Source organism: Balaenoptera musculus, chromosome 15 (genome assembly GCF_009873245.2).
Source record: "Balaenoptera musculus isolate JJ_BM4_2016_0621 chromosome 15, mBalMus1.pri.v3, whole genome shotgun sequence".
Lineage (NCBI taxonomy): Eukaryota > Metazoa > Chordata > Mammalia > Artiodactyla > Balaenopteridae > Balaenoptera > Balaenoptera musculus.
In genome coordinates, this window is record NC_045799.1 from 52,770,566 (window position 1) to 52,974,395 (window position 203,830).

Genomic DNA, 203,830 nt, shown 5'->3' on the forward strand with positions numbered 1-203,830 from the left:
GCCAGGGAACCCTGGGCCAGGCATTTCCTCTCTCAGGACCCGTTTCCTCATTCTGAACAGGATGGCAGGTGGAGGGGTTACAGGCTTTTCTGCTGATGTCTAAGACCTACAGAAGCATCACTGTAGGAAGAGAGAGGCTCGACAGCCCTCTACCCCAAACTCTACCAAAATATGTCTCTAGCACTTCCTTCCTTCAACTATTTGCCATTCTCCTCCAGCTTTCTTAGTCCCTTCTCTTTCTTCCTGGGCAAGAAAGTAAGCTTGCAAGGGGGCACCCTCCGCATTTACCAGGGAAGACCTGTGGAGTTGGATACATGCAGAGCCATGCCTGGAAAGCTCTTCATACACATGCAGGTCTGTGACTCATGCCCAAAGGCACTCAGCCTGAGAAAGCCAGGGTCTTGGTGGGCTTTGCTGGCTGCCTGGGGGCCGGCCTCATGCTATGGTGACATGCCCAGGGCTGCCCACCACTTCGGGTGTCTTCTCCTCCAAGGCACCTAAACCTTGACTCTTACCCTCAAAGTCTTGCTCCAGTTAGACTTGCAGGACAAACAGGACGAACCAATGGCGTGACTTCAGGCCTCTGAAGACATGTGGGAATCAGGAGGGCACTTTTCCAGGCCCTGTGTAACACAGCTGATGCCTCTGCCTACCCCATTTCTAAAGAGACTCTCCCCCTCAAACCAGGATATTCTCCCGGGGTGGGGGGTGAGACCCAGAGATACCCCAGGCTGGCTGACTCTTCCCTAACTTTCTATTTCTGCCATACGTGCAGGCCTGCTTTCCCCTGCAGATGAAATGAATCTGTTTCCCAGGTTGTTGGGTCTTCCCTGGCGGTCCAGTGGTTAAGACTCTGCGCTTCTACTGCAGGGGCACAAGTTCGATCCCTGGTCAGAGAACTAAGATCCTGCACCGTGCGGTGCAGCCAAAAAAAAAAAAGGAAGTTTCCTGGGCTAGAAAAACCTAAGGAAGACTCATAAGACAGAATCAGAAGGAAGGAAGAGGAATTGATTTGGGAAAGTGGAGGGAGGGAGAGGGTGACTGAAATTCTGGGTAGGAATGTAAATTCACCCAAAATTTGTAACATTCACTCTCACTCAGTAGAGTGATGAAGTAGTGACATTTGTTATCACTATTACTGTTTTTTTTTCCTTTTTTTAATTGAAGTATAGTTGATTTACAATGTTGTGTTAATTTCTGCTGTACAGCAAAGTGATTCAGTTATACATATACATACATTCTTTTTTATATTCTTTTCTATTATGGTTTATCACAGGATATTGAATATAGTTCCCTGCGCTATAGAGTAGGAGTTTGTTGTTTACCCATCCTATATATAATAGTTTGCATCTGCTAACCCCAAACACCCACTCTATCCCTCCCCCACACACTCCCCTCACTGTTACTGCTTTAGTTCTACTTTCAAAAGGCAACATTTTAAAAACAGCTTTATTGAGATATGCTAGTATGCACAAGATTCACCCATTTAAATTGCACAGTTCCATGGTTTTTAGTAGGGTCACAGAGTTGTGAAACCATCACCACTATCTAATTTTAGAATATTTCATCACCCCAAAAAGAAACCCCATACCCATCACCAGTCACTCCCCATTCTGCCCCTCCCCACTTCCTAGGCACAGGCAACCACTAATCTACTTTCTGTCTCTGTAGATTTAAAAGATTGCATTTTGCCCCCTTAGGTACTTTTCCTACAGTCAGGATATGGCATACAACAGATGGCAGTGATGTCTTAATCAAGATCTCATGACTCATAAAAATGGCCAACAAAGAAAAGATGCGTCTTCTTCCTCTTCCGGGGACAGTATCTAGAGGCATTCAGGATGGTTCAGCGTTTGACATATCGTCGTAGGCTGTCCTACAATACAGCCTCTAACAAAACCAGGCTGTCCCGAACCCCTGGTAATAGAATTGTTTACCTTTATACCAAGAAAGTTGGGAAAGCACCAAAATCTGCATGTGGCGTGTGCCCAGGCCGACTTCGAGGAGTTCGTGCTGTGAGACCTAAAGTTCTTATGAGGTTGTCTAAAACGAAAAAACATGTTAGCCGGGCCTATGGTGGTTCCATGTGTGCTAAATGTGTCCGTGACAGGATCAAGCATGCTTTCCTCATTGAGGAGCAGAAAATCGTTGTGAAAGTGTTGAAAGCACAAGCACAGAGTCAGAAAGCTAAATAAAAAAATGAAGCTTCTTTGGGTAATAAAAAAAAATCAAAAAGAAAAAAAAAAAGAAAAGATGCTTAAAATCACTGATCATTAGGGAAATGCAAATCAAAACCAGGATGAGATATTACCTCACACCTTAGGATGGCTACTACCAAAAAAAACAGAAAATAACAAATGTTGATGAGAATGTGGAAAAATTGGAACTCTTGTGCATTGCTGGTGGGAATGTAAAATGGGGCAGCCACTATGAAAAACAGTACGGCGGTTCCTCAAAAACTTAAAAATAGAATTACCATACTATCCAGAAATTTCACTTCTGGATATATACTCAAAAAACTGAAAGTAGGGTCTTGGAGAGATAATTGCACACCCATGTTCCTAGCAGCTTTATTCACAACAGCCAAGAGGTGGAGGCCAACCAAGTGTCCATTGACAGATGAATGGATACGCAAAGTGTGGTATATACATACAATGGAATATTAGTCAGCCTTAAAAAGGAAGGCAATTCTAACACACACTACAACATGCATAAACCTTGAGGACATAATGCTCAGTGAAATAAGCCACTCACAAAAAGGCAAATATATTGTATGATTCCACTTATATGACGTACCTAAAGGAGGTAAATTCATAGAGACAGAAAGAAGGGTGGTTGCCAGGGGCTGGGAGAGGGGGAACGGGAGTTAGTATTTAATGGGGACAGAGTTTCAGTTTGGGAGGATGAAATCGTTCTGGGGATGGATAGTGGTGGTGGTTGCACAACAGTATGAATGTACTTGTTAACACTGAACTATACACTTAAAAATAGTTAAGGTGGTAAATTTTATGTCATATATATTTTACAATTAAAAACAAAAGGATCTTATGACTATATTACTCAGCCATAAAGAAGAATGAAATAATGCCATTTGCAGCAACATGGATGCACCTAGAGATGAACATACTAAGTAAGTCAGACAGAAAAAGACAAATACCATATATCACTTATATGTGGAATCTAAAATATGATACAAATGAACTTATTTACAAAACAGAAATAGACTCACAGGGCTTCCCTGGTGGCGCAGTGGTTAAGAATCCTCCTGCCAATGCAGGGGACACGGGTTCCAGCCCTGGTCTGGGAAGATCCCACACGCACGGAGCAACTAAGCCCACGCGCCCCAACTACTGAGCCTGCGCTGTAGAGCCTGTGAGGCACAACTACTAAGCCCACAGGCCACAACTACTGAAGCCCGTGCGCCTAGAGCCCGTGCTCCACAACAAGAGAGGCAACTGCAGTGAGAAGCCCGCACACCGCAACTAGAGAGAGCCCACGTGCAGCAAGAAGACCCAAAACGCAGCCAAAAAAATAGACTCACAGACAGAAAACAAACTTATGGTTACCAAAGGGGAAAGGTTGGGGGAGGGATAAATTGGGAATTTGGGATTAACAGACACTACTATATATAAAATAGATAAACAACAAGGACCTACTGTATAGCACAGGGAACTATATTCAATATCCTGTAATAACCTATAATGGAAAAGAATCTGAAAAAGAATATATATGCATGTATATGTATATATAGGTATGCATGTATATAACTGAATCACTTTGCTGTACACTTGAAACATTGTAAATCAATTATACTTCAACAAAAAAAATTAAATTAAAAAAAAAATCTCATGACTGATACCAAAAGGCTTAGGCCAGGGATGCCTTTCTTGTGACACACAAAAGCCTACTTTTCTTCCTTTTAAAAATAAAATATAACGTTTTATTACACAGCTAAACATAGGCAACGTTAGCAAATATTTGTAAAATGTTATTCACAGAGTGTGCTTTTTAAGAAACAAACACTCAAGCACAATTTGTTCCTTTCTCATTAATCCTTAACTATTAGCACAGGCTTAATCAATAATTTTGTAAGATTGCATTGACTGAATCCTTATATACAAAGGATGACAAGCACACACCATGCGTTAATTCATGTACGCTTCCGATACTAAGAAGCAGATCCGACTACTGATCCTATTTCACAGTAGCAAAACTGAGGCTCAGAGATACTAAAGAACTTGCCCAGAGACCCAATCGAGTCTTCTGTATCCAAGATGAGTACTAAGTGTTACTTCTATTAAAGGACAATCGTTCTCAAGAAGTATGAAAACATCTACTCTCTCATCAGTTAGGGGCCAGTTTAAACAAATCCACCCCCAAAACCTTTTTCTTAGCAATTCTCTACCAACAGCTTACCAATTACCTTCCAAGAATAATTTTTTAAAAGCCTGCATCCCTTACAACAAAAACCTTCAAAACATTCAGTCAAGCGTTCTTTTTTTTTTTTTTAAATGTAATGAGGTTTGGGAGCAAATGCATCTGATGATGTCTTAGCTAAGTCCCACATCTTTCAAGTCCTCTACTGGAAAGTTGGACAGCCCATGAAGAGCTGAGGGCCGAAAACAAGCCAGATGCAGGTCTTTTACGTAGTTCCTTCCGTCACTCAATCTCCATCACCTCCACCGTCTCTACACAATGTCTCTAGTTCATTGTGAAACATGAAAAGCATTCCGGTAACAACGCGATGTTGACCATCTGTCTGGTTTGGCAGGAGAGACATTCGGAGGAAGCCCCTTTTGATGAAGCTGGCCCCTTCCATAGGCCAGGCTTCCAACATGCGGGGTTTGTGTTCTGTGAACCCAACTGGTCTCTGTTGTTTGGACTAAGGGCGGTTCTCCAGAACGTATTTGGAATCAGGAGTAACAGATCCTCACTGAGTCTTGGCTGGCCTCTTGAGTGGAGGGAACTATATTTGAACAGATCAGGATGGCCCTTTTCTGCCTCACGCATGGGTCGGAGGCAGGGACAGCCAACCTGCCACCTTGCACACCAAGATGCTGCCCCGTTTCAGCCAGCCCCTGGGTCAAGTCCCTTCCTGAGACCCAGTCTGCTCCTGTCCTTCAATCTCATGGTATATCTCTGAATCTTTCAAAGAAATTCTACTCTTTGCTGTAAACTAACTCCAGCTGATTTCCGTGCATGTGATAACAGAAACCGAATACGATAGTAGACTCATTTCCCCACAATTTGTATCATCACTGGGCTTATTTTTTCCTACATTGTCAGATTCAAAGAAGAGAAAGGCATCTCCAGCCCAGAGTTACTTACCTGCCTGAAGAGGAAAGCTCTGCGCACCATGAGGACCAAAAACAGGCCCCCATCTTCCTAGGCACCACTAGAAAAAGTGCAATAACTGAACATGAAACAGTCGTGGTTGCCAGAAAGAGGTAAAATAATGTTAGATAAACTACACAACGACATTTAAATGCATTCAACTTTAATACTGCGGTTATCTGCAAAAATGAAAACAAAGCAAGTCAAGTTCCTTGGTAAAAAAACAAAAACAGGACTTTTTAAAGAAAACAGTTAGGGTGAGGCCAAGGAAAGGACACCAACTGGGAGGCAGGAGAAACCTAAGGGGAAAACTATCCTGCACACATGCCCCTGAGACTGGGCGGGAAGGGACGGCCCCTATCCATTCATCCATACGCCTAGGGCAGGGAAGGAAAGCTAAAAAATCCTTAGTCTTGGGACTTCCCTGGTGGCGCAGTGGTTAAGAATCCGCCTGCCAATGCAGGGGACATGGGTTCGATCCCTGGTCTGGGAAGATCCCACATGCCGCGGAGCAACTAAGCTGGTGCGCCACAACTACCGAGCCCGCGTGCCTAGAGCCTGTGCTCCGCAACAAAGAGAAGCCACGGCAATGAGAAGCCCGCACGTCACAATGAAGAATAGCCCCCGCTCACTATCAACTAGAGAAAGCCCGTACACAGCAATGAAGACTAACAACTAGAGAAAGCTCGTGCGCAGCAATGAAGACCCAAGGCAGCCAAAAATAAATTAACTTTTTAAAAGATCCTTAGTCTTTTCTTTTTAATTGAAGTATAATTAATTTACAATGTTGTGTTAGTTTCAGGTGTACAGCAAAGTGACTCAGTTATACTATATAACGTTTTTCAGATTCTTTTCCATTATTGGTTATTACAAGATATTGAATATAGTTCCCTGTGCTATACAGTAGGTCCTTGTTGTTTATCTATTTTATATATACTCGTATCTGTTAATCCCAAAGTCCTAATTTATCCCTCCCCCACCCCCTTTACACTTTGGTAACTGTAAATTTGTTTTCTCTGTCTGTGAGTCTGTTTCTGTTTTGTAAATAAGTTCATTTGTATCATTTTTTTAGATTCCACATATAAGTGATAACCTGTGATATCTGTCTTTCTCTGTCTGACTTACTTCACTTAGGATGATCACCTCATAGTCTTAATTAGAGAGAGAGGGAAGAGGACGGAGAGTCATGCTCTCAGATGAAGGTAGCACTCCCTCCCTCGGTTCAGACCGGAAGGCTCATGTCCGTGAACAAACCAGGCTCATTCAGACCTGCACATCTGTGCTTAGCTCTCTCCCTGCCCAGGAGGCCTTCCCTTCTCCTGTCTACTTAACCCAACCCTAGTCATCCTCAAATGCCCTGCAGTAGAGGCCCCTCCTCCCCGTCACCTGCCGTGTCACCGCCAGTCCTTCCAGATGTCCCCCTTGACCAAACTACCAGGGCACAGAACCACGGCTGGCATAGCCCTCAGAGAAAACATCCGACTTAGTCACACCTTCCATTAAAGTTCTTAATTACAAGCATTTCTTTGAGTGTGTTAGTACTGTTGAGATTGTAAGTCTCCAAAACAGGGCAAGGACAAAACCACAGAGAAGTCTCATCCTGCTGTGAGTGGTAGAGTCCCAGCAGTGTGGAGAAAGGCGGGTGAAGAGGCAACTCAGCAGCACTGACATATGCACAACCTAATACTCCAGGCCACGTTCACAGAGAGGGGTCTTACAGAGATCCCGTATTTTCCATCAAAGCGCCTTTGTAATCATCATCCATTGGAAACAGAATGGGGAAAGAAAGACAGGGAAGCAAAAATATGAGTTACCATGATCTAATTTATCAGAAATGGTCCAGAGGAGTACCAGGGGCAGGCACTGTGATTTCCCCCAGTCAGTGTACCAATTTCACAGCAGGACCCATCTGTGTGATCTCTGCACCAGAGTCCAAAAGAGTCAGGCCAGCCTGAACACCGAGGCTGCCCAGACACTTGGCAAAGAAGGGTTCCTGTAATCAGCACTGATGTTAACATTGGCTGGTGGTGATTCCTACTCCCTCTCCCTCCCCTGCTTGAACCTCACACCTGCAGGGTTCTCAGCTATTTGGGGGCCTTAAAACAGTTACCAGGGCTTCCCTGGTGGTGCAGTGGTTGAGAATCTGCCTGCCAATGCAGGGGACACGGGTTCGAGCCCTGGTCTGGGAGGATCCCACATGCCGCGGAGCAGCTGGGCCCGTGAGCCACAACTACTGAGCCTGCGCGTCTGGAGCCTGTGCTCCGCAACAAGAGAGGCCGCGATAGTGAGAGGCCCACGCACCGCGATGAATTGTGGCCCCTGCTCGCCGCAACTAGAGGAAGCCCTCGCACAGAAACGAAGACCCAACACAGCCAAAAATAAATTAATTAATTAATTAATTAATTTTAAATAAATAAATAAATAAAACAGTTACCAGGTATCAAGACTGGTGGCCCTGCACCCTCCTTATTGAAAGAACCAGCTTCTCTAAAGGCAAGAGGTATGGATTCACAGAGCCTGGGGATCCTGAATATTTGAAATCCACACAACAATCAGTGTGGTTCCTCCACACCACTGAATTAGCCCTTAGGTGTACTTCAATTAATGACGCCACCATCCTCCCCCCTCCCCTAGACTCAGATTCTTCTCTTTCTTTTGCCACACAGCAAATCAGATGCCAAGAGCTTTGCACTTTATCTCCCCAAAATCTGTTGCATTACCCTCCTCCTCTTTCCCAAGATGGCATAGTGGAAAGAGGAGGCTTTGGAATTAGACAGAGCTGCCATTGAGTAGCTGTGCCTTTTTTTTTTTAAGCTTCAGTGTTCCCACTAATAAAATGAGGATAATGGTAACAATACCTACTGTATAGCTGTGATATGAGGAGGGGGATGACACTTGTGACAATGCCTGGTACACCATTTGCCATAGAACAAGTTCTTCCCACTCCTTAGCTTCCTTCATCTCTTCCATCCCTACCACGAAGGCCTGAGGTCAGCCCCTCAGTTCTTCCTTTCTACTAACATATCTGCGGTTGGCAGAATCTTAAAATCCTCTGCTCCCACATTATTTCCCACATTAATCCTCAGGACGGTGATTATGTTAGCACATGACAAGGGGCATTCTGTAGATGTAATTACAGTTACTAATCAGTTGACTTTGAACTAATCCAAAGGAAACTATCCAAGTGGGCCTGACCTAATCACATGAGTCCTTTAAAAGCACAGGGTTTTCTCCAGCTGGTAGCAGAAGAGGAAGTCACAGATTCCAAACACCAGGGGGATTTGAGGCACCGCTGCTAGACTGAAGATGGGAGGGGGAGGGGGCACATGGAAAAGGTAAGAGGGTGGCCTCTAGGAGCTGAAAGTGACCCCCAGCTGACAGCCAGCAAGTCCTGCCTGGACTTGTAGGCACTGTTTTAAGTTGCGACGTTTGTGGGTTTTTTGTTAGGCAGAAACAGAAAACTTATACAATCTCCTAATTGGGGCCAGAAAAGGAGAGAAGACATTTTGAGGGGAGAAAGGGATTGACTTTGTCTTCTTCACATATTTCCACCTCCTCTCGAGTCTTTGAGGACCCCCAACTCTGCCCTCCCATGTCAGAGACTGTCCACCACATCCCAGCCCCGGGCACACACTGCCTGCCACTGGGGAGCCTCTGCTCCTCTCGGGCTATCTCATCTTCTCAACTGTAGGCTGAGTGCTTCCAACACAGAAGCCACAACCGGACCTTTTTCATATTCCCCGAAGCACCCAGTAGAGGGCCAAGCATACAATAAACACTCACAAATATTTTTGGATAAAGCCAATTTCTTTCAGCTCCAGTGACCAGCAGGGCCAATGAAGGGATCCAAAACCTAGCCAGCCACAGGTACCCAGAGAGCCCCTCCCAGGAGACTCTGGTCTCACAGCCTCCTGGGATTAACAAAGCGCCAAGATGGGGATACCAGTTTCTGCACCTTGACCTTTCAGAAACACTGGCCAGTCACATTTTCAGGCATGAGTCAGGCTACCATTTCCCTGAATCATAGTCTGTTGTGTGTGTGTGTGTTTTAATGTTTACCTACACCTGGAATTTGCAAACACAAAGGAAGTGAGAATAAAGAGGATGACAGATCTCACAAAATGCACTACCTGTATTTTGTTCAACAACAGGTTTATTTTGGATGCCCACCATGTCTGGGTAAAACAGTGCACCTCAGACTGGGACTTGAACCCACGTGCCAGGACTCGAACCCAGCCAAAACCCTGATTGGGACTTGAACCCACGGTCTTTTAATTAGAATCACTCACCTGGTATCTGGACTTACTAAGGCTCAGGTTCTTTGTGCCTCAGCGCAGAAGGAATTCAGCGAGAGGCAAAGTGATAGGCAAGAAGTAGATCTATTAATATAGGATGCTTGTAAGAGATGCAAGTGGGGAGGTGAGGGAGCTCTGCCCTGAGGATTAAGTGGGCTACAATTTTATAGTCAAGGGAAAGAGGGTGGGGAAAAGACCGCCTTCTTCGGGTAGACATGAGGCTTACATCACTAGTTCCTCCTCTGTATCAGGCAGGAGGGTGTCTGACCCTATGAGGTCAAACTAGGATTATCATAGCACTTATTCAAATCAGTAGAAGGGTGGTGACATTTTTCTTCCACTTAATGGCCTAGGGCATATCTCGTGCTTTTATTTATGGCTTTATAGTTAAGCAAGACTGCCTCGTTCCACGATGTTCCAATAGCTTTCTTGAGTGATCATTAACTTACAGTGGTCTTCCAAAGTTTCCTAGGTTTCCCTCTCTATCTATAGTCCCCTACTGGGACTTCTACAACTACCTGTAAACTATCCTATTCTATCCCTATCACGGGCACCAAGCTAAGAAAGACCCTGGAGACAGAGAACCAAATCAGAGTGGCCCCAACCCTTGAACTTGAATCCAAGTCTCCCCTGAACACAGTGGTCACGGCAGAGTCTTTGACAGTTTGGAAACCAGGAGACTGAATTTCTTCAGGTCATTAAAACGAGTGACAGCAGACTCAGGTCTTCTCCAGGCAGGCAGTGGGTGGGGTCCCTGCTGCATTCTACCCACCCCTGTGACTCTGGGCCCACCTTCTCTGCCCCACCCTGGACTCCAATCACAGGCCAGTATGATGTCACTGTCTAAACTTAACAACCGTCTTGGCAAATTTTATCTAGGGCCCTCAAGCACAGATTAAAAAGTAAATCCATAGCATTTGAACAGACCTTTACAGCTTACAAGGCACTGTCATGTTCATTGTCTCATTTGACCCTCCCAGGAGCCCTAGAAAGTGGGTGGGGTAAAGATTATTATCTCCACTTTACAGATGAGGAAACTGAGGCTCAGAGAGTTGAAGTGATTTACCCAAGGTCACCTGGTTTAGAAGACAAAAAAACCACGTTCTTCCTTCTCTACCACCTTGGATCTAGTCTTTGGGCCTAAATGGGAACTCAAAGGGAGACTGCCTAAGCTCTTCCCAGCTGGCCTTAGTGGCTGCTGATTTGAGAATTTTGTTACCGAAAGAATGAAAGAGAAGTAAGGATCAGGAGTAAGAGGAGAATACAAGGATGCCTGATATTCCAGTAACACTTTATATTTTTCAAAGAACTCACATATTTCTTACCTCATTTGGGTCAAAGAACAATCCCATAAAGGTTAATAAAGCAAGTATATTGTCACCAGAGATTGGCTCAGAACTAATCCCTAACACTTCTGATTCCAAGACTCTTTCCATAACCTAAGGGAGGGGATTCTTGACACTCATACCCTGCTTTTGTCCCTTTGGTCCTGAGGGTCAAGACCGAGAGACAATTGGACACCCTTCTCTTGTGTATCCACACAAGTCCAACTTATAATGACCTTTCTTTCTTTCGTTCTCTTTTTTTTTTTTTTTGGCCATGCCCGCGCATTTTGCAGGATCTTAGTTCCCTGACCAGGGATCAAACCCAGGGCCCCTGCAGTGGAAGCATGGAGTCCTAACCACTGGGAATTCCCTATAATGACCTTTCATCTCACTGTTCCTCTGCCAGAAGTTGTCCCCGGAAAGCAGGCACCTCCCCATTCTGGTTTTAGGATTACTTTTACACAACTGATTTTATATAACTGATACACCAGGGAGAACGTTACCTGTCAAACTGCTGTCCATTCATTGAACAGATGTTTTTGAGCAGGGCACCACTCTGGGCTAGTCCCTGGGAGTTAGAGAAATGAACCAGACATGTTCCCTGCTAATGAGAAGCTCACAATCTAGTGGAAGTGAAGAAAACACAAATATGTGACCAGATACGTGACATTCACGAACATATAACAAGACGGAGTAAATGTCACAACAGAATTATCAGCAAAGGGCTGTGGAGGATCAGCGACAATTCCAACTGTTAAGAAGGAAAGTGTCTTGGGACTTCCCTGGTGGCACAGTGGATAAGACTCCACGCTCCCAATGCAGGGGGCCCGGGTTCGATCCCTGGGCAGAGAACTAGATCCTACATGCATGCCGCAACTAAGAGTTCGCATGTTGCCACTAAGGAGCCCAGGTGCTGCAACTAAGGAGCCCGCCTGCCGCAACTAAGACCCAGTGCAACCAAATAAATAAATATTTTTTTAAAAAAAAGGAAAGTGTCTTCCTGAAAAAGAAAAAAAAAACAGCATTTGGGCTGGGCCTTGAAGGGTCAATGGAGAATCTGGAGAAGCAGACAGGTGCAGATCACAGAAACATTGTGAACATTTGGGAAACAGGGACGAAGCCCGTGTAAGAGCACCTTGAAGTCTGCTCGGTCCCCAGTCTTACCCTGAGGCTGGTTGCGATCCAGCTTAGGCCTTCAGCTAGATCTAGGTTGGATCTTGCCCCCAACTTGAGGGAACCCAAGAGACCCAGACCATCCACTTCTTACTTTCTCAGGTTCTATGGTATCTGCGGCACGTCCCACCCAATCTTAACCGCCCTCTTAACCACTCACCTTTTCTGTTCTCTATGTCTGTTTTGCTTTCCCAACTAGACTAAAACACCAGATTCCTTGGGAACACAGTCAGGGGGCATCTGTATCCTATCCCAGCCAGCGTGAGGCTGGGCACACAGTAAGTACCAAAAACCTCTTTGTTGACTGGTTGCTGAAGTCTATAGGTCCAAGAATCATGAGATGACAGTTTCACAGACAAGGCGAACAAGAAAGGGTAGCATGTGTAACCCTCACCGGGGATAACAGTGAAGCGATTAGGAGAAGACATGTACCTCTGGTTTTAGGGTTACCTTTTACAGAACTGAGCTGAATTTAAATCAAGGGGTTCAGACTTGCTGAGTCATTCTGTGGGACTGCCCTGCATTTCCTGTATTTCACCTTCTGCTCTCTGACCAAGTCCCAAGGTTCCTTTCATCTGTTTTTCTAGTCCCTGCTTGTCAACATTTTCCAATGAGACATGGTGTCTCATCCTTCCTCTTGGAAAGAATAATGGGGAGGACAGCAGAGTTGTCACTGCCAGTCTGGAGACCTACAGTCCAAGGCCGGAGGAGAGAGCACAGTCAAGGCTGGATGGAGGTGGGAGTGGAAAGGACCCCAAGACAGAGTACAGCTTTCTACTGGGTGGACAAAACTGACAAAACAGGCACACTGGATAGGGTCAAAATCCAAACAGGTCCCCATGGGGGAATAGGGCAGCTCATGCTCCATCTCCCTGGGAGATGGTCCATCAAGGTAACCAAGTAGGAACAGGGTGGGAGGGGCAGGTGCAAAAAGGACCAAAGGCCCAGGTGGTGAGTTTAGGGATTATCTAGTCCAACCCTCTTCTCTAATCCCACAGTTGAGGTCCTCAAACATTCCCTCCTGTGACAGTCTAACCCATTTCCGCCCAGTGTCTCTCTTCATCTTTGATGCTTCCAATCCATCCTCCAGGTTGCTGCCAGAGTGGTCTTTCTGCAACACAGTCGGTTCAAGTTGTCCCTCTACCTTCAGGATAAAGTCCAAAGTCCATACGGCCTAAGAAGGCCCTTCTCTGCTAAACACAGATAGACCTTCACGTATAATCTCCTGTCTTTACCCTACTCCTCTCCACCTTCCACTGACCTCATTCCACTGACAAAATACTGCACGACATTCTCCAAAGATGCAGTAGACTTACTCCCATCTGCCAGGAGAATTCCAATTTCAAGGTCCAGCTCAAGTGTCACCTCTTCAGTTAAATCTCCCCTCACGTCCCCTAGGAAGGATGAGTGAGTTTCTCTTCTGTGCTCCAAAAACACCTCTGTATAGCATTTATTACCGTGATTTGTACTGATTTACAGAGACTGAGAGACCATCCGGGTAGGGATGGGTTTTGACTTCTCACAGCCCTCCTTGCCCTTAGTTAGCATGATAGGAGCAGGTGGTCAAAAAAATGTTGACTTATAAAGAATGAGCCCCTTTCCTTTATAAACACACAGTGAGCTCCTGGCAGAGCCCAATTAAAATCTAGGTTGTTGATGCCCAGATCAGGCATCTCCTTCCTAGGTTGCCTCTTCTACCTGTTTTCCATGCCTATCCCATTGGATGCTCCTCACTGACCTGGACTTTGAAGCACTGGGGCAGCGACAGATATTGGCAGAAGCAGGAGCCCAAGCTGTCATCTGTACGGTGAGCCTTCTGTGCTCCTCCTAGGGAACTGTTTTGATGCCGAGGGGCTCTGAACCAAGCTGTAGGCGGTGACAGAGCAGGTTAGTCATCCCAGCCCACACCCATTCTCTGCTCAAGGGCCCCAGCACCTGTCTGCCTTGGGTGATACGGGAAATGGTGCTCTGAGCCAACTCTGGTCCCAGGGAGGGAGGGCTGTCACTGTGGCCAAGGTCTCCCCCACCCCTGGTGGTGAAAGCAGGAGTGATGGCCTCTACCTATCGGAGCAAACATAAAGGGACTCAGGGAGTACAGGGAATGGCCTCAGAAAAGCTGCAACCCGTGATAAAGGTCAAGGGACTCAGCTCACCACTCTTTGGGCCCCATCTGGAGAGACAGATGTGTAGGGCTTTCCACCTAAGCAGCTTGTTCTCCACTGCCTCCCCTCATTGGTGTGTCTTCATTTCCCCAAATTCAAGGCTCCCCGAGGAAAGCACAAGGCATCCTCCACCACCTATCCCCCAGACGCAACCAGGACATTTATTTTATAGCTGAATCTTGTTTCAAGCAAAGTTAGCATGTAAAGTTGTGGGATAAACCTTCACTTAACTCTTTTCACCACAAAAAGCTCCCCAGAAGCATTCATTCACTGGTGGCTTACTGCGTATAAGGATAATCCCTGCCCCCAGCAAAGAAAATAAGTTGCATATCCAAATTAGGGCACATACAGGAGACAATGCGATAAATCCTCTAGGGGAGGCTCACCAAGGTGAGTTTGGGAATCTGGAGGTGAATGAGTTTGAAGGAAGTGGCATATGAGCTGGGCTTTAGAGAACAGGCTGGATGTGCCATTCAGAAATAGGTGGAACGGCCCTCCAGACGGAGGAGGCTTCATCAGCAAAGGACTGGAGGAAGATCCACGGACTATGGATGGAATCAAATGTGAGGCAGATCCACACGGAAACCCAAAGGGTGGGCTGAAACAGTGCATTCAACATGCCCAAGCCCCAGGGTCGCAGGCTATGGCACCCGGAGAAGGCTCTGGACAGCCAAAGCGCGAGAGGAACGCAAATATTGCAGCAGCAGGGTTTATCCTGGGTGAGGAGTGGGCCAGGATGAGCCTGGGAATTAGACCACAGTTCAAATGCCAGCTCTACCCTTAAGAGCTGTGTGTTCTTGGACATGTTACCCAACCAAAGTCTTGCTTTTGTGCAAGGTCCCTCCCTAATACTTCCTACCGAGTAGATCACGATGAAACGAAATGAGATTATGGCTAGGAAGCACCTGGCAGCGTCAGGCACACAGCAGGTGCTCAATATAGGTCAGGTTCCGTCTCCATGCTTGAGGTGTTGGGACGAGGAACAGCAAATGAAAGACTCTGGGGGACCCTTGACGAAGGAAGAGGCCAATAATAGAGGATTCTGAAGGAAGGGGGTGCTGAAGGAAGAGGAAGCAGGGAGGAAAGAGCCCAGTGCCTCTGAGCTGAGGTTTCTGCTCCATAGCAGGCCACATTAGGGGTGCTGGTAAAATGCTCCCAGCCACACTGGTCTTTGGTTCATCCCCGAAGAACCCTGTGTTCCAGGAACAGCACAGCAATGCAGTGAGCAGAACGGAGCTTGTGGGTGGAGCGCAGGAGTTGAGCAGGGAAGGGAGGCAGCACCTAGGCCCCTGCCCAGATGGTGGGGGACCAGAAATCAGGAGGTGGGTAAGGCTGGTTGCAGAAAGAGAAATGTTTTTAACTCCAAAGATATCCTCTACTAGGAAAGGCAAAATGTCCAAGGTTTGGGGTGTTTTTTTTTTCAGATCTATATACCTACTCTTTTAACCTGAATAACCTGGCTTATCACAAAGCGGCAGGAGAGACACCAACAGGCTCGGGACTCACCTCTGCAGATAGCCTCCAGTCCCTCCAGCTGCGCCCCAGCCCCAGAGAGAAGAGGCACAGCTAAGGATCTTCAGGGCGATTCTCCATCGAATCCAGCCTCTATGTGCTCCTCTTTCATTTATTCATCCCACCAACATCCACAGAGGAACTACTATACACAAGATAAGATCCTGGAGAGGCAGATGTCAGCTTAGTTGTCCACACCTCTATCCCTCGAGTTGTTTCTCTAGTCAGTTTCTTTATCTGTCAAATGGAGAAAATGGGTTTATGGCAAGATGCAATGAGATAATGAACATACCTGGCATAGAGTAAGTGCTCAAGAAATATAAACTATTGTTATACTGGTAGAAGCAAGATTGCATGTTATGCTGGTTATCTTTCATTTGTTTCCCCCCACCCCACCCCCGTACATTCTACATCTTTTTCCACCCTGTGCAGTGCCCTAGAATTGCTCTGTATGGACTAATCAAGACTCCCTTGTCCCTGATTTCCCATTGGGTTTGGTCCATGGGGAGCCAGATTAGAGGGAGGGAGAAATTGAAGACAAGGCTTTTATTCCCCCAACTCCCTTCCTGAGCCCCTTGACCCAAAGTCCCAGCTCTAGGAAAATGACCTTCCACACAGCCTCCCTGCCTCCAGGCATACAGGTGGTAAGATCCCACTGTGACTAGCCCCAGAATATTTCACTCTCCATAGTTGTTACCCTACACTCTGCCTCAAATTACGCAATTGAAATATGCCATCTGTTTTCTACTGGCCCCTGACATACAGGGTGAAGGAGTGTGGGAAAAGGCTTGGGGATCAGGAGACCTGGATTTGAGTCCCATCTCTCCTCCTCACTGGCTCTGTGACCCTAAGCCAGTTTCTCCTTCCCTAGGCCTCAGCTTCCTCATTGGTAAAAAGAATAGCTCTTTTGTCCTACAGTTCCCCGCCACCACTGGGCATTCTGTGAAGTTAAACCCAGGAAAGGGATGCATATAAGGAAGTAGAGCTGCCTTGGGCAGAGGGCAGGTGAGGCAGCTAAGCCCCACACCAACGCATTCTTCCCCAGGAATCACCTAACCCCTTTCCAAGGACTTTCCTTTTCTTCTCAGGCCACCAGGGTACCAGATACCCAGATGATCTCCGCTCCAAAGCAACAGCCGAGAAAACTCAGGGAATTAAAAGAAATTCCCTTTACTTTCAGTAAGCAGCTGGCCAACCCTGGTTTAGCCACAGAGGTCCCTTCCCAATTTCTAGTGTGCACAGGGGTTCAAGCACAGAAGCCAGTAAACACTTGATGCCCACAGGGCTGCAAAAGAAGGGGGCATCTGGGGCAGAGGGACCTAAGCCAGCATCCTGTCTGAAGACCCTGAATAGAGATCCCTGTCGCTGGGCATGCGTCAAGTAAAGGCTAACGACCACTTGATGAGATACTACAGAATCTCTGAAGTCCTTTTTAGCTCCTGAAATTAGTGACTCAGGAAAACCCAGGAGCCACAAGAAAGACATTCTAATAATATCACCCTCCATGGCCCCCTTATTTGAAGTTTCATTTGCCCTAAGTGCTTTCCCACCTGCGGTCACCCAGAAATAGAAAAAAGTGAGCAAGGTAAGGCTGGGTTTCTGTCCTAAAGGACAGGAAGAGAGGGCAGTGTGGATTCTAGCTTTACCAGCTTCTCTGAATTTCTGGCGGGGTGAGGGAAGTGGAATAACCTCCTAAAATTATCAGTTCCTGTTTTACCTGAAGTTTGACCGCAGGTGAAAACCACAACATAGTAACTGCCAGCACCCATTTGCCTTTGACGTTCTTCACGTCCCCCAAATGCCTCCAGAAATCTGTGGCTTCACCCCAAAACTCTGAGCAAGTTCAAGCCCTTTCCCGACCCCAAATGAAAACTTCCGCGCTCCTCCGGGCTTGCAGCGGTCGGACCGCGCACAGAGCCGGCTGGGTGGGCTAGCCTGCAACGCAGCGCGGCCCGAGGTCGGCCTCCGCTCAAAAGGCAGTAAAGGCCGACAGAGCCAAGTTCCTGCGCCCCGCGGGGAGGAGACCCCGCTGCCCACCCCGCCCCGCCCCCGGCGCTGAGTCACCGCCCGCCCCGGCTCAGCCGAGCCCGCGTTCCCAGGAAGCGCCACCGCGCGCCTGCGCATGCGTGATCCCGGGAGCGTTGTCGGGAGCTCGCAGCCCTGGATGAGGCGGGGCCCGGCCGCGGGCACGAGCGGAGGCGCGTGCGCGGGGCGCGCTCCCGCGAGCGAGGCTCAGCCGGAGTCGGGCTCAGCGGCCGGGCGCGGTACCTCCGCAGGGTCGCGGTGAGGAGCCTTTCAGGGATAACAATTTGCGAGTCAAGAGCCGGGCTTGAGGGGCGAGGCCAAGTTCTGGCGCCGGGAACCGGATTCCCCCACGCTCACGAGCCTGGTCCAGAAATGCCCTGCTCCGGGCCTCGGTTTCCCATGGAAGGCGGGGGTGGGAGGCTGGGGGCCGTGCACCGACGAAGGTTGAGGCCCTCCGGCCGCGGCGTTGACCTCGGACTGGACCTGGCCGCGGTGAGGATCCGGACCACAGCGCCCGAGGCCCCCAAACGCGGAGGTCGCTGGTCGGGGAGACCCGTCCCTGCGCAGGAAGCCGCCCCCGACCCCCTCAGGAGCCCGTCTTGCTGGATGATCTGAGACCCGAGGCCGCGGGCCAGGAGCACCCGTGTCCTCGTCTGGCCCGGGGTACACAGACCTGCGTGTCCTCTTGTCTGCTGGCCCTGGTCACCTGGGCTGGAGTGACCGAAACGTCACAGGGGCCCAGAGAAGGAACACAGATTTGCTTCTGCCCCAGGGCTGGTAGGGGCCCAGGGTCCAACAGGGGCTCCTAAGTAGGGCCAGAATGATGGGGTGGGCTCCTTCCCGCCGCCTCCTTACCAGGCTCCAGCTCCTAGGAGTGGGTCAGCGTCGAGAGAGGACAGAAACCTGGTACCCCCCACCCATCAGGCCATGGATCACTGTCAGAGGAGCATTGCCCGTGGGACACTATCTGGGTAGCTGAAACAGGCTCCTTGGTGCTAAGCTCTCACCTCTCCAGTCAGCCCCAGTGCTGCTGCCTGCAGAGACTTCCCTGCTTCTTTTGGCCCTCTCTGTTCAGAAATGGAGTGGCCTCGAACCCAGGTTCCTTGGGCTTCCATTTAAGTGCTAGTTTTCCCTAATTCACCTCATCTCACCTTGATTCCTCACTGGCCACACAGATGTCTTCCTTTTTGTGGGTTTGGGCCCTTGATGTTCCCCCAGAATTCACCCCCCTGGCCTCTGACCTTCCAAACCCACCCATCCCTCAAAGTGTAGCTAGAATTCCCATCCCTCAAAGTGTAACTAGCGTTCCACTCCCTTCCCAAGCTCCATAACCCCCTGGCTGTCTCAGTATTCTCAGGAGACGAATTCTCAACAAAGGAAATCTATTAAATGCTTAAGTAAATTACACAGTCTATATGCATTGGTCAGACTTTTCAAATAATTACATTTGAAAATGAGAAAAAAATCCTCTGCCAGACCATGTATCCCCATGTATGATTTAGAAAATGTGGTCGCTTCATCCCAGAGGACTTCCCTGGTCACTCGGGTTCCATGACTGTATCCCTAACTGGATTGTTAGCTCCCCAGGGCAGAGACTATGCCTGAATAAATATATAAGATTTCCTGGGCTTTTGAAGTTGCGGTGGAAAAAAATCCAGAAGTCTGGAGAAAATAGAAGTAGAACAAACAAATATTTTTTGCACTCTTCACAAAGACAAAATCACTCTTTTTAGCGTGTCAGAAAAATGTACTATCATAACTTGGCCTACGCTCCAGATTAGCACAAGTCAATGTGATAGAATATAGTAGAAAGAATAATGGGATGGAGGGCTTCCCTGGTGGCACAGTGGTTGAGAATCTGCCTGCCAATGCAGGGGACACGGGTTCGAGCCCTGGTCTGGGAAGATCCCACATGCCACGGAGCAACTGGGCCCGTGAGCCACAATTACTGAGCCTGCGCGTCTGGAGCCTGTGCTCCGCAACAAGAGAGGCCGCGATGGTGAGAGGCCCGCGCACCGCGATGAAGAGTGGTCCCCACTTGCCGCAACTAGAGAAAGCCCTCGCACAGAAACGAAGACTCAACACAGTCATAAATAAATAAATAAATAAATAAAAGAACGTGAATTTCTTAAAAAAAAAAAAAAAGAATAATGGGATGGACAGAAAATTGGCCTTTTAGTTTGGTTTGTCATGTTTTAACAGGGTGAACTTGGACTTAACTTCTCTGGATATGCAGTTTCCCCATGCTGGATTTGGATTTAAGGATAAAAAATATACCTGCCCCATCTACTTTACAAGATGATCATGGTAGAGATCAAACTGAAATGGAATTAAGGGTTTGGTTTTTTTCTTTTAATATTTTTTTGTTGTTGCTTAGGAAATAATCCTCAATAATCTTTTTAATGAAAATTACTTTTAAATGATATTTTTTTGTTATTAACAAGTTTCAAGGTGCTGACCGAACATCAAAAAAAAAAATCAGACAATGCTTAATTTTTGCCAGTTTGTAAAGAGGAGGGAAAGGGATCAGAAAGAACAGTGTCACCAAATGTGACCCTGGGCAAGTAACCTAACATGACCTGTAGGGTAAGTCAGACTTCAGATAGAATTCTGGCCCTCCCAAATACACAGGCCATCATCCCAACCGCTCTGACCATCAGTTTCCTCATTAGTAAAGTATGATCAATAATAGTAATAACATTTACTGAATGCTTTCTGTGGGCTCTGTACTATTTCAAGCATGTTGCATTATTAAGTCATTTAATCCCCTCAACAACCCCATGAGAGAGGGACTATTAATATCTCCATTTTGTGGGTGAGGAAACTGAAGCACAGAGAAGTTAAGTCATTTGCCTAGGGCTGCCCAGCTAGTAAGTGGTGGAGCCCAAGATGAATCCCAAGCACTCTGACTCCAGAGCCTGTGCTCGTGTCTGTGCTGGACGGCTCCTCCCCTGTGGGGTTATTTTGAGGATTAAATGAAATAAGGCAGGGAGTTCCCTGGCAGTCCAGTGGTTAGGACTCGGTGCTGTCACTGGCGTGGCCTGGGTTGGGGAACTAAGATCCCGCAAGCCAAGCAGCTGGCCAAAAAAAAAAAAAGAAAAGAAATAAAGTACATAAAGCACTCAGTGTGGCCTGGCACACAGCTGTTAGAATTACTGCATAAGCTTAAGGTGTAAGAGTGGTAATGTCTATAGGTCTATAGACCAGTTCCTGGCACAAAGGAGTGCTCTAGAAGTTGTTTCCCTTCCCCACTGACTTTATGGGAAAACAGAGAACAAGTTCCAAAGTGCAAGCACACACAGAATATGCTCATTTATGCATGTCATTTTTGTATGCTTTGGATAAGAGGTTGGCGCAGGAGATACCTCAGAACCTGTTGAATCCACCTTTGCTGCATTGCTCTACTCTCATTTTTTTTTTTCTTTCTTATGCTTCTTTTTTATTGCCTTTATGGTCTTCTAAGGAAAAATTCAAGTTTCCCTGGATTGGGAAAAGCTTGAGCCGAATGTCACAGAAAGTGGAATTGGCTTGTAATGTTGTCTGAAGGCTCAGACTTTGGGGGACACATGAAAAGCCCAGGGACCATTGGGATGTCCTCCTTGGGTGGAATCTTCCTGGGTCTCCACCCTGGGTTGGGCACCCCCTACACACATCTGCCTGCACACATGCTCCCATGATCTGAAATCCACACACTGTTCATACAGTTACTTCACAGCCACGCCCACCTCCCCACCTCAGACGTCCCCATTGCCCATGGACCTTCTCCACACAACACACAATGCACACCCTCTAGACATCTGCCATCTGCTGCCTGACACACACCCACACACAGAATTTACACGCATGCGTTTGCATGCTCCTTATAGATCCCCCTGTAACCCCCAGATCTTCAGGGGACACATACACATAGCTGTAGACTCTCCATCCACAACATCCCTCATATCATCAGGCTATGTTTAGAATGGTCTTTGATTTTGCTTTCTGCATTTTGCCCTTCTGTTTCCCTATCATCCTAACGGCAGACTTAACGTAAATGTAGTAGGATGAGGCTTGTGGAACAGCACAATTTTGAACATGCCAGCAGGGTCTGATGTGTTTTATTTATCTTCAGAACAGACCTCACCTACCTTGCCTTTTCCTGGGAAAAGCTCCATGTTCTTCCGTTCGTGGGAAAACGCTGGTTGCAGTTACGGGCAGGGCCAGTGACTTTGTGGGGTGGGTGGCAGCAGCAGCCTTAGTCAGAGCAGCTTGCTCAGCTGATCAGTCTGTGGAATGTGGGCCCCCTAATCGGGAGGAGGCCAAGGGGAAGAGGGCATTGCCTTAAGATCAGCCCCCACCTCAGGAGAAGCCAGAGCAGATGGCCTCGCGCTGAATTCGCTGAGTCCAGCATCCTCTCCGGTGTGAGCCCATCAGTGCTGGCGTGGGTTAGCTCTCACACTCCCCTTTTGCTTATCCCCAACCTCCCACCAACACCCCAGGGCCCGGTTCTTTTCCTTTTGGGAACATGCTCACGCCAGGACAGTAAGGTGTGGCGGGAAGGGCACAGGCTTGAGGAGGCAAGGACTGGCTTGGGTTTCCTTGAAGGTGGGTACCAGCAGGAGTGTGACACGCCGTGGGGGCACCACTCTCTGCAGAAGCCAAGGGGAGGCACCATCCTTACGTTCAGGCCTGACCTGTAGCATCTCCACCTGAGCCTCAGGTGCCAGGTGGGCAGCCGCGTGGTTGAGGGCATGGACCAAATGCTGTGACCGCCTGGGCCAGCTCTGTGGGACAGAAGCTTCAATAACTCCTATTAATGGGCTACTGCCACAGAGGCCAGGGAAAATGACAAATTCAAGGTGATGAGGAGAGAGTATTACTTCAAGTTTCCAATTGTACAATAGCCTTAGTTTCAGAGCTGGCTGAAGGAACAAGTCACCTTTGACACCAGGAGGCTAGAAGCAGGAGGGAGTTCCAGAAGATGCTGGGAGGGCGTCCCAATCAAGGGTGGGCAACTTATACATTTTCAGTCTATCCCCAAGAAACTTAGAAATTAGTACACAGGGGACTTCCCTGGTGGCACAGTGGTTAAGAATCTGCCTGCCAACGCAGGGGACACGGGTTCGTGCCCTGGTCTGGGAAGATCCCATGTGCTGCGGAGCAACTAAGCCCGCGCACCGCAACTACTGAAACTGGCATGCTCTAGGGCCCATGTGCCGCAACTACTGAAGCCTGTGTGCTAGAGCCTGTGCTCCGCAACAAGAGAAGCCACCGCAATAAGCCCGTGCACTGCAACGAAGAGCAGCCCCCGCTTGCCACAACTAGAGAAAGCGCACGCACAGCAACGAAGACCCAACGTAGCCAAAAATAAAATTAAATTTAAAAAAAAGGAAATTAGTACACGGGGTGAGAGGCGACGGGAGGAACAAATAGGTGGAGCACAGAGGATTTCTAGGGCAGTGAAACTACTCCGTATGATGCTACAGAGATGGACACATATTGTACATTTGTCCAAACCCATAGAAGGTACAACACCAAGAGGGACCCTAATGTCAACTCTGGACTCGGGGTCACTATGATGTGTCAATGTAGGTTCGTCAGTTGTAACAAATGTACCATCTGGTGGGGCGCTGATACTGGGGGAGGCTGTGTGGGGAGGGGTTATGTAGGAAATCTCTGCCTTCCTCTCAATTTTGCCGTGAATCTAAAACGCTCTTTAAAAAACTTAAAAGTCAATAAAAATCAGTACACTCCACTAGATAAAAGGAAGAAAAAGAGATTACACTGGTTGGAGGCAACGAGAAAGCACGAGGCGTTAAAGAGAGATTGGAACTTTATTGAGACTTTCTCCCTGATGAACTCAGAATGGAAAGAGCACTGGAAAGGTTCTGCTTCGGAGAGAAACAGCAACTGTTCAGGCACAAACGTTCATAGATACTCCTCCTGGAGGAATCTCCGGATTCCAAATCCCCCCCAGTCCCCCACTACCCCCCACCCCCACCCAAAGAGTCAGAATTCTGCTCGAAATCCACCTCCACAGAGCGGGGTACAAAACAGCACTTAAAGCCCCAGCTGGTTGACAAGCCTGCGGGAAGTTAGAAAGAAGGGAAGTCAAGGGCTGAACAGAGGAACAGAAGGAGTAAGAAAAGTTAGCTGGATGGAGAAAAGAAAAGGGGGGAAAGATCGCTGATGATGTTGCCCCCCCCCCAGAAAATATAAATATTGTATGAATGTGTTCATCTCATTCCAGCTGCTTCCCCCAAAGCAGTGGCGACCTCCGCAGCTATGACAATGCCCAGTTCTCCACTTTTTCTTCCCCTTCTTCACTGGGAAAAACAGATATGCCAAGAGTAGCTGAGGGCAGGAAGGGGCATTAAGGAGCAAAGTGGGAGGGCAGCCCCTTGAGAGTGCAAAGGATGGGAGATGAAGCCAGGGCTGCTTTTTAATGAGAAGGAAGCAGCTCCCCAGGTGCTGGTCACCAGGCTCCTTGGATGCCCCTGGCAGGCTTTGCTTCTCCGGTTGGCTCTGTCCTTAGAAACAACGTCCTGGTGGCGGTGGGTCCTCTGGTCTTCTTGTGGGAGGTCCCGGGTCCTCCAAAAAGCCAAAAGAGGCAGCCTCTGATGCAGCACTCGCTGGAGTGCTAATCATTCTGAGAAACAGGAATTCCGGGATTGCAGTTCTCCATGTGGGCCTAATCTGATCACCAATTTGCCAATTTGCGTCCACTGCCTAATCCTCAGGGCGCCGCTCCCTCTGCTTCGTCTTCACTGTCCTTCTGGTCCGGGTGATCCCCTGGTGCTGGTGGGTCCTCCTGGTGAAGTCCCCCGAGACAGGTCACTCCCAGGAGGGGCCGGGTCAGTTGTCACTCGGCAGGAGGAGGCCCTCGGGGCAGCCGGGCCGCCCGGGTCTCCTGGACTTAGACTCTTCACCCACTCACTTCCCATCAAGAGGCTTGTCCCCTCCAGGCTCTTCCTTCTGTCCCCCATCCCCATTGCCCTCCGCCAGGCAGGCATGACTCTCATAGCTAGCTCCTCCTCTGTGCCCTCAGGCACCTGTTATCTCCCTAATCTCTCTTGGACAACTTAATACACACACATTCACACTCATTGGTATTTGAAGGCCAGGCTCCCCTACCATGTGCGCTTGGTGGGTATCAGCATCAAGTTCAGGTGGGAAACTGAAGGTCAGGCCTAGGTTGCCACCAGCACCAAGTGGCTGGTGCTGGTTCTGACTCCTGGGAAATTGCTCCGAGTTTCGAGTGTCAGCGCATCAGGGAACGGAGAAGAAGGGAAAGGAAAAGCCATGTGATGAAAACCAGGAAGGAACGAATCTTCTGCCAAGTGTCTCCACGGAGAAGCTGTGGCAACAGCAAGAAGCTCTCCACTGTCCCCTCTGAAACCCAAAGCCTTTGGGGTCTGAGTTTTCCAAGACATGCAATAGACAAAGACACACTGCAAACCAATTAACCCTCTGAGCCCTGCCGGGACTTTCACTGAAGTCACTTCTAACAAGTAAATTACCTGAATGCATGGAACAGTCACCCTCCTCTTGGGGCCAAGGAAGGGACTGAGCTTCCTGGCTGGCTTAGAAAACAATGCCAGAGAAATGGCCTAGGGGAGGCAGATCCTTCTAGCCGGGAACTCTTGTTCTCTCTCAGCATTCTGGTATCCTGAATCGTTCCCCACCCCTTGGGGAAACAGGGGAGAGGCCTGGGGGTAGGCTCAACACCCAGGTTGATTCAGACCCTGAGAGACTGTCTCCTGTTGAAGCCAACCCAAGCTCAGGAGGCAGCCGAGGGCTGGGGACAAACAGAAGACTGTGTGTGGAAGGCAGCCACGTGGACGGAGAAGACAGCCCTACGGAACTCAAATCTCCTCTAGTTTCCCAGCTTATCGGGGGAAAAAGGAATTTCAGCTGCTTTTAGCTCATGTGATGCTCGTTAATCCAGTTTACACTAGAATTTAGCTGCTCTCTGTCCCTCCAAGAGGGGTCCAGGAAAAGCAGGTGTGGCCTGACGTGCCTCAGTCAGGTTCCTAATTGAAGCAACAAGACAAGCATGCCACAATTCACAGTTTCCACTCTCCCCCCTCAACCCACCCCTTACCCCACCAACTGGCCTCAATTAACTCCCAAATCTCCAATGCATAACGGTTCCTGCCAGTGTGGCTCAAAGGGTTAATAAACCAGGACTTCTCAGACAGTTAGGACACAAGCTCATTCACCAACAGGAGCCCGAGAATGGCGACACAGCAACCTAGGGTTTCCTATAGCGATTCTTTGGGGTTTCGCCACACCCTGTTTTGTCACAGTTGAGAGCACCTGGATTCTTCCCCAGCCCAAGGCTTCCCAGGAGGCTGGGGAGCTCCTGGGTGATGGCCCGCTCAATCTTATCCAGAAAGCAACCTCCCATGTAGGAACACTGCTGGGACAGGAGCTTGAAACTGGAGATAGGGTTGATGCCAAAGAAGTCCTTATAGGCCTCGCGGTTGGGAAGGTCAAATTTGCTGACGTTGGTCTTTGCCAGGATGGTCTTGAAGATGTAGAATTTATCAGGGTCTTCCACAATGTCCTTAAAGACCAGTTCCCCATCACTGAAGAAGGTCATTTTGTCCTTGTATGTCTGCAGGTAGCGGTCGACCAGGAGGGCGTGAATGCGGACCCGGATGGCATACTGGCGGATGAAGGCAATCTTGTTCTCCAGCCTGTTCTCAATCACCTGATTCAGGTCTTCCAGGAGGGAGATCTCTTCCCTGAGAAACAGGTCCCTGTGGGTGTCGGGCTTGTAGTCATATGGCCAGAAGGAGCTGACGTACACCCTTGGGGGCTCTGTGACGTTGATGAGCGGGGCCAGGCTCCAGAAGAGGGCCCCATAGACCCTCATGAGCATCTGCATGGCCAGGTTGTCGGCTTTGTTCAGGATGATCCTTATTTGGGACTCACGCCCCTTCAGCTGGCGGAAGAGCATCTCCAGCTCCAGACCCACGTCCAGCTTGGTTGGGTCAAAGACAACAAAGATGAGGTCCGCTCTGTCGATGAACCACTGGCACACGTCGTTGAATGGGTAACCTTGGGGAGAGGGAGCGAGAAGTCAGGCTGGGCAGGTCCCACCCCAAGCCCCTCGCCCCTCTTTCCAGAACCAGACCACTCCGTGGCTCGAAGGGAGTAACGGCATCAGGGAGTTTCCGGGTTTCTAAAGACTTTTAAAGAATTAATTACATATCTCCTGTCCCTTGTCAACCCTCAGTCAAGAATGGCCTGGTGGGCGGGGGGACTTCCCTGGCGGCGCAGTGGTTAAGAATCTGCCTGCCAATGCAGAGGACACGGGTTTGAGCCCCGGTCTAGGAAGATCCCACATGCCATGGAGCAACAAAGCCTGTGCGCCACAACTACTGAGCCTGTGCTCTAGAGCCCGTGAGCCACAACTACTGAGTCCACGTGCCACAACTGCTGAAGCCCGTGTGCCTAGAGCCTGTGCTCCGCGACAAAAAGAAGCCACCGCAATGAGAAGCCAGTGCACCACAAGGAAGAGTAGCCCCCGCTCACTGCAATTGGAGAAAGCCCACTGGCAGCAACGAAAACCCAATGCAGCCAAAAATAAATAAATAAATAAATTTATTTATTTTTATTAAAAAAGGATGGCCTGGGGAATTCCCTGGCAGTCCAGTGGTTAGCACTCCGTGCTTTCACTGCTGAGGCCGAGGGTTCAATCCCTGGATGGGGAAATAAGATCCCACAAGCCGCGTGGCACGGCCGAAAAAAAAAAGAACGGCCTGATCCTTGTTTTAATCCACAATGGAATCCAAGGCTCCAGGAAAGCAAAACACTTTTTCCAAATGGAGATTTTCCCAGTGTCTGAAAAGATCTGGGCAGTGGCAAAGATGTTGAAGGAAAAAAAGTCAGGGAATTAGAAGGAATAAAAGAGAAGGTGCCTTACTTAGGGGAAAGAAACATGGACCTGCCATCAAGACCTGGACTAGAACTTGGGCTCTGCCACTGGCCAGCTGAATGTTAAATGCTTCTAAGCCTTCGCATTTTAGCTGCAAAATGACAAGAAGAACGATATCACCTAAGATGATATAAAGATTACAATGTTGCTATAAATTTAGGAAAGCACCAAACTAAAACTGCCAGCCTGTCACACAGCCAGCTCGATACATTCTAATTCCTTTAATTTATTTCCAAAATGAGAGGACTAGGAATACCTGTCTTGAAATGTTTCTAAAATGATCAATCAGTAATGCATAAAATTATCCTATGCATTATAGGAGTGCAATAAAGATTAATTTATTATTATAATTATTAGTGATAATATTATTACTAGCTATAAAACAGGGTTCTGGTTATAACCAAAATGAGAGTTATAACCATAAACTGAGATCCACCATCTGGTCATATATTCCTACAAATGCCCCGTTATGACTCATCTCTGCAGACGGCCCTGCGTTGTAGTGACACTAAGTGGCACTCCCCTGCCACCTGAAGGCAAGCAGAGCTTTGGAAAGTCTGAGACAGGCTTCTATTGAAGCAGGCCTGGTAAAGCAGATACTGGGACTAGGAAGAGTTGAAGGTCAGGTTTAACCCAGATCCAAGTTAGCCAGAGGTCAAGTACATGGGGACTGGGGTCCAATGAGTCCAGGCTCTTGATCACCCAGACACCCTGGGCCTCCCAAAGGCAGCTCAGCCCCAGCACAGACCTCAAGGAGCTCCTGACAGAGAAGACCAGGCTTCCCCTTGGGAAAACACTGATGGCCTCCAAGCCTGATCAGTCCTTGGGAAGGGAAAAGGATGAGGTACCCCACACCTAAGAGGCACCACGGTGACAACAAGAAGGGGCTGGAAGCAAAGAATGCATCCCCTGGTCTTGGACAACACTAGCCTCTCCCACGTCTGCCTTCCATCCACTGTCTAAAATATTAACAGTTTTCTAAGACAGCGCTCATGCTGTTCAGAAATGATTGTTAAATTACCTCTTTCTTGTTGCTTGCGGTTCTCGATGATGCCTGGAGTATCCACAAATGTGACCCGCTCCAGAAGTTTGTGGGGAACCTCAATGCCGATCAGCTTCTCCAGGAAATTCTGGCCAAACTTCTCAAGGGGAGAGAATGACCGGGCGCTGTCAGCAGCCATGACGATACCCTCGATGGTCTTCAGCTTGGGCCCGTGCATGAGGACCGTGAACTCGGAGGTGGTGGGCTCGGCGCCTGCACACACAGCATGGGGTCAGAGGGGACACAGTCATCTCCGGGGAAGCGATCCACCACCAAGGACATGGACAAGCAAGATGTTTCACGGAGGGCTTGCCACAGGCGTTGGATACTATGTTTGCTAACCCAGTGGCGTCTTTTTTTTTAGTTGTGATAAAATATACATAACATGAAATGTACCATTTTAACCATTTTTAAGTATACAGTTCAGTGGGATTAAGAACATTCACGTTGTTGTGCAACCATCACCACCATCCATCTCCAGAATATTTTCATCTTGCCAAACTGAAACTCTGTCCCCATCAAACACTAACTCCCATTCCCCCACCCCCACCCCCTAGAATCTCTTCTGCACTTTCTGTCTCTATGAATTTGACTACTCTGGGACCTCATATAAGTGAACTCATACAATATTTGTCCTTTTGTGCCTAGCTTATTTCACTTAGCATAATGTCTTCAAGGTTTATCCATGCTGTGGCATGTATTAGAAATTCATTCCTTTTCAAGGCTGAATAATATTCCACTGCATGGATGGAACACATGTTTTTTATCCATCATCCATTGATGGACATTTGGGTTGTTTATAGCTCTTGGCCATTGTGAATAATGCTCTGTGAACATGGGCGTAACTGCTGGTTTCTTGCATGTAATCTTCATTATTATATTGAAGACACGTATGAATATTTTAATTTTTCTTTTTTCTTTTTTTAATCTGTCATATTTTATTTTTTTAATTGAAGTATAATTGACTTACAATATTATGTTAGATTCAGGTGTATGACAGAGTGATTCAATAGTTTCATACATTACAAAATGATCTCCACAATAAGTCTAGTTACCATCAGTCACCACACAAAGTTATTACACTGTTGTTGCCTATATTCCCTGTGCTGTACATTACATCCCCTGAATGTTTTCATTCTTCAAAATGCTTTTTACATATGACACTAAAATACCAACAATCACACAAGAAAGTCTCACTGTTACCTGTATAGAGCTGGTAGCGAGTGTTTTCCAGCCCAAGGAGATAGTTTATCATGGTGGATTTGCCAACACTCCACGGTCCCAGGAACAGCACCATTGGCTTGGATGTGATTTCCCCATCTGTGGGCAGCAGGGATGAGACATGGAGGTGAACTCACAAAGCTCCTTACTGCGGAGGGACAGGGTTCTTCACGCTGCGTCCCAGACAGTCCATCTTGAGTTGTGGGATTCTACCCTGGACCAGAGAGCGTGTCGCCATCAGGGGCACATCTCATGCTATGTTAGTGCAATGACCCAGTTAGAGGACATGGGAAGACAGCATTTGGGCCATGCACAGATCCGCAGCACACCGGCCCCAGAGTGGGAGGGATCAATTGAAGTCAACTCCTCCTGGTTCAGATCTGGGAGCGAACGGTTCATAAAAGGGGCAGGAGAGAGCAGCCATGAGGGGAGAGGCTGCAACGCCGCTATCTGGATTGGTAACCGAACAAAGGACACAGAAGAGGCTTATACACCCTTGGATGGTCTGGACTCGGGCGCTGCCTGTCCCCTGCCTGCCTCCCCTTAACTGCACCTCCCGACACCCCTCCTCAGGCTCAGCCCAAGCCAGGCTCCAGGGCCGGTCTCAAATATTAGTCTCCAAAGTCCACGGCACATTTGCCAGTGTCCGAGACCAAGCGCTGACTCGGCAATTCTCGGGTTCTTGTCCCATGTTGGGGAGAACACCCTGCCTGGGCTTCCCCAGTTGGGGTCCCTGAGCAGGAAAAGCAGAATTCTCCAGGGCTCGGGGAAGGGGCAGTGAGAGGCTTCTTCCTGCTGACTTACAGCCCCTCCTTGAGCCCTGAGACCAAGATGGTGTCTTGTGAGGGGAGAGCACATATTTATTACCTGAAATTGGTACCAGGCCATGCCCCTTCCTCCCTGCTGGTAAAGACACTCAGTGAGTCCTTCGCACTGCTAGGTGTCAACCCCTGGCTCGGGGACAGGAAGGGACTGGCGGGCTGGGGGTTGGGGGTGGCAGGAGTCCCCAGTTATAGCCACAGAGATCCCACAAGAAGCCTTTTTCCCCAGGCCCAGGCCACACCAAGGGGAACTGGGCCTTCCAGCTCTCCCGGGAGACCACCCCAGCGGGCTTTCCCGGCTGCTGTTCCCGCTCTCTGCAGCAGGGGGCGGCACTGGCACACGCAGGAGGCTGCAAGTGAGGGACCCAGCAGGGAGGTCACACAGGAGGCTGCCCAGGGGCACAGAGGAGCCCTGGCACTGGCGAGAGATGAGGGGAGAGGAGGGAGCCTGGAAAGTGAGATCAGGACACTGAGATGCTCTCCCCACAGAGAAACCATCCCCCTGGGCCGCCTGCCGAAGAAGATTGCAAGGGAATTGTGAAACAGGAAGAAGGAGAAAGTTACCACTCCTAATTCCAGCTGTGTGGTCTGAGTAGCCCAGCATCTCTCAGGGCCTCCGGTCCACCTTCTGTAAAGCAGGAATAATGTAGGCCCTACAACACCCCATCCGCTGTAGAGCCATTGGGAACATCACGGAGATGATACAGAAACAGCCAACTAATATAGGAAGAGACGTGCAAACCACTGGCCATTAAATGGCAATTAGATGCCATTGTTAACAGGTTTCCAAGACAAGCAACACTTAAAAACGGCCTTGCTGTGGGGCAACAAGAACACTATCCTGTGGTTGTGGGTACACAGAGGACAACCTAAGGCAATTGAGCAACAACTATCAAAATATTGAATTCCAGCATTTCTTTAAAAAATGTATCCTACAAATATACTTGCATGAAATACATAACACTTATAGCAGTGTTTGTAACGCTTTAAAAACAGAACATGGCAAACACCTCGTGGTCCATCAGCAGGGTATGTTATTTAGGGTGGTGGGTTCACAAGGACCAGAAAGAGCAGCTGTGTGGTGTGATCCCATCTTTGTAAAACAAACGAAAAGACACCCTTGGATATGCTCATGTAAGCAGAGCAATATCTGGAAGTATTCATGAGAAACCGTAGCAGCAGCTGTCTCTGGGAGTGGAATTAGAGAGGCTGGAAATCAAGAAAGAGATTTTTATTTTTCAATCTATACTATTTTGCACAGAACTTTTTTGGCAACAAGTATATCTTATTTTTATGATTTTGAAAATCAATTTTTGAAAGAATCCAGACCCAAGGGAAGTTGAGTTGAGAAGCCATTAGGAGGAGGGAAGGATTCTAGGCCAATCAGGGGACTGAAGACACGACCTGTATGTGAGTGGGGAGCCCTTCATGGCTCTTGAGCACAGGAGGGATGGAAGTTGGCATCTCCATCCTTGGAAACCAAAACTGCCTGCATGAATGCTCACAGATGAAACACTTGCTCTCCCATAAAGCCCTGCGCAAATTAACGGGCACACCTGCTGGGAAAGGATGGTTCGTGCCACTGAGGTCTCTGCCCCTCCCTGAGAACTCAGGAGAACTCCCCTTGAGGGTTCAGGGAAGTGTGGACAGTCAGAGGTATAGGCGGGACCTCCGACCTCCAGACACTAGAGGTACCTGTGATCTCGTGCTGCCGAAGCTCATTGTATTTGTAAGACTGCTCCAGGGGCTTGATGGATGAGTGGTAGATCTTTCGAAGCCGCTGCAGCACCACTGGGGGCAGAGAAGGGCAAGGGTCAGGCAGGGGCTTCACCAGGCGGCTTCACCGCTGTGGATCCATCTCACTCCCCAGCGCGGCTCTGGCCCCGCCTGGTGGGGAGCAGGGGCCGTGCAGTACATCAGTGTTCCTGGGGGGAGCTGGTGCACATCCCAACCCTCAGAAATCTTTAAACCGAAAGGCATCCCCCCAACGCCTGAAAGCCTCCAGAGCTTTTTTTTAACCTAATCCTCTTCTCCTTCCCCTCAACAGTGTGTCCAGAAGCACCGCCTCAGCCTGCAGCTACCTGAAGGCCCTCTCTATGGCAGATGGGAACCCCATCTCCTTCTCTCTGCCCCCACAAGCTCTACTCATGCTTGCCTTAGGTTTAGAGGGCAAGGAGGCATGGCCACCCCAGCCCTGCACCTTTCACCGCATCCTCGGTGCCCCTGGGAGGATTCAGACATCCCAAGTATCTTCTTGAGAAGAGTGTGGCTCCAGGGAGAAGGAGCTCGTGGGGTGAGGCACAGGGAGGGAAGAACATGGGGCCACCGAGGGTCAGTCTTTCCAGACCCTGCCCGTGAGCTGCCCGTCCCCAGCTGTGTGCCAGAGCAAAGCCCTGCCCTGCTCTGAGCTTTCACCAGCTCATCTATTAAGAGGAGACAGTAAGCCCTGCTGAAAGCCTTGGGTTATTACAAGGATGAAATGAAATACTGGACACCAAAGGGCTTTATCAACTGAAAAAATCAAAGCCAAAGTGATGAACAGCCCTCCCTGGCCATGACTTGGAGGCTGCACCGTCCCCAGGCAGCAGCACTGGGATTTGCCTTCCACCCTTTCGCTGGTCCCTCTGCTTGGATCGCCTTTCCTCCTCCCCGCCAACCCAGAGCCCCCCAGCCTTGGATGCCTTCTCCATGAAGCCCCCCATCTCCAGGGCGCTCCTCCTCCCTGGGGTGCCTGATGGCCTCGGAGCTGCAGCCATGTCCCGCCAGGCGCTGCGTGGCCGCTGGCCACAGGGCTCTCCCAGCCCAGCCCAGCTCCCCACCAACACACCACACAGCCCATCCCCCGCCCCACCCCTACCACCCCAGCCCCCCCACCTCCCAGCCTCTGCCCCTGGTTACCAGAGAAATCATCAGTTGGCTTGTCCTCATTTAGCATCAGAGTTTTCTCAACGTGGGAGCGGTCCCTCAGCGGGGCTTCCTCACTCACATCTTCCGCCTCTTCTGGGGAGAGAAGCAGAGAGCAGGGTTAGGGCAGAACTAGGAGCCAGTGGCTCTAGGTTCCCTCCAGTCGGGCAAGGGCGGGGTTGTGAGCAAGTGCTGACCAAGCCTTGCCAGGTTCAACTGCAAGGAACCCTGTTTCTAGGAGGGAGTTTTAAAATTCAAACTCAAATGGTCAAGCTCCTCGATCCATTTTAGGTATTCAACAACTGTTGATTGAGCACCTACTACATACACCAAGCACGGAGCACTGCATTGTGAATGCCGTGGTGCCCAAAACCGACCCAGCTCTGCCCTTGTGGAGTTTTCTACAGTCTGGCGGGGAGACGGGGTGAAATAACCTGGAAAGTAATATAATTACAGACAGCGATGTGGGTACGGAAGGAAAGATTCCAGAAGCTAGGAGGGCCTAAGAAGTGTGCCTACGAAGTCTTAGCAGGGGGAGTTAGAAAACTTCCTGAGAGGAGTGATTTATAGGAGTCTGTATTTTGGGTTCTAAGAGAACCACTGGCCTGGTTAAGTGAGCATTTTATCAGGAAGAGCTGCTACAGGGAGTCTTGGGGAGCAGAGTGGGGAGGGGGGAGGGAGAGGCAGGAGCACTGCTGCTTCTGACCCAGCAAGAGATGTCTGTGACCACCTGAGGCTCCAGGGAGGGGTGCTCACATTCCTGGGCCTCTAACATCACAGCTGTTTCTATAGGGGCTGATTGCACAAAGGATTTTAGGTGATAGAAGGAGGATAGACTTGGCCTGTGGGGCAGAGGGAGACCAGTTCCAGGAGGGAAGGGAGAAGAGAAGAATCAATGTGCCTCATGCGGCACCTCAAGAGAGTGATTCTTTCTGAGATGGGATCCAGAACTAGGAGGCCAGGGAAAGGGGAGGGGCCTGCTCCCCCAGTGCGAGTACCTGACAGGTGTGGAAACTAAGCTCTCAAGGAAACCAGTGTTGGAAAGTGAAGATTGACCCCAGTGCCTCCATCCTACAAGCCAGTTCTTGGTTCAGGTCAGTGTACTTGGTGGATGAGGCCACACCTCCCTAGGATGCTGCAGCCTCCAATGTTGCCCAGCAGCTTTGGCCCTGCCCACCCCCCCTCCCTGTTCCCCGGCCCAGAGAGCAAGCAAGGCTGCTGCTGCTCCAGGTGGACGGACATCTGTGGGACATTAGTGTCACAGACAGCCTGAGGTTTCTTATCACCATCCTAACATGGCCTAGTCTTCAAGGGGAGACCCCAGGAGCTAGCCCACCAACATGGTCCCGCAGTGCCCCCTCACATCCACCAGCCTGCCTCCGGGCCTCAAATTCTGCCACTATGCCCCCCACCCCAACCCAGTCCTTTGGGTTAAGGCACTGGTCTGTGTTAAAGTGCATTGAGGGACCTTAACCGGTAAGTTTCTGATGGCCTATAACGTGATCAGGTTCCTCTGGGCTCTCCAGGGTCCCTCCGAATTGGGGATAAGTGGCTAATGAACAGCCGGAAGGCACCCCGAGGGCCGGGCAACCCCCATGGGGCCTCCACCCCACGAACCCGGGGCTGCCTGGGGGCTCTCCCGCCATGTGGGTCCCTGCCTGCCCCTACACACAAGACCTCCGGGAAGACCGCAGCCGCCACGCCCCACCCCCACCCCCGCCACCCCCGCGGAGGTGCCCGGAGCAGCCCAGGGATCCCCTACCCTGAGGCCCCTCCTCCTTGGGCTCCTGCGCCTCGGCCCCCTCGGGCCCCGCGTGCGACTCCTCAGCGCTTGGTCGGGGCCCCTCCTCCCCACTGCTCGAGCTTCCCGCCGCTTCCTGGGGTCCTTCCCCGACTTCCTCCCCGGCTTCTTCCTCCTCCGAGGCGCCCCCTGATTCTTCCGAACTAGACCCGTCGCCGCTGTCCTCTTCGGATTCTTCGCCCCCCTCTTCTTCGTAGGAGGCCGCGTCCTCATCGTCCTCGGGGATCCCCTCTGCGGGGCGGTCCTCCTGCGCGCCCCCCACCTCTGCGCGCGCGTCCGACGCTGGGCTGGGGCTGGGCTCCCCCTGGTCCTCCGCCCCCTCTGCGGCTTCTGCGTCCAAGTCCGCGACTCCATCTGGCAATTCTGGCTCCGGGCCGGGCCCTGGGCTGCCCTCCCCTCCTGTCTCGACCTCCTTGCTGGGAGAGTCCCCTGAGTCTTCAGGCTCTGGGGGCCCTGCTGCTGCTCCCTGCGCGGGGTCGTCCCTTAGCGCCTCCGCGGCTTCCTCGGGGACCTCGCCACTCCCAGCTTGTCCCTCCGCCTCCTGTCCTGGGCCCTCTCCTGAGCTGAGCTCTGGCGCCCCCTCCTCCCCGGGCGCCGCCTCCCCTCCTGGGGGAAGGGCGCTTGCTCCAGGCGGGCCCGTATCTTCCTCCCCGGACCCCGCAGGTTCCCCGGGGGAAGCTGACTCGGAGGCTGAGGCTTTGCAGAGGCTGGCTTCGGGATCAGAGCCCAGGCCGTTGGTGGCGGGGGCCCCGGCGGCTGTCTTCTCAGAGCCCCCAGCCTCCCTGCCATCTGTGGGGTGAAGGAGCAGGTTCGTCTCTCCAGGGGCCGCTTCTGCCTGAAGCGCCCTTTCCTTCTCCTCTAGACTTGCGTCTCCAGCAGAGAAATGATTCTCCAACAAACTGCCAACATCTTCTGTGCCACCCGAAGCGGAAACTTGCAGTTCTAGATGATTAGAACATGATTGGTAAATGTCAAGGGGTTGGCACTCGCTTTGCTTCTCAAAAGTCTAACTCAGCCTAGCTCCTGTCTCCAGGAGAGCGGTGTGGACCAGCGGGACTCTGGGGCTCCTCCCTCCCTGGTCTTCATAACCGCCCTGCGTGGCCGGCAGAGCCTCCCTCTTGATGGGAGCCTTGGCTCAGAGCGAGCAGCTGACCCACCCCGAGCCCCGCCCCTGACCCTGCCTCTCCAGCCTCCCGTGGGGATGGAAGTTGGGCGAGCCCTTCCAGCCCTTCCTCAGCCTTGCGGGCAGGCACGTGCAGCCTGGCTTACCCGGAGATCTTTCCAGGATAGGACAGATGCATGTCCACCCCACCCCTTGTCAGTTCCTAGAGTCATTAACCAGCGTGCTTTTTATATTGCTACCAGCAAAGTAGTGAAAACAGGTGTGTGCTGGCCAGATCCTCTTAGGTTAAGGGGCAGAGCACTTAGGGGATTACTTGTGGCTCTCAACCTTAAGTCACACATCCAATTCTGTCCCCTTAAGGGCAGGCATTTGCTGGCCTCTCTACCTAAGATTAGAGGGGACATGGCCTGAGGAGGAAGAGATACCCAAAACGGGCAGTCCTGGGCTTCCTGGTGGACTTAGTGAACCCCTCCTGAGGGGATCCCCTTCTAAGGGCCCAGAGCTTTACCGGGACAGCCAAGGGCACTGGGAGAGCAAAGCAGAGGGCAGGAAGGGGCCCAGTCTGTGTCAGATGCTTCTGTCAAGGGACAAGTGTGATTTATTTGGACAATGGGGTCAAAAGGGAGGGTGGGGCCTAACGCTTCTGCCCCCTCCCACCAGGCTGGGACCTGTTTAAGGAGGAGACCCACAGAGGGGGAACATCGCCAACACATGGGGATGAGGGGACGGGACCGTGGGTGCCCTGCCTCAGGGTAGCTGAGACATCCCTGGGTCTCCCTTGATTCACAGGACTCTTTCTGAGGAAGCACCATCCCTCCTCCCTGCTGGGTACAGCGCCTCCTCTCTCAGGCCCAGCTCTGCCTCCCACAAAGAAAAGCCACTTCTTGGGGGTACCTACCCCTTCTGCCTCAGGGTACCCACCCCCTTGTTCCCTGAAAGCTGGGGAAGACACCAGGGGCCAGGAACAAATATTTTCTCATTAACCCTCACAGATACAACCTGCTATCAAATTCAGAAGGATGGGAAGTTTGGGTGCCTTTTATTATAAAGGAGCCCACATGTTGATATAACACTTCCCCCAACAACCTTCACATTTGTGACCACATTCACCTCCCTTATTACTGTCAGCCAGGTTTCAGAGGTGAAGGTCTAGAGAAAGTCTTTGATTTGCCCAAGACACCAGGCGGCTAGAGGGCAAGTGGAACCCAGAACTGCCTGCTCCTTGCCCAGGCCTTCCATGCTACGCTGTGTTGAGGGGCGCATAGAAGAACCCCTTCCCGCTGGTACCTCGCCCCTCCCTGCATGCGCCCTCTCTGGCTCCTGGATTGCAGGAACCAAGGCTTAATCCTCCCTCTGTTCCCAGAGCTGGGACCCTGCCTGACCCCCAGAAAGTGCTATGAAGATGTCCATGGGGAGATTTGGGTACAATAGGAATTCCTGGTCCCTTAGTGGGGGAGCTGGAGGTTACTCATTAAAATTTTCTTTCATTACCACCTGAATACCTGTAAGTCCTGATTCCTTTGCTTGCATCTCTATCTCCTCCCCCACGCGCCCCTCCCCAACCCCGACAACCTCTGGAAAAAAATCTTATGGCAGGAATTTGGTTTAACCCAAGAGACTGACAGGCCTCTGAGCAGCAAGATATATGTGAGATACATTTGTACAATTATTCAGCGTGCCAGGCAATGCTTGAGCACTTTATGTATAAAACATGAACTTACTTGATCTTACTCAACTTGCTTACTTCTGTAAAACAAGTCTTACTCATCCCCATTTTACAGATGAGAGGACTGGAATCAGAGGCACTGAATGCCTTGCCCAACATCACACAGCTAGCAACTGGCTGAGGCCATTTAACTCCAGAGCTGCCAAGGAGATTGCCTGACCCTACAGAAGGGTTCTACACTGCCCCCTACCCCATCCTACTCCCCCCCACTCCCCCGCGCTACTCAGCGTGTAGTCCAGGCCCCTGCAGCATCAGCATCACCTGGGAGCCTTGTAGAGATGCAGACTCTCAGGCCCCAGCCTAGAACCACTGAATCAGAATCTGCATTTTAACAATTCATTTGTTGCATATTACAGTTTGAGAAGCACAGTCTACATGAGCTCAGAAAACTGCCTCTGAACCAGTGGTTCTTGACACTGGCTGTATATTGGAATCACCTGGTTCTTGATCCTACTCCTCTCCCCCTCCTCAGAGGTTCTGATTGAATTAGTCCAGGGTGTAGCCCCAGCATCAGAAATTTACCCCCACAAAAAAAAATATTGGGGAGTAGTTCTAACATGCAGCCAAAGCTGCAAACCTCTGCTTAGCCAAATTATCCTGACCCCAAGGCTTCTGCTCTTGACCCCTCCCCACTCACGTGCCCACTGGAGGCTCCCAAATTGGATGGGTCACCAGGGCTTTGCATCTGACCTTGAAATAGCAGTGGTCAAGGATTCTCCTCTAGGGAATCCAGCCCTTTCCAACAGGCCCTGTCACCCTCTACTATTAATGTTGTTGATGATGATGGTGGTGATAGTGATTTTGATGGTGTTGATTATGGTGATGATGGTGGTGATGATGATAATGGTGGTAGTGATTTTGATGGTGTTGATGATGGTGGTGATACCGGGCTGAACAGACTGTGGGTCTGACTGCCTGTGGCATTTCTAATATTGTCAAAACACCCTCTGTCCTGGTTGGGGTGAGAGAGCTGCATCCTCTGAAGGGAGATAAGGACCCCAGACTTTGGAGGTATACGTGACCTTCGCACTGTTGTGTATTTCCACGCCTGGGCCCTGGACAGGAAGTCAAGTGGGTATATGTGTGTACACACATTTACATCCATGCTCTTCCCTGGGTTTTATGACTTAGTGCCAAGCTGCCCCTGCCCTTCCACTAAGCAATCTGGAGTGAAAAAAAACCCAGGGTAATGGTTTCATGCCCTGTGACCTTCCTTCCCAGGTTAAAAATAACTTCTCTGACAGAAAGTTTCTCAATGGAACAAGCCATGCCATTGGGTCCCCAGAGCTCAATCCCCAGGAAGCAGCTGTGCCATTGGGCCCAATCTCTCCTCCAGGAGGCAGTCAGAGGCTTCAAGAGCCTCCAGTTAAACTCAGTTCAATTCTGTGAAATCAAACCCAGTGTCTTACCACCCACCCTGGCCTCCCTAGGGTCTTGCTGAAGCCCCCTAGTGGCCCTGGAGGAGGGGTGGGGGACGCAGAGGACCCAGGACATGCTGGCCAGTGTGAGAGCCTGGTAAGATGAGTCTCAGTCTACCCCAGGACATGTAGTACCGCACTGTATGTGCTAATGTCAAAGCAGCCGCCTGGGCCCTGGACAGGGTACGTGAATAGCAAGTCCCCAGCTCAGCCTCGGCGATCATGGGAAGGCCCCTGAGCCTGACAGGCTGGTGCCCCAGGCAAAGCACAGCATAAACTGGCTCTGCTTTCTCTCCTGACACCCCCTCTGCCATCAGCCTTTCTCTGGGGGGTGGGGGCGTCAACCATTCAGTTGCTCCCCCACCCTCCCACAGCCTTAGCAGGAACCCCAGGCTCAGTTCCTCTCTCCTCTCTCCACCACCAAACACGGGACTTTTTTCCAGCTCCTAACTCTTCCCAAACACTTTTGTACAGACTCAGGTTACTGCGGAGTTGCCAGGGGACTTGGTGAGTCCACCGCAGAGGAGGAAGCTCTGGCTGGGGAGCTTTAGAGACTTGCCCAAGATCAGGGGGTAGAGCTGGGACAGAGCCCAAGTTCATGGCCCTCAGTCTAGAGTTCTTTCTGCTCCCACATGGTTTGCAAACCACGCCCCATGAGATGCTAGCGTTCCGTGGAAGGGCCTAGTGGGTGAGGGGAGATGAAGGAGCTGGGGTTCAGCCACCCCCTTGGTACTTCCTGCCCAGCAGCTCTCCTTGGGTCTGTCTGTCCCACTGCCTAAGTCGGGTGGGGTGGGGTGGTTGACAACCACTCTCCTGCCTCCCCTGCCTTTTCCCTAAAAATTCCTCCTCCTGATCATTTTCTCCAGCAGCCCAAGAAGACCCCCATCACAGCACCTTTCCACTTTGCTGATCAACATGCACCCAGCACAGAGCTAGATGACATCTGACCTTCACACAGAACTTCATACTTCCCCAAGTAACTTCATGTTCTTCATCCCCCCCAGCAGTCCTCTGAGGCAGGGAAAGCAAGGATTATTAACTTCTCTTGAAATGAGGAAGCAGACACAGCAAAGTCAAGTGTTGGCTCAACAGGCCATCCAGGGCTGGGCTAGCACTCAGGCCAAGAAACAAAGCTGAGCTCTCTGGACCACAACAAGTGGCATCCGAGCCCTGCAAGGCTTTCCCGGCACAGATGCCCCATCTCTAGGGTTGGGTCAGTGTGAATCTGGGTGTTTCACAAGGTGATTCTAATGAACACCAAAGTTTGAGAATCCCTGCTCTGGGTCACCCTCAGTACCAAGTGTCAGGGAGTCTGTCTCGAGTTTGGAACTGGACCTTGGGAGAAGAGAGGTCAACACCCAAGATCTTTTGTTTGGTTGACCTGCTTTGGCCGACCTCTTCATGGACCAGAATGTAGACTCAGTTCCAACCTTCCAAGTCTCCTTAGCGCATGTTTCCAAGCATCTGTTGACGTGACTTCTCATCCGTTTGAACTGAAACCATTGAGTCCAAAGTCACACACAGGTAGAATACACCGTTACTCATACATGATGATGCAGATGCGTCATCAGTTAAAAAAAAAAAAGTCCTCGTGGTACAATCACTTTCCACTTCTACCTCTGGACACACCTGTCCCCGGGAGTCAGGAATAGTGGTCTGGTCGTCCAGGTAGTCCCCCGTCTTTCACCAGGCTGTCCTCTGCCCAGACACTTGGACGTCTCATCTGCGGTGCCTGAGGTGCAGTGGAGGGCACTTCAGAATCAAAGTTCACAAGGCCAGAGCGGCAGCCCAACCCCTCCGTGTTCTAGATCCTGTCCCTGAGTGCTCCTGGACTGAGCCAATGGCAGCGACCCCCCTGGCATCACATTTTTTCTTGGCCTTATTTATAGAGTAAATGTTCACTGCTCAGGGCCCCTTGTTTCTTCACCTCTTGGATGAGTCTTCAGATGGCTTTACAGACGCTGATGCTGAAAAGGAACTTAGGAGGGAAGTGCCTACCTCCTCCTGGGACCCTGAGACCCTCTCCCTCACCGTTCTGTGGGCCCCTCTCTCCTCCCCCCAGACAAGGAGACCAGGCAGCCATTCTGGGAAGGTTCTTTGGCTTCCTGGCCAAGCTCCTAAAGTCAAGGCTAATCCCACCAGGACAGCTTTTCCCGGGCTGGACTCTAGCCCCAAAATAATTCACCCAGGGGATAGGACACAACGATGTGGCAGCAGTCAGTGGGAACCATGGGATGGGGGTCTAAAGGGACCTCCTCACAGACGAACTGGTTTAATTTCACTGATCAGGATCCTAAAACTCTGATAAGTGATTATCCCAAGACCACAGGGCTAGTTAGGCTAGTTAGCAGTGGGCTGGTTCTGGAACCCAGCTCTCCACCAATTCCGAGTCTCTTGAGCTGTCCCAGCATCTGGCCACTCCCTTGCCCACCCCGAAATGAGAGGGGGTGAGTCAGCCTCAGACGGACAGCGACTTCTCTGCCTACCCTCTTCTTCCTCCCTTTGAAAAGGATGTTCAAGACTTCAAGACAATTGTTTTTAACCCATAAAGTCCAGAGATTGACAGAATAACTCCATCCCCCTTCCCCACCTCTAATTCCCGGGAATTCTTGGTTTGGGAGGTACACAGAGAAATCGCCCGGGATCCCACAGCCATGGTGTACACACGTGCTCAGTACTGACGCCCGGAGGATTCATGAATATGGGTGAGCACTCACTTTCAAAAGGCAAGTACCTTTGGAAGAATCAAAACATTAAGCCCTAAGCCCTGGGTGTGACTCGATCATTAAAGGGATGCTCACCTTTCCCTGCCTGAAGTGAGCACAGATTCTTGCAGGAGTCGTTGGCAATACTTCCTCCATTCAGAGGGGCCGAGGTGGGTGGGAGGGAAAAGGAAGGAGGGAGGGATGCAAGTTGGATTCTGAGACAGGCTGAGGCAGGCGGGTGGTTTCCCCCACCTCCACCTCCTCACCCGAAGAAACAACTTCCCTGGGAGCTCGAGGACCACCTCTGGGAGGGCTGATGGTCTAACTTTGGGGTACCAGGCAGGGAGCAACCCACTGGGGGCTAAAGGAGTGTGGCTCCCCAAGGTCGCGGTCAGATAAACGCCTTGGGTTCAGGTCAGAGCTGTCATGGGCTTGGCAGGGGTGGGGGAGCAATGACACAGACCCACCGCCTCCCCGAGCCAGGGAAGTGGGAGGAAGCTGGTTTGGTTCTCGAGCTCAGGAACCAGATCTGACACCTTCCTGGGCCAGGCCCACATCTCAGGGCTTTCCTTTGCCGCGAGACCCAGAGCCAGACTGGTCTCTCTGTACACCGTTAGAAGCCAGGAGAGCTGGGCTCTGCTCCTTGGAGCCTTCCTCACCGCCATGCAGGTTAGTATATGGGCTGCCCCTCACTCCCCACACCCAGCTCCATTCACCCATAAAACGCAGAAAATGATACCTGCTTTGCCAACCCCTTCAGAGTATTTTAAACATCAGACGATGTTTAAAAACATTCTACAGGGAATTTCCCAGTGGTCCAGTGGTTAGGACTCGGCGCTTTCAATGCCGGGACCCAGGTTCAATCCCTGGTCAGGGAACTAAGATTCTGCAAGTCGCATGGCCAAAAAAAAGCATTCTACGAATGTCAGGTATGATAATAATAATTTCCTAGAAGAGCAAAGATGCCAGGCCAAAAACAGAACGAGCTTTGGACAGGAACCAAGCTGGCTCACCTGCACCCTACTCCCCTCAACCCCCTGTTTCTGGGGATCAGTCAGTGGGCCAGGCGAGGTCTTTCTGCCCGGGGTCCTTCTCCCCTTCTTCCAGCTGGAAGCAGCTCAGACAAGGAGCTGTGGGCGCCTGGGGGTGGCCCAGCTCTCCGTGGTTCCCGCTGGGCCTGGGTCAGGAACAGACCTGAGCTACCAACACTCCCGGGCCCAGACCTCGGCCTCCTCAGCCCCAGGCTAACTCCTGCGGCCACTGACTCCCACTTCCAGGCAGCCCTGACTCACCCAGAAACTTCCACGGCCACACTCGCCTCCCTCTCTGTCTTCTGCCTCCCGGGCCCCTCCCATCCAGCTGTTGAAGTGAGGTGACCCTGCACTTCACCCCAGTGCAAAGGCATATCAGGGGCCACATCTGTGTGAGAACGGGTGAGGGCCCTTCCCCGCTCTGGGAACCGGCAGCACGATGGGAGATAGGCCACTCGAGTTGCCCACGTGGCCTCACCGCCGTCCTTAAGACCAGTGAACACAAGGAGCAAAACAGTGAGCCCTTCAGGAAAGACTGAGGCCTCGGGGACACTGCTTTGGCTGTCCCAGAGACAAGGGAGAGCAGCTCCAGCTCCCCCTCAGCGGCACTTTGCTTGTCCAGCAATCAGAGCTGATGTTTCCACAGCTCGGAACGGCCTCGCACACCGGCCTGCATGCCCCAACCACCGCAGCCCCTTCACCTTGGCACCGCCAGCAGCTCTGCCCAGCTCCACAGCTCTCCCCCCACCATGCCAGCTCAGGGGTGAGGCGTCATCCTTAGCAGATCTCACCCCCAGGAGCCCCTGCCACTAGGTCTGCTCAGAGGAGTTTAGGGAGGAAGGTCAAGCCAAGGGGGGAGGGTATACATTGCATGATTCCATTTACATGAAATGTCCAGAACAGGGAAACCCACAGAGGCAGAAAGCAGATTAGTGGCAGCCAGGGGATGGGAGGCTGGGCAGGGGTGGAACAGGGTAGGGGGTGGGGTGACTGCTGACGGACACAGGGGTTTCTCTTTGAGGTGAAGAAAAATATTCTAAAATTGACTGTGCTGATAGTTACACATTTCTGTGAATATACTAAAAACTATTGAATTGTACACTTTAAATGGGCAAATTGTAGAGTATATTAATTATATCTCAATAAAGCTGTTCCAAAAATGGGGCTTCCCTGGTGGCACAGTGGTTAAGAATCCGCCTGCCAATGCAGGGGACACGGGTTCGAGCCCTGGTCCAGGAAGATCCCACATGCCGTGGAGCAACTAAACCTCTGCGCCACAACTACTGTGCCTGCGCTCTAAAGCCCGCGAGCCACAACTACTGAGCCCATGTGCTGCATCTACTGAAGCCCTCACTCTCTAGAGCCCGTGCTCCACAACAAGAGAGGCCACCGCAATGAGAAGCCCATGCACCGCAACGAAGAGTAGCCCCCGCTCACTGAGAAAGCCCGCACGCAGCAACGAAGACCCAACACAGCCAAAAATAATAAATAAATATAAATCAATTAATTAATTGATTAATTAAAATTAAAAAAGATAAAGCATTAGGACATCCCTGGAGGTCCAGTGGTTAAGATGTGGCACTTTCACTGCGGGAAACTAAGATCCCAGGGCTCAGCCAAAAAAAAAAAACACACAAAGCATCTACAATTCTTTTCTTTCTCCAAAACCTTAGTTGAACCTGTTGTCTACCTTCAAAATCTATCCTCAATTTAACTGTTTCTCCCCCACCTCACCCCCCGCCCCCACCAGCCCTGGCCCCAGGTGCTGTTGTCTCTCACCTGGGCTGTGGAACAGCCCCTTCCTGAGCCCCTTGCCCCCCTCTGCACACACCCTCCAACGCTGCCCACCCCCACCCGTCTCTGTCTCTTTGCTTCACTCTTCCGGGGAGCGTCAGGCCCCCCTTCCTCCCTGTGCTGTGCTTTCTGCTGGGAATGCTCCCCACATAACTGCCTAGCTCTCTCCCCTCCTTCCCTGAGTCTTGGCTTCTGGTCACCTTCTCTGCCAGGCCTCCTGGCCACCCTGGTGAGGCTACCTCCCAACCCACCTTCCCCTCTTTCCATCCTAGTCTCTTTCTCAGCTGCACCTATAAATGTCTAATGAACTAGATAACTTATCTGGTTTCCTGTCTATCAGAGATTTTTGTATCCCAGCACCTGAACAGCCAGTGGATGGATGGATGGATGGTGGCAAAACATGAGGCCTTCCCTTAACTCAGGAAGTTCAAAGTTCCAGAAGACAGGAGATTCAGGACCAGGATTCAGAACCAGAGAAGTACCCATGGGCGGGGTCACTTTACCTGCCCAGTCCTATTATTTTGTGATCAAAGGGTCCTAGGAGTATCTGCCTTACCAGCTCAGGAGGTTGCTGTGATAACCACAATCTGGATTCCTAAATATAAAGATCCTCCCCTTAAAGAAATAGCAGCTAATTGGAGGGGCGGCAGGCAGGCAGGAAGAGAGAACTCGCTTCCTGGCGGCAGAGTTTCAGTGCCAGGCAGGGATGTGGACCCCGGGGGCTCATCGTAGGAGCTCCTGGGGTAGGGGGGGTAAGGCATTTTGGGTGCAAACTGGATTCACTGGTGAGCATTTCTGGAAAGGCGAGGGGCCCCTGGAGACCTGCCCCCACCCCTGCGCTCCTCCAGAGCCAGGACAAGCCACAGAGAGCGCCACAGAGACAGTCACCAGCTCCCAGAGCTGGCCGACACCCCAGTCTCTGGGTTGGGGACCCGTAACTCCGCTGTGAGGAGACCCAGACACCTTCCAGCTAGGGGCTCCTGCCGGCAAGGAGAGCGTAGGAAGGCAGAGGCCGAGAGGTGGACCCCTCGTGGATGGTGTCAGAGGGTCACCGGGAAGTTCCTTCTCCAAGTGGCGTCTGCAGAGTAGTAGGAGGGGCCTGCACCCTGCTCCTCCCCTGCCGAGCACGTAGGAGACAGTGCGGGGCTGGGTGCTGGCGCTCACTCCCCAGGAGAGTTTCTGGGTTCTCAGCTCACCGCTCTCCCCATCACACAACCAGCCAGAAACCAGACCCCCTGCCCTCAGCACACGCCTATTCCTGGAAAATTCTCCCCACTGTCCTCCCCAGCACCACCGCTAGGCTAGGTGCTGCTCCTGGAATCCCCTGCCCCTGGCCAGCTGTCCATCCATTCATTCAACACACTTGTCCAGGGAGTGTCAGCAGAGCTCCAGATTAGCTGCTGGTGCAATCGCGTAGGCAGTGGGGCCCGAGAGAGGACCAAGGAAACAGGTGCGACCATCTGGGAGAGAGACGAGAACAATCTGTTCATAGCCAGTAACTGCTCAGCAGCCTGGGTCCAGGGCTAAGGAACCGTAGTGGTTGAAGAGCGTCCCATCTGGAACCTCAGGATGTGACATGATTTGGAAATAAGGTCTGTGTGGAGGTAAGTAGTCAAGATGAGGTCATATTGGATTAGGGTGGGCCCTGAATCCAACGACTGGTGCTCTTATAAGAGGAGGAGAGGGCTTCCCTGGTGGCGCAGTGGTTAACAATCTGCCTGCCAATGCAGGGAACACGCGTTCGAGCCCTGGTCTGGGAAGATCCCACATGCTGCGGAGCAACTGAGCCCATGTGCCACAACTACTGAAGCCCACGCTCCTAGAGCCCGTACTTCGCAACAAGAGAAGCCACCGCAATGAGAAGCCCGCGCACCTCAACGAAGATTAGCCCCCGCTCACCGCAACTAGAGAAAGCCAGTGTGCAGCAACGAAGACCCAATGCAGCCAAAAATTAATTAATTAATTAAATTAATTTTAAAAATATATATATTAAAAAAAAAAAGAGGAGGAGACACACAGAGAAGAGGCCATGTGAGGGCAGAGGCACAGATTGGAGAGATGCACCAACCAGCCAAGGAAGGCCTAGGCCTGCGGACCCACCAGAAGCTGGCAGGAAGGATCCTCCCCAGGAGCCTCCAGAGGGAGCGCGGCCCTGCCCACACCTTGATTTCAGACTTCTGGCCTCCAGACTGGGAGAGAATACATTTCTGTTGTTTGAAGCCACCCAGTTTGGAGTCATTTGTTATGGCAGCCCCAGGAAAATAATATAGGAACCAACACCTAACTCAGCCCCACAAAAGCTTCCCGGCCCCTCTCTTGCTAACTTGGTCATGCTCACCAGCCCCAGGGCCCCATCCCCGTCCCCTGCTCCCCCTCTCCCGGCAAGCTCTGACTACTTATTTTTAGCCCCTGATTACATCTGCCTTATATGGTTCCCTACTTCTACCATGAGCGGGGACAGCCTCCCCTCCTAGTTTGTAAGCTTTTTGAGGACAGAGAATCCCGAGGATATTAACAGTGCTGAGAAGGGGCAGATGTGTTGATGGTTCCCCGAGGTGTCCAAGTTTCATGATATTTGAGGAAACCAGAGGCAGATGTCAAGCTACAGGAATACTGTCCGCAGCGAGACCCTGTACTCATTGCCACAGTCCTTCTAACCTTAAAAAGTGTCTGAGATCGAAAAACATCCTAAGCATCCAATAACCATTTTCTTATTTTAGTCATATAACAACCCCATGCTGTAAATAGGGCAAGTATTATTATCCTGTTTTACGGGCAAGCAAACAGGTGCAGAGATGGTAAGGGGCTTGGTGGCGAATTGTGACAATGCCAGGGCTTGCTCTGTCCTCAAGTCCCAGAGTGCATGCCACCCTCCACCCCAGGCACACGTGTGGGCAGCCTCGGGGAAGGGGGGTCTGGGTGGAGAGGCCACTGGCCTAAACTATCCACTCAAAAACAAAACTGAGGCAGGAAAAGACAGGAGAAGGAGGTGGATTCGCCACAGGACTTCTGTTCCTGTCACAGCTGGGACCCAGGCTCCTTCTGTCGGGAGCCTGAGGCCAGGATGGGCTCCCCCAGGCCACGGCGAGGGCTGTGACCCCTCATCAGTTTGTCCAGACCCCTTCCCAGGTCCCAGGGAGCATTCCTGGTGTCTTCACCTCCTGGGATAAGCTAGAGAAATAAGCGATCTTCTATTACCTGATCCTTGGAACAAAGGGCAGAAGGAAATTCAGGAAAAACCAAGTAACCAGCAGTGGCTGGAAGCCTCTCTGGTGAATGCAGGTGTACAGGGCAGGCAGCTATGGAATCAGATGTACTTCAAAGACCTAGTGATCAAGGTGATGACTTTGTCCTCACCTATTGCCATCTAGGGAAAATTCTATGGGAGGCAGATGAATGGCCACTTGGAGGAGAACCAGGAGCCGCAGTTTTGGCAGCAACCCGGTGGGGGAGGGTGGGTTTGCTCCCAAACCCCAGGGCTCTCCCCTGGCCTGGTTGTGGGCTGATCTCCCAGTGCAACCCACTTCCTGCGGGCCCAGAACTCCAGACCAGACTTTGCCTGCACCTGTTTGAGCTCAAAATGCAGTCCCCACTCTAGAAGGATCCAAAAATATCTGAGAGGGAGGAGAAGGGGAGGGGCTCACTGGAAGGAGAGCAGGCTAGAGTATGCTGAGGGCTAAGGAGAGAGCCACTTGGCTTGGCATTCAAGGCCCTTTCCAATGGGCTCCAACCCATCAGGGTGGTCTGATCTCCCCAAACAGGAGCCCCACAATCTAGCCAGAGCCGGTGTCAGCCCGTCCCTGCCAGCGCAATGCTCCGAGCTCCCCCACTCCTGGCTTTGATCACCATCTTCAGATACTCCCCTGTCTCTGCCTCCTCATTCATCAGACATTGTCAAGTGCCTCCAGTGAGCCCAGTGCTGTGCTAAGTGTTGGTAATGGAGTGATGAGCAAATTAAACAAATGCACAGCCCTGTCCTCTTGCAGCTGACAGTCCAGCGATGGTTCCCTTCCTCCCAGTGTAGCTGAAACCCTGCCCCTCCATGAGGCCAACCTTCCAGCCCTCCTCTGAAGTCCAACCAGAGCTGCCAGGGGTGTTAGTTACATTTTTTTTCAGTGCGTGTCATCTCCCTAAATAGAATGTGGCTCCTGGGGGCAGGGCCATAGCCCATTCCTGCCTGCACAGCGTGGCCAGCTGGGACCTCACTATGGGCACAGCCTGGCCTTGGGGCTGGAGAGCTGGGCCTTTCAGAGAAGGGCCCCCATCTGCCTCATCTTTCCGGCCTCTCCCGTCAAGTGTCCACCTTGTGTGATTAACCAGCCCCACCCTTCCTCCCCACTGTTCCTGCTGTGTCCAAATCCACATTGCACCCTCATGCCTCTTGCTGATCATGTACTGCCTGTCACCCCAAATCACAAGTCCATCCTGGTTCCCGATCCAGGGTGGGCTCCCCAGGGATGGCCACATCGCCCATTTCTTCAGGACCCTCTGCTTCCTCCTCTCCCCAGGACTGGCCACACAGCCTGTGCTCGTTCTGTGCCCTTGAGCACTCTCTCTGAGTTGACAGAGGGCTAGAGGTCAAGTGCTCTCCAGGTTGCGAAAGACAAGGACCCCTGGGGGAGGGCCCACCCGGGAGGGCCCACCCAAGGGCCAGAGGAGAAAAGCTTCTTCTGATCACTTAACAGCCTTGCAATGAACTTGGGGAGCCTGCCCCAGCTGGGCCAACCTCCCACCCGAAATCCTTCTGGGTCCCAGACTGAGAGCTGGACAGAGCAACGGCGACTGTGCCTTCCTGTGGTCCCGATGACACGATTCCAGGAAAGACGGGCTCCTGGGATGGGGCCAGGCAGCGGCTGCCAGCCAGCCCCATGGTCTCCTGGTCTTCAGAAGCAGGCCTCTGGACACACCCACAACCAGGCTCCCCTCCACACCAGCCCAGCCGGGGAAGAGCTGGAGGGTAGAGAGGTAGCTACTGTAGGCCCTGCCTGGGGCTGTGAACAGCTGACCTAACAGCTCAGGCATTTTAAAAGCAGACTCCGCCGCCCAAGCCCCTCACGCTGAGGATGGGCAGCTCAAGACAGGCTGATCTGGAGCTCTCTGAGAGGGAGGACAAGGAAGCGAAAAGCGCAGGCTTGTCCCCGGGGCAGAGGGGTACCTGGGACCTTGACTCTGAACAAATCCTCCTTTGGGGCTGGAGAGGGATGAGGCTGAAACCAAATGGAACAGGATGTCCCTGAACCCAGAGGAAGACACAGCACAGGTGACACAGACCAGGAAATGGATGTCTCCAGAAACTCCACTAAAACTGACCCATCCCATTTGCCGAATTATGCTACCCGCTTCGCCTCCAGCTGAGGTCACAAAGGCTGGGGGTGAGCAGAGAGGATGGGGCCTCCTGAGGACTGAGCAAGTTCTGCAGCTGTGGCCACCGTGGCTCCCTCCCTCCCTCCCTCCCTCCTTCAGGGTCCAGTAGAGAAAGCCCCGCTCTACAGCTCACCCCTCGGCACTCAGAATCGATGGACTATCTATTGCCTCAATGCCGTGATTAGGGACTTTGGGTAAGACCTTGTCCACCAGAGCAATAAGAAATTCCATGTTAGAGATGCATTCCTTAAGGTAAAATCTTCTGACTCTTTTGAAACAAGTGGTTTGGGAAAGTGACAGTCTAAGTGTTGAGCCATTGGCCCTTGTTGGAACAAGTTTCAGGGCATGTCTTATTGGGGGACAGAGCAGGGCCAGTGTTGGGGGAGAGAAGGCAACCACCAAGAGGGAGAAAAGGAGCCCAACAGGGCAGAGGTAGGAGTCTGAAGCCAGACTTCTAGCTCCCGAGTCCAGGTGGCCCCTGAGAAGGCAGGTGAGGCAGGTGAGCGGTCTTAGAGGGGCCTGGCCTCCCAGAGCAGATCGTGGGTCCCCTCAGCCCAAAATGAGTCCCGCCGATGGGCCAGGGAGCCACAGAGGGAGGCCTTGCAGCCACCGGGAAAACACCCTGGAGGAAACCTGAGCCCAGCTGCCTCTGGGCCGCGTGCCCCACAGCGGCTTCCACTGAGGTAATCTAACCGGAGTCTGAACACAGCGCTTTCGGGTGCAGGCCCAGTGCACATCTGCGGAATTAACACCTCGGGTGCGGAGCCTGGGGTTGAATTTTGGGGCTGGTAAACCAACAGCAAGAGACCAACATCCACTGTGACTAAAATGCTGATTCACTGGCCGTCTCCTGGCCTCATCTCAGACGGGACTGGAGACCAGGCTCTGGTCTGGGCCCTGCTGTGCGAGTCCACACATCTTGGGACAACCAGCCTCCCTTTCCACCCCACAGGGTTCTTGGGCAGATCAGCTGGTTCCTTCCCCTCCACGGCCCTCCCCACTCCATAGCAATCCCCAGTATAGACCAGGATCCCCACTTCCTAGTTCAGCTCCCTGACGGGTACTAGGGCTGCTGAGTGGACCTCGAGTGTATGGTGTCCCTCTGAGGTCTCCACGACATGTCCCCTCAGACCCACCTAGGACCTGTGCATCCCACTCAAGCTCTGACGTCCAGGCCACTCCATCCACTGTGTTCATCAGCCTTTCCTGCTCCTCCACACCCTCCCACCAGCCCATAAACACACAGCCTCCTCTGGCAAACACACCCACCGCCACCTCCTCTTAGGGTCATTTATCCTTCACAGACTTAATGTTAAAAGTCTCACTGGGTGAATGTGTCGCCTCCCTGTCCTCACTGAATAACATGAGCCGTTCGTTGACAGTTCTCGGCTTCCTGGTGTCCAAGCTAACGCCTCACCTTCCACGGCTTCTCCGTGAGACTCACTGCCTCTCCAGGAAGCATCCTTCTGCTCCGCTGCCAGGTCACACCTCTGCCTGGGTCTCATCCCATCTTCCTGAAATCCATTTATCTTCTTCCTCTTCCCACTCCCCAGGGACCGGTCCTTGAATCTCTTTCTCTACAAGAGCTTCCTTGGCAATCTCAGAGCCTCGCCCTCATCTTTACTCAAACAAATCTCATCTCTGGATCCCCAGACCTGACTTTCCTCCTAAGCTAACTATCTCCATCCAGATGTCCCCCAGAACCCAAAATTCATAAGGACCCCAGCTGAACTTTTAAAATTGGTTCTTTTATGATCCTGGTCTTCTTTTTTTTTCTGGCAAGGTCATGCCAGCCGTGACCTACACTATCCTCGAGCAATATTTAAATGTAAGAGGTTGTAAAAAAAAAAAAAAAAAGAGGTTGTGAGTCCAGCTTTAGATTGGATTTGGAGTAGGGGAGGGGCATCCAACAGCGGCAGACCCCACCCGTTCCCCCTCCCCCAGCCGCCACCCTTGTTCCAGGCCAGAAGGCATCATATCTATGCCTTGTACTGGCCCCTCAGACCAGGTCGAAGGAGGACCAGCCATCTTTCTCCTGTGTCTATAGGGATTAGGCTCCTTCCCAGTCCACCACACCTAAGCGAGCACCAAAGGGCCAGGTAGATGCAACCGGCCTCGTCAGGACCTCCTTCTGGTCCAGAATTCCAGCTCTGGCCCTTGAACTAGCTGTTTGAGCTTCACTGTCACACCCAGATGGGAGGCAAAGCCAGCATTTCCCAAACTGTGGTTCCACAGGCCACCAGGCAAGGTGCCCACATCTGAGGGCTGCATCCATTGAGCAAATCCAGACTAGTGCCTCACACGGTGGACCACGTGCTCCCTATGGCTCGTCCAGCTGCATTGAGCCAGGAGTCGGGGACCTTGCTGGGGACACAACTTGCAGGAGGGCTGGAGAGGCTTCTGGGGTCTGCTATCTCCCCGGGACCCCTGAGCGCATGACCTTCTCTCAGAGCCCTCCCCACGGTGGATCATGGTATCTGGGCTGCCGTGCTGAGGGTATATGAAAACCGCCTCTTTCCAGGTGGGTGAGGAAGGGTCACGAAGGAGTTCCTGAGAGACCCCCATCACTCATGGAGGGCCCGGGGAGCCCCAGTGTGAACCAACCTCTCGCCATTGGATGTCAGGGTGGGGCCAGAGCAGGTGGGCAAGTCTACAAACCAGGGCTGCGCTGGAGGAAACAGATGAGCAGACTCAGAACACCGGCCATCCCCCCATCTCTGCCTCAAGCAGGTAACGGGAAGCAAGGACGTCCCAAATTCGGCCTAACAAACGCCAGCAGCTTAAGCCCAAAGCAATGTTTTCTCAGCCCCTCCCCCATCCCACCCCACATGCTCTCTGAGGAGTCTTGCCCTGTATCCCGAGGGAAGCTAGCCTCCTGTGGCCTCACGCCCACAGGCAGAGGGACTGGGGCCTCCAAGGAGGCCTGTCAGAGAGAGAGCAGCTGAGGAAGGACAGAAACTCCCAGGTGGGCTAAGACTAGCCCTGGCTGGATGTGCCTGCCACTGAATTGCTGTCTGACCTTGAACATGGCTCTCTTTCCTCTGGCTTTCGCTCCCTTACCTGGACAATGCAGACTGAGTAAACCCTCTCGGGGCTGTTCTCCTCTGTCCTTGAGCAGGCTTGTCCCCAGGCCAGGCCCCCGAGACAAAGGACTGGGCTGGATCAGGGTTCGGCGGGGGAGGCTGTGGAGTCCATCACCCCAGATCAGAGGGCCACGGGAGCAACATGGGCACAAAAGAAGGAAGGGCAGCTCTGTACGGTCCCCCCAGGAAGCAGGAAGGGGAGTTAGAGAGAAGTCTGCCTGCCACCAGCGAGAGGCGAGTGACACAGGAATGGAAATGAGGATTCAGCAGTGGGGTGGGAAGTTCAGGACCAAAGCCGCTGCCTGTGGGCATGGTGGCATTTACCGGGTGGCATATTTTAGGGGAAAGTCAACCAGTAGGAAGGACTTTCATTATGGGGGTCGGGGGAAGCCACTCTTATGGCTGAAATCTCCCCCAGGTATCGCAGGAGGAAGCAGTCTTTGGGGTGTGCAATATGCAACTGGAGTGGTGAGAAAGCCCACCGCCGGGAAGAATGCGCAGCCCAAGTCCTGAGCAGGGGTGAGGAGGGCGGGAAGCTCGCACACTGGTGGACAACCCTTTCCCGGAAGCCAGGTCAGGGTCACACCGCAGAGTTTGGGAAGGAAAGGGCCTGCAAAGAGAGGATTTTTGCACAAAGCACCCACCCGCCTCCTTTCCCAACAGAAAGATCCCCCAATGAGGCCTGTGGAACATTCCAGATGTCCAGTTCCCTTCGTGGAAGAAAAGATAAAGGATGTCCCTAAAAGGCTAAAAGTTCCTGGGGCAGCGGCGTGGAAGCAGAGAGAGGTGGCAGCTGGGGCCGGGCGGAGCTGGGGAGAGGGTGGCAGTGGATCCCGGGCTCAGGATCAAATGACACGGCTGTTTCCATACTTAGCCGCCTGACAGCCGCTTGGAATCCTCGCCACCCCAGCCACTGCAGCCCCACAGAGACCAAATTAACTCAAGGGCAGACAAGGGCAGGGCCCAGCGGCACATGCGAGGCCAGAGCCCCCCACCTTGGTCTCTAACCCCCCAGGGAATGGCTTCTTCTCCTGCCTGCCGCGGGCTCTCCTGCCTGGGTCTGGGACCTCAAGAAACAGAAGCTCCCAGACCCCACGATCCCCAGCGCAGATGAAGCCAGCCGTCATGAAAAGGCAAAGCAGGAGGTCCGGGTTCCTGGGGTGTCCCCAGAGCACCCCTGGAGCACCCCTGAGAGGAACTCAGCCCGAGGAGTCTTGGGAACAGAGGTGACAAAATGCTCGGGTACCCCTTCCACGCCTATAAATAACCCCCATGCCATAACCAGAGCCACTGCCTCGGCCACACAAAGTGCTGAGATGTCAAAGGAAAACCACGGCACGCAGGCCCCATCCCCCTTCTGACAAAGCCCCCAGCCTAGCCCAGCTTCATTCGAGTGGGTCCCATTCCTCCTCTGAACTGTATCCAATTTGGTTTCCAGCCTGATCCCCAACTTTTATCGTCAGTCCCGTCCCAAACTGACCCGCACTCTGTCCCATTGTTTCCAAGCCGTGCCCCCCCACCCCGCCCTCACTCATGCAAAGCCAGGCCTCTGCGATCTCCACCAGGTGGGAGGGTCAACTCAACGACCTCCAGGGGCCCCTCCACCTCCAAGATCGGGGTCTTTTGTCCATCTAGGAGGCTCTAGTCTTGACTTCTGGGGTTCTCTTCCGCAACATCTACTGGCCAGCCCTTGTCTCTGGCCCTGGCCCCCTGCTCCAGGCCTTGCACCTGCCTGCACCTCTCGGGTCACGGCTTCCGCTCCCTCTGGCCTCCCCACAAGCCCCAGGTGCTCTCAGATCTCCGCACCCAGTGCCTTCTCGGTCAGACCGGCTGGGAGCAAAGGTCTGCCATCAGCTCCAGGAATCACGGAGGCCTCATCCTCCATCTCCCGCCCAAGCCCCCCACCCCCCCCACCCCATGGTAAACATAAAACCTCGGGGCTTCGTGGGGGTCGCAGACTGGCCTGGCCGACAGGGCAGGGGTCATACCTGCTTGTCCTGGGAGCAGAAGCGAGGCCACGAAGCAGCAGAGCAGGACCAGCGCCCTCATCGTGACTGCCAAGAGAGCCCAGCTGCTCCTCGCCTCTATTTATAGGGTGGGTGGCAGCGCGGGGCGGGGGAGAAGGGTCACACAGTCACTAGGGCAACTGGACGGACATGATAGGCAAGCAGCTCAGACCCCAGAGGCTGCAAGGAGGCTGCTCTGCCCCTGCTGCGCCAGCTGCCGACCCCGGAAGGCAGGGCCCCGTCTGGATTCTCTCCCCTAGCTGCCTGGGGTCACGTGACAGGGGTCACGGGGCGGGGTAGCAGAGAAAATGTGGGGCGTCCTTTGGGGCAGGTCTGGGACTCAGGAACCAAGTCTTCCCAGCATCTGCAGTAACTTGAGCTGAAATCTGGGCAATCAGTGACCTTCACACGCTTCAGTTTTGTGAACTAAGGGCCTATTCGACAGCCACTGACACAGGTTTTAGCCCCTCCCCGATGGTTAGTTAAGGAAACCCCGCGACCTGACCTTTGAGGTCGATGGCGAGGAGCTTCACCTTCCCAGGCCTCTGGAAGAGACAGAATGCTGGCGGAAGGGAAAAAAGGGGAGCGAGGAGGCGCGCTGGATGCTCTGAGTGTGGTCAGTCAGACAGTGGAGGGACGGATCCTTTTCCAGCGGTGCCTCTGCTATGTGCTACTTGATGCACTCTTCCTGAGGGCACGTGATGGCCCCTGAAAGCCAGTTCTAGGAGGGGTAGCACTGGCTGGTCCTGCTGGGAAGGGGGGTCCCTGTGGGGGTGACAGCTGTCTGTGGAGGAAAGGACGAAAGTCAGTTTGGCATCTTTCATGTGCTTTTTAAAATGGCTTTACTGAGGTACAACGGCCACACAGCAAACAGCGTATTTAAAGTGTAGAATTCGATACATTTTGACACACGTACATAACCACCATCAAAATAACGAAGATTCCTCACTCCCGAATTTTCCTCATGTCCCTCCCTCCTACCCCTTCTCAGGCAACCATTGATCTGCTTCCTGTCACTACACGTTTGTTTGCATTTCCTAGATTTTGATATAAATGGAATCTCCCCATATGTGCTCTTTTTATCTGGCTTCTTTCACGTAGCATAATTACGCTGAGATTTCTTCACATTGCAGCGCGTATGGGTAGTTCACTCCTTTTGATCCTGATTCCATGGCCTGGATGGACTACAGTTTGTTATCCATCATCTATTGAGAGACTTCTGGGTGGTTTCCAAGTTTTGGCTATTACCAATAAAGCTGCTATGAACATTCGTGTACAATTCATTATGACATACGCTTTCATTTCTCTTGGGTAAATACCTAGGAGTGGAATGGCTGGTAGGTGTCTGTTTAAATTTTTTCTTTCTTTTGTTAATTAATTTTTTAAAATTTTTATTGAAGTATAGTTGATTTACAATATTGTGTTAGTTTCAGGGGTACAGCAAAGTGATTCAGTTACATATATGTATATATTCTTTTTCATATTCTTTTCCATTCTAGGTTATTACAAGATATTTAGTTCCTTGTGCTATACAGCAGGTCCTTGTTGTTTATCTATTTTATATATAGTAATGTGTATATGTTGATCCCAAACTCCTAATTTATCCCTCGCCCCCTTAACTTTTTTTCTAAGATGACTGTACCGTTTTACGTTCCCACCACCACTTCCTCCACATCCTTGCCAGCACTTGGTCAATCTTTCAAATTTTAGTCATCCTTACAGGTGTGTAGTGATATTGCATTGTAGGTTTAATTTGCATTTTCCTAACGACTAATGATATTAAGCATGTTCCCATGTGTATATCTGTCATCCACTTCTCTTTTGTTTTTGTTTTTTTTTGGCCGCACCATGCGGCTTGAGGGTTCCCCAACCAGGGATTGAACCTGGGCTCCCAGCAGTGGAAGCATGGAGTCCTAACCACTGGACCAGGAGGAAATTCCCTGTCATCCACTTCTTCAGTGCATCTTCAATGAAGTGCCTGTTCAAGTCTTTTGCGCATTTTTTACCGGTTGTTTTCTTTTATTGAGTTTTAAGAGTTCTTTACATACGCTGGAGACAAGCTGTTTATCAGAAACATCATTCATAAATAGTTTCTCCAAGTCTGTGGCTTAACTTTTCATTCACATGTGTCTTTCAAATGGCAGAAGTTCTTAATTTTTATCAAGTACAATTGATCAATTTGTTATTTTATGAATTATGCCTTTGGTGTCATACTGAAGAACTCTTTGCCTAACCCAAGGTCACAAAGATTTTTTTCCTGTTTTCTCCTAGAAATGTAATAGTTTCAGGTTTTACATTTAGACCTATAATCCATTTTCTGCTATTTTTTTAATATGTTGCAAGATGTGGACCAAAATTTAGATTTTTACAAATGGATGTCCAGTTGTTCCAGTACAACTGGCCATTTGTTAAAATGGCCACTGAATTGCCTTTGCATCTTTTTTTGAAAATCAGTTGACCGGGGCTTCCCTGGTGGCGCAGTGGTTGAGAATCTGCCTGCCAATGCAGGGGACACGGGTTCGAGCCCTGGTCTGGGAAGATCCCACATACCGCAGAGCAACTGGGCCCGTGCGCCACAACTACTGAGCCTGTGCATCTGGAGCCTGTGCTCCGCAACAAGAGAGGCCGCGATAGTGAGACGCCCGCGCACCGCGATGAAGAGTGGCCCCCACTTGCCGTAACTAGAGAAAGCCCTCCCACAGAAACGAAGACCCAACACAGCCATAAATAAATAAATAATAAATAAATTAAAAAAAAAAAAAAGAAAATCAGTTGACCATATATGTGTGAATCTATTTCTGGACTACATTCTGTTCCATTGATCTATGTGTCTATCCCCTCACTAATACCTCACTATCTTGATCACCATGGCTTCCTAATAAATCTTGAAAACAGGTAGTGTGAATCCTCCAACTTTGATCTTCTTTTTTAAAGTTGTTTTGACTATTCTCGTCCCTTTCATGCACTTCCACATGAATTTTGGAATCAGCCTGTCAATTGTTTTTCTAAAAGCCTTCTTGGAGTTTAATTGGATTAGGATGAATCTATAGATCAGTTTGAAGAGAACTGATGAGTTATCGATTGCAATGTTTAACTTTATGTGTCAACCTGACAAGGCCATGTCGCCCAGCTGTGTGGTCAAACATCAGTCTGAATGTTGCTGTGCGGGTGTTTTTCAGACGTGCTTAACATTTAAATCCACAGCCTCTGGCTCAAGCAGACCATCTTCCCTAATGTGGGTGGGCCTCACCCAATCAGTTGAAGGCCTTAAGAGAAAAGACTGAGGTCCCCCGAGAGGGAAGGAGTTCTGCGTTCAGACTAGACAGCAACTTGGACTCGTGGACTCGCCTGACTCTCCAGCTGCCGCCTCCCCCGTGGATTTCCGACTTTCCGGTCCGCACAACCTCCCTCTGTAAACACATATCCCCTTGGCTGTTTCTCGGGGGACCCTGACCGACACACCAACACTGAGTCTTCCAACCCATGTTCACGGCTGGGGGGCTGGTGGGGGGCTCCCCGTGAGGGAGGAGGCAGCGCTCGGTCACGGGAGAGAAAAGGACGTCCAAGCCAAGGAGGCGCCCGCCCCACCAGAGGCTTCAAGGGACGAGAGGCGGACTTCACCACCTCACAGTGGAGCCCGAGGCTCAGGGCTGAAGGGACTTGTTCAACGTCACCAACTCAGAACGGAGCTGCTGGGCCTGAACCCGGATCTGCCCGACTCACAAACCCGGGGCTTCTCCCATCAATCAAGTGAATGCCATCCTTGGGGGAGGAGAGGAATTAGCAGGGCAGGGAAGAGGGTGGAGGGCTGTGACAGGGGGCGGGGGGTGCAGGACAGAGAGAGGGTCAGAGAAACCACAGGAACCCAAGCCAGGCAGATGGGGAGGGTGAGCCCAGCACTGCTTAAAGGGTTGACTGCATCTGATTTAAACATGCCCTGTTTGAGCTCAAACAGATCCTTGTACAGCCAGCAATGATTCACAACAGCCAAAAGGTGAAAAAAAGCCCAGGTGTCCATCAGCAGATGAATGGATAAACAGAATGTGGTCCATCCATACAATGGGATATTATTCAGCCATAAAAAAAAAGAAAATACTACTACATGCTACAACATAGATAAACCTTGAAAGTGAAACAAAAGTCACAAAAGGACAGTATATTAGTTTGCTAGGGTTGCCATAACAAAATACCACAGATTGGGGACTTAAACAGAAATTTATTTTCTCATAGTTCTGGAGGCTGTTTAAGTCCAAAATCAAGGTGTCAGCAGATTTCATTTCTTCTGAAGTAGCCCTCACTGAGAGAACCTTCCCATTTACCTCAGAAATTAGAGGCTGTCTACCTTAGAAGGACCCAAATTCATACCCAGTGCAGGAATCCCCCCCCACAACAGCTCTGACAGAGACCTCTGTTTGAATACCTCCAGTGACAGGGAACTCACTACCAGAGAACACTAACTCTGCTGTTTTGAATACGAGGTGAGGCCCACAACCAGCCACAGTGCTCCAGATCTCCTCCTCACCTGCCACCGCACCTTCCCACAGGAAGCCAGGGACACGCACCACGAGAGTCCCCTAGAGAATGGAGACCGCCTCTCCCCTGATCTCAAACATGCAGCCCCCCACTAACCCTCTGCGCCGTCCACCCCAGACAATTCCTCCTCCCTACAAGGGAACACATTTTCATCAATTCTCTTTCCGAATTTTCAGAGCATCCTCTCTATCTCCCACAGGAGGGGAGGCAACGTGAGGCAGACAACGAATCTCTGGAATGTGTACAGCACCGCAGCCTTCTCCAATCACTTTGCCGTCTCCTCTTGAACTTGATCCTGAGGCTGCCACGGAACCTGTGACCTAGGCCCCCTAATTCAGGAAACTCTGCAGCTGTCACTCCTAGCTCCTTTTCAATACCAGGGGTGTGGTGGGGGAAGAGCCAGTTTGGGGAGCTCATTCCTTCCTACAGCTGCCAGATTCAGGGCCCGACCTGCCCCCCAGCCCCCAGTCCTACCCCTCCTCTCAGCCAGCACACGCTCACGTCAATCAACACCAGAAGCTGCAACTCAGCAGGGCAAGAGGAGAGAGGGGACCAAGGCAGGGGATGGCACTAACCTCACCCCTAGCGCAGGACCTGCAGGGCAAGGGAGGCACACAGAACTCCAGAGAGAGGGAAAAAGACAAATGCCACAAGCATGGTAGCACCCAGGAAAGCACAGAGAGGCAACTGGATAAAGAAGGGCCCACGGGATGGGCTCAGGTGGGATAGGGGAGAGCCAGAGACTACAAAGTCTGAGGCTAAGGACAGCGTGGCCAGCCAGCTCCAAGAGGCGGCTGGAGGATTTGCATGTGCTTTATGTACTGGTCTGAGGACAGTTAACCAACTGCTAAGGTGGCCAAGGTCACAGGAAGCCCCCTCCCCCCCCACCCCTTTCCACTAGACAACCCTTCAAACATCTCACAGAGCTGGTGCGAATGCCCTGCTGCCAGGAACGCCCCGAAATCAGGGCAACAAGCAGCATTTATTTATCATAACCCACCCTGTGCCAGGAAAGCATAAAGATGGCTCCCAAATATCCATAAAGTACACCAAGAAAGCAATAATTGGACGTAACAGGAGATGAAAACCACACAAAGGCAGGCACACAAAATGGAGCCATTTGTAAGGCTGATACAAAAGCAAACGGCACTACATACGTAAGTCCTCCCATGTGTGTAACTTGATCACTTGCCAATTCACAGTGTCCTTAAAATAAGAACAAGCCAACTGTTCGGGAGAAGTGAAATTATTTCTGCTGCTGAGACTCAACAGGAATTTCTTCTGAGGATCTTCACAAAGAGGACACGGTGTAATGTAATGATCCTTGAGATCAGAGCAGACATACATTTCCCATGAGATTTAATCCCTAACAAAAACCTTAAAATAGGGTGGGGGAGGCCACCAGGAACCAAGAATGCCTAGCCCCCTCCCGAAGAAACCATCACCAAAGAGAGTCACATGCTTAGAATGTCCCTCCACGGCCACACTGGTGGCAGAATCAATAGCCTAGCACAATCTATTTGGGGGACAACATCTACTAAAATATATTCATAATAGCCATTAAGTTGGAAGCAACCTAAATGTCCATTGTTAGGTGACTGGCTAAACAAATTTGTGGTATGTTCATACAATGCAATATTCTTAGCAATAAAAATGAACAAACTGCTAATATACACAAAACCATACATGAATCTCAAAAAATATTAAGAGAAGCCAGACAAAAAGAGTATATATACTGTATGATTTGTATGAAGATCTAAAATAAGCAAAACTAGGGAGTTCCCTGGTGGTCTAGTGGTTATTAGGCTTCAGCACTTTCACTGCTGTGTCCTGGAGTTCAATCCTTGGTCAGGGAACTGAGATCCTGCAAGCTGTGTGGCACGACCAAAATTTAAAAATAAATAAATTAATTAAATAGACAAAACTAATCTATAGTGATAGAAATTAAAACTGTGGGGAATTCTCTGATGATCCAGTGGTTAGGACTCTGCGCTTTCACTGCAGAGGGTGCAGGTTCCATCCCTTGTCAGGAAACTAAGATCCCGCATGCCACGCTGTGTGGCCAAAAATAAATAAATAAATAAAACTGTGGTGAGATTCCACTCTACACCTACCGAATTTGTTGGAAAAAAAAAAACTGAAAAATATAATGATCTGACAATATCAAGTGCTGATGAGGTTGCACAGCAACTCCAATTCTCAAACATTGCTGCTGCAAAATGGTACAGAGCAACTGTACACACACATACATAAGTGAGAGCACGTAAAACTGTAAAATCTGAATAAGCCCTGCGGTGGGCACTAACAGCGATCACCTGGTTTCCATGTCATACATTAGGCAAACAAGACGCTAGCACTGGGAGAGGCGGGGTGAAGGGTGCAGGGGGCCTCCCTGTACATTTCTATACTTCCAAATATTAAGTTTTAAGAAGCAAACCACTTGAGGGCTTGGTGGGGTGCCGGCTACACGGGTGTATATTCAATTTGTGAAAATTCACGGAGCTAAACACTTCAGTTATGAGCCCTCTTCTGAGTGTACTTTATACGGTACTTCAATAAAAAGGCTTTTAAGACAGGTTTTGTTGAACTTTGCATTGATCGTGGCTCTCCTAGACCCCTTCCCATCACAAAAAATAAAGTCCAAGCTTCTTAGCGTGGCTTGGAAGTCCTCTACGATCCGGTTCCCACATGGTCTCCACTTCTTCCTCCTCCCAGGCCAGTGTCCGCACTGCCCGTAGGATACCGTGCCCTTTCCGACCCCCTGGACTGGCTCCCACGTGCCCCTGACGCCCGGACCCGCGGCCGTACCCACGGAGGTGTAGCCAGAGCAAGATACACACAGGGCTCCCAGACTCTGCAGGAAGAAAAGAATGAGATACTTCGTGGGTAGTTTCTTGCATTCATCACCTGCGTGGAAATGGCAACGTTTCAGACACTGCGGGTTAAAAGGAAACGTGCTGTTAAAATTAATGTCTCTTGTTCCTTTCTGACCGCGGCCTCTAGACCGTCGTAAGTCACGTGTGCAACGCGCCGGACTTCCGCCGGGCAGCGCAGGCGCCACCACCCGTGGCCGCGTCCTCGGAGCCCGCGGGTGCAAGTAAAAGCCGGCGAGCGCCTCCACGCGGAAGACACGCAGGAACCGCGGGTTCGCGGCGTTTGCGTGCGGAGCGTGCGTGAGAGCGCGCGGGGCGGGGCCGAGCCTGGGCCAGAGGAGCTTGCAGTCGGGAGCGCGCGAGATGGCCTGTGGCACCAAGGAGCATGCGCACCGAGGGGCGGGGCGGAGCGAGTCCGGGAAGAGGCGGGACGGAGGCCGCGCCCCTGATTCTCGCCGCCTGCTGGTGAGACCGCCTACGGCCGCTGGGCGCGCCACGACAGGTCTGGGCTTGGGGTATTCCCCTGGCCCCGCCCCTGAGCCGCGCCTCTGGCCTATAGGAACTGCGTAGTTCCACAGACACCGGAAGGAGGCGGAGCCTCCGCCTTGCAGGGCCAGACATCCCGGTTCCATAGCGCCCTCTATTGACCCTCTCAGGAGCTGCCTGGAACCCGTCGGACGCGCCTTGCACCTGGCCAAAAGGGGTCGCTCTGCTGGCCTTGGGAAGAGGCGTCCCCGCCCAGATCCTAGCGAAGAGGGTTCCCTCAAACACGCATTTATGTAAATATATCTAAATATATCCCAAAAGAGAAAACTACAGTAATAATGCTAAGTGAAAGAAGCCAGACTCAAAAAGCTAAATATGTAATGTCATATACTGTAAATGAATATATTTATAGTATATGACATTTTGAAAAAGGCAAAACTATAGGAACCATAGGAATAGATTGGTCGGTGGTTGCCAGGGGCTGGGTGGACCACAAAGGGACATAGGGGAACACGAGGATGAAGAAACTATATCTTGATTATGGTGATGGTTACACATTTGTCAAAACTCCCACAAGCAAAAACTAAAAAGTGAATTTTTACCGAAGTTAAATTACACTTTAATTTCTTTAAACACTAAAAAACAAAAAGCAGATTGGTGGTTATCAGGGGCTCAGAGAAGGGAGGAATGGGGAGAGACTGATTAATGGATAAGGGGTTCATTTTGGAACAAGAAATGTTTTGGAACTAGATAGAGGTGATGGTTGCACAGCATAGTAATGTAGTAAATGCTACTGAATTGTTCCCTTCTAAATGCTTAATTTTAAGTTATGTGAATTTCACTTTAAAAAAAAGTATTAAAAGTTCTAAGAAAAAAGAAAAAATGCAGGCTCCTGCCTGCCTTTCTATTCAACAAATTCCTGTCTGGAGGCATTCACTGTGGGGTGAGATGTGAATCAGCTATTCTTCCTCTCTGGCCTCAGTCCCCATGTACCTGTCATGTACCTGAGGAAAAGCAGGTCAAGAGGGACACATTATAAAGCAATCTCTGGTCATGGAGGATGAAGGAATTTAAAGGACCACCCCCTTACCAATTAAGATGTAATGTCCTTGTGCCATTATGATTCTCAACCTTCAGAAGAGAAAACTGAGTCTCAAAGATCAAGTGGTTTGCCGAAGGTGGATCTGATCACCAGCAGACCAACCCCAGGACCTGAGCTCTTAAACACCGCACCATAAGGGAGTGCTCACTTCTCTTCTGTAGATGAGGATACTGAAGTTCCAAGAGGTTACACGAGCCGAGGAAGTTGCAAAGCCTAGGGATCAATCAGGACCACTGAGCATCTTGTGTCCTTTCTCTAGGAGACAGGAACCTATGGCTTGGTTGTTCATTCTCTCCTTGCCTCCCACCAAGGAGGAGTTGGGAGCCACTCACCTCACCCCCAACACCATCTCCCATCTTTGCAGAATCCCCAGAGTAAACCCAGGGAATCTAAGGATGCCAATTTCTCATCATAACACCACACATAAGTTGGGGGAGTCATCACGCTCACCCACATTCAATCCCCTCCAGTGGGCCCAGAGAACACCCCCTACGCTACCCCAGGAAGCCTTCGCCAGCTCCTCATGACAGCACACATCCAGGAGACACAGAATCTAAAAAACAAAGTACAAACTTTATTTTGTTTCTTTATAAAGGCACAGTGGCCTCTTGGTTTTTTCCCCCCACTTTCTTAACAAAATATAATAGCTTCTCCTTGAACACAAAGACCTCAAAATTGTAAAAAAAAAAAAAAAACAAAAACAAAAACAAAAAAACAAAACTAAAACCAAAAAAGAACCAACAACAAACAAAACAAAAAGAGAAAGACAAAGACTTTTTTGGGGTGTAAGATGGGAAACCTGGAGGGAGAGGTGGGGGCCGGACAGTGGTGGAGAGTGGCGATTCCTAGTGCTGAGACAGGGAGGGGAGGGAAGAAGGGCAGCAGCAAACCCCAACCGAGAAGCAACGGAGACCCCCGGACCCCGAGAGCCCCGACCCAGCCAGACCCCCAACCCATGTAAGTGCTTAAAGAAGAAAGAACACCAAAAAGAGGAGGGAAGGGGGAATTAAAAACTGACGGTCGTAGGGCTGGCTCTGGGGAGGGCAGAAATACCTTGGGGTTTTGTTTGATTTTCCCTGTTCTTAAAAACATGTTTCAATGAAAAAATGCTTTTTGGCAGAGAGAGGCCAGGCACCTCCGTGTCCGCTTCCCCAGCCTCCGGGGCCGAGGCCCAGCCCCAGGTGTCCCGGTGCTGCCACGCGCTCCTGCCGCCCCAGCCCCGGACCTCGGGTTGGGTGGCTTCACTCAAAGGTCGATTTACAGTATTGAAAAAGAGGTCATAAAAGAGACCCAAATGATGCCGTAATTTTGTAAAAATTCCTCACTCGTTCACCCTCATCTCTCCCAGTTGCTGCCCCGCCCCCTCCAGCCCCCAGAAGGGAGAGGAGGGCTGGGGGGTGGTCAGGGAAGCCCCCCGTTCCCCACTGGCTCCTCCCGGCTCTGGTCCATGGCGTCGCTGTCCGAGGCCTCCGAATCGGAGGCAGTGTCGGAGGCGTGGGCCTCGGGGCAGCTGCGGACCGGCTTCACGATGACGGCTCGACGCTGCTCCTCCTCCTGTTCCTGCCTTTCCTGGGTGCCCTCGATGTGCTGGATCGCCTGGGGGAGAGGCTGCCATGAGGATGGCAGGGCCATGTGGACAGCCACCATCTCCCCCACCACCCACACCCCCCCCCCCCAGAAAGGTCCAGAAGTAAGCCTGGAAAAGCAGGGGCAGCCTGCCAGAGTCAGGGGAAACAAACTTCAGAAGCCCTCTGCTGAGCTGAAAACGACTTGGAGGGGAGACAGTGCCCAGCTGCGTGAAGTCACAAGCGTCTTACGCTCATTTATATATTTCAAAGTCTGCTTGTTGGCTTATGGAAGGCCTCTGTTATAAATTTTATTATTCAATTTGTCGGGTTTACGTGCAACTCAAGTTCTGGGGGGTTGATGGCCTTTTTTCTGTTTGGGCGTTTTGGGTTAATTGTTTCTTTCTTTGCAATGTTGTTGGGCCTCCCAAGAGGTCTCTGCCCCAGGCTGGGCACAATAGTGACTTCAGGTCGACCTTCAGAGCTGACAGTGAAGCCAGGCTTCACTGTCACCCAACCGGTCACTGCCACCTCCACCCCCCATCCCAGGTCCTGGACCAACCCAAGAGCTGGATGCAGGAACTCTGAAAGCAGCGGGCTCCGGGAATAAAGGACCCCCCTCAGCAAATGCCACGTGGAGAGAAAGAATGGGGTCTTCCGGGCCATCCAGTCCCCCCTCTCTGCCCCTCACCCCAGATGCAGAGATGGAGACCCATCTGGCTTCCAGACTTCCTCCCCACAAAGCTCAAGCTCTGTCCCAATCCCCTCCAGTCGCCCACTTTCTAATCTCCCCACAAAGGGCCCATTCCCAGAGGACGACCCCCCATGCGTTGCCCCCTCCCCAAGCCAGGTACCTGCACAATGGTGTCCAGATTTTGCCGGGATGTTGAAACAGAGTTGATGACCGAGGAGGGGCCCATGGTGACGACATTGATGTGGTGGGAGGGAGGGGGTGCTGGCGCCGGCACGATCACCGTGGGGTGGTGGGTAGGGGCCGGAGTGGGCAGGAGCTGCAAAACAGAGGCCCTCAGTCTTTCTGCGAAGGTTCTGGGAGCTGCCCCTTCCCTTCTGTCCGCCACAGAGGGTATGGGACGGCCCTCCAAAACCATCTCCCTCTGCCCACTGCCTGGAGAGCCTCCACCGATCACCCCAGCCCATCGGCCTCCTTCACTCGCTGGGGGCTGTCCAGTTTATGACCCCTCCCACCCCTCTTATTTTAAGAATGAAGAAAAGGTGGCCTGGAGAGGGGCTTTAGGCTGTCTAAGACTGCATGGCCCTTCCCTCTCCAGAGCCAAGCCAGCACTTCACATCTAACAAATACAGTGATGGTCGGGAGTTCAGACTGAATTTAGATGGCCAAGGTTCAAATCCTTGCCCCAAACTGCTGAGGATCTTGGGTGTGTTACTGAACTTTTCTGTGCCTCCAGTTCCTTGTCAGTAAACAGGAGTAAAAACAGCCAGGCCTCAAAGGGCTACAACAAGGATTCAATGTAATAATGTATGCAAGACACCTGGAAGCCAGGAACATCTGCATTACCATGATTTAGGCCCGGGGTCCACCCTGCTAGACACCCAGAGGCACCAACGTTGAGTCTGAGAGCCCTGGCCCCGGTCCAGGCCCAAACTGCCCCTCCAGGCACCTCCTGCTCACCTGGGTCCGCAGGTGTTGCTGTTCCCGCTCCAGCTTCTCCTGGTGCAGCAGCCGCACCTGCTCCTGCTGCTGTTGCAGCTGCACCTGCTGTGCGATCACCTTGAGCTTTTCCGGGTACATGTGGGCCTCCAGCGAGCGCACCTGGGGGTGGAACGGCAGGCTCAGGGGTAGGGCCCGGGCCACACCCTGGCGCCTCCCCCAGCTCGGGGCCCACAGACTGCTGAGGTCGGCCTCCCTGCCACCCTCGGGGTGGAGACCAAAGTCCTGACCGTAGCCAGCCAGGCCCGCCCTGACTCTGCTCCCCTCCCGTGCAGCCCCCCCCATGCCATGCTCCCTCCCTGCCTGCCTCCAGCCCCAGGCCTTTGCCCATGCTGTTCTCTCTGCCTGGAGCACCCTTCTCCCCTCTCTGCCTGGTCAGCGGTGAGACTCGCCCTCCCACCCTCGGCTCAGGTCACTTCCACAGAGAAGCTATGGGGCGGCCCATCTGGAACCAGCCCAGGTCCCCCTCCTGATGCCCACCCATCTGGTGTGGCCTTTATCACAGCTGCATGATTACGATGTGAGAGCCTTTGACTCATCTCTCCCCAGGCAGACAGTGACCCCCAAGGACTGGGACCTCTCTGCTTTGCTCCCCACTGGACAGCCCTCTCCTAGGCCTGGCACAAAGCAGGAGCTCCCGTAAATAACAGGAGGAAAGGAAGAGAGCTGGACAGCATCCCCCGCCTGCCAGCCCACCCGCCTCACCTGCTCCTCCAGCATCATGCGCACCGAGCGCTCCTTGTCCAGCTGCTGCCGCAGCTCGATCATCTCCCGCCGCAGGTCCTCCGCCTTCTCGTCCTCCCAGATGTCTGGCGAGCCGATGCCCTCGTCCTTGTCCTCTGCCCGCCGCCGCTTGGGGGATGAGCCGCTCAGCTCCTGAGGACCCCAAGGGGTCGGTGAGTGTGCTGTGACACTGCATACACCACAACCACCACCACCACCACCAGGAGTGGGGGTGGGGAGCTCCATCGCAGCCCCCCAAAGCTGTCAAACCCAGGTGCACCGGCACTGGGGAGCCCCAGTGTGCAAATCCACCAGACAGCCAAGGCTGGGAAAGGAGGCAGAATGGACTTGCTTCCCAAAAGTCACCCAGTTCCTTCCAGAGCCCACTCCACTGCACTTGACCCTGGCTAAATCAGGGCCTGGGCAGGAAGGCAAGTGCCAGAAGTAGGCGGGTCAGTGGGGAAGAAAGGACCCACAGCCACATCACAGTCCCAAGCCAGTGGTTGGGCCCGGACACGCCCATGCCAGTGAGAGGGAGCCAGGAGGAGGGCAGGGTGCTACCTGGATAAAGCGCTTGAGCTGTGTGTTCTGCTGCAGGAGCCTGGTCTTCTCCTGCTCCAGGGAGAAGATGTATTCCGCCGTCTGCTGGAGAATGGCTGCCTGAGGGCAGGAGGGACAGACAAATCAGGGACCCTGGCTGACAGTGTTTTCCGAATCTCCCTGCTCCAGCCCACCACCTCCTCCAAGAAGTCCTCCCGGCGCTTGCCCACCTTGCTGAGTTTCTCTCCATCTGTGTGGGGGATGAGGGTCTTGAGGGACTGGAAGCCCGCGTTGATGCTCTGCATGCGCCTCCGCTCGTTGCTGTTAGCAATCTCCCGCCGAATCCGCCGCTCCTGGTCCCGCTGAGTCTCAGGGGTCAATGGAATGTTGGCAAGGCTGCGGGGAGGACAGGGACAGGCTCAGGCTGGGCGCCCTCCATGCCCTGCCCCCAGTGGCCCCTGTCTTTACAATTCATCTCCAGAGGGGCCTAAGTGTAACAGGCATCCCTCCCACTACAGAAGATACCAGCTCTGTCTGATGCTTACACCCCCAGTAGATCAGGGGGCTGATGGAGTAGCGTGCTCTGGGATGCCTGGGTGTCAAAATAAGCGTGCAGACATCAGGTCCCAAGCCCAGTGTCTGGCCAGCATGTCTGAGTGGGGCCCAGAAACCCACATGGCTAAGAATCCCTGTGATTCTGATGCAGGTGGCCTCAGGTGATAATCAGAGACACCTGCTCTTGGGATACCTCTGAGCTCCTTGCTATGCACCTGGACCCCCTCCTTCAAGGTCGCAGGCTTGAGGACTGAGGGAGATGTCCCTCCTCCCTTCCCATCCCCACAGCCACAAGTTACTACATAAGCCCCCAGCCCGGCCCCAGACCCTGGGCTAAGGCTTCAAAGACAAGACAGGTACCACTCACTCCAGGAAGAGGACCCGGCCAACCTCCCCTGGGGACAGTTCTCCCTGAAGCCCACCCATCCCAAAAGGCAGGTCCACCCTGTGCCAGAGATTCGAGGCTCCCAGCATGCAGTAGGCGATGTTATTGCATATTATGTGATTGCATCTTGCAGGAGCGGCAGCCAGTGGGGTGAGAGAGAAGGCAGCAAGCGGTAGGGGGCGAGGCTGCCGGCCGAGAGGCATTGGCAGGAGGCAGAGACGGCAGCGGGGCCTGTGGGCCCAACGCCACTGCTCCCGAGAGGTGGGCCTGTGTGTGGCCTGGAGGAGGCATGCTCCCCTTCCAGGCCCTCTCCTGCAACTCCCCCGCCCCTGGACTGATGGCTTCCAGATGCTGGGCTCCCAGAAGAGGCCACCGGCCCCACCCAAAGCCACAGCCCTGGCTTCTTCCTGAGGGGCCCTCCTGGGGTGACCTGGTCCAGGCCTGGGCCAAGAGAGCTCACACCTCTGGGTCTAGGAGAATGGGGAAAGGATTCTGGGCAGCCTTGTTCCATTGGTGGGGGAGGCTGGGCTCAAAGAGGTAGGTGCCCAGGCCCCCATGCCCATCCCTAGGCAAAAAGGAGTTTGCTTGGAAACGTAGGAGGGGAGCACATCTGCAACAGCTAGAGACAACCGAGGCCTTGCTGGCGTGCCAGCCTGCCCCACCTGTCCCCCCTCAGCTCCCTGAGGGACCCTAAACTCGCTCTTGCCCCCTCCTGGGTCTCTGCCTCCTCTCCCCACAGAGAGGGCGGTCAGCTGGGGGTGGGCTGGGAGCAGGCTCCACATCAGCCGCTGCTGGGGGTCTGAAGCCCTGTCCTGCACCAGCACCCCCAGCATCTCCCTGGGACCCTCCCCAAGATACAGTTCCCTCACAGCACTGGAAAGGGGGCCCACGACCCCCATTTACAAATGAGACTTAGGGCTCAGAGTGGGAGGGACACAGTTTTAGGGTCAGACAGCCGGGCATCTGGCTCCCCCACTTCTGGGCCAGGGGCACCTCCCTTCTGTCAGTTTCCCTGCCCCTACAGTGGGGGTGATGGTGAAAAGGGGAGGATGCAGGTCAGAGACCTGATAAGCAGTGGCTTGCCCACCCCTTTGCAGGCGGGGGGGAGGGGGGGGCGTGGATCAGAACTGAGTCCAGGCTCCTGGGTCTGGCAGTGCCCTCCAGACCCTCTGCGGCAGGTGGATTAAAGACATGGGGAGGGGCGACTTCCCTCGTGGTCCAGTGGTTGAGACTCTGCACTTCCACTGCATGGGGCACGGGTTTGATCCCTGGTCGGGGAACTAGGATCCCACATGCCACACAGCGCAGCCAAAAAAAAAAAAAACTGTAAAGACACGGGGAGAAATATCCCTAGGAAGCCAAGCCACTGAGTGACTGAGACCTGTCTGGGAGCTTCCCCATCCCTGCCCCAGAGAGATACAGGGAGAGACCGCCCCCCCCCACCACTCACCCCACCCCTGGGCACTCCCTGGTGATGCCCACAGGCCAGAGCTGACCAGAGTAGTAAGGGGTCAGAAAGGAGCCCCACCTCCAGCCCTGGGTCACCCTGAGTGCTGGCCCTTCCAGAAGGCCCACCTGGAGACACTAGCAACAGAGTTACTGTTTTAACCTGGCGGTCTTGTGGTTAGGACTTGGTGCTTTCACTTCGTGCGCTGGGGTTCAATCCCTGGTTGGGGAACTAAGATCCTACAAGCCGAGGGACATGGCCAAAAAAATAAAATAAAATAAAATATGAAGTCTTGAGTTCTTAATGTAATGTGCTAAGGACTCACTTTGCTGGAATTTTCTCACTGAACCATCTCAATCTTCCTCTGAGTTAAGCGGCCTTATGGCATGAGGACACTGACGCTTGGGAAGGGAACAGCTACAGTAAGTGCTGGGGCTGGGACTTGAGCCCTGATCCCAGAGCCCTGCTCTTACCCACAGGGCAGAGTGGGCTCTGCACCACCCCTCAGAGCCGGACACCCCGACAGACAGGTGACAGTCACCCCTGTAGAAAGGACTGAGCACGGGTGTGCACTGCCATCAGGTTAGCTCTTACTATCACTCACAGGACTTTTTATATTTTTCCCTGTGTGACTCCCATGGACACCCAGTTGGGTGGCTGCGTTGCAATAAGGAATCTAGGGTTCTGGGAGGGGAAGTGACATGTCCAAGGTCAGGCAGCCACACCAGGGCACCACAGGCACCTGCAGGAGCCAAAAAGAATGCTCTCCTCCCCCACCCAGGTGTGGCACCCTCTACTGAGGGCTCACACCTAGCCCTGCTTACCAGAGCCCTGTGTGTGGCCTCAAGAGGCAGCGCCCTGGCCCTCCTGACAAATGGTGGGACAGGACGAGGCCCAGAAGTGAAGTGACTTGCCCAAGATCACACCATGACAGCGGGCATAGCAGGGTACAGCTGCAATGCACCTCCTGCACTTCCCAGCCCCCAAGTCCCACCAACTCCCCAGGCTGAAGCCAGAACTCAACACCCACTGCCCCCTACCACTGCCGCAGCCCCACCAGCCAGCTCATCTGCCCATGAAACCTCAGCCCAGGGAAGCCAACGTTCAGCCCCTCCCTTCTCCCCAGGATGCCCACGAGCTGGGGAGACACCAAAGGAGACCACAGGACCCCAGGCCTGAAGGCCCCAGCCCAGAAGTTCCCAGAAGGAAGGGACCTGGCGTCCAGGCAGGGAGAAAGGGCCTGCTCATCCTGGCTCTTCCGAATGTTCTATCCTGTCCCCTTTACCACCAAGTCCATCAGCCCAGGCTCCTGGTTCCGGAACCAGCTGCTGGTTAACCTAGTACAGACTTAAGTCCCAGAAAACAGACTTCACCCCAAAGCCACAGTTCCTCATAGGGACTTAGGCTGCCACCAAGACCAACTCACCTAAATAGCCCTGGAAGTTTCTTTAATAGAATGCAGACTAACCAGGGGTTCTGACGAGTGGAATCATGACCATCCAGGGGTTCCTATACAGGATGGCTAATTAGCATTTCCAGCTGCTACTCTGCTAGATAAAGTGGATTTTTCTGCAAATGCCTGAAAGTTTCTTACATTTCTTTCTGAGTTTTGCAGAAGTAAACATGATTTACAGTAATTGTAAGGTCCTCCACCTCCTTCACATCAACTTCAGACCCCCCCAGGTGAGCAGTGAGGCCTGGTCCACAGATGCTCTCTCTTACTTGTCTCCCTCCCTGAGAGCCTCAGCCAGCCAGTCTCCTGGGGCTGGGCAGCCAATGGCCAAGGAACTGTTTGCGTACCAGCCTCCAGTGCCAAGACCAGAGCTGCCACCCCCCTCTACCAGGGTGCCCCCAAGACAGCCCCCCCCCCCTGGAATAATGCCCACATCCCAACCAGAGGCTCAAGGGCAGGAAGCCGACTCTTCAATTCTAGATCCGGATCTGTACCTGTCCCTCCTGCCTAGCCCAAGGGCAAACTGGTATCCCCTAATCCCCACACCCCCCTGCCCGGCTCCAGCCTCAAATTAGCCACTGAGAACTCTCATTTCACACTGCCCCAAAGTCACTCACACACCCACCACTCAATGTCTACACAGTCAGAGGTGGGAAAGCCCACACAGGGTTTCTCCCATACCCCAAAAGGAGGACAGGAGGAAGACGACCCTCTCATCAAGGATGCCCAAGGCCCCCATCCTTCTCTCTGCTGCAGGTACTGGAGCAGCCCGGGGCCCTCGCCCATCCCCACTGCTTCTATCCATACACCCTGCCCTCAGTCCCAGAACAAACCACGTCCAGGTTGTTCCCATCAGAAACACCCCCTCCCCACAGCTTCTCCAGCCCCTCAGAGGGAGCCCTGCACTGGGTTCAAGTGGAAACTCCAGCCCTGCCACTTACTAGCTGTGGAACCCCAAGCTTAGCCACTTAGTCTCTCAAAGCCTCAGTTTCCCCATCTATAAAACAGGGGAATACGGCCTCACTTCATAGGGTCGTGGTGAAGTTTAAAAGAGATGGAGGAAAAAAAAAAAAGGGAGACAGATTGAGGATAACAGGATGCCTTGTTTTTTCAGAGTTTGTACCCAGGATCCCAGGAGAACCCATGGCTCTAAGGAAACTGACTTGTCCTGTAGCACCATGAGACTTCTAGCTCTTAGAACAGGAGCAAGTTCTTGTTGATTGTGGTGTCCTCAATCCCAGCACAAAGTAGGTGCCTCGTAAATACCAGATCAGGGACCCAACACACTCCAAAGTCCCTAATTGTTCTCTAATTCCTTCTGAGGGGAGCTGGTCTCTTTCCCCCCTATGGCAGGCAGTAGGTAAACTCTTTAAGACCACCGTGCTCCTGCTTCTAAGAATCTGAGTGCCACTTAATAGCTACCAGGCACTTTCCACACACGTAGCCAAACTTCACAGGTGCTCCATTTTACGGAGGCTGAGAGCAGTTAGGCAACATGTCCAAAACCACACAGCTTATGTGCGTGCCGCTGTACGGTACCGTCCCCTCTGGGAGACTGAGGAGAGAAGCAGGGAGCTCTGCTAGTCACTGAGGGATGGAGCAAAGTCCACCAGCCTGAGAAGCGAGTATATCCAGCCAGAAGGCCCCGCCCAACCCACACTCAATCCTACCTCACCCGGCAGCTCCTCCTGAAAATGAAAAATCCCAGAGGCCCCAAATCCACACCCAGTGCATGGGCTGACAACTGTCTCACAGCTGGACAAGCTGAGTATTCCCCGTGCCCAACCCTGGGGCACTTGGTCCCTAAGGGACTGCTGGACTCCTCTGAAAGGGGGCTTGGAAGAGGAACAGGTCAAGCCGGAGTCCTAGGGGGCCCAGAGAGGACACAGCCAAGGCCCAGGCCTGGCAGCCAGAGGGTCCTATGGTACCAAGCCTGCCTGGGATCAGGCCCAGAATGTCCACTCCAGCATCTGGGGCAGCTCAACCCACCTCCTCATTGCCCAGGCCCCCTCTGTGCAATCAGCAGCTCAGGGTAAGAGCAGGGCTCTGGGATCAGAGTTCAAGTCCCAGCCCCACCACTTGCCCTACCTGTTCCTTCCCAAACCTATCCTCCGCCCACACAGAAATCATAAAGCCACTTTACTCAGAGGAAGATTGTGACAATTCAGTGAGAAAAATCTCACAAAACGAATCCCTACAATGCATTATGTGCTCCAGAATTTTTTTTTTTTTCTTTTCACTTATTACAGCTAAGCCCTCCAGGTGATCCTTAGGGAAGGGCCAACACTCAGGGTGGTGCTGCTGACTGCCCACCACCTTGAACTTAAGAGTAGTTAAGGGACTTCCCTGGTGGCGCAGTGGTTAAGAATCCGCCTGCTAATGCAGGGGACACGGGTTCGAGCCTTGGTCCGGGAAGATCCCACATGCCACGGAACAACTAAGCCCGTGCGCCACAACTACTGAGCTTGCGCTCTAGAGCCTGCAAGCCACATCTACTGAGCCCTCGTGCCACAGCTACTGAAGCCCGCGTGCCTAGAGCCCGTGCTCCGCAACAAGAGAAGCCACCACAATGAGAAGCCCGCGCACTGCAACGAAGAGTACCCCCGCTCACCGCAACTAGAAAAAGCCCGCACGCAGCAATGAAGACCCAATGCGGCCAAAAATAAAATAAATAAATAAATTAAAAAAAAAAAAAAGAGTAGTTAAGGTGGTAGCCCTGGTGTGTGCGAGGGATGGGGAGGGGGTGTAGGGGTGTATACGTGTGCAGCAACCTTCCCCCAACCTGGTTTCTGCAGCCCCTGGTGTCGACCAGCCTGGGCCACACCGCCTGCGGCTCCTCCTCCCTCAATCCCCGCCTTGCCTGCCCAGAACCGCAGAGCACGTGGCCCCAGCCCTGGGGAGCCATTTCGCTCCTAAAGTAGCACGGCAGGAAAGGGGCCACAGGTCCCAAACTTGGACCCGCAGAGAACAACCCACGCAGTATCGCCGTCCCACAGGTTGTGTTCAATATGCAGATGCCCAGGCCCTTCTCCTAGCGATCGGAATTGCGGGCGTGTGCATTTTAACAACTGTCCAGGGCGATTCCGCTAACCCATAACTCTGCGGTAAAGGGTAGATCTGGAGCAACCCGGGCCAAACTAAGAAAGTGCCTCCTGGGGAAGGCTACGGATCTCGGACCACCCATTCACCCACCCACCCAGCCTTACGGACAACCGGACGCTTTCGGTTTATGGCTGGGGGGAGGGGCACGAGACCGGAAAGTTTGCAGCGGAGACCCACGTGCGGCGGGCAGCGGCCTGGTGAGGCTAGGGGCGACCTCTGATGCCCCCTCCCCAAAAAGCCCCGCACCCGGCCTGCCTCGCCCATCCCGCCCGCGGGGTCAGAGCTTTGTGCGGGTAAAGCGTGGCCCAGGCGCGCCTACAACTCCCACAATGCCGCACCGACGCGGCGCGGAGAACTACTGCTCCCGCGAGGCGGCGCGCTGAGGTCCGCCTACTCCAAGAGGGCTGCAGAGTCACGTCCAGGCCTCGCTAGTAAACAGCGCCCGGGCGCGGGCGGCAAGCTAGCGAGTGGCCGCCAACGTGCCCGGGTCCACGGCGCTCCCGGCGGGCCGCGCCGGCCCCTCGGGTCCCGCCCACTCCCGCACCCCGACTCCAGCACGCCCCCCCGACCCCGCTGCAGCCGCTCCCTGCAAACACTCACACCACCCGGCTCCCCGCTCGCCCCCCCGCGCTCGGAGCCGCGGCTTAGCTGCATTGTAGCCGTCCGCCCCGCGGCCCCACGCGCGCCCCGGGCCCCCCAGACCCCCTTGCAGGGGGCGCCCAGAGAGAGCGATGAAGGAGGGAGAGGAAGGAAGCCGCCGCGGGAGGGGGGAGGAGGAAGCGAGGGGGGGAAAGCCACCAGCACCAAGCATGGCCGGGACTGCTGCAGAACCACGTGGGTCTGTTTGCAATTTACAAACGTCGCGACTCGCCCGCCTGCAGCGGACAAAAGTGACCGGGGCCGCCCGGGGCCCCCACGTTCCGAGGGAGGAGGGTCCCCGAGCGGCCCAAGCCTGGCGCGCAGGGCTGCAGCCACCCCGGCGGCTAAGAAAGGCGAGAGGGTCCGCGGCGCGGGCCATGCGTGCGCACACGCGCGCCCGCCGGGGCGGACTAGCCGGGGGCTGCAATCGTGGGAAGGGGGTGAGGGGGAGGAGGAGTACACACCTACAGAGCCCTCCTATCACTTCTTTCTCTGTTTTCCTGAAATGTTGCAAAGAGGGCACCTTCTGAGTGGGCACCATGAAATACTCCATAGCGATCGGCCCCCCTCCTCTGCACGAGCCAGGTCCCGCGGTCCGCCGGAGAATACAAGATGGAAATCCGAATCAAAGGGCAGCGCCGGACGGAGGTGCAGAATCGGCCGGTCCCAGATGCTGGCTGCGGCGGCGGCGAGGGGAGGGAGGCGGGCGGGAGGGGCGGGAGGGAGGTCTCTCCGGCCTGCCTCCCCGGGCGTGTGTATATGTGTGTGTGTGTGTGTGTGTGTGTGTGTGTGTGTGTGTGTGTGTTTGCAGCTGATCAGATGTCTGTTTCAAGGCGGGAAACAGCTGGTGAAAACTCAGCACTCCCCCGGCCTCCTTCCGCGGAGTAAGGAATTGCATGTAAACAAAGGACTATTTGCAGCGCCCCCCAGGGCGGCGCGAGGCCCGGGCGAGAGGGGCGCTGGCCCCCGGGGGCGAGTGGTGGCCAGGGTCTGCGCGCCTCCCCACCAGCTCCGGGTGCGGGGGCCGCGGGCGGGCTTGAAGGGCGCGGCGTGAATGAAGCGAGCTGCGGCCGAGCTACATGCGCCACTATGGGTGATGAGGTCCATCAGCTGACAGGTTGGCAAGCGTAGCAAAAAAAAAAAAAAAAAGGCCAGCCACAGCGAGGAAACCCAGCCCGCGCGCCCGGGGTCCGGCGGGGACTGCTCCGTGCAGGGTCTGCGCGCTTGGCGGCCGTCGGGGTGCGGGGGTGCGGGGGTGCGCAGCTGGGCCCGGCGAAGGCGAAGGCGGCCTGAGGTGCTGCTCTGGGCTTTTTTCTTCTTCGGTTGCAACTGCACAGAGAGGAGCTGCTCTGGCGCGCTCCCTCCGAGCCCAGGGCCCCCTGGAAACTTGCGTCATAGCCACCGCTTCCCACATGTAACTTGGGGCCGACTTCAGAGGCCGGCCAGCCCCCTCCCTCACTCGCTCCCTGCCTAGCTGCCCGCCACTGCCCGCCCGGCCTGGGCTCCGGAGCCTGGGAATCCCGGAGCCGGGGAGGGGAGGGCAAAGGGGGGCGCGTCGGGCGCCTCGGATCCTGGGGCTGCCTTAGGAAGCAGGGGCCCCGGCGGGGAGGGAAGGGTGGAGGCGGGCCAGGACAGCAGCGGCCCCGGAGGCGGGCTGCCAGCGCGGCTGGGAGGTTTGGTGGATGCTACCGGGTCGCCTCCTATCGCCCCTCGCTTTACCCCTCCGCTGGGAGGCTGGACAGCAGGAGGCACGCCCTAGCTTGGCCTGGGCAGGCGAAGGCTGCATCTTCCCATTCCGGGCGAAGCCAGTGCGAGACTTACTCCCCCGCCAGGGTGCGCTCTCTACTAGGGGTGAAGGCCTGGAGCGGGTGAGGGAGGGACGCCTTGGCTGCGAGCTTCCGTCCGCCCTTCCCGCGTCCCCTCCCCTGGCTCCTGGAGGTTGGCCCCTGGCTCAGGAAGACCGCGCTTGCCTTGGAATGTCCTCCCTCCTGCCCACCGCCTTTCCCAATCCCATCCGCCTTCCAGGTTCCGCCCAAATCGCGCCTCCTAATTGAAATACTGCTACTTATAACAAGGATTACTGTTATTATTAAGAAATGTTATTGTTATTAGATATTCGGAGCACCTTGTAGATGCCTGGCAGTTTTGCGTGAATATTTTCCAATCCTTAAAGTAAGCTGTCAGGCTGTTTCTGTAAGTACAGATCCTGGACCGTGTAACATCGCAGTCCCTGGAGACTTCACTGTGGGGACAGGAAGGATGACATCTGGGGACAACATAGGATACAGGGCCACATAACTGTGTACACTGAGCAGCGTCCATAGTGCCTGGGTGAATGAATGAACGAGAGCTGGGAGAAGTGTGCCCACCCTTCGCTCTGTCTTCTACGGAAATGCCTTGACCCAGCCTGAGCCCGGTTCCTGCGAGCGCACTGTCACTCAGGCTGGCCTCCCCATTTCTGCCAAAGGCGTCCTCTCATCTAGAGCCCTCTGCTGTCTCAGATGCACAAACCCCCACCCCCCTGGCTCAGCTGCTCCTGCCCCAAGGCCTGAAATATCATCACTGCCCCCACTGCTCCCACCGCCCCACTCCAACACTCTCCCATCACTAACCCGCTTCACGGCAGTAGCACCAGAAGTCCCCAGAGTCCAGGCCGTTTTCCATTCCCAGGAGGCTCTGTACACCCCTTAGTCTGATCCCTTCCCAACTCCTAATTCGGTCCACTGTGCCCTCTGGAACCCTCAAAGGGTGTTCAGCAAAATCCCTTTTATCCTTGGTCCCTGACTTTCCCCCTAACCTTCTTGCTCTAAGTTAGGTGTCAGCAAACTTTTTCTATAAAGGGCGTGTAAAAGTTATTTGCATGTGGAATCTAAAATATGACACAAGTGACCATATCTAAGAAACAGAAACACACTCACAGACATAGAGAATAGACTTGTGGTTGCCAAAGGAGCGGGGGTGGGGAGGGAATGACTGAGAGTTTGGGATTAGGAGATGCAAACTATTATATATAGGATGGATAAACAACAAGGTCCTACTGTATAGCACAGGCAACTATATTCAATATCCTGTGATAAACCATAATGGAAAAGAATATGAAATATATATATATAACTGAATCACTTTGTTGTACAGCAAAATTAACTCATTGTAAATCAACTGTACTTCAATAAAAATTTTTTTTAAATATTTGTATTAGCTTCCTATTGCTACTTTTACAAATTACCACAAACTTAGTGACTTAAAACAACACAAGGGAATTCCCTGGCTGTCCAGTGGTTAGGACTCGGTGCTTTAACTGCCATGGGCCAGGGTTCAATCCCTGGTCGGGGAACTAAGATCCCGAAAGCTGCGCAGTGCAGCCAATTTAAAAAAAAATTATTCTCTGGAGGTCAGAAGTCCAAATGGGTTGTATTTGTCTGAAATCAAGGTGTCAGCAGGGCTGCACTCCTTCTGAAGGCTCTAGGGGAGAATCCATTTCCTCACCTTTTCCAACTTGTAGAGCCTGCCCACATTTCTTGGCTCCTGGCCCCTTCCTTCATCTTCAGAGTGCATCACTCCAACTTCTTTGGTCATCACATCTCCTTCTCTGACTCTGACCCCCCACCCACCCTTATATGATGACCTTGGGCCCAAGCAGATAATCCAGAATAATTTCCCCATCTCAAGATTCTTAACTTAATTATATCTTCAAAGCCCCTTTTGCCATGTAAGGTAACTTATTCACAGGTTCCAGAGATTAGGACATGAACATCTTGGGGAGGTCATTTTTCTGTCTACCATACCATTCTTAGTTCATGAGCCATACAAAACCTGGCAGAGGTTACAATATGCTCCATCTATTCCACTCCTAGGTACACATCCAAAAGAATGAAAACAAGGACTCAAACAGATGATCATATACCAGTATTCACATCAGCATGATTCACAATAGCCAAGGGTGAAAACAACCTAGGGTCCATCAATGGATAAATGGATAAACAAAATGTGGTCTATTCAAACAAGGGAATATTATTCAGCCTTAAAAAGGAATGAAGTTCTGGGACTTCCTGGGCGCAGTGGTTAAGATTCCGTGCTCCCAATGCAGGGGTCCCGGGTTCCTTCCCTGGTCAGGGAACTAGATCCCACATGCATGCCACAACTAAGATTTCCCTGCCGCAACTAAGGAGCCTGCCACAACTAAGACCCGGCACAACCAAATAAATAAATAAATAATAAATATTTTTTTAAAAAAGGAATGAAGTTCTGATATATACTATAGCATGGCTGAACCTTGAAAACACGATGCTAAGTGAAAAAAGCCAGATACAAAAAGTCACATGTTGTATGATTCCACTTACATGAAATATCTAATAGGCAAATTCATTGAGACAGAAAGTAGATTAGAGGTTACCAAGGGCTGGGGGGAGGGGAGATGGAGAGTTATTGCTTAATGGGTATGGAGTTTCTGTTTCGGGTGATGGAAACTTTTGGAAATAGTGGTGATGGTTGCACAACACTGTGAATGTAATTAATGCAACTGAATTGTGCACTTTAAAATGGCAAATTTTATATGTTTTTGACCACAATAAAAAAAAGTTTTTAAAAAATGGTCAGTGGGGGACTTTCCTGGTGGTCCAGTGGCTAAGACTCTGCACTCCCAATGCAGGGGGCCCAGGTTTGATCCCTGGTCAGGGAATTAGACCCCACATGCCACAACTAAGAGCTCCCATGCTGCAACTAAAGATCTCACATGCCACAACTAAAAAGATCCCGCGTGCCACAACTAAGACCCGGTGCAGCCAAATAAATAAATAAATTTTCTTTTTTTTTTAAGTATAAAAAAAAAATGGTCAGTGGGCTGGATTTGAGCCGTGGGCTGTAGTTTGCCTGACCCCATTGATCCGGGGGTTGCTGCAAGCCCCTTATCTTCTCACTTTGCTCCTTTGCCAGCTTACATTTCACAGCCCACCAATATAATCATCTTGCATGCATGCTCCCTCGTGAGTCTAACCCCCACCTGCCTTGCCCCAGCCCTGCCCCCTGGAGCTGAACAGCGCTAGGAGAAGGAAATCCCACCATCTCACTTTTAAATGCCAGAACAAGATCCTCATTTGTGCAGCTGGCGATCCCTTCATGTTGCCCTGGTCCATCCTCCCTCCCTCCCAAAGGCTCCCGTCACCACCTCTGCCTCCCTCCTTGTACCTGAAATCTGCCTCCTAACCTGTGTCTGGATGCGTGTCCGCGCTCTGTCCGTGCACGGAGAAACCTTCCGTGTGAATTCTTCAAAGATGTCTCTCCAGCGGCTGTCCCCCCCCCCCCCGCCCCCGCATCCTTACCTCATGCCCTCTACTGGGTCGTTCCCACACCGAGAACAAGCTGTCTTTATTCCCATTTAAAAACAATAACAAAAGGGAATTCCCTGGCGATCCAGTGTTTGAGACGACACGCTTTCACTGACAAGGGCGCAGGTTCGATCCTGGTCTGGGAACTAAGATCCCACAAGCCCCTCGGCACGGCCAAAAAAAAAACCACAATCATACATCCCCTTCCCGCTACCACTCTTATGCTGCTCTCCTTGACTGCAAAACTCCCTGTCCCAGAAGTGGGTACCTATGCTCACTCTCCCATCCTGCTCACTTCATCTGGAGCCAGGACTCCATGAAAACTGCTCTCACTGGTGACTCCAAGGAGCTCTGTTTTCTGTCTTCACTGTATCTGATCTTTTTTTTTAGTTCCCCAACCAGGGATTAAACCCGGGCCCCTAGCAGTGGAAGCTCGGAATCCTAACCACTGGACCACCAGGGAGTTTCCTACCTGACCTTCTTGAAGTTCTTTTCTGCTTGGCATCCGAGATATCCCGGGGCCACAGTCCTCAGACCTCTGTCTCTGTCTACGCACACTCCCTGCTCTTCGGACAACAGACTTCCAGAAAGGACTTGAGGCCATGCAGTGTGATTCAGAATCTAGGTTCTGCCCGAACCCCAGCTCCAGGTGTTATCAGGGTGACTGCGGGCGAGTTCCTTGACCTGACTCAGCTTCCTGGTCTGTAAAACACAGGCCGTATAGCACCTAGCTTGCAGGCTGTCACGAGAAGTCGCCGACACACCTGGCACGTCGTAGCATTAATAAGTGGTATTTCCTATTATCACTGGTACTGAGTTGCCACAGGCAGCAGTGGCCAGAGGCATCTGAGTGGGCCCAGGGAGAATGAAAGGGTTTGGTGATGTGCAGGGGAGGGACACAGGAGAAGCCAAGCTTTCCCCCTTCCCTGCTCAAACTTGTCACAGTGATGGGACTTCCCTGGTGGCCCAGTGGTTAAGAATCCACCTTCTAATGCAGGTGGCATGGGTTCGATCCCTGGTCAGGGAACTAAGATTGCATATGCTGTGTGGTGCAGCCAAAAAATTTTTTTAAAAAGACAAAAAAACCAAAACCTTGTCACAGTGAAAGGAAGCAGGCGTGTTGTAAGGTTCTTTTCTGTTGAATGTGGGGCTCCCCTCCTTTACAGTAAAGACACTCCCAGATAGGATCCGATGGTGTGAAAATCAGCCTGCAGACAGTTTGCCCTTTAAAAGGGGAGTCTCTGTGAAGACTGTCATCAAATAACTGCCCGTGGATGATCGGTGTTAGAAATGCAGATTATCATGCACTGAGTCGGCAGAGAGCCGGCCCACCCGCAGCAGGACTCTGGGGCTGGAGACCCTGTTCAGACACTGCTTTGGAAAGCGAGTGTGGAGAAGGGGCTGGCTCGGCCTGGGGGAAAGAGCCGGGGACAGCAGTGTGGCCTGGGACACCTGAAAACCCGGCTTTCCTTCCTCTATGTTGTCAAACCCAAGCCCAATCAGCCTCCCTCCCCAAAATTCCCCATTGCTCCCCTTTCCCCAACCCCACCCCCAAATTCCAGGTGGGAGGAGTGAATGAGAGTCAGCAGTAGGCTTTATTGATGACTGGTCTATCAAAAAAACATGGTCTATCCATCCAATGGAGTATTACTTCGCATAAAAACAGATGAAGTACTAATACATGGCACAACGTGGATGAACCTTGACAACACGATGCTCAGTGAAAGAAGCCAAACACAAAAGGCTACATATTGTATGATTCCGTTTCTATAAAATGTCCAGAATAGGCAAATCCACAGAGGTAGAAAGTAGATTAGTGGTTGCCAAGGAATGAGGGGTAGTCAGGGGGAAACGGGGAGCGGGTACTAGTGGGTATGGGGTTTCTTTTGGGGGGTGATAAAAATGTTCTCAAATTGATTGTGGTGATGGTTACAAAACTGACTGTACAAAAAAAACCCACTTAATTTTACACTTTAGATGGGTGAATTATATGGTATGTGAATTATATCTAATAAAGCTGTTATGTTGGGTTTTTTTATTTTGTTTTTGTTTTTGTTTTTGGCTGCGCTGGGTCTTCATTGCTGCGCGCTGGCTTTCTCTAGTTGCAGCGAGCAGGGGCTACTCTTCGTTGCGGTGCGCGGGCTTCTCATTGTGTTGGCTTTTCTTGTTGCGGAGCACAGGCTCTAGGCTCGCGGGGCTTCAGTAGTTGTGGCTCGTGGGCTCTAGAGCGCAGGCTCAGTAGTTGTGGTGCCTGGGCTTAGTTGCTCCGTGGCATGTGGGATCTTTCCGGACCAGGGCTGGGACCCACACCCCCTGCATTGGCAGGCGGATTCTTAACCACTGCACCACCAGGGAAGCCCAAATAAAGCTGTTAGGTTAAAAACAGCTTTATTGACCCTAAAGATGTCCAGAAGTCCCGGGAGCCCCAGAAATCAAAGGGATCCCCTACAGCAGAGGGTTCCAGAGCTTCTTTCTTCAGCCAAAGTGGGATCTGGCTGCCCTGATGGTGCGATCAGCACTGTCCTTCTCAGAACACACCTGCCTTCCTCTGAGGCTGGCTGGAGGTTCAGGTGAGAGATGGGAACCCTGAGAATGTGGATTTAAACTGCAGCCAGGAAGACTGTCAGCACAGAGGCCGAGGCAGGTTTCCACTCTACATAGCACCCATAGGGAGGGGGGATGCATTTTTCTCAGTTTTAAACTTTTATCCTACATGTGTGTCAAGAATACTCTTCTTCTCCTTGGACAGATGATGTATTCATTTCCTGCTTCTGTGTAACAAATTTCCATAAATTTATTGGCTTGAAACAGCACAGTTTATCATCGCCAGGTGTGGCATGGCTGGGCTCTCGGCTCAGAGTCCTGCCGGGTGAAATCGAGGTGTCAGCGGGGCTGCAATCTCATCAGGGGCTAGGATGACGTTCCAAAGTCACTGTTTGTTGGCAGGATTCAGTTCCTTGCAGCTGTAGGACTGACGTCCCGTTGTCTTGTGGACTGTCAGCTCCTGGAGACCATCCTCAGGACCTTGTCCCGTGGCCCCACCATCTGAGGAACAGAGAGGGTCCCACAGGTTGATTCCCTCTCTCGCTTTGAATCTCTCTAATTTCCTCTTCCACAAGCAGCTGGAGAAAACTCTGCTTTTAAAGGTCTTGTGTGCTTAGGTCAGGCCCACCTGGATAATCTACCTCAAGGGCAACTGTGCCATATAACATAACCTAATCACGGGAGTGATGCCATAGTCACAGGTTCCGCCCACACTCAAGGGGAAGGAGTATACGAGGGCAAAGGTCATTGGGGGTCATTGGAGAATTCTGCTACCACCGAGATGGAACCATGAAGGAGAAGCACAGAAAGTTAAGGAACGTCCCTCAGGATGTACAGAGAATTGGAGATGGAGCCTGAAGAAGAATCTAGGGCCCCAATCCTAATTTGAGGCTTTATCCTCTACACAAATATGCCAGGAGTGGTGGATGGAAGGACCAGATGGCCTTTAGGGCCCCCGTTGACCTCTAAGGCTCCAGCATACTCTGGTGCATATGGGGAACCCCAGCCTGCTTGAGGGGGGGCAGGGTGGTGGGGGGTTGTGGATACCAGCCATTGGAGCAGGGATGAGGCCCCATGGAAGCAAAAAGCCCCTGCCTGGGAGAGGATCCTGAATGCTCCCAGGAAGGCAGAATGCGGGTCAGACGCTTCTGTTGTGGATTGGAGCAAACCCCAATATCCCCCAATGCCCTGGTCCCCTTTCTTACCCTAGTCACAGGGAGACCTCTGGGCCGACAAGGCTGGGGTCCCCCAACCACTAGGGGGAGCCTGGCACGCATGATGCTTTTTGGCAAGCTGAGCCTGAGCACACTGGTGGAACCCAAGGCAGGTACTGGGGTGGAAGGACTGACCGCCCAACTCCCCACACCCCCGAGGCCCTGCAGATCCTGGGGCACCAGGCTTGTCAAGGTGCCCGAAGGCCCTGACCTCTGGATGCCCGCTTCCTTCTAACAGCCCGATCTGGTTCACTTTGCTCATAAGCGAGCCCTTGGAAAGGGGACTGGAGTCCACCTGTGGCGTGTCCCCCATTCCCCCCTTTAGTCCTGCCCATGTTTCCAGACCTGACACTGCAGCCCATGGCGGGGGAGCTCCTGCCTTCTCCTCTCCTCTTCCTCCACCAGCTTGCCCTGTCTTGGGTCCCCCCAGGGAAATGCCTCTCTGATTTTCAACACATGGACAAGGAGGAACCAGGCCATCTGCTTCGATTGGGTGCATCCCACTGAGTTTTATAAAAACTCAGTGAGGGAATTCCCCAGAAGTCCAGTGGTTAGGACTTGGCACTCCCACTGCCGTGGCCCGTGTTCAATCCCTGGTCGGGGAACTAAGATCCCGCAAGCCACTGGGTGTGGCAAAAAAACTAAAAGCAAAAAAACCAAAAAACAAAAACAAAAACAACAACTCAGCGAATGGCCACCCTGGCTGGACTTTCAGTTTTAGACAGAAATGGCTGTGTGACCACTTCCTCAGTTGATTGTAAGCTGACAAGGCAGTTATAACAATCCCACCAGGCAGCCCAGTAGCCTGGGGCACAGCATAGCAGTAAAGGGGGACCTAATGATGCCCAGCCTGGGCTCTTTAACCAGGGGTGCAGGGGGAAGGGGAGGACAGAGCTTCTGGTCAACATAAAAAGAGAGTAAGTCAGCCAAGGCACCAAGGGGGTGTGGCTGGATAGGACGAAGGGTCAGCAGAGGCGCCACGAGAAATCGGGAGGGAGCATTTGGGGTTCAGGAGAAAGGCAGGAAGGAGAGGAATCGGGAAGAGGAAAGCTGGGGAGCTGCCGAGCTCGAGAGGTTGTCCAGTGTGCCTCTGGGCAGCGGGCTCTCCTCCCACTGGAGGAGTGGACGGGGGCGGGGAGACAAGGCGGGACGTCCCGTCCCATTTGAGGATGGAAAAGGGTGGGCTGGGACCAGCCAGGCCAGGGGAGGGACACAGGCCTTCTCTGATGAGAAAGCAGACCTGGGTGGGCTGTGACGGGGGAGGCTGCCAGGAAATGGGAGTAGCTCTCCCTGAGGAGGGGAGCTCAGAACCCTAGCGTGTCAGGAGGCACGTGGGCACGAGAGGTCTGGGCCACTGTGTGCCAGATGCTGCTCTGGCGGCTTTACCTGCATTCCGCATTTTATCCTCACTACAGGCCCCTAAGTCCTGTTATACCCTGGGGACTTGTCAAGGTCACCTGACCAGTCTGTGCCAGCACCTGGCTCCTTCAACAGCCTGTGCTGCTGCCCCTAGAATAGCCTCCAGGCTGAGAGCTCCCCTGGTCCCGGTGGCCTGGCCCTGCCCAGGTATGGCCAGGTGCAAGAGGGGAGCTGAGGGATGTGGAGGGAGAAAACCCTGTCTGCTGAAATGGCAAGGTCAAGTTCACGGTGATATGGAACCCATGTTCTGTGGTTGACTGTCAGTGCCCAGACAGCCAAGGGAAGGAGCAACTCCTAGGGGTCAGGGAAGGCTTTGGATTCAAGTTTGGGCAGACAGGGAGGAAGGAGGTGAGAGAAGCTCTCCAGAGGGCAACCTGACTGGTGCAAAGGACAGTTTCAGGACGGCTTTCTCCTCCCTCGACACCTCCGGACCTTGCACCGATTTGCGGCTGTGCTGCTCCCGCCAGCACACTGGGGGTTAATATCTGTCTGGTGTAGTGACCACAGCAGCAGTGGCAGCAGGCTGTGATGCCAGTAACTCAGAAGCTGAAATGTGAGAAGCAGGAGGAGAGGGGCAGGGCTGGGAAAAGCTGAGCCACCGCGGCAGCAGCAAGGAGAGAGGGTTTCCCTGGCAGGAGCCTGCAGCTCGGCTCCAGCGGCCAGAGGAGGCCCTCCCATCCTCGGCCCACGTCCCCTCCACATCACTGCCCCTCCTGCCTCAGGCCATGGGCTGTGGCACCCACTCAAGGTGGTCCATGGTCACAGTCATGACCAGCGTCCGAGCCCTTGGGCCATGGAGCAGCAAGTCGGGGCTGCAGATCTGGGGAAGGGACGGAGGGCGTGCCCAGGCGACCAGCAGAGAATGTATGTGTGGGGCCCTGCCCAGCACTGCCGGAAGCACTGGGTGGGGAGACAGGCAGAGGGCAGAGTGGGGAGGAGGATGGGAGGTCCCTCGGGCCCCGACCTCAGAGGTCTGGCCTTGACTTCCCCCTCCTCGGGCAGAACTGAGTCATGGGAGCCTCCCGCTGCTCCAAAGGCAGGGAGACACACAAAGCTCCCGGCCCCCTCCCTGGGCCCGCTGCCAGCCTGCCTCTGCCGTGAGGACCGACCTCAACTTCCCAAGTGTGTGCGAGGTGCTGGGCACCGCGGGAGCCCCTCATCTCCCTGTCCTTAGTCAGTCCCACACTCGCAATATCAGAGTTTCGGCGGGTGTGTGTGTGTGACCCGCCCCCCCCCCCCAATACAGATGAGCAAACAGAAGCTCAGAGAAGTTCAGAAATTTGCCCAAAGCCACACAGCCAGAGTGAACCTGGGCTTGTCTGACAGCAATTACCCACCATGCCATGCTCCCAGGAAGGCAAAAGGAACAAAGTCCACCGGCAGGTGACCCGGGGCTGTGCGCCAAATCCAAGAAGGCAAGAGATGAAAGGCAGCCCAGGAACCTCAGGAAAGAGGCTGCAGATGAACAAAAGGGGCAGTAATGTTTGGGGCTTGGTACCCCGTGAGGTGGTGAGAATGGCATCCAGAGGAAGCAGGGGAAAGGCCTGGTCCTGCCTGGATCTGTGGATGATGATTCTATGGTGGTAGAGACCTCCTGTAATCCCTTAAGATGCATCCCCTGGAGCCACAGGATCACCACTGAGCAGGTGACCACTCACCTTGACAAATCACAGAGCACTTCTGGGGCTTGAGGTTTGCATGGCCCTTGTTTGAAGAGTTAGCAACATTTACTGTGGGAGGGACTTCCCTGGTGGTCCAGTGGCTGGGGGTCCGCGCTCCGGGTTCGATCCCTGGTCGGGGAACTGGATCCCACATGCCGCAACTAAGAGCCCGCATGCTGCAACTAAGAGCCCTCATGCTGCAACTAAAGTTCCCGCATGCCGCAAGGAAGATTGAAGATCCTGCGTGCCGCAACTAAGAGCGGTGGGCAAGGCTCTGCTAAAAATGTACAGAAGCACCGTAGTAGGCCCCACTGGGGCCTGTTGGCCAGGAGGCAGGAAGGTCCCAGCTCCACAGCTTCCAGCTGTGACCTTGTGTGACCTTGACTCACTTCTCTGAGCCTTGCTTTCCTCACCTGCAGAAGGGGGATCATGCCAGTACCGACACGGAGGGCTGCTGTGAGGATTAAATGGGTCATTTGTCAAAAAGCACTTAGATTGAAAAACTTCACCTTCACAAAAACTTGTACATGCATGTTCATAGCAGCATTATTCACGAAAAGTAGAAACAACCCAAATGTCCTTTGATGGATGGATGGATAAACAAATGCTGATCCATCCATACAGTGGAATATTATTCACCCATAAAAAGGAATGAAACACTGACACAGGCTACAACATGGATGAACCTTGAAAACATGATGCTCAGTGAAAGAAGCCAGACACAAAGGACCACGTATTGTGGGACTCTATTTATTGGGGTGGCCAAAAAGTTCATTTGGTTAATGAATACGCTGTTCAATAAAGTTCTTAGTGGAAATGAAAAATGTCTTTTATTTCTACTTAAAACCAAATGAACTTTTTAGCCAACCCAATATATGAAATGTCCGGAACAGTCAAATCTGTAGGGTCAGAAAGCAGACGGGTGATTGCCAGTGGCCAGGGTGGGGAGGGGAGGAATGGGGAGTGATTACTAATGGCCTCAGGGTTCTTTTATGTTTTGTTTTGTTTCTAAATCAATTTTTTTTTTTTTTTTGGCCGCACCGCGCGGCTTTTGGGATCTTAGTTCCCCGACCAGGGATTGAACCCAGGCCCTTGGCAGTGAAAGCGCGGAGTCCCAACCACTGGACCACCAGGGAATTTCCAAAATTGATTTTATTTTTTAAAGCAGTTTTAAGTTCAGTAGTTTTTTTGTTTTTTGGCCGCACCTCTTAGTTCCTTGACCAGGGATCGATCCCGCGCCGCCTGCAGTGGAAGCACGGTGTCTTAACCACTGGACCGCCAGGGAATTGCCTAAGTTCAGTAGTTTTAAGTTTTTAAGCAATACTGAGCAAAGGTTCAGAGATTTTCCATACACTCCCTGCACCCACTATCAAATCCCCCATGTAAATGGTACATTTCTTACAATTGATGAATCTGCTGGGGTTCCTTTTGGGGGATGATGAAAATGTTCTGGAATTAGATGGTGGAGATGGATGCACAACTCTGTGAATATACTAAAACCCACTGAATTGTATTACTTTAAAGGGGTGAATTTTACGGGATGTGAATTCTACCTCAATTTTTAAAAAGCACTCAGTAAGAGCTCAGAAAACGTAGCTCTCGTTACTATGTCCTTCAACTTCAGAGAGTCTGTCATTTAATGGAAGAGACCAGATGAACACATCAAAAAATGTTTGACACCCAGAAGAGAGCCGGGCAGCCTGGTCCCAGCAGCCTGGGACAACTGTCGTAGAGTCACGATCAGGGCGTGCAGGACATGGACGAGTGACCGATGTAGGAGCCCCCAGTCGCCATGCTGGCTATGTGGAGATAAGCTCCGCACAGAGGTACCGACCCCACCACGTCCAGAGGAGAATAACCATGAGTGCGGGAGTCTTGTCAGGAATCTAAGGAGGTGGCATTTGGGCTACGAGTCACAGGACGTGGGTGTTTTGGCGGGGATGAGCAGGCACCCACAGATGTGTGGCATCCCAGAGGGATGCTGGCAGGCAGGGCTGGCAGGAGTGGAGGGCGCTGAGCCCTGGGGAAGGCGGGGGACACTCCTTGGAGCACTCCCTGTGCCCCGAGCAGATTCTGGGAGGGGCTTTACTTCAGTTCACAAATGGTTGCAGAAAGCTTACAGGACGCTGGCCCTCCACCCTCCCAGAAGCTCTAGGTTTCTGGGAGGTGTCCAGGAGGTTCGGACCACTCTGGGCACCGAGTTTCCTCTTCTGAGCCACCCCCCAGGTTCCAGCGTTCCAAGAGAGAGAATATAGGAGATGGGCGAGCCTGGGTCAGGCCCTTCACCACCTAACCACCCCCCCACACACACACCCCCATGTCAAACGACCAGGCTTATGCTGTGGCACGGGAGGGAAAGAGGCAGCCGCTCCCAGGAGTAGAGCCTGGGCCCCTCCTCCAGCCCCAGGTGGAGCTGAGGGCACATGGAGGCGACTCCCAGAGGCAGGCCTGAGCCTGCAGGCCCACAGGTGAGGCCCACCCGCTGCTCCCTCCACCCCTTTCCTGTCCCTCCTGCCTCCATCCTCTGTCCCATGTAGTCCCTAACTGTCTCCTGGGAGAAGCTCCTTGGAGGAGAGAAAGGGGCCTGCACACATGCAAGCGTGCACACACGCACACATACACACACACACGCATCATCCTTTCAGCCTACAGGGCAGATCAGACAGCACCTAGATACAGGGAAGAGAAAGGGACCTAGGCTAGTTAGCATAGAGCCTTCTCCAGGCCAGGCAGATGCCAAGGGATTTGCAAACATTGTCTCAGTCAATCCCAAAAAGAATCCTATGAGATGTCATAGATGAAGAAAATGAGCTTCTGAGAGCTTAAGGAATTTAGCCAGTGGGACACCCCAGTAGGTAAGAGCCATAAAGCCAAGCACAGTGCCTGGCACAAGCCCCAGGAGGCAGTTCTGTGGGAGCAGCTCAGCAGAGTGCTGTTTCTGCCCACCCCTGGCACTGGCTCCTTTGGGGGACCCCTCCCACTCCCACTTTCTCCGTGTGGCTCTTGGGGCATCGGCCCTGCACTGCAGCGAGCTCCTGACCCAGGCCTGTCCCATCAGTGTCCGGGATGAGCTGGGCCCCAACTGGGCCAACAAGAGGCAAGCCTAGGGTCTCGCTGGAGCCCCAGGGAGAGGCAAGCTAGGAGTTCGCAGGCCTTGGGGAGCAAAGGCCCCAGAGAAAACCCACACAGAGGACACTGGGCCAGGAGATGCAAGCCAGTGTCCCAGGGCCATTGCTAAGCACAGGACTAGCTAGGCCCTCGGCCTTTGCAGTTATATGAGCTCTCTGAAGGAAGGTCTGACTGCAGAGCTCACGCTGTTTCCCTGCCCCACGCTGTCCCCTTCGGGGCTCTGGTAGCTTAGGAGCTGGGACAAGGCTGGGGATGGGGCCTCACCTCTCTCCCAGAATCCTGGGGTGGGGGGGCCGGGAGTGTGGGACCCTCTCAGCCTCCTCCTCCCTGGCTCATCGCTCAGTTTGACCTTCAAAGTGGACATCTGCTTCCAAGACTCGGTCTCTCCTCCTGGAATTTAGCCTCCAGATGTCAGATCCGAGGCGGCAGCGGTGGCTGCCTGGCTCCCCCCAGAGTGAATCAGCCACATTCCAAAGGTGCAAACACAGACGCCGCGCCCTCGGCAGCCTGGGGCTGCAGACTTCCTCCCCAGGCCCGCCCGGCCCCAGCTCCCGCTCCGCTCCGCTCCCCTCCCCAATCGCCTCTTCCCAGCCAGACCAGGCTTTGGGCTTCCTTTCCAGAGACATTCTGGAAAAAGAATGCCGCTGGGGCCGGGAGACACCCTGATCCGCCCTGCTGGCTCTGTCCCCTGCAGCGAGCACGGACCCCAGCCTGGGCGCCCCCAGCTGTTATCAGTATATGTGGCTCATTCACACAGCAGGAATTTACTGAGCACCTACTATGCGTTAAGCAAGATAGACACAAGTCCCTGATCTCACGGAACTCAGCCCAGCAGGAGAGTCAGACAGAATCAGGTCCACAGACAGAAAATAATTCCAAGTGCGGGCACAGCTCTAAAGGAAAGAAAGAAGGGACTGAGACAGATGACAAGGGACAAAGGGAGGGCTGTGGGGGCCTCTCTCAGGAGTCACAGGGAAGTTGAGGCCTAAAGGATGAACGGAAACCTCATGTACAGGGTCAATTCTCAGCGATCTTGTCAGGAGAACCACAGCAAAGCAACCCCAAAGAATGTCCCCCGATCGCTCAGCAAGTTTTTGAGTCCTTGTGCTCACGCCTTCTGTCAGCATTAATGCAGGGGTGTCTGGCTAATATTTTTTTTAATAAAAGCTTTATTGAGATATAATTCACATAGCATACAATTTACCATTTTAATGTATACAATTCAATGGTTTTCAGTATTTCAATGTAGTGCAACCCTTACCACAATCAATTTTAGAATATTTTTACCACCCTCAAAGAAACCCTGCACTGCTTACCAGTTACATCCACACCCCTCTGCCCCCAGCCCCTAGCAACCACACATCTACTTTCTGTCTATGGATTGGCCTATTCTGAACATTTCCTAGAAATGGAACTATACAACATGTGGCCTTTTGTGTCTGGCTTCTTTTACTGAGCATCACATTTGCAAAGTTCATCCACATGGTAGCCTGTGTCAGTACTTCATTCCTTTTCATGCCTGAGTAATATTCCATTGTGTGGACAGACCACAGTTTGTTTATCCATTCATCCGTTGATGGACCTTTGGGTTGTTTCCACCTTTTGGCTGTTGTGAATAATGCTGCTGTGAACATCCGCGTACGAGTTTTTGCATGGACATATGTTTTCATTTCTCTGGGGTGCACACCTGGGAGTGGAATCGCCAGGTCAAATGGTGACTATACTGAAGAACTGCCAGGCCCTGCACCACCTGACATGCCCACCGGCAGTGGGAGAGGGTTCTAATTCCTCCCTCTCCCCCTCAACACTTGTTGTTGCCCCTCCTTTTTTGTCACTGCCATCTGCTGGGTTGAAGTGGTATCTCATGGGGTACCCAACTGCACCCCCATTCCTTTCATGCCTGCACTGCCCCCACCCTCTGGAGATTCCAAGGCTTCCAAGCCCTACAGCAGGTCCTGCTATGATCCACCTCCTCCTTCACAAGGGTCAAACCCAAATCCAGTCCAATGCCTGCAGGCCTTTAGGTACAAGGAGCAGTGGGGAGGCGAGATGCGGGGTGGGGTGTCCTGGTCTGTGACCCCAGGGCACAGTGAGGAAGAGGGGCCTTGGGCAATTTCCTACAGGAGTTCCTATGCATCTCAGCCTATCTGCGCCTTCACAGACAGGGCAGGGCTTCTTCTGTTCCTTCACTGCCCTAGATCGTAGGCACACATTCATTCACTCATTCAGCATAAATAATTGCCAAGGGCTTCCCTGGTGGCACAGTTGTTAAGAATCTGCCTGCCAATGCAAGGGACACGGGTTCGAGCCCTGGTCCAGGAAGATCCCACATGCCGAGGAGGAACTAAGCCCGTGCGCCACAAATACTGAGCCTGTGCTCTAGAGCCCGCGAGCCACAACTACTGAAGCCCACATGCCTACAGTCCGTGCTCCGCAACAAGAGAAGCCACCGCAATGAGAAGCCCGCGCACTGCAACGAAGAGTAGCCCCCGCTCGCCGCAACTAGAGAAAAGCCCACGCACAGCAACGAAGACCCAACGCAGCCAAAAAAAAAAAAAAAAACTTAAAAAAAAAAATTTGCCGAATGAGTGAATGAATGAACAGAAGACGAAGAAAGAGAACCCAGAGGGGATCATCGGTTAGAAGCTCAGGCTCTTGGGTGAACTGGTTTGCACTTGAATCCCACCTCTGCTACTTTGTAGCTGTGTGCCCTTGGGCCAATCACTTGGCTTCTCTGAGCCTCCCCTGCCTCATCTACAAAATGGGCCAGACAGTGACTTCCTACCTGACAGCATGGTTTTGAGGATTAAACGTAGTGATAAAGATCAAGCAGTATTCCATGCCAAGGACTTCTAGAGACGAGGTCATGTAACATCAATCCTCACAAGAACCTTGTGAGATAGGACTATTATTACCAGCTTTGACATTATAGACAGGAAACAGGAACTTTGGGGGCTCAAGGAATCTGTCCAGTTAGAATGCTGGGAATGGCAAAACCAGGATCTGGGGAATCCCCTGGCGGACCAGTGGTTGGGGCTCCACGCTTCAACTGCCGGGGCCTGGGTTCCGTCCCTGGCCGGGGAACTAAGATCCCAAAAGCCGGGCAGCGTGGCCAAAAAACAAAAAAACAGGATCTGAACCAAGACCCCTGACTCCAGGCGAGGACACTGACCCAACGCCACGTGGCCCCTGACACAGATGGAGGGAAGCCGGGCAGCCTCCGAGCAGGTGACCGATGGGCTGGTCTGGAGGCGGACCTGCCTGTTCAACGGATGCCCCTGGGCTCAGAGTCTGGTTCTCAGAAAGTGGGCAGGCCGCTGGGGAGTTCAGAGGCCCCTAACAGCGGGTGGACGGATGGAGGGACGCCAGAGATGCTGCCAAAGCAGAAGTTGACCGTGCCTGGGGGGCGGGGGAAGAAAAGGTGCAAAGAGACCCCGTGGCTGCAAGCCTGGGGCACTAGGACAGACACCAATGAGGGGAGTCAGGAAGACAGACGAGGTGGTACTAAGAGTTTTATCAGCGAAAGCAGAAAGAAGTCAGAAGTGTCCAGAAGGGAAGCCGGGCTACTGAGAGGGGCACTCTTTCCTCTACCAGCGTGTGTGGCATAGAAGGAGCCTGGCAGAACCCACAGCGGCTGGACCACTCTAGGGTGACAGGTGTGGCCAGACTCCCCTCAAGTCAAAGAGCCTACATCGAAGAGCTCCAGGGGGCTAGCTGAGGGGAGACATCAAGCTAGCCCCTAAAAATGTAGGCCTGGTGCACCCCGAAGTCTGGGTGTAAGTTTGGGGCACTCTCCTGAATAGAGATGGGGTTCCCCTCACTTTTGCCTCTGCAACTGAGGAAAGGCATCAAGCCGAGAAGGCCCAAGGATGGAACCCCAGGGAATACCTGGGTTTAGGGGGCCACAGGCAGGGGAGGCAGTGCAGACCCCAGAGGGCTTCAGGCGCGCAGGAGCACAGGCTGCTGCGGAGAGGCGGCTGGGAGGAGGTCTCCACAGGAAGTGCTGCCGAGGGCACAGCTCGGGACAGCTCAGCACTGAGCAGGTTATCGGGGTGGCCTGCTCTCTGGGGAAACTTGGCTGGGGAGGGATGGAGGTAGGGCTATTGCTTGAGAGTCCAGCATTTATTTTCAACAGGGGAGAAGCTCAGCTGATGACAGCACCCCAACGGAGAGTGGAATGCATTTAAATTCAGTCGTGGAAAACATTTACACACACCAGGCTCCGGATTTGCTAGAAGGGGTTTCTCACAGCTGCCTGGCTGGGAAGTCCAGGACAGTGGTTTTCCAGGTTTAGTCAGAGGCCCACATGCACCTGGAGCTTGTTAAAAATGCAGATCCCCGGGCCTCACCCTGGACTTACCGGTTCAGTAAGTCTCTCAGTTTGAGAATCCACTGGGGCTGTAAGGCTCAGAATATCACCAGCTCAGTAGACGACAATGCACGGAGACTCACCTGAGGGGACAAGCCCTCACCTCTTTCCGACATTCTATCCACATTTATCCACATGAGTCTCAGGACTCACATGTGCCGCCTCAGACCTCTAGACCTCCACCCGGACACTCCCACACTCTTGGCCCACCTGGTCAGTGACCAGAACTCCAGCTGCCCCCTTAGCTAAAGGCCAGGGTGTACGGGAGGTCCTAGGCACCCAGGTAGAGTGAGAGTCATTCACCTGACCCCCAAACTTCATGAGGAGGAAGCCCTCTGCCGGCACCCCCCAAGGTGCCTCTGGCCCCACCTGTACCAGTCCCACTGTGAGAAAGGACTGACCTATTTGACCCAGACACAAAGGCCTAGTGACAAGGTCTGGGGACAGTGTGGCTGAGAAGAAAAGCAGAAAGTGTCTCCATCCCCTTTGGTCATCATCCCCTCTGCCACCCCTACAACCCCACAGAGTATGTGTGTGTGTGTGGGTCTCCAAGCCAAACACGAAATGTATCCCCTCTACAGGGGTGAATCAGCTCCCAGAGGGGCAGGGCTTGGGCTCTGCAGTCAAATGGTTTGCACTAGGATCCCATCTCTGCTCTTTTACAGCTGTGCATGCTCAGGCAAACCACTTAACCTTTCTGAGCATCTACCAAACAGGCCTGACGGTAAGTCCTGCTGTGGTCCTGTACCACCAGGACCTCTGACTGACTGGTGACCAGAGACTCCAACACAGGGGGCTGGGTCGCACCCATAACCCTCCCAGGGCCACATTTCACACCACAGCCCAAAGGCCAAGGCTGGAGGCTGTGCCAGGCTGGAGAAGGGGCAAATTGCAGAAGACTCGCCATCCTTGCCCCATTAGAAACCCGCAGCCCTTCTCGGGATCAGAGGCACAAGCAGATCTTCACAGGAGCACGAAAACATTTCCCCCCTTCCCAAAGCAGAGAACCGGTCAGCATGGCCAGCAGAGCCCAGATCGGTAGCCCTGAGGCTCTTTCCCTCTGGTCTGCACAGCAGGCAGAGAATGTGCTGCAGGTGCAGACATGGGCGGGTTTCGTGTGTTTTGTGTTTGTGTGTGTGCGTGTGAATCTCTCCAGACTCACAGGGATGTATGGGGGATTCTGCTTGTTCTGCACTTGCTGGCCGGCACACAGCCTGCCTGGCTGACTCCACCTTTGTTACTGCACTGGAGCACTCAGCCGCACCGGGCTCCCCCCAGCCACCCCCAGAAGCAACCTCTTCCAGGCTCTGGGCCTTCTGCCCTCTCTCCCCAAAGCCACCTGTACCCGCACAAGAGCCGAAAGGGGGGCAAGTGCTTCCCAGACAACAAAAGCCTCTCCCAAGAGAACAGACATTCTCGAAGGCTCCTGCTACACCCTTGTTCTGTGCACTGATTTCAGGCTCAGTTTCAGGGCCCCATTTGCTGGGTATGAATTACAGCCAGCTGGCTTTTGGGCAGATGGTCAGCAAAAGGACCCTGCCCACCCATCTTTCACTTCAGGAGGTCAGTCACACCCTCTCCCTCTAGCACTCTGGGAGGAAACTGAGGCGCGGCACAGAGGACCTGATTTGGTCAAGGTCACCCTACCCTGGGTCTCCTGGGTGTTTCAGGCAATGACGCCAGTCTCCTTGGGCTCCAATGCTGTGTGACCTTGGGCAAGTTATTTAGCCTGCCTGAGCCTGATTTCCTCTCACACAATGGTAGCGCCCACGTCTGGGCTGTCCTGAGGCTTAAGGGAAATAATATGCGTAGAGCACCTAACACTTTGCCGGGCACCTGCTCAACACTGAGCCATTACTGTCATGATTCCGTCCTTTCTTTCTGCCCCTCTCTCCACTCCAGCCACACTGGCCTCAATGCCCGGCTGCTCCCAACACCCCCAGGCACCAGTTGTTCCCTCTTTTCCTCCGGGAGTTCGCTCAAAAGTCACCTTCTCAAGGACCCTCCTAGCCGCCTGGTGGATGTCCGTCCCCCGCTTTTGTCCTCACCCTGACACTCATCCGACATAGTGGACATTCTACTGATTCACCCGCCGGCCTCTCCTCTCGCCCTGGAGCACAAGCCTTGTGAGGGCAGGGCTTTTGCAGCCCTCTCCACCCCGGGTGCCCGCGCTGCAGTGAACGAAGGGTTCCTATCGCGTCTACCCGGCTGCGGGCGCGCCTGGGAGCCTAGTTCAGGGGCCAGATTTCGCCCTGGGGGCCGCCAGGCCGGGCCGGAGCAAGAGGAGCAGCGCGCGCTGGGGCCGCGGGCCGGGGTGGGTGGCGGGAACCGGGACTCCGGGGGGCGGCGCCGGGGACAAAGGGCGGCCCTACCTGCGAGAGGGGTGCGGGTACCTCCCCCAGGGCGGCTCCGGCGCGTGCCCGCGAGGTCACGTCCGGGGCGCGCCGGCCGGAAGGAGGCCCCTGGCGGGGTGGGGGGGGCGGGGCGTCTGCGGCCTGGCCACGCCCCCCGGTCGCGGGCCCGAGGCGGGGGCGGAGCCAGCCGGGTCGGGGCCGCCTCGCACTTCCGCTCTCCCCCGCCGGCTTATTCATATTCATGAGGCCGTGAGGGGCGGGGACCGGGTCCCCCGCGGCGCCCTGCCCCCCCCACCCCCCCCCAAGCTGCGGATCCCGCCTCAGCTGAGGCTCCGGCCCCAGTGGGGCGCCCCCGGCTTCCGCCTTGGGGAGGGAGTTTCCACTTGGTCACGACTCAAAAATGTGTCGCTCCCGCTCCTCCGCCCCCTCGTCCCTGCCTGGGATGGGGGGGGTCTCCTCCCTCGGAAGACAGCGGGGCGGGGTCAGGGGAGGGGCGGCTCCTCCTTCCTGGGGCAGGTCCGTAGGGATGGGGCTAACCCTTCCTTCCAAGTTAGCGCCTGTAATAATCTTCATTTTTAAAACATAATAATAGTTCTAATTTATTGAGCGCTTACTCTGTGCCAGTCACTGTGCATGTTATATGAACTACCTATTTTAACCCTCCCAACAGTCCAACTCAGCTAAGTACAGTGTTGTCAGAACCAGAAGGTCAGAAAGTTGAGTGACTTACCCACCACCACACAGCCGGCCTTGGGCTTTTTCCGGAAAGGTAGGTACCAATAGGTTGGAGGGGCAGGTGCTTATCGCCCCCCCCCACCCCTTGCAGGAAATGGGCTTACTTAAGGCACTCCTGGCTGGCTGGGCGTGGCTGAGGGGTGGGTCTGAACGCCTCATTCAAGGGAAAAGCTACAGACTGGGGGAAACCAAAGCATGAGGGCAGGACAGGCTGCACAATTTGCCGGACCCAGTGCAAAATGAAAATGCACTGGTTCAGTTTTGAACAGTGTGTTAAAAATGATTAAGAATCTCAAGATAGTGACGGCAGGGCTTCCCTGGTGGCGCAGTGGTTGAGAATCTGCCTGCCAATGCAGGGGACACGGGTTCGAGCCCTGGTCTGGGAAGATCCCACATGCCGCGGAGCAACTGGGCCCGTGAGCCACAATTACTGAGCCTGCGCGTCTGGAGCCTGTGCTCCGCAACAAGAGAGGCCGCGATAGCGAGAGGCCCGCGCACCGCGATGAAGAGTGGCCCCCACTTGCCGCAACTAGAGAAAGCCCTTGCACAGAAACGAAAACCCAACACAGCCAAAAATAAAATAAATAAATAAAATTTAAAAAAAAAAAAAAAAAAGATAGTGACGGCAGAACATTCAGCGAAGCATGGGCCCTGCTAAATGTCAGGCTCGTGCGACTGCACAGGTGAACGTCCATGAAGCTGGCCCTGATGAAGGAGCCAGGGGCTCTTCTAGGGGCTGAGAAGACAGCATAGATACCCCCACCTCCAATATCTCCCCCTCCCTCACCCCCGCAACCCAGGAGACTCACTCCAGGCTGGCATCCAGAGTTCAGCCTCCAGAACTCCAAAAGCTGAGCACTTCAGGCCCTCTAGGGGTCAGGTGAGTCCCCACGGGGAGAGTGTGTCTCAAACCCAAATGACCCTGCTGGCCCCTGGGCATTCTCAGCCAGGGGCCCTGCTGGCAGGTGGGCTGGGTCATACATGCTGGGCCCAGCAGGGCGCTCAGTTCTGACTCAAAGCCCTTCTTTCTCACTGGAGCAGGGAGTGAGGAACAGTCAGGGCTGATTCCCAGAATAAACACTCCACCCATAGTCAGCCCCAGCCCTCAGCCACGGCAAGCCAGCACCAACAGGGAGAGATCTCCCCAGGCTGCCTGCTCAAGGTTAATAAGTCACCCTGATCTCACTCCTGCCATCGCTCCATCCTTGTGCCTGGGCCCCCACTCACAGTGGGTTGCAGGCTTCATTAATAACAATAATAGCTACCATTTGCTGCACTCTTTTTCTCCCCTCCCGGCATTGGTGGGAGCCCTTTGTGTGCCCTCTCAGTAGAGCCTCACATAGCTCCATAACAGGCATGAGGATCACCATTTCACAGATAGAGAAACTAAGAGAGATGCGATGACTTGGCTAAGGTCAAGGGCTAGAGTTTGGGATTTGCTGCCATTCATCTGTCCCGGTTCCTATCATCTCTCCTACATCTGTAACATAGGTCTTCAGGCTCACTTCTCTGTGTTGTCTTGTATTATTCACTTCCTGCCCCTAGAATAGATTAAACGCTCTGGAAAGACAGGAACCGTACTTATACAGCTGAGTTTCTGCTGGACCTTGCATCGTGTGTTAATTGAAAAGCTACTTACTAAGCATCATGTTGTGCAGGAAACCCTCCTTGCAGTGGGCAGGTATGTGTGTGTGAATGAGTAAGCCATGTCTACTCTGGGTACTGATGTAAGGAGTCCCCACTAGACTGAGAGATCTCCTTGAAGACCTGGCTGGGTTTGCTAGCCCAGCACACAGTAGGCCCTCAATAAATGTTGTTGAATGACCACATGATAACAATTTAATAAGCATCTGTTGAATGAATGGGAACCTAGGAGATGTTCAATAAATGTTTATTGGGAATTCCCTGGCAGTCCAGTGGTTAGGACTCATCGCTTTCACTGCTGGGGCCCAGGTTCAATCCCTGGTTGGGGAACTAAGATCCCACAAGCTGCACAGAGTGGCCAAAAAAAAAAAAAATGTTTATTGATGAAAGATTAGGGGACCAGATTCAGCCCCCAAATATATTAGCAATTATCTTAGCTCAGGCTGCTATAACAAAATACCACAAACTGGGTAGCTTAAACAACATGTTATTCCTCACAGTTCTAAAGGCTGGAAGTCCAAGATCAAAGTGCTGACAGATTCAGTTCCTGGTGAGGACTCTTCCTTGCTTGCAGACAGCCACCTTCTTGCTGTGTCCTCACATGGGAGGGAGAGGGGGAGGGAGAGAGAGAGAGAAAGAGATCCAATCTTTCTTCCTTTTCTTGTAAGGGCACTGATCCCATCATGGGGACCCCACCCTCATGACCTTATTTAAACCTAATTAACTCCCGAAGGCCCCATGTGCAAATATTATCACACTTGGGGGTGGGGTGGGTGTGTAGAGCTTCAACATATGAATTTGGGGGAGGACACAAACATTCAGTCTATAACAGCAATATTTATGAAGCATTTATGAAGAGGACATCCCTCTTCACCCACCTTTCACTAAGAAGGAGGAAGCCATGCCTGGCCTAACTACTATAGCAGGTGCTGCCTTCCAGAAAAGCATACTGTGAAAAACCCTCTCAGAGACTGGCCCTCTGAAACGTCCCGTACCCCTATCCTGCCACTTATCTGATGCCCCAGGGAGGTAGCGGGTTATAACACAAGCTTTGGAATCAGACTGACTGAGACTGCAATCTGTTCTATGCCTCCTACTAGCTTCTAAGACCTTAGCCAAATTACTTAATCTCTGCCTCAGTTTCTTCCTCTGCAAAATGGGAATAATAATAGGACCCACCATCAGGGTTGTTGTGAATATAATGAAAGTAAAGCATCTCATACAGAGGAAGAACTAGTCTGGCTGAGAATCGGGGGTTTCTGGTTGGGTCAACTCCGCCAAGCTAATATATATAGAGTTCCTCATTCTTGTTGGATTTCCAGGTGCCAAATTTAGGGGTTTATTTGGCACCTAAGGGGACCCCAGCTGGGTCCTGGAATTGAAAAGTGGTGGGTCAGGCTTGAAACCTGGTAGTGACCACTAATGTGTATTGAGAATGTACCTCATTTAATCTTCACATCAACCTCAGAAAGGAGATACTAATATTCACTATCCAAACATTGGAATCCCAAGTCAGAGTTCTCACTGAGAGCAACATGCTTGTCCATGAAAACAAACGGGAGTAGAAAAACAAATAAGAAAGGCCCTCCGGGTTAAGGCTTCTTATGGTCAGGTCCCCTCGTGGGGCAGAGACCTTTGGATTTCACTTGAATCCGTTCCCACTGAACTGTGAGACCCAGGAGGGCAAGGATGGCTGGGGTTGTTCACTCTCTGTCCCTACTGTCGCACAGTGCCTGGCATCCTGTAAGCATTCCATAAGCATTTTTAACAACTATAAAACTAGCCCCTTGTGTACCTCTTTTCCATACACCTGCATTCCCTCGGGGCTGGAGCCCGGCGCCGCCAACGGGGCACGAAGTGAGGCCCCAGGCTTCACGGCCGCGCTGCGGGGTAAATCGCTGCGATCCGGGATGCCGGAAGGGGGCGCTCTGTGGCCTTGGGTCTCCGCCCCTCCCCACGCACTGGTAGGTCGGCGGACCCAGAGAGTCGGCCCTTAACAGCCCCTTCCAGAAGGCGCTAGGTCCCGAAGCTGGCCTTCCCCAGGGATCATCTGCCGGCTAATGTTTAACCCGGCCTCATTCCACATTATCCACACGAGGGAAACTGGGGTGGGATGGGGGCAGGGGAGGTCACCCCCAAATTGCCGCCTTCCAGGCCTACTGGCCTTTCATGTATCACCCAACAGTTCATGAGCGCCTACTCTGTCTATTCACGCAACAGTCGTGAGTACCTATTACGTGTCCATTCTTGCAAGCTACTATGTATCCATTTGCCCGAAATATAATGAGCATCTACTATGTGTCCGCATAACAGCTCACAGCACCTATTATGTGTCCATTCATGCAAAAGTCATGAGCACTACCATATGTACATTCAGTTAAGATGGAATGAGCACCTACTCTGTGTCCATACGAGCAACATGTCCTGAGCACCTACTATGTTCCAAGCACTGTGCCACACACTGAGGATGCTGCGTGATGAAGACCCACTCGTCCCAGGCTCTGGCGGGGCACCGCAGCATCAACTACACGAATGAAGGCAAAATTACGCCCAGAGTCAGATGCCTCACCTATGGAGGATGGTTTTCCTCTCCTGGACCCCTCAAGGCCAACTGGCAGGGCTGGCCAACAGCAGGAGGGTTGTTTCTGAACCAAGATTTGCCACCAGACAGCAAGAAGATAATTGGGCGGGGGCTATGGGTTGGCCCAAACAAAACACACTTAAGAATGCGAGTCTGGGGTTAAATCTCAGGAGGTAGAAATCAACTTAGCCGTGTGCGGGTGCGGGGCTTTCTCATTCGCGTGTACCCACTCCTTCCACTTCCTAACCGCTGGCACCGCGCTGGGAGCTGAGGGTCCAGGCGCGATCAAGGACCCCAGCGGCGCTCGGCCTGACAATGCAGGTTGTCCCAACTGCTGGGACCAAGACCGCGGTGGGGCCTCCTCCTTATTCCACGGGAAACTGAGGCCAAGGGCAGGGCGAGGACCCGCCCGACGTCCGACGGGAAGGATGGGCTGAGGCCCACCTCGAATCCTGGCTTGCACCGCCCCGAATCCGGAGCCAGGGCCTCTGCCCGCCGGGCGCTGCCCGCGCGTTCCTGGAACTGAGCTGGGCGGAGAAATCAGGGCCTGCGGAGAGGCATTCCTGCCGCCCTCCCCGCCGCCCGGGGCCGCAGGGGGCCAGGCCAAGGTGACCCCGCGAGAGGGAGACGAGGGGCCCCCGCCCCCTCGGCCGCCGCGACCTCCTCCATCTTCCCGGTCTTGGGGCTTTTCCTCTGGGCCCGCACACCCTCTCTCCGGTCCTCCTCCGCGCGCCGCCCCCTCTCCGGGCTTCCCCGAGGGCGGGACGTCCCTCCCCACCCCGCCACCCCCAGGCCACCTCCTGGGCCATGTCCTAGAGCTGCCCTCGGACCGGGGGCGGGGCCGCGGGGGGGGTACCCGAGGATGGGGCCGCGGAGGACGCGCGCGGCTCGGCCGCGGCCCAGCGCCCCCTCCCTCCCGGTGCCCGCTCCCCCGGCCGCGCCGCCCTCCCTTCCTCCCCTCCCCCGGCCCAGCGCCGGCTCCCGGCCGCCCCCTCCCCCCGACGCGCACGCCCCGCCTGGCAGCTGGCGCCCCGGACCTGGGGCCGCGGCGGCGAGAGGGGTTTGCTGGGAGGGCGGGAGTGAGGGAAGCAGCGAGGGAGGGAGGAGGGAGGGAGGCCGCCCCCCGCGCCCCTCCTCCTACCCCTCCTCCGCGGCCCGCCTGTCCCTCCTCCCGCCGCCTCCCTCCTCCCTCCTCCCTCCCTCTCTAAGACATCCCCGCACGGCCCGGCCGCCGCGGCCACCTTCCCTGCCGGAGCTGCAGATGTGGCGGAGCGGCCGGGCGCCGGGCGGCAGTGCCAGGGGAGCCTGCGCCCCGTGAGCCTCGGGCCCTGGCCCCCGCCCGCCCGGCCCCCTCCCCCGCTCGCTCTCCCGCCGCCCCCAGACCGCCGGAGCCCGCAGCCGGGAGCCCGACCGCCCCCGCCGCCGAGGTAGGAAGACCCCAGGCATCGCGCCGTGGGGACGGGAACCGGCGAGGGGGGCTGGCCTGTCGCGCGGGGGCTGCGGGACCCGAGGGTCGCCTCCCCCTCCCTCGTCCGCGCCTCGCCCCGGGCCATTGTGAGCCCTCGCCGGGGCCCCCGCGCTTGCTCCCTCGCTCGCTGGCTCGCGCGCTCCCTCCCTCGCCGGCTCCCCGGCCCCGTCCCTCCGTCTCTCTGTCTTTCTTCTCCCTCCTTACCTCCCTCTGTCCGGAGGCCGGGCCGAGCTGCGGCCGAGCCCCGGGCGGGAGCAAACTTCGGCGGGGAAGTTGGGCGGCCGCGGTGGGGGCGTGCTGCGGGGTGAGAGGGGCCCCCACCCCTACCCCCGAGCCCGGCCGTGAACTTGTCTGGGGCAGCCGGGCAGCCGCCCCTTCACACGGCGGGGCTGTTTCTAGGATGGGGGCTGAAAGGTGTCTCCTCCCTGGTCCAGGAAAGTCTCCCCCTGCTGCCCCTGGCTAGCCCCGACCTTCCTCGGGCCAGGGGAGGGAGGCGTCCCGGGGGGTCAGGACTGGGAGCTGGCGTCCTGTCCAACACTTGTTCCTCCCCTGCTGTCTGGGTGCAAGCAGAAGGGTCTGGTAGAGTGGGGAGGGCAGGGGTTTCCAACCCGCCTGAGGGAGGGTCTGGAGGGGGCGGAAGGAGGGGGCAAGGCAGGTGCATCCCGAAGGAGGGAGATGCCTGCGCCCTGCTTCCCCGAAGGCCCCCTGGGATGGGGCTGGAATCCAGGCTGGCACCTGGAGGCCTTGGCACACTGCCCTGCCCAGCCGGGTACTCAGGCCACAGCAGGGCAGCATGCGGCCTGTCCGCCTCTCCAGGAGGGCCCGCCTGGCCGGCCACCCTGGGCAGTGATGGTTGCAGGGAGCTGCCCAGCCCTGCCCTGGGGCCTGGGAAGCGGGAAGGGATCCTGGGAGGAGCCCTGGGCCCCCAGCCATCACAGCCCAGGATCTTGGCTCTGAAGGGAACGCTTGACACTGAGGGGGCAGCCAGGCCAGCTGGGGACCTGGCCAAGGCCTGGGCTCCCATGGTTCTTGGTCTGGGCCAGGGACAGGGCCTGATCTGTGGTCCTTGGAGGCAGCCATCTGAAGGTCCTACATGCCTTGTCTTGACATCCTGGACGGAAGGTGGGGCTTAACCAGCAGCTACGGAAGACAGGCCCAGGGAAGGGGAAACTGGCCCCTTCAGTGTGCCCACCCGCCCAGCCCTCCCCAATCCCCACACCAGTGCCACGGTGCCACAGCTGTTCCAGCCCAGCTCACACAACCCTCTCCACGACCTCCTCGGCACCTCCCCTCTGCTCCTCCTTCTCCCCTCTGGGCCCAGGCTGGGCCTCCCAGCTGGCCCTGGCTGGCACTGGGGGAGGGGCTGCACCTGGGGGCCCCTCCCAGGACACCCCTTTCTGAGCTCCAGCCCAGCTCATTTCACAGCCCAGCCCAGCTTGGCTTGGCCCTGTCTACAGTCAGCCAAGCAGGAGGCAGTGCCAGGGGCTTGGGCACCATTTATGGGGGTTGAAGACCCCTTGAAAGCGGCCCCGTTTTCCTTAGCCCCTTCCCCTCCCCCTCCTTTCCGGAGCTGCCATTAGCGCTGACCCTCTGACCCCTATGCCTGCCAGCCCTTCCCTGTCTGTGACCTTTGACCTTTGATGTTAAATCCCTCCAGCTGGGGCTCTTCGGCCCCTGAGTGACCCTGATGCAGGACCCCTGGGGGGGGCCTCTCCCTGCTCCTGGCTCTCTACACAGGGACACCTGCCAGTCCTTCCCTCACTGATGGGGAGGAGGTGCCCCAGGAAGCCAGACAGTGAGTCACCCCACTTCCAGGCACCACTGCTTTTGGGGTCAGTGGCTTTGGGGGATTCGCTGGAGCTGGGCCACAGCTTGGAGGGTGAGTGGGAAAAGCCCCTGGCCTGGGAGTCTGATGTCCTGGATTTGACATTTGGCGGTGCCACCAACTCCCAAGGGTCCTTGGGCCAGGCTCTTCCCCCTTCTGGGTCTCAGTTTCCTCTTCTGTAAAACCAAGGGGTCAGACAAGGTGAGCTTCCTGACCTGCAGAGTCCATGAGAAGACCTGGGGGTGGGGGGTGCTGAGAGGGGGCTAAGGCCAACAAAAGCCAACTCTCAATTATCCGTGGGTGGAGCCACTATGAATAACTGAATGCCACAGACATCCAGAAACCTCATTTTAAACAATCCTGTGAACTGAGTCTCCCCCCAAAGCTTTTGTTGTTTCTGAAAAGCCCAGCTGCAAATGGGTAGCCACAGCGATGTCTTCTTCTGCCTGGGCTCCCCTCCTTGCTGGGAGTGCCGGGCAAAAGCGCAAACTGGTCTGGGGACAGAGCTCTGCCAGGGCCTCTCCTTGGAGCTTGTCAGAGGGCCTGGATCCCTCTCAGCCCCATCGTGTGGACCCCTCTCCCTTTTCCCCTCCTTTCCTGGCCTTGGCCCAGGCGGTGGGAGTGTCATCTGCCACCTAATCCTCCTGGGGTCTGAGCTGCCTTATAGAAGGAAGAATGTGTTTTCCTGACATTTTCCTATGTGCATTTCCATCTACCCCAACTCGACTTGCCTGGAATCCGAATTTCCCACTTGGGCGAGGGGGGGGGGGACGGGCGCCAGGCAGAGTTTGGGGCAATCCCAGGATGAGGGAGGGTGGCGACAGCTGTGGCTGGGGGACCAGATGTGGGGCTGGGGCGTGCAGTTGAGCTCTCTGGGAGGCGTTTGGGGTGGGGCCCCTGGCGCTGAGAGGCACACCAGGGGTTGGGGCGAGGGCTGCTGCTGGCTCGCTCCTGGCTCTCTCCCGCGCAGGAGGCCTCCCCAGGTTCCCGTGTTCCAGGCAGGGCTGAAGAGGCCCCTCACCCAAGTGGGAAATTCGGATTGCAGTGGGGAGGCCCTGAGCCGAGTGGAATGGGGCGGTGGGGGGTGGGTCTGCCTTTTTCGAGGCTTTGAGAAGCCCTCCTCTATTATTGTCATTTTATATTTCACACAGATGACTGAGGCCAGAGGGCTGACCCCTGGAAGGTGCTGGGTGGTCCTCCCTTCACCTCGATAAGCACCCTTCTCAGAGGTGGGGGTGTCCCTGGCTGGCGAGGGGGTCTTTGGGGCCAGCCAAAAGATGTGGATCTCCCCCCAGCCCAGATTGCTTCCCCTCCCAGGGCCTGTGAAAGGGTCCTAGAGATGGACCACAGTCCAGACATGAGTCTGGGGGTTCACCTCTCTGAGAATGCCAGGGCCAGGCGGGGATGGGATACCCAGCCTTGCCCCAGCCTGCCTCCAGCCCTGGGTGGGAGACACCACAGCTTTTGCAAGGCCCTTGGGACACATCTGCCCTAGTGGTTTCCAGGGTGGCCGCTTCAGTCCCACCCTGGGGGCAGGGACTCTGCACTTTCACCCAGGACCTCTAGTGCTTTGCTGATCAGCCAGGGTTGGGGTGACCCCGACACCTGGACAGGAAAGGACTTGCTGAGTGGGTGGGGGGTGTCTTATGCAGGGGCATGGTCTGGAGTAGACCCAGGTTTCTCTCCAGGATCCAACTTAGCCCTATAAACCCCTCCTGTCTCTCCAACTAATAAAAATATCAGCTCAGGTCCCGGGGGCTGGGGGTCGGTTGGGGAGGTGAAGTGGGTCAGGAGATGGAGCAGCAGGGGAGGAACGCCTCTAACAGCTCCCTGAGAAAATCAAAAGGATGCCTTCCAGTGGCCATCGCAGGCACTGACATCTGTCACCTGAAATTGCTACCTTAGCCTCGTGAGAGAGACCCATTGATCCCTATTTGACAAATGAGGAAACTGAGGCACAGGATGGAAGAGGGCCGATGGGCATCTGGGCCTGAGTTCCTGGATCTGCTATGGCTCGGGAGGGTGGGGTTGGGGTCTGGGGGCCTGGCACAAGAGAGGAGCCTGCTCTTGCGGGGGCCCGAGCTGGCCCTAGCAGCTGTGCGTACTGGGCCCCGAGCCTCCATCCTCTCCCTGGCACTGATCCTCCTGGCCTCAGCTCCAGACTTCTCCACGGGGGAGACGAGGCCTGGCCCAGGTCTGCAGGGGTCCTTGGTCCTCTTTCCCATTCCAGCTCTGGGGCTGTGGGACCCCTCCCAGGTGCTCCGGGAGCCCCAGAGGTCTGACCTGCCTCCTGCCTGGGACATGTCTCTTCAAGCTCCCTCAGGCTGGGCAGGGTAGAGGCCCTGGCTCTGGGCATCTTGGGGGGCAGGGAGCTCTGGCTCTTCACTCCCCTCCCCCTCTCAGATGGGATGGAGGGTCTGGGTAACTGGAGGGGCCTGGGGGCCACAGAGATGGGGGAGGACTTCCCATCTGCTCCAGTTGCCCCTGGTGGGGGACGGGCAGCGGGGGCTGAGAATCCTCCAGAGCCATAACTGGGGGGTGGCTGGAGCCTCCTCAGGTCCTTTGTCTTCACTGCCAGAGAGGCCAGGTAGTACCTCCACAGCGAGGGCCCGACATGAGCATGTGTGACATGCATGTGTACACGTACCCCCGTCATGGCAGATGGCTATCTGCAGAAGGACTCAGACCCGGCCCCTGGCCCCCTCCTCCAGTCATGGCCAAGGGAGGATGGGAACCTGCTGAGGCCCCAGGAGACTGCTGAGCTGCCTGAGTCAGCCCCCGGGAGCCTCCAGAAAGGCAATCCTGCCTGGCTGACCGAGGGTCTTGTTTGCCTGACACGCTCACAGGGTAGCATCCCACTGGGACCCTGGGAGTAAGGAGGCGGGTGTGGAGGAAACTGAGGCTCAGAGACTTGAGGGCTTGGCCCAGGGTCACTTGAGATCAGGGAGGGTCAGGGGGAACCAAAGCCTAGGATTGTGTGGTCCTGGCCCCTGAAATGTCAGTTCAGCCTGGGAATCCCCCCAGCTTCTCTGCTGCCCCCCATCCTCTGCATGGGCATCATGTGGGGACAGCTGTGTCTGGAGGAAGCCTCCCTCCCTCCCCCCATCGTCCGCCTGGGTCTGCCTGGCAAGTCCCAGCCTGCCTGAGCCATTTCTCCCCAGGGCCACTCCTTCCTGCGTCCAGACCCCCGGCAACCCCCATCACCACACTTCCAGGCTGACTGACCCAGAGCTGTGATGTCCACCTCCCCCCAAGGCCGTGGGGCCCTCCATCGTCCTGCCTGTTGTAAAGTACCCCCCATTCCAGTGCTGCTGGCTATCTGCCTGCCAGCCCCAACCTCCTCCAGGCCAGGCCCCCAACACCCCCTTCAGGATACCTAATGGACACCCTGAGTGGTCCCGTGGGCCCTGGGCCCCAAGGGCCTGAAACAGGCCAGGCCTGGCACGGCCCCACCCAGTGGGTGTTTCCTTTGGGTTCATGCCCCTGGCTTCTGGACTTGCTTTGCTGCCCAGAGTGGGAGCAGGGGAGGGGCAGGGGTGGCTGGGAAGAGGGCATGGGGGTGGAGTCCAGAGTTTGTGCTGGAGCTCCTGCTGGGCCTGGTCTAGACCAGCTGTTCTGGGGCGGCTCTGTGTCAGGGCTGGGTGGGGGTGGCAGGAGATGAAGCTGGGGGAACTGCGCCCTTCTGGTCATCCCAACCGATCAGGGTGATGCTGACTGCCTTACCCTCACCGCCCAGGTCTGCTCCTGGGTCCCTTGCCCCAGACAGGGAGGAGGAGACATCTGTGTCAGGGCCCTGCCTCGTGGGCAAGCCACTTCCCTCTTTGGGCCTTAAGCCCCTCCACACCTCCTCTGCTGGTAGGTACCACCAATGGATTCGTTCTCTCATTCACTCAGCAAACATTCACTGAGTACCAAGTGTTTGAGAAAAGTGAAGGGCTGGGGACTTCCCTGGCACTCCAGTGGTTAAGACTCCGTGCTTCCACTGCAGGGGGCATGGGTTTGATCCCTGGTTGGGGAACTAAGATCCATGCCTTGCAGCATGGGCAAAAAAAAAAAGAGAGAGAGAGAAGGGAAGGGCAGGTGTGATGGTGCCGTTAGGGGTGTGGTTTGGATGTTCAAGCTCTGGTCCTACTCTAGGCCAGCCCCCTCCTTTCACCAATGGGGAAACTGAGGCCCAGAGCCTTGCTCACCTCAAATAGGAGCAGGCCTGGTTGTCTGGCTCTGAGTCCCCAGCACTTTCCATTGCTGCTCAGTTCACTGTGGTGGAAGGAGTGGCATTAGTGATGCACTTGTGAGGACTTGGACCCAGGGCGAGTGTGGCAGGCAGCAAGGGGCCACTGCAGGGCTAAGGATGCTGCCCTCAGCGGTGTGGGGACAGAGGCAGGTCCTCTGCTCAGCTTTCAGGCACCTGGAAGAACAGCCATGTATGGCTGCAAGAGGCAAAGAGTGAATCAGGGGAGACTCTCTGGAGGAGGAGATCGGAGGGGAGTGGCAGCTGGAGGAGAATATGGAAGCACAGAAGGTTGTGAGGCAGGAGCTAGCACCCAAGAGCATCAGGTAAGCAGGAGGCAGGGAGTCCTGAGAAAGGAGGTGCTGAAGGGGAGAGCCTAGGAACAGGAGATTGGGCTGGAAAGGAAGATGGCAGTCTTCTGTGTAGAGCAGACCATGGCTCCCCAGTACCCTCCAGGTCCTGGCCCAGCCTCTCTCTTGGGCTTCCTCCTCTGCTGAATGACAGGCAGGTTCATTGTGGGTCAGTTGGGGCCACACTCCCAGGCCTCTGCAGTGTTGGGCGCAGAAAGAATGTGGGCTTTGGAGCCTGGAGGTGAATCCCAGCCGTGCTATTTATAAGCTCTGTGACTTTGGCAGGTAACTGGACCACTCTGAGCTTCAGTTTCCCCATCTGGAAAGTGGGGAGAATAGCACCTAATTCACAGGGTCCTGAGGATGAATGGAGATGGCCCACAGCACTCGTTGTCAGGACCCCAGCGCTTCACTGCATGTCCACGTGGCCAACTTGGATCCAACCCGCCAACACACACACACACACAGGAGCGCCTCACCCCTAACATTGTTCACCTCTGTGAGTCTGGGCGCCCTTCATTCTCATTCATCTGTGGGCCCCCAGGACCGAGCGGAGGGCCTGGTGTTGGAATGCATAACTGAGTGGTTGGTAAATGAGGAGGAGGGAAGGGCCAAAGTCCAGAGCCCGCCTAGCCGCCTCCTGCCACCTCCTGCGGTCTTGAGTTGGTGGGGGCTGTTCGCAGTGGGCCGGGTCCCTGTCCCGGGGTGGTGGGAGGGTTGGGCCGTGAGGAGGGGCGCCCAGGACTTGGGTGGCACTCCTGGGCTCTTCCTGCAGCCAGGCTCAGTGTGGGAAGCACAGTGTTTCCTTCTCTGTGGGGACTGGGCCTCATCCCCGCTCCCACCCATAAGCCGAGACTCCTGGGTCCAGGACCCTGACCCTGGTTACCTGCCGTGTCCTGTGTGTGGCGTGTGTGTGCACAGGTGTGACACATATGCATGTGCCTATATGTCTGGGGGTGCCATGGGTGCCCATCCATGTCCTGTGGGACACTGGCCAACGCCTCTGCAGGCCCTAGAGAGCACTGGCAGAGCTCCCAGCCCTGCCCGCCCACTCCGAGTGGCAGTGCTGCCTGGCAGGGCCTGGGCTGCTGTGCCTAAGCCTTGCTGGTGTGTGTCCCTGTCTGGCTCCCCTGGTGCTGGCCCCTCCCAGGGATTTGGGCGGCCTGGGGGCCCAGCCCTTCCCTCTCCACCCGCCACCTGGGCGTGGGGGCTGCTTGGCGGGCTTGCCTCTGGCTGAGGCCCAGGTGCAGGCAGTGCTCATAGCCCCACACACACCCCCCCACCCCCAAGCTGGGCAGACAGGAAAATACCAGACATAGTTGTGCAAAGGTGGCTGCAGGCAGGCAGGCAGCGGGGGGTGGGAGGCCGCCTTGATGGGCCTGGAGCCACCAGGCTAGGGGAGGCCTCTGTGCCAGGCTGGCCCTTGCAGCTGGATGGGTGTGTGTGTCTGTGTGAGTGTGCATGTGCAGGCCTGGCCCATGTGTGAGCTGCTCCCCCCCCCCCGCCCCCGAGCTTGAGCCTGGTGTCACCCTGCTGGCATTGGGGAAGGAAATGTAGCTCCTGGGAAGCTGGAGCTGGGGAGGGGCATAGGGGAGCCAGCTGCTTGCCTTCCAGCATCAGTGCTGCTTGAACCATCTGGGTGACCTTGGAGGCTGAGTTACTGTGTGGGGCACCCCCAGCCCAGGGCTGGAAACAAGAATCTTCAAGGCTACCAGTTGCTGGCACCTCCTGTGTGCCAGGTGCCTGGCAAGCTCGCCCTGTGGGGTGCCCCGTGAGCTGGCACCTTATCCATGGGGCCTGTATTCCTGATGAGGAAACCAAGTCTCAGAGGTGTGACAGGGGACTGGGACCTGGTAGCCTGACTCTGGGTAGCGCTTTCTAAACGTACCCAAGTGGGGGTTCCCGGCATGCACCCCTGCTCAGGAGGTGCCCAGCTGGGAGCTTTCCCGAGGCCCCCATGGCTAAGCAGAGAGCTCAGCCCTGGTTGTGTCACCTGGAGGCCCTTGAGCTCCCACCTGGGCAGGGTCTGCCCTCCAGGGGACCTGGGGAAGCCCCCCACCCTCACTCCCATGCTGGCTGAGTGCCCATCTTGGGGTGGGGGCGGGGTATGCTTGTCAAGCAAGAGGTTCCTGGGGAAGGCGAACCCCACGCTCTTCCAGGAAGTGCTGCCGGTACTGGCCCCTCTCCTGGGACCTGCTTGGGTCGAGGCCTCAGGATAAGCCCCCTGGGTCCTGGGAGGAGGCTTCCTTCTTCCAGGGCTGCTCAGAGCCTCTCCAGGGCCTCCCAGTGCTCTTTCTTTGATGCAGTCGGGCTCTGGAAGGTGGCTTGGGTTAGCTGTGGCCACTCCACTGGATAGCAGAGACTGCGGCCCTCCGAGGGGCACAAGCTTGTTTAGTTACACCCTCAACTGAAGTACAGGTACTCCCAGCTGAGGGTGAGACTGTCTGTGATTACAGTGGGAGGGCCGGTCCCCTCTCAGCTGTCCTCACAGCCCCAAACTGGCCAAAGACTGGGGGACTCAGCAGAGCTGGTGACCATTCACAAGTTTGATTAAGCACCTACTATGCGCCCAGCAGTGTTCTAGGTGCTGAACATTACATACTAGCGGGAAACATTGATCATTGGATGTGCACCATTTTATTGATTTCTCCCCAAAATCCAATGAGGGGTATGTCTTTAAATTTATTTATTTATTTATTTATGGCTGAGTTGGGTCTTTGTTGCTGGGCGCAGGCTTTCTCTAGTTGCGGCAAGTGGGGGCTACTCTTTGTTGCAGTGCTAGGGCTTCTCATTGCGGTGGCTTCTCTTGTTGCGGAGCACAGGCTCTAGGCATGTGGGCTTCAGTAGCTGTGGCTCGCAGGTCCTAGAGCGCAGGCTCAGTAGCTGTGGCGCACGGGTTTAGTTGCTCCGCGGCATGTGGGATCTTCCCGGACCAGGGCTCAAACCCGTGTCCCCTGCATTGGCAGGTGGATTCTTAACCACTGTCCCACCAGGGAAGCCCGAGGGGTATGTCTTATACTATGATTATCGTCCTGTTTTAGACATGACAACAATGAGGCTCAGACTGGGAGGTGACTTGCCCTAAGTCAAATGGGCAGGAAGTGGCAGAGCCAAGTTGGAGACCCAGGTGGTCTGACCCATACTGGAGCCCTGCTCTGTGGCCTGGTCAGGAAGGGGGGCCCTGAGAAGATGAGGCCTGCCCCTGCCCGCCGGCCCCCGCCACTGCGCGGCTGAGGAGGGTGGAGCTCTTGGCCAGAGCAGGGCACCGCAGCAGTTCCCAGGAATGCAGGGCTGTGGGGCCGTTTGCTTTGGTAGCATATCTGCCCTCAGCTCCCCAAGCCTCCCTGTGGGCCCCCCCCCAATAGTCAGCCCCTCCAGCCCCCACTCACGGCCTGCTGTCCCTCCTGGGCTCTGCACCTAGCTCCCACAAACCCTTGGGCAGGGAGGGGGTGGGAAGCCAGACCCCCTTTGCCTGCCCCTTCCCACGTCCATGGGCCCAGGAGGGGCTAATGGTGAACACAGCTTCTGGGCTCACATGGGCTTGAAACCCAGCTCTTCCACAGACAAGCTGTGTGACCCCGGACAGATCACTTAATCTCCCTGAGCTTCAGTTTTTGCATCTGTAAATGGGGATGAAACAACACCTGCCTTAAACAGTGGGCATGCCACCCACTCATGCAACCTGGGCCAGAGGTCTCCCCTCCCAGCCCTCAGCTTCCCCCTCTGTAAGACCCACGTGCTGACAATGATGGTCCCTGTACCAGATGCAGGGGCACCCTTCCAGATGCAAGGAAGCCAGGGACTTGCTTCTGCTTTCCATTCCATAGCAAGAAAGTCACGTGGGCTTTTGAGAGGTACCTCCTCGTTCCTGGTCCCCAAGTCCTAGGCTGGACGGGTCATGGCTGCTCAAAGGGCAGTTTCAGGACAACCCCTGGGAATAAGGGGTATGCCTCTCGTTGCCCTGACAACACTGCTACCCTGGCGCTCGCTCACCTGGTCCCACGCTGCTGTGGGGTGGGCAGGGAGGCCCCTCTTACAGGGGCCCTGTCCTCTGTTTCTGCCAAGGAGACCCTGAGCGCTTCTCAGGGGTCGTGGCAAGCCCGCCGCCTGTCCACACAGGCCCCTCTCCCGGCCCAGGCCCAGCCAGCGGCCCTCTCCCAAGCAGGGACGAGGGGCTTTCTCCAGAGCAGATTCCTGCCGGCGGCTCCCATTAGCCTGGTGACCTTGAGCCTCAGTTTCCCCATCTGTGCCACAGGGAAACCAACGGCGTCACTCACAAGAGCGACTTTAGAGGGTTCAGAGAATTCGTGCACAGACGGCTCCTGGTACATGGTAGGTGCTTAATGGATGCTGACCCCCGCTTTCGGCTGTGCGTTCCACCCCACGCCGCAGGACCCTGGCGGAGGCGGTGACTTGTCCCGGCCTTAGTTTCCCCGAAGGGCCGGCCCCGCCCCCCTCTGGGGTGGGCCGGGCTGCCAGGTAGGGCCGGGAGGGCGCTGCGGGCGCTGCAGCTGGGGGCCGTCTGCGCGCGGCCGGAGGGCGCACAATAGCGGCCATTGTCTGCGCTCGGCCAGCAGGCGGGCGCGGCGGGGCGGGGGCCGGGCCCCCGAGGGCCACCGCGGCCCACCCTCGGGGTGACCCCGCCCCGCCCCCGCCGCCCCGGTGGTCCCCGCGCCACCCCCGCGCGCTCCCACCCGCGCCGCTTCCTCCCGCTCCCCCCGCCCTAATTAGTTCCTTTCGCAGCTGGAGCAGCGGCGCCCGGCTGCGCGGCCACCTCGGCGCCGCCTCCCCGCCCAACCCCCGCGCTCGGGGACCGCATGACCCCGCGCTAGCGGGGCGCTTGTCGCGTCACCTCGCGATCAGCGGGAAACTGAGGCCAGGGTTCCGCAGCCAGGCTCCGCGCTACCTAAGAGACTCGCCTCTACTCTCAGCGAGGCGGGTCACCCTTCGGAGCGTCCCTCTCCTTCTCCGGGAAACAGACACCGAGTGTCCACCTCCCCACCCCCAAATCGATCGGGTGATGGATGGCTGGCTGCCGGCCTCCGGAGGTGATCACAGCGCCAGTCCCGGGGTTCCAGGCCCGGCTGCGTACCCACTCTGGGCCTCTAAGGCCCAGGAGAATGTGACCCTGGCTTTCTGACTGCCCCCATCACCCAGCCCGGGAACAAAGAGCAGAGCCCGAGCCCAGAACTGGCCACTGCTGGCTGGGGGTGGGGGGTGGAAGGGGACACTTTGACGTTGGCCAAGGTCAGAGCAGGAGTGGGGGTCACAGGCGTCTCCCCTTGGGTGGGGACAGCCCAGGGTGGGGAGCTGTGGGCTTTTGGGGGCGGCTCCTTCCTCCTTTCCTAGGGGTGGGGAGGCTGGGCCTCCTGGCTGGGCTCTGGCTTTCATCAGAATGAACCCCTGTTCCCAGGGCAGGACCCAGTGGCAGGAAGTGGGGGGGGGGTCTCTGGGGACTGGGTCTGCTGATTAAGGGGGGTGCTGTAGTCCCAGCCTCACCCTGGGAGACAAGCTCCTTTTGGGGTCCTCCCTAGTTCTGGGCTGAGGCAGTGTCTCCTACAAGTCTTCAAAACAAGGTGACCCATGGCTCCTCCCTGGCTCCCCTCTGGCCTTAGGAGAGGGTATCGGGCAGGTGCCAAAGGATGTTACTTGGGCAGTGTTGCCAATGAGAGTCAGTGTCAGTCTGAATTCCCAGTTCCCAAACTATCCTGCCCTCGTGGTCCCCTTCTCCAGAAGGTCGGGTAGAGGGGTGGGGGACAGAGGCTGTGGGGAGGCCTGTGGCTCTAGGCCAGCTGAAGGACCAGGCCACCAGCCCTTCCTGGCTCCTGAATTCTTAATCAGCATAAATATTTACTTCCTTCCTCCCCTTCCAGGCTCCCAGCACAGAGGAGCTTCAGGGAGGTTGGACTGGGCCTGTGTCTAAAAATAAACAGGTGGAGGGACAGGCAGACACACAGACAGACAGACATAACTGGGGGGGTGGGTCAGGCAGAGGGCAGCTCCCTGCCCAGCCAGAGGAAGAGTGGAGGGGGCCCAGGTCCATCCATCACTGTCACCTGCCCACCTGGGTCTGGAGCTCCTAAGGGGACAGGGTGGCAGTCTGGTCCCAGCCCCCCCCGGCATCACTGGGAGCCCCTGGCCCATGCATGGCCTGCGGGTTAATCCAAACAGATCTGCCAGCTCCCACCTGATGGAGTTTAACAGGGAAAAGTAAAGTCACAGACCTCGGTCCCACAGCCAAGTGTGGCCACCCATTCTCTGATAATGCTGCCCCCTCCCCAGGCTCAGAGACTCCAATGTTAGCCATGTGCTGGGGTCTTGGGATGCGTCCCCAGAAGCAGAGGGTCCTAAGTGAGGGAGGGGACCACTGTTACCTGTGTGTGCGGAGGGTCTTGGCAGAAGTGGAGCTTGTCGGGGAGACGGATGAGCCCGGGCTTGGAGCTGGGGCAAGCTCCAAGTTGCTGAGGGGCTTGGTCTGGAGAAGATGAGTGAGGACGTGGGGTCCCCGTCCTGCTCCGTGGAGAGAGCTCCAGGCAGCTCTGCAAACACACACACTGGTGAAATATACAAAGTCTTTTACCATGTGGTGGTCTCAGGGATGTTTCCTATTAAATTGTGAAGAGCTAGATTCGGTGAACGACAGAGAGTATCTTGTTTGGCAGATAGATTTTCAGGGTGTGATCATCTCAATTAACAAACACGAGGAAACACCATTTCCCAGCATGTGAAAAGATTGCTGCTGTAAAAAATGATGTTTGAATTTGGAATAAAGAGTTGACCTTGCTCTTGGGTCACTTATATGTGAAAAAAATTACACCATTGAGAAATTCAAAGTGGTGAAAATTCACCACTCAAAATAAAAGAATATCATCACCATTAAAAAAAAATTATGTATGTATGTGTTTTACTAACCACTAGACAGCTGATCACTTCCCCCTACCCTGCCCCTGGCTGGCCTGGCTGGGCCACAGTCCCCAGCTGCCCCCTGGTGGTGGCCCAGAGCCCTTGGGCTCCCCACTCCTGTGGGACCCTCTCCTTGGACTGCCCCTGGGAGGCAAGGGCACCTGTTTGTCTGCCCAACCCTTGGGGCCAGGCCAGGCTTCGCACAGCTTGCCTGGGACAAGCTCTCAGCCTCATTCCCTTGGAGGTGACCACAGCTGCCTAGGTGCTAGCGGTCAGTAACTAGCACCTCTGAGAGCCACCTGGGAGGACACTCATTGCCCTCCTGGCCTGGTTCTGGGTCTTCCAGCTCATACCAGGCATATGTCCCAGGCGTGACTTCCCACTCAGTCAGAAATGACCTTTGGGACTTGCCTGGCCAGGGAGAAGATGTGGCCTTGAATCTGATGGTTCTGCCACTTCCTAGCTCTGCAACCTGAGGCAGTGTCACTAAAACTCCATTCATAAAAAAAACAAAAAAAAAAAACAAAAAAAAACACAACACTCCATTCATGGCAGAATGGACCCTGTGAGCTTTGCTTCCCAGAAAAGTCTCGTGGGAAGTGGAGGAGTTAGCTGTGGGTTGGTGGTTGGCTCACCATGATACCTGCTGTCCAGAGCCACTCAGAGGGTCTCTCTACCCGGGGAGACAGCCTTCACACTGCCCAACACCCACTGCCTCTCCGCTCCTGTGGGCTTTAATGGGTTCAGCCCGAGGAGGAGTCTGGGGTCACAGTGTCACAACACAGCCCCTGTCCTCTCCCAGGTTCCTGCCTGAATACCAGCTTGGGAGCCCCTCGCTGCCTGCTGCCGCCCCCACCCCCCAGCCCCCATCAACATGCACTCCTTGGACGAGCCGCTCGACCTGAAGCTGAGCATCACGAAGCTCCGGGCGGCGAGAGAGAAGCGGGAGAGGACACTGAGTGCAGTCCGGCACCGAGCTCTGCACAGGGAGCTCGGCCTAGTGGATGACAGCCCCACTCCCGGCTCCCCGGGCTCCCCGCCCTCAGGTACTGTGCCCGGGCAGGGCAGCAGTCTCTGAGCCCTGATGGAGCCCTGGCGATAGGAAAAACGTCCCGGGTGTATCCACCAGGACATAGTCACAGCCCCTCACAGCCTCACTTAGGGCGCCCTCCACACTGTCCATCCATCCTCCCAGCAGTTTATCTTTGGAGGTGACACTATCCCTGGGAGGAGGGAACTGACTTGCCCAGCTCCTGAAGCTGACACAGCAGAGCCAGGATTCAGACTGAGGCCTCTGGGAGGGTTTGGAGGAGCTGGTAAGGGGCACGGGGGATTCATGGGTAGTAACAAAAGGCCCCGCGGCCCAGTGTCTGGGCTCTGAGGCAGAGTGGTCGGTCAGCCAGACCAACTGAGACTGGGGACCGAGCCCAGCAAGTGCTTCTCAGGGGGTGCTTGGGGCTCAGGTCTTCTGCTCCGTCTCCGGCGGACCCTGAAAACCAGATCTACCACGTCTGAGCTGGAAGGCTCTGGAAGCAGCCCATCCCAAACCTTTCATGTTACAGAAGGGGGCAGAAAGGGACCAGAGAGAAGTGAGAAAGGTCCCTACCAGACATTGTGATGGGGAACCAGGGGCCCTGGGTTCCAGTCTCTGTTCAGTTACTTACTCTGTGTGCCAGTCCATTCCCATCTGTAAAATGGGTACTTCCCGTCTTAACCAGTGGCTGAGCTCTCACCACAGCAGAGGTCACATTTGTCAGCTGTACAGGCTGCTACTCAGATTCCTGGGTCCCAGGGTGGTGGTGGGGGGGGGCAGGGCGTGGCTGGTGTCTGCTTCCAGAGTCACAGTGGAGGAGTCGTGGGCAGGAGGGCCTGGCCCGTCAGAACTCCTGGCTCCAGTATCCCTGAATCATGCCTTTCCCCTAGGCTTCCTGCTGAACCCCAAGTTCCCCGAGAAGGTAGAGGGACGCTTTTCAGCAGCCCCCCTGGTGGACCTCAGCTTGTCGCCGCCGTCCGGGCTGGACTCGCCCAATGGCAGCAGCTCGCTGTCCCCTGAGCGCCAGGGCAATGGGGACCTGCCTGCAGTGCCCACCGGCCCGGTAAGGAGGGGATGTGTGTTCTAGAGAAGGTGTATTCCTGGGGCCGCTGTAACAAAGGACCACATACTGGGTAGCTTAAAACAGAAATGTATTATTCTGGAAGCTGAAGTCCAAAATCAAGGTGTTGACAGGGCCATGCTCTCTCCGAAGGCTCTAGGGGGAGTCCTCCCTTGCCTCTCCCAGCTTCTGGCGGCTCCAGGTGCTCCTTGCCTTCTAGCCATGTCACTCCACTCTCTGCCTCTGTCATCACACGGCCTCCCCACCTCTGTGTGTCTGTCTCCAAATCTCCCTTTCTCTTATGGAGACACTGGTCACTGGGTTTAGGGCCCCTGTCCAGTTTGACCTCTTAACTTACATCTGCAAAGACCCTATTTCTATACAAGGTCATGCACACAGGTACCAGGGGTTGGGGCTGGGACATGTCCTCGTGTGGGACACAGCTCAACTCCCAGACAGAGGGAGACCGGGGGTGTGGGGGTGGGATTTGGGCCCACTGGCCCGTGGGCAGGTGCTGACCAGCTCTGCCCCCTGCCCTCCCCCAGGACCTCCAGCCGCTGCGCTACCTGGACAGCGTCCCCAGCTCCTTCCAGTTCTTCCTGCCCCTAGGCTCCGGGGGGGCCCTGCACCTGCCTGCTTCCTCCTTCCTCACCCCCCCCAAGGACAAGTGCCTCTCGCCAGAGCTGCCCCTGCCCAAGCAGCTGGTGTGTCGCTGGGCCAAGGTGAGTGGGGGTTGGGAAGAGTGGGGCAGGGTCTGGGGGAGGTGGCGGCCCCACTCGGGCTCAGCACCCTCTTGGCCCTGCAGTGTAACCAGCCCTTCGAGCTCCTACAAGACCTGGTGGACCACGTCAACGACTACCACGTCAAGCCCGAAAAGGATGCAGGCTACTGCTGCCACTGGGAGGGCTGTGCCCGCCATGGGCGCGGCTTCAACGCCAGGTGAGGGAGGGCGAGGTGGGTGGGGAGGGGGGCCTGGGTGTCCAGCGGCTGAGCTGTGCTCCTCCTGTGCCCTCCCTGGAGCAGATACAAGATGCTCATCCACATCCGCACACACACCAACGAGAAGCCGCACCGCTGCCCCACCTGCAGCAAGAGCTTCTCCCGCCTGGAGAACCTGAAGATCCACAACCGGTCACACACAGGTGAGGGCGGGGCTGGAGCGCGGGCGCCGGGCCATCCCCGCAGCCAAGAGACAGGCGCGTACCCCAACTGTTTGGCGGTCCCTTTCTGAGTGCCACTTGCTGGGGAAGCCTCTCCCGTGGGTCAGACCCTCGCCACGCGCTCTCGGGACACAGACTTGTCTTCCTGTGTCACACTCGGCATTGTGTTTGTATGATCGTCGACTCATGCCACCTGTGACTGCAGTGTGTCTGCTCGCTCCTCATGGACCCCAGCACACAATAGGGCCAGCACTGGCCAGCAGAGCCACACACTTAATTTATTTATTTTAAAAATATTTATTTATTTATTTGGCTGCGCCGGGTCTTAGTTGCGGCACGCGAACTCTTAGTTGTAGCATGTGGGATCTCGTTCCCTGACCAGAGATCAAACCCGGGGCCCCTGTATTGGGAGTGTGGAGTCTTAGCCACTGGATCGCCAGGGAAGCCCCTTAATTTTAAATTTCCTAATCGCCCACATTGAAAAAAGTACAAAGAAATAAACGGTGAGGTGAATTACAATGATACATTTTCTTGAACTCAATATATTCAAAATTAAAAAAAAAATTATATTCAATATTAAAACATCAGGGAGGGACTTCCCTGGCGGTCCAGTGGTTAAGACTGTGCTTCCAATGCAGGGGGCGCAGGTTTGATCCCTGGTCAGGGGACTAAGATCCCGAATGCCTGCGCTGCGTGGCCAAAAAACAAACAAACAGAAAAACCCCACACACATCAAGGAGACACTGAAATTCTTCATTTCCTACAAAGTCTGTGGACTCCGGTGTATATTTTACACTAGAGGCACATCTCAAAGGCTCACAGCTTCACGGGGCTCCGGCCAGCCCTGGTCAGCGGGAGCAGCCCTTTAGTAAATCTGGAGGAACTGTGTTGTCAGGGCCAAGGGCATCCACGCAGCGCTCACTGTGAGCCAGGCCCTAGCAGGGTCTTTAAGCAATTACCTGTGGAACTGGTCGCTGTCATCAAAGTCTGAAGCACAGGCCTGAGACCAAGGGCACACACAGCCAGGCCACAGGCTGGCTTCTCAGCAGCCACGACCTGCCGTCTCCACTGGAGTCAGAGCTCCTGCCGGTGCTGAGCACAGCGCCCCCCAAATCACACAGCCCCTGCTCTCAGGGAGGTCTCGGTCTGGGGTGAGGGGCCTGGGGACTCTCGAGTGGGGGGTGGGGGGTGGGAAACTGGGCTGGGATGGCCTGGGTGGCGGGAGCCCCTCACACCGGCACCGGCGCCGCCCACAGGCGAGAAGCCCTACGTGTGCCCCTACGAGGGCTGCAACAAGCGCTACTCCAACTCCAGTGACCGCTTCAAGCACACGCGTACCCACTACGTGGACAAGCCCTACTACTGCAAGATGCCCGGCTGCCACAAGCGCTACACGGACCCCAGCTCGCTGCGCAAACATATCAAGGCCCACGGCCACTTCGTGTCGCACGAGCAGCAAGAGCTGCTGCAACTTCGCCCGCCCCCCAAACCACCGCTGCCCGCCCCTGACGGCAGCCCCTACGTCAGCGGGGCCCAGATCATCATCCCCAACCCGGCTGCCCTCTTCGGAGGCCCTGGCCTGCCTGGCCTGCCTCTGCCCCTGGCCCCCGGCCCCCTTGACCTCAGCGCCCTGGCCTGTGGCAATGGCGGGAGTGGTGGGGGTGCAGGGGGCATGGGCTCTGGGCTGCCCGGCCCCGTCCTGCCCCTCAATCTGGCCAAGAACCCGCTGCTGCCCTCGCCCTTTGGGGCTGGCGGGCTGGGCCTGCCCGTGGTCTCCCTCCTTGCTGGCTCCGCTGGCGGCAAGGCTGAGGGGGAGAAGGGGCGTGGGGCGGTGCCGGCCAGGGCCCTGTGCACGGAGGGCCGCAAGACCCCCCTGGAGAGGACTGAGAGCGGCCGCTCCCGGCCAAGTCCCGATGGCCTCCCCCTGCTGCCGGGCACCGTGCTGGACCTGTCCACAGGCGTCAACTCGGCGGCCAGCAGCCCAGAGGCGCTCACTCCTGGCTGGGTGGTCATCCCGCCGGGCTCCGTGCTGCTCAAACCGGCCGTGGTGAACTGAACCCACTCCGTGGACGCCGACCACCTGTAGCCCAGCCGGCGGCTCCCAGCCCTGCCCCCCACGACGAACGGAAACTCTTCTGCGAAATAGCAATAATGTTCTCCGGCCCCAGGGCCCAGTTGGCTGTGTCCCCTGGGCAGACCCAGCCCCAGATAAGCTGGGCAGCAAGGATGGTGCTAGAAGGGCATTGCTGGCACCCCAGGCTCCCAAGGGAGGAACTGGGTCTGCCAGCTAGGGAGAGCTGTGCTCCTGGGTGCTGAGGCCTGGCTCACCTCTGCCCCACCCCACCCCATCCTCCACCTAGCCCTCAGTCCCCCCATCCCCCAACTCTAGTGCCACCCTCATCCAGTGGCCAACCAGGCAGGTCACCCTCCCTCCCTTGCCCACCTGCCAGCCCTGTCCGAGCAGTGGGGGTGGTGGGGTGGCATCTGCCCTCCTGACTAGCGCCAGGCTCCCTCCCCACCCCCTTTGATGGTGAGCTGTGAGGACCCCCTGGGATCGAGGCCCCACCCCATCCTGCCTAGCCTCACTGGGCCCCTGCTCTGGGGGCTCCTGACGCCTTTCCCTCTGGTCTACCCTCCAGAGGGAGAGCAAGACAGACGCAGGCCCTGGCAAAGCCACAGGAAGAAGCCACCTTACCTTATGACAAGGCGCCTCCCAGCTTGGAGGGGGAGGCCCGCTCTGCCAGCTGCCCCTCACTGCCTGCCATCTGCAGCAGCCAGCACGCTGCCCGAGGGTCGGTCCCTCCTCTGGATTGGCTGACCCTCCAGATTGAGGGGGCTGGCTGACTACTCATCTGCCCCTTCACCACTGGGCCTCCCTCTACTTTCAGGGAGCCCTGAGCGGGGAGAGGTGCCAGGACCTGGGGCCGGCCCAGCTCAGGGAATAGGTGGGGCTGGGCGTGGCCTGGCCTGGGGTGGTGCCACCCTGCACAAGGGGCTGTGGAGGCCTGCAGGGTGTTGTTAGGAGGGGAGGCTGGCTGGGCACAACCCCGGGCTGGGATACGGCTCCTGTCCTGGGAGCACCAAGTCACGGCCAGCACAGGCGAGGGAGGGCTCCAGGCCGGTGCTGGGCACGGGAGCTTCCAGAGGCCATGGACGGAAGGACCTGGCCTTGAGGAGGGGAAGAGGGGCCGCGAAGCAGCCAAGGATGCCCTTGGGAGGGCCCTGCCCCTCTGCCTGGGAAGGGGAAGCCAGACGAAAGAGCCTGGACTTGGCGACCTGGCTGCTTCCTTTGGCTTTTCTGAGCTGAGCTCCTGCCCTAGGTGTCCCTGCTCTGCTCCCCCATGGAGGGGGCCAGAATAAGCTAAGGATGCCGGGGCTCCATGTGCCCCAGAGCCCACACTGCTGCCCAAGCCCAGGGAGCTGGGCTCTCCCACAGGCCCTGGCGGTGCAGCACATGTCTCATTCCCCGACCTGAGCCCTCACATTCCCTCCCCGTAGGGGGCCTGGTTCTGTCTGGGAGGTGCTGGCCCAGCAGTCAGGAGCTCTGTCTGGCTCCTAGGCCTGCCCTGCCCTTGGCCACAGTGACCAAGCCCTCCGTGTCGCCGGCTGCAGAACAAGGGAGCTATGGGACTGCAGGGGGTCCTTAGCAGCCCTGCAGTTCCCCTCCTCTGAGCAGCTCTGCTGACCCTGCCCTTTCCTGGACTGCCCTTCTGTCCCAGAGGGGTCACCCTGACCCGGCCCACTGACAGGGCCCGGCAGCACTGGTTTTGCCCCTTGAAGGGGCTGTGAGCAAAGCCGGAGGGAGCTGGTCTCCTTCCCTCGCGCCCCACCCAGGACCCAGGCACCCCCACCCCCACTAAGGGCCCCAGGCCTTAAGTCCCCATTGGGGTGAGGGGTTTGAGACTCAAGCCCCGGGAGCGGAGGAACAGGGCACTGGAAGGTGACATTAGCTCAGCATGTGACTCGGTGATAGACCAGGCCCGAAGGGGCCGGTGTACGTGTTGTTGTTGTCGGTTTGTTGTTGCACATTCCAGGATATCAGTATTCTAACAGGTTCTAAGTGCCTTTCTATCGTAGCTTATGTTTTTCCTCCTCTTGGCTCCATTGCTGTTAGCATAGAGTTTTAAAAAAAGAAAAGAGATAAGCTAATGACTATAACAATATATTCCTCCATGTGAGAGGAAGTTTATAAAGAAACAATAAAAGTGAGTTACAAACACGGTTTGTCTTGGATGTGCCAGGAGCTGGGCCACGCACAGGAGACCACCTCTGACCGCTCGTGCCTGGCTCTGGGGTCCCCCACCCAGACTGCAGTGCCGAGGCCCTGTTCTGGGGTTTTCTCCCAACCCTGTGGGGGCCACAAGCTCTCTATCTGCTGCTGGGAGCCGGAAGGGAAGGGCAGCAGCAGGAGGCGCTGAGATGGAAGGTTCTGGACAACACATCGCAGGTTCAGGTCCTCATCCGCCACTGCCTGCCATGACTTTGTTGAGCGCCTTAGCTCTGGGGAAGCCCGCCTCCCTGGCCTCGGTGCAATGAGAGGCTGGCAAAAGCTCCTCTTTCCCGGCCACACCCTGGAGCTTTCCCCCCAGATTACTGAGGTGTTAGAGCCCAACCCAGGTCAGGGAAAGGCGGCCTGTGACAGAGCCCGGGGGGGCCTGAGCTCCATCCACCAGCGGGGTGGGCGGGGCAGACCTGAGGGCGGTGATGCGGAGGGGAGGGCCTGGCACTGGGACCGAGACAGCAGGAGTGCCTGTGTCCGGTACTTGACAGAACGCGACCAACTTCCTTGGACGAGCAGGGCCAGGCTGGCTGGCTTCTCGCCAACCTTGCCCACACTGGCCCCGCTGGGTGTCAAAGGCCCAATAACGGTCAGGCAGATGCCACTGCTTCCCCTCCCCTGCACGCACAGCCCCACGGCTGGCGGGAAGAGCAGCCTGCCTTCTGGAATCTGGACGTGCGCACTCAAGAAATGCAGAAAAGACATTTATTACCGAGCTATAAATTAGAGGTGGGCGGGTGGGGTGTGAGGCACTGACTGGTCACGTTTTGGGCGGCTGCTCTCGCTCTCTGTCCTCCTGGGCCTGGATTCTGAGTTCCTCCTCAAGGCGCTCCTTCGCTCGCACCACCTGGGGAGGGAGTCACAAACAGTTAGGCAGGATGGCCCCTTCCCTCCCCGGGTCCAGCTCCAGCTTCCTGGAGAGCAGTGGGCAGGTCAGAGGTAACAGCCTGAGCAGAATATAAACAGAGGGGCCTGGGGACGCACTGACTGAGTCTGGGAGCTGAGAGCTGGTTCCAGCACTCTACCCTTCAAGGCCTCGGCTGCTGGGGGCACCACTGTCCAGGGTGACACAGGGCCCAGGCCAACACAGCCCCACTGGCTGGGCCACATGGAGCTGGCAGCCCTGAGGGACTGGCAGTTCAGGGGGCTCCCTGCGCCCCAGGGACCTTTCTCCTGCCAAGCTCTGAACTGCCTGGAAACGAGGGAGGCCCAGTGAGAAGCAGCCCCGCGGCCTGCCCTCCTCCCAGCACTCACCTTTGACTGCAGGTAGAAGGAGCCACCCACGGATTTATCGTTCACCTTGAATAGGTGTTCGTAGTTCTGCAGAGGAGGGGAGACGGTGAGGGTCCCTGGGTTACAGAGGCGGGGGAAGCTAGGAGATGACAAAAAGGAAAGCGAAAGGGCTCGCCCCCTCCGCCGCGCTACGGCACCCGGAGCCGTTGAGGGGCGGAGAAGCGGACAGGTGCCCACTGAGGGAGGCCCACGCCTCTGCCACCGCTACCTGTGGCCTAAACACTGACAAGGGACAGTGGCTTCTTCGAATCCAAGCTGGCCGTAGCCAGAGCCCCCGCTCCTGCCCGTTTCTGCCGCCCCCATCCCCCCTCCCAATGCTGGTGGCCTGCCGCCCCATCCCCACTTCTGCTCTGCTTGTCTTGGAGCTGGCCTGGTGGCCTCACCTTCTGGATCTCCTCAGGGCTCAGCTTAGAGATGTTGAGAATCTGCTGTGCCTCCTGGAGGCTGAGGCCGGAGAGGTTGGAGGCGGCTGCAGACTGGTGTCCCGCGCGTCCCCGGGCGTCAGCTGCTGCCCGGCTGGCTGTGTGGACACACGGGTGAGCACTCGGCCCTCAGCAGCCTGGAGCTCCCCCGGGCCTTCCACGTGGGCAGCTCACCGCTGCCAGGTGGCGTGGGGGAGGAGACAAGCCGGGCCAGAGGGCATCTCTTCTCCAGGAGTGGATTTTTTGGGGGTCGGGGGTAGTAAAGTGAGGACAGGGGCAGGGGCTGGTCAAACCTGGCATCAGGTCCCCAACCTAGACCGTGAGATGACCCTGTCCCTCTTCTCTCCCCTGGCCTCCACCTCCTGGGTGCATCGCAAGTTGGGGAGTTTAGGTTACTATGGGGAACAGAGTGAAGCTGCGAGCAGGGGGAGGCAGCATGGCTCTGCCCTGCGGTTACCTAGGCCACCAAAGCAGGCTGCCTCGGGTGACCTCTTCCCTTTCAACGCCTCTAGATTCAGGAGCCAGTACACTTTTTCTTAAAGGGTCAGAGAATGAGTATTTTAGGTTCTGCAGGCCAATTAGTCTGTGTTGCAATTACTGGACTCTGCCTTGAAAACAGCCAGAGGTATGGCTGTTCCAAAAAAACTTTATTTACAAAAACAGGCGGCCAGGAGGGCCAGTGTGCCCATTTCTGGCCGGATGCTCACGCCCATCAGGTCTCCCTTTTATGGGATTGTCCCAAGATCTAGTAGCACAGCCCCACAACGGGAAGTGCCCCAGGCTACCTGAGCTGCCAGAACCCCAGCCCACAGAGGGCCCTTGCATTCACAATTGGCCCAGTGTGAGGGAGGGGCCCAGAGCTACTGGGAAAATCTGAGCCAGGCAGGATCTCCCAGCCCAAGGAGACAGAGGCCCAAGCTTACCTGCAAACTCCTGCTGCAGGGCCCGGGCAAAGGCCCTGCCCACCACCTGCACGCCCATCACAATGATCTGGGCCAGGTACTTGGCCTGTGAGCAAAGCAGGCACCTATTAGCAGGCTGCATTCTCAGAGCCCCCAGCGATGGACCCTGGAAGTGGTGGCTGTGCGACAAGACTTCTGGATTGCTGAGGCGAGGAGGCTCACAGCAGCAGCCATAGACCACTTCCTCCAAAGCACCCTGATAAAAAGCTTCTGCTTTGGGTGGCTTCGGGTGCTCGTGGGACAGCAGGCCCGGGGAAGGTGGGGGGGACCCAAGAGAGTCCCCAGAGGCAGACGGGACTCTCCCTCGTCCTTTGGAAGAGGTGGACAGGAGCCAAGGCAAAGTGGCCTGGGAACCAGAACTCAGGGCCGGTCCCAGACCCACCATTCACTCTGCCACCACCAGCTGCTTCTTGTACTTGGCTGGTCCAACCTTTACTGGTGGGGAAATGCAGTGCCATTCTAATTCTCCCCACACTATTCAAGTCAGTTCCAATCAACACAACGAAAGAGCAAAATACCCTCCACTTTCAAGGAGCAAAGCCCACTAGGCGGGCATTTAGACAAACACAGAAGGGACCAAGTGGTGAGGGAGAGCAGGCCAACCCCTGTTCCTCCACCGGCTCACTCCTTCACTCAAACCCTGCCTGAGAGTCAGCACCGCGACCACAAAGATACCCAGGACCCGGCCCTGCAGGAAACCCTCCACTGCAGCGCAGCACGAGCGTCTTCTACCCCAAGACCGCGTGGGCCAACGCACCACGGAGACAAGTGGGGCATCTCATCAAGCATGACCAGAGGCGTGGAAAGGCACCGGAGGGACACCTCAGGAAGGACAGGGAGACTCTGGGAGGCAACGGCACTTCTCCTGGCAGGTAGAATCTTGATGGGAAAATGGGGGATTTCTAGGCAGGGGGACCAGGGTGAGCCCCACTGGGAGAAAGTGTAGGGGATGCGTGGGAGCAGCCAAGAGTCCAGAGGTCTTGTAAAATAGTAGGAGGTAAGATGAGGCAGGCGGGTGAGATGGGAAACATACAGATCTTACTGTGACCAAGGATTACAAACAGACAGCATGCGTGTGTGAGATGGTACAAACGTGGGTGCGTGGAGGACACCCGGAGAATGCTCGCGGCAGGTCACCACTGCTCACGTGGCACATCCAAGTGGTTTCCAACAAGAATGGACTTAGCCAGGGTGCTGAGCACTGTGACAAACACATTCTATCTATTGTGCCATCTAATCCCAACAACTCAAGACACTGAAACACGGAGGGGTTTAGTGACCAACATGAGGACACACAACTAGGACCTGGGGCAAGATGGGCAGAAAACCCATAGCCAGTGCTATCAGCTATCCCCAGGCTGCCCACCTCACACAGAATCCCAGGGTCTGCAGGGAGGGCGACTGCACAACATGACAAGGATCAGGACCCAACCCAGAGGCCAAAGAGGGGCTTGTTAGATTCCAGTGGAAGCCCGACTCCAGAACTGACCTTGCTGGCCTCCCTAACGGGCGGGGTGGGATGCGGTTCTGGGCCATTAGCGGGGATTGATACATGGGAAGTGGGTTTGGATTTCACAAGTGGGCGGAAATTTCATAAGCCCCGTATTTCACACCATGAAGACTCTCCAGTGATCAGAGGGAGGGGCGGGGCTGCAGGTGCTGCACTGTGGTGAATAGACTAACGAGGATCTGCTTCAGATGGGAAAGTCTCACCTGGCTTCTTCCCCAACCCCTACTTGCCTAAAGCCTCTCCCAAGTTGGGCAGGAGGCTCTGAGATGGACAGCTGGTCCTGTCTGAGGGACAGAGAGGCTGACAGGCCAGCAGGTGATTCCAAGTGTTCCCTTGGCCAGGAATTCCCACCAGGCCTCCGACCACACCCCCTTCTGCTGCCACACCTGACAGCAGCCCCATCACACTGCCTGCATGCACTGCCTCGTACTCAGGTGTTTACTTCTCTGCCCAGGTGGTGACTGTTGCTAAATAATGAATGTTAAGAGCTGAAGCTCTAACTGAGCAGCTCCCCCACCACCCCCTGCCCGTGGTTCCTGCTGCCAGAGCTCCATAGCTGCAGGGCAGGCTGGGCTTTCTGCAAAGTTTCAGAGGCTACCCCAGCCATCCAAGGGAGCTGCCTGGTCCACCCACCGCAGCTACCAAGGTTCCTGCGGGAGGCATCTCCTGGGGGGAGGCAGTGATGTGGAGGTTACACAGGCAAGCTCTGGGATCACCTGTGTGCAAATGACAGCTGTGTGCCCTGGATAAGTTCCCAGTCTCCCCGAGCCTCAGCTTCCTCTCTTATTGTGGCCAACAATAGGGCTGTCAAGGGGATTAAATGAGATAATGCTTATAAAGTGCCTGGCTCAGACCGTGATAATATAGTAGGTGCTCAATAAATGTTGATTTTCATTTATTACTACTCTTTGTTTCCCAAAACCTGACACTGGCCAGGCACTGGAGAGTAACAAAGCTCCGCCCAACACAGCAGCTCATTTGATAGATGGTCTAATTCCTCAGGGGAAAAAGCTGCAAAATGCTGGGTTACATTCCCAGGGAGCTGGAAGCAGCGTGGAAGAGAAGTGAGAAGGCTGCTTCAGTCAGGCTGACATAACCTGGGTCCCCGCTTTGCTTCTTGCCAGCTGTGTGGCCCTGGCAATCACTCAACCTCTCTGAACCTCAGTTTTCTTATCTGCAAAATGGGGAGAATAATACCCCCCTTATAGGAGGGCTAAGGCCCTCAGGAGGCAAGGCATGTAAAAAGCGGACACCTGACAGTGGCAGGTCCAGAGTAGCTCAACAGCTGCCTCTGCTTCCAGACCAGATCCTGCTTGGTGCTGAATGATCTAGAGATCAGAGGTGCAGCCAAGCTTCTCAGCTACCTCCTCAATACCCAGATGCCTACCAAGTGCCAGGTGGGTCAGCTGTGCTCAGAGCTGAGGATTCATGGGGAGCACAGCTGTGCCAGCTGCAGCTACCACAGGGGATGAAGACAGTTACTGGCTGAGGCCTCTCCCAGAAAGCCCTAAAACACCCCATAATCCACTGACTGACGCTCGGGCCTGAAGACCCTGGGCAAGAGCAACTGGCCAACACAGCATCCAACTCAGGCCAAGTCGATGGTCAAGGATTAGAGGTCAGAGCCATGACACTCCACGCCTGGGACACTGCAGATGTCACATATGCTTTCCTGCCTGGAGAGCAACATGGCACAATGCGGGACCAAAGCCCTGCAGCTGGGGCAGGGCCCCAGGCAGCGTGGGGGGTTGGGAAGCCCTAAGGAATGTGGTTTGTCCTGTGTGAAGTGCATCAAGAAGGCAACCTGGCTTTGGACAGATGGATGTGCAAAGTTCCCTTCAAGGCACAGTTCCTTGGGCTGGTGGGCAGAGACAGCCACTAACTCACCCTCTTCTCAAGGATGCATGGAGATAGAAAGGGGGCTCTCTTCACCCAGGGCCCCTGCAAACAGCTGCTGGCATCACAACTAGGCAGGAGGGAGGTCAAGACCACAACTGTCACATCTGCCATGATATGTCCAGGGCCTGGGCTGTGGCTAGCACAGCAGGTGCCCGATACATATTTGAATGAATGTGACACTTGACAGGGCTTCCAAATGCCTCCCACTCCCTCTGCTGAAGGAGGGCTCTGGCCATCCTCCCAAAACACGCACACAATACCCTACCTCTGCTGCCACTGCCAGCCAATTCAGTCTACCCCCAGCTTGGCATCCCCAGCTCTGGCTACAAATGACTTCTCTAGTTTTTTCTCTCCCCTCATGGCTCTCCACATCACGTACTGCAGCCACACCATCTACTCCAGGATCGGCTCCCCTACTTCTTTACTCTGAATTCATACACCACACAGGTCACTCTTTTCAAGTGCACAATTCAGCACTTTTTAGGATATTCATAGAGCTGTATAACATTTTCATTATCCATCTCCCCAAAACTCCATACCCATTAACCCACTGAACATCCTCTCTCCTACTCCAATACTGTCTAATCCCAACATCCTTCAAGACTTAGCTCATGTCAGGCTTCCCTAGTGGCGCAGTGGTTAAGAATCCACCTGCCAATGCAGGGGACACGGGTTCAAGCCCTGGTCCGGGAAGATTCCACATATCCCACATGCCGTGGAGCAGCTAAGCCTGTGCACCACAACTGCTGAGCCTGCGCTCTAGAGTCTGTGAGCCACAACTACTGAGCCTGTGTGCCACAACTACTGAAGCCCGCGCACCTAGAGCCTGTGCTCCGCAACAAGGGAAGCCACTGCAATGAGAAGTCTGAGCACCGCAGCAAAGAGTAGCCCCTGCTCCCTGCAACTAGAGAAAGCCCCGCGCAGCAACGAAGACCCAATGCAGCCAAAAATAAATAAATAAAATAAACAAATTTATATATATATATAAAAAAGACTTAGCTCATGTCACCCCCATTCCCCTGGGTGAAACCTTTCCAGGCTCCACCCATTTCTACCCTCCCATATCACTGTCTTTCTTTTCCTATTAATATTGTCCTATTTTACGGACTCGCCTGCTTTCTCCTTTAAGGTACCAACTCCTCCAGAGCCACATGCAGGAATGTGTGTGAAGGACCCAGCTGGGGTGGGGGGCGGGGTCCTCAGAAAATGGCAGTGACTATTACAAGGCAGGAACAATGGGTGCTAAGTGTGTAGTCTGAGGACACAGGAGCTGGGCTCAAAACTGGGATGACCCTGGAAAAGTCAGACGCCCTGAGCTTCAGATTGTTTATCTGTAAAACAGGGACAATGAGAGCACCGACTTCTTTAGAATTAAATGGGAATCTACATAAGCCTCAGCTCAGGGCCTGGCACTTGTAAGCTCTTACCTTATCCTTAACACTATCAGTTAAGAAGTGGCTCCCCAAACCCACTGCCTCAATCACTCAACAATCCTCTATCCGGGGATAGAGCTCAGGACCCTGCACTTTTAAAGTTCCCCAGGTGACCTGACGCAGCCAGTGTGGCCCAGATCTGTGGGCTGGCCCTGGGTGCCAACGGTACCGCAGAAACGCTCAGTTTTCGGTGTTGCAGGGTCTGGTTCAAGTCCCAGTTCTGCCACTTCCTCGTGAAAGTCCCGGAGCCCGTTTCACCAGCTTTCAAATGGGGACGATAATAGGGCGACACCATCAACTAGCTCGAGGACCGAGCAGGGGCTCGCGGGCCGGACTTACCTCCACCTTGGGCTGCCGGCACGTGGCTGGCGCACACGGCGATCGCATCTGCTCGGTATTTCCCGGCCCGCCAGACCCGCCCTGCCTTCCAGCCAGAAGGCTCTCCCTGGCCCCGAGGTCGCCAGCGCCCGCCTCAATAACCCCCGGCTGCGACACCCCGGTCCCCGCTCCCCGCCAGGAACGCAGGTGGCGCGCGGCGCCCGCAGTCCGGCCGGAGCTCCCAGCCCCGGCCCCGAAACTGCCCCCCTTCCCCTCCCCTCCTCATGCCTCACCATGGCGGCCACTCTGCTTCGGGGGCACGGGCTCCGGCTTGCCGGCCCCTCGGCCCCGGCTCAAGGGCGGCCGGCGGGTCAAAGTTCAAGGGAAGCTGCGAAGAGCGCGTGCGCTGGGCATGCGCGTTGCTTCAAACAGAAAGGGCGGGGCGTGGGCGGAGACCTATGGCCCGTGGGCGGAGTCGGGGCGGGGCCTGCCTCAGCCTCCCGCGTTCCGGCGACCACCGGAGGCTACTGATGGGCGGTTTCAGGACCCTCTGGCCCTCCTGCTTATCCTGGGGCGCTAAGAGCAACAGAACAACACCGGTCAAATGGGGGGGTTGCTATTTCTTCCCTCCATTTTGCCAAAATATTTGGGACTAAAAGACATGCAATAAACATACAACACCTCACAAACATAATAAGTAAGACGTCAAATTCTCACAAATACTCAAGAAAACAGGAAACTTCAAAGTAGGTTTCATTCCAGGTTCCCTCTGTCTGGAAAGGAGGGCTCGTCTCCCTCCTCCTTCAAGTCTTTGTTCCAATGTCACCTTCTCAGTGAGGCCACCCTGATGCCCTACCATCGCCGCAACTTGTCCTCCATTCCTTTGCTTTTCTAATACAGGCTTTATTGAGAGAGAATTCATACACCACACAATTTGCCCTTTTGAAATGCACAATTCAGTGCTTTTTAGTATATTCACAGAATTGTGCAACCATCACCATTAGTTGCAGAACATTTTCAGCCCAGCCTTAGCAACTCCATACCCATGAGCAGTCTCTGTCCATTTCCCCCTCCCCCAGCCCCTCGTGACCACTAATCTGCCTCCTCTTCTATGGATGTCTCATAGAAATGGAATCATACTACATGTGGCCTTCTGTGTCCTTTTTTTTTTTTTTTTGGCTGCGTTGGGTCTTCGTTGCTGGGCGTGGGCTTTCTCTAGTTGCGGTGAGCAGGGGCTACTCTTTGTTGCAGTGCACAGGCTTCTCACTGCGGTGGCTTCTCTTGTTGCAGAGCATGGGCTCCAGAGCGCAGGCTCAGTAGTTGTGGCGCATGAGCTTTGTTGCTCCGCACATGTGAGATCTTCCCAGACCAGGGCTCGAATCCATGTCCCCTGCATTGGCAGGCAGATTCTTAACCACTGCGCCACCAGGGAAGCCCCTTGTATTTGGTTTAAACCTCCTTTTTTTTTTTTTTTTTTGTCCACGCCATGTGACATGCAGGATCTTATTTTCCCCACCAGGGGTCAAACCAGTGCCCCCTGCAGTGGAAGCCTGGAGTCTTAACCACTGGACCACCAGGGAAGACCCATAAACCTCCATTCTCGATCCCTCCTATTTTTTTCTGAAGCTCTTACCACATTCTATCAAATTATACCATTCATTCATCTTTATGTTTATTATCTGTTCCCTCCCACTAGAATGTGGATTCCTGGAGGGCAGGACTTTGACCTCTTTTCTCCACTCTTGGGCATCAGCACCTGGAAGAGTAGCTGGCACATGGAAGGCACTCAGCAAACGTTTGTTGAGTGAATGAGAGTCGGGCTGCCTCCTACTATGTTCTGGACCACTGCCCTTCTTTCCTTTCCTCCAACTCTCCAAATTCTTTATTCTCTCAGCACCCTGGCTGCCCTTCCTTTTGTCTGAAACGTTCTTCCCAGGGCTCTCTCCATGGCTTTATGGCCTTCAGGTCTTAGCTCTCAGCTTAAACATCGCTTCTCAGACCCTGACCAGTCTCCCCCTGCATCCCCGTGGCTCCTCCCTTTCACATAGTTTATCTACTTCACAGCCCTCCTTGCACTGTCTATTTGCGAACTTGCACATGGTCCGGCTCACCCCTGCCTACTAAGACTATACTAAGTGCCTTGAGAAGCCATGTCTCTCCCGTTCATTACAGGAGCTGCCATCCAGAGCCCTGCCGGATACTGGCGTGTTGGATGAATGAATGAATTCCCAGCAGGAGCAGAGTGAGGCCTGGGACAAGCGGGAGCCCAGGGCCAAACCGACCTCACCCATACTCCTGTCCCCTTCCCCTTCTAGCCAGCCCACAGACCACAGCGGCACGAGAGGTGGCCAGCTTAGAAAAGTTTAATTGCTAAAAACATCCAAGGTACGTGCAGGCTACTCCCTGCGGGGCTCACACCCCCTTCATTGGGCTATCAGTTCTGTGATGCCCATTCCTCCTGGCTTCAAGTTTGGGGAGCAGGGCTACTGGTCCCAGGCCCCTGAGGCTGGTGCTGCTCCAAACGGCCTGGTGGGGGGCCAGCCCCCTAGGCCCTTGACCAGAACTGGAGCAGCAGGCAAGATAGGATGGCATGTGATAACTGAAGGTGCTGGGCGAAGCCAGCCCAAGCTGAGACCAGCCCAGGTCAGAGTAGAGGGGACAGGGAGCCCAGTGGCTGCCCAGGGACATGCCACTGAGCCCTCACGCCCACCCCACCCCCACGCCCCTGGCTCCACATGCTAGCAGGCAGCTGAGGAGAAGCAGCTGGTCCCAGAAAATGCAGAGATGCGGACAATCCATGGGGGTTGCAGCAGGGCCCAGAGGCTACGGAAATGCCCAAGACCCAAAGGAAGCCAGGCCTTCTGGGCTGAGTTGTGCCCCGGCCAAGAGGTGGTTTCCAGTTTGAGGGTGAGACGTGAGGTGTGCAGGGGCACCAGGTGGTTCAAGGAGGCGGCAGTGGCAGGTGAGGCTAGAGGTGGCTGGTGGGCAGGCTAGTCCTGGGGAGATAAACCAAGAAGTGGGAGGGAGCTGAGAGGGCCTGGGGGAGGGGGGTGGCGCATGCGGCAGGCGTGAGTCAGGGAGAGATGGGACAGGCAGCAGGGCCCACTCATCCACTCACCCACTCGTCCTCGTCCACACCTTCGAAGGAGTCCTGTGGGAGCGGGTCCACCCGGTTCCCCAGCTTTGCCACCATGGCACTCAGCAGCTGGGAGAGGGGACGGGAGAAGAGGTGGGAAGGGAACAGGACTTCTGACCCCAAGAATGTCAGATCTCAAGGTTGGAACCCCGAGGTTCAAGGTTGTGGGAGAATCATTTTCATTAGAGCCCTGACAAAGTTGATGGTTTTCATTGAAAAAGATGCCTTGACAGAGACGGGGGAACCAGAGACAGACAGACTATAACACGGAACATCAGAGTCACAGGGCAGCTGTCTCCACATATTGCCTCAGATGCTCAAATATGCACCAGGGTCCCCAGCGCACTTGGGTCTGGTTGGGTTGGGCCAGGCTAGGGTGGGGCCTCTTTCCACTCTTCCCTGGCTTCCTGAGCCCTGTGCCCTGGGGGCGGCAGCGGTCAGCTTCAGGGCTTTGGAAGGTCTTCCCTGTCCAGCTGACAAGTGGGTGACACTGGCTCCTTGCCCAATCTGGGTTGGACTAGAGAACTGAAGGGCAGTCACCAGGAGCAGCCAGGACCCTGTGACCCCAGCGGCCAGCCCTCTTCCATGCCTACCTCTTCCTTCTTCTGCTGGTCTGACTTCTCTTCCAGGTAGAGTGCTGAGGATGGGGCCCGCCGGGCAGGGCCTTCACGGGGGGCCTGGCTCACTGGGGTGGGACAGCAACAAGGATCAGGCAGCAGAGAGCCCCTTGGGTGGGGCCTCCTGGCCTAACCGCTTGGTACCAGCCCCTAGGGGATTCCATGGCAGAGAGTCCAGAGGTGGCACTTCGGCTCACAAGGCCTGCCCTTGGCACCAGGCCGTGTGCACGTGCGCATGTGTGTTGGGGGTGGAGGGCTTGTGATGGAAACACAGACCCTGGGCACTGCCCTCCAGGGGCTCAGAGACCAAGTCCGAAGAGCAACCACCCCATCCCTGGGAGCACTAGAGGTTTCTGACTGCCAGCAGGGATGGAGGTTCGGACTTGGGCCTTCTGCCCCTTTCTCCAAACCCCACCCACTCCCCTGCTTCCTACCTGCCCCCCCAGCCCAGTCCCTCATCCTACCTGGGGTCATGTCAGGGGGCTGCAGGCTAAGAAGCCGGGGCTGCCCGTTAGCGCCTCCCAGCCAGGCTTCAGCGCTGAGCACCGGCTCCCAGCTCACGGCCGTGTCTGGGAACACGTCATCCTGGAAGAATTCTTTCTGCAGGGAGGGAGGAAGGGGCTGCCCTGAGGTACTGACCAGAGGCCTAGGGCACACAGGCATCCATTGGGAAGGGGGCATGGCAAGACCCAGGACCCCAATCTGAGGTTTCTGCAAGTTTCAGAACGTCAGCAGAGTAAGGGGAACAGGTGCCCCAAAGAGCAGTGAGTGGGGCAGTTTGGTGACAAGACCAGTCAGGCCCCAAAGCCTCTGACAGGGGCCAGGCAGGGGGTGCTGGGTGTTGGCATGCTGGGCCCCCAACCTCACCCTGACTCGGGGCAGCCGGAAGGTGACAGGTTCCAGGGAGGTCTGGCGAAGTCGCAGGCATCGGGCAAACTCCACCTCCCGCACGTCACACTCTGTCTTGGGCAGGAGAATGAAGCCCTGGGGCGGCAGGGGAGTCGAGCTGGGGCTGGAGTCCAGAGCTCACACTGAGCACCTGGGCCCCCTCACTTAGGACCATCAGGACCAAGGCCTATCCCTGGAGAGTGGTGTGATATTTAACAACTAGCTCTCTGGAGGGAAAATGCCCTGATTTGTAGCGTTTGCCTATTTCCATGGTGTGAAAACTCCCACCATGCCAATTTCACGCTACTAACATGACCGGGTGAATGCAGATTTGGGAAGAGATGTGCAGTAGCAGCCCATGATACAGTATTTCTGCCAGACAGGGCCCACAGATGTAAATAACCTCAACAGTACAAATAATAGTGAAGTCAAGTAAAATAATTAGGAAGTGATAAATTAAGTATCTATTGCCTTGGTCTTTACTGTAACTTATTTGTGGGTTCATAAAACTTAAACTTACATAGTTTAATTTTTAACAATGGTTGAGTTTAAAAACCAGTTCCGGAGGCTGCTGGGCACACCCCGCCCGGCCCAGTGACTCAAGGGCCCCACAGGCCCCTGCAGTCCTGCACATGGCCACGAGAGGGCGGGTAGCCCATGGTCCCACCTACAGAAGGAGGACCAGGGAGCGTGTGCGAGGGCTCACCTTGTGGGGGTCAGGTGATGTGAAGCTGTTGCACTCCAGGAAGAAGGGGGCCTCGGGGAGCAGCTCATACAGGAACACGCGGGTGTCGCCCTGGGGGGACGGCAACAGTGAGGTAGCCAGCATTAGCTGCCTTTCCCCCCACCTCCTCTCACCTGCCCAAAGCCCCCGCCTGTGCACCCCAGCCCACCTTGCCCGTGAGAAGCACCAGGCGGGTATCTGGGTCATAGCTGGGCAGCAGGGTCGAGGGAGCCACATCCAGCCCCAGCACTGCCAAGGGGCCACTGGCCAGGGCCTCAGCCGAGTACAGGAGTAGCTGGCGCTCACTTCGGCTGCAGGGGGGCAGAAGCAGGTCCTCAGAGCTGGAGGGGCCTGGGGCATGGCAAGGACTCCAGCAAGGCCCCCAATCTTGTGGGGCTGGAGGCCTGAGGGCCTCGGGGTGGGAGGAGAGGCCTCTGCCCATCCTCCTTCCTAACCCAGCCTCAGAACCACTGGCCTGGCCTAATACAATAGCTTTCTAACCTGCCGCCCAGCCTCCTCCCGGACCTCTGCCCCCTCTGCCCCTCCTCAGCACACTCCTGTCCCATGGCCACCATGGCTACTAAGTCTGGACTTTTCTCCCCACATTCTGTTCCAGGCCCTTTGCTCCAGCCAGGCTGGTCACCTTCTGGGCCACTCCACCCAGAGGTGAATGCCCTCTCCTCCGGGTCTGTGTTTACCAGCCCCTTTGTGACCCAGTTCAGATGATATTTCTCTTAGGAGGCCCTCCCTGATCCTTCCTCGAGAGCACCAAATGCCCATCCCTTGGACCTCTTCAGGAGTCTTGGTTCTGTGTTTTGTGTGCTTCGTCTGATCCCCACCAGATATGGGCTCTGCAGCAGGGATGGCTTTCATCCCTCTGGACCCCTAGTTGATTCATTCCTCCCCATCTCCTTCCCTCCCATCAATCCACCCATGCACCCAATCCACCCATGCACCCATCCATCTATCCATCCACATATCCATCCATCCATCCCTCTGTCCAATAAATGAGAGTTGGGGATAGCTTCTGCATGCCTGACAGGTGTATGTGTATCTGGGGGAGGGGGCACAGATGGCTGCTGAAGTCTGGGGATGGGAATAGTGGTCCCGGAGTTCTCACCTGTCAAAGCCAGACACCAGGAGACAGTGACCATCACACACCCAGACAATGCGGGCTCCACGGGCCCCCTCAGGCCCTGGGCCTTCCTGTTGGAATATAGTACATGAGGCCCAGCTGGGACCCCCGCCAGGTCTGAGGGCCGCCCCCAGCCCCTCTTGCTCACCTGCAGGGGCTCAGGGCTACCCCGGGGCTCGTAGATCCGCAAGTGCCCATCCTTGCAGACAGTGGCCAGCTGCCGCCCATCAGAACTCCAGGCCAGGCCAAAGATCTGGGGGCAGGTGGGGACGTGAGAAGCAGCCTCTTGCCCTGTGGCTGGGCGCCTGCCCCCAAAGCTGTCCTACCTGATCCCGGTGGCCCTGCAGCCTCAGCCGCTCTGCTCCAGCCTTAAGGTCCCAGATCCGAATGGTAAGGTCATAGGAAGAGGAGGCCAGCACGTCAGCTGCCAGCGGGTGGAAACGCAGAGAATAGATCTTCTCCGTGTGGCCTGGGGGCGAGGCATGGGGTGACACTGAGCCCCTCAGGAGCCACCGCCCACCCCCCAGCCCCCAGCCAGGCCCCCCTGACCTGTGAGCACGGCCTCGGGCATGGTGAGCACCTCTTCAAGGCCCTCTGGGGGCACCCGCCACAGCCGGATCCTGGCATCCTCCCCAGCTGCGGAGAGCACAGGTTCATCACTGCTGACCCAAGGCCCCCCTTCTCTGTTCCCACTGAGGGCCCTGGGACCCTCCCTCAAGCCCAGTGCCCAGCCTCCTTACCCACAGCGAGGTGGTGGGGATCAAAGGGGTCCCAGGCCAGATCGGTCACGGCTGCCCCATTCTGCAGCGTGGGCAGTACTGTGTCGGGCAGACGGCCGGGCTTCCGCAGCTGTGGGAGGTGCCCCCACCCCAAGGCCCATCAGTAACGGGCAGGAGAGTCCGGTCCCCAGGGCTGCAGGGCAAGCAGCATGCCTGGGCCCACACCCTCTGCAGCTGATGATGCACCACCAGGTGGCCCAAGCTCTCTGCCTCAGCCACCTTGTGCTCTGAGCCCCAAGTGCCAACCATGAGGCCCCCGGAAAGTGAGGGAGGCAGCATGGAGTGGTGGAAACAGCTCAGGCTTGGGGCTCAGGTGGCCTGGGTTCAATTCCCAGCTCCACCACTTACACAGCGTGTGACCCGGCAGGTGACTAAGCCTCTCTGTGCCTCACCGCTTTCATCTGTAAAATGGGGATAAGAGTAGCACCCCTCCACACACACACCACATGGGATGCTGGGCACTTGGTTTGTGCTTAGAGAATGTGAGCTGGTGTGGGCAACTGACGCCCTCAGCGTCCTGCAGGGACGTGGGGACAGCGCGGCAGGGTGGGGCCCCTCACCTCAAGCACGGCCACCTGCCCACCACTGCTGAGCAGGGGCATGGCCACACGCTGCCGGTTGGCACAGAAGCCATCGCTCTCGCCAGGTGTGGTGAGGTTGAGCCCCTTGAGGTTGGTGATGTGGCTGTCTCGGTGCAGGACGGTGCCCTGAGCGTGCCGGAACTTGGAACTGGGGCCTGGCGGGCAGCAGGGACACGGAGCCACGTGAGGTGAGGGTGCCCTGCCTGCCTGCCCCGCGCTGTCCTGCAGGAGGACCCGGACCAGTCCTGAGTCCGGGCTGCCTGCTCCCCTCAGCAAAGGACCGTGCAGGCTGTGTGCCCAGGTCTCTGCCAGTCCAGCCAACACAACTCGTCCAGAATGAGACTCGAGGGATCTCGGAACGTTTAGGCCACCCTCTTACAGGTGAGACTCTCTTCATCCCGCAAAGAAGTGACTCCTCCAGGAGGGGGGGCGGGACTGTGGGGGGAGGCAGGACTGGGGTGCAGAGGAGGGTGGCTGGGGTGGGGGTGGACAGGGCTCCCGTGGTAGGGGGTTAGCCCCGCGCTGAGGCACTTACCCAGCAGGCTTTGCAGGGACCTCTGGCTGGGGCTGGTGCCGATGCCGCTGGTGCTGGAGAGCGAGGGCCCCAGGCTGGAGGGCGTGGAGGGCGAGGTCAGCAAGCTGGGAGGGGAGGAGAAGCCCTCCTGGGGGAGAAGCTCCGGTCAGCCAGCAGCCCCGTCAGGCGGGTGGTCAGCCAAAGAGAGAGGGGATGCCGGGGTCATCACTTTGGGACACTGGGGTAGGCAGGAAGCCCCACCGTGGGATGTGGGGTGGGGACGCAATCGCTGATGGGCAGGAGGTAACTCAGGGTGAGCTGAGCGTTAGCACGTGGGACAGCAGGTAGCAGCTGCTGCTCCTGGGAAGGTGGGCCCTGAATGGTCAAGATCTTTCAAGAGGGGCTTCCCTGGTGGCGCAGTGGTTAAGAATCCGCCTGCCAATGCAGGGGACACGGGTTCGAGCCCCTGGTCTGGGAAGATCCCACATGCCGCAGAGCAACTAAGCCCGTGCACCACAACTACTGAGCTTGCGCTCTAGAGCCCGCGAGCCACAACTACTGAAACCCGTGTGCCACAACTACTGAAGCCCATGCACCCTAGAGCCCATGCTCCGCAACAAGAGAAGCCACCGCAATGAGAAGCCCTTGTACCACAACGAAGAGTAGCCCCCGCTCGCCGCAGCTAGAGAAAGCCCGCGCACAGCAATGAAGACTCAACGCAGCCAAAAAAATAAATAAATAAATTACTTTTTAAAAAAAAGACCTTTCAAGAGAAGCTAGAAATCCAGCTTTTATGTGAAAGTCTCACTTTCTAAGCGTTTGCTCAATTTTGAGAACACTGAGGTTCTTCACTTGTGCTTCTTGCGTTTCTGAGACCATTGGGCAGGCCACACACTCCTGCCCTGACCCGGGGCCCCTGCTGCAGCATTGCAACGGGGAAGCCAGGTGGGCTATGCTGATACTCACGCTGGGGTCCGCATCACCCACAGGTGTCTCTGCAGGCTGGGCCTCTTCCGGGGTGGGCCCTGCAGGGGGCACCAGACGGGAAGTGAAGCTGGGGTGGGGTCGGCAGGCTGGGTGGAGGCTGACCCTCTGCACCTGTGGGTAGAGGCCGGCAGGTGAGGCAGGAGGGCTTGGTGTGGGGATAGGGGACACCAGGCAGCTGAGTTAGTGCACAGCTGGACCACGTGCCACGGACGCGGCTGCTGCCAGTGGTGCAGGCCAGGAGCAGTCAGCCAGGCCTTGGCCCTACCTGCTGGTTGCTACCAGCCCACCAGGCATGGGGGTCAGAGGCGGGCACACAGCCTGCAGTGTCCGGGAACAGGTCCTCGTGGAACTCCACAGCCTGGTGGCACACAAGCACACAGGCAGTGAGGTCAAGTCCCCCAGGCTCCCCCAGGCCCTCCCAGTCCCTCACGCAGGACCCCCTCACCTTGCGGGGCACGTGGTAGCTGATGGGCACGATGGCTGTGTCGCTCAGCTGCAGGACGCGAAGCACCTCGCAGCCCATGACGGCCAGTGCTCGTCGGGGCACAAGGGCCACCCCCCGCAGCGCGCTCTCCAGGAGGCACTGGGTCACTATCAGGGACACCGTGGAGGACAGTCAGAGTGGGTCGGGGAGCGGAGGGGGGACAGGGCGGGGAGCAGGGCTTACCTGGGCTCAGTGCCGGCTGCTGGGGGGCCACCTCATAGCAGTACAGCTGACTCTCGCCCTGAAACGATCCCCACCCAAGTGCGGCTCACTGACTGTGCTGGTGGCCTGGGCTGCCCGGCTCTAGCTCCAGCCGCCCCGTCCCTCCCCAAAGACAGAGTCACAGAGCCATGGCCAACGTCTACAGGGCGCTGATGTGCGCTGGGCGCTGAGCTGAGCCCTTGGTAGACTCTGCCTCGCCTGTTCATCATCATGGAGCACGGAGTGAGCACCAGGGGTATACGTTCAGTAGAACAAAGTGCCTGCTGTGTGCTGACTCTGCTCTATTCTCGGCCTTGTCTTCACGAAGCTGACGTTCTAGGGAGTGACCCCGACTGCATGGAATGGAGACTTGGAGCCCTGTGTGCCTGGAGCCCCTGGCAGGGGTGGAGTCTGGGCAGCACTGTTCTAGCTCCTCCTTTCCGGGGTGGATAGCATCCTGCACTCCCCACTCTCCCAGTTGGCTGGCCAGGTCAAAGGTCGGGGCCAGGTCTGGCGAATGAGGGCACCAGCCGACATGGGTGGGGGCTTGAGCTTCTCCTCACCTTTCCCGCCAGGACCAGGAGCCTGGAGTCTGGATCCAGCAGGGGCATCAGAGACCTGGGGGAGAGACGGCCTGTCGTAGGGATACAGCCAGTCATTGGGGCCAAGGGGCAGGGGAAGGGCTGAGAGCATCGTGACTCTAGATCGGGGCTCAGGCCAAGCACAACAGTGGCCAGGAGTGATGCAGCCCCTCCAGTTGCATCCAGCCTGGTCCCCAGGGACCCTCCACCTCCTCTCCCTGCGCTCCCGACATGCTGAGCACATCCTCACGTCCCAGCCTTTCTTTCCCAGGTCCTCCGTCTGCCCAGCTGCTTCATCCCAGGACCGTGCTGGGCCTGGGCACAGGGGAGCTGCCCCCTCCTTCTGCACCTCAGCCCTGATCTCTTCCCACGCTCAGCAGCTCCAGGAAGCCCCCCGACATACATCATTCTGTCCCTGGTCTCACCTCCACCAGCCTAAACACCAGGCCCAGGAAGGTAAGAGGGGTGCTGGAACTGGGGACCCCCCCTCCATCCCCACCCGGCACAGTCGGCCTGGGCACTCCAGGACCCAGGTTTAGGGGCCCTCTCCTCAGTCACCCCTGCTCCTGGGCCTTGATGCTGTCCTAGAGACTCAGAACTCCCCTAGGCACCATCTCTGAGCCCCAGTGCCCAAGCCTGAGCCAGGGGCCAGGAGCAGGGCTCCTTCCTGCCATGCTTCCCTGGCCTCCCTGTTCTCTGTCCCCCAGGTGGGGCCCTGGGGGCGGGGGCAGAGGCTGGAAGCCCCCAGAGCCCCGGCTGCTCTGTGTTGCCTGTCTCGGCCAACAACCTGTTGCTCTCCAGAGATTTACCACTCCCCTTCCCCTCCCAGGCCCTGCAGGGCCCCTTTGCAGCCCCCAGCCCTGACTGCTGTTTTCCAGGCCCAGAGTCTCCTGGATGTGGGGCACCCAGGAGAACTCAGACTGGTGTCTTCATCTGTTTCTGTTTCCTGCTCCTGGTCTTCTGGTCCTGCTCTCACATCCCTGGGGACCCACGGGCCTGGACCCCCACCTCAACGCTGACACTCATCCTCCAATGGAACCCCGTCCTCCTCACTGTGGTCCCAGCAGTCAGAGGTCGCCCAGCTGTGGCAGCTGCCTCCATCCCTCACCCAGGCAACAAAGGGTCCAGCCCACCCCCTCCCCTACCCAGCCAGCTGCCCACCACCCCTCCCCACCCCGCTGAAAGGGAGTCACAGAGTGGACTGGGAAGCTGGGTGGGTCCCTGGGTGGCTCCACAGCTTCCTGGAGTGCCCTGGGCTGGTCACCTGTGAGTAACACAGCCTCTAATTACCTTGGGCCCAGCAGGGTGAGCTGGGCTCAGAACTGCCCTCTTGACCTGGTCTGACCACTGCCTGCTGTGGGGGAGAGGGGGGCAGGGGGACAACGTGGTCATGTGACCTCGGGTGTCCCCCACACTGACGCTGGAGCCAGTGGGGCCAGACGCAAGTCCCTTCAGCAGTTCTAACAGGACTTTCACTCACCCACTAGTTCATCCACAATCATCCACTCCCTTGGTGAGCTGGTCTGCGCCCTGCCCTCAGCTGGGCCGGCAGGCGTGACCAAAGGTGAGTGCAGCAGACCCCACCTCTGGCCTCAAAAGCTCACGGCCTGGGTGAGAGGCAGACAGAATTCCACAGACAAACACGTGAAGGAAAAGCTCTCTGAGGACACACAGCAGGGAGCAGAAGGGCCTGACTCTGGCTGGTCACAGGGGAGTGGGTATTCTCTTGACCCAAAGGTTAAAGAGAAATCAACCATGTCAAGGGCAGAGAGTTCCAGGCAGAAAGGGCAGCATATGCAAAGGCCCTGTGGCAGGCAAGTGCACAGCCTGTTTGCGGAACAGGGAGTAGAACGACATGGCTGGTGGTCTGGGCAGTAAGGGTGAGGGGCTGAGGCTCAGGATGGGGTGGGTAGAGGTCACACAGAGCAGGGCCTAGTACATCAGGAGGAGGGTTCTGTCTCCCTCCACTGGATGAGCAATAAAGAAGCAAATGACACATCTTAAGTGAAGAGGGACAGGATCAGGTTTGTGCTGAGCAGAGGCCACCGTGTGGAGACAGGCAGGAGGAAGGAAAACAAGAGTCTGAGAGCAAGTAGGCTGGGCGGGGACTCTAGTCACCCTGCTGCTGCCTTGGCAAGAAATGGGAAATTGGCCTGCAGTTTCCACCCTGGCATCAATGGCTCACCTATGCTCTAAACCAACCTCTTTAAGAGGCTTGACCTGGCACCCCTGTGCACCTGCCCCATGAGCCCCAGCCGGCTGGCCCACTGACTCAGGTGCTAGGGCCGCGGGGGCAGGAAGTCAAGGAGGGCAGGGCTGGCTTCTCTGACAGGTCAGGCCAGTCTTCTTCGCCTCAGGCAGAGCTACCTGAGAAGCTCCGTCAGGCGGGAGCATCCTGCCCACCACAGTGCAGGCCAGGAAATGGGGTCACGGCACCCAGCCCCAAGAGTTGGCCAACAGCTGGCACGGGCCTGACCCCAGGCCTTGTAAAGAGAGCCAAGCCAGGTCTGGGTCTGGAATACAGAACCAAGCCCCAGCCTGGCATAGGGCCAGAGGTGGTGAAAGCTGGCATGGGTACCTCTCCTGCTGCCATGGCAATGGGGGAGGGCTGGCATCTGGGCCTGCCACTGGGAAAGGCTTTGACCCAGATCTAGGGGTCTCCAGACTCAAAGCCACAGAAGGTCTAGAGCCCAGACCTGACACCTACCCCTGAGCCCAGGTCCCAGAAGATGCAGAACCATGGTGGTATCAAGTGGATCACGTGGGGGAGGGGTTACCCCCTGACACTCCCATCAGCTTTCCCAATATTGCTGCAAACAACATAGGAAGTACCGCAGTGAGCCTGCCAGGAAATGCAGTTTCAAGAGCCCTCCTCTGGTTCTCCCTGCCAGCCCATCTCTCCCACTCAGACCCACCACCTAAACATCCTGGCATTGCCACTGGTCCAAAGCAGAACAGGTCCCCTGTTCTTGTCACCCAGGCTGGGCAGTGGGGACCCCCTTGAGCCAAACCCTGCCCCCCACTCCCTTGCTCCCTTAGAACCAGGTTCTAAGGCAGGTGGTGCCTTGAAGCCAAATGAGGACAGGATGGACATACTGGGGAGGGGGGCCTCCTGGAAGCTGTCCTTGAACCTCCGGGTGGACGGGAGCATGGCCTGTGTGAGTCCAGGCTTAGGACTGGGGCGGGGGATGGATCCTTTAGGCAGGTGGGATCTCACTATCAGCAAGAAATGGCCACAGAGGCGAGAAGCTTCAGGACCTGTCAGGAAGTCCTGTTCCTGGAGGAGAGTCAGGCTGGGGTCTCCTGAGGGCCTTAGGGGACACAGGGCCCAAGGGCAGAGGCATAGGGACAGTCTGAGCTGACCGCAAACTCAAATGCTTCAGGAAACTGAAGGAGTGCAGCAGCCTGGTGTGAGACAACTAGGCTTGGTGGGGACTGGGGCCACCTGTGAGTCTGGGCCTTGGTCACAGGGGGCAGCTGCTGCTCAGCCTTGGCCGAGAGATCCCACTCAAGGCAAGCTGGGAAGTCCCATTTTAATGTGAAACCACTGGATTTTTCAATGTTGGCAATGGCTTCAAAGTTTTAAAAAGTCCCACAGGAGCAAAATGAAACACACCTGAGGGCCTGCACTGGCCTAGGAACGGACGTTTAGAGGTGTGCAAGGCACACTCCACATCCACATATAACAACAAAAGCATGGGGTGCAGACCTCTGCCCATCCTGAAAGGGGGCCGTGTTGGGGAGAGGTCCTGAGGAGGCGAAGAGCTGAGAAGGAAAGTCTGGGAGGTAACCGTTGCAACTTGACCCTGCTTAGCCCTGTTAGAGACTGGACATGGAGGCTATCCTGCCCTCTGGAGGTGATCCAGTCCTTCAAACACCACGCAACCCCTCCACCCCCACAAGTTGGTGTGGCCCAGCCTGCTGGGATAAGCCTTCAGGTCCCCCGAGATTTGAGCTGGCCCAGCCAAGCCCTGACTGCGGGCTGGGCTGGACGGGGTGGCGGGTGTCCTGGAGCCGGCTGAAAGTTAGGAGCTGAGCTGGGTCCCCAAAGGCTCTGAGGCATGACTCTGACCACAAGTGCAGAGGGGGAGGAGGGCAGAGTGTTTTCCTGGAATCCTCCAAGGCAGGGGATTTTTCTGGACTAGCCCAGCCCCTGGCACCCGTCCCTTCTGCCCCATTAAGGGCCACTGTCAGCAGCACCCAGGCCCCACCTACTGACAGTGAGGCCCAACCTCACATTTCAGCCCAGCACCCCCCAGCATATTCTGGCCTTGAAGCTGCCGGTAACTGTGGATAGTCTATCACGTCCCCTTCCTGGGTGTCGCTCCCTTCATCTAAGACATGGGGAAAGTGGTCCAGAGGTGCTCACAGCAAAACGACCCCAGGACTCAGATTTGGCATTAGAGGTTGTACTTATGAGGCTCTCAGAAGGGATCTGTGTGTGTGGCCTACCCAGGAGTTTCTGAAATTGGGATTAGCTACCAACAACAACACGGAGAGATTTCACATAAAAAATCCGTATTTCCAGTTTCTCCTGAAAAACCTGAAGCTCTGGCAGACTGGGACAGGTCATAGCGGCTGAGTCTTACACCAGTCTCCCCTCCCCCGGTCTCCACAGGCTCTGGGGTCCGTTCCTCGAGTTTTTATCACCTGCCTGGTATGTCACAGGCATCCAGGTTTGGGATGCTTGGTCTCACTCATTATTCACTCGCTTTTTCACAGGGAAAAAGGGATCTGCCAGGGTCATATTACAAACTAGTGGCAGACCAGACTGGACCACCGGACTCCTGACTCCCGACGGAGCCAAGCAAGGTCTCTCTTGCCCTCCTGGTCGGGAGTTGGCGGGTTGAGGACCAGGCTGCTTGGCCGAATGACCCTTTCAGCCGAGAGGGGCGGCGGGCCTCCGTCGGCCCCGCCTCGGCCAATAGGGAACAGCCCCGCCCCCCGCCCATGGCGTCCCCGCCCCCAGACTCTTAAGACAGAACCCGCCTCCCGCGAGCCGACTCCGCAGCCCGAGCCTTGGGGCGGGGAGACGCGGACGCGGCTGCCTCGGCACCTCAAGACCTCAGGACGCAGGACCCCTCCGGCCTCCGGGCCAGGAAGCACTGAGGCCGCGGCCCGTCCCGCCCGGCTCCCGCCGCCGCCGCCGCCGCCGCCCGGTGAGTGTCTACCGGGCTGGGGGGCTGCGGGAGGGAACAGGGGACGGGCTGTGCACACGCGCCGATCACGCGCGCGGACCCCCCCGACCTCCGCCGCGCGCACACGCACTCAGGGCGGGCACGCGGCCCCCAGTCCTGCACGATCACCTGGGCCAACTCGGGGACGCACGGCGGGCGGGCACCGTGCGCCCCCGGCCCGCCCCCTTATCTGGCAGTCCTCGGGCTCCGACAGCTCCACGGCCGGGGTGCGCGCACGCGCGAGTACGCGGCTCACCGGCCCGCGGGGCTGCAAGCAGACAAAATAAACACCCCCTCCCTCCTCCCACGGCTGGGCCCTCCGGCATGACCAGTTTTATGAAACAAACCCCTTTGAGGGGATGGCCAAGCCACAGTCTTGGGTTACTTTTACCTCCTGGAGTGACACTGGTTCTGGGCATGAATACCCCCAACCCCTGTCCCCCTGTGCAGATCGACGGCCTGGGGTCCGTCCTGAGGGCTCCTGTCACTCAGGGCAGAGCAAGGGGCCCACAGGCATGCAGCCCTTGAAATGGGGTACGGACCTTGGCTGACTGGGTTGTACTCCAGGTATCAGGGTGCCCCATCTCTGCCCCTGCCAGGGAAGGGGCTTTGCTCAGGCTGTGAACCCAATGGCCTGGAGCCAGCCTAGTCTTTTGTGTCCCTGGGCTGGCAACACTGCAGCCTGAGGGCTGCTGAGGTCCCCTGTGGTCACTGGCAGGCCAGATGATTGGTGCCAGCCATTCTGCCTCACCCCCATTTGTTAACGATTACCACACCAGGGTAGCTGACTACCTCTCCCGCTGGGGCCAAGGGCTGGAGTGTGAAAGGTGGGAAGGAGGAAGTGGCCCTGAGGGTCCCTCTGCTTGCCTTCTGCACCAAGGGCAGGTGAGGCTCTGGAGCGTGGCACCAGGACCCAGAGCCCCCTCCCCAGACCAAGAGCTTCTAGGGCTGGGGGACTGAACTAAACCTCAAGGTCCCTTCCCACTAGGCTGGACTTTGGGCGTTGGGGGCAAAGAGGGGTGGCTGGGCGGGTGACCTCCAAGGGGGACCAGCAGGCCCAGTGGGCCATGACGTCCAGTATGGGCCCAGCTGTTGGCAAGGTCCAGCAGGGCTAAGGCAGGCAGTGTGGGGGATGGGAGAGTAGTCCCCTGAGTCTGCTGTCTTCTCCCAGGGGAATCAGCCCCTGGAGCTTCTGTAAACAGAGTGTCAGAGGCAGGAAGAGGGCTCTGGTAATGAGCAGCCCAGCTGGATTCCCTCCAGACCATTATCTGGCCTCTCCCGGGCCCAGGGAGGGAGGATGAGCACACACGTGCCAGGCTGGGGGCCCGGGCACTGCCTGTCCCCACCTCCCCTGGCCTCATGTTTCAGTGAAACAACTACCTGGGACCAGTGGGCAGGTGGGGGCTGGTGTCCCAGGTCATTTGCTGGAATGGCACCACTCTCTCCAGACCCTGGACATGGAGGAGGAGGGGTTCAACATGAGAAGCCCCTCAGACAGTGCCCAGACCAGTGCTCTCCCCAGGCAGCCCCCCTCTGGCAAATGCCCCCAGGGAGATGCCCTGGGCAGGAGATGCGTCCAGCTCCTGGCTCCCATTCCTGACACCTCCACTACAGTCCTGGGTGAGCTAGGACAAGTCCCAGGTGAAGAGAATTGAGTCCTTGTGGGGGCTTTTAAGTGGGTAGCAGCTCCTGGGATCAGGACAGCAGGGTCTCAACTGGGCCCTGGAGGCAGCTGCCACCTCAGTAGGCCAGCCAGCCAGTTCCCCTGGTGACCAGAGAGAAGGCTGGGTGAGCCTCTGCCCACAGAAGCATCCCTGACCACTGGCAGGCCCTGAGCTCATGGGAAGGACAGCAATGCCACTTAACAGGGTTAGTGATCCCTCCCGGAGCCCCCCTCAGAGTCCCCTCCCTGGGCCAGGGAGCCCAAGGCTCTGCACTGCCAAGAAAACCAGCTCCCCTCACTGCTGTGGAATTTGAGAGTTCTTGGAGAAGGGGGAGGGCGTGTGTATGCGTGTTGTCTCAAAGCACAGCCCAGTGGGCGTGTGTCTGGCGTGGGCATGTGTCTGCGTGCGCGTGACCAGAGCAGGGCTGTGTTTGGGGGCGGGCAGGGGTGTGCTGAGGGTGGGCGGGGGCTCAGCCTTCTTCCTTTTATCAGTTTCCACATTCCAGAGTCAGCCGGATTGCTTTTCCTCAGCTGGCTGGGCCGCCTGGCCGGCCAGACCCGCCGGCCTCCCCCGCTTTTCCTCATTCCACCCTCCCTGGGTATGAGGAGGCTGGAGCAGACTCCCTTGGGCCACCTTAGGATTGGGGGGTGGGAACAGGCGAGGGGCCAGTTCTTCTCCAAGGTGGGGAAGGGCCCCCACCCGTCTCCTCCCGGGGAACGCAATAAGGCTCTCACATTCCTCGGAGGCTGCCTGAGAGATTTAATTAAGGAGGAAGGAGAGAGCTAGCCTGCACTGAGAAGAGGCTGAGGCTGGGGTGGCCACTGGGGCCCCCCTGGCCCTGGGCCTGGGTGGGCAGCAGTGAGAGGTGAGAGGCAGGCTTGTGGCTCCCCTAATCAACCCCACCTGCCCACCGATCAGCTCACAGGCCCCAGGAAGGGCCTCCTTCGCTGCAAGGTAACCGAGAACCCTGGGCGTGATGGAATGAGAAGGGCAAGACCCCTCTGGGGCTACCTCCTTCTCAGACCCTGTCTAGGCCCCAGACAGCCTGTGCCCAGCCGGCTTGGGGCTGGTGGCCTCCCTTGGTGACTAAGGTCTTCCTCTGGCAAATTCAGGGTTAATTGCAGAGTTAGGGCCTTAGTTGATGGGTGCTTGGCCCTGGGTGGGGACAGGGCAGCGAGCAAGCCCCATGTCTGAGCCCAGCCCCAGTGGCATCACACCTGCACGTGCTGACGGTGGCATCTGGACCAGCCCATTTCAAGTTGGGCCGCAGCCACCACATAGCTCCCGGGGCAGCAGGTATCCTCTTCCAGCAGAGTGGCATCTCTGCTGACTGAGAAGGCACGTCCTGCCACCCTGAGGGCTCACTTGAGCCAGGAACTGGCCTTAGTCACTGGCCTCCCTGCCCTGGGCTGACAGGTCTAGCAGCTGCCAAGTCACCCACAGTGCCACAGAAGACACCCACCTGGGGCCAGGCAGCTCCTGCCATGGAGTGGGGAAGGGGGAGGAGGTCCAGCTCCTGCTCTTCTGGTGCTGCCAGCTGGCCATACCTGCTCAGGGATCTAGACTCTTCCCTGGACAGGGAGACAGGCTGACATACAGACTATCCCCCTTTGCAATATTCTGCCCCAGGATCTGAGGCTTAGCTATATGGGAGACCCACCCAAGGAGCTTCTCTAAAACACAACCCTGCCTGGGTCTCACCCCAGAAATTCTTATTTAATTGGCCGGGGGAGGGTGCGGCGTGAGCATTAGGAACTTTCTAAAGCTTCTTGGTGCTTTTGATGTGCAGCTGGGGTTGAGAAGCCCTATAGGTGGGAGACGGAAGGGAAGCCCGGATGAGGTCGTGGTGTGGAGTGTCAAGACTTATCCATAGCGTGAGTAGAACCAGCTGGGGGTGGTGATGGAGTAAGTAAAGCAGAGACGCCAAGACTGGTGGGTATCCCCACCACCAGTCAAAGGGCAGGGCTTAATCAAAGGGCAGGGCTAGGACCACCCCCCAAGAGGGCTATCTCCGAGGACCTGAGGCTCAGCCCCCTCGGCCCCTTCCATGAGGGCCCAGGATAGAGACCCCAACCTGCTGGGCCAAGGGCTGCTTCTCCCCAGGGATGGGGAGACTGGTGGACCCAGCCCGGGCCCGGAGCCTCCTCAGACACGTCAGCGAAACTGGAGCCAACTGTCCTGGCTGCCGGCATGGTCCCGCCTGCCTGGGGGGTTGGCAGACTCCTGGGCTGGGCTGCTGCCAGGCCTGGCCGGCAGTGCTTCACCCTGGCGGGCCGGCACTGGGAGCCAGAGGCCCAGAGCCGTGGGGTCAGATCTGCAGCCCCAGACCCCTGTACCCACTCTGCAGCATCGGGTACGGAAAGGGACGTGTGCCTGCTTCTGTCTGCCCATTCCTGTTCCCCACGGGCCAGGCACAGGAGATGCTCCAGCCTGAGGTCTCACGTGGTCACCCAAAGGCCCGAGTTCCACTCGCTCGCCAGTCCCTGCCTGACCCAGGGCCTATGAGTGGGTGCCTCCAGGTGTCCCACACTTGGGCGTGGGTGGGGACACTCTGGGTCCCCCTGAGAGCTGAAATGATGATGTCCTTACTCACAGAGCCCCTCCTTGTGCTCCCCCTCGTCCCCCGTCACATGCTGAACTGCCGGCCAAAGGACAGCTCACTTCCCCCCACCCCCTTCTAAAACTAAAGGCACCTTCCTCCCACCCCCCAGGCTGCTCTCTCTAGCTTCTCCTGTTCTTCCACGCCTGAGGATGGAGGGCAGCCTTTGCGTAGAGGCCTCACCCTGGGCCCAGGGGCCTCCTGTCTGTGCCTAAATCTGCGTGAAGCCCCTCTCACACCATGGCATCCTCACCCCATGCATGTGGAGGGCAAGACTCAGGTTTTATGGGTGACACCCTCAGTAGGTAGTGTTTACTGACCACCTAGAATGTCCTCCAAATACAAACTAAACAAGCCCTGAGACTCAGGCGCTGTACCCAGCCTCCCCCACTTCACAGATGGGAACTGAGGCGAAGGGCTGTGGCCAGGCTGTCATGCAGCCAGGCTGCGAATGCAGGCAGTCAGACCCCAAAGCCCCATCCCAGCACTGTCCCCTGGAGGGCCCTTGTGGTGGGGCCAGGCCAAGGCGAGTCCAAGTGGAGGGGAGGCCCTGGACACTCTGCCCTCCTGCCTCCACCCCCCCCCCACCCTCAAATCCCAGGGCTACCTCCAGAACTCTCCCCACACCCTTTGCAGAGGGAAAGGGCCCACCTCCCTGCCTCGAGTCAGCAGATCAGATATCAAAGCCCAGGCCCCTGGTCCTTCAGGGCTGCTGAAATTGCAAGGGCCAGGGCAGCCATGACCCCAACGAGACACTCCCACCCCCAATGCACACACACACCAGCACGCACCCAGACAGGCGGAATCGCTCCCAGAACTTGTTAAAAGAACTTCCCCATTTTAAAACAAACAGAACAACACAGAACCACAACCCTGGGTGCTCAGAACAACTCCAGAAGGTGAAGCAGGGCTGCTAAGAAAAAAAGCCCACAGGTGATAAGGGATCTGGGAAGCTATTTAGGGGCAGAGCTGGTCTCCTGCTGCCCTGTCACCGGCCCCCTCCAGTCAGTCATTGCCCTCTGGGGGCTCTCTGATCTGTTCTTGGTGGCAGAGCCCCCCGGAGCTGACAGCCCACAGCTTGCCATTTTCCCAAGCCCCAGTGCCAGCTCCTTGCTGGATGGGTGGAATGGGGCTCAGGCAGAGGCACTCATCCCTGCATCCTGTGGACTTCCTGTGGAAGCAGGGTAGCTGCTGCCTACTGGGGTCTCCCCAGCCCAGAATGCCAGCTGCTCTTGTTCTGACCCAGCCCCCACTCTCCATCAGCTTACCCAGATTGCCTCTGCGGCCAGACAGACCCCCGGTGTTCCTGCCTCCCTCCCCCATGATGACTTTACTGATTAAAGGGCCAGCAGACTACAGGTGAAGCTCAGAGCCCATGCTGGTCCCCTCCTCAATGCAGAATGGGAAACACCCCCCAGTATGCATCCCAGGCCCCCAAGGACCACACACCTGGCTCCTCAGAACTAAGTGCTCCCAATCCTGGGAGGTGTCCATTCTGGAATGCCCAGGTGGACAGATGAGGAAACTGAGAGAAAGCAGCTGTCTGTGGCCTCACAGTTCGGGTGCCCCTGGCCCAGGGCTGCCTGACTGGGGTGTGAGCTTTTAACTGTGATCTTTTATAAGGCCCAGGGGAGCTGAAGCTGTAGGGGTGGCCAGGCTGGCCAAGTGTAAGGTCCCCTCCCACCCCAGAGCCTGGCTGCGCCCTTCCTGACCCTGCCCACCACCCCCACCCCCGCCAGGAGGGCTAACTCAGGGGGAGGCAGCTCACCCACCACGTGCATGAGGGGGTGGGGGTCGCTCACAGCCCACATCTGGAGGCCAGGCCATACCCACCGCCTTCTGAGTCAGGGAGGGTGGAGCGGGTCCCCACAGGGAAGGAGGCCAGGTGCGGCACACACAGTCCCCCTGGGAACGGCGCCGGCAGGGCCGGGGGCACACGAGGCCTCCCGGGTTCTGGCTGAGGTTCATCTGAGGCTGAGTGCAAGATGCTCCTCCACCATTCACTCAGCAAAGATGGGCTCTGGGATACAGGGAGCAAAAACAGACAGGGCCTCCCCTCAGGGAGGGTACAGCAGAATCTAAAGAGCAGAGGAGGTGGCACTGGCTGGGGTCAGGGAAGGCCCCCCTAGCTGGCCTCTGAAGGGCAGTCATCAGTGTTAACTAGTGAGGGGCAGAGGGGACCCTGCAGGTGGGCAGTGCCTACGCAGGCCCAACCTGGTGATGGGCTTTTACTCAGAGCTGGCCCAACACCATAGTGGCCTCCTGGGGACCACCTGCCCCTCCTCCGCCTCACGTTCCAGGAGCCCACATCCCTGGGGAGGGGCAGCCCGATGGACGGCATTGGGCAGAACATGGGCTGGGTAGGGGGTCACGCTACCTGTGTGGCTGGATGGCTGGCCAGCGTGGGGGAAGGGGAGGCTGAGCCCCAGCACAAAAGGCCCTTGTGTGAGTAGGAGGCACCTGGAGGGGAGGCATGCCGGCCTCTCAGGGACTTTAGGGAACCAGAGTGTGGGGACCGCTGCTGGGGTGGCCCCCGGGCTCCCCACAGGAGCCTGAGTGAAGGGGGGCCCATGCTGTGGCCCTATCCTGTCTCAGGCAGTTCCAGCTACGAGTGGGAGCCTGGAGCGGCTTGGGGAGCCACCCCCACCTGGGCAGGACTGGGCCCCACATCAGGAGGGCAGGCCCAGCCACACCTGGACGTGGTTAAGGACCTGGGCTGTGGCTCAGATTTCCCGGCAGTGCAAAGGCAGCAAGTCACTGCACCTCCAGGAGCCTCTTCTCCTGTCATCCGGGAGTGAGGAGAACAGCTTCCACCTGGAGTGGCTGCTGCGGGAGACCGTAGACGTTCGGTGCTGCGGGCACGTGGGAAGGGCTGCTGCTCAGGGCTTAGCCTAGAGTGGATCCCAAGAAATGATAGAGGATCCGATCTGCGGAGCGTTTCCAGGCTTGACACTGCCTCCGGGGCCACCACACAACCAGTGTCCCCCAACCTGAGACCTGGGTCAGCCCAGGGAGGCTGGGGCCCCCTCACCTCTAGTTCTTTCATCGTGGCTCAGAGATGGGGGATCTGAAGACCAAGGTTCCCTGCCTCCCCCCTTCCCACAGGGGGACACCTGCCAAGGGCTCCAGCCCTCCTCTGCCTCCCCAGGGGACTCTCCTGCTGGCCATGTCCTAGGCAGGTCTGACTTCACAAGTGGAAAAACACCGATCCCAGAGTTTCCCCGTGAAGTCTTCCCGCTGTGGTCTCTCCTTACTCGGAGGACTCAGAGTGCGGCGGCAGCGGCCGGTGGCCCAGGGCAGGCAGCTTCTCTACTTACATGCTCGGCCGCCTGCCTGCCTGGTCTCTCCCAGATGCTGTGGGAGGGGCTGCCGCTCCAGAACCCACCATTCTCCCTCCTTCCCTGTCCACCTCAGCAGAGATTTTTGGGGTGGTTTAGGGGGAGGGCACAGAGTCTGATGTTTTTTGACCATGTGTTCTCTCTGAGCCATAGAGAAGCCAAAGGGCTGGAGTTAAGGAGAAGGGGGTTATTTGTGGTCACTGAGTGTTTGGGGGCCAGGCCCCCCTCTGTGTGCATCAGCCCACCGAACCCTTGTGTCAGCGCAGGAAGTAGCAACTGATATCATAACAAGGTCATGTGATTGCTCAAAGTCACATAGCGAAGAAGTGACGGGGCAGGGACAGGAACCCGGCCAGGGCACTGGGGACCTGACTCATAACTACTGTATGCTGTTGGGTTTGGGGGCGGGGAGTGAAGGGGGCTGGGAATTCCCTTCCCGGTCCTTCCTGGAGTGGCTGTCCCCTGGGGCCCCTGACTCACGGTCTCCCGCTTTCCTCTCTGCTCCCAGGGACCAGAAGATGCGCTCCAAGACACCCCCGCCCCTGTTGCTGTCACTGCTGCTGCTGCTGCCGGCCCTGGAGCCCAGGGTGCAGGGCTGCCCAACCGGCTGCCAGTGCAACCAGCCACAGACAGTCTTCTGCACCGCCCGCCAGGGGACCACCGTGCCTCTCGACGTGCCGCCCGACACAGTGGGCCTGTACGTCTTTGAGAATGGCATCACCACACTCGACGCGGGCAGCTTTGCCGGCCTGCCGGGCCTGCAGCTCCTCGACCTGTCACAGAACCAGATTGCCAGCCTGCCCGGTGGGGTCTTCCAGCCACTGGTCAACCTCAGCAACCTGGACCTGACTGCCAATAGGCTTCGGGAAATCACCAACGAGACCTTCCGCGGCCTGCGGCGCCTGGAGCGCCTCTACCTGGGCAAGAACCGCATCCGCCACATCCAGCCCGGTGCCTTCGACGCGCTCGACCACCTACTGGAGCTCAAGCTGCAGGACAACGAGCTGCGGGCGCTGCCCCCGCTGCGCCTGCCGCGCCTGCTGCTGCTCGACCTCAGCCACAACAGCCTCCCAGCCCTGGAGCCCGGCATCCTGGACACCGCCAACGTGGAGGCGCTGCGGCTGGCCGGCCTGGGGCTGCAGCGGCTGGACGAGGGGCTCTTTGGCCGCCTGCGCAACCTCCACGACCTGGACGTGGCCGACAACCAGCTGGAGCTCGTGCCGCCCGCCATCTGGGGCCTGCGGGGCCTGACGCGCCTGCGGCTGGCGGGCAACACCCGCATCGCCCAGCTGCGGCCCGAGGACCTGGCCGGCCTGGCAGCCCTGCAGGAGCTGGACCTGAGCAACCTGAGCCTGCAGGCCCTGCCGCACGAGCTCTCGGTTCTCTTCCCCCGCCTGCGGCTCCTGGCGGCTGCCCGCAACCCCTTCAACTGCGTGTGCCCCCTGAGCTGGTTCGGCCCCTGGGTGCGGGAGAGCCGCGTGGCACTGGCCAGCCCCGAGGAGACACGCTGCCACTTTCCACCCAAGAACGCTGGCCGGCTGCTCCTGGACCTTGACTACGCCGACTTTGGCTGCCCGGCCACCACCACCACGGCCACGGTGCCCACCATGAGGCCCACGGTGTGGGCGCCCACAGCCCCACCTTCCAGCATGGCTCCCACCTGGCTCAGCCCCACGGAGCCGACCACTGAAGCCCTGAGCCGACCGCCCCCTGCCCCGCCCACCATGGGTCCTGCCCCCCAGCCCCGGGACTGCCCGGCGTCCATCTGCCTCAGTGGGGGCACCTGCCACCTGGGGGCGCGGGGCCACCTGGAGTGCCTGTGTCCTGAGGGCTTCACGGGCCTGTACTGTGAGAGCCGGGTGAGGCCAGGGCCGAGGCCCAGCCCTGCCCCGGCCACCATGCGGCCACCCCAGCCCCTGCCCCTCGGCATTGAGCCCGCCAGCCCCACCTCCCTGCGGGTGGGACTGCAGCGCTACCTGCAGGGCAGCACCGTGCAGCTCAGGAGCCTCCGCCTCACCTACCGCAACCTGTCGGGTCCCGACAAACGGCCGGTGACGCTGCGGCTGCCCGCCTCACTCGCAGAGTACACGGTCACCCAGCTGCGGCCCAATGCCACCTACTCCATCTGCGTCCGGCCCCTGGGGGCCGGGAGGGTGCCTGAGAGCGAGGAGGCCTGTGGGGAGGCCCGCACGCCCCCGGCAGTCCGCTCTAACCACGCCCCAGTCACCCAGGCCCGAGAGGGCAACCTGCCACTCCTGATTGCGCCCGCCCTGGCTGCCGTGCTCCTGGCCGTGCTGGCTGCCGTGGGGGCGGCCTTCTGTGTGCGGCGGGGGCGGGCCGCGGCAGCTGTGGCTCAGGGCAAAGGGCAGGTGGGGCCAGGGGCCGGGCCCCTGGAGCTGGAGGGGGTGAAGGCCCCCTTGGAGCCAGGCCCCAAGGCAACTGAGGGTGGTGGGGAGGCCCCGCCTGGCGGGCCTGAGTGTGAGGTGCCGCTCATGGGCTACTCGGGGCCCGGCCCCCAGGGGCCCCTCCCAGCTAAGCCCTACATCTAAGCCTGGGAGTGATGGACGGCCGAGGCCAGGCTCTCGGCCCCACTGGGACTGGCCAGGGCCCTCCTGCTGCCAGATCAAGGAAGTTCTCAGATCCGTACGATGAGGACACGTCAGGACCGGGGCTGTGTGACCACAGCAAGTCCCTGCCCCTCTCTGGACCTTGGTGTCCTCATCCGTAAGAAGCTGGGACCCAGGTGATAACCTCTAAGGTCCCCCCTGCCCGAGTGCCTAGAGGATGGCGTCGGCCCCGTCTTCTGCAACATGCAACCTCTGGGGTGGGGCGGGCCCTGCCGTGTGCTGGTAACACAGGCCCGGGGCTGCCAAGCCCCCCACCCCAAGGAGACTCTGGGGGCCAGTGAAGGAAGCCCCCAGAAAAGAGAGCAGAGGGAGAGTGGGACTGGGGATGGGGTGGGTGACCCTGCCTCAACCCCAGAAAGTGAAGGAACAAAAGAAACTGGAAAGAAAGATGCTTTAGGAACAAGTTTTGCTTTTGTTTTTTAAAATATATTTATAAAAGATCCTTTCCCATTTATTCTGGGAAAATGTTTTTCAAACTCAGAGACAAGGACTTTGGTTTTTGTAAGACAAATGATGATATGAAAGCCTTTTGTAAGAAAAATAAAAGATGAAAAGAAACAAGCATGTTTCTCAGGCATGGCCCCAGGGTACCTGGGCTGGACGGAGGGAGGGTGGGGGCTCGCAGGGTCAGCCTAGAGGGACAGCCCTCTCTGTGGGGAAGCTGGGGGCAGGGACCCCTCTCCCCAGCGGGCACCAGGCCCTAGTCAGCATGCCCTAGGCTGTCCCGCCCTGGGTTGTGTCTGCTCAGTCTGCTTGACTGAGGTGCCCGGACCAGCCTCCCAGTGAGACTGGGAACCAGGAGGGAGCAGGGATAGGAAAGGGGCCACTTCAACCTCCGGGCAGAGGAACGGTTAGGGCAGCCTTACCCTTCCCAGGCCCAGTCTTCTGCCAGCAGGAGCTGCAGGGCTCCTGGGAGAGGCTGGGGAGATGCTCGTGGCAGATGCAAGCCAAGACGACCCCCAAGGGTCCCTCCTCAGAGATGGGTCTGATGAGCAGTTCACCGCCTGCCTTCCTCTGTGGAGGAGGTGCCTTGAGCCATGTCCTGCCAGGCCCTCGTGGATGGTCCTGGACCAGATGGCACACATGGCCCAGCCCTTCCTGCAGTCCTGTTGCCCCTCTGCATGGGCTCAGGCTGGGAGACCTTGCTCCCAGCCTCCTGCTCTAGCTACAGAGAAGGGGCCTTGGTAGAGGAGCAGCACAGATCCTGAATGGCAGGAACTCTTTGCTGGGTGAGGAGGCAGGGACCGAGCCAGGGCTGTTAGGGGCAGGTGGCCCTGTGATGCCCCTTTACTCTCTGCACTTGAGTAAAGTACCCAGGCTTTCCAGAAACCCCGGAAGAGGGAGTGTTTTCCAGGAAGCCACAGGCCAAGGTGGGGGCAGGGCCCCCAGGGATGCTATGCACAGCCCTGGCCTGGACCAGGTGCTGGGAGCTTAGGAACAGTGACAGACACACGCGCCCAGCACCTTTTCCTATTACCCTCTGGCAGGAAGGGAGGTGCCCCTGGGGCCATAGAGAGGCCCTGCAAAGGCTAGAGCGAGCCTCCCTGCGGCCCCATGCCCATCTCCCTGCATGGGTCATGGCCCCTGGTCCCCAGCCTCACCCTGGCGGGAAGGAGGCAGCCCAGCCAGGCCTGGGGAGCAGGCCCTGCGGTTCTGGGCGTTGATGTCAGTGCAGAGTCAGGCCCGGCCACACGAGGCTCTGGATTCAATTATCGGCTGCTGAGGGTTCTGGCATGAGAAGGGAGGAGGTGGGTCGTGATGGGCAGAGAGTGGTGGCAGCGGGCCTGGGTGGGGCCCCTTCTTCCTGAGGCAGCGGAGGCAGCAGCCCAGGTGGATTTCCTGTGGGCCTGGGTCCCATTAGGGGAATGGCTCTGGCGAGGCCTGCCCTCCCCTTCGGCGGCCCCGTCAAAGGGGCCATTGTGGGCCTATGGGCTGCTGCTAAACACAGTGGCTGCTGAATGAATGTTTTCGCTGCAAAGCTAAACCTGGCTAGTGGGGCCGCAGGGGCGGGGTGAGTGGTGGGGCCCACAGAAAGGGGCCTGAGCACTCACGCCAGCCCTCCCAGAAAAGGTCTTCGGGCATCCCATCAGATGAGGGGCCGGGGGACGAAAAGAGGGCCAGGGAATGAGTGGGGGACCGAGCCAAGATACAGCCACTACCCAGGGTGATCCTGCTGTGGGGAAACGCCAGCCCCCAACTGCTGGGTCCTCACTGCCACAGGCCCTGTGCCACACGGGCTACACATGCTCCCATTTCACGTCCAGCAATCCCTCTACAGAAGAGAATCACAGGCCGGGAACGGTGAGACAGCAGCTTGCTCACAGCAGGCAGGGACGGATCCCAACACCTGCTCCCTGGCCCAGGAGGTGGGGGTACCAGCCTTGGGGGGAGGGCTTGGCCCTCCAGGAGAGGGGAGGGGCTACTGAGAGCCGCAGAAGGCAGGCAGGGAGGGGGCTCCCAACCTCCAGGGAACTCGCTGGGATGCAGGGCCAGTGCCTCTGGCCAGAGGTGGACACCTCAATGTGAAGAAGCAGAGCAGACTCCCAGCCTGCACCCTGTGAGGCTTGCTGCCAGGGCGACCTCAACAGAAGATCGATTTTTCCGGCTTCAGCTTTTATTCTTTGGTAACATGTGGAGAGAAATCTCCATCTGCCTTCAGCTCAGGGCCGATACTGTTGACCATTCCACCCAGCCCAGGAGCAGGGCACCCGAGACAGGTGGTGTTTCTGCGCCTCCCGGACCGGAGAATGAGCTGCTCCATTAGCCCAGGCCCTGCCGGTAACCCCCCACCTCTACCCAGCGCAGGAAGTACGGGGCAGCCATCTGTGGACCTGCCGCCCGAGCCCAGCTTTACAGATAGGACCTGCTGCCCTGCGCTTCCCACGTGGGGAGGTACACTCCACAAACAACACAGATGAGCAGGGGAAGGGCAGGAGGGCCCATCCTCTCCCTACTGGTATGGGATCTCACTCAGCCTTGCCTCCCTCATCTGCAAATTGGGCCTTTCCAGCTCCCCAGCCTTTCTCTGGGTTGTGATGGGAGCAGAGACAGAGGCCCCTGGGAGGGTGGGGCCCTGGGTCCTCCCTGGGAGAGGATGGGGAGGGGCATGTGCCTGACCCCTGGCCCCCTATAGCTCTTATAAGAGCTCATACTGTTCTGCCCAAATGGAGATGGAAAATCTGTAAAATAGAAAAGAAACTGAGCGGGTGCGGTGGAGACCCATGCCGTGCCCGCAGCTGACACCCTGCACCCTTCCTACCTTCAGTCCAGTTCACTCAGCAGCCCCCAACACCCCAGGGGGCTCCTGAGGGGTTCTGGCTTCTGGGGAGCCTGGGGGTAGGGGACCCACCACTTCTCAGGCCAGCCTGGAGGCTGGCACGCATCCCTGGCTTCCACCAGCTTTGTAGAGGGCTGGAGAGTCCCAGCTCCTTTGCCAAGGGCGTGGGCCCAGTGGGGCAGTGGCCAGGACTGGGGGATGAAGGGGGCGGGATACTGGCCTGGCCGCCCATCTGGGAGTGATTTGAGAAATTCCAGGCCTCGCTGGCCCTGCAAGGCTATTCTTAACTGCTATAATTACAGGGTCAGCCTTGGCCAGTGGCACCATGGGGTCTGGGCATCGTTAACTCCCCCAGGGGCCACACTGGGGCTGGGCGGGGGCTGCTCCTCGGGGTGGGGGGGGGCGGGTGCCGGCACAGACCGGGGCGGAGCCTGGAAGGCAGGAAGTGGTGGGGAGAGGAGCACTTGATGGTAGTGCTGGCTCCCTTTTCCAGGCTGGGCCAGTTCCCTCCCTCTGCTGGGGGGCCCCATAAGGAAGGGGCTGTCTGGCCTGGGTAGGCGTGGAGGACAAGATATCAGTGCAGCATGAGGGCTGGGGGAGGGGTCGCTGGACATGAAGCCAGAAGGCCTGGGGGCCCTGATTACTCCAGCGCAGGGGTGCCCTGGTAACATCCCGCTGCATTCCCAGGGCCAAGAGCAGGCAGAGACCTCACACCTACTGGTATGGGATCTCACTCAGCCTTGCCTCCCTCATCTGCAAATTGGGCCTTTCCAGCTCCCCAGCCTTTCCCTGGGTTGTGAGACAGGATGGGAGTGCCATCCTGACGGTTTCCCCTTCTCTGGGGGCTCTCAGCAGGGTCGCCCTGGCAGGAGCTCTTACGGCACTCAGCCCTGCGTGCCCCAGACACGGCCCTCACTGCTCCCAGAGCCTGGACAGGTCACCACGCCCTCTATGACTCAGTTTCCCTAGTTGTAAAACGGAAGAGGAAGGGGCTGAATGGATATCCAAGGACCAAGGCCCCATCCTGGCTCTGACCTCCTAGGTCCCTGCCTGGGTGGGGGGTTCAGCAAGCCACCCCGAGAGTCACAGCTGAACAGGGACCAGGTCCCACCGCCTCCTGCACCAGCCGGGCTGGTCCTCCAGCCTCCTGTACCTCATCTCCTCAGCGGGCCTCCTGGTGCGTGGGTTGTCCCTGCACAGAGCTGGCTGGGCCAGGACCCCATGGGGCACCACCATAAACCCTCTTGCACACGATTCCAGGAGGGTGGAAGGACGAGGTGCACTTGCACCTCCAGGCTGCCTGCACCCCCCAACCCGCCCAGGACCACCAGTGACAAGCATGCGGTCAGGGCTGAGGTCTCACAGAAACTGCAGGTCCAAGGCCTGCCTCCGTCCTGCACTGGAGCCTCCAGACCTGCCAGCCCACCTGACCCCACGTCACCCCGCGGCCACCTCATGATCGGAGCCTCAGTTTCTTCAGTCTTCGGCTCCACCAGAACACTCACAGCAAAATCAGGCGCATCCCCAGACCCTCTGTCCCCGCACCGCTGAGTCACAATCCCCTCCCCAAATGCCAAAACACACCAGCACGAGCCCCCGGGCAGAAGCCTGCCCCACAACCAGCAGCGTGCACTTACAGACATCACTGGGTCCTCAACGCCCCCAGCCATCCCAGCACGCCAGCCACTCCTACCTGGGAGAGGTGTCCAGGGTGAGGGAGGTGCAGGCGCTGGAAAAGAGCCGGGTGTCCCAGAGCTTCACTTCACGCTCACGCATCTGCAGGGAGGGGGCACAGAGGGACTCAGAGGGGCCCAGCCCGGAACCCAGGGACTAAGGACACAGCCTGGCACAGGAGCACTTGCCCCAGAGCAGAGCATTCGGGGGGTGGGGGGTGGGGCGGTGAGTCATGCCAGGGAGGGAGAGTTTGGGTTTTCATGTCCTGCCCCTTTAAGAACCCTTAGGTGACAAGGGACAAGGGGCGGTTCCCTCTGTGGACTCTGGTCCCTGGGGGGGCCCACCGCAGTTCCCAGGGTCAGGCTTAGCTATTGCAGATGGAATCTGCCAGTTTTCAGCAGCCGTTGGTCCCCTGGGGCTCTGAGACCCGGCTGCACACAGGGCCGTATATGGATGGGTCTGGAGCTGGCCGCAGCCCCCGCCTCCCAGTGGGCCTCGTCCCCGCCCTCTTGGTGTGGATGCCCTACTCCTCTGGGAGGAGCCCTACCTTGTTGAAGCCAGTGGACACAAGGTGCTCCTGGGTGCCTGTCCACACCAGCCGGCCATCCCTGTTGTTCTCATGGGCCCACGTGCTCTGGAGGAGGAAAAAGATGGCACTGAGTTGAGCCTTGGGGGCCTCCTCAGGGGGGCCACCCACCTGAGAGCCCTCCAGAGGGCAGGAGGGGCCAGCTGGGGCCAGCTCTGCACCCAGAGGGCCTACTTGGCCACCAAGCTTGGGCTCAGTCTCCCTCCTTGTAAGGGGCCTGTCGGGCTGCTCTGCTCATGGCCAGGCCCCTCTTGCCGCGGCGATGGGGCTCAGGACGGCGGCACGTCCTTGCCTCTGCAGGTGTCCGGGGGGAGGCACTTGGCTGCTGGTCACCATCCTCGGGCTCTGAGGACCCCAGCGCGCTCTCGGAACTTCATTGTCCTTGCTCGTGGCCTGGGCTGCCTACTTCCCAGGACTGTCGCGAGGATCAACTGAGACCACATGTGATAGGAACAGGCCGGCCACAAAGCGCCGTGCAAATCGAGGGATTACTAGTATTACTGCTGCCTCTTGACGCTGCCAGGGGGCTGGGGAGAGGGCCTGGTGCCAAGCATGGGGAACAGTCCCTGGAGAGGGCAGAAGAGTGCCCCTCTTGGCCCTCCCGTGGTGCTGGAGCTGCCAGAAGGAAGGTTTCCTGGGCCCCAGGGAGGAGAGACGAGTTCAAACCGCAGGCGGCCCTGTCCCCCGGGCCCAAGCAGTGGGGAGCTGAGGGGGCCAGAGGAAATGCAAACAGCTCCCTCCCAGTCACCCTGGCCCCTGGAGCCTGAGACCAAAGACCCTGTTACCAAAATTAGCTCACCCCAAACTGTGGCCAGCTTCCTCCCAGCTTCCCACGATCTCCTTGGGAATGAATGAGGGAGGCAGGCGGCTGTGAGGAGCTGGCCCTGCGCCCCCTCCCCAGCCCGCGGAAGCCGACCCCAGCGTGGGAGACCATCGGAAACGGCTCCGTGTCGTTCAAGGGGCTTTTCTCACTGCTTCCTTCCCACCCGGCTGTAGTCGTCGGCACAGGAAGTCAGGGCTGGAGCCTGAGAACTTGGGCCCAACATCCCTCTCTTTACGCAAGAGGGGCTGTGGGGTCAGGGCAAGGGTCAGCTCCGCCACCAACACCCCAGGGTCAATCAGAAGTGTCACATGGGCTCTCGCCCTCTCATCGGTGTGCAAACATCCCACATAAGGAGCACCAGACGGCTCGCACCACATTAGCACACCATTCATTCATTCAATAGTCGTGCACGCCTCCTCCTGGCCAGGTACTGTGCTGGGAGCTGGCGGTGGGGCCAGACACATCTCAGATGGACGGTCACGTCCTGGGTGAAGCAGGGCTGCTCACTCACTTGTTCTTTCATAATATGAATATTTGAGCTGCACATGACACTAGGCACTGGGGACATGGTCAACAAAACAGAAAGGGTATGCAAACTCATAGAACGTGCAAGTTGAAAGGCAGATGTGAACCAAACAGAAATAACTATGTCAGCGAGTTGCTGTAAGTGGGGGGTTAGGGGTGCAAGCTTTGGAGTCAGACTGGCTGGGTGAAAGCCAAGCCGCCAACAGCCTCGTCCCAGGATGTGCCTCAGTGTCCTGACCCACACAAAGAACACCATGACGGACCCACTGTGGAGGGTGATGCGCTCAGGCTTGTGTCCGGCACACATCAATGTGCATTTTTTAGAAGCATGGTAACAGGGTACAATAGAGTATAATTGAGGGCAGTGGATTTAAGGTAACACTTAAGATGTGAAGGATTGGCAGGTGTGAGCCAGCGGTGGGGACCAGCATCTGTCAAGAGTCAGGGTCTCGGAGAGCGAAGAGGCCGGCACAGCTGGCAGCAGGGTCGGGGGAGAGGAGGAGGCGGTGCAGGGTCTACGGGGCCTGTGGACAGCGAGGGAGCGTTTTTCATCCAGAGGCACAGGTTTGGATGGAACATTCCTTGGCCCGTGTCTCCACCTTCCTACTTCACACACAGAGAAACCAGAGGCCCAGAGAGAGGAAGCCATCTGCCCCAAGTCACCCAGCAGGACAGCCACCTGCACCAACCGTTACTGTTCTCTGTCTGCACAAGAGGAGCAGATGGAGGACAGGCGAGGAGACAGGCACAGCCAGAAGGCAGCAGAGCCCAGACCAGGAGGAGCCCAAGATGCTAGCTGCCCCCAGGCACCTTGGGTCTCCAGCAATCCTCCCTGGACGAGCTCACACTGGGGGAACCAGGCAGCGCTGGTCAGGGCATTGTGGGCTGGCGAGTCCTGCTCGCCCCACAGCTCTCCACTCTCGCCTCGGGTCTCAGAGGACACGGCACCCAGGAAGTGGAGACGAGGTCAGAGCTTAGGCTGAGCCCAGTGCACCCACCATGGGCACACCTAGCTCAGTCTGTCCCGGGGCCAGAGGAAGCCCCAGCAACTTGGAGGGAAGGCCAAGGACCCCCTCCCCAATCCTCTATCCCCAGATCACTGGAGTGACTTTCAGTTTCAAAAATGGCAAGTTCTTTGCTGACCTCAGTGGGACTCGGGGAGGAGGAGCCCTCCCGCCAAATCCCCGGATTCTCATTCTCCTGGGGTAGAGGGGAGGCTGCATTTGGGACCTAGGCACCCTGCCACCCAAACCTGAGCCCTGTCGTAGGAAGCCGCTGATGGTGATCCCGAGCCTGCAGGCCAGGCCTTGGGGTTTCCCTCTTACAGGCAGCTAGGTGTCCTGCTCGTGGAGAAGCCCCTCGGTACCCCCATGTCTCCCCCACACCTGGCCCCAAGGAGAGAACAGGAGGGGCTGAGGCCAGGCCGCGCCTGCCCAGTACAGGGGCGCCAGGAGCAGGCGCATACCCAGCATTCCAGCTGCAGTAAAGCCAAATCCCCCTCTCTGTCGCCACAGCAACGCTTCCTGTGTGGGGCAGGGCGACTGGAAGAGCGGCCCTGGGCTCCTTCCTAGGGTGAGGGGACCTTCTCCGGTGGTAAGACCCCCATCATTCACCCACACCCCTCCTCAGCCAGGCTCAGTCCTGGGCTGCAGATGCTGGCCCCCCAGGCCTGCCTGACACAGGGGGTGGTCGGAAGGAGCAGTTCCGCCTGTCCACACCAGAGGTTCTCTGGCCCCCTCCTGCCCTGGACCAGCCTGTCGAAGCTCACCAGCCCTGGGTACCCCCTCAGCTGTGGCTTCTACTTCCCTGGCACGGCCATGGCTTCAGGGCCTCGGCCACCCCCACTGGGGCTCTGGCACAGTGAAGGGGCAGGAGAGGGCTGGGGCTCCAGAGTCAGATGGACCGAACCTGACTCTGCCACTCAGCTGTGTAACCCTGGGGAAAAAATGACCAAAGGACTGACTTTACAGGACGGTCAGGAGAGTGGAAGGAGGTTATGCGTGCCAAGAGCCTGGGACATAATAACCCGTCATAAATGCAACCTAAAAACAAAGCAGAGGGTATGAACAGGAGGGAGCCGCCCAAGCATCCCCTGCTCCAAGCTCCAGTCTCCAGAGGCAGGGCCCAAAAAAGACAGTGGAGGGAGAACTCCCCAGGCCTCCCTGCCCATCCTCCAGGCCATGGAGACAGCCAGTGGGGCAGGGAGGGCAGAAGCTGGAGGGAGGGCAGTGCCTTCTTCCCCAACCCCCACGAGTACCCCCTCCACTGGGGAAGGAGGATCTCAGGAGAAGGCACTCCCAGAAGGCGTCTCCCCTGAGCTGGCCCCTCGGCTCACACCGACCCTGGCTGCCAGCAGCAGTTTTCTTAATAGAAGCCAGGTGTGGGCCAGATGCCCTGGCGGAAGTGGGGGGCAGGGCCAGGCAGAGGGCAGCATTCCAGGTCCTGCTGCCCCCGCACAAGCGGCCAAGCACAGGCACGGTCCCAGGAGCCAGGAGCGGGTGGGAGCCACCCACGCTCTTCCCGGGTCTCCTCGGCCCAGAAACCCCCTTCAGAGGGGCTCCCTCCCTCTTCTCTGAACTTGGAGCCCTTGGACGGCAGCCACTGCATCTCTACCTCAGCACCATGACTGCCCCCCGTTGCTGGAGGAGGAGGAGAGAAAGGAGGAAAGGGTTCAGCTGGATGAGCTGGCCAGAGGCACTGCCCAGCTGGGGCAGGAATGGAGGTGCCGGGCGCTGTGGCCTGGACCCTGGGGAGGAGAGGGTGACCTGAGAAAGCTGCGGGGAGAGGGCCTCAGTGTCCCTCCTCGAGCTGAGCCTGGGGCCCCTTTCCAGGCAAAGACTAAAGGTTATTTAGCACAGAAAGCTACAGTGAGGCCCACTGCTCACGCTGCCCTGAGGCTCACACAGCTCCACCACAGCCAAGGGGCGACGAGACCAAGGAACCAAGACCCAGCCTCGAGGAAGCAGGGCCAGGGTGGAGCTAAAGCCACTTCTGCTGGGCTTGGTTCACCTGCCAGGATGGGGCCTCCTCTTGGTCTTCGGCCAGTCAGAGGTGGAGCTGACTGCACTGCCCTGGGAAAGAGCTGCAGTTGGCTGTATGAAGGGGAGTGTGTGTGTGTGTGTGTGTCTGTGTCTGTGTGTGTGTGTGTCTGTGTGTGTGTGTGTGTCTGTGTGTGTCTGTGTGTGTGTGTCTGTGTGCGCTACTGCTGCTTGGGTTTAGACTGGTGGATTACCCTTGACCCCGGGTGGGGAACAAGTCCTAGAAATGGAGATGAGGCATCTCTGCTGGGCCTGGGGCCTTGCTGGGGAGCTCTGCACACGAGCTAGCAGCAGAACCCTGAACTGCACCTTCCTCAGGAAAGAAGGCTCCTCAGCTTCTAGAATAATTTTTAAAAATGTAAATCCGCTCATTTCATTGTTGGCTTATAACCCTAATGGCTCCCAAAGCACAGGTGACAAGCCCCTGACTCAGGCTCCTAGGACAAGCTCAGCCCGCCCCAGGCCGTCCACGGCAGCACTCAGGCCTCAGCCCCAAGCCAGCTCCTCAGGGAAGCACTAAATCACTCCAGCAAGCGGAGCCCCCCAGCAATTGTCCGTGTCTGTCTCGTTCACCACAGAACATTCTGTGCCTGGCACGAAGTTGTTCTCAAATGAATGAACGAGTCCCCAGTGGCTCAATGCCTGCAGCATGAACCCATCGCCTGGCCTCCTCGTTTGGAACTCGAAGGACCACATGCACCCATGCACAGCCAGACACAAACCGAACCCGCTCAGCGCCCGGGGCCCACAGATCAGGCAGGCCCCCAGCACCAGGGCCTGGAGGGGTGCAGAGGGTGGGGGCTGGGTCTTCTTGGCTCCTCTGTGGCTGGCCTCCGCTGACCGTACCAGGAAAGGTGGGTAGGGATGAGGGTTTCAAAGGAGAGGAAGTTGGAATCTCAAATTAGCTTCTTGAAGCCACAGGATGCTTCCGCCGAAGGCCTGTGGGCGGCCTGGCTGCCCCCACCCTGTGATCAAAGCTGGATCCTCCCAAGACCCAGAACACGATTCCCAGAAAGAGCCTCGAGCCACCTCCCAGGTGACCCCCGCGTACCCGCCAAGCCTCGGCCAGGGGCACGGGGCGTGGCAGAATCTGTGTGCCAGAGGCTGAGCTGCCCTTGCCCGCGTCTGCTGGAGCCGCTGGGGCCTCAATCCAGCTCCGCTGCCCACACAACTCACCTGGGAGGCCTCGGGCTTGGCTCTGGGGTCGAAGATGCGCAACTGCTTGTCCTGGAAAAGCAGAGAGGAGAAAACAGCACAATTAGGCCGGGGAGGTCCTCTGGGAGGGGGGCCTATCTCCCCCATCCCTAGGCTCTGATGGTCCCACACCCAGTACACAGGTTGAGCATCAGACACCAGGCAACCCCTCCCCAGCCCAGTTCCTCCTTCTCACAGCAGGGGGCAGGTCCCCTTTCCAGCCCCAGTCACCCACAACAAAGACTGTGACAAGAGTTCACATTTCCTGAGCACCTACTATGTGACACGCATGATCTCACCCTATCTTTCCAACCACGTTATGAAGCCGCGCTATCACCATGACCCCTTCACAGATGGAGAAACTGAGGACCAGAACCAAACTCTAGGTTACCAGCTGCTATACGTGTGTCCGGCCCTGTGCTCAGCCCAGCCTAGAGGAGCTCACAGGACAACATCATTTCTACACTTAACTTGGCGTCTAACCAGGACGGCAAGCTTGCACATCCATCCATCACTCAGCACGCAGTTTACTGGTTCAGGGTGGGGATGGGAACAGATGAAAAAAAAAAAAAAAAAAAAAACCAAAACAAAATACCCATACCTTATATAAACAGCTTTCTTTCTGTGGAATAATCTCTCTGCATGTGTGAGTGTGAAAGTGTACACAAATGTACATACATAAAGAACTGGGGGAGAGGAGGCAGAATCTGTATCCGTTGACTATTTACAGGCTTGGCCATGATAAATTGTTAACTGCAAAAAGGAAGATGCAGAGTTACGCAGTGTGGTGTGATTCTACTGTGGTAAAAGTAAAAAACTCCATTTGTCTGACCACATTCCTGTATGTTTTGCAAGTCTGCTGAGTAAGGAGAAAGGTCTTGACAGGCACGGGCCGTGTTTTAATGCTGGCACCAGGGGTGAGGCAGGTGAGGGGTGATCAGCTTTTCCTTTTTATATCTTAGCACGGCTCCACTTTTTTCCGATCAGCACAGATTCATATTTTCTTATTTCAAAAAACAATCAACCAGCAATGAACAATTGGAATTTGAAATTAAAAACACAATACCATTTACATCAGCACCCCCCAAAACTGAAATACTTAGCTAGGAATCTAACAAAATGGGACTTCCCTGGTGGTCCAGTAGTTAAGACTCCATGCTTCCACTGCAGGGGGCGCAGGTTCAATCCCTGGTCAGGGAACTTAAGACCCCACATGCCACACGGCACAGCCAAAAAAAAAAAAAAAAAAAAAACTAACAAAATACGTATAAGATCTACATGAGGAATACTACAAAACTGCTGAAAGAAATCACAGAACCAAACAAATGGAGAGATATTCCATGTTCACAGTTAGGAATACTCAATATTGTCAAGATATCAGTTCTTCCCAACTTGACTTATAGATTCAATACAATCCCAATGAACATCCCAACAAGTTTTGTGAATATCGACAAACTGATTATGAAACTTATGTGGAGAGGCAAAAGACTCAGAATGGTCAACACAAAGTAAAGGAGAAGAACAAAGGTGGAGGACTGCTGCTTCCCGGCTATATTCTAAAGCTACTGTAATCAGGACGGTGTGGATCTGCACAAGGATAAACAAATAGATCAATGGAACAGAACAGACAGCCCAGAGAGAGACCCCCTTAACTACAGCCAGCTGATCTTCGACAAGGGAGCAAAGGCAATACAATGGAGCAAAGACAGTCTTTTCAACAAATGGTGCTGGAACAACTGGGCATCCACATGCAAAGAAATGAATCTAGACATAGACTTTACATCTTTCACAAAAATCAACTAAAAATGGATCATAGTCTTAAACATAAAAACACAAACCTTTATTATAAAACCTCTAGAAGATAGCATATGAGAAAACCTAGGTGACCTTGGGTTTGGCAATGACCTATTAGATACAATACCAAAAGTGTGACCTATGAAAGAAAAAACTGATAAATTGGACTTCATTAAAATTATAAACTACTGGTCTGCAAAAGACACTGTTAAGAAAATAAAAAGACATGCCACAGACTGGGAGAAAACATTTGCAAAGCACATATCTGAGAAAGAACTTATATCCAAAAAACACAAAGAACACTTAAAACTAAAAAAAAAAAAATTAAAAAATAGGCAAGAGACCAGAATGGACACCTCACCAAAAAAGATACACAGATGAAAAATGAAAACATGAAAAGATGCTTAACACTGTATCTCATTAAGGAACTGTAAATTAAAACAACAATAAGCTACCACTACAAACCTACTAGAATGGCTAAATTTCAAAAAACTGACAACACCAAATGCTGGTGAGGATGTGGAGCAACAGGAACTCTCATTCACACTTCTGGTGGGAATGCAAAATGATTAAGGCCACTTTTAGAATACAGGTTTGGCAGTTTCTTACAAAGCTTTAAAAAAAAACAAAACAAAACTCTTACTACATGATCCAGCAACTGTATTTACCTAATATCCTAAGTATTTACCCAAATAAGTTAAAAACTTATAGCCACATAAATGTTTATAGCAGTTTTATCATAGTTGCAAAAAACTGGAAGCAGCCAAGAAGTTCCTCAATAAGTGAATGAATAAATAAACTGTGGTACATTCATACAATGGAATATTGTTCAGCGATAAAAAAATAAATAGCTCAGACCCCAAACCATAAAACTCCAAGAAGAAAACATAGGGGAAAAACTTCATGACTTTGAATTTGGTAATGATTTCTTTCTTTTTTTTTTTTTAATTTATTTATTTTATTTATTTATTTTTGGCTGCGTTGGGTCTTTGTTGCTGTGCACAGGCATTCTCTAGTTAGTTGTGGTGCGTGGGTTTCTCATTGTGGTGGCTTCTCTTGTTGCAGAGCACGGGCTCCAGGCGCCCAGGCTTCAGGAGTTGTGGCTCGCAGGCTCTGGAGCACAGGCTCAGTAGTTGTGGCACACGGGCTTAGCTGCTCTGTGGCATGTGGGATCTTCCAGACCAGTGCTCGAACCCGTGTCCCCTGCATTGGCAGGAGGATTCTTAACCACTGTGCCACCAGGGAAGCCCGGTAATGATTTCTTAAATACGATAGCAAAGCACAGAGAAAAGCAAAAATAGACAAATGAGACTACGTTAAAACTTAACTTTTGTTTATCCAAGGACACAACAGAGTAAGAAGACAACCTATAGCATGGGAGAATATATTTTCACATCATCTATCTTATAAGGAATAAATATCCAGAGCATATAAAGAACTCATATTACTCAAAAATGAAAAATCAAATAAACCAACTAAAAATGAGCAAAGAACTTGAATAGACATTTTCCCATAGATACACAAATGGCCAACAAGCATGTGAAAAGATGTTTAACATCACTAATCCTCAGAAAAATGCAAATGAAAATTATAGAAAGATATCACCTCACACCCGACAGAATGGCTACTATTAAAAAATCTAGAATATAACAAGTGTTGGTGAGGATGTGGAAAGTTGGAATCCTTGTGCATGTTGGTGGGAACATAAAATGGTACAGATGCTATGGAAAACAGTCTAGCAGTTCCTCAAAAAATTAAAAATAGGGGCTTCCCTGGTGGCGCAGTGGTTGAGAATCTGCCTGCCAATGCAGGGGACACGGGTTCGAGCCCTGGTCTGGGAAGATCCCACATGCCGCGGAGCAACTAGGCCCGTGAGCCACAACTACTGAGCCTGCGCATCTGGAGCCTGTGCTCCACAACAAGAGAGGCCGCGATAGTGAGAGGCCCGTGCACCGCGATGAAGAGTGGCCCCCGCTTGCCGCAACTAGAGAAAGCCCTAGCACAGAAACGAAGACCCAACATAGTAATCAATCAATCAATAAATCTTTTAAAAAAATTTAAAAAAAAAGCCTGTGCCTTTAAAAACCATATTAAGATGGTTTTTTAAGAAAAAAAAAAATTAAAAATAGAATTATCATATGATCCAGCAATTCTGGGTATAAACCCAAAAGAACTGAAAACAGGGTCACAAAGAAATATTTGCACACCCATGTTCGCAGCAGCATTATTCACGATAGCCAAGACACAGAGGCAACCCAACTGTCCAATGACAGATGAATGGATAAACAAAACATGGGACTTCCCTGGTGGTACAGTGGTTAAGAATCCGCCTGCCAATGCAGGGGACACGGGTTCGATCCCTGATCCAGGAAGATCCCACATGCCACGGAGCAACTAAGCCCGTGCGCCACAACTACTGAGCCTGCACTCTAGAGCCCAAGAGCCACAACTAGTGAAGCCCACACGCTCTAGGGCCCGTGTGCTACAACTACTGAGCCTGCATGCTGCAACTACTGAAGCCCGTGCTCCGCAACAAGAAAAGCCACCACAATGAGAAGCCCATACACCGCAACAAAGAGTAGCCCCTGCTCGCTGCAACTAGAGAAAGCCAGCGCACAGCAACAAAGACCCAACACAGCCAAAAAACAAAACAAAACATGGTATACACATTCAATGAAATATTTTTCAGTCTGAAAAAGGAAACCCTGTCACATGCTACAGTATGAATGAACCTTAAGGACATTATGCTAAATGAAATAAACCACTTACAGAAGGACAAATAATGTATGATTCCATTTATATGAGGTATTTAAAGTAGTCAAATTCATAGATATGGAAAGTAAAATGATTACAAGAGGCTGGGGTAGGGGCCAAAGAGAAGTTGCTCAGTGGGTGTAGAGTTTCAGTTCTGGAGATCTGTTTCACAACAATGTAAATATACTTAATATTAGAACTGTATATTTAAAATGGTTAAGATGGCAAATTTTATGTGTTTTTTATACCAAAATTTAAAAAAAATAGTTATCAGTCCACAAAAAGATATGGAAGACCTATAAATGCATATTACTAAGTAAAAGAAGCCAATCTGGAAAGGCTACATATTCTATGATTCCAACTATATGACACTCGACATCCAGGAGAAGGCAAATCTTACAGAGACAACAAAAAGATCAGTGGTTGCCAGGGGTTTGGGAAGAGGAAGGCAGGGATGAACGGGTGAAGCACAGGGCACTTTTTTAGGGCAGTGAAACTGTCTTGTGTGATGCTGTAATGATGGATACATGACGTCATGCATTTGTGGGAACCCATAGAAAGCACATCAAGAGTGAACCCTGGGGACTTCCCTGGTGGTCCAGTGGCTAAGACTCCATGCTCCCAATGCAGGGGGCCCAGGTTCGATCCCTCGTTGGGGAACTAGATCCCACATGCCGCAACTAAGAGTTCGCATGCCGCAACTAAAGATCCTGCATGCCGCAACGAAGATCCTGCAAGCGGCAGCGAAGATCCCACGTGCCGCAACCAAGACCCAGGACAGCCAAATAAAGAAATAAATTTTTTCTTTTAAAAAAAGAAAGACCAAGTTTGTTTAAAAACAAAAAAAAAATGGAAGAGCGAACCCTAATGTAGATTGTGGGCTTTAGTTACTGTAGCAACATTGGTTTAACTATAACAAACGCAACTCACCAATGCAAGATGGAGTGGGGAGGGGAATATGGGGACTCCTGGCCCTGTCTGCCTGGCCCTGCCTAGGTGCTTGGGATTCAGACAGAGCAGACAGTCCCTGCCGAGTGCTGGTGCCTGCAACCCAGAGGTGGTCACAGGTAACTCTGGGGAGGAACCTGGACCTGCTTGAGCCCAGAGGACAAGTGGAGCTTGTACTGGGAAGGGAAAGGCATTCAAGGGAGGAGGAAGAGTACGAGCAAAGATGTGGAGACAGGAGCTCGCTGACACGAGATGTGGAGGGAAGACGAGGTCATAAAGGGAGAGTGAATGGCAGGAGTGGGGGGCAGCAGGCAAGCACACAGCTGGACAAGGGAGGGGTCAGCCTGCAGAGGCCTCGAAAGCCAGGCCTTCCTTCACGGGCCTTCACGGGCAGGGTCCCAGGGTTCTCCTTCCAGCTGCAGTTTACTGAGCACTTGCTACGTGCCAGGTGGGCACCAGGCACAATCCAGTGGTCAGTTCTGAGGCACCGTCCACTCCACAGCCTCGGTCGGGAGGAGGCTGCTTAGAGACAGACAGCAATCAGACAGACAAGGCCAGTAAGGGACACAGGATGGAGACAGGCAGAAAGAACAGTGAGAGGCAGAGAGAGGATGGGGAAAGATGGAGGGTCAGAGAAGAACAGAGACACAGAAAGACAGAGAACAGAGACAACTATAGACACAGAAAAGACAGCAAGGGACAGTGAAAGAACCAGAGACTGAGAACAGAGACAGGGCAGCACAAGACAGACAGAAGATGGGTCAAGCAGTGAGCAACATTGGATCTCGACAGATGACAGGCAAGAGAGAAGGCCTCCTGGCAGCAAGGGCCACTCCCACCCCTGTGGAGACCAGACAGGCAGGGTTAGGACGCCAAATCCACCACTGATGTGCTCTGTGACCTGGGCAAACCCCCGAGCCCAGGGTGGGGTGAGGGTGATGGCAACACTTCTCACAGGTCGGAGGCACGGTCTTCGGACCTGGGCACCTCCCTAAAGGCAGCTGGGCCATCGAGTGCAGAATTCCAACAGGAGGTCCAGACCAGGCTTCAGACTGGGCACTGGGGGCTGCATTGGCGCTGGTGGGGCCTGCAGGGCCGGGCAGCAGGGGTGGCACTGGGGCTGCTGAGGCTCTGGGCTCACAGGCACACTCCCGGTGGAGTGGGGGCCCAGCTGGCCAAGCCCAGCCATCTGTGGGGCCAGCGCGCCCCCTAGCGGCCACCTGCTCCTCCCCTCGGCCGCAGGAGCTGGGAGGGGAGCCGGAAGGGGCTTCACTGGGCTGGGCCAGCCCCTCACCCTGCAGGGGCACCAGGAGGCCTGCAGGTAGAACTGCTCCAAGGCAGGACGGGAGTCATAACCAGGTGGCCAGGGAGGTTTTCCCCGTGGGGTTGGGGGGGAGCCCAGTGTGGAGACCAGGGAGGCTCTGATGAGAAGAATGTTGCCGCGCACTGGTCAAGAGGGGCTCGGGCTCTCTCCTGCTGAGGGTGGGCCCCTCACGGGCTCCCCCCACACTCTCAGAACAAACCCACGGGCACCTCCACCTGGACTGCAGTCACAGGGGCAGCCCCCCTCCTTCACCACTCCCCAAGGGCTTGCAGCTTTTGACGAACCCGTTCAGGATCCTGAGGCTCCCTTTACAGCAAAGGAAGGGGCAGTGGACACAGGACTGCGGTGATGCCCGGCACTCGCTGACATGTGACACCCTTCAAGGACAGCGTCCTCCCCCAGGATGCCGCACCCACATCAACAGTATCGTGAGGCCCTGAGTCCCCACAGGTAACCAGGTCTAGGAACTGGGATGGGAGCTGGGGGGCCTCCCCTGGGCACCACTCCAGCCAACCCACTTGGGAAATCTATGCTTCTCGTCCCTGCGCCTTTGGGCTCTGGGTGGAGAAGGCACAGAGTTTCCACCAGACTCAGACATGGCCTGCTCCACTAATCCCTCCCCCCAAGACACCAGCAGGCGAGGAGCTGAGTCGCCGTCCCAGGACACAATGGGGACAGGGTGCTCTGTGACTGGGTGGCTCTTCCTTCTCCACCCGCCCCACTTCGGGCCCAATTTTGATGGTAAATGGGGCTCAGACCCCTGGGGACGTGGGGCTGGACCCCAACAGCAGAGAAGCCCCCTGTAACCAGCAGGGGGGCAGTCCAGAGTTCAGGAGCCCAGCTGGGTGGTGGGGAGGGAGAGGATGAGACCAGCGGCCCAGGGTTCTCGGAAGGTTGCAGCCAGATCCTGGGAAAGCTGTCCCCAGGGATGGCACCCTGGGGACTGCCGTGGCTGCAGGGTTTGTGGTGAGGCCCTCCGTCCCTGGGTGCTGAGGGCTCGCAGCTGTCACCCCTCCTGGCACTGCTGCCCACAGCCATGCGCACGTCCAGTGACTGGTCAGCATGCGGACAGGGCCCAGCCCCCTTGCCTCAACAGGGACAGCTCCCGCGTAGCTCCACAAGGCGTCTGCAAGCAGTCCCTGGACCCAACGCCCTCGTCCCCCTCCTAGGTACCCCCAGCCCCATGCTCCGCCAGGCCTTCCCCTGGGAGTCACTTCTCCCTGCGCTGGCCCCCCTCCTGGAGGCTGACATGCTCCTTGCCATCACCCCACCCCCACACCGTGTCCTCCACCACGGTGACCGCTGCCCGCTGCCCTCAGAACAAAGCCCTCGCGTGGCCTCAGTCTCGGCCTCAGCTGGCCCCACCCTGCCCCCGGCCATACCCCTCACCTGGCTGCCTCTGAACACAGCAGGACCCCCGGGAGACAGGACCCCCGGGAGAGTGCCTGCCTCCTAATCGATCCCCCCGCAGCCTTGTCAAAGCCAGACTCAACCACACTGGGGGTTCCAACCACTCTGGGGGGTCTGGTTCATATCAGGCCCAGCTGGGCCGGGAGCTCTGGGGAGCGCCGGCACCTCTGGCTGCTCCACAGGAAACGACCCACGTCCAGCCCCCAGACACCTGCTCCCCAGACACCCTGCCTGGGGCTGGGCTGGGGGCCTGGAGCCGAGTGGACGCAGGGCGGAGGCCACAGGCTAGACTGGCCTCGTGGGTTGCAGCTCTCGAGTGAAGGGCCGTCTAGGCCACAGTACCTGCGGGCAGTGTGGGGTGCTGGCAGGCAGCCTGGGCGAGCTCTACAGAAGTTGCCTTCCTCCCCGTCCAGGGCCGTGGCCCAGGCAGGCTGATGTGTGGGCCCTCGCTGAGGCCAGTCCCTGCTCAGAACATTCACGGGGTGTGGAGACGGCACCTGTCTGCCCAGGGCTGCTCCATCACCATGGAAACCAAGGCCCCTTCCTGCTGCCCTCCTGTCAAGCTGCCCGCGGCCACCACGCGCTGCAGCTCTGACCCCCTCAGGCACCCACTGGAGCTGTGAGACAGAGGAAGAGCGGGGTCCTCCCTCAGGGGCTGGAGCTTTTCGCACACTTCCTCGCGGACTCACATGTGGGACGGGCAGCCCTGCTCTGTTCAACCTCCAGGCTCAGAGGGCTGACTGCGTACCCACGGACACATGTCTCCCCCCAAAGCCCAAGCTGGAGCCCAAGGCGTTCACATAACAGCCCCAGGGCCGCCTCCTCTGGAAAGCCGCTGGCTAAAATGTATCAACCACCTTAAGAATCTTCACAGCCTGCAGCCAGCAACACCCCTCATAGGAGTCTAGGTGGGGGTGGGCAAGCTCTAAGGCCCACGGGCCACATCCAGCCTGAGACCTGGTTCTACCAATGCAGTTTTACTGGGACACAGCTACGTCCCTCATTTGCGTACTGCCCATGGCTGCTGCTCTGCTACAAGGTGCACTGACAGAGACAGCCTGGCCTGCAAAACCCAAAGCAGCTACTATCTGGCCCTTCACAGAAAAAGTCTGCCCCTGCTCTAGGCTAAGAAACTCACAGAGAAGGCAGAGAAAAACCCTATATACAAATACATTCAAACGTTACAGCTTATAACACAGTGACATAAACTGAAAGTAATCCACGCTTCTGAGAGTAGGAGCTCCACTGAGAAAACTGTGAATCTATATGATTAAATATTTCCCATGACATTTATTAAATTTTTGATGAATTAGAGAAAATGTTTATTATGTGGAACAAAAAAAGTGCAGGATAGGACTTCCCTGGTGGCGCAGTGGTTGGGAATCCGCCTGCCTATGCAGGGGACATGGGTTAGAGCCCTGGTCCGGGAAGATCCCACATGCCGCGGAGCAACTAGGCTCGTGTGCCACGGCTGCCGAGCCTGCGCTCTGGAGCCCGCGAGCCACAACTACTGAGCCCAAGTGCCACAACTACTGAAGCTCGCATGCCTAGAGCCCGTGCCCCACAACGGGAGAGGCCACCGCAATGAGAAGCCCGCGCACCGCAACGAAGAGTAGCCCCCGCTCGCCGCAACTAGAGAAAGCCCACGTGCAGCAACGAAGACCCAACGCAGCCATAAATAAATAAATAAATTTATTAAAAAAAAAAAAAAGTGCAGGATAAACTAACATGGAGAGTATGATTCCTACACGTACAGAAGAAGCATAGAGAGAAAGACGTCAAAATGGTGACAGGCCCTGTCCCTGGGTGGAAGGGTTACAGGTGACTTTTTTTTTTTTTTTCTTCACTTTTTCACTGCTCTCCAAAATTTGTAAAACAAGCATAAACTACTATGCTTGGGTGATCAAAAGAAAACACCTCCCGTGACAATTCCCTTCCAGCTTCCTCCTCGCTCCCATCCTGTCTCATTCTGTCTCTCTCTCTCACTCACTCACACACACACACACATACACACACACACGCTGTGGAGACAGCACAGAGGGGGTTTCTCAGTGGAGGAGGAGGTCACAGCCCAAACACAGGACTCTGTCCAGGCTGGTCCCTCTGCCTGGGACACCTGTCCCCTCCTCAGTAAGGGTAGCCCCGACCTCACTGTCTCTGGGAAGCTGTGTCACCATCGTATGCCCGAGCAAGGGAACCATGTGACTGCCTTGCCCTCGAGCACGGCTCCTTAAGGACCTAAGGGGACAGTAGCCCCGTCTGATTTACCTCTGGACCCCCAGAGCTCAGGCCAATGTCTGGAGCCTACTGTTTAATAAACCAAACAGGGGGAAAAAGTGGATGAAGACCAGGAAATGGGGCTTCCAAGAAGGCAGAGAGAAGAGAAAGTGGGAAACAGGATCCTCCCGTGTATGCAGGCCCCACGTTTTCTCTTCAGAGGTGTCAACCCCACCCCAGCCAGCTCTGGTCCCCACCCCTCTGCGGCCACGCTTCCTGGAAGAGCCCTTGCAGGCTCCTTCCTCGCCTCCCACCTTCCTTCACATGTGGCTTCAGGCAGCAGACACCCTGCAAGCTCCTGAAGGTCTCACGACCCAAATCCACAGGTATGTGTCAGCCGCGTCTTCTCAGACCCCTCCCTGTGTTCCCTGGACGCCCTCTAGCCTGGGTCTCAGGGCTTCCTTCCTCCCACCAGGCGCTCCCCCGTCTCCTCGCAGGTTCTGGTCCTTCCTCAGGCTCCCTCTGCCTCTGCTCTCAACCATTCTCTCCCACTCAGGGCACTCTCGTCCCTCTGCAGGTGCCACATAAACACAGACGCCACCCAGGCCTCCACCTTCCACTCAGACCACTGCCCACAGCCAAGCGCACGGACTCAACTGACACCTCCGCCCAGACCTCCCCGGCACCTCCAACCTGGGGAGTGCCCAGTCTCGGTGGCAGGCCTCCTCCAGCCTGTAACCCAGGAGCCGGCCTCGGGACCCCCCACCCCTCACACACAGCCCACCACCAACCCCGCAGCTCTCTCTTCCCCTGCTCCCTCGTCCCCTCTGCAATTCTCTGTCCACACTGCAGCAGGGGAGCCTCAAAATGCAGATCTGCTCGCCTCACACCTCAGCCACCCACCTCTGGCTTTAAAAACACTCCAGTGCTTTCCCGTTGCTTCTGTAGTAACAAGCGCGACCCTGTGTACGCAGCTCTGCTCTCTGCCCCCAGCACGCTCCCCCTGCCCCGCACCATGAACCCTTCCCTTACAGCCCTTGCCGGAGGCCAAGCCTCCCCTGGCCTCTCCAACCACTCAAAGCACCTCATGTCCCTCTTTCACAGCCTGGGTCACAATTATCCTTTTATCTGTACAATCCCTGGACCCACATCGGCCACCCCCACTAGCACAGGACTCAGTGGGCACAGGAACTGGCATCACCGAGGACCCTGAGACCTTCTGAGTGGCCGGAGGGCCAGCACAGTGCCCAGCTTGTGGACGCTGCCTAACACGACCCTCACGGAGAGGCAGGCAGTTTGGACAAAGCAGCCAGGCAGCCAGGTGAGGCTGGCTGAGGGTGGTGTTGGGAGCCCCAGAGGTCCAGTGTGGGGCTTTCTTTAGTGGGGTGGGGGCTTCAAGAGACAGGTATGAGCCAGAGGCATGAGGACAAGGAAGGTGAACACCTATCCTGGCCTCGGTTTCCTGCTGCCCCACAAGTACTGCCGAGTCTGACAGGTACAGCCCAGGACACGGGCTCTGAGACACGACGGCCCTGGCAGAGCTGGGCATGCCTCAGGCCCCCCACAGGCACTTACTCGAGTCTCACCGCCCACCCTTACCTTACATGTCGTGCCCACCAGGGCTCCGTCCCGGCTCCAGGTGGCACCCTGCACCAGGTCCCCGTGGGCCGCCAGCTCTGCAGAGAAGCAGCCAAGGTCAGGAGGGGTCCAGGGTCCCCCCAACCCTGTCCCACGCAATGAGGGCATCAGGGAAGCGGGTGCAGGCAGGCCTGGCTTGGGGGTAATTCAGGGAAAGGGGCAGCAGCAGTGAGGGTGCTTCAGGCAGAGGAGCAAGGGCAGCAGCTCCTCCCAGATTGGGGGGGTGCTTTTGAGGGGGGGGTGCTTCCTTCAGCCCTGCCCTCCTCAGGCCACACTCCCACTCCCTTCCCAGGCTCCCTGCTCCTGGGCCACCCCGCTCTGCTCAGTCACCAACATCCCCCCAATCCCCGCAGACCACGGACGTGTCAAACACACACCCGCCCTGGGCCCCTACTCGGGCCATCCCCATTCCCTCCCCCCACAGCGTGACAGTTTTAAAATGTGTCCACAAATTCTTTGACACTCCTCATACTATAGACCGAATTGTGTCCCACACAAAAAGATGCTGAAGTCCTAACCCTCAGCACCTGTGAAGGTGACTTTATTTGGAAATAGGGTCTTTGCAGATGATCCACCGGGGAGAACTGAGATTATCAAGTTAAGCTGATATTGCTAGAATGGACCCTAATCCAGTATGAACGGTGTCCTTGTGAAAAGGGAAATCAGAGAGAAGATGCAAGCACAGAGAGAAGATGATGTGAACAGAGGGAAGATGGCCATCGACATGCCCCAAGAAACACCTGAAGCCACAGAAGCTGAGAAGGGGACCTGGAACAGATTCTCCCTTGCAGCTCAAAAGGAACCAACCCTGCCAACACTTTAATTTTGGACTTCTGGTCCCCAGAATTGTGAGACAATAAATTTGCTTGTGGTACTCCGTTACGACAGCCCTAGAAAACACGTCCTTTCAAAATGTAGGGCCCGATTCCCTTCTTCTTGAGTGTGAGCAGGACTCAGAAACTTGCTTCTAACGGAGAGCCTGTGCTTTCCAAAGCTGGGGCGTAAATGGCACCGTGGCCTCCTCCTTGCTGCCTCTCTTGGACTGTCCACCAGGGGAAGCAGCTGCCATGCAGTGAGGGCGCTCAAGCAGCCCACAGAGAGACCCATGGGGGAGAACCAAGGGCTCCTTCCCACAGCCGGCACTGTGTGAGTGAACCACTTAGGAAGCGGATCCCTCCACCCCAGTCCAGCCTTCAGGTGACGGCAGCCCCAGCTGACAGCTCAGCCCCAACCTCATGAGGAGCCCTGAGCCAGAACCACCCAGCTTAGCTGCTCCCAAATCCCTGACATTCAGAAACTGTGAGATGATAAATGTTACCAGCTGTTATAAGACTCCAGGTTTCAGGGTAATTCTTTCTGTAGCAATAAGAAACTACTATGACAAGGTCTACTCCCCCGAGGTTAATCCTGGCCCTGTCACCTGCTTGCACTGTGGCCTTGGTTAAGTTATTTAACCTCACCTGTAGCACGGGAACAGCAACACCCCCCCCCCACGTGAAGCCCTCAGCACAGCGCTGGGCACACGAGAAGGGCTTGAGAGATGCTAGTTACAGCTGGGGTGACTCTCTGATGACACACTGCCAGGTGGCCTGCACCAGGTTAGGGTGGTCTCCTCCACTGCACCAGCAGCACTTTGGGGACCAGGCCTGCACCTTGAATTTCATGCCCCTGTGGCACAAGACAGCTCCATGATGGGCGCTGACTCCTCAGTAACAGATGCTGTCAGGAGGGAGTCCCTCAGACACCCCGTTACACTGTCGGCCCTTGGTCCCAGCCCCAGAAGTGGGGGTATCACCATGGTGAGCCTCACCCACCCTGGACACTCTGCACAGCACTGTGGGGCAAGTCCATCCTTCAATTCTCTGAGCCTCATGTCTTTCTTTACCTTGAACCTGTCAAGGAGGACTCTGAAGAAAGGATTTGGTGATGCTGCCACAGAAAACACCTGGGTTCTGCTGTGGGTCACACTGCAGGGTCATAACCATTCAAATACTGAGGAATCTGACCCAAAGTTGTCACCATCTACAAGTGGTCTGAGTGTGTGCCCCCCAAATTCACATGTTGAAACCTAACTCCCACTGGGATGGAATCCAGAGGCAGGGCCTCTGGGAGGTGATAAGGTCATGAGGGTGGAGTCCCATGAAGGGTATTAGGTCTCTTATAAAAGAGGCCCCAGAGAGCTCCCTCACCCCTGCTGCCACGTGAGGACACAGCCAGAGGACGGCCATCTGTGAACCAGGAAGCAGGTCCTCACCAGACACTGAATCTGCTGGTGCCTTGATCTTAGACTTCCAGCCTCCAGAACTGTGAGAAATAAATGCCTGTTGTTTATAACCCACCCAGTCTGTGGGATTTTGTTATAGCAGCCCAAATGGACCAGGACAATATATACTGGGAAAATAAGAGAAGCAGCTCCGGGCGGGAGGGAATGTAGAAACAGCAAAATTCTCATCCCCTAGAAGAGAAATCAGTAGTTTGTTTTCAAAACTGAAATGTCACACAATTCAAGAAATAACAGTATAAGGAAGTTACTTAGACATATGGAGGAAAAAGCAGGAAAAACAGCTAAGTGAGATGAAAACATATGCCTGTGGGATTTAGGGAGGGATGGGGTGTTTGTAACAAGCCTTGTAAAATTATATGTAATATATACACACACGTATACAAACATACACATACACACACCCATATATATACATAAATACATATATACGTATATATATCAGGTACATGTGAAACTTTGATACGTGTCTTAAAAGTCATGTTACCAAAATCATAAACAAAGAAACAAAGTGCTGCCAGACGGGGCTGCCCAGGGAGGGACAGTGAGTGTGGCCCATACCTGTGAGGGGCTGCTGCTTGGCGGCATCCCAGACCTTCACGGTCCTGCCCGCCGCGCTCACCAGGACGCCATCTGCGGTGGGGTGGAACTGCAGCACCTCCACCTGGACGTCCTCGGGGCCCAGCACCAGCCCAGGCCCTGAGGGCAGCACCCCGCCGGGGGCAGGCAGTCGCCAGAGTTTCACCTGCAGGAAAGAGCGAGTCCGTGAGCTCAGGACTGGGTGGGGCCTCGCTGCCTCCAGCCAGCCTTGCCCCAGCTGCCCCCTACCCCAGGAGAAGGGAGGGGACAGGCTCAGGGTCACAAGGTGTGGTTAGGGGCCGAGGGGAAGATGTGGGAGTGGGGAGAGCCAAGCGCACTGCTCCCCCAGCACCACAGGCCTGCTGTCCTCAGGCAGCCGAGCAGCAGAATGCAGGTCATGTCCACAGCTCAGGGTAAGCGCACGGGAGCACACGGGAGATGGCGTGGGTTGAGGAACTTAGCAGGAGGGGCTGGACTGCAAACCAGCAGGGCCCTGGTGGCTCATAAGGCCTGGAATAGCTCTTCCAGCCGCTCCACTCACCGTTTTGTCGGCTGAGGCCGTGGCCAGGAGGAAGTCATCAAAGGGAGAGAAGTCCAAGTCCGTGACCAGGTCTGAGGGAGAGAAACAGCTGACACGGGCCAGACATGGGCCAGATGTGGGCCCGCCGGAATGTCCTGTTCCAGCCCACCGTGCCCTCTCCCAAGGCCGGAACCACGGCCCAGGGCCTCTGAGCTGACCCCTCTGCCTACACGGCAGCAGGCTGAAAGTCCTCGAGGGGAGGGCACCTCTGGAGACCGCAGGCCAATGCCACAGGCCCCTGCCTGCAACACACATCCCCAAGAGCCCTGCATCCCAGGGTGGTCAAGGGCCCATCACTGGGAGGTTGGCAGGATGAGGGGCAAGAAGCTCCTTGGATCACCAGGTACCTGCATTCGCCCAAAATCCAGAACCCAGCTCTGGTGAATGGATACAAGCGCCGGCCCTGACGGGATTCACATATAGGGCAGACTAGAGGCCACCCAGCCCTAACAGACCCTCATCACATCCACAGGGAGACACACACTTCTCTGCAAATGCAGCAAGAGGCGGGCCGTGAACTCAGGGGGGACCCCAAGGTCAGGGGTCAGGGGAGGCTTCCTGTAGGGGGCACAGTGGGCCCTGGAGAATATGGAGGGTGGCACAGGTTAGGACATCGGGTAGGCAGGGGGCTGGAGTGACATGCCTGACCTAGGAGTTCTCTGCCCCTTGACAAGCCAGGGCTGGCCCACCTACAGGAGTGCACCTGACCCAAGCCCAGGCAGCCAGCTTCTCTCCGAAGGGAGCTAAACCAGGAATGGGAGGCCTAGAGACAGGGTGCCTTAGGGACTGGCCTGGGTGGAGAGCAGCCAGCTGGGAGGGAGCTGTCAGCTCTCAAGCCAGGACCCTCTTAAGGCCTGTGTGTCCAGCTGCTCCTTCAGTTCTGGAAGCTCCCCAAGAGTCTCCCAAATCCCTTTTTGGCTTAAGCAAGCTGGAGTTAGTCTCAGTTCTTTGCAACCAAAGAACCTGAACTGCTCAGCTCCGGGGGGCCAGGAGGGGAGGTGGGGCACACGGAGTGAGCCAGAGCCCAGAGGAGAAGTGAGACTGGGGCTTTCGGGGGACAGAGACAAGGCCAGGGCTCAGGTGTGGGGGCAGTGGAGATGTGAGCAGGACGGCTAGGCCCAAGTCACCAGAGCAAGGAGCACAGTGACCATCCCTACTGCCAGCCTCCCCAGGGGGGCCAAGCAGGTACTTTCCTCCCAGGCCGGAGCCTGACCCTGGGCATCCTGCCAGAGGAGACAAGGAAGAGAGGGGCGGGGACTTCCCTGGTGGCGCAGTGGTTAAGAATCCACCTGCCAGTGCAGGGAACACAGGTTCGATCCCTGGTCTGGGAAGATCCCACGTGCCGCGGAGCAACTAAGCCTGTGCGGCACAACTACTGAAGCCCGCGTGCCTAGAGCCCGTGCTCTGCAACAAGAGAAGTCCCCACTCATCACAACTAGAGAAAAGCCCACATGCAGCAATGAAGACCCCACACAGCCAAAAATAATAAACAAAATTTTTAAAATTAAAAAAAAAAAAAACAAAAAAGGAAGAGAAGGGGCGCACGGGAAGAGGCACACCTTGGGACAGCCCTAACCTGGACTCCTGGCCACGGAAGCCCTGCCACCCCACCCTGCGGGCTCCTCACGGGACAGGGCAGGGCCCAGGCTGGGTGCAGATGCTGGCACCCCCAAGGGAATGAGCAGTGGTGATGTGGCCGATCTGAGTGCTCAGTTGTGCCGGCAGGCTTGTGGCCTTCATGTGTGTTTATCTCACCAAATCCTCACAACGACCCATCAGGATGGCACTGTGGTGTCATCCCCAACTGGAGGAAGAGGACACGAGGACAGAGAGGTTAACTAACCTGCCCATAGCTGCACAGCTAAGAAGGGGCAAGGCTGAGGGTCAGGCAGGCAGTCCAGCTTCAGAACCTACATCTTCAGCGCAACACATGGTGTTTCCCAACTCAGAGCAGGCCCCCAGCCACCACCCCCCAGCCCAGTCATTCAGCAACGCTCTCTAGATGCTTCCCAGCCTTCTGCTCCCCTGGACCAAAGGGCCGCTTGGCCCTGAGCCAAGGGGCAGAAGGTGCCCCTGAAGGCAGGGTGCCCCGAAGTCAGGGCAGCAGCGAGAACCCAGGCCACCACAGTTCCGCCCCCCGACCAGCACCTAAGAGGGCAGACCGGTGCCTGGTGCCCAGACAGCAGGTTCTGAGGAGCTGGAGCTCAGCTACCCCCAGAGCAGCTTTCTGGCAAGGCTGCTCCTGCAGGGAAAGGCTCTGGATAGCTGGAGCCACAGTGAGGCTACGATCTGCCAACACAAGCCTGGTTCCCCAGTAACAGGGGGCCCACCACCTTGCAGACAACACCAACTTTTGGCCACTTCCCCATGAGAAAAAAGCATCAAGAAGCAAACAGCATGGTGCCTAAAAACACCTGGGTTCCGATTCTGGCTTACCAGCAGCAATGCCAACACTGCTAAATTCTTTATCTCTTTGAGCCTCAGTTTTCTTAGCTGAAAAACTGGTTATTTAAAAACCTACTTCGGGGCTTCCCTGGTGGCGCAGTGGTTAAGAATCCGCCTGCCAATGCAGGGGACACGGGTTCGAGCCCTGGTCCGGGAAGATCCCACATGCCGCGGAGCAACTAAGCCCCTGCACCACAAGTACTGAGCCTGAGCTCTAGAGCCTGTGAGCCACAACCACTGAGCCCGCGTGCCACAACTCCTGACGCCCGCACGCCTAGAGCCTGTGCTCTGCAACAAGAGAAGCCACCACAATGAGAAGTCCTCACACCACAACGAAGAGTAGCTCCCGCTCACCACAACTAGAGAAAGCCCGTGCACAGCAACGAAGACCCAACGCAGCCAAAAAAAAAAAAAAAAAAAGAGGTATGAGAATGGATGAGAAAGCAGACTTCATCTACGCGCTACAACATTAGATGGATCGCAAAAACATCATTCCAAAAGTAACAGACCAGATTCGAAAGACTATGTATAGTGTGAATCCATTTATGTGAGACGTCCAGAAAAGGCCAGTCTGTAGAGCAGAAACCAGCAAACGTTTTCTGTGAAGGTTGGGATAGGAAACGTTTTAGGCTTCGAGGGACAAACAGTCTCTGTCTCCTTAACTCTGCAGTTGTTGGAAAAAGCAGCCACAGACGGTAAGTCAATGAAGAGGCGTGGCTGTGTTCCAATAAAACTATTTACAAAGACAGGCAGCAGGCCAGATCTGGCCACACAGTAGCTTGCAGCCCCTGCGGCAGAGGCAGAAAGATCAACGGATGCCTGAGGCTGCAGTGCCCAAGGTAGAAACACATTAACTGCCAAGGGGCACAAGGGGTCTTTCTGGAATAATGGAAATGTTCTAAAACTGGATGGTGGGATATGCAACCCTGAAACTTTAATAAAAGTCATCGAATCCTTCACTTAAAACAAGTAATGTTTATAGTATGTAAATGATACCTCGATAAAGTTGTTTCAAATTTTAAAAAAGGATTAGGTGAGAAAACGCAGATACACGCTTAGCACCCGGGGAGCTCTCCATCAGTCTTCACTACTGTCATTTTATTAACCACCACCATCTTCATCAGGACCGCTACACTGAGCTGCACACCCAGACCAGGGACGAAGGATCAGCCCCCTTCCCTCACCCAAGGCTGCCCAACAGGCAGCCAGGAGCGCAGTCCAGAGGGTCTGGGCCCATGGCCACTGCAGCTGGACAGGGAAAGGGGAGGCAGCTGGGCCAGCGCTGCTGTAGCCCAAGGAGAGCAAACTGTTCCCTCAAAGCAGGCGGGCTGCCAGATGGACTGCTGGGTGCCCCGAGAAGCAGCTGTAGTGGTGGACAAAAGCTCCCTTTGTGAGGGCCCATCTCCAGCCCTGCAGCCCAACCAGCCCCCTCCTTGGACTGCCCTGAGCAGCCTGGCTGGAGAGGATGGCTGGTGGTGAGAGGTGATCTGCTGGGCTCCAGGTGAGCACACAGGGCTAAGAACCACATAGGGTTGAGTCTTCTGCAGTGATGGGGAGCCAGCATCAGCCTGGAGCCTGGCACTGGCCGGTGCATATCCCCCTCCTTCCAGTCTGACCACCTGGAGCACCCAGCTTCCCTCCTCTCTGCCCAGGCCGGAATTCTCAACCACGAACCAGCCTTCCAATCCGGACCCCGTCTGTCAGAAGGCACAGTGAGGAGAACAGGAAGGACCCAGCCAGCCACAGGGCTGTGGGACCAGGTGAGTATGAATCCTTGGCCCCAGGGAGGGAGGGGCAAGTTCCAGGCTTCCTGGGTCCAGTCCCCACTCACCTGAATGGCAGCCCAGGTGGGTCACATGTCTCTTGTCCTCTCCCTGGCCTTCCAGAGGCACGATGCCCAGCACGCCTGTCAAACAAACACGGGGACTCTGACTTCAGGCCTACTAGGGATCTGTTACCCAGGACTCCCAGAGCACACAAGACCCAAAAGCTCAGCCTTGGACCTTCCCAGAGCCTCCACCAACTGTAAGGCCACACCCTTTGGGACAGAGTGATTGGCAGAGGTTTCGGTTCCTGCCCCACACAAGAGCCTTCCGTGACATCGACTGCGCAAAGACACTAGAGTAAAAGGTTGTCTCTTTAAGGCACTGTGGGTCATAAGCAGTCAGCTTGGGGCTACCAGCTGCCACCTTCCCAGCTTTACCTGAGAAAGAAGCCCTCACCCAAGGGCAGCAGAGCTGAGGAACAGGTAGAGAGGTCAGGATACAGTGAGATACAGCTCTGGCCTGAAGCCTCTGGAATTCTTAGTTCTATAAACCAAAAGGTATCCATTTCTTGCTTAAGTCAATTTGAGGTCTGAGTTATCACTGACAACCAAAAGACTCTCAACCAACACAGGGAGCTTTTGCGTTCGTATTGACCCCAGCTGCTCCCAGACGAGGAGTGGATTGCATATGAGGATAGCTGGAAACAAAGGCGACAGCCCCCTCCCCACCCTCCAGGCCAAGCTCTTGAAGACCAAGCCAACATGTTTATACAAAGTGTGCTGGCAATGCCCGAAGCAAAGTCAATCTGCCTACTGCACATTGACCAGTTTGCAGGGGTCTAAGGCCTTCATGGTGCTGACCTCTGAGCCCTGAGAGGCCCCTCCAAGCCTCTGGCCCCACCCTACCTAGGATGACAATGTCTGAATCCCCACAACCATGTTCACCTCTCTACCTGGACGGTCAGAGTTGAATGCAATTAAGCTGCAGCTGGCTTTGATATGGTTCCCACATGAGGGGACAGTTCCTGCTCGAATGTCACTGATCCAGGTCTGAAAATAAAGAACAAAAAACGTGTTGGCCAGGGCTCTGCCTAAAGCAAGGGATAGGGCATACGGCATAATCCAGGGAAATCTACCTTAAAGCTGCACCATTAGAGATTCATTCCTTAGGATCAAACCGTGTCCCCACTCACACAGTCCCTTAGAAAATGTAAAATGTCCTTGAAATGATAACCTGTCATTAAGGGGTTGATTTTGCTTATTAAATAAGTTCTCTAATAAGGGGGAGGAAGCTGTCAGAAGGAAGCTCAGGCTGAACAAAGTCAAGAGGCTAACTGGGCAGTGTGTGTGTTGGCAGGGGGTGGAGGGGTTTGATTCTGTTGAAAGGGAGAGAAGCAGAGAAAGGAGAAGTAAGCACCTAAGGTAGAAGACAGACTTGACTTCCTCAGCTGCATTGCTGAAGGCCTCCACCAAGTACGGGGTCTCTTCCAAGCCCCAGGTGAAAACACTCAAGCTCAGAGAGGGGAAAATAAAGGCCTTTCCACGAAGTCCCATAGTCAGGTGAACGATGCACCCCCATAAAAAGGCAATAAGGTTAACACCCCCACACGTGGAGGTGCAGAGGAACACTTTTTCTAAAACGGAGGTCGGCGAGGTCCCAATGTTTCCTGTTGGTTTCAGCACCTCGCAGCATCCCTGCCGCCTGACAATCGAGCACCCACATTTCCCAGCCCACCCACTCACAGTGTCCCGGAAACCACCCCCACCATCCAAGTTTCTAGTTCAATGTTCACCTGCCACGGGTAGAACATTATCATCTTGCATTATTCTCCCCTCCTGATTCATGTTTACTGTACAAATATAGTGACAGGAAATATCTTTGAAAAGAACCCATCACCTGTTCTCCCATCTCCCTAACATATAAACCGTTTTAAGCTCTCCCTGTAATCCCTAATTCCATGCCTGTCTGTTTACCTTGTTGGACTGAGGTCCACCCAGAAACAAGCCCCAGAGCTCCTCAAGTACACTCCAGACCCCTCCAAGCATTATTGCACTCAAGAGCAATGGTCTTAAAGAAAATGTGAGAACCTCTCCACCACCAGCCCCCCACACCCGCTTCAACCTTTCGATTGCTCCCCACTGCACTCAGAGTAAAACCGAACTTCTTCCTGTGGCCCTCGGGCTCTGCAGGCCCACTCTGGACTCATCTGACACCATGCTTCCCTATCACTGCCCTCCATCCACCCTGGCCCACTTTCCTTCTTCCACCAGGCTCTTTCTCACCCCATTCTTCCTATGGCTGGCTGTTCTCACCCTTCCTGCCTTAGCTTAAATGTCACCTCCTCCCAGCAGCCTTCCCAGACTACCCTACTGAGGTTAACCCCACCTCTAGATCCATCTGCATCTTCATCTTCATCCCGGCCCCTAATGTGTGTTCTTCAGTGCACTTATTAAAACCTGCATTGCCCTTGCATGCCTGTCTGCTTTCTGGCTGTCTCCCTCAAGAGACTAAGCACCAGAGAGGAAGGAAAATGCTGTCATGTTCACCGCTGTGGTTCCAGCAGCTGGACACAGCACATGAGACATGCCCAGGAAATATGGTCCAGAGGATAAAAACCGGGTTTTTGCTCCAGGCTGCCCTCATGTGAGACGGTCCCTGATGGGGTCACCAGAGGTCAGTTCCTAGGCTTCATTATTGGAAGACACTCACAAGCCTTCCAAATAATGTTTCGCTGCAGACCAAGGATGGCATCATCTCTGAAGCACACCCCTCATCAGGCCTGCTGCCCTTCCAGGGGACCGAGGTGCCCCCCCCACCACCTGGTTCAGCTCTTCCTCTGGGCTCCACCTGCTCGGGCTTCCCAGGCCCCACCCAGCCTTTGGCAGCATCACCCCGAATAGGGGAAGAGCTCACGCCAGCCGCGAGAGGAAGCGCCGGCGGAAACCCGAGGGAGGGGCGCGCTTCTGGCCGAGGAGCTCCCCCTCTCCAGCTGACACACCCGGACTCGCCAAGACCAGGGCAGAGAGGGGCATGTCTCTCACACCCCAGCCCCGGGCAGGGACGATCGGGGAGGCAGGGAGGAGGAGCCGCCCGGCTCGGAGCGAGGCCGACCGGAAGCCGGGAAGGCAGGCAGCCTCGCAGGCTTCAGGCCTTGGCCCCACTGGGCTGGCTGCGCCGCCTCGGTGGTCCCGGTGAGAGGCGGCCAGGCCAGCGGACCGCAGGGCTCATCGAGAAGCCAGAGAGTGTCCAGGGAGCGCCAGGCTCTGACCGCCGCGCGGCGACGGACGGCCCGGACGACGGGCCCGGGCCTGAAGGGGGCGCGCCTGGGCAGGCGGGCTCGGGTGGCGGGGGGTCCCCGCGCTGGGCCAGAGAAGGGGGAGGGGTGGCCGCTGGGCAAGGGGCGACGGCAGCCGGGCTCACCTCGCGGCGGGGCGGCCGAGCTTCCGTATGCCGGAACTTGGACACCTTGAAGCGGTTCATGGCGGCGGGGACCGCGGCGGGCGCAGCTTCGAGGACCCGGGCGTCGGCTCTCAGGTGCACCGCGAGCAGCCGCGACTCCCGCCTCCTCCCGCCCCACCCACGGACCGCCGCGCGCGGCCGCGCCCCTACGCGCCTCAGGCCAATCGCAGCCCGCTCCGGTCCACCGAGCCACTCCCCCAGCCCCTCTCCCTCCGCGCGCACGCCGCGGGCCCCGCCCCCCGGCGGCCAATCGCTGCTCGGCATCCCCTGGAGGCCCCGCCCCGATGCCGGAGGCCTGGCCGCGCGGGTCCGGAGGTCACGTGCGGCGCGCTGTCCGCCCCCGGTCCCGCCGAGCGTGCGGGACTAGGGGCAACAGCTGTGATTTTGTGGCTAGGGATTTGCCTCGGGAGACTTTCCGGTGTGCGGGGCACGCCCTTCCCCGGGAGGAGGGAAACCAGAAGTGAACTAGCTCCACTTAGGAGACTGGGAACGCTCTCAGGGAGAGACGGGCCGCTGGCACGGGTCACACAGATAGTGGCAGCGGAGGGGAGCCCAGGTCTGATGCAAATCCCTGTTCGTGGGACCTACTCTATAGGCTCCGCATCCCACCCACCCTGCTTAGGTCATGTGGGCTCGGTAGGAGGGGGGATGGAGACTTCAGCGTCCCCTTATAAGGACGAGTCAGGCCTTGGGCGCGGTAGGGCAAAACTCCTCGAAGGAAATCAATCAATTACAGATAAGCTGAAAGGGCAGTAGATAAGGGCCATGGAGAATCTCTTAAACAGCAAATTTGCCCAACCGGCGCTGCTTGGTTAGTCCCCGGACAAACCTGGGGCGATGCATTCCACAAGCCTTTCTCTTCGCTTTGAAAATTGACTCCGTGATTCCAGAATATGCTTTCTGCTTGAGAACAGACATAACACCTGCTCAGGCGTGTCTGGAAAGGGGACTTTGATCTGAGGAATGCGACGTCCCGCTGCTGTGAAAATTCGCCTTCCGCAGCCTGCTGCAGACAAGAGCCTCAACTTAAGCAGGCTGCCCAGAGGGTAACTCTGAAAGCTTAGTCTGACGATGGGCACGAATGGACTCCAAAATGCAAGTTCTTTTTTTCAGTTCTCACAGGTAAAATGTGACCACTCAGGGGCCCTCACTGAGTTAAGCGCGCCTTTGATCTCCATAAACTAAAGATAGACTGTCAGTAGGGTAGACTGAGGCCTGGAATTTGGAATTCCAAGCAGTCTGGCAGCCACTGGAGTTCAGCTTTCCCATGGCACATACTCTTCAGACTCTGGAATTCCAGCAGCTTTGGAAAAGGCACCATCAGTACAGTCTTGAGTTCGTGTGGTGTTCAGTTACTGCAGGTGTCGCTTATGCTTTTTTTTTTTTAATTGTGGCAAAAAACATATAAAATCTAACATTTTTACCTGTACAGTTCAGGAGTGTTAAAGACATTCACAGTGTTGTGCAACAGATATCCAGAACTTTTTCAAGCAAAGCTGGAACTATAGCCATTAAACAACAGCTCCCCATTTCCCCTTCTCCCCAACCCATAGTAATCATCATTCTGCTTCCTGTTTCTATGAATTTGACTACTTTAGATACCAAATATAAGTGAAATCATGCACCATTTGTCCTTTTGTGACTGGCTTATTTCATTGTAATGTCCTCAAGGCTCATCCCTGCCGTAGCATGTGACAGAATTTCCACCCTTCTTAAGACTGTATAATATTCTGTTGCATGTATTTACCACATTTTGTTTATTCATTTGTCCATCAATGGTTACTTGGGTTCACCCACCTCTTGGCTATTATGAGTAATGCTTCTAAGAACATGGCTGTGCAAATATCTCTTCGGGACTCTGCTTTCAATACTTTTGGATATATACCCAGAAGTGGGATTGTTGGAGCATATGATAGTTCTATTTTAAATTTTCTGAGGGATCTCCATACCAGATATTGTTTTTAGAATTACAGTTACTAAAAGTTAGGGTTTTAAAAAAATATTTATTTATTTATTTGGGTTGCAGTGGGTCTTAGTTGCGGCATGAGGGATTTTTAGTTGCGGTGTGTGGACTTCTTAGTTGCAGCATTTGTGCAGGATCTACTTCCCTGACCAAGGATCGAACCCAGGCCCCCTCTGTTGGGAGCACAGAGTCTTACCCACTGGACCACCAGGGAAGTCCTACTAAAAGTTTATTACCATCCTTTAGTTACTGTTGGTTGCTTGGTTAATTCTACAGTATGCAGTAACCCCTATTTGCATCAACTGTATTTGACTTATAACTTCCAGTACGGGGACATTCAGACGTTATGTATTGTGGTTCAAATATAAATCAACTGTAGACCTAAAACTGTAAAATTCTTAGAAGAAAATATGGGGCAAAAGCTTCACAACAACCTTTCCCCTGGCTGGCAGCTTGGAGGCTGCACGATGCCTGGAGTTACTGTAAAAGATGTGAACCAGCAGGAGTTCGTCAGAGCTCTGGCAGCCTTCCTCAAAAAGTCCGGGAAACTGAAAGTCCCTGAATGGGTGGACACTGTCAAGCTGGCCAAGCATAGAGAGCTCGCTCCCTACAATGAGAACTGTTTCTACACACAAGCTGCTTCCACAACACGGCACCTGTACCTCCAGGGCGGCGCTGGGGTTGGTTCCATGACCAAGATCTATGAGGGGTGTCAGAGACATGGTGTCATGCCCAGCCACTTCAGCAGAGGCTCCAAGAGCGTGGCCCATCGGGTCCTCCAAGCCCTGGAGGGGCTGAAAATGGTGGAAAAGGACCAAGATGGGGGCTGCAAACTAACACCTCACAGACAGAGAGATCTGGACGGAATTGCTGGACAGGTGGCAGCTGCCAACAAGAAGCATTAGAACAAATGATGCTGGGTTAATAAATTGCCTCATTTGTAAAAAAAAAAAAAAAAAGAAAGAAAGAAAAAGCTTCACAACATTGGATTTGGCAATGAATTTTTGGATATGACACCAAAGGTACAGGCAAAAAAAGAAAAAATAGACAAATTGGACTTCATAAGAATTTTTTAAATTTGTGCATCAAAAGACACTGTCGGGGGCTTCCCTGGTGGTGCAGTGGTTAAGAATCCGCCTGCCAATGCAAGGGACACGGGTTTGAGCCCTGGTCCGGGAAGATCCCACATGCCGCGGAGCAACTAAGCCCGTGCTCCACAACTACTGAGCCTGTGCTCTAGAGCCCGTGAGCCACCAACTACTGAAGCCCGCACGCCTAGAGCCTGTGCTCCACAACAAGAGAAGCCACCGCAATGAGAAGCCTGCGCACCGCAATGAAGAGTATCTTCCGCTCACCGCAACTAGAGAAAGCCCGCGCGCAGCAATGAAGACCCAACGCAGCCAAAAATAAATAAGATAAAAAAAAAAGAAATAAAGACAATCGGGAATTCTGTGGCAGTCCAGTGGCTGGGACTCTTCACTTTCCCTGCTGAGAGCCAGGGTTCGATCCCTGGTCGGGGAACTAAGATCCCACAAGCCTCATGGCGCAGCCAAAAAAAAAAAAGGAAAGAAAATATGCAAGATGCAGATTTCATCAGGCATAGATGAAACTTGAGAACAAAAAGATAAATACTGTACGATTCCATTTATGAGGTACTTAGAGTACTCAAAATCATAGAGATGGAAAGTAGAATGGTGGTTGCCAGGGGCTGGGGGAGGAGGAAGTAGGGAGTTTAATGGGTATAGAGTTTCAGTTTTACAGGATGAAAAGAGTTTGGAGATGGATGGTGGTGATGGTTGCACAAAATTATACATATATTTAAAACCACTGAACTGTGCCCTTAAAATAGTTAAGATGTTAAATTTTATTATGTGCATTTTCCCACAATAAAAAAAATATATAAATCAACTATACACCTACTGCAAAAGTTCATTGTAAACCTCCCAGATTTGCTTGATGTCACTTCACTGTTATCCCTGAATTACTTGTGTTTTTTTTAATGTACCATTATGTCAGATGGGCCTAAATCGGCACAGTCAGAAAGCGAGAAAGCCTTTAACCCCCAGAGGTAACAAATGGATATGCCATGGGCTAAATCTGGTCTACAAATATGTTTTAGTGGTTCACATGGTGTTTTAAAAATTGGGAAGCTTCAAAAAAGTTTGGATTTCAGATCTCTTGAAAAACTGAAAGATCTGGCAACACTAGGTCCACATCCCTACGTGGCTAAAATGCGCTGGAGCTCACAGCAACTGCCACTTTTAAAACATGTTTTCCTCACTCACCACAGTCCCACCAGCCCCTGTGGTCTTTTGTTTGTTTGTTTGTTTTTTAAATACTACTGTTGGTTTTTAAAATTATTTATTTATTTATTTGGCTGCATAGGGTCTTAGTTGAGGCACATGGGATCTTCATTGCAGCATGCAAGATCTCCATTCTGGCATGTGGGATCTTTAGTTGATTACTTTTGGCTGCGCTGGATCTTCGTTGCTGCCCGCGGGTTTTCTCTAGTTGCAGCAAGCTGGGGCTACTCTCGATTGGGGTGCACGGGCTTCTCACTGTCGTGGCTTCTCTAGTTGCAGAGCACAGGCTCTAGGCACCCGGGCTTCAGTAGTTGTGGCTCGCGGGCCCTAGAGCACAGGCTCAGTAGCTGTGGCACACGGGCTTAGTTGTTCCGCGGCATGTGGGATCTTCCTGAACCAGGGCTCAAACCTGCGTCCCCCGCATTGGCAGGTGGATTCTTAACCACTATGCCACCAGGGAAGTCCCAGCCCCTGTGGTCTTATGCACAGCCACTCCACTCTTGTGCTTCACCTGTCTGGTCCTGGCACCTGGGTTTGTGATCCCCTGACCTTCTCTCCCAGGAGAGAAAGAGGCCATGCCCCTGGCTGTGCTGGGTCATGTGACTGTTGCCACAAACTGGGGGCTGGTGGAAGCAGAGTAGAAGAATATCAACTTTTCCATTGCCATAGTGATGAACCTGAGCGCCACAGCAGGGGAGACGGAAGGGCCAGAGTGACATCATCAAGGCCCAGAGAATGACCATCTCAAGTGTTCCCAGGTCCATTCTGGCTGAGTGATCACTGGAGAATAATTTTAGTAGAGTCCAGAGCTCTAAGGCTGCTGCAGACATGAGCAGAATAAGTTACTTCATGGATTGCAAAGTTGAACTGACAGCCTCCAAGATTCCTTCCAGCCCCTCAAGCCTATGAATTGACAGCTTTGTCTCTTTGCACTCCTAGAAACCCCATTTCACTGTCTGTTTATAAGGACACAGGAAGACACCTCTCTACCTTAAAAGGCAGCCTATCAAAACGTGGATCAAATTTCAATAGGGCGGATGTCTGGTTAGCTTGGTGCCTGGCAGGATGATTTCAATTTCACAGGTCCTATTTCCAAGAGTAATTAATAATGAACAAGAATTTGGGAGTCCATTGTAGTGAGGTCCTCATTCTAGAAAACTCAAAACACTTCGTGTAACCAAAGGAAGAGACATCAGCAGAAAGAAAAGGGACGAGCAAGAAGAAAGCAAAAAAAAAAAACCACACAAAAGCATTAAAGAGCCTTAGGATGCATCTTTATTTTCAGCTGTGATGCCAAAGAGAGGAAGTTTCTGACATGGTGTTCCCTTAATCTTCTGTAAAGTCAGTTGTTTCCATAAATTAGAATTTTTGCAAGAGAGGGAGGCATGAGGCCAGCTTCAGTGCCAATAACAAATTATTTAGATCTAGTTTTCTGCCCCTGAAATGGTTGTCTATTAAAATACACAAAGGCACATGTAGTTATTTCAGCACAGGAAGCGAACAATTAAGCAACAAAGTACATTTCAAAAATGGAGAAAAACATGACAGTGCACCTTGTATTATTATTTTGTTGTTTATGGAGGTGTAACCATGTAGTCTTGGGGCTCTGAAGTTTTACTACATCTAGTGATTTGTTCTGATTTTTTTTTACAATAACTTGCAAACTATTTATATATATATCTTTGGCCATGCTGCGCGGCATGTAGGATCTTAGTTCCCCCAACCAGGGATCTAACCCGTGCCCCCTGCAATGGAAGCACGGGGTCTTAACCACTGGACTGCCAGGGAAGTCCCCAAAATATTTTAACAGAAACACAAAATTTAACTTTTGTGGTGATAATTCACAACTAAAGGACATTTCCATAGAAAAGACTGTCATTTACTAAGGTGATGTTTTTCACTTTGGAGTCTACTGGTCACCAGGAGATCCACAGCTTTATTCTCAGCATCTGTGGTTCTTTTTTTCCTTTAGGAGTTCCTTTCATTTCTCAGGTTTGTGAAACATTGCTTAAGGTTAAGCCTAGTTTGGGCAGAAGAGTATTTAGCTGGGAGCTGAAACCACTTGTGGTTTTTTTAAAGGGCCTTTTAGGAAATCATTAGCATGAAAGTCCTGTTGGGAATACCCAGGTGAGCCAGGCAAGGATATAGTTCATCTTCTACTGCAGGGAACTGCACCCACTGCAGAGGTCATGCCTGGGAACATCTGGGTCCCACATTCCACACTCCCTCGGAATTGTCCCATACTCCCTTGGGGAGGAAAGGAAATGCTACAACTAGAGAAATTGTGACCTTGCTTGTATTGCCTCTGAAGGCTTAGGCCCTTCTGCCCTCCTGGGAAGGGCTCCTCACTCATATGGAGACGGAGCAGCGGTCCCATCATGTAGCAATGGACTTGGGGAGTCCCATAGTACCTCAGAAGCCCAATGTCCACTGGAAATCACAGGGTAGACCCTCTAGTCTCCCTTTGCCTTCAGCCCGGCACGCTGGAGGACCACACTTAAATTCCCTGCTAGTGCTCCCAGATCTCCCCACCTCAGGAGAGCCAGAAAGGGCGCAGTAGAATAGTAAAGTGAGAAGTGCAGACAGGAAGATGCTTGCGAAATTTGTCTGCCTTTTCCTAAACATTTGTTTCTCCTTAAAGCTGAAGTTTTTGGCTTTAGACCAGAGAAGGGGGCAGGGGTGGGGGAGGAAGCAGGGAAGGAGACCCAGGACATATTTTGCCTGAAAGTGTGGGTAGGTGTCGCCTGTGTGCTCATCCCAGTTTTTAGCCACAGCCTGGGGTGGATCCATTTGTGTTCCGTCACAGCTGAAGTCCTTGGATGGTGGTGAAATCATCTGTAGGTGAGGGTGGTAATAAATACTTGCCGTGCCTCCCTCCTTTTGTTGTAAAAAGCAAATGAAATTCTGCATGAGGAAGTGCTTTGTAAACTATCCAGGGTTATATGACTGGGATCTACTGATCACAATTTACCAAGGCACACGGTTTAAAGAGAAGAGCTCTAGTTTTGCTGTTAAAAGATCTTAGTTCACCCACTCACCAGCTGTGTGAACTTGGACAAGTCTTTTCACTTTTCAGAGCTTATTTTGCTGTTATTTTGTGGTGAGGGTGAGGGGTCCATTTGTAAAAATATCCTCTGCCCTACTAACCCACAGGGTTGTGATTGTATCAAGATAGAAAACATGAGAAAGTTCTTTGTGAGCTGGAAAGAGACTGTTCTTAGCACAGCCAAAGTTTTCCGATCCCTCCATAGCCACCAATTGCCTGAAATCGGTCCCATCGATATCTCAGGGGTGTTCAGTCCAAATAATAATAACTCATTATCTTTTTCCCCAAAAACTGCTTCTTTCCTGGGATTTTTAGCTTGGCATGACTACCGTTTGGAGAACATAAAAAAAGCATATTCGTTGTATCCAAACAACCATCGACTCAAGATGATTCAGGAAGCACAGACCAAGGACCACTGCTGTGGAGATTTCCCAAGCTTTGTAATCTACTCATGTTTAGTAATTGTATCATCTCTTGTTTTTCTATGGTGACTAGCAGTGAGAGAAAGCAGGCACAGCCCTAGGCTGCTCTCACCAGGGAGTCTTGCCAGAGGCTTCTGTGTTCTCTCCAGGGCCTTTTTCCTCTCCTTTAGTAGTCACCCTCACCCACTCCATTCCCTTGGGGCTCTCTGCTTCATAAGAGAAAATATGGCCTCCCCAACAATCAGCCTTCCTGCTATCCCCTAAAACAAGAACACACACCCACTTTCGGTGTGAAGGATCTTCACTGTTAATCACTGTGGGGAAGTAGATGGGGGGAGGGGCTGGTACTAAAATACAAAACAGTGAGGAAGTTACAAAGCTGACAAAGTTTTCATATTAGTGAGCCCTCCTCTAGTTCCTAACTCGCTCTGAGGTGGTAAATGAAAATCCCTTTGGCTCTTGTTCTCAGCTTTTATTCCTGAAAGCTGTACTTCTCATCCAGCACCCTCCCTCCTCCCCTTAGGTTTTGGGATTCCTGTGGGCAAGTAACTGTCTGCGTTCTCCTTGGTGTTCCAGTGCTTAGCATAGAGCCTGGCACATAGGACTGACATATATTGAGCACTTACTATGTGCCAAGTACAGTATGAAGGCTTTACATGGATTATCTCACTCTCTCCTCAGATGATCCTTTGAGGTAGTTACCATTATGCCCCCATTTTAGAGAAAGGGAACTGAGGGACTTCCCTGGCGGTCTGGTCCAATGGTTAAGACTCCACATTTCCACTGCAGCGGGCACAGGTTCGATACCTGGTCAGGGAACTAAGATTCTGTGTGCTGCGTGGCGCAGCCAAAAAAAAAAGAGAAAGGAAACTGAGGCACAGAGAGGTAAAGTAAGTTGTCCAAGGACACACAGCTGGTAAATGGCAGAGCTGGGATTCAGTCCCAGGCAGTCTGACTCCACAGCCCATAAGCTTAAGCACTATGCTGGAGACATTTAAATATTAAACAAACTCTTTTCCCCACTTCCCATCCCATGGACAGCCTTTTCCTTGTTTCTCTAGAATGTCCCTTGCTCACCTCAGTCCTCTACATTTCCTAGTGCAAACTCTCAACTATTTCTTGCAGTTTACAACAGCCTCATAACTCTTTTTCACTGGACCAGTGGTTTATAACCTTCTTTCAATTTCAGAGCCTGTGGAGAATTTGATTGATGAAAGCTATGGATATTTCCCCAGATTTACATCCACATACACAAAAATTTCATGTATAATGGGGGAAGGCGCAAGGAGCACAGACCATCTTAAATTCATCCATGAGCCCTCAGGTTACCTTTCTATTGTTAGGGGTGGTGGTGGTGGGAGCGTGAAAGCAGAAACCCCTCTACAGGACTTACCAGGCCAGGTTTATCTTTCCAGCCTCATCTCCAGTCACACACCCCAAGTTTAGAGCGTACAAGGCAAGCACTTTCACATCTGCTTTTGAAGTTCTTGCTGCTTAGAATGCTCTTCCCCTCCACCGCTACCTGACACACTTTTCACCAAAGTCCAACTCGAATGTTACCTCTCAGATGCCTTCCCTGACACCCCAATGCCCCCGACCTATTTGAGAAACTCCTTCACCTGTGTGCCTGCAACACTGTTTATACCTACGATAGCACTGATCACATTATCTTAGTTACCAAGGAGCCTGTCTCTCTCGACTCATCGTGAGCTCCTCCAAAGTAGGGATGGTATGTCATTCATCATTGCA

At 55.3% G+C, this 203,830-nt stretch overlaps 8 protein-coding genes and 1 long non-coding RNA gene across 18 annotated transcripts; 4 read left to right on the top strand and 5 right to left on the bottom strand.

Moving 5' to 3' along the window:
- The first annotated feature begins 1,799 nt into the window (after window positions 1–1,799).
- LOC118881269 (60S ribosomal protein L34-like) lies at window positions 1,800–2,234 on the top strand. Its single transcript, XM_036825996.1, has one exon. It carries the CDS (start codon window positions 1,842–1,844, stop codon window positions 2,193–2,195), a length of 354 nt encoding a protein of 117 aa, XP_036681891.1. The 5' UTR covers window positions 1,800–1,841; the 3' UTR covers window positions 2,196–2,234.
- Window positions 2,235–6,754: 4,520 nt separating this feature from the next.
- LOC118881911 lies at window positions 6,755–17,743 on the bottom strand. The gene is made up of 3 exons (XR_005016625.1): window positions 17,519–17,743; window positions 15,796–16,038; window positions 6,755–7,080 (listed from the first exon to the last, which is right to left on the bottom strand). It is a non-coding gene; the product is annotated as an uncharacterized LOC118881911 (long non-coding RNA).
- A 5,877-nt stretch (window positions 17,744–23,620) lies between these two features.
- SRL (sarcalumenin) lies at window positions 23,621–56,026 on the bottom strand. Of its 4 annotated transcripts, none has more exons than XM_036826709.1 (7): window positions 55,773–56,026; window positions 35,502–36,482; window positions 33,734–33,832; window positions 32,531–32,626; window positions 29,997–30,113; window positions 28,773–29,006; window positions 23,621–26,871 (listed from the first exon to the last, which is right to left on the bottom strand). In XM_036826709.1, the coding sequence occupies exons 1-7, from the start codon at window positions 55,831–55,833 to the stop codon at window positions 26,060–26,062; spliced, it is 2,400 nt and encodes a 799-aa protein (XP_036682604.1). In that variant the 5' UTR covers window positions 55,834–56,026; the 3' UTR covers window positions 23,621–26,059. The 4 variants fall into 4 exon arrangements, with proteins under 4 accessions (XP_036682604.1, XP_036682603.1, XP_036682606.1 ...); XM_036826708.1 differs by having other exon boundaries at window positions 33,734–33,835; XM_036826711.1 differs by lacking the exon at window positions 35,502–36,482 and having other exon boundaries at window positions 55,773–56,022.
- A 9,312-nt stretch (window positions 56,027–65,338) lies between these two features.
- On the bottom strand, window positions 65,339–98,977 carry TFAP4 (transcription factor AP-4). 3 transcript variants are annotated; one of them, XM_036827600.1, is made up of 7 exons: window positions 77,348–77,659; window positions 69,533–69,698; window positions 69,324–69,422; window positions 68,745–68,915; window positions 68,001–68,141; window positions 67,204–67,359; window positions 65,339–66,380 (listed from the first exon to the last, which is right to left on the bottom strand). In XM_036827600.1, the coding sequence occupies exons 1-7, from the start codon at window positions 77,434–77,436 to the stop codon at window positions 66,186–66,188; spliced, it is 1,017 nt and encodes a 338-aa protein (XP_036683495.1). In that variant the 5' UTR covers window positions 77,437–77,659; the 3' UTR covers window positions 65,339–66,185. The 3 variants fall into 3 exon arrangements, with proteins under 3 accessions (XP_036683495.1, XP_036683496.1, XP_036683494.1); XM_036827601.1 differs by lacking the exon at window positions 77,348–77,659 and adding an exon at window positions 98,916–98,977 and having other exon boundaries at window positions 65,372–66,392; XM_036827599.1 differs by having other exon boundaries at window positions 65,372–66,392; window positions 77,348–77,662.
- A 6,130-nt stretch (window positions 98,978–105,107) lies between these two features.
- Window positions 105,108–126,107, top strand: GLIS2 (GLIS family zinc finger 2). 4 transcript variants are annotated; one of them, XM_036827618.1, is made up of 7 exons: window positions 105,108–105,284; window positions 119,437–119,680; window positions 120,558–120,730; window positions 121,273–121,449; window positions 121,533–121,666; window positions 121,748–121,869; window positions 123,144–126,107. In XM_036827618.1, exons 2-7 carry the CDS (start codon window positions 119,509–119,511, stop codon window positions 123,941–123,943), a joined length of 1,578 nt encoding a protein of 525 aa, XP_036683513.1. In that variant the 5' UTR covers window positions 105,108–105,284; window positions 119,437–119,508; the 3' UTR covers window positions 123,944–126,107. The 4 variants fall into 4 exon arrangements, with proteins under 4 accessions (XP_036683513.1, XP_036683516.1, XP_036683515.1 ...); XM_036827621.1 differs by having other exon boundaries at window positions 105,110–105,284; window positions 121,751–121,869; XM_036827620.1 differs by lacking the exon at window positions 105,108–105,284 and adding an exon at window positions 111,918–112,230.
- Window positions 126,108–126,844: 737 nt separating this feature from the next.
- On the bottom strand, window positions 126,845–134,410 carry PAM16 (presequence translocase associated motor 16). Its single transcript, XM_036827622.1, has 5 exons — window positions 134,297–134,410; window positions 128,805–128,889; window positions 127,843–127,979; window positions 127,421–127,486; window positions 126,845–127,013 (listed from the first exon to the last, which is right to left on the bottom strand). The coding sequence occupies exons 1-5, from the start codon at window positions 134,297–134,299 to the stop codon at window positions 126,927–126,929; spliced, it is 378 nt and encodes a 125-aa protein (XP_036683517.1). The 5' UTR covers window positions 134,300–134,410; the 3' UTR covers window positions 126,845–126,926.
- Window positions 134,411–136,354: 1,944 nt separating this feature from the next.
- Window positions 136,355–194,454, bottom strand: CORO7 (coronin 7). Of its 2 annotated transcripts, XM_036827615.1 has the most exons (28): window positions 194,309–194,454; window positions 191,841–191,937; window positions 190,954–191,028; window positions 186,639–186,709; window positions 186,080–186,263; window positions 183,199–183,275; window positions 171,135–171,185; window positions 165,534–165,620; window positions 165,006–165,088; window positions 144,613–144,667; window positions 144,032–144,089; window positions 143,810–143,955; window positions 143,630–143,722; window positions 143,344–143,475; window positions 142,399–142,525; window positions 141,843–142,018; window positions 141,244–141,352; window positions 141,053–141,139; window positions 140,830–140,972; window positions 140,652–140,756; window positions 140,489–140,574; window positions 139,538–139,679; window positions 139,351–139,440; window positions 138,624–138,740; window positions 138,221–138,356; window positions 137,733–137,824; window positions 137,122–137,208; window positions 136,355–136,999 (listed from the first exon to the last, which is right to left on the bottom strand). In XM_036827615.1, the coding sequence occupies exons 1-28, from the start codon at window positions 194,366–194,368 to the stop codon at window positions 136,994–136,996; spliced, it is 2,772 nt and encodes a 923-aa protein (XP_036683510.1). In that variant the 5' UTR covers window positions 194,369–194,454; the 3' UTR covers window positions 136,355–136,993. The 2 variants fall into 2 exon arrangements, with proteins under 2 accessions (XP_036683510.1, XP_036683511.1); XM_036827616.1 differs by lacking the exons at window positions 171,135–171,185; window positions 183,199–183,275; window positions 186,080–186,263; ... (2 more) ...; window positions 191,841–191,937; window positions 194,309–194,454 and adding an exon at window positions 166,372–166,615.
- On the top strand, window positions 149,629–160,589 carry VASN (vasorin). The gene is made up of 2 exons (XM_036827617.1): window positions 149,629–149,789; window positions 157,917–160,589. The coding sequence occupies exon 2, from the start codon at window positions 157,927–157,929 to the stop codon at window positions 159,955–159,957; it is 2,031 nt and encodes a 676-aa protein (XP_036683512.1). The 5' UTR covers window positions 149,629–149,789; window positions 157,917–157,926; the 3' UTR covers window positions 159,958–160,589.
- A 2,303-nt stretch (window positions 194,455–196,757) lies between the features above and the next one.
- Window positions 196,758–197,269, top strand: LOC118881695 (40S ribosomal protein S19-like). Its single transcript, XM_036826834.1, has one exon. It carries the CDS (start codon window positions 196,778–196,780, stop codon window positions 197,213–197,215), a length of 438 nt encoding a protein of 145 aa, XP_036682729.1. The 5' UTR covers window positions 196,758–196,777; the 3' UTR covers window positions 197,216–197,269.
- The last annotated feature ends 6,561 nt before the right edge of the window (window positions 197,270–203,830 follow it).

Excerpts from the sequence above, each read along its gene's own strand:
- LOC118881695 (XM_036826834.1), top strand. The coding sequence starts at position 196,778 with ATGCCTGGAGTTACTGTAAAAGATGTGAACCAGCAGGAGTTCGTCAGA.
- PAM16 (XM_036827622.1), bottom strand. Across the intron at positions 127,980-128,804 it reads CCTGCAGCAGGAGTTTGCAG|CCAGCCGGGCAGCAGCTGAC; the intron begins GTAAGCTTGGGC and ends GTGTCCACACAG. Across the intron at positions 127,014-127,420 it reads CCTTCTACCTGCAGTCAAAG|GTGGTGCGAGCGAAGGAGCG; the intron begins GTGAGTGCTGGG and ends CTCCCTCCCCAG.
- LOC118881269 (XM_036825996.1), top strand. The coding sequence starts at position 1,842 with ATGGTTCAGCGTTTGACATATCGTCGTAGGCTGTCCTACAATACAGCC.
- CORO7 (XM_036827615.1), bottom strand. The coding sequence starts at position 194,368 with ATGAACCGCTTCAAGGTGTCCAAGTTCCGGCATACGGAAGCTCGGCCG. Across the intron at positions 191,938-194,308 it reads CTCGGCCGCCCCGCCGCGAG|ACCTGGATCAGTGACATTCG; the intron begins GTGAGCCCGGCT and ends CTTTATTTTCAG. Across the intron at positions 137,825-138,220 it reads GCCCCCTGACATGACCCCAG|TGAGCCAGGCCCCCCGTGAA; the intron begins GTAGGATGAGGG and ends GTCCCACCCCAG.
- SRL (XM_036826708.1), bottom strand. The coding sequence starts at position 55,833 with ATGAGGGCGCTGGTCCTGCTCTGCTGCTTCGTGGCCTCGCTTCTGCTC. Across the intron at positions 36,483-55,772 it reads TCTGCTCCCAGGACAAGCAG|AACTGCAAGTTTCCGCTTCG; the intron begins GTATGACCCCTG and ends CTAATCATCTAG. Across the intron at positions 33,836-35,501 it reads CAAGGAGGAGGGGCCTCAGG|AAGAGGCGGAAGATGTGAGT; the intron begins GTAGGGGATCCC and ends TTCTCTCCCCAG.
- GLIS2 (XM_036827618.1), top strand. The coding sequence starts at position 119,509 with ATGCACTCCTTGGACGAGCCGCTCGACCTGAAGCTGAGCATCACGAAG. Across the intron at positions 121,450-121,532 it reads TGGTGTGTCGCTGGGCCAAG|TGTAACCAGCCCTTCGAGCT; the intron begins GTGAGTGGGGGT and ends TTGGCCCTGCAG. Across the intron at positions 121,667-121,747 it reads GGGCGCGGCTTCAACGCCAG|CAGATACAAGATGCTCATCC; the intron begins GTGAGGGAGGGC and ends CCCTCCCTGGAG.
- TFAP4 (XM_036827599.1), bottom strand. The coding sequence starts at position 77,436 with ATGGAGTATTTCATGGTGCCCACTCAGAAGGTGCCCTCTTTGCAACAT. Across the intron at positions 69,423-69,532 it reads ATGGAGAGAAACTCAGCAAG|GCAGCCATTCTCCAGCAGAC; the intron begins GTGGGCAAGCGC and ends TCCTGCCCTCAG. Across the intron at positions 68,916-69,323 it reads AGCTCAAGCGCTTTATCCAG|GAGCTGAGCGGCTCATCCCC; the intron begins GTAGCACCCTGC and ends TGGGGTCCTCAG.
- VASN (XM_036827617.1), top strand. The coding sequence starts at position 157,927 with ATGCGCTCCAAGACACCCCCGCCCCTGTTGCTGTCACTGCTGCTGCTG.